Source organism: Balaenoptera acutorostrata, chromosome 5 (assembly GCF_949987535.1).
Source record: "Balaenoptera acutorostrata chromosome 5, mBalAcu1.1, whole genome shotgun sequence".
In the NCBI taxonomy this organism is placed as follows: Eukaryota; Metazoa; Chordata; class Mammalia; order Artiodactyla; family Balaenopteridae; genus Balaenoptera; species Balaenoptera acutorostrata.
In genome coordinates this window covers 51456884-51728186 of record NC_080068.1, presented here as the reverse complement: position 1 = coordinate 51728186, position 271303 = coordinate 51456884, and the positions used below count along the sequence as shown (strand labels likewise).

General features: G+C 41.1%; 2 protein-coding genes and 2 long non-coding RNA genes across 4 annotated transcripts in view; 1 reads left to right on the top strand and 3 right to left on the bottom strand.

The window, feature by feature from the left end:
• Positions 1–7744: 7744 nt before the first annotated feature.
• BTC (betacellulin) lies at positions 7745–49947 on the bottom strand. Its single transcript, XM_007179821.2, has 6 exons — positions 49586–49947; positions 25340–25438; positions 18341–18458; positions 12885–13031; positions 10996–11106; positions 7745–9564 (listed from the first exon to the last, which is right to left on the bottom strand). The coding sequence occupies exons 1-5, from the start codon at positions 49647–49649 to the stop codon at positions 10998–11000; spliced, it is 537 nt and encodes a 178-aa protein (XP_007179883.1). The 5' UTR covers positions 49650–49947; the 3' UTR covers positions 7745–9564; positions 10996–10997.
• Positions 49948–139757: 89810 nt separating this feature from the next.
• PARM1 (prostate androgen-regulated mucin-like protein 1) lies at positions 139758–244134 on the top strand. The gene is made up of 4 exons (XM_007179820.2): positions 139758–140036; positions 206511–207215; positions 227452–227530; positions 240206–244134. The coding sequence occupies exons 1-4, from the start codon at positions 139994–139996 to the stop codon at positions 240288–240290; spliced, it is 912 nt and encodes a 303-aa protein (XP_007179882.2). The 5' UTR covers positions 139758–139993; the 3' UTR covers positions 240291–244134.
• Positions 244135–244655: 521 nt separating this feature from the next.
• On the bottom strand, positions 244656–247796 carry LOC114237662 (uncharacterized). Its single transcript, XR_003623192.2, has 3 exons — positions 247538–247796; positions 247344–247442; positions 244656–244831 (listed from the first exon to the last, which is right to left on the bottom strand). It is a non-coding gene; the product is annotated as an uncharacterized LOC114237662 (long non-coding RNA).
• Positions 247797–267897: 20101 nt separating this feature from the next.
• The window catches only part of LOC103002204 (uncharacterized), a 47285-nt gene continuing 43879 nt past the window's right edge, over positions 267898–271303 (bottom strand). Inside the window, exons 2-3 of the long non-coding RNA XR_450792.1 lie at positions 269218–269293; positions 267898–268019 (exon numbers count right to left, since the gene is read on the bottom strand). This is a non-coding gene — a long non-coding RNA (uncharacterized LOC103002204). The remainder of the gene's footprint in view (positions 268020–269217; positions 269294–271303) is intronic.

Below are 271303 nucleotides of genomic sequence, written 5' to 3'. Positions count from 1 at the left end.
CCCTCAAGTTAGTGGAGCATAGCTTCTCACCCCTTACGTGTAGAATACACATAATGACTTCCTTCCAAAGACTATATTATGGAAAACGTGAAAAGAGGAGTAACTTAACATGAGGAAACCTGGAAAAACATTACCTCAGCCAGATGATCAAGGTCAACATCAGCAGTGATAAGTTATGTTGATGGTATGTACCATGGATACGATGTGATGAAAATGGTACTTTACTTCTGTGTTTTTCGTCTGACAACACATGATCCCAGTCTAATCATGAGAAAAATATAAGACATATCCCAGCTGAGGGACATTCTACAAAATACCTTATTCCTCAAGACTTCCCAGTTCAAAAACAAGGAGAGGCTGAAAAACTGTCACAACCAAGAGAAGCCTAAGGAAACTTGATGATACAATATAATGTGATATCCTGGATGGGAACTTAGGACAAAGAAACAAAAAGAACACTAAGCAAAAGCTAAGGAAATCTGAATCAAACATGGATTTTAGTTTATAGTAATATATTAATATTGGTTCATTAATTTTAACAGTCATACCATACTAATATAAGATGTTAATAATAGGAGAAACTGAGTGTGGAGTAAATGAGAATTCTCTGTTCCATCTTCACAATTTCTCCGTGAATCTTTATTTCATTCTAAAAAATAGTTTATTTTTAAAAGTGACTTAAATGAATCAGACTCTAAATGTGAAGAAATTTTAAGAATATTTTAATTTATTAATTTTTACCTAATTCTTAAACAACTCTTTCAATAAGAATAAAGTAAGAATTCTATATCAAAAGGGAAAATTAAAAAGCTTATGAGTAACTGTAATGCCTCTTCAACCTCAAAAGCAGAAAAGGATAATAAATTGCAAAAATCAAATAAAAGTATTTCCTTTATAGTAGATGCCATATTGCAAGTGCATTTAAAATTAGCAAGGCATAACATTTATTTCCTTGACATTTGTCTTCCAAAGAGTTCACAGTGCCTGAGTGTCTATTAAAAAATGATTCGTGTGAAATTTTTATCAAACCAAATTTACTGTGAAATTACTGCCCAGATAAGACTTTATTTTGATCTTATTGAGTTATTTCCTTATTATTGAGCCCTTAGTTAGAGCTTCCAAATATAGCAAATGCCTGAGAAAGTAAATTTTTAAATTACAATTACAATACACTAATGGAATTACATATTGTCTTCCTTTGCCCGGTTACGGCACACAACAGACATCTAGTAAAATACTGATTGAAAGAATGAAATTACTTCCTATTGCTTCATTCAGTACACTAAGTTTGTCTCTTGACTATCTCAAGGGTGTGATCATCAGTTGGTTTGTTAGCTTAGATTTCTTCTAAATGCATCATCTCACAGCATAATCCTCACTGGAATACCTGATTATTATAGATAGAGATCTCTGTACATTCTGGATTAGCATAGTTTTGTGTGTGTGTGTGTTCGTTAAATCCAGAAGTTGGAGAGAAAAGCTGCTACAGCATGTAAGTTTCCCTGCGTTGTCTTACAACTGCTACTCACTTAATGCTATATTATTAAAGATAGAAATGGAACTCCCTCCTCTCTACTGTCTATCCATGCAAATCCAACCAACATCAGTGAGCTTTTGCTGCATAGCAAACCAACTCAAAGGTTAATGATTTAATACAACAACCATTTCATTTAGCTCATGATTCTGTGGGTTCTCGGAGCTCAGTGAGGACTTTCTTCACATCAAATTTTATCCTACAGGAAGTTAATCCAGGCTTTTTCACATGGAGGATTCCCAAACAAGAAAGAGAAAATTTAATGAACAAGAATTTCTCAAGCCTCTGTTTTCTAGTGCCCCATTGGCCAAAGCAAGTCCCATAGGTAAATCTATATGTAAGGGTGGAGAACGGATCCCACCTCTTGATAGAAGGAACTGCTGAATAGTGTGGCTATTTTGTTTTCATCTACCACAGCCCATTCCCAATGCAAAATACACTGAACTCCCCATAACTGTTCCTAAAGTCTGATCCAATGCGGTATCAGTCTCAGGATCTAATACCTTGCAATTTGTATCCTGTTCAAATGTAGATGAAATTCTGGAGTGTGGCATCTTGGGTGCACATTTCCTTCATTCAGAGACCTTTAAACTTACAAGAAGATAACTGCTTTTGACACACCTAACATGCAATGAAAAAACAGGTACAAAATAACCATAACAGGACTCTCATTCAAAAATGGAAGAAACAGGACAACATGGCAGTCACTTTTCCATAGCAATTCTCAAATCCAGCTGAGTATACATCGTCAGATATCCCTCCTGTGGGGAAAAGGAATGATCCCTGGTTAGAAGGCAACTCTGCTCCCAGGGAGTGCTTACTTTGTCCATTGTTTATGTCTCTTGTTTCCAGTCCCTACACCCTTTCCTCCATCACTTGAGATGTCCTTCATTCTCCATATGAAATTACACATTTGCAACTAAGCAGATTTCTCAGACTGCTTCCTTCCTACTTATAAAAATGTGGGGACTGAGATAATTTTTTTATTTTGAACTATCTCTGTCCATTTTAGTCCAAATTTGCCTAGTATAGGGTTTCAGCAAAGACTACTAGAAGAAACAATGTTTACATTGAGACTTGAAGAATGATGAGAATTTTATCCAGCAAAGGAGAGGGTGAGCAGTAAAAGGAGAATATTATAAGCAAAAGAAATAATTTCTGCCTGTGAATGATAGGACCACAGGCAAGTTCCTTGAGCTCAGATTCTGAACCTAATTCCTTCTCTGCACCTAGGTAATAGTACGGATACCATAGAGTTCTGATAGGTATAAGAACAAATAGGAACAAATTAGATTTTATTTGTAAAGTGCTTAATACTGTATCTAGGAAATTAGTAAGTACTAGTAAGTACTTCATAAATATTTTCTAGTGATGGTAACAGTCTGGAGCCAGACTTCCTGCATTAGATCCTGGATTTGCCACTTAACTAGATGTGTGATCTTGGACAAGACATTCACCTTGTGTCCTTCAGCTTCCTCTGCAGGAAAACACTAAGTACTTGTGCATAAGGGTGTTGGGAGCATTCCATGAGTTCCTATGTGAAGCATTAGAACAATTCCTGACACATAATATATACTATATGAATGTTAGCTTATATTAGGAATAAAGAAACCCCGCAAGAGTCCAATTAGGCATTTAGAAATTATTCTATGACTTATAAGAAAACTGAGACTAGAAAAGTATAAGTACCTGCCCAAGTTCATTTAGCTAACAAATTCCATGGTTTGAAACTCAAACATACAATTTCTGGTTCCAGCCACACCCCATGATGCTTCCCTAAGCTCCAATAAAAATTGCCTTCATGGAACCTCAAGAAACGGCCCTTGGCTACTTGACATAGTAATATTACCATTGGTAATATTATCCCTTGGTCTTTTCAGTGAAGATGAATTTCCTGAGAAGTTTCTGAGCTGTGGAGAAATAGGTAAGAATTCTCGTCACTCTGAATGACTTGCGTCAGAATATTTTAACCATAGCACTAAGCAAATTATGCTTATTAACAGGAAAGGAGTCTCAGATTTGAATATGAACAATAAGATGTGCAGAGAAAAATGCACTGGTCCTTGAAGCACTCTTCATCTTTTAAAAACAAAATGAGAGCATTTCAACTTACAGAATAAATTGTCAAGATACCCTAGGTAATTAGTCTCCAGTGTCAAAATGCTGATGGGAAAATATTACCACAAAGCTGAGATGCACACCCAGGTCTATCTGACTCCAAGTCCCTTTTCCTGTCCACCACACCACTACCACCAACGCATGCTGCCACCAGAGGTCATTTGCAATTGCTCTTTTATGAGCTCCTGGGAAGGGGAAAAAGGAGGTAGAGGAAGGGCTGGTGAAAAAGCACTAAACTGCACAGAAACTAAAGGTTCAGGGATGGCTTAGGATTCACCTGGTATATCTCTGAAAGGGAACAATGGTTTACACTTTCATAGAATTTTGTTTTTGAAAAACAATGTCACTGAGGCCAAACAAATCCTTAATATTCAACCTTATCTCTCTAATCTCTTTTGGTTTGGTTTCCGTGGCAACCTATATTTATTGGGCAATTCTGTGTGTATTTGCTGAAGGCAGGTGATTGCTTTTGCTCAGCTTAGGGAGGGAAACAGTCTAGAGAGAGGTCATTTAGAAGAAAGAATCTTATTTTATTTTGTGGGAACTCTTAGTCTTTAAAAATAACAGTTAATTTCTTAAACTTTGTGGTAGGCATTATCTGAAAGATGAGTGAAATTAAAATTGATTATAAGAAGAAGCGGAGGAGGAGGAAGAAGGGGAGAGAGAGAGAAAGAGAGAGTAGATGAGAGGGAGGATGTGAGGGAAGGAGGAAGGGAATAAACACAAGCGTGGTGTGGGGATAGTCTCTGAGGACCCTAGCTAAATTCTAGCCATTTCCACTGCTTGCCTTCATACTCCGAGGGTGTCTTGTCTCCTCTCTCCATCTCTCTCATCCTTCTGCACCCTGCCTTCTACCCCTGTCACTGCAGTGAAGCAGAAGAGAGAGGCTGGCAGGCTTGCAAGGAAGCCATGTGCCAAAGCCACCACCGCCACCTGGACGTCAGCTCCACAGATCTAGAAACACTACTTTCCCACATCACGTGCCTCCAATTCTCTGTCTCTCTGTCCGGAGGCTTTCCCCAACATAGCAGAGGATTTCTCTACCTGTGAGCAGGACAACCCAAAAGTATAGGGCATTTAACCCTCAACCAATGAGGGGCAGATGTCTGTGAATAGAAAGCCCATCTTGACACAAGCCTTGGTGGGACACTTCTGAGGGGCATTCCACATGGTTCCTCAGTGGATCCAAGTGGGATTAATCCCGTTGTCCACAGCAGTAATTCTCTCACTAACATGCCCTTCAGGAGCTTCTCATGCTTCTCTGCCTCATTTTCCCCTCTTGCTCACTTGTATATCCTGGAATTATTTCCCAAATAAATAGCTGTTACCATGTGCTCATCTCAAAGTCTGCTTTCAGGTGAAGGGAAAATAAAACACTAGGGTATCCCTATCTTGACATTAGCTTTCTGTGAAATAGTATTAATAATTCAATTCAATTAATAGTAATAATTATAATAATTAAAGCCAAAGAAAGTTGATGTTTTTGAGGGTTGCCACTGCCCCCGACGCCTCATTCTGAGTTCCATCAGGGAAACGGAACCTCCCTGGGTTTCCGTGTAGAAGGGTTCTTACTAAAACCCAGCATATGACAAATCGTCATCCAGCTTGGATCACAGAGCTTCAAAATATTTTATTATTCTGCACACACCTCACAAGAATAATTACACTTTCTGTAGCAAGCAACACTGAGTTCTGTGTTTGTGAAGAATTCTGTTTCCTTGACTTCTTTTAAATAAGCTGAAGAAAGAGATAAAGGAAAACACCTACTGAAGTACCTCTGTTGTGCTTTTTTTCTGGTAACTTAAACCTGAGTAAGTATAAGAAAAAAAATGGAGGAAAATGTCTTTAAAAATATGTTGGGCTAACATTTCTTTTATAATACAAGTACTGACTGTAATTGTTGCTTAAACATTCCTAGGTATCCACATTTTGAAATTTCCAATAGCATAAACGTAATTTATCTCTTGGAATTAACTGCTGATACAGTTTTTGGAGTTGTATCGTTTATTTAGTTTCCTAATGTAGAACTTCAGAGTACTTCAGACACCAATAGCCGACAGGTCCTGAGGACGAGTGAGCTTACAGAAGTGTCAACTAGATGTTATTATAAGATACACATTCTCAGGGTCCAGTAACACTAGCAAACAGACAAGAATAGACTATTCGCACGTTATGTTCCGGCATCAACGCTCAGCTGCCAAAGTTGATCACATGGGATCAGGCTTTCTTTGCAGAAAAAAATGCCTTGAAGCATAGAAAATTCTTTGAAGAAGAACAGATGCCCAAATATAGCACCCATATTCATCAACCATAACAAAAAAATGTATAAACCAAGATTCCTACACCAAAGAAACAGAGTTATACTCTTTTTTGCTGACAGTCATTATTAAAATATGTAAATTATTTGGCGGTCAAAAGAAATCTGCTCTTCCTACCATATACTGAGTTCTGTGAATGCTCATCTTGAGTTTTATGCTGCAAGACAGTGGTATAGGTTGAAAGTCTAATGACTATGTCCTCTGGATAACATAAATTCTTGAATAAGCCTTGTTTTAAATTCAATGCTATGAAAGATTATATCCACTACAACATAAGCTGGTGACCAAGAGGTCACTATTTGTCCACTGATGAGGTCCCAGAACTAAGGTACTTGGCACTTAGTAGGTACTTAATAAATATTTTTGAATGAATGAATGACAGCAATGCCCCAATATATTTAAGCTCTCATAATAGAGTATTGCAAAATATACTAAAACGAAGGTCTCATTAAGGCCATAGTTTGGTCTTAAAACCATGAGTGCTGAAATATGTCCTGGACTTCCTTTACAGAATTTTGCACAGACCAGGGCCTTATCCAAATAGCAAGTTATTTGACCTAGAACAATTTACTCTACTCTCTATGTAACCTGCCTACTGCATGGGCAATAATACAGAGTGGAAAATGTAAAAGCCCAAATAATCCACTTCAGGAAAGAAAAGAAAAGCTCTCCTCCATCTCAGCCCATCGCTTAAGAATATAACAGTATTGGAATCAGGAACACCTCACCTCACAGCTCATATGCCCATATATTTTACCCTGTCATGCACAGGACATTCCGGAACAAGGTATGAAGCCTTGATTCCATCCCTTCTCACATTCCCTTGTAGCAACACCCACTAGCCCCTCCACTGCTAGAGCTTTCCAAGAAATTCTGTGGAATTTGACAAGGATCCAAGAAATACCTGGCTTTACCCAGGATTTGGGCAGAGACCTTTATTTCTCAGAGCCAGTCATCGGATGTAATTTCCTTCAGGAGCCTTCCCTGATTTCTTCTAAGCTGGCTAAGTCACCCTCCTCTCTGAGATCTTAACATAATGTTTCATAAAGGATGTCATTTCTGCTTTAAGGAACTGTTGTCCACAACCTCGTGATGCACCAGAGTTGGTCAGGATCTTGGTTCCAGGTTACAGAAATCCAAATAGAACTAGCTTAAGCCAAATGAGGAATTTATTATAAAGATACTAACAGGTCTCATGGAGGCTGCACACAGGAATGGAATGAATCTAAACTTTGAGAATGCACGGGATACGAACTCAGACTGTCGGGAAACTCACCTCTCACCTCTGTTCTTCTCTCACCAGCTTCTTTTGTTTTTCTGGTCCACACGGAGCAAAATATGACTGCCAAGAGTGTCAAAATGCACATCTGTATACCCCACGAACCCAAAGAAGAGTAACTTTATTTCAAGTTCCCAGTTTCCCTGGGAATGACTCCAATTGGCCCAATTTCATCAAGTGCCCGCCTTAGACCAACCAAACGCGGCTGGAGGTGGGAGCTGAGGTTAGAAAATATGGCCAGGCTGTTGGGCAGACAGTCTCATAGGTGTCTACCACACACTTCCAAATTCTTTAGTTTCGAAGGAAAACACGTGGTCAGAGTAGACTATTTCAAACGTATTAATGATAGTTGCTATAATATATAAGTTATTTTAAGGCAATAATGTTCAAATTTATTTCTATTAATAATTCATGGTAACAGTAGAAAATTCCTAAGTAAACATATCTGCTTTGTTTTAAAAATAAATTTATTTTATTACATGATAATACTGACAGTTTACATAAACAAGGTCATTTAACGTATGCAAAAAAATTATAAAATACATTTTGAAAAGATACGAAAATCTCTGAAGTACTTTCTTGGTAGTTCGATCTACCAAATTTCAAGAGACACCATTAATATTTTAGCATCAAAAGAAAATTCCCAAGCTTGAATTGTCTTGAGAGAATCCACTGGTCGACCAACCTCTGTTTGTTTGTTTCAAGCACTCTTAGTATCAAGGAAGACTGAGAAAGAGAAAGAGCATGAAGGAGCTCAGAGGAGGCTTTTGAAAATAAAGTGTATCCAACACGGATTGGTTGAAACTGATCCAATTTCAAGAATGGTCACTCTCAGGAGAAAAAATGGATTTAGAAAATTATCCGTTGTTTTAGTTAGCTCTCATTGATATTTGAGCTATTTCTGTGTTATACATAAGCACAGCCTCAGTCTCACTTGAAACATGACATGTGATAAAAGGTAATATACAACTTCACCTTTTCTCTGAATTCTCTGATTCACTTTGGGTATGGAGTCTACACGGCAAAGTAAAATTTACAAAGATTCTGGAAAAGCTGCTTTGCTGACAGGCACAACAGCCAAAGTGTAGCAATTTGAGGACATCTCATCAGTTTTTATAAATGATCCACCCAGCCGATGTAGGAAATTCCATATTCTATGGAATATTGGCTCAATGTGCATTCTGCTTTTTCAGGTTTAAAAAGAATCTTTATTAACTGTAATCTGGAGTTGAAGGAGCATTTGGCAAGATGATCCCAAGTAATAGATGACTATGGTCATAATTTGATTGCACCAAAATTCACCTGAGAGCAATCACAGGTACTGTTTTCTTAGAAGAACAAATGAGGATATGGTCACAGCCAGTGTCTGCTTGGGCTCTGCTGTACTGTCACTGACCATTTACCCCGGGATACATAGCCTCTTCCAGTGCTATTATCTATCCTTTAGCAAGCATAGACACTTAACCTGGGGCTTAAAGACTGTCAGGCATTTACTTTCCATCTCTGCTCATTACCTTAGCTATGGGGCAAATCTGTTTGCTTTAGAAATGTAAGAATGTATGCATATCACTGAGAATTTATAAAGCAGCCAAGAAGCATAATGAAAGTCAAGACTACGGAAAGCATGATGGTAACAATAACATATATCCAGGACTCTGCATTCTGAGTTTCTGCAGGAAAATGCACCAGTGTCTCAGAGTCATGGCAAAACACAGTTTAGTGTGAAGTCTTGGGTTATATTGTGAGTTAGGTTGCAACAACTCCAATGAAAAAAAATGATGGTTAACAGCACAAACTTTGAACTTGGGTAAATCTTGGTTCCAGTTTCAGCTCTACCTATTCCTAACTGTAAAACTGGGTTAGATTATTTAACTTCTTAGGGCTTGTTTCTATACATGAGAAATGAGGATCATAGATTCTTAAAAGAATTAAAGAAATAATGTATTTCAAACTCTTAGCACATAGTAAGTTTTGGATAAATGGTAGCTTTATTATTAATTCAATTCCTCAGATCTAAACTCCTTCCTACTCTTCTTTTTTTTTTGACTAGTAATCCCAGTGACAAAACTTAAGTGGAAGTTTATTAAAATTTCCCTTCTTAACTGGGTGCTTTTCCCAAATACTATATAATAATAAAATTACTTATTATTATTATAAAAACAATAGTAAACAACACAAATTAACATTACAAACAAAAAGTAAATACATTATTTAAAATTCATTTTGCTAGCTGTTTTCCTGAGACACAGTCTGTCCATTTTCAAATGAGTAAGGTATTTTGTAGCTTGCCACCAGCCTGGAGGTACCTTCATAGACTGCAGGAAAAAGGAAAAAAAGAGCAAGCCATTGAAAAGAAATGTACTACGTAATTACAAAAAATATCTAGAGCCAGCATTTTTGTTTTCAATTCATTCGTGTCATTCTGGTAATAAGTTAGGAGAATATTATAATTTCTTGATAAGCATTTACTATACCCTATTAATCTGCTGGGAGTTCCTGGGAAAGGAGATTCTTTGTACTGTGGGGCAAGCTATAGAAAGTCACCTTTCTCGCTTGCTGGATGGGAACAAGAAAGCATGTGGCCTTGATTGCTACTGGCCTCTTCTATGACCTAAGAGGAATTAGCCAAAGATGAAGCCAACTCTTCAACTGGTGAACAGAAAGACAGAAATAATTGTTCTGTGCGTGGGAACTCTGGTACCAGGAAGTGTGAATACTACGTTCCCTCTGGACTCCCGGTGCATGCGAGCCAATACATTTCCTTTATTTTAAACCAGTTTGGCTGTGCTTGATGCCTTACAGACAAAACTACCCTGTCTGACTGAGCTACTTATGCTCCGTCTGCCCCCCTGAGTCTTCCTCTGCTCTGCTCCGCGCTCCGGCGGGGGCTGACCTACAGATTGCATCACAAGGGCTCCCTTGCCCTCTGGATTATCACTGAGTTTGGCTAGTGGGAGGCACCTGCCAAAGATCTGAAGGCAAGAGGAGAGAAGGTTTGGGGGCATTTTTCTCCACTTCCTGCCTCCTTCATCGTTTAGGTGCCGGCTGTGGCTATTTCCATCCACAGCTACAGCTCCTGCCTGCCGGGGTCTTCCAGCACAGCCAGCTTCTCAATGCCAAGGTAACTCTTCCCCAGCATTACAGCCTCCTGCAATTGCCAGACTCTGGGAGCCTCAACGGTCCTATGGGTGCCCTCATCCCTGCCCTCCCAGCCCCTTCATCGAAATGTCTTTATTGGATCATCCGAGAGGATTTGTGATTCCTGCTGGAATCCCAAATGACAGAATATTTAAAAGAGCTTAGAACAGTGCTTGGCATGTGGTAAATGCTCAATAAATGCAGTTATTAAAATATTGCTTTTGCTATTTCCTTTCAGTGTGAGATGTCTAAATGAAAATTCTTCTTGTGATATATTGGAAAAATATATCAAATATCTTACAATATTTTATAAGAATATAAAATAACGACCACAGCCATGCAGAACTAGAAAGCAGACTGATCTTAGTACATTAGAAAAAGTATAGAAAAGTCCACACTCTATCTCTGCGGTAGAGTGGCATCCAAAAGAAAGATATGAGAAAGTCTTTTATCTGGCTTCAGATTCTATGAAAAAAAAAATGTCAGTTTATTTTTAGATGTTTTAAAACATAATCAAAGTCCAAACAATGATTTACTTGATGCAGTTAAGCCCTACTTCACCAGGTAAATGTCACCTGTTCCCCATCTACCAAGTTTATCACACTTACCATTAAGCAATACTAGTCTCTTGAATGTCATCATTTATAGGAGTTATATCTTTATCCAGAGTTTCCATTTCTTCTTCCTTCTTTATTCTTTCTCGATGTTTCCGAAGAGGACTTGGAAAACAAAGTGTTAGAAATTAGTGTGTCCTATGCAATCACAAAATTAATCAAGAGAGCCTATGATCTTATTTCTAGACTGTTAAAAATGTATAGGTTCCTTTTTTTAAAAAAAAAATTTAGGTTCTCTCTTTATCCATCCCTTTCTCTAGGCTCACATGATAGCTACAATAGCATCAGTGTGGATAGGGCGTAGTTATAGGTACATAGGAAGAATATGGTACCTAATTGTTGATAGATCTTGGTGAGCACAAGAAAATCTTTCAGGCCAAGTCATTTTACAAAATAGACTGATAAGCATTATTTAATGTGTAAATAAGAAATAGTACAAAATGGAAACAGACATAAGAAAACCAAGAGAGTGAGGGTAGCCTCTGGAAATGTTAATTAAGTTTCTAGATATACTAATTAAGAAGTGTGTTAGATATTCTGGGCTGCAGTCCAGTTTTCTTAAAGTAAAATTAATGTAATAAAATAGGGCATTTCCCAGCTCTGCCCCAAACTTGGCCTTGTGAAAACTCTTTTTTGCCATAAAGTAGGTAAAATCTTAAAAAATACCTTTCAATTTTATAGCTAGGAGGAATCCTACAGATTATTTGGTTTAATCCTCTGTCTTACAGAAAATAAAATTAAAGTTTAAAGAGGTTAAGAAACTTGTCCAAGGTCTCAAAGATGTTTAATGACAGAGCTGGGACAAAAATCACGCTAGACTGCCGATAGCTATGCTAATGCCTTTCTACCCAGAATGTTGTAAAGAAAGGAATCATGCCACACCCTCCTCTAATCAGTACCACAGCCCGAGGGTAAATGTAACAATTTAGGAGGCTTCTCAAGACAAGAAGGTAGCATTTTAGAAAATGCCTTTTTAGCATGCTCTGTGGGAGTCCTGGCCTGATAAAAAATTTGATGAGTTTCCAAAACTAACTTAAGAATTACACCAAGCCATTCTGTCTCAGAGAAAAAACAAGGTTTTTCTTAATTACCAAAGATCAGGTATATAATGAAAAGTAAAGGCAGGAGGAAGAGTGCAGTCATCTTTCATAAATAAAATTCATTATTTTAATGAAATAATTAAAGAAATTTAATTTCTTAAAGAAAAAATATGTTTGTTTCCATCTTTCAAAGTTGTTGTGTCATGGTACAGTTTTAGAAAATAAAAGTATTGTCTAGCCTATTAATAAACTCACATAAAATATGATGGACTTTAGTACTAAATAATGGACTTCTTAAATTGAGATATAACTGATACATAGCATTGTATTCATTTCAGGTATGACTTGATATTTGGTTATATTACAAAACGATCACCACAATAAATTTAGTTAACATCCATCACCACACATAGTTTCAAAAGTTTTCTTTCTTGTGATGAGAATTTTAAGATCTCCTCTCTAACCAACTCTCAAATATACAATACTATATTATTAACTATAGTCACCATTAGTACATTACATCCCCAGGGCCTATTTATCTTACAACTAGAAGTCTGTACATTTGGGTCACCTTCATTCATTTTGCCCACCTCCTTTTTTATTAATTAGGAGATTTATAAAAATTTTATTTTAAATTACAATAATTATTCTCAGAAAATGACAAAAATTATATGTCCTATGTTTATTATAAATGCTTCTAAATAAATGATGGCAAACTGTGAAAAGTGATTTAAATCAAAGCAAAAAGGAAAGAGAAAAGGTAGGAAGGAGGGAAGGCAGGAAAGAAGATAGGAAAGATAAAAGTTTTCAGATTCCCTTAAAATTAAATTTAAAAGTACTTACTGACAGCATGTGCAGACACCGACCACCAAAATGATAAAAATTACCATAACTGCTATCAAACAAATCACCAAAATCTGCCCTCTATCTCCTCTTAGGTAAAACAAGTCAACTCTCTCACATCTTGCCCCAGCGTAGCCTTCATCACAGCTATAAAAGTGAAACAAGAAGAGGGCAACAAGGTCAAAAGTGAAAGACTTTTAAGAATCTTTACTGTTTCTTTTTTGAAGAAACTAACACTGTATTCATTACTTGCAATTAATAAAGGGTGTAGTTCCTTAAAAAATGTTAAGTTGTACAACCACTGTGTTCATGAGAAATTTCATTCTTTGCTGAAAACCTGTCATCCCTTGAACATCATTAATAATATGCCTAATGTCAGTAAACAGGGATGATAAAAATTTACTAAGATCTGTCTTGAAAGGAAGGGGGTGATAAAATTCCCTACACAGCACTCCCAAGTGTTTAAATACCCCCAGGACAGGGAATTCCAAAAGCCCCAGGATTTCCCATTTCATCATAGGACAATACAAAGCGTTTCAGTGTACCCAAATTCTCCTATTATAAATTATTTTTAAAGTATATGGTTTTATATGATCAAACATGGAACACATAGAAAGCTCCATAAATGTTATTCTACAGGATTTCTCTCCCCCCAAGCCCTAGCCCCCTGGCCTCTCTTTTTAACTTCCATGCATCCTTTCTGGTTCTACTGCTTTCAGGAGTAACAGCTAGGTAACACTCTTCCCTTCACCACCTCCCCAACTGCATCGCCTCAAAATACAATAGGTCTCGTCCTCTCTAGTTCCTTTATCTGACCCTCTGAGGCCACATATTCAGAACTGTACACCATTCCCTCCACTCTCCTCTAAATGCCCCTTTTTCCTATGGCCCTAGTAAAGTTCCCTGACCAGAAATCAACAGACTCTCCAAATGGCACTATTCCCCCTCTCATTCTTCCAACTCCGTCAACACAGTCCTGAATTCACCTCAACTTAGCAGATGCCCCACGTCTGAGGGTGCAGATACAGAGCCATTTGACCAAGCCGAGATTTGTCCAAGCAACACTCAACCCCCTAAAGCTCGGTGATTTAGGGACCATCCATAGTATTCTCTGAATTGTGTAAGATGCGTAAAAGATGACTAAGAAGTTTGTCTGAGGCTATTTTAAAACCAAAATTATATGTTGTAACATCAACACCTTTGCACTAACAAATATTCTCCCTTTTTCTTCTCCTCAGACTCATTCAAAACACAAAGAGATACTGGTCATATACATAATTATTGAAATCTCAGAAAGATGAAGCTCTACTTCTTACAAAGATTCCTGTGCAACCTCATTTTTTGTTGTGTTTGTTTGTTTGTTTGTTTTACGAAAGGATCTATTGCCAGGCCACTGGAGAGTTTATGTTTGATAAGAGCTAAGGCAGTTAATTCCCACAAAGCTTTATTTCTCAAGTAAGGAGATCCCTTACTGGCAATATTGTAGCTGATACAATGCTTAAAAAAAAAGCCTCACTCAGTTACAACCATCAATTGAAAGGTGAGGCTCAGTGCAAGCAAAGGAGAAAAAACACCTAATGCCATCTATTGCAAAATGACCCCAGGATGTATGAGGGAAAATTGCTTCCTGCAAGATAGTTAAGCTCTTCATTGCAAGGTCAAAATAACAGGAAGAGAGCTTAGAAATATCTTGAAATATCAAAAATCTTTTGCATGTGGGACTGGAACTGGGTGGGGGGGGAATCACTTTTAATTGCATGTGTGGGAGGGTGGTCTTTAGTTTTGTTTTTTTTTTTTTTAAGGTTATAATTAAAATCTACAAATAGAGTATCTTCCAGTTAGCAGAAATGTTTCTCTAACAAATTTACTAAATACAGCATTTTTAAACAATAACTGTGCCCATAAAACACATAGCAATTACTTGCTGCTCTTTTAGAAAGTTTTTCTAATTATAAGCTCTGGGTTCAGTTGTTCACCCATGCTTTACATGAATTTCTCAGTAAGCAGTCCCTCTTGTAAGTTATAACCCAATGAAGCCATGTAGCTGGTCAGACCCTTACACAGCCAGTTACAGTGGCTCTCATATCGTTTCACTGCTCATCAAATTAATAACATATCAGCTGATGGTCATTTCAATGGGAGAGGAAGAGGCAAAGGGTGAAAGATGCTAGTAGATGTTTAATAAATGCTGAGCAGATGAATAAATTAGTTTTTATTTAATAAACATCTTATAAATTAAAATTAAAAATAACATTTAAAGATGCTATGACCCTTGAAGACTCTGAAAAATCCGGATTTGGGATCTTGCTGTTCTGAAATAATCACCAGACACTGTTCTAAGAGATGTATAAGTATTAACTCAATTGATCCTTATAACAACCTTTGAAGTAGGTGCTATTATTAACCCCATTTGACAGGTGGAGAAACTGAGGTAAAGAGAAAATAAGTGAGTAGGGTTAGATTCAAATGCAGGAAATCTGGCTCCCCAGTTCATGCACCCACCCACATGTAACACTGCCATGTAAATAAATCAAAGTTATGTACCTGGAAACAAACCGTCTCCATTCCAAGAAAATACTGAGAAGACTAAGAAGGGACTTGAGATATTTGAAACACACTTTGGTTTTTTATGTCAAGACAGGAGTCCACAAACTCCTATGATCCCAAGCAAAAGGAGATATTTCTGGTTTCCCAAGATAGCGTAATCACCAATGACAAGACAGCTTTGCTTGATCTGTGCTACATCAAGTCACCTAAAAGGTCAGGCCTAGGATGTATACCTCCCATTCACTTGAATGGTACAATTTATGGAACATTTACCCTGTGCTGGGTATCACAATAAGTATTTTTGCCTGATGTATTATTTTGCTTAATTTTCAACACTTGAAAGGAAGATGTTATCTTCTTTTATAGATGATAAAACACTCAGGGGCTTCCCTGGTGGCGCAGTGGTTAAGAATCCACCTGCCAATGCAGGGGACACAGGTTCGAGCCCTGGTCCGGGAAGATCCTACATGCCGTGGACCAACTAAGCCCGTGCGCCACAACTACAGAGCCTGCGCTCTAGAGCCTGCGTGCCACAACTACTGAGCCCGCATGCTACAATTACTGAAGCCCGTGCGCCTAGAGCCCGTGCTCGGCAACAAGAAAAGCCACCTCAATGAGAAGCCTGCGCACCGCAACAAAGAGTAGCCCCGGCTCGCAGCATCTGGAGAAAGCCCGTACGCAGGAACCAAGACCCAACGTGGCCAAAAATAAATGTAAATAAAATAAATAAATTTATTTTTTTAAAAAACACACTCAGGAAAGGTGACTGACCCATTGTTAATGCTGCTTATAACCGGCGGAAACAAAATCTTGACTTAGGCCTGTCTTACTCCAAACCCTGAGTCCTGATTCGTGTGCTCTTCCTCCTCCCCTTGATTTTTGTATCATTCCACCACTAAGAAGGTGTTCCTGGTTCAGATTAAGGTCTTGGTTTCGACATCTAGCACAGCACTAGATGAACCATGACAGAGGGACTTGTTCATTTATTCATCAGACATTTCTTGCGTACCTAGTAAATTCTAGGCACTGTGCTTGGCACTGGAGTATGAAAATGAATAAGCCATCATCCCTGGCCTCTAGGAGCCCACAGCCACAGAAGGGCTGTCCAGAGAACTCAGCAGTGATGCTGCAGGGAAAAAAGCTTTCGTAGAAGTGTGACTGAATCACAGAGGAAGGACATCGAACCCAAATCAACGCCGGGGTCCAGGAGGCGCTGATGTTTGAGTTGTATCTTAAAGTGTCAGTAAGAATAAACTTTCCAGACTATGAGAAGAGCTTGTCTAATAAGCCATGCAAAGGAATGGAGGATTATGGAAGAACATTGGGGAATGTGGTGAGAGACATGGCTAGAAAGTCAAGCCAGGACCAGAGGAGCTAGGGAGAAAATGGGTTTTAACCTCTGACTGAGGGGGACAGGCTGTGTATTGATCTCAGGCAGGTAGATTACACCCTGTGGTTTTCATTCTAGAAGGCAGCAATATTAAAGAACAGTACATCTACAGACATAGGGACCAGTTAAAGAAATGTACTGGGTTAAAGGGCATTAATCTTTTAAAAATTCATTATATTCTCCCAAGTCAGTGAGCTATTAAATGAATTTTTTTAAAAAAAATCAACTCCTGGACTTCCCTGGTAGTGCAGTGGTTAAGAATCTGCCTGCCAATGCGGGGGACACGGGTTCGAGCCCTGGTCTGGGAAGACCCCACATGCCGTGGAGCAACTAAGTCTTGCTCCACAGCTACTGGGCCTGTGCTCTAGGGCCTTTGCGCCACAACTACTGAGCCTGTGCGCCTAGAGCCCGTGCTCTGCAACAAGAGAAGCCATGGCAGTGAGAAGCCCGCGCACCACAACGAAGAGTAGCCCCCGCTCGCCACAACTAGACAAAGCCCGCATGCAGCAACAAAGACCCAACGCAGCCAAAGATAAATAAATACATTTCTAAAAAAACAAAAATCAGCTCTATCTTTCCCAACACACGCACAAGCACATTTTCCTTATTTCCTTACATTAGTTTTTTTTCTTATTCCCCTCGAAGTATTATCTGTGTATATTGATTTTTTAATCAAATTTAATTATAATCAAACTTTGAAGAAGTCCATGACTCTTCAATGTTCCACTATATCAGGGCTTGGAATCACTGTTCTGAGATACTTATGAAAAAAAAAAAAAGAATACTGGGGCAATTACACAGAAGAACATCAGCGTTCTATGACTTTAGGTCAAAAATATACTTAAGAAATCATCTTGCTCCTCTACGAGGTAGGGTCTCAGACAGCACTTTAGAGAGACATCTTTAGAAGAAAATAAATGTTTAAGATATGCAAAAAATTTGTTTGTGCCTGAGTAAAATTAAACTTGGACTCAATCTACCAAGAGTTGGAAAGAGAACTTTCCTCCCAGTTCCCTGCTGTACTAAACAGGCTTTGTGAATCTCTAAAAATAGGACTGATTTCCATGCACTTAATTGACACCTGTGAAAGTAGCTTGTAATTTGGCAGAAATTCCTTCATATTTACATTCACTACGAACCACCTAACACATGCCAGAAGACTGTGTTTGCATTCGAGTGCAATAAACCCCTGGGAGTTTATTTGAGCTGAAAAGCATCCTTAACACTGGACAGAAACAGTTTTGCTTGCGCAAGGCAGCAGAAGACACAGCCCTGCCTGGAAGGCGATCTGGACTCTTCACACGCTCATATTTCAGCAGGAAAGTGTGCGTCAGTTTCTCCATAAGTAGCTGTCCAACGGGGCCCCTAAACAAGTGATGCAGGGAGGGGAGGGGGTAGGACCAGGGGGAACTGCATCACGACAGATGGCTGGATTAGCTCAGACTTTCCAGTCCTGTCACCCCCCCGAAACCGGCACAAGTCTGTACCCCTTTGCTTGTCAGCTCAGCGCTTCACTTACACGCAGGAGGGCGTCTGCTCAGCCACCACGAAGCGACATCTCCCTTTAATGCAGTAATGCTTGTACTGCTTGGGGCACCGAGAGAAGTGGCCTCTTCGCTTTGGTTGTGTGGTCGTAGCTGAAGAATGAGAAATGATTCAATAAATCAACTCACTTTAAATACACATTTGTACGTACAATCCTATTCCTACCTGTGCTGCCAGTTTTTCTGTGGAATATACTCCAATCTCTCATTTCTCCTTCTCCCCACACTGGCATATGTCAGACTTTTGTGACCCGAAACTAGCCCTAGAGATTGGCTAATGGGGATTATGACAGGAACGTTTCATATTTTAACTAAGATTTCTGTCCAAACTACTTCTCAGAAACGTTGGTGCTGTTTAAAGGGTAAAGCGTAATTGTGGTAAGAGAGGAGGCTCTTCTTTCCGTGAAGATTGTCAGAGACATGGGGCTGATGGCATTGAAGAGAGAGAAGGGTTTTTTCCTTTCTTTTTCTTTTTTTAACTTAAACACAGCACTTAGTGCCAGATGCTGGTCTATATGCTTTATAGAGAGAGTCATCCCTCGGTATCTGAGGGGGATCGGTTCCAGGACCCCAGGTGACACCAAAATCCGCAGATGCTCAAGTCCCTTGTATTAAATGGCATTTACAGTCGGTCCTTGGTATCCCCCAGTTGGGATCCGTGGTTGGTTGAATCTGCGGATGCAGAACCCGCAGATTCAGAGGGAGGGCTGTATTTACTCATTTCATACTCAAAAGAGGCTTGTGAGGGAAGCACTGTTCTAAGGGCTATTTATGGATGAGCAAAGCACAACTCAAAGAAGCTAAATCACTTTCCCAGATCATGCAGCTAATATGTGGCAGAACTGGGGCTCAAACCCGGGCAGTCCTGTCCCAGAGTCCATGTTCCTGCCTGCTCCACTCTGGTGCTCTGTCAGGCAGGTAGCTGTCATCTGCTCTCAGCCTGCGGCACCCAGAAGTCCTGCTTCTCTGAATGGGAGATTATCCCTCTCATCAGACCCCTGGAGGGTTTCTCTTGCCCTGAAGGAGGAAAACACTGTAAGCTTCATATCCAGGATTTCACTCCTACACTGACATCCTTCCTTGCCTTACCTTTTAGAATCTTAATTGCCTAATTTTTCAAAGTGGGAGCCAGGGGGTGTAACATGGAGCGATTTCTCCATCGTTTACATGTAGAAAGTTTCAAGAAACAAGGATTGTCAAGAGAAACAGTAAAGAAATACTAACTAGCTGTTCCATGTGTTGATTCACAACAGACACCTGCCCACACCCAGAAGAAACTGCTAGCTAGCCAGCTCCAGCCCAGGGTCGGCCATTCCATAGTCATGGTATGACCGACAGCTTGCAGGACTCAGACACCTGTGGAACCAGAAAGCCTACAGTGGTCACTTCAGAGGGCATTTCACACCAGGCTTGGTATCGCACCTGGCACCCCAATGACATTACACAATCCCTTTATAAATAGCAGTGACTACTAAACTTCTTAATTAATATTATGAAATGAGTATATATATATATATACACATATACATATACATACATTAAAAAATTGCCCAGGGTCACCGGAGAGGAGAATTGCAAAGGACTCTGGATGATCTATACACAACAAATTTCTGCGATGCCAGGTCACAGAGTTTCAGAGGGTGACAGAATATTGTTGAGGCACTGGCTGACCTGGTTTTGGTTGGTGACTTGATTACCAGCCATGCCGACTGCCTGTATGTGCCAGACATTTGCTCCCATGCATGCCAATCGATGGGACTCTTATTGAAATTTGTCCCAGAAATAACTGCAAAATGTCTCAAAGGCAAAGATCTGTGTATTTTGGCAAATAAATTGATCGAATGAAGGTCAGCTTCCATCCATCAAGTACTTCCTCTTTCCATAGCTCTGTATGTAGTAGGCATTGGAAAACATCAAAGAAACAAGGGCTATCCTATCTAACTATCTACATTGGTACAGTAGAACAAATTTAAGTCAATAAAAAGCAACAAATGAGTAAAAACAACCATAGTAACCATGGAAACATGGAAACACTGGAAAAAATACTGGCTTAGGAGGAAGGAAATTAGTGTTTCATTTTCAGCTCTGCCTTTCCTGAGCCCTATGGGTCCAGGCAAGCTAATTAAGCTGTCTGAGCCTCAGTTTCATCATCTGGAAATTGAAGATGATAACATCTACCTTAAAGGGCTGTTGAGAGGCTCAAATAAAAAATACATGTGGAAATTCCTAGCAAAGTACCTGGGACAATAAAGTCCTCGGTAAATGATTTGATCCTAGAATCTTGAAAATCTTGACAATTCGAAGAGCAATCTTGTGCCAGTACAAAGAGGGCTTATCTAATTAAAGAAAACTTCTAGGAAATGTAGACTTTTTTAGGAGGAGGTGAGCAAGCAGCTGAGTTGTGGAGAAGGTCAAGAGCAAAAGCCCGGGGTCGGGAATATGCCAGCCTTATGCGGGAGGTGGGTGGTAGGTTTAATGGATATGGAAGAGACCTGAAGGAGAGCAGCCAAGGATGGCTGTGAGTGGAAGTCAGAGACCACAAATGTCAGTGGGCTGAAGTGTTTACCCTTGAAATACAAGGTGGGAGAGAGCTGAAGAAGGTTCTTATGGATTAAATTACATGAAATATGTAAAAACTAAACTGTGAAGTATTTTATCAATGTATTAGACAGGAAAGTGCGAATGGATTAAAGTAAGATGCCAAGGGGGAAAAGAGGAATCCAAGGCATATCCGAGCCATGCAGACATACATGATATAGGCCTGGGGCAGGGAAATGGAGGGCAAGGAGATGAATTTAAGAATAGATAATCAACAAGGACCTACTGTATAGTACAGGGAACTCTACTCAATACTCTGTAATAGCCTGTATGGGAAAAGGATCTGAAAAAGAATAGATATATGTATAACTGAATCACTTTGCTGTACAACTGAAACTAACACAACACTGTAAATCAACTATACTCCCATAAAGAAACAGTAAGACTTACTGACAGATCTCTTTGCTCCAGAAAGGTCTTTTCTACTTTGCAAAGCACACCTGACTTTAAATATAAGCCATATGGCTCTGTATCCTGAACTTTACTAATTCCTCTGGCTGTCACGCCCCTTTAAACATAGCCAGTCTTTTAATAAACACCATACAGAGCAAGATACCAGAGAGCGCCTTAACCAGCAGCTGCTGGATGCAGTGATTTGATCAGCCATGGTTCATCCAAGCAACACAAATCCATGCCAGGGAAATGTTTGCCAGGCCCTGTTTTGATTGCTCACAGAGTTCTCTCCTTTGCAAATAAGCATGCCCTTAAATATTCCCAGCATTATTTGGATTTAAAAACCCTTCCATGCCACCAAGCAGAAAATGTCCTGTGATTTCTCTCTGGAACTTTAAAACCTGGAAGAAAAATTAATCACACATACAGCGTCCCCCTCCAAAAAAAACCCAAATGGGATCCTCTCTCTTTCTCATGGTAATGAGAAGGCTTATCAGCATTCCCCCTTTTGAAATGCACCTAAAATTCCAGTTGCTTTCATCTAATTCATCAAGGTCACATTATCTGAAAATTGAATAGCTGTGAAATCTAACATTTTCTGATTATTATGAGACCTGATGACATAGGGCAGGGGATGGCAAAATCTACCCTTCCATTCCAGAGATGTTTACCAAGAAAAAGGAAAAGTTAATCTTATGACAAAAGAATGATTAGTCCCATGTATTGTGTTTCTCTTTTGAGAAGTAAATGGTATGGTCTTGAAAATGTCACAACCGTGAAGATTTCCCTGATACTGGGGGTGGTGGAACTTAACTGATCTTTTTCCCTCCCACCTTACTCTTTTCCAACCCACATTCCTCAAACCAAAACCTTCCTGTGGGAGTGAGTTTGTCCCACAAAATTGCTGGAGAAAATTACACGTACCAGAGGACCAGATCGCAACACAGTCTTATAAACAGATGGGCACCACAGGTAACATATCGTAAACTCTTCATGAGAAACTGTATTTCAAAGATTCTACAACCAATTAAATAAGAAACCACCAGGGCTACTGCAGGTCAGTGATGTCAAAATTTGATTTTAAGAGTTAGCGAAAGGGATCAGGAAAAAGAATAGCTTTCACTGATAGTATGGGCAGATAGATAGGAAGTGGTCACCTTCTTAGGATCATATGAATAATTAGATGACATGTGATGGATTCCCTTGGGCCAAACTAAAGTGGAGGAATACAGCAGACACCCAAATAACCTAGTTTAAATATGGAATTTTCCTCAATTTGATGGATGCTTTGATTGAACAGTGTGATTCCTTAGTCTTTCTGTACATAATTCTTAACCTCAAGCCAAAACAGGCTTTGTGATGCCTTTGTGATTAAAACTCTTCACAATTGATACATTAGGTTTACTTTTCAGAAAACCTTCCCTTATTTATTCCAATAATGCTCATGAAAAATCTATTTAATGATTTTGCAAATGATATTAATATCAGCAACTCTTCTGAAATCAACTCTAAGGGTAATATACAATTACTATGACAATGCTTTTTTGGTAAATCTCACTACAATGTTTATAACCTCTTGTATCTCTACCTTTAGTTAGATACATAGTTCAATCTCTGTGTAAGAGATTTAAAAAGGGATACTAAATTTTGAGATAGAAGTCCCACAAGTGTTACCAAGGAGAGAGAGGAAGGAAAACAAATACCTATAAATTCATCTTCTCACACAGATATCTGACCTAAAAAATAGGGGGAACAACCAGTGCACAGAAGAGTTCAAGTGGTCACAGCAGAGTCTGGAGAAACGTTGCCTCCTATTCTATGAAGTACAGCCTGAGGCTTTAATATTCTAAGCACCTTCCCAATAAGAGTTTCTTCATTTTACAACCTTCTTAAGCCAAGAGGGGAGGAAGAAAGTTTTATATTTTTTAAGTTAATTTTCCTTCTTATCTTGCCAACTATCTCTGTGGGACAGGGGAATGTAAATTCATGATGCTCTTGAAAAAGTGCAAAATTGGTAAATTTATTGTAATTGAGGATTCCCATTTGTCTTACATTCAATGCCGTTTCCTGTAAAAATGTGAACTGGTCTGTTTCTCCAGGAAAAGAAAAATAAATCTCACAGATGTACTTATTACCCTCCTGGGCTACTAGGATATGCTTACACGGGGGGGCCAATCAGGTCTGATCAGCATGTCTTTTAACCAGAAGGACTGTGCCAACCATTTCTGAGCTTACAGGAGTGAACCTTCACTTAGAGCTGCCCTTTTCATTCCAGCCCTTTAAAGGAAGAAAAAAGAATCCAGTGTTGAGATTTGAGTGTATTTCATGTATCTAAAATTATTTATGGCTAGGAGACAAAGAAGAATCGAAAGGGAAAAAATTGTATTTCCTTTTGTTTTTCAAGAGTGCATGTGGGAAAAAAAAAAAAAAAAGAATGCATGGGATACCTCCTTTGCTCATTCTCCCCTGCTGGTTTGACCTCAGCCCCCCTCACCTCTAAATTTTGCAATGCATTGAGGCTTAATGCTTTCTCATCTCTTCTCCTCTCTCCTCTTAAAGTTTCAGTTCTGTATGATAAATAATTTCTAGAGGTCTACTATACAACATCAGATGCCATAATTAATAATATTGTACTGTACACTTAAAATTTTGTGAAAAGGGCGGATCCTACGTTAAATGTTTTCACTACAATAAAAGAATTTAAAAATACATTTAGGAGGAGGATGAGGAAGATTTTTTAACACTGTCAATCATCAGGTTATGGAATAATCTCCCAAAGGAAATGTGAAAATGCTGTCATTTAAGACATTTGAAACCAGACTGAAGAAAAGCACACAAACACATAAAGTTGGCTTTGTCCTTCTCACTACATGGGTGACAGGACCCGCACAAGCATGACCTAAGACAGCGATGCCAGACCACCCACTAGCGGGAGGGAAAAAAAGATGAAGGTTGGGCTGGAACTGATGACTCACGTCAGGATGACTTGCTCAGCGTGTTCCTGGCTCAGTTACAACATTCTCAGGGTGCTAGGAAAGGAGCACTTACACCACATCACCATACTCCCAGCTCAGAGAAGTTTCCAGGGAATACAAGAGGCTCTTCTCCACTCTGCCCTACTTTTGCAATTGGCCTGTGTTGTTTTGTTTTGTTTTAAAATAAGAAACAGCTCCTGTAGAACACCAGACCATGCAATTTATAAAGGACAGACAGACCTTAGACCAGGAGTCAGCCAACTATGGCCCAGAAGCCAAATCTGGCCCACAGCCTGTTTCTCTAAATAAAGTTTTATTGGAAGACATCCAAGGCCATTCATTTGCATAGGTCTATGGCTGCTTTCATAGTTCAGTGGCAGAGCAGAATTGTTGCAACAAAGACCGCATGACCCACAAAACCTAAATTCTTATTATCTGACTCTTTACTAAGGCTGATCCCTGCCTCAGACTACTAACTTTGAGAATACTAATTCAGGAATCTCCAAGGTAAAATATGTTTTAAAATTGTTGCCTTCTTCCCTTCTTTTAAGTTATAAAATAGAAAAAAAAAATTTTAATTTGAATAGAATATGCCAGCTTTCTATGAATCTAGCCCAAGACATCACATGCTAGAGGCTGAAGCACACACACATCTACAATGCCCAAAAGAGTATAATGATGAAGAATGGGAGCACTAGAATGAGAAAGACCTGAGCGTGAATCCCAGATTTGTGATATATCAGCTGTGTGACCTTTGGCAAGTTACGTATTCTTTCTAGCTTCACCCTGAAATAAAGTAAAAAATATTATCCAGCTCATAGGGTTCTTGCAAGGAGTGAGTGAATTACTGTTATGTAAAGCCCAGAACCTGGTACATTAACATGTGCTCAAAAAACTACCGAGTTTTATGATTACTATATTATCAACAACTTAAAATTTCGGGGGGTCAAGTTTCTGAGGTTGAATATAAGGCTGATAAAAACAAATGCATCTCTTGTTATGCATTACCTGGGCAGTTTTCTCCACGATCTCCACAGAGAGGGCCATCATTTTCAGGACTCCTGGTTGAATTCCCATCTGCCACAACACAGTGGAGGATCGCTAGACCTTCAATTTTAAAACAGAACCAAAACAAACATGAAAACTTGTTCAATGAAAATGTGCTCAATGTGAAAGATTCTATCAAAGTCATGACGATTTATGAAAATAACAAGTCTGTGGCACCCATTTCCAAGTCATTCTCCCGCAGCAAGGGAGGGCTACACAGGCCAGTGTGGCTCATTTTTTAAGCTCAGGGCTCAAGACAGAATTTTCAAGCCAGCATCACTTACATCCTGTGTAGCAATGTATTTTCTCCATGCCACACGGACCCAGTGTTTTTCAGGTATAAACTGTTGAGTGTGCTTCTTTCTGGGGAGATGCGAACTAGATATTCAATTCATAGGAATTATTTAAAAATTTCAAATTCCTCCAGCTAAGTACCTCTGTCTCTGACAAGGACAGGCTTCACAGAAAGGCATGGGGAAGAGAGGAATGCTGTGTTGAGGTTAGGACAGCTTAGAATACAAAGTGTAGTCCTTGCGTGGGTCCTGATTCAAACAAAGCAACAGTAAAAATCACTTATGAGATAATTAAGGAAATCTGACATTGTCTGGACATTAGAGAATATTAAGAAATTGTTATAGTTTCAAGTGTGATAATGATATTGTGGTTTGGATATAAAAAACAGAGTCCATGTCTCTTAGAGATATGTATTTAAGTACTTATTAAGGAAATTAATGTATCTCTGATTTGCTTTAAAATAATCCAACCAGGGAAGAGGGCTGTGAGGTAGTGAGGGAAAGGCATAGACGAAACAAGATTGGCCACAGATTGGTAACTCTTGAAGCCAGGTGGTAGGTATATCAAGGGTCACTCTGCTGTTCTCTCTACTTTTATATATATATTTTTAAATATCTATAATAAGAAGTTGGAGAGGGGAGGTCAGTGGAGGAGAGGTAAGACAGCTTGGTAGTTAATTTTTCCTGAGTTCACAACCTGCTTTTGCCACTTTACAGCCATGCACATTGGGCAAATTTTATAACCTCTCAGTTTCCTCATCAGCAAAGTGGAGATGACTATTATCTCTTCTTCAGAGCATTGTGAGGATTCATCCAGTTAAGTGTGCAAAGCACTTAATACAGTGCTGGCACATAATCGATGTTCAATTAAATTCTCATTATTATGTAACTGGTAGGAACAGAGTAACTTGCCCACTGGTTGTATTGACATTTATACATCTAGCCAAGGTTCTAAACTATACATGTCCTCCAGTACAATTCAGTTCAACAAATATCCACGAGCACCCAGAAACACACAGGTGGATAGGACATGCTCTGCCTTCAAACTGCTCCAAAGCTACTAAGGCAGGTAATCAGCCAACCAAGTAACCAAAACACAAAGTGAGAGTATTGTACCAGAGAACAATAGTATCCAGAAAGGTCAAAGGCCAAAAGGCCTTCAAAAAGAGTCTTTCAAAACAGAAATTCTTTTCTGTCTCTATTGAATTAGAAAAAAAAATTTTTTTTTTAAAAAGAAGTGGTAACTAGCGTTGGAAACAGTGAAGAGAAATAGAAACTCATATCCATTGGGGATGGGTAAATTAGTATTACATTTCTGGAGGACAATTTAGCACTATGCGTGCTAAAAGCTAAAAGCTTAAAATTGTACATGCACTTAAATCCAGTAATTTCATTTCTAGTACTTTTTCCTAAGGAAATAATTTAACATACATAAAAAGATTTCACTACAAAATTTCTCCATGTGACATTGGTTATAAAAAATTAGAAATTACCTAAATATCTAACAATAGAGAATTGATTAAATATATGGAATACTTCCATGCAATAAAATGCTATTCAGCCATAAAAAATGATTTTCAAACATTTCAAAATATTCCTCAGTAAGAGAAGCAGGCTACGCGACGGTGAGAGGCCCGCGCACCGCGATGAAGGGTGGCCCTCACTCGCCGCGGCTGGAGGGGGCCCTCGCACAGAAACGAGGACCCAACACACCCAAAAATAAATAAATTAATAAATAAATTTATAAAAAAAAAAAAAAAGGGAAGCAGGCTACAGAATAGTAATGTAGTGGGATCTGAGTGTTTGCATCTGTTTGTGATAAGTATAAAAATATCCATACAGATAAATAGCCAAAAAAGTTGGGTAAGTAAGTAGGTAGAGAGTTGCCCACAATGGTTAGAAGAAGACTTTTTCCTTAATTTTCTTTATTTGTACTTTCTTATTTTTCTACCTGAATATTGTTTGTTGCAACAAGAAAAAAGGAGTAGCTCAAAATTTAAAAAAAGAAACAACAATTTGGCCACCAAATTTCCAGATTTTTCCTATCTTTTATCCCAACACCTGGCCCCCTCCTTTCACACTTAGAACAAACCAGAAACAATCATTTACGACTTCTCAAGCACAGGAATTGTATATTAATCAGTTCGGTAATTCTGGAATCTAACACAGAATATAATGGATATTCAACAAATGTTGAAAGATTGACCAATCTTAGGTCAATCTATAAACAAACAAACAAACAATCAATTTCTAGTGGAAAATTTTAACCATCTTCTTTTTTACTATAAAAACAGGTTTAAATCATTTTTAAATTCCCATACATGGGCTTTCTTCATGGGCAGATTCAAGAGGCATTAATCCTGCAGTTGATCTGTTCTGATGATGGAAATTGAAAAGTAAACTAAATCTCATAAAGATTCAACATCTGCAAACTGAAGATGACAATATCTCTGCCTCAGGGGTATTGTAAAAGCTAAGTTGAGTAACATAAGAAAAGGCACACACAGGGCTTGGCACATAGTATACAATTTTTAGTCTTCTACTCCTTCCCACTATCGCTTATGATTTAACACATCATTCTTTATTTCCACGTAACAGAGGAAGTCCTGATTCCATTGAAACCCTGCCCGGCCCTCCGAACATTCTGGCAGGCTGAGCCCAGGCTCTCTTCTGCTAAGGTTCACTCCACATGCTGGTATCAGCTGGCAAAGGAATTCCACTGGGTAGAGCCCCTGCAGAGGACCCCTTGCGGTAGAGACATTCTCAGGCCAACCAGACACCAAGCTCAAGGCTCTGGGACAGGGTACACAGTTCCTCCTACTCCCACCTAATAATCTTCATCAGCTGGTGGTCATGAACCAAATCGAGCTTGAGCCTGAAGAACCATTTATTTAGTCTGCATAGTTTTTAAAAATTGAATCATGACCGTTCATATCAAGCCTGGATTTTCCTGCTTCTATTTAAAAAGCAGAAGGTCTGGCAACACAGATCTGAAACACCTTCATGGCAACAGCTGGCTAGAGCCTAGTAGCATGTGACCCCTTGAAATGCCACAGACCCCATCAGGCTTGCTGCGTTCATTTATTTTAACTACGTAGATCCTGACAGGCATTTGAGTGAGTGATCTGTATGGAGCGACTCAGAAATCAGAGAAATGCTCACAAAACCATCCACCCAATATTGAAGGCTGCTTCAAAGACAAAGGCCACTCCTGTTCCATCCATAATTCAACAGATATTTATTAAACATTTTGTGTTTGGCACTGGTGCACAACACTGAAGGTTCAAGGATAACATATTATCACTAAACTCAAGGAGCTCATATTTTGGCAAGGAAGATAGACACACAAATCTATAAGGTATAGTGTGATGAGTACAAAAGAGATAATACAGGAATAACACAGAGTGGAGAAACAACTCTGCCTTAGCAGCAAAGACTCACTGAGAAGACGGGAATTATGGTGAGTTTTTAATGAGTAATAAATGATTTTTTAAAACATCAATTAATAACTTCTAGAAAATGAAAATTGTGTAAGCAAGATAACATAATTATAGTACATTATTTGTTTCAGCAGTGGGCAATATTTATATGGTAATAATAATGTAAATACTGATAATTTAACAAAATTTGTCATAAAATCAGGACCAGTAATTAGCCAACACAGACCATGTGGGGAAAGTGGCTGTGATTAATCATAATCTGTGCTGTGCTAGTTCTTAAGTGTTTTGAGTATCACCCCTATAGTAACTATACTAGAATTAGAAGAGAATCTCAATAGGTAAAAGTCTAAACTTGACAAGTCAAGAAATAGCATTATAAGCATACTGTTTAGCAATACGGAGATAAACACAGAAGAGGCACCTTAAGGAGTCAAAAGTGGTTGATTCTAGGCAGGTGAAGAGGCAGGAAGGCAGGTACAAAGATCTGCTATTCATCGTTGTAAACTTTTTAGTACTATTCGATTTTTAAAAATCTGTGTATATTTATTACTTTATTAAAAACAAAATTAATTTGTAAGAAAAGGATAAATAAAATTGTAATGAACCAGGGCATTCTAAATAAAAGGGACAACTTATAAAAAGACATGGCATGAATAACTTGTCTAGTTTGCTTGGAGGGTGATTGGGGCTTGTGATGGAAGAGGAGACTGGAGGACTGGTAGGTCACAAATGGCCTAAGAGCCACGTTAGTTACTTTGAGTTCTGTTATGTCGTTAAAATGGGGTCATTGAAAAGTTTTAAGTGAGAAGCAACATGATCATCTTCTTTTCTTTCAGTTCGAAAAGGTTGCTTTAATACAAATACAGGTGATTCAGACATACCTAAATGAGGTGACGGCACACAAATCTGTACGGAGAAGAAGAAATGAATGCGAGAGATATTCACAAAGTGAAATACAAAACACGACTTGGTGACTAATGGGCTAGAGTGGGAGATAAGGAAAAGGGAGTCTAGGATGACTCCGGAGTTTGTAACTAGAGTGAATGTCTGGATTGTGGTCCCAATCACAAATATAAGGTATACAAGAAGACGGACAGGTTGAGGATTACTGTAGACTGAATTTCTTGTTGAAACCTAACCCCTAATGGGATGTGATGGGCCTTTGGGAGGTGATTAGGTTGTGAGGGTGGAGACCTCGTGTATGGGATCAGGACCCTTGTAAAAGACACCTCACAGAGCTCCCATGTGAGGACACAGCAGAAAGATGTCTGTCAAAAAAAAAAAAAAAAAAGAAAGACGGCTGTCTATGAACCAGGAAGCAGGCTCTCACCAGACATTGAAAATCTACTAGAGCCCTTCATCTGGAACTTATCAGCCTCCAGAACTGTGAAAAATAAATGTTTGTTGTTTACAAGCCACCCAGTCTATGTTATTTTATTATAGCAGCCCAAACTGACTAAGACAGGCATGAAGAAAAATTCAGTTTTAGACACTCTGAATTTGAGATGACTGTGTCTCGTTTAGAGACAGTAAATGGATATTAGATCTGGAGCTGTGGAGTGAAGTCATAGCTACGGGTTCTACATTTAGGAGTTATAAGAAATAAACTGGTATTTAATGCCACACATATTGATCTGTTAGAAAGAGCCATGTGAAAAGAGAAAGCTGATTATAGATAGAATACTGAAAAAAATCAATATAATAGAGGGGTAGAAAGAGAAGAGTCCTCAAGGGATCAAGAAGAGCCACAGAACTAAGAAGAGAGGTTTTCTAGAAGCATTTGGTCAACTGTATAAAAACTGATGGAGAATTAAAGATAAGAACTGAAATATATGCATTAGATTTGACAACCAAAAAGCAGTAGCAATATCTTGCTAAAGAAATAGTAATGGCATGAAAGCTGTGCAAATAATTGTAGATTACTCTTCACAGATGTTGAACTGAGAAAGGGAGGGGGGTTAAGATTAGTTAATATGTATAGAAAAAAAGAGTTATTTTGCTTTTGCTTGATTATGAAAGATAATTATGAAATTACTATTCCTTATGTCTTCCTTATGAAAGACAGGAAGATGCCAAAGGTACAGGAGAGAGGCAAAGGATGAATTCACAGCAGAGCAGAGAGGTTGGAAAGTTTAGCCCAAAAGGCAGGGCCGCTTCTGCAATTGCGATGTAGTCCTTTGCAGTCAAAGTTAGTAATTCTGGCAAGTATAACTCTATTTTGAGTGAATGGAAAGTCTTTGGAAAATAAGAGCTTAAATGTATTTTATATTCAATACATCTGACCTCATTGTTCAAGGAAATCCAAGTTCTGGTTAAAATGAGTGGGAAACATCTAATGTGTTTCTCAATGTCCACATTACTGGCATTTGGACTGGATAATTCTTTGCTGTGGGATGCTGTGCATTGTACTATGACCAGCAGTATCCCTGGCTTTTACCCACAAAATGCCTGTAGCATCCCCCCTCCCTTCTTCCACCTACCACTGAGATGTCACAATCAAAACTGTCCCCAGACCTTGCCAAATGTTTCCCTGGAGGAGAAATTACATTGGTTGAGAACCATTGCAATTCTCTCCAAACTGTTTTAATAGTTTTTATCCAAAACATAGCTTTCATGTTTAATATATTCCTTTAATCTAAGTCAATTGCATAGCCTCAAAGGCTCAATTTTTGACTTCTTAAAAAATTTCTTAGGCAAAATACCATTATCTTTTATGGAAAGATCACCAAACTCAGTCATTAATTCACCATGTGACCTTGAGCTAATTAACACACTATCCTGACCTTTTTCCTCAAGAGAAATTAGGATCATAGGTTCCCTGCCTATTCCATAATCTAGTTCACAAAAATCAAGTAAAATAATATAGCAAAAGAATTTTTAAAGGAAGATACATTATTAAAATTATCTTTATCAGAGAACCTATGGTTCTCTGGAAAACATAATATGGAACTTAGATACGGAAAACATAAGATCTTCATTCAAAAGAGTCACAAATTATATTAAATTTCAGAATTAATAAGAACCTTAGAGGTATTCAAATCTCCTACCAACCCTCAGCTCCCCTAAAAACATCCCCTGGGAGAGTTCACCTTTAAAATTTCAGCACAGAGACTTCACTCCCTTCTAAGGCATCACATTTCAATGAGACCATTCATCCATTCTTTCACTCACAATCATTCATTCATTCAAAAAAAATTAAGCACCTATTTCTAAAGCTCTATAAATGCTTCTTTATGTTGAACTGGTTTTTGCCTTCCCATAATTTTACTCTGCTCATTGGAATCACCTAGAATAAGTCTAATCTCTCTTTCTCGTGACTGATCCTCGTATATTTGAAGCCAGAGATCAAGTCTTCCTGAAAGGATTTCTCTTCCTCAGGCTAAACATCCTGGTTCTTCCAACCATATTTTACCTGACATCATCAAGACCTCTCATAAGCCTTGACATCCTCCTTCAAAACAAGGTTAAAATACAGCGCCATTTTACATGGTTTGGCAAAGACAGAATAGAGTGGGGCTCTCAGCTCTCACATTGTGGGCACCATATTCCTGATAATGCAGCTCCATAGCATATCAGCCCTTTTTAACTATTCCATTAAATACAGGGGTTTTATTCTGGTTAGAATAAAAAGAAGCTCTTAAACCACTTACACTGCCGGAAAGCTGTGTATTGATGGCTTTTTTGTTCTTTTTGTTTTTGCTCTGTTTTGTTTCATTTTAATTTTAACCTGAGAAATGATTTTGTATTGTCCGTTTTAAATGTTATTGTGTTAAATTTTACCTGTCATCCAAATATTTCAAAATCTCTTTGTTTTCTTATTCTTTCATTCCGCCTATTACCCATGCCTCCCTGCTGCACATGACCTGCAGAATTCTCAGATGTATTCAAGCAATAAAAACAAAATAATGTTAAATTAGCTGCATTTGCTAAGTGACTGGATATTGAGTCCCTATTTCTGGGGTTGCTTTTTAAATACCAAATCCACTCATAAAATTAAAGACAAAAAGGAAAAGCAACCCAATTCTACTTTAGTGAGTCAAAGCTCCATTTAGTTTTATGCACTTTGAGATTCTCAAATTAACAATTACAGAATGTATTAAAAGTATTATCCCCATCAGCCATCTTGGAGAATGAAGTCATTGGGAACAATACAAGCATTCAAAGAGACACAGCTTGACAAGGAACATGACCCGCTGTCTCAAAGTTACTGCTAACGCTGAGGTAAGTCATACACCAGCTGGGTCAACTATTTAAAAAGATCAAATGTGACCAATCTAAACAGTCATATACGTTGTATTTGCCTCATCTCTGAGCTGAATTTTCCATTTTTAGAGCCAAGTACATTTTATATTTTTTAAATAAACATAACATTATCACAAAATGTCCATACATCTATATTCTGATAACTTAGGATATCTTCTTTGATGCCCTAACTTCTACTTGTGTTTACTAAATCCAGTGATTTCCTGTGACATCACATCAATCTTATTTTAGGAATCAAACCACACTCCATGTCCCATTAGACAATTCAACTGTAAATCAACAGAGAATGTGTCAATTTATGAATATAAGCAGAAATTAGAAGAATATTTCACAGTCAGATCTCTGATAATTCATTTATATGAGAGGGAAGCAGTATAGATTAATAGGAAAAAGATATTTGAAGTCAAATGGAGCTGTATTTGAATCCTGAATGTACCTTTTAATCACCAGCTTTGTGATAAGATTAAGTTACTCAGCATTGAACTTCAGGGTCCCCATCTGTAAACTGAGGCCCATAATATATAACTTACATGGTAACGATTTAACTATCTGTTTAAAGAAAGTGCAAAAAGTAAATTATGAATTATTAACCCCAGTAATGCCTGGCACAAGATAAGCACTCAACAAAATAGCAGCTCTAAGAGAACAGAAGTAAAAAAAGAATTCTTATTACTCTAGTAAAATATAGATTCTCAACCCTCATTAATGAATATTGACAAATTTCTACATTTATGATGTGATTTGACTTGTGCATAAAGTATGCTTATGAAACAAACTACACAAGATAAATACACATACATATTATACTTCTATAGTGCACTTATACATATGTGTTCAATGAGGAAAATCTGTATGTTGGTCTTTCCACATGCTGCTTTTTTCCAGTGTTTTCAAAAAGATATTTGACATTAATGCACCTCAACTGATTAATAGAAATATGTCATCTTCTGCATGTATGATTCTTTGTATTTTCAGCACAGTTCTGCCATTACTCAGCATGGTGTTTATGTCAGATGGGAGTTAATGATTCAGTTGGTTAGTTAAGCGATTCACTGATACAAATATAACAGATAAAGTCAGATCTTAGATGATACTATTTAACAGTCAAATAGATTATATTTGATTAGAAATCTAATTTTAATTTCTGAAAAATAAAGTTAACAAAATTTTAAAATTTAAATCAACGTTAGGAGTAAAAACTATAAGCATCTGGGGAATTTCCCAATGTATCTTTATTGTCAAAAAGAAAAACAGAATCTTGAGTATGCATGCTATACACAAAAAGTATTTTCTACGTCCAAAAAGAGGACATGTCTAAAATGGAGTTGAAAAAAATACATTAAGTGGTGGAAATGCTGTTTAACATTGAGCTTATGGGTGGCTGAGTAAAAAAGTGTGAAATAGATTAAGTTTGACATTGATGTCCTCCTTCATCTTTTTTTAACTCCTTTTCTGTCTTTTTTTGTTGTTGTCTTTTCCCCTCCTATAAACAAGTATCCTCTTACTGCTTTAACATTTCCCCTAATAGAACATAATTCCTTCATAGATTTCCCTTTCTAAATGTATTTGCTTTCAAAGCAGACCTGCAAGGAGAGAAATTGCTTAACTCAACAGAAATACTCTAGAATCAAGTGCCTCAACCTGGGTCTTCTGGAAAGCAGAGCCTGAGACACAGATTAAGGGGTTATCACTTTATTAGGGAGATACAAGCTCTGGGCCATGAGTATGAGAAAAAGGGAAGCAAGCAGAGAAGGAGGCAAAGCAATGCAATGTGTGTACCCATCATGCTGGGTGCAGCTCCAGAGTGAGCCACAAAGACACTGAAATGAGTGACACATTCACTCATCCATGGGCCATGTAAAAGGCTCAGAAAGGAACTGCGTCTTGAAGTAGCTCACAGAAGAAAGAATGAAGGAGGAATTTCTCTGCCCCAGTCACTTCCATCGCCCATTTTCTTTTGGACAAAATTTTCCCCACTGGGTGCTGCCTCCCCCAATCTCTGGTCCCTTGGTGAGTGAGAGGCCAGAACACATGCCCTGGGACATGGCCTCGAAGTCCCAAAAGAGGGTCAAGCTGGTATGAGTGGAGAGCTGATCAAGGGACAAGGGAGGTAGTTGAAAGGCCCTTAAGAAGTGCACGATTTTGTGTCCCAGTACAGTGAGGACTGGGGGCATCAGGACACCATGGGGGAGCCTTGATCCAGGACAAGGAGGGATTTTTCTAAGGTCTCTCAAATCACACCACCTGGAGGACTGCTTATTCTATAAAACTGAAAGACAGGCTTCCAGATTTTCAAAGCCAGGAGGGGAGGCCAAGACAAGGGTAGAGAAAAAATAAGAGGGTCTTCACAAATAGTTTATGTCCATTCAAAATCAGGAGAGTAGAATATGATCTCCTTCCTCCTCCTCCAAAAAAAATTCTATTCCAAATGGTAGAAACAATATCTTGGTGTTTAAGAAGGGCTTAGAATGATGGATAACATTTTTTTAACTCATAAAAGAACTCCACACTCTTATATTTTTAAAGCCCAGAGAGGGAAGTAACTTAACAACCTGTCATACATAAATTAACTCATATATCTGAAAGCTGTCAACACCACGATAATGCCTTTGCTAGTAAATCAACCTTTTTTATTTTTGCCATGACCGTTATTAAATCTGTGACAACAATGACTAAATTGAATGGGAACCCTATAGCAACCTAGAGCTAGTTTCTTAGAAATCATCAGTTGTCAAAACTTGACGTTTTGAATTCTATCGCTTTATGATAAGGCCGGACCAGACAGTCAGACATTGTAGTGCTTTAAATGAAAAGCTCTGGGATCACTGAATTTCCATAATAGTTCAAAGAGAGGAGGCAAAAGGAACCATGGAAAAAGAACAATTTGTTATCAAGAAGGATTATCTGAGTGCAAAGTGAGGAGGAATAGTGGAGTTGGCTTCTGGATCCAGCGATAACACAGCCTCTGACCCATGAGGAAACAGTCATCAAACTTTAATAATGGTAAAGAAAAGAACATAGGGTGTCAGAGTAGACACTCTCCCAACCTGAAAAAGCCCCAGAATTTAGGCCCTTAAAATGAGTTAGGATAACTCAAGCCAACTTAACATTAACCCATTATTATCTTTATTGATCAAACCATTTGCAGAGACCAGAAACATCAATCAATCAGTCAATCAATATCAGACAGTATAATTGCCAGGTATAAAGAAAATAAATTCTAATAGAATTCCAAAAAGAGGCAATGTTAAGCTGAAGAAATTATAGGGAAAACTCTCACAAAAGAAGCTGGAAACTAAACTGGACCGAAGGCAATGACGTAGAAATGAGCTGAGTGTGTTTGGGGGGACAATAAGTAAAGATGTCCAGCTGGAGTGAAGAATTATACAGAGAAGTATCAAGAAACAAGGGCCTTCTTGATGTGTGTAGTGTGACCGTGAAATAATTCAATTGATTTTCTTGTGTGACCTATGAAAATGACTCATTAAGAAATAGTCACACCATGTTTCCAGTTGAAACTTCAATGTCTCTTCACCACATCCTGAATAAAGCAGCTGACTAACCTAGAAATCAAGAAGTATTTAATAGTGGTGAATGCTGTTGGGTAGAAATCGTTAAGAAAGAACGGGGTGCATTTCTTTTGCTACCCTTCTGCGGAGGCAAATGGAAAGCGTATCGTTTCACCTGGCATCTAAATCACATTTTGTTCTTCTTACCCTCTATTACCGGATAATTATCATTTATCTAAAAACAAGTAGAGAATCTTCTCACAGAAGTTTCCTATCATAGGATGTTAGAAATTTGCAATGTTAGAAATTTGTCTCCTGAAATAATAACATTTGAAATTTTTGTCAATATAATTTATCAATTATAGTTATGCTAGGGTTTTTCCCCATCACAACAGGATCCCAGGTCATAATTATTATCTTAATAGATGGTAAAATATAAAGAGTGCAGCGTCTTTAAGGCAAAAACTGAGCCTGGGGCAAGGGATTGATACTATATCCCAAGATGTCCTCTCATCACAACATATGAGGGGTACATGATATCTACATGGCATTATTGGTGATGTTAACCTTGATATTTCTATTCAGGAAAAGACATGGTGGAATACGGTTTGGGCCGGCCAGGAGTGAAGTCACTCAAGTGATTTTCTTTTTCAAAGCTCTTTACCATTAGCTCCCCAGGTCTCCATCTGTCGTGCGTCTTCTCCTTGCAGAGAAGTCAGCTGACAGTACCAACCTCCAAAGTACTCCCAAAATGAAGTAACATTATAGTAGTATCTATAATTCATGGAGTCATAAGAACCTTTGGTGGTCATTTGGTCCAACTCCTACCTCACCTAGGAATCACCTCTACACAGCTTCCCATGAATGCAATCCAGACCACAGACATGCCCAGGCATGGGAAGATCACCACATCCCAAGGCAGCTGATTCCATTTTTTCAGAGCTCTACTTGGGAGAAAATTTCCTAAATTAATGTGAGAGCTGTCTTCCAGGAATGTTAGTTCATTAATCCAAGTTGCATACTCTGAACTACACAGAGGAAACCTTTGTTGGGTCAACTTTTCAACTATTTGAAATTGATTCTCATAACCAAAACTTTCTCTTTTCTACCCACCACCCTGACCTCTATCCTTCTATCCTTTCAGTTGTGTGTGTGTGTGTGTGTGTGTGTGTGTGTGTGTGTATGTGTGTGTGTGTCTTTGGCTTCCCCATCCATCTCCTGTCTCTTGTCTTTCCAGAGCATCAATGATTTCCTCAGAGCTCACTCACCATGACCTCCTCCTGAGTCTCAGCCTCCTCCATCTCCACAGTATTTGATATGGTTCATCTTCCCAAATCTTCCATCTAAAACTCACCCACCTCTTGGCTTCTTCACTTAACCTTCCCTTTTCACTCAACTCTGCCAGTTACTTTTCTGACTCCTACACCATATACGGGTGCCATCAACATGCTACATTCAGTCCTCTTTTTCTTCTGATCATTTTTATTGTGGTAAAATATATACAACATAAAACTTACTATCTTAACCATTTTTAAATATACCGTTCAATGATATTAAGTACATTTATATTGTTGTACAACCATAACCACCTGATCTCCAGAATTCTTTTTATCTCACAAAACTGAAACTCTATACCCACTAACTCCCCATTTCCTGCTCCCCCAATCCCTGGCAACCACCATTCTACTTTCTATCTATGATTTTGCCTTGGTCTTCTTTTTCATAATGCCATTTGATCTCACAAAATACCCCTAGACTTAGTGTTGGAACAAATATGTACTGAGGGTTTACTGTGTGCTAGGCACTGTGCTAGAGCCTGAAATTATAATCAGCTAAATGATTCATTTATATTTTCAGCCCCATTTTCTAACCAGATGATTGTCCAAACTGGCTAGCCATTAAAATTTCCTGTAGAACACTTTTTGTAATAATTTTTTTTAATTTTGTAATAATTTTAGATTTACAGAAAAGTTGCAAAGTACAGAGCATTCCTGTACACCCCTCACCCACTTTCATTTCCTCTAATATTATCATCTTTCACTACTGTGGTACATTTATCAAAATTAAGAACCAGCATTGGTAGATTACTATTGACTAAACTCAAGACTTCATTCTGACTTCATCAATTTTCCATTAATGTCCTTTTTATGTGTCAAAACTCTTACGAAGGGGGCTTCCCTGGTGGTGCAGTGGTTGAGAATCTGCCTGCCAATGCAGGGGACACGGGTTCGAGCCCTGGTCTGGGAAGATCCCACATGCCGCGGAGCAACTGGGTCCGTGAGCCACAACTACTGACCCTGCGCGTCTGGAGCCTGTGCTCTGCAACAAGAGAGGCCGCGGTAGTGAGAGGCCTACGCACCGCGATGAAGAGTGGCCCCCACTTGCCGCAACTAGAGGAAGCCCTCGCACAGAAACAAAGACCCAACACAGCCAAAAATAAATAAGTTAATTAATTAATTAATTAAAAAAAAAAAACTCTTAGGAATTTGGCATCTTTGATGACATTTACCCTGACCACTTGATTAAGGTAGTGTTCACCAGATTTTTGCCCTGTAAATTTATTTATATTTTTTCCTTTTCATACTCTATTCCCTGGAAGCAAGTCACCAAATCCAGATCCTATACTCAAAGAGGTCAAGGAATTAAGCTCTACCTCCTAGAGGGGGGAGTACCCACCTCTATTATTCGCAGTTATTCCATAAGGAAAATTTGTTTCTTCTCCTGAAAAGTCTTTAAAAATTTAGATTCATAGGGACATGTCAACCAGACTTTAGTAGGTCTGGGGAGAGGCCTAATAATCTGTACTTTTTGCTTTTCTTGGAAGAACAATCAGACGTGGGGTCCACTGCTCTAAGTTGAAGTCAACATCCATATTTCCAAATGCTCATAAGACTTCTGAATGTCTCAAAAGCAGTTCACATCCCTACCAGAAAAAGGAAGTTCTCTTTCACATATGGCACCATAAATGCTTGTTCCCTCCCAGGTTAACAGTGCTGGAAACAGCTTTAATTCTTTTTCTGTTACTTAGACAAGTCATTATGTCATATAAATTGTTGCATAGAAATATTTATTGAATTTATTCCTTTCTCTCCATTGCCTGGTCCAGGCTTTCTGGGCTAGGTAAAACCAATCTTAAAACCACTGCACTCCCTGTATAATTCCCCTATTGAAAATATCACAGTAGCTACCCATTATCCATTATTATTGCACTACCAAGAAGGAGTCCTTCTAACTTGAGTTAGGGACAAAATGATGCCCTTAATGGTAGAGAATGGAGCTGTCATAGAATAAAGTGAGGTCTTCTGTGAGAAGAATAAAGTTCATTCCCACTTAGTTTCCTCTCTCTAAGTGTTATGTGGTCATGAACCAGTTCCCTGAATCTGTCCTCTTGGATAAGTCTCTTTCTCCAGGTGACACTGCTACTCTAAGATGGGTGTGGGGCTACCCCCTGGTTATGAACCACCTCCAGCCTTAGAAAACCTAGCTGTACATCGTTAGGAACCTTGAAGCAAACCACTCAGGTCAGCCTCTGATCTGTACTTAGCTCTTCACCAAGCTATAGGGCCTCCAGTAAAAATGGAGTCTAGACATTTCCACAGAATTAAAACAGGTTTCTCAGGTAGGAGACCATATAATATTTTAAAATAAGGTCTTGACATATAATTAAAAGCATAAATGTATGTAAATTACAAAACCTCCTAGCTCTAATCCCTAGGAAATCCTGCAAAGATGTCACTGCATTGAGAATTCAGGATCCTGGGGGAGGGTGTAGGTTACGCTGCCGGTGGGGTAGGGGTGTTGGTGGCCAGCGATGAGTTGCTTTCTCCAGCAAACCCTTCAGGACCAAAGAGCCGAAGGCATGACAACCAGGACACTCATCGGCAAAAAAAAAAAAAAAAAAAAAAAAAATTTAAAAATTCAGGATCCTGCCTAATGTCCTCATTCTGAAAAACAAGTCCTTATTCAGTCAATATTTCCCTCAATACCACACAAAATCAACTCTTTGTTCTATGCTTTGAGTCTGCTCACTCTCTGCTGCACCAAAAAAAAGAAAACAAGTAATTAATTTATCCACCTTCTAATTTTTCTCCCAATTTTTTCCTGTACCACCATCGTGGAAAAACTAACTCAATTCCCTGTTTCCTTGGTGATATTTTTTTCACAATCACTTCAGCCCATAATAAATTCTCCTTCTCTGAGATGTTTAGCCTGTACTAGGTAATTTAAACTCTGTTAAGTATTGAACTACTTACTATACGATGTTTCATTTCTGATGAACATTTATACCCAATATAATACAAACTCTTTTTGGAAAGACAGCGACTTGGACAGCTCTCCTTAATGCTAAACACAGTATTAGACACACTTTATAATAGTATTAGACACTTTAAAATAGTACAAATACTTAGCTATGTCTTCCTCATTATTACATGTTTTAGAAATAAAGACTGTACTTCCCAACAACCGACCCAACACTATGCCACAGTAGTTCGGGATAAATTCTTGCTTTTGGATATGTTCCCGTTTTGTCGGCGGTGGTAGTCAATATCTCAATGTCATGAGCAAATCTCATTCTACCAGGTCAGCCTACTCCGGAATAGGAGGTACAGCCGTCATCTCAGTGAGCAACTGTCTAAAATAAGTCATTGTTAGCAAATTCGAAGACATTAAAGATGGAATATAAACAGATGCTGGAGAACAGTTCTAGTTTCTGATTGTGGCAGCTAGGAAAGCGTGCGCATGCGCACATGCTGAAATTACAAGGTTTACGTCAAGATCTTTGCGACGCGCTATGAGAAGCTACGGGTCTAGGAGAACTTCCTGGGCTGTGTGCATTCAGATTTATTCTTTGAACAAATATATTTTGAGCACCTACTATGCACAATAATCCTCTAGGCACTGGGAATATAGCTGTGAACAAATCAGACAAAAATCCCTGCCATCGTGGTACTTGCATTCTAATGGAACTGTTTAAAGAACTGTTGAAAGCATGGTTATGATTTCTATATATTTTTTTCCTTTGCTTGCTTCCAGTGGTGAATATTACAGCAATTTCCTTTGATCAAAGTACAAACACACTCCAGCTGGCTTAAATGAACACAATGATTCTATTTCTCCTTTTTAGACATACCTATGAAATACTTTAAAAGTTATCTACATATTCACAAAGTTAAGAATATTAATAAATATTGAGCATTTTCTAGCCAACTATTCTACTAAAATCTTTTCCTGCATTATCCCATTTTATCCTCAAAACACTCCTGTGTCCCTAGATGATAGGTACTATTATCATTATTATCATTCTATACATAAGAAAATGCAGCACAGGGAGATTAAGTAACTTTCTCAATGTTACAAGACAATTATTATGGAAAAACTGAATATTTATGCATGGCTGTCTGCTCCTTAAAATCTAAAAAAAATTATTTTGTCATTAGAAAACTTTTCTAAAACAACTTGTTTATTTTCCATTTGTCTGACATTTAGAAATGAATTTTGACATTGCATCATCATTCATTCTTCCAAAATGACAGTTTATTTCTTTTTAGTTAAGGCAATTATTTGTATAACCCCAATAAATGAGACAACCCCATTTTGATGAGATTAAAAGTATTAAAATTATCTTGTAAATATTTCATTTTTCTCTGCTAGTGAAGGCTCACTTTTTATCTGATTCACCTTAAGATGTTGGGTTTTGGTATCAATGCCAGGAAAGTGCTGGAAAGCTTTTCACTGCATAAAACTAGGATCAAAATTGGCAGTTGAAGAAGAATCTATAGACTTTTTTTTTTAGAAACAGATAAGCACTTTGCTTTTGCAGTGGCATTTCTTACATTTGTTCCTTCCTATCAAAGCCAGCCAAAATAGAACTCTTGAGAATTTTTATCTATTGCCTATTTCATAACTAATGGGAGCAGGAATTTGAGAAATAAAGGCAAGGGAAAATTTTTCCACCATTTGGTAGACCCTGATTACATTTCAGAAGTACCCAGAATTTAAAAATCCAAATTTTTTTAAATTAATGATTTCTTCTGTGCTTTCCAATTATCCATTATAACAGCTCATGTTAATCCAGAACTTAACTATGTTCCAGGCACAGTATAAGTGCTTTATGTAGTAACTCACTTAGTCCACATAATACTCTTGGTTCTATTGCTGTCAGCTTTTACAGATGAGGAAACTGAGGCCAAGAGGGTTTAAGAGATTTGTCCAAGATTAAGGAGTTGGTAAATCGCAGCAGCAGGGGAGTCATGCCTAGATGGTCTGGCTCAGAGTCTACACTCTTGACTACAACATCACGTTGACGCAGGATATGCTCTCTTTACTCCTCAGGAAGAGGCCTACAGGTCCAATCAGGGGGAATGTAAAGCAAGGTCACCTCTCTCCGTTTGCCCTAAGGAGTGTGCCCTAAGTGTCATAGTGTCGCAAGCAGTCCAGGAAAGTGCAGGAGTCACCCACAGGTTCAGGTTCATTTAAGGATAGGGTCAGAGTAGGATGGCCAAAGTGATTCTAGGCACAGACCGAAGGAAAACACCTGGTCTGATCAATGCCAACTGTTCACTACCAGCTGGGATGGCCTGGGATATGAGTAGGCAGGTTTCCTGGCTGGGATGAAGAGCCAAGAACCCAAGAACTTGAGGTATAGCCAGAGCCTGGGGTGCCACAGATGTATGGGTAGGCAGCAGAGAAAGCAAAGATGGTAGGAGACTGCTAGAATGAACTTAAATGCTTTTAAAATAAGTCAGGAGAACTGGGTTCCTCTTAAATACAGTGATATGTCCTTGTACTATACTTTAGTGCCCTATCGCCCACTGTCTCCTCCATTCAGCAACAAATATTTATCTACTATGATCCAGGCACTGTCACTTCATCCTCGTTGTTCAGGCTCATAAAGCCAGAACCTTAGACAAGTTACTTAATGCCTCTATGCCTCATATCCTTGTCTACAAATGGGAATAATCCATTATGTCTAGCTTGTGTGTTCAGTGGATAGTGTCATATGGGGGAAACAAGTTATTACACTCCTAGAATAATGCCCAGCATGCATACTACATAACTGCTCTGCTATTATTTTTGGTGTAAAGATCAATGAGGTAATGGTATGAAAATGCTCTTTCAATTGTGAAGGTCCCCAGAATGTAAAGAGTTATTATGGTGAGATTCCATACCCAAGGTTAAACAGATATCTGAATGCATAGTAACATCTTGTGTCAGTCACCCTATGAGACTGGACCAATCAAATGTCAGAAACTCAGCAGGGAGGTGGTCATGAACAAGTCGAGTCTGGGTCTCCTAAAACGGCCTCATTCAGCTCTGATGACAATTTCCTGTGCTTATTAGTGGGCTTTCTGCACTAGGGGCAGAGGTAAGCCTTACTCTCCTACTCTGGACAGGCCTGGACGGTGTGGTTCACAGTACTTAGATCTAACCATCAAGGAATCCAGACAATTGATAGCTGTGAAATATTTACACATAACATTAGTCAGAGAAGTCCTCAACACTAAGTCAGACTGCATTCAACCTCCCAGCAAACCTATCTCAACTTCTACAGGCGCCACCAAAGGTTTTTTATATATTTAATACTAAGCAGAAACCCGTGAACATAACAACTTGGTTACTCCCAGCTAATGAAACACATGTGCATTAGAAGAAATTCTAATCAAATAAGAGAGCAAATCACCTCACACCTCACAGAATTCAAAGGGCATTTTTTAATGAACCATTGGAGAACGCCCTGAGTCCGTTGCTTTTCCCTCCTCGCTTGAAACACTTATTTGAAAAGCCTATATTTTGACTGATGAGATCTGCCCTTGAACCAAATATATGAGAGATAGGTAGCATTACCGAACATGAGAAACAGAAGTAGACTTACTACTTGCCAAACAAAAGTCCATCTGTGAAAGGATGTCTATCAAGACGGGAAGCAAGTCACAAGTAAGAAGAGATGAAGAAACACTACCTTCTACATCATCTCTGAGTAGTGGGCATGTTTTGCCAACAAGAAATTGAACTGTTTTCTTTACTGAAACTGCTGTTCCTTTAATGCCTGGGCACTGTCACACACAGCCACTTGCATTCACTCATTCATTTAACTAATATGTTTTCAGCTCCCACTATGTGCCAGGAACTCTTTATACATCTCAACATCTCAAACATAAGGCTAATGGAATGAGTAAATCCTTGGTTTTGCAAAGAGAGAAATGCTATATTAGTAACTCATCCTGTTATACAACCAACTGAGGCACTTTGAAATAAGAAGACTGAACACAAACATTGTTATACATTTTGTCACTGTTTCGGAATCACTGCTTCTGGTCTACAGGTCAGGTAAATAATATACTACATATCCTCAAAAAAATGTAAAGAATGAATAAAAGTACTTCTTCGCTATTTGACTTGATATTGCTGATAATCAAAGTAGGTTACTACCCAACTGATGTAAATTAAGATTAAATACCCAATCTCTCTCCAACCATCTAAAAAATCTCCTCATTTCTTTAAAATCTAGCAATTATAGGTTCATTTGGGCTACCAAGTTTCCTTTTTTAAGACACAGATATGGCTGGGCAAACTGCAGTCATTAGCAGTCCAAAGCATAGCCATTTTAATCAGATGACTTTCCTCTTAAATTTTACTTTGGGGGACTCTTGACCAACTGGAATATGGATTCTTTGTGGATCCAGGGGTTTGTCTGCAGTTTTAGAAGTGTATCAGGATCGTGGCTTAAGCCTAAACTGCATGCAGCCCAGATGCTGGCTTATTTGGACCCTCCTGGGAAGACACTAATTCTAGCGGAGAAGTTGACAAGCATGGTTCATGGATTAGAAGGGTGACTCGGACTTCAGCTTGGTGCTGTTTCTCTGACTGTCCCCTCAGCCTCCTAGTGACATTCATGCCTCCTAGTGACATTCATGAGTTGATTACTATTAGAGGGTGAGAAAAAAACAAGATGAGGCTTTCCCGCTGGGCTCTCCATGGATTTCAGGAGCATGGGGTACTGGGGTGAACAGTCTCAACAGAGATGGGGCAGTGCCAGGGGCGTGGACAGACACATGGACTCTCTGTCCTGGGCACCTTTGACCTCAGCACAGATATTTGCAGGCCAAGCATCAGCAGGGCCACCTTCAGCGGGTGCAACAAAGCTTGTCTGCATTATTGGGATCTTTCTTCTAGAATTATTTGGGAATTTCCACACAACAACTGAGAATGGAGCAATAGCAAAATTTGATTTGTAACACTTGTTAATATGCAAGTGTGGCCTGTGAAACCTGGGATTTTTGAAGAGGAAAAAAACTCCCAATGCCCTTCTAAGCCCAAAAGCATATCTGAAGGGGCAAATTCTAAAATCTTCACTGTGTGGGGCTTCAGCTACTTCCTTTGTACAATGAGAATTTTCCCTGCTGCCACCTACTTGCTTTACAACTTGAAACCTAGATATTACATCATGAATACATTCATATTCTCAAGAAGAACATAAAAGACCAACTTACATATATTAATGGTTTAGATTTTAATAAGGAGGGGAACATATTTTTGACCTTCAAACTCACTCATTTTTTTAAAAAGAAACGTTTTTTTCCCTTTTTCACTTAGCTATGATTTTAGCTTTAGTTTGTTATAGCAGTTGGATGAGAGGGAGAAATTTAAAAACAGAATAAATAGGGAGTCCAATTTCTTCAAGATTAAAAAAAAACACTTTAAACAAAGTTATTGCCCCTTTACCATATTTACCTAAGAAGCAAGCATCCATGGTTCTCTTTGTTAAGGTAAAGTTTACAGGAAACAAAGATCCATTACAAGTAAATGGAAGTTAAATATTATTGTAAAAAATTTTCTCTTAAATTCCCAGTAGAAATGTTCGTTAAAGATCAGCAGAATGTCAAGTTGGTAAGCACCTTAGTCTCATCTAAAGCAACTCGTTTATTTTATAAATGAGAAAAACAATGCCCAGAAAATTGTAACTTACAGACATCTCAAGTCACGGAACGGCAGAAGCTGGAACCAGGTCTCACTCAGGTCAGGCTGGAACCAGGTCTGCTCAGTGCCAGCTCTCAAGGCACTTTCACTGTGACATACACACACACACACATACACACACGTGCGCGCGCACCTAGAACATCACACGGCCATTGCTCACATTCTTTTCAAGAAGTAAATAAGATAACATGTGACTTAAATTAGGAATGAGACTTAAAAGTTAAATAGGACCATTTAATGGAAACACTGATGTCAACAAATTACATCCTTTGGCATTTTGCAAGGAGTGGAGCCTCTTAGGGAGTCTAGAGACTGAATTCAATTCCCTAAACCAAACATTCAACAAGGCAGTTGCACACTTAGGCTACCCTGAGTTACAAGAGCACTGGATTAGAATTCTGTTTTGTTGTTTTCATTTCTGCCTTTTGACAAGTTTTGAGAAAAAAATAAAGTACTGTGTGATAGTAACTAGGGAAGAATGTCCATCAACCTGAAATAGTCATTTCTACCATAACACTTCTGCTGGAGCATCACCCTAATCTTGTCCTGTATTAGCTTGTGCCTGGATTACACCTGAGACAATGAGGTCCTCTGGCCCTCTCCCTTCCTCCCACACTGCACCCCACTGCCAGGTTTATCTCCTTAAATCATTGTTTGTATTATATCACTCTGTATTCAAGACCTATGATGGTGTGTGATTAACTGTTTATTGATTTATATCAAAATATTTTAATCTGGCTTTTTAGGCTCTTCATAATTTGTCTGCCTCTCATCAGTTCTGCTTTCTGGCAGGCTGACTGCCTGTCTCTCTAGGAAATCAATCTCATTCCCATCACCAACCCTTTACTAAATGCTTTTGCCTCCTTTCGTCCCCCTCTCTCCCCTACTACTGATATTTCAAATCCTACCAAGTTTCAGTCCTACCCACTCAGGTCCTCCATGCAATCTCCCCACTGCTCCATCCCTCCCTGTTGAGCTCTCCTTTCTCCGGTTTCATGACTTTTTCTCCTATTGTTTCATATCTGTTAGTCCCGCATTCCCAACTTCAACATAACATCTTTTAGGGCAAGAATCATGTCTTAGGACTCTCTTGAGCCCTCCTCCCACCCCCATTCCCATATACTCTAGCATCTTGCTGACTGTAGCAGATTTTCAGTAAACACTTTGACAGTAGGACAGACCGGATAAAATGGAGGAAGAGAATGCCAGCTTCATCCAAGTGATGCTGGCAAAAGCATAGTACTGTCTCTAGGCCTAACTCTCAGGCCCATTGCCCTTCTTCAGGCTCCACATCACTCCATCGCTAACTTGTTTCTGACCTCTTCCTCTGCAGGGTTTGTAAATCAGTCCTTTCTCTCTAACCATGATCTAAGTCTGATCCACTTCTGACCAAGGTCATGACACCTTGAAGGCACCTCTCTTATTCCAAGGACACAGCCAAATGGAGGTTTCCATTTAGATCCCACCTCTTTTCCTCCATAAGAGAAAGCCTGGCCCTTTCCAGGCTGGAAGGTAGTGTCCTCATCACATAGACACTTCAGCTGTAGAGACGCTCCTCCTCCCACATTGATGCCCCAAGTCCAGATGTCCCTACCCCTCATCCCAGCTAGGACTACAAAATACTGCCAGTTTCCCTTCCCTCTGCCTGCACCCCGCACAAATGACCATGATGCAGAGGGGATGTCTTGCCGTAGTAGGATTTTCCCACTTAAGTATCTACCTGCTACCTTCCCATACTAGAGGGTGAGGGGAACCTTGCTTCCAGCAGTGTAAACTTGCCCCAGCATCCGAAGTTCCAGCTCTCCCTCTGCCAGCACTGACTCCCAAGGAGGTGAGGAGAGCCTTCCGGGAGGGCATCCTAGCGCTTCTCCCACGGGCCACTCTGCCCTCACACCAGGTGACCGACTACACCCAGTAGTCCTTAACCTAACCCCCCAAGTTTCACCTTCGAAGTGAAGAAAAGTTTTCTCTCTGCAACTTCTCCTTCAAATAGGAAATAATATATTCCAAGTAAAGCATCTATGTGTTTCATCAATAGCGCCCTCAGGAAAATATGTCACCTCCCTTTCCTTTTGTTTCCCTATCCGGAACAGGAGATCCAGGTCTCAAATGTTGAATCTTTTTTCCCTCCTCCTGGCTCCTCCCAACTTCGCCGGCAAGAAAGGGGTGGAATAATTCACTTTCGGGCCTTCCTCAGCTCTTGTCTCTCCGGGGTCGTCCCCTTCCTCTCTCTAGCACGCGCCCAGGGTGCCCAGGCAAATTGCTTTCCACCCTGCTCCGCAACTCCCGGCGGCCTGCATCTCAAGCCAAGGAGTTCCCTTTCCTCTTTGTCCCAGGGGATGTCTTTGCGGTCTAGTCTCCCAGGCTCCCGCTTTGGTGGATTTTCAAAAATCGTCCACCTGCCACACCTCCTCGCTCGCGGGCACCGCGCCGCAACGCCCAAGAGCACCTGCGCCCCGGCCCTCCGCTCTGCGCCCGCCCACGGGATCCCTTCCGCCCTCGGACCGCCCCCTGCGCCCAGGGCCGCCGCAACAGGTGCAGCCCCAGGTGCCCAAGTGCCGGATCCTTAACCTCGTGCTACCCCAGTCGTCCAAGTTCTTCGACCCGCCCCTGCCAACCCCAGGGCCCCCTCGGCTCCAAATGCCAGCGCGGAAGGCTCGCCCTCCCTGCGACTCCACCCTACACTTTCCTCCAGGATCTCCAGAGCCCATTGCGGCCACTTACCCAGGGCGAGGGCCAGGAGCAGTGGCAGGGAGCTGGCGCCGCTGCCCGGGGCGGCCCGGGCCATCAACCCCGCTGCCGGGCCCAGCAGCCCCGAGACGAGTCTCCCGCCTCCTCCTGCGCCCCCTTCCCGGGCCACGGGCGCCCGACGGGGTGCCTGGAAACGAATCCCGGAGCTAGCAGGAAGCGAAACTACTCCCCAGGCTGGCACCCGGCTACCGGGCGGGCGAACACTTCCCCGGGCGGGCGGCCGACAGGCTACGCGAGTGTCGCCGGGAAGAGGGAGCCTCCTATTTATCCGCGCTCTTTCTGCACACACCCCATCGACGAGGCGCAGGACTTCGTCGTGGTGGCCTCCACGCCGTTCCCACCCAAGTTACCCCACACCCACACTCCGGGACACTTGCGGGCTGCCCTCGGGCCAGCTCACCCACTCCCCCTGCTGGGTCGCACCTGACGGTTCATTTCCCTCCCCCTGGGGAGTCGAGGAGGTGGGGAGGGAGCGGAGAGAGAGCACGTGGAGGGGTCCGAGGTGCGGGGCCTGCGGGCCGCCGTGGAGCAAGCCGGCTCTAAACTCCCTCCCCGAGCCCACTGAGCGAGAACCGCAGACCCGGACTGCTCTGGAATTCCAGCTCCCCTTATTTCAGCCAACTGCTGGTGTCCTGGAGGGACCAGAGCCAACACTCACTGTGGTTAACCTCAGGCATTTGACAATTTCCAAGCTTCTCTTTTCCATATATAATTTGTTGACTATCTGGGAGTGCGGGCTCACCAAGAGCTACTTTAAGAATGTCACTTATATTTTTTATTTCTCCATTTACTCGTCTACCCATTGTATTTTCATTTATTTATTTAATTCATCAACTCTGTTGGATCTATAAGAATAAGGAGAATGCTTTTTGCCTGGGGCTTGCCAAGCACTATCTCTACCTCAACACACCTCTTCTTTGAGGAGACGTGGAATCTGATGGTTCTGCACCAAGCATTTCCTGGAACACAAAGGCATCCTCACAGCGTTCAAAGACAGAAAGCAGCATCCAATTTTACCTTACATGATTAATATGTTTGTCTCCAAAATAACTAAAGGGTACAGCAGTTTTCGTACTGATCTATATTCCTCTTGCGTGATCAATATGTGTAATCATGCCTCCTCAGTACAGAAGTTGTATTTCTATAGCATCCGAAAGTCCAATAAACATTCATTTACATAAGAAATGCAGTTCAGATGTCTTCCCCTTCCTCCCCATTGTTTAAATTAAACAAATTATTATGTGCTTTTCTTCGACAAGTGACATTTCATTTCAAAACCAATTCACATTATTTTAGTGCGTCAGGCAACAAATATATCCAGAGGAATAAAAATCAGTTGGTAATTTCCAGAATCCCATTCTAGCACCCACATGACAGCTCATAAAGCATCTATGAGAAGACAGACATGAGATTTAGAGAATTCAAGGTTGTGAGATAGATGGTGACTGCACCCCAGATAAAAAGGGCAAGAGCACACGAAGCCAAGGGGATTTGACATCATCTCCCTCCTTTCCATCTCCATCCTTCCCTTTTCCTTTCTGATATTGTCTCCTTCCCTCAGGATCAGCGCCCTAGGTGAAGGCATCTTTCACTCTGAGACGGCACCCTAGCCAACAACTGTCCTGGTATCCTCAACAGAACATTACTATTTTATTTTCCTTCTCCATAAATATTAATAAAAAATAAAGCAAACCTAAGCAAAAAATACCAGATGTTTGTCGAATATTGTAAAGTGCCAAGATTTGGTATAAATGTTCACCATTCATGCCACTCAAAAGGTAAATTAACTGTTTCAGGCCACTGGAGTATGAAATAGGGTACTCGAATATATTAAATAAGCCGGATAAATTAATAACCTTCCCTAAGGGCTTTATTTACAGCCAGAAGTAAAATAAGTACTCCAGAGAATATGTCTTCCAAATTTCCTGACACTGAACGTTCAATCTCTTAAAGATCAAGCAACGTTCTCTTTCCTTTCTTTCTTCCTACCCTCCTTACTGGCTGCATTCCTTCCTTCTTTCTCTCCCTTCTTCTCTTCCTCCTCCTTCTTTTTTCTCACTCTCAATTCATTCACTAAGGGGGAAAGTCAATCTGGGTTCCAACCACTAACTTTGGAAGAGTAGGAGGCAAGAATTGACTTTCATGAGGCCTCATTCGTGTAACTGAGGTGTGTCTCAATGCTTTAGATTATAAACTGAGCTGTTACTAAGAGATGAATGGGTCAAATCTATAACAGAGTCACAAGGTAGAACTTATATTCCCAGAATCCCCAAGCCAAGGATTGCTTGAATGGTGTCTTTCCTGTGCCAGCTTTAGGCTGATATAACCAGCCCTCCTGAACCTGGTATGAGGCTTAAGTGGACGCCTTTGGAGGCCTTTAAGCATCAATGTTTTCTCTTCTCACACAGAGCAGCCTCCAGCAGGGACACTCCTCCCCCTCCACTGGACAGGACAAAATAAGCTTGTGGTTATTTGTGGGGCACAACACCTAAACAGACACACATGTGGTGGTAGAAAGGAAAATTCTGGAATGTATCCATTCAAGGTGAGCATGTAATCTCCAAATTATGACTTTAAGGTATTCAGTAGCATAGGAAGATTTCCTAGTAGTCAGTAACATTATTTAATTCAATAAGAGTAGATGAATAAAAAGAAATATGAATGGTGAATATAATGTTTTTATAGTAATGATAAACATTATGCATTGTAGATTATTAAAAATTAGTAGTATATATAGAGGGTTTCCAAATGTTCTTAAAACTATTGAATTAGTCTCTATGGAAAACCAGTGAAAAATCAATGCTCAGAAGCTGTATTCAGGTGATTTTGCTTTACACCCTAGTTTTTCTGGGGAAAGGGGATTATTAGTGTCTTTTTTTTTCTTACATGTTTTATCATACCTTCTTCTTCAGTCCTTCAGGTATCCATTTTTTATACATATGCCTCAATCTGTTTGACTTGCTATCTTTTTTCAATGGCAGCTTTATATTGATAGAAGTTTAGTAAATCTCAAATATAATCATCTATGTGATATCTATCAGTTTCAGCTCTCTGTTATGCCCTTTTCCTGTGACCATATTCATACATAGTTGATAAAGATACTTCTGATTTTTTAAAAAATCTGGGCTTTTGTGCAGGCCCTAGTTGTAGACTAAGTAGGCAAGCACTTAAGTGGCATAAATTTAATGTTGTAATACGGCCAGGCCCTAGACATCCCTCCCTAACACACCTGGCACAGTGGCTTCATCCCTTCCTACATGGTCATAGTTTCCCATCAGTGTCGACACTCCTCCATGTGGGACCACAGAGTAGTATGCTATGTACAATTGGTTCTGGAGTTTTTTTAGTCTGTTCAAATTGGACTTTGTCACTGAATGCCTGGATCACAAATTACTCATCTGTCTGAGCCTCGGTTTTCTCATCTATAAAATGTGATGGTAATGATTGGCACAGTTTTTAGGATTCACAATGATATATATCTCTAAGGCAAAAATCTGGCATATTAGAAATTATTCAGTGTATTATGGTTATTATATTATTTTACAATCTATTTATAGGTTACATAAGGGAAAAGAGTAGGGACTAGCTTCCTTCATTAACCCTCTCTTACTAATATGCCTAGTGGAGGGAAGGAAAGAGCACAGAACAAATCTCTGATGGGAGGGCTTCCCCGGTGGCGCATTGGTTAAGAATCCACCTACCAATGCAGGCGACACGGGTTCGAGCCCTGGTCCGGGAAGATCCCACATGCCGTGGAGCAACTAAGCCCGTGCGCCACAACTACTGAGCCTGCGCTCTAGAGCCCGTGAGCCACAACTACTGAACCTTCATGCCACAACTACTGAAGCCCACGCGCCTAGAGCCTGTGCTCCACAGCAAGAGAAGCCACCACAATGAGAAGCCTGCACACCACAACGAAGAGTAGCCCCTGCTCGCCGCAACTAGAGAAAGCCCACGCGCAGCAACGAAGACCTAACGCAGCCAAAAATCAATAAATAAAATAATAAATTTATTTTTTAAAAAATCTCTGATGGGAAAGTAACAGTGAGCCTAAAATACCATGAATTTGGGCACTGTCTGTGCCTCTGGCAATCCCTTAGACCCCTCTGACCTTCTTTCATCTGGTGGCTTCAAACTTATCCCAGGATTTGGTGCAACTGTAGCAATCATTGGAACAGAACATCAGAAAGAAGCAGAGTTGTTGGAAGAGGAGGTGGCAACACCTCTGAGGGAATCTCAGGTCCTGAGGGCAGACCTTAGGAAGCATAGTAGAAAGCATTAGGGGTGAAAAAAGGAAGGGGGATAGAGAAATAGAAGTAATGTTGTTACGGGAAAACTTGCAAACAACTTGCCAGAGAGAGAATATTCTCCTAACCCATACAATGGCAAAACTGTCACCCGCGCAATTTTTTTCCGCTCTTGTCCCTGTATTCTAGTTCCTCAAACGTACTGAATACCTACCTTGCACCATGCATTGTATTAGGAGGTGCTGGTATTACCCAAATGAACACATCTGAGATGAGAACATTTTGCCTGTAGCATCTTTCACCCCACTGTGGACACACTTATTGTGGACAAAGTGAGTGTTCCTGTCCCCTCCCCACTATCCCGTAAGTCCCCCTCACAGGTAGGGGAGGAATTTTTTCAGTTAAGTTTACGTGAGTTCCTCAATCCACTGCCAGAATAATAGTAACAATGAACACTTATTGATGCTTATTGTGTAGCAGGCACCGTTCTCAGTACTTACGTACACTAACTTTTTAAATGCTCACCAAATATAATGTGAATTATGTATCATTGTTATTCTCATTTCACAATGAGGACATTGAAACACGGAAGGAAGTTTAAAAAGTTGCCCAAAGTCACGTAGCTGATGTATGGCGGAGCTATGCTGTGTATGCTCAAGTTCTGAATCCTGGGCACACTCTTCAAATCCAATGACCTAGTAGTAAATCGTTGCCATTGACTTTGTGCAGCTCAAATAGTCATAGCGAGTGTAGTCAATCCTCTGGCCACCTGCTGGAAGTCTCATTTGGGAACAACAGTGCATCTAATGAGTTTTTCACTTGACTTCCTGAAAAATTGTTTCTCTTCAAAATATAGAGGAAGAGATGAGGGGATTGCTGCGTTGGATTGTAATTCTAACTCACAAGGTGAGATTGGCTGTAAAGTTAAAAACAAAATAAAACATAGGAGATAAATGACTATGCAACCCTAGAATTAGTTCTGGCCACGTAGGGGGAAGACTGGAATCAGCTATGCGGCATCAGCTGAAAGAAGGCATCACAGAGAAAAACAGACATGCTAAGAGGGCTTGAGAAGCTGAAAAGTGTGAATTTTCAACAGAGTTTAAAACTCTCAAAAAAAACGTGATTCCTATTATGTAATTATTAACAATTTCAGTTAAAAACTATCTAAAATCTGGAGAGGAAGTCACATATTCATGTGCAGACAAGAGTGACTATCACAGACCTGTGAAAAAAGCCTCTGAAGAGGTTGAGATGTCCGAAAATGACTTGGGACCACAGAGCTGTAATTATGTTCATAATGAAAATATCAAAATGGGGCATGGCCAATTGCTCTGTGCCAATGGTGCAACAAACATGAATCACACACACACATACACACGTTTTTTTCACTTTTATTGTGATTTAATTTTTTTCTTCCAAGCAGAACAGAAGAGAAAAAAAGAGCATCTGAGGAGGTATCAAAACCCAAGATGAGTGCAGAATTTCCTTGTTTTTTAAGGCTGACCAGTATTTCATTGTATATACACACCACATCCTCTTTATCCATTCATTTGTCTATGGATATTTAGGTTGTTCCCATATCTTGGCTATTGTGAATATACATACACAGTAGGAGCACTAATATCTCTTCAAGATCCTGATTTCAATTCTTTGGCATACATACCTAGAAGCGGAATTGCTGGATCACATGGTAGTTCCATTTTTAACTTTTTGCAGAAACTTTGTACTGTTTCCCATAGTAGCAGCACCATTTTACATTCCCATCTCCAGTGTGCAGGGGTTCTAATTTCTCCTCATCCTCACTAACAGCTGTTGTCTTTGTTTTATAATAACCATCCAGCAAGTGAATTCTGCAATATGTGACGTGGATGAATCTTGAGGACATTATAATAAATGAAATAAGCCAGTCCCAGAAAGAAAAATATTGCATGATTCCATTTATATAAGATATATAAAATAGTCAGATTCATAGACTCAAAGAGTGGAGCAGTGGTTTCCAGAGGCTGGGCAGACAGAGAAAAGAGAAATTACTAATCAACTGGCATAAAGTTTCAGTTAAGCAAGATGAATAAGCTTTAAAGATCTGCTGTCCATTGCACCCATAGTCAACAATAATATCATGGACACTAACAATTTTGTTAGGAGGGTAGATCTCACATGTTTTATTCTTACCACAATAAAACAAAATGTAAAAATAAAAAACCCAAGAAGAATGTAGACATCTTACGAGAGTTTGCAAATCCTTTGATGAATTCAAGTGTTTTGAGTCATAATGAGTTATATTCCAAGACACTGGGGAGGAGGTGGAGTTACTAGTAATCTATGTGAAATCAATCCCAAAAGACTGAAGATAAGGAAATATATTTTTAGTGTTCCCCAAAGGGAAGAACGTATAGCTCCTAAATGATAAGTTGCTAAACTTAACCAGACTGGTAAGGGTTCTTGCCTCTGTTTCACAAAATAACAGTTCTTTCTGGGTTGTTTAGCCTTAAGCAGAGAGCACAGAGGCAAGGAGCGGGGGAAGGAAGGTGGCTTGCATGATAGATTTCTTCAAATATTTGAAGAGTTGTCACATGGAAAATTAATTATATTCATACCGCTCAGTCCCAGTGGTTGCAACAAGGACCTAAGGGTTAGAGGCAGATGCATTTGGATTCAATATCTGTCTAAAATTTTAATGAGAGAATAGATTCCCTGGGGAAATAGTACATTCCCTGGCACTGGAAATGCACATGCTATGTACTGTAAAGGCAATTCCAATAATTTCATCTCATTCCTAACCTGGAAATGCTGAGATTCCAAGGCTAGATGACTTTAAACAGCCTTTTTCAACCGTAAAATGCTAATACAACACTGCAAGTTTTCTTCCTTCAATACTGTTTTAAAGTAACCAGAAGATCACTGAGAAACCATTTCTGCTCAAATCTGCCATGAAACTAGACATTTAAAAAATAATTTTGAAAACTAATTAACATACAAATGGCTAAGAATTCTCCATATTCTAAACTATCTTCAAATTGCAACTTAATTTAAAATTTAATTTACACCCAGTACTTTTAGTTTATGGTCCATAATATTTATGTGCTCACCTGCTCCCATAGAAATGAAAAATAAGTAATAAAATGTACTTATTACAAATCATGGTCTATTGGTCTCACAAATGATACAGTTTAACCATTTCTGCATTTTTAGCCTATCAACAAGATTATGTCAATTATCAAATCATTTAAATGTGAGTTGCATAAGGTTAAATTTTGACACAGCTCAAATCACAAACTTTAAGCTATCTAGATTATATTTTTTAATGTATTCCTGAGAGCACAAAATGGAGATTTAACTTAGGGGTATGGACATAAATTGCATTTAAACAGAGTAAATATTCCCATGAACAAAGAAATTCCCATGAACAAAGTTAAAAAGGATTCTTTTTAACTACAGTTGATGCCCCAAAAGATGAAGGCTGAGACTTGCAATGTAGTCTAGACTGAAAAGCTGTTATTGAGACTTCCAGCTGTGATGACAAATGACGTTTGTAAATCTTAATGACTTCTAACTGCTGTATCCCTTTCTTTGGGCAAACTGTCAAAATGGTAAATTCAACAGAAAAAATCCCTAGAGTGAGTAAATAACCTTAACCTTCTCCCTTTAAATGTTCGTAATTTGAGATTTTAGTTTTTCATGATGTTCTTTTCATTTGTACTTTCTTCATCCTTAAAAAACCTTGGAAGCATCCATTCTTATGGCTATCTCTTATTGTCTTTGTTTTACAAATAAGGCAAAAAGAAGTTTTATAACACAAGCCTCAGAATTAGAACTAGAATCAAGGACTTTTACAACTGAATCCAATACATAATCTGGCACACTATATCCTTCTGCTACCCTAGTGCGGACAACTTCATTAATAAAACCCATTTCAGGTCATTCCAGACTTGCAAGTTGTCATTGCCTGTCATCCCACAGGTAAGATCGAAATTATGCCCCTCCTTTAGAAATTTACTTAGCAGAAGATGGTGTGGTAAAGAAATTAAAACATTTATTATACAAACCTTCCCTCAACCCTCTCAATTTTTATATTTCCACCATCTCTCTCCGTTTAAGGATATATTTACACTGCAGTTATTTTCAGCTATCTCCTTTATTATCATCTGAAATACTTTTCCCCATGAATCAAAATGATAGCTCTGCAAACAATCAATGTCTCTCATTGCTTTACAAAGAAAATGTTTCCAAAAGCACTTCTACCCGGAGAAGAGATGCAAGGCGCCTGCACCATCTTAATGGCCACTTATGCAATGCCCTGCTCAGAAAGAAGGAAATAAAATAACTAAAGATGGAAAATACTATCTTTTCCCTGCCACTTCACCACCTGCTTTCCTGCTTCATTTCCAATGCTATTGCATTAACTCAGACTCTTATCATCTGGTACCTGGAATGATCTTCTGATTTCCCCAACTCCAATATTATTTCTCTGCTTCAGTTCCCTCATATGTAAAGTGGAGAATAATAATGAGTCTTCTTTCACTGGATGGTTGTGGAAAATAAATGAGTGGATACATAGAAAATGTTCAGACTAGTATCTGGCACATAGTAAGCACTGAATAAACGTTAAGTAAAATTTTACCCTTTACACTGCAAGACTGGTAATTCCACAATGAAAATCGGAATATATCCAGAATCTACCCTTTCTTATCTCTTCCACTGCTACCATCTTAGTGCAAACTACCATCAGTTCTTGCCTAGATTATTATAAGAGCCTCCTTACCGGCCTTTCTGCTTCTGCTCTGGACTCTCTGTGCTTAGCTCAGTAGCTGAAAAATCCTTTTGATTTTTTTTTTTTTTTTACATCTTTATTAGAGTATAATTGCTTTACAATGGTGTGTCAGTTTCTGCTTTATAACAAAGTGAATCAGTTATACATATACATATGTCCCCATATCTCTTCCCTCTTGCATCTCCCCCCCTCCCACCCTCCCTATCCCACCCCTCTAGGTGGTCACAAAACACCCAGCTGATCTCCCTGTGCTATGTGGCTGCTTCCCACTAGCTATCTATTTTACTTTTGGTAGTGTATATATGTCCATGCCACTCTCTCACTTTGTCCCAGCTTCCCCTTCCCCCTCCACGTATCCTCAAGTCCATTCTCTAGTAGGTCTGCATCTTTATTCCCATCTTGCCCATAGGTTCTTCTGACCATTTTCTTTCTTTTTTTTTTTTTAATTCCATATACATGTGTTAGTCTATGGTATTTGTTTTTCTCTTTCTGACTTACTTCACTCTGTGGGACAGTCTCTAGGTCCATCCACCTCACTACAAATAACTCAGTTTCGTTCCTTTTTATGGCTGAGTAATATTCCATTGTATATATGTGCCACATCTTCTTTATCCATTCATCTGTTGATGGACACTTAGGTTGCTTCCATGTCCTGGCTATTGTAAATAGAGCTGCAATGAACATTTTGGTACAAGATTCTTTTTGAATTATGGTTTTCTCAGGGTATATGCCCAGTAGTGGGATTGCTGGGTCATATGGTGGTTCTATTTTTAGTTTTTTAAGGAACCTCCATACTGTTCTCCATAGTGGCTGTATCAATTTACATTCCCACCAACAGTGCAAGAGGGTTCCCTTTTCTCCACACCCTCGCCAGCACTTACTGTTTGTAGATTTCTTGATGATGGCCATTCTGACCGGTGTGAGATGATATCTCATTGTAGTTTTGATTTGCATTTCTCTAATAATTAATGATGTTGAGCATTCTTTCATGTGTTTGTTGGTAATCTGTATATCTTCTTTGGAGAAATGTCTGTTCAGGTCTTCTGCCCATATTTGGATTGGGTTGTTTTTTTGATATTGAGCTGCATGAGTTGCTTGTATGTTTTGGAGATTAATCCTTTGTCAGTTGCTTCATTTGCAAATATTTTCTCCCATTCTGAGGGTTGTCTTTTCATCTGGTTTATGGTTTCCTTTGCTGTGCGAAAGTTTTAAGTTTCATTAGGTCTCATTTGTTTATCTTTTGTTTTTATTTCCATTTCTCTAGGAGGTGGGTTTAAAAGGATCTTGCTGTGATTTATGTCATAGAGTGTTCTGCCTATGTTTTCCTCTAAGAGTTTGATGGTGTCTGGCCTTACATTTAGGTCTTTAATCCATTATAAGTTTATTTTTGTGTATGGTCTTAGGGAGTGTTCTAATTTCATTCTTTTACATGTAGCTGTTCAGATTTCCCAACACCACTTATTGAAGAGGCTGTCTTTTCTCCACTGTATATGCTTGCCTCCTTTATCAAAGATAAGGTGACCATATGTGCATGGGTTTATCTCTGGGCTTTCTATCCTGTTCCATTGATCTATATTTCTGTTTCTGTGCCAGTACCATACTGTCTTGATTACTGTAGCTTTGTAGTATAGTCTGAAGTCAGGGAGCCTGATTCCTCCAGCTCCGTTTTTCTTTCTCAAGATTGCTTTGGCTATTCGGGGTCTTTTGTGTTTCCATACAAATTGTGAAATTTTTGGTTCTTGTTCTGTGAAAAATGCCATTGGTAGTTTGATAGGGATTGCATTGAACCTGTAGATTGCTTTGGGTAGTATAGTCATTTTCACAATGTTGATTCCTCCAATCCAAGAACATGGTATGTCTCTCCATCTATTTGTATCATCTTTAATTTCTTTCATCAGTGTCTTATAATTTTCTGCATACTGGTCTTTTGTCTCCTTAAGTAGGTTTATTCCTAGATATTTTATTCTTTTTGTTGAAATGGTAAATGGGAGTGTTTTCTTAATTTCATGTTCAAATTTTTCATCATTAGTGTATGGGAATGCAAGAGATTTCTGTGCATTAATTTTGTATCCTGCTACTTTACCAAATTCATTGATTAGCTTTGGTAGTTTCCTTGTAGCATCTTTAGGATTCTCTATGGATAGTATCATGTCATCTGCAAACAGTGACAGCTTTACTTCTTCTTTTCCGATTTGGATTCCTTTTTATTCTCTGATTGCCATGGCTAAAATTTCCAAAACTATGTTGAATAATAGTGGTGAGAGTGGGCACTCTTCTCTTGTTCCTGATCTTAGAGGAAATGGTTTCAGTTTTTCACCATTAAGAATGATGTTGGGGCTTCCCTGGTGGCGCAGTGGTTGAGAATCTGCCTGCCAATGCAGGGGACATGGGTTCGAGCCCTGGTCTGGGAGGATCCCACATGCCGCGGAGCAACTGGGCCCGTGAGCCACAACTACTGAGCCTGCGCGTCTGGAGCCTGTGCTCCACAGCAGGAGAGGCCGCGATAGTGAGAGGCCCGCGCACCGCAATGAAGAGTGGCCCCCGCTTGCCACAACTAGAGAAAGCCCTCGCACAGAAACGAAGACCCAACACAGCCATAAATAAATAAAAATAAATAAAATTAAAAAAAAAGAATGATGTTGGCTGTGGGTTTGTCATATAAGGCCTTTATTATGTTGAGGTAGGTTCCCTCTATGCCCACTTTCTTGAGAGTTTTTAATCATAAATGGGTGTTGAATTTTGTCAAAATCTTTTTCTGCATCTATTGAGATGATCATATGGATTTTCTCCTTCAATTTGTTAATATGGTGTATCACATTGATTGATCAGTGTATATTGAAAAATCCTTGCATTCCTGGGATAAACCCCACTTGACCATATTGTATGATCCTTTTAATGTGCTGTTGGATTTTGTTTGCTAGTATTTTGTTGAGGATGTTTGCATCTATGTTCATCAGTGATACTGGTCTGTAGTTTTCTTTCTTTGTGACATCTTTGTCTGGTTTTGGTATCAGGGTGATGGTGGCCTCGTAGAATGAGTTGGGGAGTGTTCCTCCCTCTGCTATATTTTGGAAGAGTTTGAGAAAGATAGGTGTTAGCTCTTCTCTAAATGTTTGATAGAATTCTCCTGTGAAGCCATCTGGTCCTTGGCTTTTGTTCGTTGGAAGATTTTGAATCACAGTTTCAATTTCAGTGCTTGTGATTGGTCTGTTCATATTTTCTATTTCTTCCTGGTTCAGTCTCAGCAGGTTGTGCACTTCTAAGAATTTGTCCATTTCTTCCAGGTTGTCCATTTTATTGACATATAGCTGCTTGTAGTAATCTCTCATGATCCTTTGTATTTCTGCAGTGTCAGTTGTTACTTCTCCTTTTTCATTTCTAATTCTATTGATTTGAGTCTTCTCTCTTTTTTTCTTGATAAGTCTGGCTAATGGTTTATCAATTTTGTTTATCTTCTCAAAGAACCGGCTTTTAGTTCTATTGATCTTTGCTATCGTTTCCTTCATTTCTTTTTCATTTATTTCTGATCTGATCTTTATAATTTCTTTCCTTCTGCTAACTTTGGGGTTTTTTTTTTGTTCTTCTTTCTCTAATTGCTTTAGGTGTAAGGTTAGGTTGTATATTTGAGATGTTTCTTGTTTCTTGAGGTAGGATTGTATTGCTATAAACTTCCCTCTTAGAACTGCTTTTGCTGCTTCCCGTTGGTTTTGGGTCATTGTGTTTTCGTTGTCACTTGTTTCTAGGTATTTTTTGATTTTCTCTTTGATCTCTTCAGTGATCCCTTGGTTGTTTAGTAGTGTATTGTTTAGCTTCCATGTGTTTGTATTTTTTACGGATTTTTTCCTGTAATTGATATCTAGTTTCATAGCGCTGTGGTTGGAAAAGATACTTGACACGATTTCAATTTTCTTAAATTTACCAAGGCTTGATTTGTGACCCAAGATATGATCTATCCTGGAGAATGTTCCATGAGCAGTTGAGAAGAATGTGTATTCTGTTGTTTTTGGATGGAATGTCCTATAAATATCAATTAAGTCCATCTTGTTTAATGTATCATTTAAAGCTTGTGTTTCCTTATTTATTTTCATTTTGGATGATCTGTCCATTGGTGAAAGTGGAGTATTAAAGTCCCCTACTATGATTGTGTTACTGTCGATTTCCCCTTTTATGGCTGTTAGTATTTGACTTATGTATTGAGGTGCTCCTATGTTGGGTGCATAAATATTTACGATTGTTATATCTTCTTCTTGGATTGATCCCTTGATCATTATATAGTGTCCTTCTTTGTATCTTGTAATAGTCTTTGTTTTAAAGTCTATTTTGTCTGATATGAGAATTGCTACTCCAGCTTTCTTTTGATTTCCACTTGCATGGAATAACTTTTTCCATCCCCTCACTTTCAGTTTATATGTGTCCCTAGGTCTGAAGTGGGTCTCTTGTAGACAGCATATATACAGGTCTTGTTTTTGTATCCATTCAGCCAGTCTCTGTCTTTGGTTGGAGCATTTAATCCATTTACATTTAAGGTAATTATCGATATGTATGTTCCTATTACCCTTTTCTTAATTGTTTTGGGTTTATTATTGTAGGTCTTTTCGTTCGCTTGTGTTTCCTGCCTAGAGAAGTTCCTTTAACATTTGTTGTAAAGCTGGTTTGGTGGTGCTGAATTCTCTTAGATTTGCTTGTCTGTAGAGCTTTTAATTTCTTCGTCAAATCTGAATGAGATCCTTGCTGGGTAGAGTAATCTTGGTTGTAGGCTTTCCTCTTTCATCACTTTTAATATGTCCTGCCACTCCCTTCTGGCTTGCAGAGTTTCTGCTGAAAGATCAGCTGTTAACCTTATGGGGATTCCCTTATGTTTTACTTGTTGTTTTTCCCTTGCTGCTTTTAATATTTGTTCTTTGTATTTAATTTTTGATAGTTTGATTAATATGTGTCTTGGCGTGTTTCTCCTTGGATTTATCCTGCATGGGACTCTCTGTGCTTCCTGGACTTGATTAACTATTTTCTTTCCCGTATTAGGGAAGTTTTCAACTATAATCTCTTCAAATATTTTCTCAGTCCCTTTCTTTTTCTCTTCTTCTTCTGGGACCCCTATAATTTGAATGTTGGTGCGTTTAATGTTTCCCAGAGGTCTCTTAGACTGTCCTCAATTCTTTTCATTCTTTTTTCTTTATTCTGCTCTGCAGTAGTTATTTCCACTATTTTATCTTCCAGGTCACTTATCTGTTCTTCTGCCTCAGTTATTCTGCTATTGATCCCTTCTAGAGAATTTTTAATTTCATTTATTGTGTTGTTCATCATTGTTTGTTTGCTCTTTAGTTCTTCTAGGTCCTTGTTAAAGGTTTCTTGTATTTTCTCCATTCTATTTCCAAGATTTTGGATCATCTTTACTATCATTATTCTGAATTCTTTTTCACGTAGACTGCCTATTTCCTCTTCATTTGTTAGGTCTGGTGGGCTTTTGCCTTGCTCCTTCTTCTGCTGTGTGTTTCTCTGTCTTCTCATTTTGCTTAACTTACTGTGTTTGGGGTCTCCTTTTCGCAGGCTGCAGGTTCGTAGTTTCCATTGTTTTTGGTGTCTGTCCCCAGAGGCTAAGGATGGTTCAGTGGGTTGTGTAGGCTTCCTGGTGGAGGGGACTAGTGCCTGTGTTCTGGTGGATGAGGCTGGATCTTGTCTTTCTGGTGGGCAGGTCCACATCTGGTGGTGTGTTTTGGGGTGTCTGTGGCTTTATTATGATTTTAGGCAGCCTCTGTGTTAATGGATGGGGGTGTGTTCCTGTCTTGCTAGTTGTTTGGTATAGGGTGTCCTGCACTGTAGCTTGCTGGTCGTTGAGTGGAGCTGGGTCTTGGCGTTGAGATGGAGATCTCTGGGAGATTTTTGCCATTTGATATTACGTGAAGCTGAGAGGTCTCTTGCAGACCAGTGTCCTGAACTTGGCTCTCCCACCTCAGTGGCACAGCCCTGACTCCTGGCTGGAGCACCAAGATCCTGTCCTCCACACGGCTCAGAATAAAAGGGAGGAAAAAAAGAAAGAAAGAAAGAAGAAGATAAAATAAAATAAAGTAAAATAAAATAAAATACAGTTATTAAAATAAAAAATAATTATTAGGAAAAAAAATTTTTAAGTAATAAAAAAAAAAAAAATGGACAGACAGAATCCTAGGACAAATGGTAAAAGCAACGCTATGCAGACAAAATCACACACAGAAGCATACACATACACACTCACAAAAAGAGAAAAAGGGAAAAATATATATATATATATTGTTGCTCCCAAAGTCCACCTCCTCAATTTGGGATGATTCGTTGTCTATTTAGGTATTCCACAGATGCAGGTACATCAAGTTGATTGTGGAGATTTAATCCACTGCTCCTGAGGCTGCTGGGAGAGATTTCCCTTTCTCTTCTTTGTTCGCACAGCTCCGGGGGTTCAGCTTTGGATTTGGCCCCGCCTCTGCGTGTAGGTCACCTGAGGGCGTCTGTTCCTGCTCAGACAGGACGGGGTTAAAGGAGCAGCTGCTTCGGGGGCTCTGGCTCACTCAGGACTGGGGGAGGGAGGGGTACGGATGCGGGGCGAGCCTGCGGTGGCAGAGGCCAGCGTGACGTTGCACCAGCCTGAGGTGCGCCATGTGTTCTCCCGGGGAAGTTGTCCCCGGATCACGGGAGCCTGGCCGTGGCGGGCTGCACAGGCTCCTGGGAGGGGCGGTGTGGATAGTGACTTGTGCTCGCACACAGGCTTCTTGGTGGCGGCAGCAGCAGCCTTAGCGTCTCATGCCCGTCTCTGGTGTCCGCGCTGATAGCCGCGGCTCGCGCCCACCTCTGGAGCTCCTTTAAGTGGCGCTCTGAATCCACTCTCCTCGCGCACCAGGAAACAGAGGCAAGAAAAAGTCTCTTGCCTCTTCGGCAGCTGCAGACTTTTTCCCGGACTCCCTCCCGGCTAGCTGTGGTGCACTAACCCCTTCAGGCTGTGTTCACGCCGCCAACCCCAGTCCTCTCCCTGCGATCCGACCGAAGCCCGAGCCTCAGCTCCCAGCCCCCGCCCACCCCGGCGGGTGAGCAGACAAGCCTCTTGGGCTGGTGAATGCTGCTCGGCACCGATCCTCTGTGCAGGAATCTCTCCGCTTTGCCCTCCGCACCCCTGTGGCTGTGCTCTCCTCCGTGGCTCCGAAGCTCCCCCCCTCCGCCACCCGCACTCTCCACCTGTGAAGGGGCTTCCTAGTGTGTGGAAACCTTTCCTCCTTCACAGCTCCCTCCCACTGGTGCAGGTCCCGTCCCTATTCTTTTGTCTCTGTTATTTCTTTTTTCTTTTGCCCTACCCAGGTACGTGGGGAGTTTCTTGCCTTTTGGGAGGTCTGAGGTCTTCTGCCAGCATTCAGTAGGTGTTCTGTAGGAGTTGTTCCACATGTAGATGTATTTCTGATGTATTTGTGGGGAGGAAGGTGGTCTCCACGTCTTACTCTTCCGCAATCTTGAAGATCCTCCCGATCCTTTTGATTTTTAAAATGATGTGTTGGATCTTTTACTCCTCTGCTTCTCTCTCTATCTCTTTCTCTTTCTCTCCCTAATGGTTGTTCATCTCAGTACAAATATAAACCAAAGTCCTTAAAGGGTCTGCAGGGCCCTGCACAGCCCATAGCCCCCTTTCCATTACTTCCCTGACTTCATCCGCTCCTCCTACTTGACTTAACTCCAGCCCTTAGGCTTCTTCAAGATTCTGCATACTGGCCAGGCCCGCTCCCACCTTAGGGCCTTTGGATCAGAGCTTCCTCCTGCCTGTGACATCTCCCTTCTCCCCGCATGCTGCATCATTCACCCTTGGCTCCTTCAAATCTCTGATCACCCTCTTTCAAACTGTACTCTTCCCCTCCCAGGGCCATTGATCCACCTTAACCTGCACTATGTTTTCACATGGCACATATACCTATTAACATACTATATAATTGATAATATATATTGTTTCCCACCAGTAGAAAAAAAACCCCACAGGTGCAGCGATTTTTATCTCTTAGTACATTGATGTGGCCCTAATGCCTGGAAGCGTGTCTGGCATGAAATACCTTATTCTCTAAAACACTGAATGAATAAATGTGTTGCCACCCTGCTGAATACCCTTCAATACTTCCCCATGGCCGGAGGTCAGACTCCTCGGCCAGCATATAAAAGCTCTGACCATCTGGCCTCTTCCAGTTCCTTCAACCCTGCTCTCTGACCAACGCCTCCCCACGCTGCAGTCCCAATGAACTATTTGAACTATATACAGTTTCCTGGCCATAAGCTGAACATCTTCTGCTGACCCGAATGCCTGTCCTCTCTTGTCTACCTGGAAAATACTTCTCACTTTTCAGGATGTCACCTTGACTGTGAAGCTCTTCTTGACCTTCCAGTTCCTGGTAGAATATATTCGCCTCTCTTTTGCGACCCTAGTGTAACCTGAAGAGAGTTCTAACTCGGAAAGAAAGTCACCACAATGGCCTCCTTTGTTTCCACACCTGTCCTCCTTGACAGCATCATAGGCCACATGAGGGCAGAGACCTTATTCAGACACCCAGCATCTTACACAGTGCAAACCGGGTCATAGGGGTCACAGACAATCAATATATATTGTAGTATATTCGTAGGAATGAGTGAAAGATGTCAAGTGCATTCTGCTAGTTCCGAGTCTGTCTAACAGCAGTGGCTAGGTTAGGAAGAGAAACTCCTCCAGGTCCAAGATTCTGCCTGTGTCATTCAAAAGATCTCAAGACACGCGCTAAGAGAGAGAGAGGTGAAGCAGAGACTACTGAATGTGGAGAAAGGGCAGAAGTCAGACCAGCGGCACACAGAGGTCTGGGGCTCCGTCTTCACACCTATTGGAGGCATGGCCGTCAAGGGAGAGTCCTATCCAGACCACCTGGATCTCCGGATCTTTGCTGAATTACATTAACACCAAGGGAGACTCTCTCGAGGTGTGGAGGGCAGGGGAAGGACAACCACATATGGGAGGATGACTCAAGGAGCTTCCAATAGTGGAAGCTGGATAAAATGTCGAGGCAGGAATAAGTAGAGAAGCCAGAGAGAAAAAGGGGAAGAAGAAGAAGGAGAAAAGGAAGGAGGGAAGGAAAGGAAAGGAAAGGAACTGCTACTTTTTTCTCTACCAAAATTGCCCTTGCAATGTCCTGCTTGTCATTAGCCCAAATTTCAACCCACATCCTTTCCATGGGGACAGTCCCTGAGTACTAGTCCCATAAAGCTCTTTTCTATCACCGCCCTTTAAACATAGCTTTCAAGTATCTTCCCCTTTTTCCGTTGATCATAAACCCTCTTCTTGATCCAGGCATTTTTCCTTGTTTTGTTATCTGTTCTTGGGGCCAGGGTCACATAACATGCTGACTAAGGTTAATTACCTCATTAATTCCTCCACTTTCCTGATGCGCAGTATTATTTTATCACCTTCTGTTCAAAAATGAGTTGAATTCATTACTAGGATTTTGTGCGTGAAGGTCAGTTAAACTTCAAATTGTAGGCCAAGAGACAAGCAATTTTAAAAAAAGCCCACAGTGCTACTGCTGAAAATTGTCTCCCAAATGTACCAACTGTGCCCTCAGGTTGTGTTGCTGGGAATATCAGGACACATTCTGGGCCTCAGCTCTGTTTCCCCCACTTCAACCTTTCCAGCAAGATACACATCTGTAGCATAAAGAGGCCAGAGAGTCTCCTGCCCTTTCTTCCCAAGGTGCCTCTTTCACACTCACATTCCTTCAATTAATTCACTCAATAACCAGGGGAAAAGCACCCCCTCTGTGTCAGGTACATTGCAAGCCTCTGGGCACATCAGATTAAATAAGACTAATCTCTGCTCTCAGAATGTGCAGTGCAATTAAAGAACAGAAAACCAAATCAAAGGTTGTTGCAAAGTATGATAAATAGAATAATAATAACAATAATAGTAATAATAATTGCTGAACTTTATTGAATTTGTACTATGTGCCAGCCGCACTTTACTTTTCATGTATTAACTCCTGTATTTAACTCATTCATGTATTTAGTCAAACAACCCTATGAAGGCAGATAATTTTATTATTCTCTATTTTGCAGGTGAGAAAAATGAAACACAGAGAGATTAAGTGATTTGTCCAACTGGTTGATAAAGGGCCAAGCCCTGATTTGACCCCAGATACGTACTCTGAAGCATTTAAATCAGACCACGTGACCCAAGACCCCATACCTACCTGTAATCTCTGTTCCTGACTTCTCATCACTGTTCCTGTGGAGACACTCCCATGTGCTAGCATCTGCATACTTGATGTGCTAACCAAGGATATACATATGCCAAGGAAATACAGGGAAAAGGTGATCAGAATAATATTGTAATTGTCTGGGTTCTCCAGAGAAACAGAACCAGTAGTATTTATTATAAGGAATTGGCTCACATGATTACGTAATTTTCAAATTCCAAATTAGGTTAAGATGTTGAACCAGCCTTCTACACCGGCAGCTGGCTCATTCAGTGACACGCTAAGAGAGCAAGCTTCTGTTTTACAGAGATTTTCTGAGTTTGCCCTGGTATTCTTCAATGTTACTTCACTTCCCATCAGTCAATACACAAGTTAAGAAAATGGATAAAAGAAAATCATGTTCTTAGCTATCTTCTAAGCCAGTAATTCTCAAACTTCATTGTGTATATGAACCTCCTGTGAAAAATAAAAAAATTTTTAACGCATATCCCCAGGCCCTAATCTCAGAGCTTCCACTTCAGTAAATCTCAGTTGAGGCCCAGGAATCAAGAATATGACAAACAACCAGGTGATTCTAATACGAGTGTTTGATTTTCAGATCGTATTAGGAGAAAAAAAATCTCAGTTCACTCTCACATTTTCTCCTTTCCTAGGCAGGAACTGCAAATTATGATCTGATTATGGTTTACAGCATAATCATCGCATTACGTTTCCTCCAGACCCAGGAATGGTGTCCCCTGGTAAACGAATTGGCTCTCACTGGAGTCACAACCACTAGGGGGACAATGTAATGAAGCTTCTCCAACCACCTGCTTTGTAGCTTGTCTCTTGATTCTGTTTTTCTCCTGAACTCTTTTTCTCACCTTACTTTATCTCCCTTCTCCCTATTCTTCTTATGAAGCAAACTGGAACTATAAACTATTAAGGAGAGAGTGTAGGGATTTCCTTTCATTATTAACTGCCTTTAATTCCTATTGATACATTTCTGAACCCTGAGCCATTGCCCAGAACTGCCTGTTAGGTTTTTGTTATCAAAGGACATTTGGACTCATGAGGCAATAGCTAACTTGGCCAATTGATTGAGAGGGTTTCACCTCATAGGGAAGCTTAGCCTGAAGTAGACAGAGGAGACGGCCAAATGGGGTCAGAGTTTCATAAAGCAGTGTAAAACCCTCTTAATGAATCTGACTAGGCTTTGGCTAAAAAACAAGTAAAATTCTGATTTTTCCATTAAAGATAATTGGTTCACATTTGCCCCGTAAGCTAAAGAAACTATGACTCTGAATATCTGCAGTTCTCAAAGTGGGCTTCCCATGACTACTGATGAAGAGATGGTTCTCTTTTTGATTATCCTCAGGACCCTATGCTCACCACCATTTGTCTCTTTTTGAAATTTTAAGACCAAGACCCATCAGTTATCAGTTTGTACACATGTTCATCTTATTTCCACTTATTCCTTCAAAATATCTCCTCCTCTTCCTTTCCCTTTCTTTATTCCTACCATTTTTTCCATGCTCATCCCCATCTCAACACAGACATGTGCACACACACGCACACACACACATACACACAGTGGCCCCAACAAAATCCTCTTGGGCCTCAACCCTTTGAGATGAAGCCTTGCAACTCTGCAGCAGGCAGCGGTGCTCAGAGGGCAAGTGTCACCTGACACAGGAGTGTGGGAAGCTGCCAGAGGTAGAAGAAATAGACCCAGTGCTAGACTTGTCAAAATGGCTTCCTGCTGTCAGATAACCAGAAGGTGCTAATAGGAATACAGGGAGATGGAAAGGGAAGAGCTGATACGTATTTGGAGAAACATAAGGGTTGAAACCAGGGGTTCTCTAGAGATGGGAATAGGTTCCAGCTCTGTTGCCCAAGATAACTGTGATGTCTAGGGCAAGAGTAGAAATGGAGGCCTGTATAGCACATGGCTAAATACTGTAAAATATACCCCAAGCTAAAAGCCAATAGGGTATCTTTATCCTCCCTTCTTAATAAATATGCATTCATAACAACAAAATAAAAATGTGTGTGAAGCTATGCTTTGTATCTGACTGAGGATGACTGAATCAAATTGTTATTGCACAAGTCTAGGTGTTCTGTTCATAGTGTTCCAGTCTGGTGGCCTTGTGATGGGAAGTTGAGTAATAAAATAAAGACATATATAATTTATAAGTTATTAATATCTATTCTTTAAGATTATTTTTCCTTGTTGGCCTTCATTGCAGCAAAACCACTAATAATGTTGTTACTATAAAAAGTATCCACATAATTTAATGGAAAACAATATGGAGCTTCCTCAAGAAATTAAAAAGCTCTACCACATGATCCAGCAATTTTACCTTTGGGTATATACCCAAAGGAAATGAAAACAGAATTTTGAAGAAATATATGCCCTCCCATGTTTATTGAAGCATTATTCACAACAGCCCAGATATGGAAACAGCCTAATTGTCCATCAACAGATGAATAGACCTTCTGAAATATATACAATGGAATATTATTCAGCCATGAGAAAGGAGGACATCCCGCCATTTGCGACAAAATGGATGGACGTTGAAAACATTATGCTAAATAAGTCAGAGAAAGTCCAGTACTGCATGATATTTTATATGTGGAATCTGAAAAAGAAAAACTCATAAAAACAGAGAGTAGAATGGTGGTTACCAGGGGATGGAGGTGGGAGAACTGGACACATGTTTAATGAACAGTATAGTGAATATAGACAATGATATTGTACTATAATCATCAAACTTGCTAAGAAACTAGAACTTTTATTACAACCAATAAAAAGAAAGGATAATTATGTAACATGATAGAGGTGCTAATTATCATTACAGTGGCAATCATATTAAAATATATAAATGTACCAAATTAACATATTGTATACCTTATATTTAAAGAATGGTATATGTCAAATATATTTTAATTTAAAAAAAGGTTATCCACACAGTTTGGGTTCTATTGACAGTGATGATCTAAAGGCTTAAACAGTAAAACATAATTGTAAAAAGGCCAGGGATTGGACTTCTACTGACTTGACTTTAGTCCCATGTTTACCCTGAAGCTATCACAGTGGCCCAAGGGATGGAATGTTCTGGTTGGTCAGTTCTGTTTCATTTCAACAATCATAGAACCAATGAGAATGTCTGCGCTCCCTTTACCCTTTGCCCTTCCCCCTTCAATCTCACACACACAAACTACATAGACTCAAGGAAGAATTACCATAGAAGATAATCATAGTTAAAAACATGCAGCATTGCTTTTGCTCTTTTTCTTCCAATTTACACTTAATGGAAGCATCAGAAGGGAAAATTTTTGGAAATGAGGTGTCTTTGAAGTATTCTTTTTAAAATTATATCTGTGGCAACATTCTGAAATGGGACATGTAATCATAGTAAATAGCCAAAGAAAATCTTGCTTTCTATTTATATATAGTTCAAAAAGTACAAAACTAAAAATGTATGACTTTAAGTTATATACATATGTGGTAAAATCTATAAAGAAAAGCAAGAAGATGGAAAAGAACACAAAAATCCAGCCAGTGTGTACTTTTAGGGAGAGCATGGGCAGGGATAGGATCAGAAAAGGCACAGAAGAAGTGCTGTTAATATTCCATTTCTCAAGCTGGGGTCAAGTATATGGGTGTTCATTTTATTATTATTCTTTATTTCTCATACATGTTATAAATATTATCTTATGTGTAGTTAACATTTAGTTTTAATTTTAAAAAAAGAAAATCTAACCTAAGTTTAATTTGAGACTTTTTTAAGTAGCAGTTACAGGGATTGTGGTTTGTCCAGAATAATTATATCATTTGTAGGAGGTATCTGAGAGGCCTTTCTTTACCTTTTGCCTTCTGTGTAGCTGCTAGAACCTGCCCTGATTCCGTGAATAAAGCTGGGATTAAGTTAGACTGTGATGCCATCACCTCCTGCCCAGCAGTCGTATCACCGTCTATGGCAGTATGACTGCTATGAAATACGAAAGGCCCCCACTAAACCAGGCACAGCTCCAGGGTCTGTGGAACTGTGCAGTTTCTTTGAACTTAGGAACAAGAAAGCTCAGAGTGCATTCTCTTCTGCAGGCTTCTTGCCAATGTCCCTAAGTGTAAAACAGTCCACAATCCCAGATGTTTCATCAGAGATGAGACTATGCGCTATGCACTGAATGTTTGTGTCCCCCCCAAATTTATATGTTGAAACCCTAACCTGCACTGTGAGAGTATTTGGAGATGGAACCTTTGGGGGTAATTAAGGTTAGATGAAATAGATCATGAGGGTAACCACTAGTGATGGGTGGTTAGCCATACACAACTATACTCCAATAAAAATTTTTTAATGAGATGGTATTTCTACTCTCACTCCCTCCTAACTCACTCCCAACCTCAAAAAAAATCAGGTAATTTTGACATATTGGTAAAATCAGTAGGCAGACATCTAAATATTATACGAAATAAGGTGCACGGAAATCCCACTTATAGATTAACTTCGGGAGAATGGTTATATTCACAATATAGATTGTCTAATCCATGAACATGGTTTTTCTCCACATTTTATTTCCTAAGGATTTTCTAGAGATGTTTTAAAATAGCTATGTTAAACTGTTATAGTGCCTACTGTTATATTAAAGAGAAATACACTAGTGTAAATGAAATGCTTTGTGGGAAAGATACAAACAAAAATTGGTCTGTGTAAATTGTAAGGGGGAATTGTGCCTGTCTGTGGCTTAGAGAGCATAGAGGTGGTGAAATATAGTCTTCTCTCACCCCCAGAGTGAGAAAATAAAATTTATTTTGGTCTTAAAAGAAACCAAAGACTGATGTCTCTCCTTCCTTGTCTGGCCCTGAACACAAATGACCATGATTTGAACCAGACATGTGTAATATACAAATACAGAAGTCCCTTTCGTCTCCACCACAGAGAGAAGTCTCTGAGTATGCCATAGTCTTAATCATACATGTAATCATATTCCATGCGTCATGTACATTTCAGGTATCATTTATCACTTTGTTCTGTTTAATTCTTGCATGTATTTTTCAAGTCACAGTTATATATTCATGTCAGTTTATGCATTTGTGTCTCCCTCCTCCACTAGCCTATTAGCTCATAAAAAAGGGGACTCAAATCGTTTCATTCATCATACTATACCCAGGACCTGCACCCTGCCCAGAGCATATATTCAATAAATGTGGGTTGAATGAATGAATGAGTTTTTTGATTGATTATCTATGTCTAAGAACCAATTTATTGTCGACCAGATAAAGAATTTTCTTCATTTGCAGACCTTATAAATTGACTTACCTTGTTTCTGCATATCCACATTACTAAATCAGACCCTTTGTTTTTTTAAGGTAGAGATTTTTAATGATGAAACTGTACCAGGAAACACTAGATACCACAGCTTCAGTCAAAATTAATTCATCTCCTCTCATACCATTTTTTCATAAACAAGATCTAACCAGAAAGTAAAACTTTATACACAGAATGGGTATTCAGTAATTCTTGTTAAACAAGTCAATTAAATTATTATTAAAGTTTAGACACAAAGTCAAAATTGTTGCAAGGGAATAACAGCAGAGCATAAAGAGAAAGCACTTTGGACTTCTGGTAACTAACTGTATACCGAGGAAACTGCTATGATTTTAGGAAATGTAGATAAGATAGGATGCATGGGTTGTGTTCCGCCTTGTGAGACATTAATACAAATATAAAATTTTCATCACATTTTCATAACACACACACACACACATATGTGCACACACCTACAAAAGCTCTCCCATTAAAGTTCACATGGTTGTTGCATGTGCATACCAGGGGACAAGATTTTTAGAGATCTTAATTGGTGCAACTTGTATTCAACAGCCTGGGAATGCCAGGTTACAAGGGCCTGGTGAGAGGAACTGCAGAGTTCCCCTGGGAAACCCTAAATTCCCACACCCTCTGAGTTATGGAGGTCACCATAGCAACATCTGTGTACATCACTGCTTCAGTGTGGATGGGCCACAGCTGTTAAGCCCTACTGGGGATCCATCACACCCTGTCTGGCTGCATATTAAGTCACTGTCTTATTCCAAGATTTCTGAGATTCTCTGAGCCCTTGAGCTCATCCCAAGAGAAATAATTAAACTCACACTGACTTGAGTAACATATGGGTTAGCAGTATGCCATTAGCTATTTTATGGTTCTAGGATGACAGTCATTTCAGAAGACAGCTGACTGCACCTGAGAGGTGCGGCCCTTCCGAGTGGTTCAGAGAAAAATGCACTCAGCAGTGATGTCCCAGACTAAGTTATCTCAGCCAAGGAGGTTGGGCAAAGACCCATGGTGCCAGGTCCTTAACCACAGTTTTTGTTAGGGGTGATAAGCCTTTTCTGATTGCTACGACTTCCATTAAGAAATGCAGACTATTCCGCAGGTGCTGGGGTAAATGCATCTGGGATTGTTGAATGTGTTGAACGGGTTGAAAAACCAGCCACCGCTTCCAGTACTATGTTTAGTGTGTACTGCACAATTATGCCACAACTAAGGAGCCTCTGTTCACATTATGTACACATATTAACATTTGAGAGCATGTAGGCCAATGTAGAGATCCAGTCAATCAAGACCCCTCTACACAAACCCACACCGGAAACCATGGTCATGCACACACTTGGGAGAGCTTGTGTTACCGAGTCCGAGCTTGTACTACTCACTGCACAACAGGCCAATAAATTGAGAGATGAGTTGTTGGGGCAAGAAATATTGACTTTACTCAGAAAGCCAGCAGACCGAGAAGATGGTGAACTAGTGTCCCAAAGAACCATCTTGCCCAGGTTTGTATGCTAGTTTCTTTTATAGAACAAAGAAGGGGAGGTGGGGAGGTAAAGTAAAAAGGGATATAAATTGTTGCAAATGTTTCCGGGTTCTAGCCAGACTCCGGAGGGGATGTGTTAATTTCTTCTTTCCTGCGGCATTTCACATGTGGGCCTGGTCAGGATGTTTCCTGTGAGCTAAACAAAGGTATTTTAGTTTGACACTCAGCCATGGGAGGCAGATTTCCCAGAGATGGACCATTATGCATACTTTAAGCTACAGGCAATATCCCTTTAGTATTAACTTGTAACAAAAGCAATAGAATACAAAGGTTAAAGTAAAAGAAGCAGATCCAATATGGAGTCAGATTTGTTCTTCCCTATTACACTTGCATGTACACATTCATCAGCACACATATATGTGCCCAGCTGTGACCTATCATGAGTTCATGTTGGGTATTCCCTGAAGTCACCTCTCTTGCCCCTCTTGCCCAGTACACTCAGACCCCTCATTCCCTACCCAACACCATCCCAACCTGACCTGTAGAGAAGAGGAAGCATGCAAACTGCTGGTGTCTACCAGTGTCCAAGACACATGAGCCATCCAGAGAGTGGGAAAGTGTGCATGAAGCCAGGACTGCAGGATGCTGGGGTTCTAGAGGGCACATATCAACAAGGTCCAAAAAATTAAAGAAATGAACAGAGACCAGATATTCTAGAGTGTAGCATCAGAAAGGAAATTCTAAAAAATGCTGCTCTAAGCATTTAATTACAAAGTATCCTTATGAAGAAAGAATGGGAAGGCTTGGTAAGAAAGCCATGTGACTCTGACAGCATGTCAGTGAGCCTGGATTTAAAGAGAGAAGAAGTGTGATGGGTGCTCAGGATGGGGGAGAATATGAAACAAGAGCAAGAGCTTGTACCAACAGTGTCAGGAATGCAGGCTGAGGCTGGTAGAGATCAGGAAAGGGAACAAGGAAAGGATGATCCACTGAGGAGTATAAAGGTAAGTTACTTGCCTAAGATCTCATAGACACAGGTAGTAAGTGGCAGAGCCAGGATTTGAACCCAGGTCCATGATACACTGCCTCAATACTGCTCTTCACATGCAGGCAGCTGGCAAGTTCTCCTGAAGGTGTGATCTCTGCTCTCGCTCAGACTCTCATCCAGATAATTGCAATTTCTTCCAACCCATCTCTGCTCATCTTACTCTATTGGAATTCACTCCCCAGGATTCTCCTAGATTAAAGCCATCTTCCTAAAATCTGACCATGTCATTCTTCCTCCAAAACACTTCCAGGGCTTTCCTTTCACTCCTGAAATGGCATGGCTGGCTTTCCTTGATTTGACCCCTACAGCCTCTAGAGCCCCATCTCATTACCCCTCTCCACAACAGAAGGGAAACACTAATACTGAACATGTAAAAGTTCTTCAAACTCTTTCATGTTTTCTGGCCTTTGTTCACATTGTTCCTGCTGCCAGGAATATCCTGTCCCCCACCTCCCATGACGATGTCCTTCAGACCTTAACAAAAGCTCCACCTCCCACCCCAGGACCCTTCTCCGACTTCCCAGACTCGGCAAGCCCTGCTCTGAGTGCCCGTGGTACCTTGTACTCTCGCCACACTTATACCCTATGGAACCTTCCTCCGCTAATTATGAGATTGTCCCCACCCCTATATTTTGAGCTTCTTATAGCAGGGGACATGCCTAACACATTTTTTTTCTCCCCAACATCTATACACTGCCTGCTCCAGATATATCTGCTGAACTCTAAATTACATCAAGTATAAATTCTTCAGATGGCCTGTGGGGCTTTCTGTTATTTGGCCGTCAAATCCATGCAAGCCTTCTTGCTCTTCCCAGAACACACAAAGCACATTCATACCACAGGGCTTCTGTTCTCTCTGTTCCCTCTGCCTGGAATACCCTTTCCCCAGAGAGCTGCTGTACTAACTCCCTCCACCCGTTCAAGTTTTTCCTAAGCTATCTCCTTCTCAGTGAGTCCTGCATTGACCTCTCTGTTTAAAACAGCAACTATCCACAGCACCCCCATGTCTTCCTCCATCACCTGCTTTATTATTCTCCATAGTATTATCACAATCTGACATTCTATGCATTCAATCTTTTATTCTATTTATTTTCCACCTTTGCTCAAAATATGTCAATGAAGACAGAGACTTTATTCTGTTCACTGATAAGAACAGTGCTTAGCACAAAGTAGGGGTACAATAAATACTTGTTGCCTGGATGAATGAATACATGAGTGAATGAACAATCCCACTCCCCAAGAATTCAAGTTAGGAAAATCTGTCACATAGCAGAGGGTGGCCCTGACCAAGGCCTGCCTGCAGATGGAGACCCCAGTGAGAGGTATGCAGAACTTGCCAGGAGGGAGGGGTGAGTCTGGCCTGGTGATCCAGCATCAACGTAAGACCCTAAGGCTTTGTGGGAGAAGCTGATTCCAGCACAGTGTGTGGCTGGATCTAGATACCTCTACAAATCAGGCTCTCTAGCTTTCCCGACAAGATACTGTAACATAAGGAACACTGGCCAACTACGTGAGTGTGGACAGAGCCCTATAGAACAAGTATGGGCAAGACCACAGGCTGAACATGCCCTGGGTCAGCAAGAGCTCGGCCACAGGATGGATGCCTGCACAAGGGACCATTCAGGACCTGTATTCAACAGAATAGGCACCATGGGGTTGGAACAAAAACAAGGCTTGGCCTTGGCCTTTTCCCTTTCTGCTTGGCCTATGAGAATAGCACTGGCCTTTTTTAAACTCAGTAAGCCCTCAGGATTCTGGAACAATTTTAAGGGGTGGTAGGCTATGAGGATGGAGAGTCAAAGGATCAAAAGTGAGTTTCCTGACACCTGGGTGCTCTGGTGATTAATTTGGAAAACAAAAAAGAGATTTGACTCATTATTTCTACGAAGCTGGTGGAACAGACAATACTGGCTAAAGTACTGAGGATTTAATGCAATAATGACGAATATTACCTGTCCTTTAGACTCTGATTATTCATTATCAAGCACCTGGAAGCATCCAGCACACTTAAGTGCTCAAAAAATGGGTACTAGTGCCATTACTGGAGAAGTAGTAAGGCACCCAAAAAATTGGTTATATTTGAAAGTCCATGCCGCTGAAAATTAGGTCAGTACAATTTTCTCAGTTACTCCTCAGTGGCAAATTTAAAAGTTGGACATCTTCCATCTAGGCACCGAAACTATGACACTAGCATTATATAGGGGAAAGGTTACATCAGCTTCAAGGAAATTAATATTCGTCACTTAATTGCTTTGCCTTGCAAAATAATATAGGCTTTTATCCCAGGGACTTTTTAACTACATTTCTCCCATTTTGATTTCAATTCCCTCCCCCATAAAAAGGAAGTAATGCCCACCTCACAAGCGTTTTATGAGGATCAAATGAGATCATGTTTGTCAGCAACATATAACTGTAAGGCTTTGTCATTATTGTCATTGTCACCCATTCCCTTCTGAGCACACACTCACTTTGTGCTTTGAAAAGATACACTTTCCACAGTCCATGAAAAATGTGCTTGGGAGCCTGTAAGGGGATAGCTTAAGCCAGACATATATGCTCCCCTTCTGACTCCTTGGACCCTCTGCCATGTGCAAAATGGAAATGATTTATGTGAATGTTCCATTCATAAGACTCTGGAAATATTTAATATGAAAGACGCTGTGTGATGGCATTAGGACATTTTACTTATTCTACTTATTCTTGGAATTCCTGGGAGGCATTACTAAATCTAAGTTGATTGTACAAGGCAAATGACCACACTGACAATGTAACCACCAATATTTCCACAGTATGCTACTCAGATGTATAGTAACAACATTTGCTATGTATGTAATTCAATAGGATGAATATGAAGTCTTTGATGGATAATCAAATAATCTTGGGCTCTCTGAGGCTGGAATTTTTGTGATAGATTCGTATGGGGTTTTTTGTTAGTGTGTTTGCTTTTTGTTTTTTATGAATTCTTCAAGGGTTTCCTTCCTGCTCTTGCCTTCCAGGTAGAGTTGCCAGATTTGACAAACAAAAATATAGGACACACATGGTTAAATTTGAACTTCAGATAAATAGTAAATAATTTTTAAGCTTTTTTGAAGTGTTGATCACTGATTTTTGTTTTAATCCATAGCAAATAATTCTCTAAAGTCGTTTTGGTGAAAGAGGAATGACATATTTTAAAGCAGCAAGAAAACTACATTTTCTACTTAGATTTTTTTCTTAATATAGCCTGCAGCTAGAAGAAACTGAATGTTTTTAAACATAGGAGTCAGGTAATCAGAATTTCACTTTAGGACAAGAGTTCTAGCACGTAGTATGTACAACAGACGTGGGTCAGCAAAACCATTCAAGATCTCGTTGTTCAGGGAAGGAGAGAGGACTGAAACTCAGAGACGGAAATACAAATAGAAAAGGAGGAAACTGCGTGGGAGACACTGGGGTGACACATCTACACAGCGAGGTATTAATTAAATGAGGAGGAAAAGAGAAAATTAAATGCCAAACATAATTCTAGAGTTCTAAGTATAGAAGAATAGGTCTCACTCAAGGAAAATAGGGAAATCAAGAGAAAAGGCTGATTTTGAGGACAAAGATTGTAAAATATCTTTAGGACTTGTAGAATTGTAAATTTTCTATTAATTAGAACATTAGAGCTAAGGCATATCTAGAGCTAAGGCATCTAAGTCTATATGGGAATATAGAATGCACTAAAGTAACCTTCCAATAAAATCAGAAAACAAGTGCATGCTCACATGCACACACACACACACACACACACAGCCTCAAACATAACAAAAAAATTATATAATCTTCCTGGCGTGACAAGTTCTGATTGTAATTTTACCCATTCAATTACTCTTTCTTCTAAGAAAAGAAAAGCAGTCATTAGTATTATGTAATTTGCTTAATCTAACCACTAATTATCAAGTACTGACAGGTCAGTACTGGTTCACCTACTGGTGATACAGAGATGGAGCTCGACGAGGCTCCTGACACCACGGAAAAGGGCAGGTACACAGGTAGATCGGTAGATAATACGGTAGATCGGTTCAGGGGGAGGTGAGCGTTAAGAATGAAAATAGAGCAGGATAAGTATTAGAGAGTGACTGGGTTTCTGGGTTTCTATCTCAGGGGAGATCAAAGAAGGTCCCTCTGATGAGGTAACATTTGAACAAAGACCTGGATAAAGTTAAGAAATGAAATCTGGTGGAAAAGTAGCCCAGACAGAAGTTGCAGCAGCAGCAAAGTCCCTGAGGCCAACAGGTAGAGAGTTTTATGTGTTACACGTCTCCTTCCCTGCCCAGCCATGCCACGGCCTTGCGCAGTTTCTCCCCTCACCGACCTCAGGCTCTGGTGCGTGTAGTGCTTTGGGCCCAATGGTATGGGAGTGGATGTCATAAAATCACATCCGTCCAAAAGTTTTGAGTGTCCTTGTGTGGTTTTGCTTGGTCTCCAGTGTCCCTGCCATCTGTCATCTGAAGCACATGCCGTGGTGGCCACCGCTTCCAGGATGAAAGACCAGTGGGGCACACCTGACCCTGACCCCAGCCTGAAGCAAAGCTGTCCCAACACTACACACAGCCATGAGCAAGAGAAAAGCTTTCATTTTAAGCCACTAAGATCTGGGGAGGTGAGGGATTACACAGCATAATTGCAGCAGAGATGTGACTGATGCCATGCAACAGAAAGGAACTTGAATGTTGGTGGAATAAGTAAAAGCAAGAACGGCTAGAGCAGAATAGGTGGCAGGGAGAATACCTGGACACACGGTGAGAAAAATGTTGAATTATAGAAGCCCCTTGGGGCCCTCCCTGTCCCCCCAGGACCTCTTGTTGGTACTAACATTCCCTGTTTTCAAAAAAAAAAATGTTTTTAACTTTGAGAAGGGGCCACTCAAAGGGATTCAAGTTTGAAATGTCTTCTAAGTGTGATAGACAGGATTTTAAGGTTTATGTTTTTAAAACATCCTTCTGGAAGCTGTGTGAAGAATAGAATTAAAGGTGACAAGGGTGGAGAGGGTGACCAGAAAGAGATGTTTCGAGTAGTCTAGGCAAGGGACAGTGGTGGTTAGACCCTGAGTGCAGCAGTGCAGAGGGGAGATGGGATTCTACTTGCCATGTCTTTGAAGGGTGAGCTGGCCGGACTTGCCCTGTTTTGGAGGTGGAGTTGCCGGTCCAGAGACATGGAGGGGGATTCCCTAGAGTTTGGGCCTGAGTAACTCCCTAGAATATACCCAGCACCTGCCCTGTGCTCTATGGGAGGCAAGAAGCATAAGACATACTTTCCATCTACTGAAACCTTACAAAACAACACATCGATTTTGAATTAAAATAGTCTTTGCTTAAGAACAAAAGAAAATTCGAATCATAATAAATATTGAAGATTTCAAGGAACACGTTGCATAAGAAATAGCACTGCTTATATATACAGTACCTACACGGATTGTATGCCTGTATTCATACCCCGCACACACACAGGAACTTAACCATGATTTATAATTAGCTGAAGGGGTACAGACACTCTGAGTCCTGTGTGAATTGCCAGTGACATTCTAATTTGAATTAGGACGTGTAGTAGCAGGAGCTAACAGGAAAGGACAGGTGGGAAAGAGTTTACAGGGAATTTGCTGATGTATTCAGGCGAGCAGGAAGTTAAGCACGGCTTTAAGGTTTTAAGTAAGGCTGCCGGGGAAAAGATGCACTCTAAGGAAAAGAGAGAGAGAGAAGCCAGTTGGTGGAGGGAGGTAAAGCTGGGCTTTATAAGTGTCATGTTCAAGGTGACAGCAGTGAGCTGGAAATGAGCAGCAGTGCCTGAGAGAAAAGACTGGAATAATAATAGTAATCACCCGCTAACACTTTCTGAGCACTTACTTGTTGCTTGGCACTGTCTAAGCACTTTACATGTAGTATCTTATTTGACCCACATAAAACCCTTAAAAGCCAGATTCCAGTGAGGAAACTGGCTGGGAGAGTCACTCAGCTTCCCAGGCAGCAGAGTCAGGCTGTGGAGCCAGCCAATCTGGTTCCACAGCAGAGCCTGTGCTGTGGAGGCCAGAGGGAGGGGACAGGTGTAGAGAGCTTTATGAATTAAATATATCCCCGGCATCTCCTTGAGTCACACTCAGACTGGTTTTCAGTAGCACTGCTGCAGGATATCTGCTTCAGGTTTGTCTTTCCTCCCCATTCAGGCTTTTAAACTCCTGGAGAAACCCCATGGTCTTGTTCCTTCCCTTCACTGATTAGTGCAGTGTTGGATATCTTCATTCTTTCATTCATGCAACAAATTTTCATTGGGCATCAGTGATGGACCAGGCACTGTGTTAGGAGAGGGGGCAGATCCAAAGGACCACCAGGATCTTTACCCTTGAAGAGACACCCCCTAGTAGAAAAGAGAGAGATGAGAGCTTGTCATTATAGTGCAATGTGATGACAACTGTAATCCAGGTGAAGTGCTGTAGCCTCCATTAGGTACTCAGAAAAGCAAGAGATGCTTTTGTTCTCTTTGACCAGATACTAGAAGAGTCATTAATTTCTGAGGACTGTCATCATGAATTACCACAGATGGGTGGCTTAAAACCACACGAAGGGGCTTCCCTGGTGGCACAGTGGTTGAGAATCTGCCTGCCAATGCAGGGGACACGGGTTCGAGCCCTGGTCTGGGAAGATCTCACATGCCGCAGAGCAACTAAGCCCGTGAGCCACAACTACTGAGCCTGCGCGTCTGGAGCCTGTGCCCTGCAACAAGAGAGGCCGTGATAGTGAGAGGCCCGCGCACCGCGATGAAGAGTGGCCCCCACTTGCCACAACTAGAGAAAGCCCTCGCACAGAAACGAAGACCCAACACAGTCAAAAATAAATAAATTTAAAAAAAAAACAAAAAAACCCCCAAAACCACACGAATTCATTCTCTTACATTCAGGAGGCCAGAAGTCTGAAATCAAGGTGTCAGCAGGGCCTCCAAAGGCTCTAAGCAGATCCTTCCTTGCTTCTTCCAGCTTCTGGTAGCTTCTGAATTCCCTTGGCTTGTGGTAGCATCAATCCAATCTCTGCCTCCATCTTCACATGGCCTTCTCTGTGTGTCCTCCAAGGAGAGGACGTTTTATAAGGACATCAGTCACTGGATTTAGGGTCCACTCAAAATCCTGGATGGTTTCTTCTCCAGGCTCTTAACTAATTACATTTGTAAAGACCCTATTTCCAAACAAGTTCACATCCCAGAAAAGACAGTCTCTTCGATAAGTGGTGCTGGGAAAACTGGAAAGCTACATGTAAAAGAATGAAATTAGAACACTCTCTAACACCATACACAAAAATAAACTCAAAATGAATTAGAGACCTGAATGGAAGACCAGACACTATAAAACTCTTAGAGGAAAACATAGGAAGAACACTATTTGACATAAATCACAGCAAGATATTTTTTGATCCACCTCTTAGAGTAATGGAAATAAAAACAAAAATAAACAAATGGGACCTAACGAAACTTCAAAGCTTTTGCAAAGCAAACTACAAACATGACGAAACGACAACCCTCAGAATGGGAGGAAATATTTGCAAACGAATCAATGGACAAAGGATTAATCTCCAAAATATAAAAACAGCTCATGCAGCTCAATATTAAAAAAAACAAACAACCCAATCCAAAAATGGGCAGAAGACCTAAATAGACATTTCTCCATAGAAGACATACAGATGGCCAAGAAGCACATGAAAAGCTGCTCAACATCACTAATTATTAGAGAAATGCAAATCAAAACTACAATGAGGTATCACCTCACACCAGTTAGAATGGGCATCATCAGAAAATCTACAAACAACAAATGCTGGAGAGGGTGTGGAGAAAAGGGAACCCTCTTGCACTGTCAGTGGGAATGTAAACTGATACAGCCATTATGGAGAACAGTATGGAGGTTCATTAAAAAACTAAAAATAGAACTACCATATGACCCAGCAATCCCACTACTGGGCATATTCCCAGAGAAAACCATAATTCAAAAAGACACATGCGGGCTTCCCTGGTGGCGCAGTGGTTGAGAATCTGCCTGCCAATGCAGGGGACACGGGTTCGAGCCCTGGTCTGGGAAGATCCCACATGCCACGGAGCAACTGGGCCCGTGAGCCACAACTACTGAGCCTGCGCATCTGGAGCCTGTGCTCCGCGACAAGAGAGGCCGCGATGGTGAGAGGCCCGCGCACCGCGATGAAGAGTGGTCCCCACTTGCCGCAACTAGAGAAAGCCCTCGCACAGAAATGAAGACTCAACACAGTCATAAATAAATAAATAAAAGAACATGAATTTCTTTAAAAAAAAAAAAAAAAAGACACATGCACCCCAATGTTCATTGCAGCACTATTTACAATAGCCAGGTCATGGAAGCAACCTAAATGCCCATCAACAGACGAATGGATAAAGAAGGTGTGGTACATATATACAATGGAATATTACTCAGCCATAAAAAGGAACAAAATTGGGTCATTTGGTGAGTCGTGGATGGATCTAGAGACTGTCATACAGAGTGAAGTAAGTCAGAAAGAGCAAAACAAATATCGTATATTAACGCATATATGTGGAACCTAGAAAAATGGTACAGATGAACCGGTTTGTAGGGCAGACATAGAGACATAGATGTAGAGAACAAACGTATGGACACCAAGGGGGGAAAGCGGCAGGGGTGGTGGTGGTGGTGTGATGAACTGGGAGATTGGGAATGACATGTGTACACTGATGTGTATAAAATGGATAACTAACAAGAACCTGCTGTATAAAAAAATAAATAAAATTTAAAAAAAAAGGTCACATCCCGAAGTTCCAAGGTTTATATTCAGAGAAAAATGAATAGTCTTTCCAGCTAATAAAACTCTAGCTACAGCCCCATTTGAGCTAACCTGGGCAAAAGGGGAAAATCAGGGCTCACACAAGCAGAAAAGGCAGGAGTATGAAGCAGGGGTCCCAAACTGCAAGCTTGTTTCTCCCTCTTTGTTACAGATTTTTTCTGGTACCTCTATGCCAGCTTCATTCTTTACACCTCTTTGTAAGGCTGGAGACCTATGGACCGCTGACAGCACCCACTCTCATATCCTTATATCTTCATGGTCAGAAAAGAAAGAGAGGCATGTTGCCCAGCTCCAGAACTGAAAATCCCAGGGCACAACCAGTTATGTTGGTTTTTCCCAGAAACAGAGATCTGTGCTGTATGAATTATGAAAAAAAGAAAAAATATGTTCTCCTCGGATGGCCAAAAAGGAACGTAAAAGGCTGAGGCCATCACCAATCTAAATCTAATTGTAAAAATGACTGCCATTCTTCTGATAAAATAGCAATTGAATGTTTTTTAAAGCACTAATTAAAAGCAAAAGGAACGATTAATTTCACTCATGGGAAAATATAAGAGTGCTATCCACCTTGAAGAGAAGGGTGGAGTAGAACCTTTCTTTGGTAACTAAAGATTATCACAAGGATCCCTATTTTAACTTTCTGTGAATAATACAGGAGTTGGCAAAGTTTTACTGTAACGGGCCAGATAGCAGATATTTTAGGCTTTCAACCAAGAGGCAAAATTGAGTAGATTATGTAGGTACTTGTATAATCCTCTAAAATATAATTGTTGGAGATCATAAAAAAAACTTTCTCAGCTCACATATCGTACAAAAACAGGTGGCAATCCGAATTTGTTCTTCAGCCTGCAGCTTGCTAACCCCTTGTGTAGGCTTTCAGGCAGAAAACCTTCAACGTCTACCATTTCAGTTTAATATTGGTTTTCTTTAAACTCATAATCAAATACCCATAGAGGGGGTTAGGATGATAGCACTCAGCTAGTTTGATTTTCCCATTTACCCATAAGGAAATGCCCAGAACTACAAAACAACCTGCTCACGCCTTCAACTCCAGTCTGTAGTAGAACCCGAATGAGAACCCAGCTCTTTAACCTCCTAATCTGGGACCTTTTCCTCTAAACCAAGGTGTCTCTTACAGATTCATTCTTCTCAAATAGCCAACAACAAAGGACTCAAATTTAAATACTCAAGCATCTCTTCCTAAGCTAGGCCTAATCACGTATTTGGTCCCAATTCGAAGATTCATGGGAATGACATGGCCAACTTGAGCAAAGAAGCGTGACAGCTATGGGGAGAGGGTTGTCCCATTTGAGAAGGGCACTTTGTCAAGTCCCCAAGGGATCAGGTGCTACAGCCCAGGCCACCAACCTCCCAACACCTCCATAAATGGCAACAGCAAAAACCATGAATGATGACGATTATTAACATTGTTGAGTATTTACTCTAAACCAAATATTTTTGTTAGATTTTAGAAGCATTCCTTCATTGTTTTAAGATTCCAAAAAGGGAGATAAAATCACCTTTGGAGGTGATTTTATCAGGAGACAGACACAGTCTGAACATGGTAATAATGCACATTACATGACCCAATTCGTTTGTCATTATTGAGGCTGGTTTTTAAAGCTCATGATTTATGGCTCTTCCGTGCCACTATAAATTAAAACAGGGTGGGTGTCCAATATAGCTCACAGGAATGACATTCCACCCATGAAGCACAAATTCTCCAAGGCGGAAAGCAGCCAGAGTTACATGTTACAACCTTATGTATGATAACTCCGCGTGTTCCTTGGCAGGCCACACACTTAGTTCTCAACACAGACACCTGCCCCCCCACCCCCTCCAGTGGGTAATTCACTCTCTTCTGCTGTGAATTTTCACAGCATTGCATCAGGAACCCACACCTGGTACCAGAGAGGCTAATAGTGAGACCACCATGGAAAAGGAAAGCACAGCTAAACAAATTTTGAAAATTGGAGTCTGTTTACTGCCAGAAAGCAGGAGAACAGAAAAAGTTATTTTTAAACAATGAATGCAGAAAAGGACAGTTTAAAGTATCTAAAGAAACAAACAAAAGTATTCTAGTGATAATAAAGTAAGCATACAAGGTCCTAAAACTGCCTCTCCAGCCTTACCCTTCAGTCAATCCAAACTATTTTCTATTCTCCTTAGGCCCCTTGCCTCCCCAGATTTTGTTTCTTTCTCCAAGCTCGTCTCAGCACCTAGAACTCCCTTGCCCTATCTAATCTCTTAATCAGTGGTTCTCAGGTTTTTCTATACAGATACCACTAAGGGCTTCAACCCCCTCCTCGTGGATGACGATGGCCCCCAATAACTGTGTGAAGCAATGGAGGCATGTCTCCAAATCACCTTTTGCCATTTGAAAACATTCCTCAGATGAAAGGAAGGGGCATGCAAGCTCCCAACTGAGAATCATTAGTCTATGTCATTGGTTCTCAGCTTTGGCTGCCCAGTAGTAAAACTGAGAAAGTTAAAAAATATCTGATGCTCAGGCCCAAACCCAGATCAATTGAATCGGAATCTCTGGATGTAGCACCAGAGTACTGCTAGGTTTTAAAAGCTCCACAGGTGATTCTATCAGTTTTGAGAACCACTGGCCTAAATTCTAAATTCTACCATAGCCCCCAAGACCTCAGCTTTCTTAAATCCTCAAGTGGAACATCAATAAATACTGCTCTACAATATCTTCCCTGAAGCCCTGGGGTCAGATGTGTTTCACAATTCGCAACTGTTTTTGGATACCCTGTGTGTGTGTGTGTGCATGTGTGCGTGTGCAGCAGTGTATTAAAATATGCAATGCCCTCAGGTGAGTCAGGGCAGCACCCCATAATCAAACACATTAACATTCTGCAGTGAAACAAATAAACATCCATAAAGAGACTATAAATACACAATCTTCACTGAGGTCAGATTTTGTTCCCAAACAAGTTAAGAAACATTTTTCCATTTGCAGAGCTTTGACATTTTGGAATCACAGGTAATAAATTGTAGACCTGGGTTAATCAAGTAGCTCCCTTTCCCAAAGTGCATACATTAATCACAAAGATGAGCAGGACTCCGATCCCTCCCTTGACAAGCTTGCCGTCTAACTGGGGGAATAGGGTAAGAGGCACAAAAACTACCAATTCTAGTCAGGCCAGCTTTTCTCAAAGCATGCTTAGCACAGTGGCTCTCAATCCTGCCTGCACACAGAAGTCACCCAGGAATTAGTGATTAATGTCATGGCCATACTTCAGAAAAAATTAAATCGAAATTGGGGGCATATACCTATTTTAAGTGTGAATAGTAAGTTTAAAAATAATCAAGAAGAAAAAAATACATTAGAAGAAAGTAGCTTGGTTTTCTGTTGCTGAATGTAAGTAAAAGTGATTTTGAAACGTGCTCTTTGGGGTTTGGACAGTTGGGAAAAGACCCAGGGTGCAGGAGGAGGCCGTGGAGAGATGCAGAGCAGTGATGAGTCTTGGAGTCTTGATTCAAAAGGAGTAATTTGTCTTTGCTAAGAAAAGGAAAAAAAAGACTTGATGTTCTCTTCTTTCAAGCAGAGCTTCTCAGGCTGGAGAAGACGACAGGCAGATGGAGAGTTTGGAAGACACTTCTCAGCTTATTCTCACCCTCTGTCTCCAGCCCCCATCCCAAGAAGTTGTGAAAACAACTTCTCCAAATCTTCTGCTCTCAGGTGATTCATTATACATTAGTCTGTGACATATCATCAATTTTCTGAGCTGTAATTTAAGTATTTTGTTATAAATTAGGTTTTTACATGTTTGTGCCTATCTTCCTAACCAGATTATAAGCTAGAAAACAGAGGTCATTTCTTATAATTTCTTACATTTTCTCACAATAGCTATTACTATGCCTTACATAATTTAGATTTTCAATCATTTGATTTTATTTTGCACCCAAACCTTGGACCCCCCCCCTGAGGCTGACAGAACTGGAAACAATATAAATCAAAGTGAGAAATATATGAATGATGTTTTTTCCTGGTCTAAAATTACGAATGTTCACCCTTGACCTAAAAAAGTCCTATAAATCACTAAGAAAAGAGAGAATAACAGGTAGATGGATGAGTTTTTTAATCCTTACTCTGAATCTACATGACCTGTGTTATTCAGTGGTTGCAAAAGTAACTGCCTTACTCAAGCAAGAGAGGGGAAACTTTAAGTTATTAACAGAAAGCCTTAAGTAGACTAACTGCTAACAAAAAGGGGAATGATCACTGTCAGCTCAGCAAACAAATCTGAGAAACAGAAGTCTAGCTTGATATCAATAAAATGACACTTCAAGAGAGATGGCATAAGCAGTCTGAGCCTCCAATTCTTTTTCCTAAATCACATGGAAGCACCTGGCACAGTGAGACACATGTTGGGTGTGATCTGTGATGTCTAGGTACATGCACAGAAAAAATCTAGGTCATGACACAGCCTTAGCAACAGTGGGTATCTCTGGAGGAAAGCCTAGGATGGGTGTCAAGGAATTGGTCAGGGCTCAATCACAGAAGCAGACCACTAGAAAAAAAAGAAAAAAAGAAAGAAAAAACATACATAAAACTATATATGAATATTCTTCATATATAATATTATGTATGTATATTCTCCATATATATATATAATTATGTGCATATATTCTCCATATATGTAATTATATACACCTGCACACATGGATTGGTCACGAATGTTTAACTTGGCTGTCAGAATGGAAGATGGACGTAGGATGGGGAAAAGCAAGAACAAGCTGGAATCCACAAGTACAAGCTGGACAGACTGAAACCCTTTACCGCTGACCTTTGTGCAAAGGTGTCCTACAGAGCTCGGAGCCTTTTGTCACTCATTTAAACACACACACCTATATGTGTTTGTATACCTAGCCCAAAAGTCTGAAGAGCCGTTGGAGGGTTGGAGGATGGGGGAGCGGTTACAGACCCGGTGCTACTCCCACCAAGGATGTGCGTCCGCAGATCAGCAACGCTGTGTATGAGCTGAAAACAACCGGGGCTTTCTTCTGCCCTCCGCGCCTCACACAGGAATCTCTGCTGGGGCTGCCCTCAACGCAGCATGAAGGAAAGCAAATTGTGGAAAATGCATTTCAGCCTAGTCAAGCTGACAGGTTAGAAAGCCATCAAAGGTCTTCAATGTACTTGGTTTAAAAAAAAAAAATTTTTTTTTTGGCAAAGGGCGGGGAGAGAGGGAAGGAGAAGGTACTTTATTTAAAATAATTATTTTTATTTTTAAAAGAAATCAAATCTAAGCCATTAAACTATGTCATATGAACGAGAAATCGTTTTTTTCTTCCTGATATATTGAGCTATAAATTATATACAGCACTATATAAGTTTAAGGTGTTCAGCATAATGATTTGACTTACATTCATCATGAAACGATTACCACAAGTTCAGGGAACATCTACCATCTTATACAGATACAAAATAAAGGGAAAAAATTGTTTTCTTTTGATGAAAACACTTAGGATTTACTCTCTTAACTACTCTCATGTATAACATAGAGCAGTGTTAGTTATATTTATCATGTTGTGGCTTACAGCCCTAGTACTTATTTATTCTATAACTGGAAGTTGGTACCTTTTGACCACAATTTAAGGCTGTCATGGCACTGATAATATTCAAGCCAACGATTTAGGTAAGCAATCAAAAAAGCAGAAAAGATATAAAGGTTGGATATTTGAAAATATCTGAAGGATCAAGTAATTTCCTCAGCTGAGGGACTGGTATAATAAGGACACATCCTTTATAGTTTTTCCACACTGTTACATACTCAGAGATGGGGTTCTGTGATCTTCCACAGATGCAGAAGTTCTAAAGTTTAACGTCTGATATAACATATCTTTTCCCTTATTTACCACAAAGACTTTTGTCTCCAGCAAACTGCTCATCACATTTTTACATGATTCCTTTCCAATTACTTCTGCCCTTTTAAGTCATGAACCGCCTGAAATAAATGCGAGTGAAAAATGGTACTCATCAAAAAGAATAGACCCTATGTCTCCACCAACCATTTTTTACAAAGAATCAGCCTTTTGTAGAACGTGAAATAAAATATTGGCACTTCTGGAAAGCCTCCCTAAGTTCTGACCTTGATAATATGTGTTGTTGTTACTGTTATTTTTCTGCAGCCCAAATAAGTATGAAGACTGCATCAAGGTGGGGCAGTCAGAAATAACAGGTCCAATTTCTCCAAAGAAAACATACAGATGGCCAAGAAGCACATGAAAAGCTGCTCAACATCACTAATTATTAGAGAAATGCAAATCAAAACTAAAATGAGGTATCACCTCACACCAGTTAGAATGGGCATCATCAGAAAATCTACAAACAACAAATGCTGGAGAGGGTGTGGAGAAAAGGGAACCCTTTTGCACTGTTGGTGGGAATGTAAATTGATAGAGTCACTATGGAGAACAGTACGGAGGTTCCTTAAAAAACTAAAAATAGAACTACCATATGACCCAGCAATCCCACTACTGGGCATATACCCAGAGAAAACCATAATTCAAAAAGACACATGCACCCCAATGTTCATTGCAACACTATTTACAATAGCCAGGTCATGGAAGCAACCTAAATGCCCATCGACAGACGAATGGATAAAGAAGGTGTGGTACATATATACAATGGAATATTACTCAGCCATAAAAAGGAATGAAATTGGGTCATTTGTAGAGACATGAATGGATCTAGAGACTGTCATACAGAGTGAAGTAAGTCAGAAAGAGAAAAACAAATATCGTATATTAACGCATATATGTGGAACCTAGAAAAATGGTACAGATGAACCAGTTTGCAGGGCAGAGATAGAGACACAGATGTAGAGAACAGACGTATGGACACCAAGGGGGGAAGCAAAGGGGGGTGGGGGTGGTGGTGGGATGAATTGGGAGATTGGGATTGGCATATATACACTAACATGTAAAAAATGGATAACTAATAAGAACCTGTTATATAAAAAAATTTAAAAATAAAATTAAGCCTTCTGAAAAAAAAAAAAAGAAATAACAGGTCCAATTATGAGAGGTAATTGCATGCTTAGCAGTCATAAGTATCTGATACATTTGTATGGCACTGGCATGTTGGCATGAAGAACTTTGAAAATCAGGTTTTCCAAGCCATGGATCAACATAAGTGTTGGCTTTTAGCCAAAGTCTCAAATGTTGGTCTAATCCTTTACGTTTAAGCCAGTCCACCCAATGGCCAATAGCCAATGAAATCAGGCTGCAAGCCCTTCGTTTACAGAGCCTGAACCTTGTAACAAGCAGCAAAGTGCTAAGCACTTCATATACACTGTTTAATTTTACCTTCACAGCAAACTAATGAGGTAGTTAGTATCTCTATCCTACTAATGAAGAGAAGGCTTGAATAACTTGTCCAAGACCTGCCTGATTCCAAAGCACAAGGATAACTACATATTATAGCATTCTACCCTCATCTAGCTCTGTTCATGACTACAACTCAGGACCTTTCTTGACTTAATAATTCAACAGCCCATATTTACAGAGCACCAACCTGTAGCAGATGTGGGTCTAAATGATTTATGGCATTGTAATCATTTAATCCTCACAGTCGCCCCATGAGAAGACTACCATTATCAGCATTATATACAAAAGGAAGTTCCTTTAGTGAGAAAAAGAGAAAGGATATGAACCCTATTGTGCAAATAGGAGGAAGAATTTGAATTCTGGGGTTGGTTCAAATTCCAATATTGCCACCTTCTGTATCTTTATTTCAGGTTAAAATAAGACACCTCAAGCCCACGTACTTACCCGATGAGCTTCAAGCTTCTTTATTTCTAACCATGCTCTCATGACATTGAATTGCTTCACGCTTTTGGTTTTCTCCAATTTGGGGGTCTGATCTTACCTTTGACCTTATCAAATTTTCCTGGTTTTCCTTGCTTGACCCATCACACACTTTAAGAACTTTGACAGGCATCCTCAAGTTGTAGACATTCCTGATGATTTGGGACAATATACTCCACTTTAGAACCCAAGGACCCCAAGCCTGGATCTGGTCCCTGCTGCCTCATAAGGGGGATTAGGACATAGGCCAGGCCAAGCCTCTCTCTCTTACTCTCCCCCAAGTGCCCTCATGCTGCCTCCTTGGCATCCTAGGCCCCCACTGGGAAATGTCACCAAGGCTTTTTCCCTCTTATCAGTACTTGCTAGTCAATTTCCTCTGACTCTCAGTCCAAATAGACTCATTTTGGTTTGAAAAGTCACGCTCCCTGAAAAGAGAAAGCTAGCCAGAATACTAATCTGGTTTGCTGAATTCTGAGGTGTTAAAGGGCTAATGTAGTTTCTTAAATGTATTTAACTATAAGGCACTTTAAAACTTTCAATGTATTGACAAAACACCAAAAGGAGTTTGTAAGATATAATGTACACTTAGATTAAAAAGATTGGCAAAAAACAGTCAAAGATTTCATTTTTTCCCTCAGGAAACGAGTAAAATCAGTTCAGGTGCATTTCTTTATACTTTGGAACAGCATAAGGAAACAACAATAAAATATAGTGAGTGATATTGATTCTCTTAACAAAAAAGACAGCAGCACATGTCAGGTTAAAACATCATTACTTTTACATTTTGTCATCTTTTTAAATGAAAATAGTACTTTGCGTTGGTTATTGCTTAATATTAAGAGTGCTGTTGCTACGTCAAAGTGTGTTTCAGACCTAGTCTTAAGTCTGTCCATTTACTTTGTTTCCTTACAACATCCTGTGAAAATCTTGTTTGGCACAGGTGTATGGTTGCTAAGATAAGAACATAAAACTAATGCTTCCCAGTATTCAGGTAGTCTTACATTTGGCCACTGAAAAAGTCTCTATTTCATCTTGAAAAGCACGCTGCTTGTTTTTTAAGAAAGCAGAGGCTACAATGGTTCACTTTCTTTGGAAGAGTTGACTTGTTTATTTAAATAAGTTTGAACGCTCTTTATTTAAAGCTTCTCTCTTCCAGACACAGACACATAGAAATACATTTGTAGAGTACGAGTGTTTAACAAAAAATAAACAAGATAATATCACAAAAGTGTCATTGTAAGTTTACCACGTCAGACAACACAGACAGCAGTAGTACGCTGACAGCCTACGGGTTACCCTGAAGATCATTTGTAATAAGTCGTTAGTGTGTAATCATTGGGCAGGCCAGCCTCTGGGGTTCCTACATGTAGCTTCTTAGGAATTTTGACTACTTTTTTCTTAAGCAGATTATCTCAAAACAATAAGTGCAACTGAGAAAATGTATTTTATTTATCTCTTACATATATATTGTAAAGACATTTTAGGAAAAACACATTTCCAGAAACTTTTCCCCATATAGTAGAGCAATTAATAACATCTCAAAGACTGTCAGAATTCTTAAGTGGTATGAACAGTCTGGGAAATAGGAGATTAAAATATTATCCCTCAGTTGTAATATATATACTTCTGGGACAGTGCCTTAACCCACATGCCTGAAAGTTTCCCGGCCGGAATACCAACAACCAAAGCACATCAGGGACCACTCAGCTTTTTGTGTTAATTCAACCAAAACAGTTTCCATGCCTGGGGCTTGTCTATCAGGAGCCTGAAGTGAAGCCATGATTGGCCAACTGGTAAAAGGGAAGGATTCTGAGGTTGAGTCAGATAGTCCAGAGTTCAAAAACCTGCCACCTCTCACAAGGTATGTTCCCTCTTTACTCCTGATCATCTGTAGGGCGTGCATAATAATAACATCCTTGAATATTTTTGATAAATAATTTGAGTGCCTACCACATACCATACTCTGTTCTCGGTAATAAAGATACAGCTGAGTAAGAGGTAGTCCAGGTCTCTCAGGGAGCTTACAACCTAGTGAAGAGAAGATAGACAACTAACAAGGAAATAAATAAAATTTAAAAGGTAATTGCAGTTCGTGCTCGGTACTATGAGGATAATAAAACCAGTTATAGACTGGAGCTGTGCTATCAGATACAGTAACCACATGTGGCTAGTTCAGTTGAAATTGATTAAAATTAAATAAAACTAAAAATTCAGTTTCTTGATCACAGCAACCACGTTTCAAGTCCTCCAAAGTCCCATGAAGCTAGTGGCTACCATATTGGACAGCTCAGATATAGAATTTCAGCATCATCACAGAAAAGTCTACGGAATAGCATGGTTACCTAGAGTGATAAGGAGAAGTTGGGGCAAGGGACTACTTGAGCTGCTATTAATATATATAAACAACCATGCTAGAGATGTGGAAGGACCTAGAGACTGGCATACAGAGTGAAGTAAGTCAGAAAGAGAAAATCAAATATCGTATAGCAGCACATATATGTGGAATCTAGAAAAATGGTACAGATGAACCAGTTTGCAAGGCAGAAATAGAGACACAGATGTAGAGAACAAACGTATGGACACAAAGGGGGGAAAGCGGGGGTGGGGGATGAATTGGGAGATTGGGATTGACATGTATACACTAATATGTATAAAATAGATAACTAATAAGAACCTGCTGTATAAAAAATAAATAAATAAAATTCAAAATATATATATATATATATAAACAACCATGCAATGAGAAAAACAAACTGTAACAGGGACTCTATAAAGTAGAACTAATATTATGTTAACATATTTTATGAGTTTGTATCTTTTTCTTCTCTCACTTTATTCCTCAATTTCTAAAGCCTAGGAATAGACTCATTGAAATATAGTTTGTTCTTGACTTCTAAATCATGGACTTCTAATATCTGAAATTCTAGGCTAACTATTTAGGCTCAGCACATTGAAGTAAAAGATCATTTTTTTTCAGCATAGTTTCCTTGATTAAAAAAAAGAAGAGAAGATTTTCCCTGAAGTTTTGATGAGTGATAAACTTCAGAAAGTAGCCAAGTGTATTAAGCAGAAAGAAGAGTGGGAACAATTTCTTAAAGGCTGAAATTTAATTTGAAGTTAGAACACTGCAGAAAGGTCTAAATTTGAAAAGCAAATTCTCTGTCCTTGATTTTCTGTAACTCCGGCTCTAAATACTTCATCCACCACATCCCAAAGATCTTTATGACAATAGAACATGACCTTGCATTATATACAAAAGGGTACGTTTAAAGCGAATATTTCTGCATTGAGTCCTATCTCCCAGTGAATGTTAATTTGAGAATGTTTTACTTAGACAAAAGCACCAATACATAAAAACAGCCAGTGAGTATTTATTGAATTCCTTCCTAAAACATGACTGACAGAAGAGGAAGAACTGTTTAATAACTTAAAAAAATGTAATATTCACTTAACCATAGTCCACTATGCACATTCATATTTAAAGTCAGATAAGGTAATATTCAGATGAATAAGTCAGTTTGTCTTTGCACATGTGTTTAAGAAGCACACACACACAGGTTAATATATGCCAGTCAGATTTCATTTCTATTTCTCTGAAAATGACTAAGTAGCAATGCTCGTTATGTTCCAGCCAGGAATTTAGCCGAATTTATGGGGTAAAAGATCCATAAGGGGATATATTTCCAACTAGAGCTGGAGGATTAGTTGAATTCCTGTTTGTCAGTCTAAGAGCAATGGCGTTAATACTTGTATGAGTGAAAATCATGAACAACTCCTGTAAGAGCCATCAAAGTTTTGTTGACCAATTGGTTAAATGAGAAAAGAGGTTAACCATCTCATTAGGAGAACTGAAAAGCGTTGATTGAGCCAGCAGGGAGCTCTGAAAACGATTTTCCTCTTCTTGGAGCTGCCACCTGGTGCCCTGAGAATAGACAAAAGTGGCACGATAACCATGTATGTGGAAATTGTGTCCAAATATATTAAGCAAACACCCGTGAAATGTAAAGCCCCATGAGAGGGACACCTAGGTGGTTTGGGCTCACCACACAGCTGCTCTCAGGACCCAAGGGCAGCTGCTCCTAGCTCCATCATGTGAGATCCCTTTAGCCTTCTCTTTCTGGGCAAATCAGCCAATGAAGCAAGCAAAGCAGTCTATTTATACCTGTTCAGTGTACAAAGAAAAACGTCTTAAAAATGCTTTAAGAAATGGACTGTGTCCAATTATAAAATAGAACCCTGGTTACGGCACATAGTGCACAGAGATTTAAATTGTATCTTCCCCAACCCTAAGCTTAGGGTTAGTGTTAGGGTTAGGGTTAGGGTTAGGGTACGGCTTAGGGTACAGGTTACGGGAGGGGTTCGGGTACGGCGTAGGGTATGGGTTATGGTTAGGGTTATCTTCTTCCACAGCCCCACCACCAACTCTTAGAAGCAAAATATAAGCCTTAGAACAAATTAATGAGTCTATAGGGTCATGCAAGAAATATCATGCTTTTTGTCTCGGCCACAAGACCCGTTAGCAAACTTGGAGTGGCAGCTGTGTGCTCAAGCTTCCTGGATTATTACTTATCCCAAGAACAGTGAAACAATTGTTCATGACCTTTTGCACCAGTATTCTATAGGCACATGTTTACTGGACAAAGTTTCAGGAGAGATATCTTAAAGGACTTGTTACTTTGAAAAAAGTTGGATACTCTACTATGCATGTAACCATACTTATATAATATTTATGATGTTGGGGGTTTTTTGCCTTCTGCTTCCAAAGTATTACATGCCTTTGAAAGGAGGAAATATACAGAAAACCAAAACCAGGATCATGGAGCTTTACTTGTTTTCTAATTGGTTTTGTTCACTTCGTAAGACATCATAAACATTTTCCCATGTCATTAAATGTTCCTCTAAAGTATGAGCGCACCATGGAATGCAACATTCTAATTTTAACAACCTTGTTTTTGAATATTTGAGTTAGTTCCAAATTTGCCATTATAAATTACACTTTGAGGAACATGCTTATACATAAATCTGTCTGCATGCCTTTATTTGAGATATATTCTTTAAAGTGGTTTTCAAAACACTGTAAGTTTTTTTAAAGACTTTGATAAGTGTGGTCAAATTCAGACAGCCCCTCTGATTTATGTACAAGAGCAAGTGAAAATAAATAATCCTATGGAGTATTTCTTGGCAATAGCTGACCACAAAATGGCTACGCCTTTGCTTTGATAGCATTCTTCACTGCAAGGGCAATTGGTTGATCTTTCTTGACCACCAGATGTCAGTCTAAAACAGAGCAAACTAAACTAGCCTAAGGAGGGGAAAGGGGAATTCACTCTTAGGCTTAAATACTTGGTACCATGCTAAAGAGACTGGGCTTTATCAAATAAACAAACAAAAACAATGAATATCATTCATTAGATCAAGCAAAAAGACATTGGCGGACCAGGTGTCTTTCAATGGACCTCAGGTTTAGGACCTCTAATCTGCTTTGCTTTGTATTTCCCTAAAACCCTCTTCACACGCTGGCCTCACAGCTGAATCTTTCCGGAAGTATTAGTTTCCTTGGAAGCAGTAAAATGTTTCATGTCAACGCATGAACTTATTCACTAGCTCACAATGAGACACATCTCCTGGGGTAAAATGAAATGCTTTAATGAGATGTTTTTGAGGTTTTTTATTTAGTAGCTAAACAGGGAGTATCACCAAGCACGGTAGAGTGGTCACTATGAGATGGCCCTCCATGTGGACCCTGGACATCCATTTCAGTGGACGCTTCCTGATTTCCTTTTCCTGTCTCTGAGAAAAGGACGTGCCACTCTAATGCATCTGGAGTTTCCAAAGATACGGTAGAGCTGTTCTCAAGCGCTATAACTGACACCGCGATGCCACCATCGGCACCAGCCAAATGCAGTAGGAAATTCTAGTTTGATGGGCGAGTGCAACTACATGAGCAAAAGATACATAAAAAGGGCTTCCCTGGTGGTGCAGTGGTTAAGAATCTGCCTGCCAATGCAGGCGACATGGGTTCGAGCCCTGGTCCAGGAAGATCCCACATGCCACGGAGCGACTAAGGCCGTGCGCCACAACTACTGAGCCTGCGCGTCTGGAGCCTGTGCTCCGCAACAAGAGAGGCCACGATAGTGAGAGGCCCACGCACTGCGATGAAGAGTAGCCCCCGCTCACTGCAACTAAAGAAAGCCCGCGCACAGCAACGAAGACCCAACGCAGCCAAAAATAAATAAATAAAATAAACTAAAAAAAAAAAAAGATACATAAAAAGGAAAACAAATGCAAGGGTACCTCACACTGTGCCAACACTATGAAAGTGAACCGAGGCTTTAGTCTAAATTATGTGAAGGAAATTAAAAGGATTTATTATTGAGATCGGTGCTTTTACATAAAAAATATGCACGAAGATGGGATTTCCCTGGTGGTCCAGTGGTTAGGACTGGGCACTTTCACTGCCGTGGCCCTAGTTCAATCCCTGGTGGGGAAGTAAGATCCTGCAAGCCACGCAGTGCGGCCAAAAAAAAAAAAGTACAAAGAATAGGTGGCCCACTATTTGAGGATAAGAACACTAACATCTGTTGAATAATAATAATAAACCTTTCATACAAGCAAAAGAGGTGTTTAAAAAAAAGCAAAGATAAAGGAAAAGTCCAGAATCTATATTCAAATAACTAAATTGTACAAAACGAGATGTGCATTAAGCCCAAGTATTTTAGATGACACTTGGGTAATGCAGCTAGCAGGAAAAAAATAAATGCACCTTCTCTTAGCCTACGTTCATAGAAATGCAGTGAATGTGCTGTTAAAGGAAATGTCTACCCCACTAACCAGAATACACATGGAGTGTTTTGCTCAGGTCAGAGGGTAGATAACAAACTGGACTCCATCTTCAGAGGAGAGAATAGAATCAGAGTCTCAAAACCATGTCCTTTCAACAAAGAATGAAAGTTTCCCTAAAGAGAAGTCTTAAGTGACAGTGTGATAGCTCTCTCAAATACTGAATGTCTGTCATTTTTAAAAGGCAATGGAATTTATCTTATCCTCTCAAGTTCACAGAACTAAAATCAATGAGTGAAAGTCACAGGGAGATTGATTTGGAGACACAGCCAGAACTTACAGCTCTACAGTCTGGGCACTGCAAACGCATGTTGATTGAGAGGATGACGTGTGGCCATGGTCTCACTCAGTGCACCTTTATCTTCACACAGTGATGCCAACAGGGCAGCAAGCCCTGCATCCACCATATGAACTGCCCAGAAGGGACATCCTGATAACAGTGCCTCAAGTGGGTGCCTCTAGCCGCTGTACTATCCCGAGCCTCATTGCTTCTAGCCTGGACTATAGTAACAGCATCCTTATAAAATGTGTCCATAAAGTCTTCACATTTCTCCCTTCAAAAGATGGAACCTGATTCCACTGCCTTCCAGTGTAGACGGGACTCAGTGACAGTCTCATTTCTGTTGAATAGAAAACAGAGGAGGTGACGATGTGTGACCAGGTCATTAAGTCATCATTACTCTTTAGTAATGATATCTTCTAGATGCCTGGCTCTAGAGGAGGTCAGTCGCCATGCCATGGAAACCCTCAAGCTGACGCTATGGATTGATCTAAGAGACATGGAACCGACGCCTCTGGTAAGCAGTTGGCAAGGACCTGAAACCTCCCGACAGAGACCACACGGGTCTTCTTAAAATAGATCCTCCAGCCCCAGTCAACATCTTGACTGCAACCTCATGAGAGACTCTGAACTAGACCCACCCCGCTAAGCTGCTCAGGAGTTTCTGACCCACAAAAACCATGAGATAATAAATGTTTGCTGTTTTAAGTTACAGCAAGTTTTGGTGGTAATTTGCTGTGAGCAATAAGTGTCTAACACAAGATCTATCTCCCTCTCACACCTCAAGCTCACCCTTTTTTCTAGGTCAAACCACAATCTCCACCAAGGTAGCAGTAAGCCCATCCCCCAACTGGTCTCATCATATATTTACCCCCTCTATCCAATCCATTAATGCCTAAGTGATCATTTTAAAGTAGAACTCTGATCCAACTAATTCCATATTTACACTGAAAGTGGCCCCCCATTCCTTGTAATATACAGTTTACAATGTCTCACAAGGGCCCTTAAGACCCCGCTCTTACCTTCTCCAGCTGCTCAGTTATCACTCTCCAACCACACGTGATGCCAGGCGTGTCCTACTTCCTGGCTATATTAGCTTACTAGGGCTGCTATAACAAAGTACCACAGACAGCATGATTTAAACAGCAGGAATTTATTTGCTCACAGTTCTGGAGGCTAGAAGTCCAAGATTAAGGTGTTGACAAGGTTGGATTGTCCTGAGGCCTCTCTCCTTGGCTGACAGATGGCCATCTTCTCCCTGTGTCCTCACACAGTCTTCTCGGTGCCTTCATGTCACTGGCGTCTCTCTGTTTGTCCAAATTTTCTCTTCTTATAAAGACTCCCGTGACTGGATTAGGACTTACCCTAAGGGCCTCATTTTAACTCAGTTCTTCTTTAAATACCTTATCTCCAAATACAGTCACATTCTGAGGTACTGGAGGTTAGGGCTTCAACATATGAATTTGGGGGGACACAATTCAACTCATAACAATGACTTTCACTCTGTCTCCTCTGTCGGAAATGGCTTTGCTATGGGGGGCAGTGAATACAGATACGAGTACTCATTGAGGGAAGAGGATGTGTAGGGCAAATTAGGAGAGGAAACACCGACAGTAGGAGACATGGAGATTAATAGACCTCAGGTAAATACTGCCTACCTCACAAATTTGCTAAAAAGAATTTATTCAAGGGTGGATAGTTTCTACCTTCAATTGCAGAAAAGGGTTTGATATCACAATCTCAAGGGCAAATGAAACAATAGAACATAAAACATTCAGGGAAGCAGCTTCTCCTACCAGGACGGGATTACAGCACAGAGGTCAGAATGTTAGGCCATAAGCCTGAGAAATGAAACACGAAATACCACACAAAATATATAAATACATACTTTCATGGTCAGTGTCAAATTCAAATTGGCTTTGATGAAGTAAGTCTGCTGAAATGACTTAAGAAGACAGAAAGGAGAATTTTGCACACTTCCAAAGAGAAAATCAAAATGTAAGTAGATGTTAACTATTAACAAACAGACAAACAAATAAATGTAATTTAGTGTTTCAGGGGGTATTTCTCACCTCTTTTAATCAATTGATATTCTGGAAAGAAAACTAATTCAAATATGCCTGCCTGCTCAGGCATAAACAAAAACAAGTCCTTATATTTATTAACCTTGAATCACAAACACTACTCAACTAATGAAAATAAATGCATGTCATTATTCTCACTAATAGCAAATGCATGTTGCTGCCCAAAAGTTACTCATCAGCGCTCTTATTTTCATCAATGTTTGCTAATATCTAAGCATTGATCACAGCAATTATACTACACCTGACACTGGAATAAATCTTAACAGCCTACAAGGTGCTTTCACATACATTATGTCTGTAAAAGCTCACAATAGATGGGAAAAACCCTGTGGCTTAAATGCACACATTAGCACAAGATAAGAGCTCAAAAATATTCATATAAAACTGGGAGTCAGAAAGTTTAAATAACTTGCCCAAAGTCACACAGATGATAATCAGTGGAACCAATACTTGAGCCTCACGTTTTAAATTTTAAACTCGGTGTGATTTTCTACTCCTCTAAACAGGAGTTCATTCATACATTCCTACAACTACATGCCAGGCTTTGTAGGTGCTGTGGACACACAGATTCACAAGGGTCAGTCCCTGCCCTCCATCTCATTAGAATCTAGAAGGGAAAGGCAGACATGTAGATAAGAAAATGTAACCAAGTGTCAAGAAGCTTTGACGTAAGGATACAGAAGGAGCACAAAAGAGAGTAGACATTTCTCCCTGAAGAATGGTGAAGGGGTGAGGAATGTCTTCATAAAAGGAGAGTTTCAGATGAGTAGATAACCATCAAATGATAACAGAGGATATATTACCAAACGCATATATGTGTGAAACAGATTGACTATTCTTTTCACTGAACACTGCAAGTAATTTGATACACCTAGAGCATAGGGTATGCAGAGATGGGAGGGACAGCAAGATATAAGGCCTGAGAAGGAGGCAAGGACTTGGTTATGTGGCGCCTTCACAGCAAAGCAAAAACTGCAGACTGTGTCCTGTTGACAGGCATTATTTCGAGCATGGGCATAATTTGTATTGATAGGTACTGTAACCATGATTTAGAGGTTGGAGGATGGATCACTGGGCTGTAAGACAGGAGGAAGGTACATCAGTTAGGCCTATTTCTCTAGAGAAGGCAAAAGATAATGATCTAAACAAAGGGAGCAGTGGAAAAAAAGGAAGGAAATTCAGCTGTAAGAGCTCCTTAAAATGTGGTGATCATTCAGTGGTGAGAATAAAAAGAATAATAGCTAGGATGATACAGGACCCATTTTCACCAAGGTAGAAAAGTAAGGAGGAAAAGCAGAAGATAAATTTAACTTTGAACAAGTTGAGTTTAAGACGCCTGTGGAATGCTAGTAATCAATTTCTGGTAGGCAGTTTAACATAATAATAAGAACTTAAGGGAGAGATGGGTAAAGATTTGAGTCACGCTGAAAATGTGGGAGTAGATGAAATTGCCCAGAGAGGATGTAGAGAACCAGCAGAGAAGGAGGCTAAGAACAAAACTCCAGGGAGATGCAACATGCAAAATACATGTAAAGATAGCTGCACTATTTACAATAGCCAAGGCATGGAAGCAACCTAAGTGTCCATCAACAGATGAATGGATACAGAAGATGTGGTATATATCTATATCTATATATATTGATATATATACAAATAGATATAGATATAGAATAGATATATATAATGGAATATTAGCCATAAAAAGAATGAAATAATGCCATTTGCGGCAACACAGATGGACCTAGAGATTATCATGCCAAGTGAAGTAAGTTAGACAGAGAAAGACAAACTGTTATATGTTATCACTTATATGTGGAATCTAAGATATGATACAAATGAACTTATTTACAAAGCAGAAACAGACTCACAGGCATAGAAAACAGACTTATGGTTACCAAAGGGGAAGGGGGTGAGGGAGATAAACTGGGAGTATGGTATTAACAGATACACACTACCATATACAAAATAGATGAACAACAGGATTTACTGTATAGCACAGGGAACTATATTCAATATCTTGTAATAAAGTATAATGGAAAAGAATGTTTTAAAAAAGAATATAGATATATGCATACATATGTATAACCAAATTATTTTGCTGTACACCTGAAAGTACTACAATATTGTAAATCAGCTATACTTCAATTTAGAAATATTGTCACAGGGTGTCAGGCATGACCCAAAGGATGACCTTGGAGAAGGGGGTTCTGAGCTGTGCTAGTTCTAAACTACTTGCAAACTGACCTTGGAAAGATCTTACAACATTTTATTAAAAAACTATAATTATTCAAAAAATAAAAATAAAACCATACTTCAATTAAAAAAAACTGAACAAAATACATGTAAGGAAGAGAAGTAAAGGGCAGAAAGAAAAAAAATCAGAGAGGAGGAGAGTCAAGAGAGACACATCTCAGAAGCCATGGGATTAGAAAATGTCTATGTCAAATGCCTGAAATAAGATGGGAACTTTAAAAAGTAGGTTGGACTCGGCACTTTGGAGGTCACTAGAAATTACCACAGCAATCTTAGTAGATGATCAAGGTGCTGACTATATTAAGTTTAAGAGTGATTAAAAGGAGAAGAGATGAAGACAAGTAAAGGCTATTCCTCCAAGAAGTTTATCATGAAAATAAGAAGACAGAGAAGAGTGGTAGCTGGAGAAGAATGTGTGTGTGCAGGAAATGATGGATTTATTTACTTTTCAGTGGAAGAGACTTGAACATGTTTATAGCTAAAAAAGAAGATAATAGCAAGGGAAAGGGTGAAAATTGGACAACAGAGAGAGTAATCCAAGCAGCAGAGTCCGGGGGAGGCTAGAGGAAATAAGATAAAGAGCCTGTATTAAGGAATCAACTTTGAACAAGCCAAAGGGGACTAGGGAACTCGAAGGAAAGTCGAGACTAGTAGAGTAAGCAAAAAGAAAATTGAGGCTATTCACAATAATAACCACAGTTTTCCTAGGGACAGAGAGTGGGTGGCAGGAGAGTAAATGAAGAAAACCATAGTAGTTTGGAATTTCAATGACGAACAAAGGAGGGAGTTGATCAGACATGTGCACAAGTATTTCTAAATAATCCTAGAGACTCCTTTGGTTGGAGGCCGTGAATTAGCAGTGGTTCCAGTTTAGAGGATGAGAGGTTTCCTCCAGGAGCTCCCGCCAGGCCTGGATGTTGTTAACAGAGAAGGCAGGTGATGGGATCATCCAAGGTTGGAGATTAGCAAAGCAGATGCCACAAACACATATATGCTGAGGATATTAGAGGGTTGGTAAGAAAATGGCTAGGGCTTCCCTGGTGGCGCAGTGGTTGAGAATCTGCCTGCTAATGCGGGAGACACGGGTTCGAGCCCTGGTCTGGGAAGATCCCACATGCCACGGAGCAGCTGGGCCCGTGAGCCACAATTGCTGAGCCTGCGCGTCTGGAGCCTGTGCCCCGCGACGGGAGGGGCCGCGATAGAGAAAGGCCCGCGCACCGCGATGAAGAGCGGTCCCCGCACCGCGATGAAGAGTGGCCCCCACTTGCCGCAACTGGAGAAAGCCCTCGCACGAACCGAAGACCCAACACAGCCAAAAATAAATAAATAAATAAATAAGAAAATCCTTTTAAAAAAAAAAAAAAAAGAAAAAAGAAAATGGCTAAAGCTGCTGTGGTGGACAATACAGGGAGGTTCACTCAACACCCATTCCCAGCCTTCTTCTCCCTTGTCTTCCTCTCCTAGTGAGACTGGAAAGCTAAATACTTTATTTCCCAGTTTTTATTTCAGCTGAAGTTGACCTCATGATCCAGTTCTGACCTCATGATCTGGTTCTGCCTCATGATAAAAACCAAAGGCAGCTCTTGCTTTCTTGATAAAAAGGACCAGATGTGGACAGTGTGGCCCTTTTTCACTCCCTTCCACTTCCTGCCCTGAACATGGAGCAGTCCTAGAGGTACAGCAGCTATCTGTTAAGTGTGAGGCAACACACACAAGAATCAAAGCCAACAAGCTGAGGGTGGTGGGGAGGAAAGAAGGAAAGTGTCTGGACCCATGATGACATTACAGGTTGTTATAGGTTGAATTGTGTCCCACAAAATTCACCTATTGAAGTCCTAATTCCCAGTACCTCACAAAGTGACTTTATTTAAATATAGGGATTTTACAGAGGTAAGTCAGAACGAGGTCAGTAGGGTGAGTCTTAATCCAAAATGCCTGGTGTTCTCATCAAAAGAGAAACAGCATATGAAGATGAAAGGCGAAACCAGGAGATGCTTCTACAAGTCAAAGAATGCCAAAGATTGCCAGCAAACCACCAGAAGGTAGGAGAGAGACGTGGAACAGATTCTTCCTCATGAACCTCAGGAAAAACCCACCCTGCTGTCACCTTGATCTTGGATTTCTGGCCTCATGAACTGTTAGTCAATAAATTTCTATTAAGTCACTCAGTTTGTGGTACTTTGTTATGGCAGCCCTAGAAAATGAATACAGAGTGCCTAAAATCCCTGTGGTAACCTTCTACCTCTAAATTCTCTATTGCGTGAGAAAAGTAAGCACCTACTTATTTAAACTAAACCACTGGTTGAATTTTCTATTTCCTATAGTGGAATGCTATCTTAACTAAGAAATGTAGAAGGGGAAGAAAATTGTCATAAAGGGAGGTGAAAACTGGGATGAAATGGTTGAGTCAAGGATTTCAATGAGGTCAAAGACAGACTGTGCGTTTGGAGGTTAGAGTAAAATGGACTTTAGAATTTCAGAAGTGGAACAGTTGCACGGAGCAAGATCATAGGTGTGCCCATGGGTATAGATTTCTGCAGTCTAGATGATAGTTATGGAAGGTAAGGACATCAGGGAACAGTGAATTCACGGTGGTGGATTATTGATGCCACGGATGCCGAAGTCATGCATCATGGGATTTGAGGAGATAACATGGAAAGACAGAGACCACAAAGAAAGACCAGCTGTTGAGTAGACGTGAACGACACCAAGGAAGGTGATAAAATCTGAAGATAGGAGCTTCAGGAGAGGGAAAGATTTTGCTCAAAGGATGAAAAGCAATGGTTTAGAAGGAGTTATGATAGTCTGATAACTGGTAGAATTCTAACACCATCTCCAGGCTCCATGGTAGATGAAATATGGGAAATAGAATCCATCCAGCACAAGAAAGCTACAAATGAAATATAAGTTTGAACTTGAATGATACATATACCTTAAAATGTTGTCACCTGAATTAGTCAAATAATTAATGCCAAATAAAATTTAAGAGCTTAAATTATCTGAGAAAGTGAGTTTCAAATTTGCAAGTGGTTTTATAGGTGTTTAGTTCAATCTCATACCAGTGCAAGGGTCCTCGTCCTTGAATTTCATCTCAAGTTGAAGGTATATCCGTGGCCTCAGAGTTTTCCTTGATTATGTGCCTGTATGTGAGGAAATAGAGAGAAAGAATATTTAATGACACATTGTTCCAAATATGTTGATTCAGCAGATTATTTTTAAATACACCCCATTTAAACTCTTTTTTTCCTTCAGATTCCAGTACAAAGGGGCCTTTTTCCAAAGAAAGAATGCTTGTAACTATAAATATACACTGACAAATTGCATACAGAAAGCCTCAGAAAATATGTTAGAATATCAGAGTGCTAGCATTCCACAATTTGCTAAAGACAGTAATAAATATGTTAACTGCACTCAATTTTTCAAAATCATTTCACTCAATTTTTTGAACTACTACCATCGTCCCTCAGGAGAAAAATAAAGAAAAAAATTACACCTCCAAAGTGAGGCATATTTCCTTTATGTGCTTTTTCCCTGATCTTCCAGAAATCTACCAGACCCAGAGCTGTAAAAAGAATAACATTCTCTTTGCAGGGGGGAAAGCTATAGACTTATAACTAAATCAGTCTGAGCAAAGTACATTACTATTTTTTCTCCCCTCTCCCTCTTCTATTAAAAACAAGGGGGAAAAAAATCTTAAAAGCAAAATGATCTGAAAAGTGCTTACTGATGGGAGGAGAGGCCTGTCTGGATTTAGCAATTTGTCAGGCTGACATTTACTGCCTGATGCATACCAGCTCACGAAATTTTGTGGAGAGCTAGACTGTGTGTGACAGACCCCCCTGGCTATTAGTTGGAGAGCTTGTAAACACAGGTATGTATTTGGATTGGGTTTGTGAAGAATGAAAAATAAGTACTGATTAAGTGATGCAAATTATATGGCGGAGAAGCATAGCATACCTGAGGCTGTAAATGTCTCCATGTTTAATAAATGAGAAATGCTCACGGTAAAGGACTCCCAGGAATAACTAAGTTTGCGAAGCCCCCCTGACTCCCCTCAAAGTATAGAGAGTTACTGTGAGAAAGCAAATAGCTCTGTACACAGACAGTAATCAGCCTCTACAAAAAGTACGTTTTATTTTTCTGGGGTCGAAAAAATTAAATTATCCTAGAGGTGATATTTTTCAGAAATACGTGGCTCTTAAATGAAATAAAGCTGCTGAGATATCCAAAGCCACACAACTTTCTTTACTTTTCCATACTTGCCCTTGGCTTACCAGTCCCAATTTTCATTGCAAATAGAACTGCTTGATGGTACTATTTCAACTTAATTCTTGGGGTTTACTACTCAGGCTCTTTGGGTTCATTTCTCTTCAATTCAGGGTTTACTCCCTCCCTTACTCCCAGCTGGCGTCTGGGTTTAGGGAAATTGATGTATCATCCCTGCACTAGCTGATGGGTAGGCGGGATTCACTGAGTCTGTGTGCTGTCCTCTATTCTATTTAAAAAAAAACAAAACAAACTGATTCTGACACTTGTTAAAATGGTAAGGAAGATTTTATTCGACTGTTGAAGTAGGGGTTTGCAATAGGGAAGAGAAATTGGAGTCTACTGCCAATACAGCCAGGACAAGTGGAGATTTATAGCCAAGGAGCAGAATGAAGGGGTCAGTGGATAGAAAATTACTCAGAGAAGATATCAAGGGGAGGGGAATTCTTGCTAAACTGATCTAACAAGATTCTTGCTAAGGGTGGGCCAAGGACTTACCCATAAATGTAGGGGATGAGGAACTTGATCAGATGTCATAGGTGGGAGATGACTTAGCAGGACTCTTTGCTAAGACTCGGCCGGGCAAGCCAAAGACAGGACAGGACCAAGGTCAAGGCCAACTTGGATGGCTTGGAGAAGCCTGACTGAATTGTGAGTTGTGTTGAAACAGGTTTGTTATTCTTGGCACAGTTTTCTGCTTGAAGGTCATATATGAAGAAGTTAGAGATAGGAAAGCAGATTAGTAAAACTACCTGCATAAAGATCATTGTGAAGCTATGAAACTGAATGAAATTTGTCCTCAAAGAGAGGATAAAAGAAAAACTTTGTGGAACACTTTTATTTAAGGAGTAAATGGCAAAAGACAAGTTAGAAAGAGAATAAAAAGCAGCAGTGAGGTAAAGATCACAGTAGCTATAGAAACCAGTGGAAAAGATAGTTCGGAGAGAGAAGACCACATTGTAACTGTCTTATAGTTCACTTCGTATCTTCTTAGGGACAGAGAAGATGAAATCAGGTCATTCGCTGAAATTGAGAGATAGCGTTGCTATGGACATCTAGGGGGGAAAAGTTTAAAAAAGGATAATAGAGGAATGAAAAAATTGCTAGACTGTAGGGAGGATAGAGCAGAAATTAGAGCATGAAGCTACAGGACATCAAATGAGAATGCTTCTTGTTGACTCCCCTAAAGATCACCAGGAAAAGGTCTTTATCAAGCAAAGCTAAGTTTATTATTAGACTTAATAAGAGAGAAGACCACCCTGATAGAGCATTAGTAGCATCTTGGAAGAGGGATGTCAAGTCAGAGCAGGATGCTTGTAGGATTATAACCTGACTGAATGATTTTTAGGCAGGTCTTGCCAACCACGAAGCTGGTTGGGCTCATGCAGAGTTATGACATCATAACTTTAGAGTAATGTGCACAGGGAGGCAAGGGTCGTGAAGGGAATCTTGATGATCAACTTGTCAGTCACGTTTCTCAGGAGAAATAGTTTCCTGGAGCAAGAAGTTAAGTTATTTTGTGCTTGCTCTCAGTATTATTTAACATAGGGACAGGAGAGTCTACCCAGTTATTATTTAGCACAGAGACAGGACATCGTTTTACTTTCAGCTCTCATTTCCTAATTTTCTCTGGAGATAGCAAGCAAGGAGACAGAGTAAAAGGGGAAATGTGGGATTATCCAGACCTGAGAACTGACAAGTTGTGTAAGCTCCTGGTGAGGGCGGTGACATAGTCAAGCCTGTTAAAGAGAACATAGTCGAAATAGCGGATCATAGAGTAAGAAGGCAGGTCAAGACAGAAGAGGGGCCAAAGACTAGAAGAGGGAAAGGAGCAGAGGTTGAAATACACAGTAGATGCAATGAGAGTGAGAATTTGAAAAGGTTAAATGATAAGAGGGTGAACTGAGAAAGAGTAACAACACAGTTTAAATATGAGGGGTGAAAAAATGATATCACACTTTTACTAGTTACAAGTAATAGGTTTCCCTAATTATACTATTATTTATATAGTAACCTGGAATAAATGGTTCTCTTGTCCTTTTCCCCAGGGTTCTGACTGGTACATACATTCTCATACTTTAAAACCAGTTCAAATCTCTGTGAAGCTTTTCTCCTCTCCCAAGTGTCTCCTCTGGACCATCACACTGCATTCTGCCTAGGTCTCCGCAGTGATTCCTCTCACAGTATGTTGTTTACACAAGTCAGGGAAGGGAAAACTATCTTGCTTTTTAAAACCAAAACTGCCTGCAGCCACTTCTGCCTCTAAGTCGGTGGCAGATTTTAGCTATAGAGAGTCTTCTATTGAATAAAATATGTACACAGTCCATTGGGGCTGTGACCTCCAGAGTATGATTTGGAACGGTCCAGTGAAATTAGGAGAGAATGAAACTGCTTTGCGTTTAAAATGAGCAGGAATTTGGGGAGGTTGGAGGCAAACAAGGGAAAAATGTAAGGAGACTAGAGAGAGAGCTAAGGAACAAGCTACCTCCATAAATAGGTGGCTGGTGGAGCGAAGTTGTCAGGTCCCGGCAGTGAATGTGGCCTAAGAGATTCTAAAAAAGGGAGTAGGGTAGCATTCACATTCAATTATCTTCTGTTTGGTCCTCTGTCACTCCATCACCCCAAACCTTTAATAAAGTGCATTGCATGCAAGAACGCCTTATGTTTTGCCGGAAATTAAGGGAAAATGGCTGAACTCCACATCTGGGTCTGTTCATGGCATAGAAAATAGAATAGCCATGGAAGGCAGGACACAAGGAAAATCAAGTCATTGGAGTCTTCAGGAAATTAGAGTGAGGTGACCGTGAGAATACAAGCCCATGGAATCGAAAACAACAACAAAACTTTGCCAGAGGTGATGGGCTTCCTCTGGGATGTGCAGTAAGTGTTTGAATTTTTTCCTAAATATCCAAGGAAAGGAGACCCCAGTTGTCATTTGGGATGCATGCATGATTATATATACGTTCTGCTTTTGACACAGAGTAAGCGGTCAATAAGGATTTGTTAAGTACATGGATAAAAATTCATGGATAAAAAACCAATTCTATTTTATTAGGGCAAGAAGATCAGATACTGTCTTGCTGGTGTGAGAAAGCATCAAAAAGTAGGAGAGCATATCTTAAATTACATCTTCAAAGACCGATAACAGGAAAGTGGCTCATATTTACATGTCATGTACTACCCTTAAAAAATATGAATAATAAAGTTGGGAGAGTAACATGCAGTTACTAAGAGAAGGTAAAACGTAAGGGGAAATGAAATCCTTACGAAAGACTATAGGAGTGAGCAAAGATTATCAGAAAGAAATAATGACCAGGTTGACAAGCTTAACCTCAAAAGTATAGTGTGTTATTTATTCTTATATCGGTAAGGCAGACAACAGCACCACCTATACAAGAGCAAACCAGAGGCACACACACAAAATTGTGCTGGTCTATAACATTCCGCCAGTCAGTGATAGTGTCCAAGCCCAGTTTCCTACTCTAACGCTGACAGTGAGAAAAACCAAGAGTGCAAAGGAAAGACCACTTTTAAAAACTGGAAGATCCTCCGCCAACCTTCCTGTAAGTGTTAAGCCCTGTTTGTATTTCATTTCACTACCTGTCTCTCTGGGGAAAGAACCACACCTGGCACACACCTGCTGTTGTTTTTAACATTAACCTTTTGGACAATTTCAGATAACACTGGAGGCATTCTAGGAAATTAAGAATCACTATAATAGCAGTAAATTGTGATTTAAAAGTAATGTAATAGTGACTTGCATTTCAGACACCTAATCATTTTTTCCATATCATCGTGATAGAGTCTAAAGCAATAAACTGTGCTTCAAAAAATTAGATTTACAGCCACATTTATAATATTAAAGCCTTTTTCAGACTAAAGCAGAAAAATGAAGATTAAGGCAAGAGGTTTTTTTTTTTTTTCTTTATTTATAGAATCAAGGCAAGGAGAATAAATTCAAGATGATAGAAATTGTTGTGGATGGAGTTGAGGCGTGAGGATTGTTTCAAGCCATCAAATCACTCCACATAAATATGTAACTCTAGCGCCAGCTTTCTTTACATAGTAGAGAGAAACAGACTAGATTTCAAAGTCAAAAGCTGCCAATTGTCTTGTTGTGCTGTTAGGAGTTGACCTAGCATACATAATACAGTATATAAAAGCTTGCCATACAGACTATTTTATGGAATAATCTGGTACTGAAATAATTATTAGAATATTTAATGGCAAAGTACAAAATCTTTATTCTTCTCTCCTGGAAAAATCCACAGTGCTCTCCCTTCTCATTTTTGAAAAAGGATTTCTAATACTTGATACCAGATGACTTTTGCCAAGTGCTTTTAGAATCTGGATAAGGTTGTTCTGAGACACAAAGCACTGAACACTTTTTTTTTTCCCTTTCTTTTCTTATTGTAAAAAATAAGGACTCCATTCAGCCCATCATGTCATTTTACAAAGCCAACCAAATCACTTATTTTATTCCCCTTCCTATTTTCCAGAAGATTTCTAGGCAATTTTTCATAAACCACTTTTCCTTCATTTTAAGAAAAGAACCTTTCTTCACTATCCCTCACGGTTACCTTTCATGTCTGAGACTGACTTTATAATTTTACTATCCTTATGCCCATCATTATAGATACCCTAAAACAAAGCTAAGTCATTGACCAGAAGACTGCTGAAATCAGGACAAACAAGGCTATTTATTCACAGTTTATAATGGCAAGGAAGTCAGCCACCGTCACTTGCATTTAGCAGAGACTCAAAGATGGACAAGGAAGTGAGAAAGCTTGATAGTGGGGGTCAGGGGGAAAGCTTCAAGTATGATCTGATTGGAGGTTGTTGGCATTGAGAAGCTGAAGAAGGGAAAACTAAAAGCAGGGCGTCACCGAGCCCCATAGAGAATTTCAGCCATCACGAACTTCAGTTATCAAGGGATAATATTATAAAGCCTTATCTGTATTTTACACCACAGGGGAAATTCTATGGACATTGCCATAATTGCTGCTCACATTTTTCAGTCATCACAACAAATAAAATACATATCCACCATGAAAATGAAATAAAATAAAACAAAAGCAGGGCATCAAATGTAATTGGTTTGGGGAGCATATCTGGCTTTTTCTGGTTGGTCTTGAGCTGGAAGCAAAGGCAAAAAATATGGAAGCTGACAGCGACTGACGACGTCCTGCCCACTGTGGTACACTTGCTGCAGAGGCTGTAGTTTGACTTCCTGCAGTGGTTGCTGCAGGGAGGTTGTGGGTCAGAGTTGTATTGTCATATATGATATGGTCTGGCCGCTGTTGTATATGCAGTCTCTCATCTCCCCTTTTGGTCCGTATCTTACCTGTCAGAAGGTAACCAGTTTATGGAAGGCTAAAGATCCAACTTCCATTTCTCAGAGATTGTTTAGCCACCTTCACAATCAACTGCAGAGCGAGATTGTCTTGACTTTTTTATTGTATAATCACGGTGATCATATATGAGAAAGTGGCTATTCGAGGCAGAATGCAATGGACCGACATAACGAGCATTGTGATAGCAACAAGAATAATTAACAGTTCCTGTAAAATGCTTGAACCAGGAATTCCAATCACTCAACCCAGGCCAAGAACCAATTTCATACACCATGAGAATCAACCTTAGAGAAACCAGTATCTTTTTCATTATGGTGATGTATAACCTGTTCAACCATGTTCTGTCACTGATACGAGTAGAGCAAGAATTAGCAATGGCAAAGACGCCACCATGACTAGTGAACAAGAAATCTAGAGCAATGCAACTGTTCATCACTATTCATGTGAATGTGTTGAGACTAATCTGTATTCCATCTAAAACAGAGGTGGTAGCATTAATACCTCTGCCAAAGCTAGTGATACGTTTCTTACAGTCTTTTCCAGTTGTATGATTCCCACAGGTGGGAATCATACTGCTCTGATGGTTTGCATAAACAATGAGTCAGTAATTCCCCCAGGTAGAATACCTGAATAATCAAGGGTGGCATCGTTTTAGAGTTTGTGTCTGAATCAGAGTTTCCAGCCTTGAGGATTTATAGAATTAAGGTCTCTTTTTACAGACAAGTCTCAGAGTACTACTCCTAAGGTTTATGAGGTGTTGGTCTGAGGCAAACAGGACCAGGCATTCTGGACACAAAGGAAGCAGTATCTGGTAGAGGTATATGGAAAGCCAGGGAAAAAGGAGTAGTTCATGGCAGAAGGTCAGAACCAAGACTTTACATTAGTTGCGTCACATATTTGTATCTGTTAGTCTCTTACAGGTAGCAAGTATTTGGTCCACCGCTCTTCATAGGTTATTAAGTTCAAATTTAGAATAACCTTGGTTATCCTCAGTAGATTGTTACTTTGCTGTGCCCCTCTCTTCTAGAAAAAAAGAAAAAATTATTACAGGTTGATTTGTTTAAGGTCATTTGTCCACCCTTTGCCTCTCCCTCTTATGACTAGTAACAGTATTAGATAACACAAAAAGGAAGCCCAAAGAGAACAGAAAAGGATGAAAAGGAATGGTTTGATTCTACCAAGGATGCCAAACAAGTGGAAACCAATAACAAAACCTGAGTATTAAACTGTGAATAAACAGCCAAGAAATGCAACACAAAGAGAGCATAGTTCAGACCAGGTGCTGACTTTCCATGTCAGCATGAATCTGACAAGCCATGAGCAGCAAACACGAGGGGCCTCTGTGGGTACCACACCGGGTTGAAGGCTGGGGTTCACAGCATTGAGCAGTGCACACTGCATCTTGGTGGGATCTCAAAGAAAACACGAGTAAACAAAGACCACCCAAGTGAGAACCAACATAGGCTATTTGAAGTTTGCTATAGCAAGGGAGTCAACACCATCACTTGTGTTTGGGAGAGACTGAAAGATGGGCAAGGGAATATGAAAGTTTTATAGTGGGAAAAAAAGGGATGGCTTCAGGTATGATATGTTTGGAAGTTGCTGGATGGGAAAACCGGAAGGAGGCTACCTAGAAGCGAGGCATCTTATATGATTGGTTTGGGGAGGGTGTTGGCTTTCTTCGGTTGGTCTTGTGTTGGAAACAAGAGAAAAAAATAGGGAAGTTGATGGTAATTGACCAAGTGTTGACCATTCTGGACTGGTTGCTACAGAGGTTGTGGGTCAGAGTTCTGTTGTCATATGTGTTCTGGCCATTGGTCATTGGTACATTCGTTCTCTTGGAGCCAAAGTATCCATTTTCCTTTCATAAAAAAATTTATTGTTACACAGTGCCTTTGTCTGTTCAAGCTGTTATAACAGAATACTATAGACTGGTGGTTTATAAACAGCAGAAATCTCTTTCTCAGAGTTCTGGAGGCTGGGAAGTTCAAATTAAAGTAACAGCAGACTTGATATCTGGTGAGGGCTTGTGTCCTGGTTCATAGATGGCCATCTTCTCGCTGTGTCCTCACAGGGGAGAAGAGGGGTCCCTTTTATAAGAGCACAAATCCCAAGCATGAGGACTCCACCCTCATGGCCTAATCACTTCCCAAAGGCTCCACCTCCAAATACCATAACATTAGGCATTAGGATTGAACATATGATATGGGGGGAACACAAACTTGCAGTCTATAACACACAGATATAACATTTAAGGAGAGAGGACATTTTGTTAAGAGCATTAGTTAAAGTGAGAATAAGACAGGATTTTTTAAAGAAAGATCTTCATCTTTGAGATGCTCTTTTCTAGTTATTCCAGTAAAAACCAGGCTGGTTGGCCTTTAAGACTATAAGTAATCATGTTCATCTAATATGATATTCATTAAATTAAGCTCTTGATTTTTAAACCTCTTGTTATGCTTACCAAAACTTGGGGTAACCAAAGCAAAAATAATTCAAAAATATATAATAAAACCTGATTAATTGATTTCTTCAATTTAGAATGTGTTATACTTCAGATAAGAAAAATACTGAAGTTATTTACTAACAAAGAAGTATTTTGCTAAATAAATTATTATGTATACCTAAAAGTCAAAAATATCTCCTTTTCTTTTCTTTTTTTATATTTTTCCAGTTTTATTGAAATACATAAGTTAAAGGTATACAAAACAATGATTTGATATATGTATATATTGCCAAATGATCACCACAATAAGTTCAGTTAACATCTCTCACCTCACATAGTTACATTTTTCTTTCTTGTGATGAGAACTTTTAGGATCTCCTCTCTTAGCAATTTTCAGATATGCCTACGGTATTATTAACCATAGTCATCATGCTGTACACTACATCCTCTGAACTTACTTATCGTATAACTGGAAGATTTTACCTTTTGACTACCTTTACCCATATTCCCAACCCTTACCCCACATCTGGCAATCACCAATCTGTTCTCTGTTTCTATTAGTTTGAGGTTTTTAGATACCATGTATAGGAGAGACCATACAGTATTTGTCTTTCTCTGTCTTACTTATTTCACCTATAATAATGTCCTTAAGGTCCATCCATGCTGTCATAACTGGCAGGATTTCCTTCTTTCTCATGGCTGAATAATATTCGATTATATATTAAATATATTAAATACTATCTAATATATCCATTGTTTATATATACCACATTTTTTGAACACTTAGGTTGTTTCCACATCATGGCTATTATAAATAATGCTGCAGTAAATACAGGGATGTAGATATTTCTTCAATATAGTACTTTTTTAAAAATTAATTAATTAATTAATTTTTGGCTGCGTTGGGTCTTCGTTGCTCCGTGTAGGTTTTTCTCTAGCTGTGGCTAGCGGGGGCTACTCTTCATTGCAGTGTGAGGGTTTCTCATTGCGGTGGCTTCTCTCATTGCGGAGCACGGGATCTAGGCTCGTGGCCTTCAGTAGTTGTGGCATGCAGGTTCAGTAGTTGTGGCTCGTGGGCTCTAGAGCGCAGGCTCAGTAGTTGTGGCGCACAGGCTTAGTTGCTCCGCGGCATGTGGGATCTTCCAGGACCAGGGCTCGAACCCATGTCCCCTGCATTGGCAGGTGGATTCTTAACCACTGCACCACCAGGGAAACCCCAATATAGTACTTTTGTTTTCTTTGGATATATAGCCAGAAGGAGAATTGCTGGAACGTGGTAGTTCTGTCTTCAATTTTTTGAGGAATCTCCACACTATTTTTCACAGTGACTTCCCCAATTTACATTCCCACCAACACTGCACAAGGGTTTTCTTTTCTCCACATCCTACCCAGCATTTATCTTTTGTCATTTTGATGATAGCCATCTTAACAGGTTTGAAATGATATCTCACTGTGATTTTGATTTGCATTTCCCCAATGATGAGTGATGTTGAACACATTTTCATGTACATGTTGGTCATTTATCTTCTTTGGAAAAATGTCTATTCAGGTCTTTTGACCATTTTTTAATTGGATTATCTGATTTTTTTGCTAATGAGTTGTATGAGTTCTTTTTATATTTTGGTTATTAACCTCTAATCAGATATGTGGTTTGCAAACATATTCTATTTCATAGGTTCCCTTTTCATATTGTTGTTTGCTTCTTTTGCTGTGCAGAAGCCTTTTAGTTTGATGTAGTCCCATTTGTTTATTTTTTATTTTGTTGCTTGTGCTTTAGGTGTTATAATCAAAACAATCATTGCCAAAACCAATGTCAAGGAGTTTTGCCCCCAAGTTTTCTTCTACACTACTCAATTTTATTAGAAGAGTGTAAGATAGGGGTTTAGTTCTATTTTTTTACATATGAATATCCAACTTTCCCATTACCATTTAATGCAGAGACTGTCTCCTTTAGTATTCTTGACTCCCTTGTCAAATATTAGTTGAGTGTATATGCATGGGTTTATTTATGGGCTCTCAATTCTGTTCCATTGGTCTATGTGTCTGTTTTTATGCCAATACCATACTGTTTTGATTACTATAGCTTTGTGATATAGTTTGAAATCAGGATATGTAATGCCTCCACTTTATTCTTCTTTCTCAAGATGTTGGCTTTGGGGGTCCTTTGTGGTTCCAAACAAATTTTAGGATGGTTTTTTCCTAGTTCTGTAAAAACTGCCATTGGAATCTTGACAGGGATTGCATTAAATCTATAGTTGGCTTTGAGGAGTTTAGACATTTTAATAACATTAATTTTGCCAATCCATGAACATGGGATATTGTTCCATTTACTTGTATCTTCCTCAGATTCTTTCATCAATATCATAGTTTTCAGTATAGAGCTCTTTCACCTCCTTGGTTAAATTTATTACTAAGTATTTTTGTCTATGATACTATTGTAAATGGGATTGTTTTCTTTATTTCTTTTTCAGATAATTTGTTGTCAGTGTATAGAAATGCTACTGATTTTTTTTTAATTTTTAAATTTAATTTTATTTATTTTTTTATACAGCAGGTTCTTATTAGTCATCAATTTTATACACACCAGTGTATACATGTCAATCCCAATTGCCCAATTCATCACACCACCATCCTCACCTCCCTGCGGCTTTCCCCCCTTGGTGTCCATACGTTTGTTCTCTACATCTGTGTCTCAACTTCTGCCCTGCAAACCAGTTCATCTGTACTATTTTTCTAGGTTCCACATACATGCATTAATATACGATATTTGTTTTTCTCTTTCTGACTTAATTCACTCTGTATGACAGTCTCTAGATCTATCCACGTCTCAACAAATGACCCAATTTCATTCCTTTTTATGGCTGAGTAATATTCCATTGTATAAATATGTACCACAACTTCTTTATACATTCGTCTGTCGATGTGCATTTAGGTTGCTTCCATGACCTGGCTATTGTAAATAGTGCTGCAATGAACATTGGGGTGCATGCATCTTTTTGAATTATGGTTTTCTCTGGGTATATGCCCAGTAGTGGGATTGCTGGATCATATGGTAATTCTATTTTTAGTTTTTTAAGGAACCTCCATACTATTCTCCATAGTGGCTGTATCAATTTACATTCCCACAAACAGTGCAAGAGGTTCCCCTTTTCTCCACACCCTCACCAGCATTTGTTGTTTGTAGATTTTCTGATGATGCCCATTCTAACTGGTGTGAGGTGATACCTCATTGTAGTTTTGATTTGCATTTCTCTAATAATTAGTTATGTTGAGCAGCTTTTCATGTGCTTCTTGCCCATCTGTATGTTTTCTTTGGAGAAATGTCTATTTAGGTCTTCTGCCCATTTTTGGATTGGGTTGTTTGTTTCTTTAATAATGAGCTGCATGAGCTGTTTATATATTTTGGAGCTTAATCCTTTGTCCATTGATTCATTTGCAAATATTTTCTCCCATTCTGAGGGTTGCCTTTCATCTTGTTTATGGTTTCCTTTGTTGTGCAAAAGCTTTGAAGTTTCATTAGGTCCCATTTGTTTATTTCTGTTTTTATTTCCATTACTGTAGGAGGTGGATCAAAAAAGATCTTGCTGTGATTTATGTCAAAGAGTGTTCTTCCTATATTTTCCTCTAAGAGTTTTATAGCGTTTGGTCTTACATTTAGGTCTTGAATCCATTTTGAATTTATTTTTGTGTATGGTGTTAGGGAGTGTTCTAATTTCATTCTTTTACATGTAGCTGTCCAGTTTTCCCAGGACCACTTATTGAAGAGACTGTCTTTTCTCCATTGTATATGCTTGCCTCCTTTGTCATAGATTAGTTGACCATAGGTGCGTGGGTTTATCTCTGGGCTTTCTATCTTGTTCCATTGATCTATGTTTCTGTTTTTGTTCCAATACCATACTGTCTTGATTACTGTAGCTTTATAGTATAGTCTGAAGTCAGGGAGTCTGATTCCTCCAGCTCCGTTTTTTTCCCTCAAGACTGCTTTGGCTATTTGGGGTCTTTTGTGTCTCCATACAAATTTTAAGATTTTTTGTTCTAGTTCTGTAAAAAATGCCATTGGTAATTTAATAGGGATTGCATTGAATCTGTACATTGCTTTGGGTAGTATAGTCATTTTCAAAATATTGATTCTTCCAATCCAAGAACATGGTATATGTCTCCATCTGTTGGTATCATCTTTAATTTCTTTCATCAGTGTCTTATAGTTTTCTGCATACAGGTCTTTTGTCTCCTTAGGTACGTTTATTCCTAGGTATTTTATTCTTTTTGTTGCAATGGTAAATGGGAGTGTTTCCTTAATTTCTCTTTCAGAGAAAAACTTAGCCTTGTAGTTTTCTTTCTTCATGACACCTTTGTCTGGTTTTGGTATCAGGGTGATGGTGTAGAATGAGTTTGGGAGTGTTCCTCCCTCCCTATATTTTGGAAGAGTTTGAGAAGGATAGGTGTTAGTTCTTCTCTAAATGTTTGATAGAGTTCGCCTGTGAAGCCATCTGGTCCTGGGCTTTTGTTTGTTGGAAGGTTTTTAATGACAGTTTCAATTTCAGTGCTTGTGATTGGTCTGTTTATATTTTCTATTTCTTCCTGGTTCAGTCTCAGAAGGTTGTGCTTTTCTAAGAATTTGTCCATTTCTTCCAGGTTGCCCATTTTATTGGCATATAATTGCTTTTAGTAATCTCTCATGATCTTTTGTATTTCTGCAGTGTAAGTTGTTACTTCTTTTTCATTTCTAATTCTGTTGATTTGAGTCTTCTCCTTTTTTTTCTTGATGAGTCTGGCTAATGGTTTATCAATTTTGTTTATCTTCTCAAAGAACCAGTTTTATTGATCTTTGCTATTGCTTCCTTCATTTCTTTTTCATTTATTTCTGATCTGATCTTTATGATTTCTTACCTTCTGCTAACTTTGGGGCTTTTTTGTTCTTCTTTCTTTAATTGCTTTAGGTGTAAGGTTAGGTTGCTTATTTGAGATGTTTCTTGTTTCTTGATGTAGGATTATATTGCTATAAACTTCCCTCTCAGAACTGCTTTTGCTGCATCCCATAGGTTTTGGGTCATCGTGTTTTCATTGTCATTTGTTTCTAGGTATTTTTTGATTTCCTCTTTGATTTCTTCAGTGATCTCTTGGTTGTTTAGTAGTGTATTGTTTAGCCTCCATGTGTTTGTATTTTTTACAGATTTTTTCCTGTAATTGATATCTAGTTTCATAGCGTTGTGGTTGGAAAAGATACTTGATACGATTTCAATTTTCATAAATTTACCAAGGCTTGATTTGTGACCCAAGATATGGTCTATCCTGGAGAATGTTCCATGAGCACTTGAGAAGAAAGTCTATTCTGTTGTTTTTGGATGGAATGTCCTCTAAATATCAATTAAGTCCATCTTGTTTAATTTATCATTTAAAGCTTGTGTTTCCTTATTTATTTTCGTTTTGGATATAAATGTCTTTTAGAAGGAAGAAAATGAGGAGAAGGAAAAGTGAAGGTGAAAATTAATAAAGTGGGGTCAACATGACCTGACCAATTTTGGTTCTGATTTGGAGGTGCATTTACGTGAAAAAATAATAGGATGAAATATTTAAAACAGATACTGCCATGGAATCAGAGATGCATCATTTCCCACACCAATAAAGGACAGCTACTAAAAGTCTGTTCATAATTAGCTGGCTTATTCCTAGTCTGATACAACAACAGGACAGCTTACAAAAGAAAGACGTAGCCAATCAGGTCATACTAACTATCCTCATTAGCTTCACACTTCAGATAGTACTGAAACCAATGTTCAACCTCAAAGAGCCATCATGTCAAACCACTCTGAAAATGTTAATACTTTGTTTGTCTACTAAAGAATACTATAAATAAAATAATATTTTAGCCAATATCTTCTTTTGGTTACCAAATGCCATATGTTTTTCTTAGTCAAGGGGCTTTCACACATGATGTTGTCTTTGCTTTTTTTTTTTTCCATTTCTTTAAGTTTGTATCTATACGAGATGATGGATGTTCACTACACTTACTGTGATGCTCATTTCATTACGTACGTAAGTCAAATCATTATGCTGTAAACCTTTAACTTATACAGTGCTATATGTCAATTATATCTCAATTAAACTGGAAGGAAAAATAAAAAATAAAATAAAATAAAATGTCCCAGTCTGGAAGGGACACAAATCACTTCTGGTTACACTCTGTTCGAAAGGACTGATTATTTGCCACCTCTGAAAGCAAGGAGGAGGTGCCCAGATACCTCCTCCAATTGACAATACCACACAAGAAAAAGAGAGTTCAAATTTTTAGTGGATAGCTAACATATAACCAACCACAAACATATAATTAGCTAATGCAGATAATTCAAGCTAAAAAAACCCTCCCTACCAAAGACATAGAAGCCCAAATTCTCTGGTCTGCACCAGACCAGAGAATTTACTAGTTAATTACACAACCAGCTTCATTTCCAATGTGAAATCATGGCCCTCATAAGACCTTCCTCATACTGATGTTTTGAATTATTAAGAGTAAAATCCACAAAGCTCTCTTTAGTTTCCTCAAAGCTATTGTAGCTTTATTGTGTTATTGTTATGGCTTTATTTAATATGTTGACATATAGTAAAAATGACTTACGTGTTTCAATGTTGCCTTTGCTGTCAAAGTTCTCTTCTAATGGTCAAGCCTACCCTTGTTTAATTATCAGTATATAACCTAAGGTAGGATGACTGTATGCCCAGAAATAGCTTTGAAATAATATTTTAAAGGATAAATAATTTAAAATATGATGTCACTGGGCTTTAAACTATAACTGGTCATATATATTTTTATTAGCATCAAGGAGAAGAAATAAAACAAGGATCTCTGACTGACTTAATGAACTCTTGCCACAGCTAAGGACAAGAATTACTAATTAATCTCTCTGGATGTTTTATAAGCACAGAAATATTACTTAAATAATAGCAACTGTATACCCAATGTCAAGTGGAATAAAAAAAAATTGCAAGTTATAGTCAAAACAAATTTATTGAAGATCATAGTCTTACTTGGATGTAATATTGGAAAATGGATGCCTATTTTACTGCAAATGCCAATAGAATCATACTTTTACAGTATAATAGTCTTGTGATGTCACACTGAGTTAAGAAGAATGTGTCATGCTTACCATCAAAAGTAGGTGATGCTGATTCTATGATGATGGCTACTATAACGACTAATTCTTCTTTCCTACGTAATCAACATGTTCTCATCCAACAGCTGCTGATGCAGTGTAGAAGCAGTTGTTCACTGCACAACTGATGCAGTGACCACTGGTGACCTATCACACTCTGAATGCCTCAGGGAGTAGACTTATCATGTTTTTCAGCCAAAGGCAATTGGGTTGACCCTATAATTTATGTGGCCTTATTTTCCTTCCAGACAAGTAACTTGTTCCTTATGTAAGGATTATGTGATACGAGAGTCAATTTTAGTAGAAAAGTTACACTGCTATAAGTTTGCTTTCTATCATGAGCTCTGTTTAGGATAGCAATAATATCAAAATTGGTTAAATAATGAGATTAGGTTTACAACACTACTGGCATTCCAGTGATTACCCAAAGGGTCTATTTTCAGTGGCTTGAAAGGACTCAGAGCCATCCAAATAATTTCTGTCCCCAAAGACTGTAGAGCCATCTTCATTAGCCTTCTCAGTTTTAGTTTGTTTACTTCTCAGACAGTAGCATCTGTTTTCCTGTGAGACTTCCCAGCCCAAAGGTTAGCATTTGACTCATTCACATAAGATTTTTAATCTTGTGTAGAGTCTTAACTAAAAATGGATAGAGATTATTCTTCTTGAACCTCCTGGGGGTTGGGTAGAGAAAGAGTTCTTTAGATCCTGTTACTCGGCGGGGGGGGGTCGCTGATTCTTGAAGCCTGATGTTGAAATTTTCCTTTTATTTTGAACTAGCTATATCCTTCAAATAAACTCATTTTTTGCTTAAGTTAGCTAGAATCAATGTCTGTGGCTTGAAACCCAAGAACCTGGAAATTAAAAAGACTGAACTGGGTGATCAAATAATCACCCAAAGACAAGAGATTTCCAGGATTCGACTGGGTGTCATTTTTACAGCTTTAAGAGTTGAAGGGTTCTGGGACTTCCCTGGTGGCGCAGTGGTTAAGAATCCACCTGCCAATGCAAAGGACACAGGTTCAATCCCTGGTCTGGGAAGATCCCACATGCCGCGGAGCAACTAATCCCGTGTGCCACAACTGCTGAGCCTGTGCTCTAGAGCCAGCACCACAACTACTGAGCCCACATGCTGCAACTACTGAAGCCAGTGCACCTAGAGCCCATGCTCCGCAACAAAGAGTAGCCCCCGCTCACCGCAACTAGAGAAAGCCCGCGCATAGCAATGAAGACCCAACACAGCCAAAAATAAATAAATAAATATATTAAAAAAAAAAAAAAAGAGTTGAAGGGTTCTACCAAACAGACACATATGAAAGAAGGTCTGTCAAGTTCAAAGGATTTACAAACTATGTTAACAGCCAAAGAAATGCCAAATTCAGTCAAGCCACACAGATAGGAATAATGATTTCCATAAGCAAGGCAGGGAAGTGACTACGTGGACTAGGAGAGAAAACTCTTTACATTATGAAGTCCTTCTAATAATTGGCGTTGCAAACAAGAATCCACTCCTCACCTCAGCTAATAACCTGAGCCATTACATATGTGAGAAGTTATCCCTAAAGTGTCTTAGGATTTGATAAATGTTTATGTAGTAGGTAAAGCTACCTTAAACCCAGGAAGATTAAGAATTGAGTTTTAAATATTTCAGAGAATTATATCTAAAATAAACCCATGATAATAATAATTGTGGTTTAGGAATCTCTACATATTTTGTATTTTGTGTACTTATACTATTTTAAAGAACATAACCTATTAGTATAATTCATTTCATAATTCATTTTAAAATGCATAAATATATAATTTAGATTGGTGATTTTAAGTAGAAAATGTCTTAGTTTATGTATTGTCAGAATTATTTAAAGGAACTTAAGAGTCACTGGTATTTGCATATTTAATTTATTAGATTTAAAAGAATATTCAAGAATTCAGAGTGGTTTTGTTCATTAAGCCTGACAACAGAAACACCTAAAAAGAAGTAAAAGTATTACATTTATAATTGCCATTTAAAATGTCTTAAGATGTTTAACTTGCTCTGTATAGGAGGCTAAGTATTATCCAAACTTTAAAAATGATATATAAATTTAATTAATAAATAGAATAAAATTTGTAAGCTGAATATAAAAGTTTCAGCATTTGTAATTTCAATAAATACAATAATATTTTCATACTGAAAACAATCCCCCCCAAAAGCACATTGACAGAATCCATAAGGGTGGATGGTAAAGGGAGAGGCATTAGTTTCTAAGCCAGTTTTGTTAGCCATGTTAACAGTAAGTGTTACATACAATGAAAATGTATTATTTACATCCTACATAATACAAATGTATTATTTGATCAAGTCTTTTTTCTCAGCCTTAGAGTTAAACTTCTCCTGTGCTTTCCAAATACGTGATTTTTCCTGTCATCTTATAATGCAGCTAGAGCTTAAATTTATTCTCCTGAGACAACTGGTCTATGATTTCCTCATGAATTACCTATGTGCATGAAGACAGGAGAAATTACATTCAATTAAAGGGTAGAATGAAAAGAGTAGCAAACTAGAAGTTGTTTGAACTGGGTCGAAGTTTCTCTCTGAACAAAATTAACTACAGTTTGGGACATATCATTTAACTTCTCTGTGGTATAGTTTCCTCATCTGTGAAATGAAGAGAGTAGACAATAATACCTCCAAGGTTTTTGCCCAATCTCAATATAATTATTAATTATATTAATTAATTATATCAAAATTATTATAACTATTTTATTATTCAAAAAGAATTTAGAATAAAGATATGAAATATCACAAATTATGATTAATCTTGGATGGAAGACCTAAATAGACATTTCACCAAAGAAGACATATGGATGGCCAAAAGGCACATGAAAAGATGATCAACATCACTAATTATTAGAGAAATGAAAATCAAAACTACAATGAGGTAACACCTCACATCAGTCAGAATGGCCATCATCAAAAAAATCTATAAACAATAAATGCTGGAGAGGGTGTGGAGAAAAGGGAACCCTCTTGCACTGTTGGTGGGAATGTAAATTGATACAGCCACTATGGAGAACAGTATGTAGGTTCATTAAAAACTAGAAATAGAACTACCATATGACCCAGCAATCCCACTACTGGGCATATACCCTGAGAAAACCATAATTCAAAAGGACACATGTACCCCAACGTTCATTGCAGCACTATTTACAATAGCCAGGACATGGAAACAACCTAAATGTCCAACAATAGATGAATGGATAAAGAAGATGTGGTACATATATACAATGGAATATTACTCAGCTATAAAAAGGAATGAAATTGGGTCATTTGTAGAGATGTGGATGGACCTGGAGTCTGCCATACAGAGTGAAGTAAGCCAGAAAGAGAAAAACAAATATCATATATTAGCACATATATGTGGAATCTAGAAAAATGGTACAGATGAACCTATGTGTAGGGCAGGAATAGAGACATAGACATAGGAAACGGACATGTGGACACAGCGGGGGAAGGGGAGGGTGGGAAGAATTGGGAGATTAGGTTTAACATAAATACACTACCATGCGTAAACTAGATAGCTAGTGGGAACTTGCTGTGTAGCACAGGGAGCTCAGTTCGGTGCTCTGTGACAACCTAGATGGGTGGGATGGGGGTGGGGTGGGAGGGAGGTCCAAGAGGGAGGGGGTATATGTATACACACAGCTGATTCACTTCATTGTACAGCAGAAACTAACACAACATTGTAAAGCAATTTTACTCCAATAAATAAATACGTAAATAAATAAGTAAAATAAAAAATAAATTATGATTAACCTTTTAAAAAAATTTTTAAAGGAAAAATCATGACTCATCAAATGAATACGTATCAAAGATTTTGACTCCTTAGTAAAATGAGGGAACCAGTAAGATGTTACAACTGAGTCAAAGAATTCAAAATATCATACCTTTTAAGCAAAGAAAAAATGATGAGATGAATTTATAAATGGATGCAAAATTGGCAAAACTGGTCAATATCCACAAAATGATACTCAATTTCACTCCACTGGACAAAATTTGCATTTCTATGGCCTAAAATTATTTATATTATTTGAGTTTTCTATAGGCTTTTACAGTTCTACAAAGCTGTAAAACAGTCAAGACGAACAAAATTGTACATCCTGGGGTTCCTCCAATTAAAGTTTATTCAGTAATCTCTTTTATCCATTGCAAAATATTCCTCAGTTCAAACATAAACTGAGTTGTCAAGACAACATTGTGGAGGATTAGAAATGGTAGAAGATAGCAGTGAGGGTTAGTTCTTTACATCTTTATTCATTGTCTTATACAATCTGTAACTTCATTAAATAGAATAATATTTTCATATTCAAAATAATCCACCCCCCAAAAATCAGAATCCATAAGGATGGATTCTATATTCAAGTAGAAAAATGTATATGAGAAAGTTCTCAAAATTCTTTATTTCTTCAGATTTCCACAGCCCAGTAAATGGGACACCAGGTTGGTCCAGCAGAAATCTGGAAGTTGCACTTGATTCCAGCCTCTTCCTTAACCCCACATCATGATATTAGTTAGTAGCCCTGTTACTTTTATCTCCAAAATGTATCTTACCTCTGTTTTTGTCTTTCCATCTTGACTGTCACTACTCTATTCCAACAACCATCAGCTTTTATCATAACTACTACCATCACCTTTCAAACACATGGCAGGAAAATATTTTAAACTATTAATCTTTTATTATTATTATTGCTGTATTTCTTTCTTCTCCTATCATTCAAACAAATAGTCAATCCAGTTTTCACTGTCAGCTTGGTAGGAAGGGAAGGACTGTGGCAGAGAAAAATCAGAAGTAGCTTTGTAATCTTCCAGGCCTTAGTTTCCAAAGGCCTAATCCCTAAAGCTGGGTGAAGATTAGGGTATACACAAAGCATCCAGGCCACAATTGTGAAAGGAAAATGATTTCCCTAAAACAAGAATGAAATTCCCAGGACTTTAGGGGATAGGTTGCATAGTGAGAACAAAGAGATCTGAGGGTCTAAATACAGAGGGGACTTTCTAGGCAAAGCCACTGGAGAAGTGGAAAGACTTCAGTAATGAAATGACTAACTTTGTGGGAATCTGGGCAGCCTTGCAAAAATTCCTACACCCCACCCTGGCAGAGAGCCCCTGGATATGAAAAGCCATGTTGAAGAGAATGACTGATTCTCAGTTGTAACCTGGGATTGAAAATAGATGGACGATTCAAGAACCAAATGTTTTCACCCCACTCCAAACTTTACTATTGCATAAGATTCTGGAACTATGGGAAAAAAAAATGCAGGAAGTTGGGGTTAAGTCAGAATGACTAGGGTTAAAATTTTTGACCAGCCTAATGAGATGGGAGGCTTAAAATAGAAACTGAGTTATAGAAAGTAAAGGGAAGAAAAAGAGGGAAAAAAGACTAAGAAAATACAAGGAACTTTTACATCTGTAAATATGTAGGTCTAGTTATTCTTAAAAACCACCTCCTGGGGCTTCCCTGGTGGCGGAGTGGTTGAGAATCTGCCTGCCAATGCAGGGGACACGGGTTCGTGCCCTGGTCTGGGAAGATCCCACATGCCGCGGAGCAACTGGGCCCGTGAGCCGCAATTACTGAGCCTGCGCGTCTGGAGCCTGTGCTCCGCAACAAGAGAAGCCGCGATAGTGAGAGGCCCGCGCACCGCGATGAAGAGTGGCCCCCACTCGCCACAACTAGAGAAAGCCCTCGCACAGAAACGAAGACCCAACACAACCAAAAAATAAATAAATAAATAAAAATAAGCCTACACCTTTAAAAAAATAAAAAATAAAAAAAATAAAGGAGGCCAGTCAACCTTTAAAAAAGAAAAAAACCACCTCCTGATGCAAAATAACTTTAAAATGCTGGGTAAACTACTATAAAATTTGTAAATATATAACTGGGTTCACAACAAAGCAAAGGAAATCCCCTGTCCCTCTTCCCCACAGAGACAGAGAATGAAGCTGTAATTAGAGTGGTCAGCAGTTCTGAAGGTGTAGATGCCCCAGGTTTAATGACCACATAGGGAACAAGAGATAAGGGCTTGACTTGCATAAATAGCAGTAATGGGATTAGGGTTTTTTTTGCATAAAGAAAGGGTCCTTGAAGGATGACTACAACCTAAATTAAAAGGTAAGATAGAAAAAATACATATGTCTGATGGTAAAAGGAGACACTAAAATGTGATTTGTCTATCAGGGCCTCAGCTCAGCTCCAGAAGAAAAAGGAAAAAAAAAAAGAAGAAGAAGAAGAAGAAGAATCTCCCTCATAAGTCAGAACTATAGCCCTAACCTCACATGAATATGGAGTTTGAATATACATGACTCAGTTCAGGAAAACCCAGGTTAATAAGTTGAAATTGATATAGGTTTGAACCAATCCAGGATATCTAGCAGAATCAAATGCAAATCTTCTCTAGAGCAGGGGTTGGCAAAGTATGGCCAGGAGGCCAAATTTGTTTTTGTACTGCCTGTGAGCTCAGAATGTTTGAAAAGAATCAAAAGAAGGGTATTTCATGACAAATAAAAATTACATGAAATTCAAATTTCAGTGTCTATAACTAAAGTTTTATTGAAACACAGCTACATGCTACTCTTATTTGTTTTTCATATTGCCTACAACTACTTTCACACTACAGCAGCAGTGCGGTGTTGACTAGCTGTGACAAAGGCTGCATGTGGTACTCTCATGGCCTCACACTGTTGCTCAGTGCACTACAAATCACAGTGACGCGGTCATAGCTTGATAGCATTTTGAGTGTCACACATATCACCATACCACCACATTTTTTTTATTGCGTACCCATCATGTCAAAAGAAACAAAGAAGAAAAATGAAAAGAAATGTAGACTCCAAGTATCACACTTTTAAGGCACAATGGAACATGGATATTTTATCTAAACTGCAAAGAATTATGCTATTGCTATGCTAAGAGAATACAATATAGGTCAATATTACCAAACTAAATAATTGTCACACTCTTGCCAATGCCAATATTCCCAAAACAGTCAGAAAAAATGGAAAATTTAAAACAAATATCTCATTAGATCAGAATTTTTTCCACAAAAATTAAAAATCAAAATGAAGCTACAATCAACTTAACTTTCTAAGTGGCTCATTTGTTAACTAAGCAAGAAAAATGGTGTACCATTGTGAGTTAATTAAATTGTATTTGTTTGCAGCGGCCAAAAAAAAAGTTTCCAGAGAAAATAAACTTGTTTGGACTATTAAGCTCTCTGTGAGAACAGTTGTTCAAAGAGTTGAGAACATTAGAAGCAACATCAATAGTCAACTTAAAAACAACAGCAAAAATTATTTCTAATGGTTTTCCTTGCTTCTTAATGAATCAATAGATGTTACCAATACTGTTCTGTTGTAGTTATTTGAGGATTCAATACCAAGTTTGAAATGACTGAAAAATTCACCCTATGAATATTCTGAGTAAAACTAGAGTCAAGAATATTTTTTTAATTAATTAATTTATTTTTGGCTGCATTGGGTCTTCATTGCTGCGTGCAGGCTTTCTCTAGGTGCAACAAGCAGGGCTACTCTTTGTTGCAGTGCGCAGGCTTCTCATTGTGGTGGCTTCTCTTGTTGCAGAGCATGGGCTCTAGGTTCGCAGGCTTTGGTAGTTGTGGCACGCGGGCTCAGTAGTTGTGGCTTGTGGGCGCTACAGCGCAGGCTCAGTAGTTGTGGCGTACGGGCTTAGTTGCTCTGCGGCATGTGGAATCTTCCCGGACAAGGGCTCGAACCCATGTCCCCTGCATTGGCAAGCGGATTCTTAACCACTGTGTCACCAGGGAAGTCCAAGAACATTTTCAAGGAACCTATAAAAACATCAATTCAGTACAACCTGAAATGGAATCTACTAAGATATGTTACAATTGATGGTGGTAAAAATATGTGTAGAGCAGAAAAAAGGCCTTATTTGACAAATTCACAAATATTGTGAAAAAGTAAGGTATTTAAAGCCCAGGTTGGGCTTCCCTGGTGGCGCAGTGGTTGAGAATCTGCCTGCCAATGCAGGGGACACGGGTTCGAGCCCTGGTCTGGGAAGATCCCACGTGCCGCGGAGCAACTAGGCCCGTGAGCAACAATTACTGAGCCTGCGCGTCTGGAACCTGTGCTCCGCAACAAGAGAGGCCGCGATAGTGAGAGGCCCGCACACCGCGATGAAGAATGGCCCCCACTTGCCGCAACTAGAGAAAGCCCTTGCACAGAAACGAAGACCCAACAGAGCCATAAAATAAAAATAAATAAATAAATAAATAAGCAAATATGGTTAGGAAAAATATATTAAAGTCCAGGTTATTCATTGTATTTTTCATTACAAATATTTGTGGAAATTATTCAAATTTACCATGTATTATTAAACCTTTAGTATCAATGGTGAACCTCACTTGCTTTCATGGGCTTAACCATTTTCATTTACATGAATTTTTTTCAGAAATAGAAGCTGAATATCCTGACTTGCTCTACCACACATCAGTTCAATAACGTAGCGGTGGTATGTTTTTATTATGATTATTTTTAGCCCAGAGCTGATAATTAAGTTTTTCTGAATGGGAAGAGCTATCCTCAGTCACTATTACTGAACACTGAGTGACTTTGGAACTTAGCTTTTGCTACCCTCTGCATTAGCCAATTGCTTTAGGTGGCAGGTGGCAGAAACCCAGTTTGAACTAGCTGGACCAAAAGGGGAAATTCATGAAAATGCTCACAGAGTCGGGGGGGAAAGGGCAAGGATGTGGTTGAACCTTAGAGACAAGTGTGACTAGGGAGTAGAATGCCACTGGGCATCTTTTCTCCCATTTCTACTTCTCTCCAAGAATCAAGTTTCTGTATCCTAATTCAGACCAGTTCCTTCCACATGCTGGAGTGGTCCACCAGAGTACCAGAAGCCCATAACTTCATCTCAGAGAGCAACTATTAGTGGTATTTTCTGGTCCCAAGTTTGAAAATCCTGGGGAAGTGCACTGAGTAGGACAAACACAGCCTGATGTCCACCCTATACCAATCACTGTGGAAAAAGAGGCAGGCTCCACAGGAAGATGCCACCACCATTGGAACCACTTGCTTGGAGAAGGGAAAAGAGAATTTCTCTGAAGAAAGGGCTGCTCTGGACAGATAAAACAGCTGATGTGCTCAGCAACCTTCTAAGATGTTTTTGCTAAACCGGAAGTTCTCAAAGTGTGGTCCACAGACTCCTAGGGGTCCCCAAGATCCTTTCAGGTCTGCAAAGTCAAGACTATTTTCATAATAATACTAAGATGCTATTTACCTTTTTTATTTTTTGGTCCTTTTTTAAAATTTTGCATTGATGATGCAAAAGCGATTGTGGGAAAATGTCTGGTGCCTCAGCATAAATGAAGCAGTGGTTCCAAATTATATTCGTAGTCATTGTATTCTTCAACACCATGCACGTCTAGTTTAAAGGGGAAAAAAGCATGTTTCACTTAAGAACTCCCTTAAAGAAGAGTAAAAACTATTAACTTTGTTAACTCTTGATTTTGAATATGTATATTTTTTCATATTTTATGTAAATAAATGGGAAGTATGCATAAAGCATGTTTGCTGCATGCCAAAGGGAGGTGATTGTCTCAAGGAAATGCACTTATGTGATTACTTGAGTCACAAACTTAACTAACCACTTTTTTTGTGGAACACAATTTTTATTTAAAAGAACAACTAAAAGACAAACTATGGTTATTCAGACTTGGATATTTGTCAGGCATTTTTTCTGTGATGTTAGATGTCACTTCAAGGAAAGCAACCAAGCTTTCAAGTGAAAATTAGAATTTTGCCAAACTTGTATCTTCTACCACTAACTTGATAGCTTCCCAATATTTAAAGACTCTTTTGATGATATAAGTGGAGATATTAACAAGTATAGTTTTTGATGTTGTATAATGAAATGTGTTAAAATTCGGAAGATCTGCGTAACTCAGTGAACCAATATTTTCTATATGATCAACGCATGATGTTACAAAATCACACATGGATAAAAGACACATCCAAAGTGCAAAATAGACCAATGGATTTTAATGTAACAGAATATGAAAATTTTATTGAGATGCTTTCAGATTCCACCTTGCTACTAACTTTTAAGAAACTACTGTTCATTGAGTTTTGTTGCAATATAAAAGAACAAAACCACAATTACCTGAAAGGGCCCTTAAACAAATAGTTTTCAGAGTTCTAATTTTAGAAGTGCAAAGGGGTCCTGAGACCAAAATGTTTGATAAATGCTGCTCTAAACTATGTAAAAGTAGACTTCTAGAGACAAGCAATATTGTCAATGCCTCTGAGTGGTAAGGAATCGCTGATACTACACTGACAATTAGGAAGATTTTACTATTAATACTCATTTTGTAATCATCATCATAACCATTCTTACCAAATATAACAAGTAAACATTTATTAAGGCTCTGCTCTGTCTAGGGTCTGTTCTAAATGTTTTCCATGCCTTAATTAATTAATTAATAATGTAAGGATTATAAATCCTGACAGTAATCCTCTGAAGTAAGGTGTCATTATTATCATGGTCTTCACTTCATACAGGGGAAAACTGAGATTTAGAGAAGTTAATGAGGGTTAGAGGCAACGCAATCAGCAAGTCTTAGGCTTCCAATTAACTCCACTGTCAGTTAAGAAAGTCCCACCAGCACTGCTCTGTACTTTTACAGAAGATATCCACGAGGCAAGGCAAGAGACTGGACCCAGTGCTCCATAGCCATACTGCCCGTTATGATAGCTGCTAGCCATGTTTTGTTACTGAGTATTCAAAATGTGCCTAGTCTGAATTGAGATGTTGTATAAGTGTAGAATAAACATTGGATTTTGAAGACTTTCAATGAGAAAAAGAATGTAAGATATCCTATTAATATTTTGCTATTCATTACATGCTGAAATGATAAATATTTTAGATACATCAAGTTAACTAAATCATAGCATTAAAATTAAATTCACTTGTTTCTTTCTCCTTTTTCAAAATATGACTTTTAGAAATTTTAAAATTACATATATGACTTGTATTTTACTTCTCTTGGACAATGCAAATCTACAGTATCAACTCAATCAAGTTTAAAAATAGGTTTCATTATGTGCATCACCTCCAAGAGGCCAGTTTCTTCCTTCCTGAAATATTTTAAGGGTTTCCTCCTTAATTAAAATACAAATTAGTGACATGTGGTTTAGTGTCCTCAAAGAGCTCCAAACAAGTTTATTTAAATCAGGGAAACAATCATGTTTCGTCATGCGCTTTTAAAACTGCCTTTGTTCAAACAAATATTTCTTGGCAAAGTTCCAAATTTCCTCTTTTCCTCATATTGCATCACTGCCTTTAATCTTTTTTACCATTAATATTTTTTAAAAAGAAATTGGAGTTAAGAGAGAAGCAAAGTTATGTAATTAAGTATATAGCAAAAGCCACGGAGATATTTTTGCAGTGCAACTTGGGAAGAGAAATGAAGCCAAGACAAAATATATCAGGGTCTTGAGACTGCTGCACTCCTGCCTTTGGGGATGAGGGGCTGGGGGAGGAACTGTCAGAGACAGTTTAGAGCTTTCCCCTGCAGCTCAGATGTAGCAGGAGTGGAACTGCCCAGGGGAGAGTCCAAGTTTCATAACCTTTCATATGAAGAAATAGCTACAGCAGGCATTAATGTTTTCTCCTTGTACTTTAGATCCCCAAATGAGTTTTAAATATACCTCAAAGTTTCTCCTCTAATAATAGCTAACATTTACTGGCACCTAGAACATGCCAAGCCTTTCACATATGTAATCCATTTAATCTTCCCAATGAAGCCAGGAAGAAACTGAGGCAGAGAGATACCAAGTAATAAGTCAGTTAGTAGATGGAAGAGGGGGGATTCGAACCCAGCCTATGGGGACCATGGAATAGACATCAGAACTCAGCCTCTAACCACTGCACAGACTGCCTTACTTACTCAGCTCTCTCAACCGAGTTATTCTGTCTCTCCTAGGCCATGATGAATCCAAGAGTCCAGAGCTAACACTTCCATATTACCTAAAATGTATTACCCGACTTTATCTATAAATTACGATAAATTCAGGATGTCGAAAGCTAAGTCAACCAAGGGCAATTTTTAAAAAAAATTGAACGTCTACAACCCTAGAAATTCATTTAATCAGTGATCAAAAAAAGAGTGGGAGTCAGTAAAAGGCAAGTTTATCTTAGATTTTATCCCAGTGGAGCATTATGAAAGAAACAAGAAATCTCTGAAGAAACTGGCTTTTGCTATAAGGTATGACTAAAAGGTTACATGCAAATTCCATCCCTGACCCCAATGAGGAGTGCAAGTCCCCCTGCCATAATATCTTAGCATCTTTTGGTTTCCTTCATACTCAAACTTTTGTTAAGTATCTCTCAGTCTCTTTATCTGCAAAATTGGGATAAACTTACAGAGTGTAAAGTTTACAGATTACACAAAATGCTTGAAACAATCCCTAACAGAACATAGAGCAGAAGCTCAATACATGTCAGTGGGTATTATTATTTATAGCATTTCACATAATAAAGTATTGCATATATTTTGAACTCTTTTTTATTCAATTTATTTTAACAAACAACTATAAAACAGTTCACCCGTTTCTCCCATCCTCCACCACTTTAACATAATAAATTATTGCATATATTTTTGGGAGCATTCAATGTTTGACTCCTCACTACTAGAATATAAGCTTCCTGATGGCAGGGACAATTAACCACTGTGGCATACATCATAACCATGAAGAATGTGCTTCCTTGCTTTCTTGCAGTTAAGCATGGCCACTGACTTCCTTTAACCAATAAAATATGAGCAGAAGCGCCACTTCTGGACTTCCCTGGTGGCACAGTGGTTAAGAATCCACCTGCCAATGCAGGGGACATGGGTTCAAGCCCTGGTCCGGGAAGAATCCCACATGCCGCGGAGCAACTAAGCCCGTGCGCCACAACTACTGAGCCTGCGCTCTACAGCCCGCGAGCCACAACTACTGAGCCCATGTGCCACAACTACTGAAGCCCGCGTGCCTAGAGCCCATGCTCCGCAACAAGAGAAGCCACTGCAACGAGAAGCCTGCGCACCGCAAAGAAGAGTAGCCCCTACTCGACACAACTAGAGAAAGCCCGCGTGTAGTAACAAAGGCCCAACGCAGCCAAAAATAAAATTAATTAATTAATTAATTAATTAATTTTAAAAAGAAAAGAATCGTCACTTCCAGGTGGAAGACATAAATGCTGCGCATAACTCTCCTCCTCTTTCTTTCCTGAGTATAGAAGCAGTTTCCGATATGGAGTATAACACCGAATCCTGATATAGAAGATATCTACTCTGGGGAATAGCCTGGATCCAAAGCAGATGATGATAAGCGAGAAGTAAACCTTTATTGCTTAAGCCTCTGAGACTTTGGGGTGGTTTATATATATTACAGCAGCATAACCTACCTACCTTGACTATTACAACCTGTCTCATTCCCACAGCCTAGTATGAGGTCTGGCACCTAGTAAGTGATCAAATATGTTTTCACTAAATTAATAAATCAGAAGTTTTAATTGTTAATAAAAATGAATGATTTTAGTTAAAGAAATTATTTTCAACTCTATTCTGTATACAACGAAAAGCTTTGGAGATTTTAACTGATTCATACGTGGGACTCACAATCCTTTGGGTACAAAACTAACATCTTAGATATCAAAGCCTGTCACACATGCTTTACACTACTAAGGGACTCCATTAACGTCTGTTGAATTTCAACTGAACAATTTTTTTCTGTGAAGTGTTCTTGAAAATCTTTATTTCTGTCATAGGGTCACTTACTTAAATGGCCCTATCTAAAGGCACCAGTGCCTTACAGAACGTGCTTGCAAAATTCCATCTGTGGACTCCATGGCAGTCACCACACAGATGCAGTAATTCTTCATCATCACATAGACTACCCTAGAAACCAGAAGGACCTGAAGGTCAAAAGCATTAAGAGAGTTTGTTTAATAAAATAAATTTGCAGTTTCTTTGTCCAGGGAGGAGGAAAGGGGGTTGGGCATTAGGTTGTAATATCTTTGACTTCTCATTTCAACAAGAATCAATAAATTTACCAAGACAAAAGAGAAAACATGAGCTCAGTTTAATCTGGTTGTGGAAGCATGACAAGCTCTACAAGTGGTGATGGTGGGGTCAGGAAGAGGAACTGACATCATCACAGATAAAGTCATGAGGCCCGAGGGAGTGAGAAAATACAACTTGAGGCTCTGTCTGGTATATGAGAAAGAAGTCACAGAAAAAGAAAGCTGTTCTATAGAATGGATAAACAACAAGGTCCTACTGTATAGCACAGGGAACTATATTCAATATCCTGTAATAAACCATAACGGAAAAGAATATGAAAATATATAGATAGATATACACACATATATACATATATATATATATAACTGAATCACTTTGCTGTACAGCAGAAATTAACACAACATTGTAAATCAACTATACTTCAGTAAAATAATTTAAAAAAAAAAAAAAAAAGAAAGAAAGCTGTTCTCCAGCACTGCTAGGTCCTGAGCAAATCAGTTCTTTAGGAAGTCTCCTTAATCCCAGCTCTAGTGACTAGGGGACCACCAGGCTCATAATAACATAGATATTGGAAGATGATATAGCATCTGGTCTGATAGAGGTGTAGAAAATAAGCAAGTCTAAGGTGATGGAGAGGATTAAGTGAAAGATCAGCTTCGATCTGTGTGAACACACAGAAACCTTGGGCTTTGAAGAGAGAGTATAGTACAGGGATGACCCCAGGTCCCTAGGCAGGTATCTTATCTGTACCATTAGCTAGTTGTGTGACCTTGGGCAAGTACTTAAACCTCTCCATGCTTTCATTTTGTCCCCTGAAAATGAAGCTATCATAGTGCCCACTTCACAAAGAATTGTTCTGAGAACTTGACTTGGTTAATACCTGTACAGCACAGTTGTCTAGCACACAGCAATTCTCAGGAAATGTCAGCCTTTGTTATTATGTCCTGGTACACAAACTCTTCAGTTACGGGATCCAGCCCTTACCAGCTATGTGACCTTGAGCACATTACCTAACTTCTCGGTGCCTTAGTTTTTTATCTTTAAAATGAAATAATAATTCTTATGCGGTAGGGTTGTTAGAAGCATCATGGTACAACACCCAGTAGGGTGCCTGGCTCATAATTATCGCATGATCACTGTTACCTGACATTAGTACTGTTTCTTCTCCTACGAAGCTGAGTAGGAAGGCAGACATCCTGGCTCAGGCACCAGGAAATGCAGTGGGGTTGAATGTGTGTGAGGGTTTAATGTACACGCAGGAACGTTTGGAGAAATGAAAGAAAAGGAAAAGGTTCTCATACTTGGAAAGAAGTGTACGCTCTCTTACAGTAGTGGGGTCTTGGCTCTTCGAGGTGACACCTAAGATGGTACACGGTCACGTGTTTAAAGGTTGTCACTCCTGTAAGAAAAGCTGAGATCAATTCCCGAGGGCAGAAATCTGCTCCCACTTCTCTGCCTCCCCTTAGTTCCCAGCACAGTGCCAGCCGCCCCAAACATTTGCTGAACCGGGTCAAAACTCGGGTCTCGCGCCCTGACTGTCCAGCAGAGGCCGCCCTGGGCCGGGACTCCCGGGACACGAGGGCTGGGAGAGGAAAGGCCAGGGGTGGCCTAGTCATCTCCGCGGGACCCGGGTGGGAGGGGTTTGGCGGCGGCGGAGGCGGCCCGGGCGGCTGGGATGGAGCAGAAGCGCGCCGGTCGCCGGAGTACAAGCAGCTGACGGAGACGCGCGGCGCTCGCCTAGCTTCCCCTACCGCCGCCCGAGCCGCCCGCTCGCCCGGCTCCCACCGCAGCCAGCGGACAGAGAAGGAGCTGCCCGCGCTCTGGGCGCTCGGTCAGTCCCGGCAAACTCTCCCGCTGCCCGCGCCGGGTTCGGCACCAAACCCCAGGGTACCATGGTCTACAAGACTCTCTTCGCTCTCTGCGTCTTCACGGCAGGTATTTTGGGGCGCCGATCTGGCGGAGGGCTGGCTCGGCGACCAGCGCTGGGGGCGGGGGCTGAACCGGGGAGACCGGAAAATAAGTCGCCGCGCGCGGGTGGCCGGAGAGGTGCGAGCCTCCAGCGTTTCGCAAAGCTGCGTGCGCACTTGGATTTAGAGCGACGTGCGTTTTTGGAGATCCTGGGCCGAGCCGGAGCGAGGGGATGACAGGGTTCTTCCGGCCGCAGCCCGCGCCCGTACAAACTCCGGGCTTTGTGAAACAGGTGGCTTCACGACGCGTTTGAAACCCGGGTTGGCGACACGGACTGAGACTAGAGGCTTCTCGGGTCTCCGAGCACACCTTGCCAGAGTTGGGCACCAGACAGACCGGTTGACGCGGTTGGACTCGGGGAGGGATAAGAAGGAGAAGAAGGGGGGATCGCATCTGGGAAAGCTTTAAGCCGTGGCCGCGCACCCGGCGGGACTGGTTTGCGTTCCCCGAGATTCGGTGGTCTTTGGTCTCCGGCGACCCTTCCTAGTTACGCGTGGGGGTGATGCGGCCTTAACAGCCTCACGGCAGCTGCTCCGACCCGGCTCGAGCTCGTGATCACCCCTGGGGATTTGCAATTCTACCCTGTGGCCCGGAAACTCCCCCAAAATATGTGCCCTGGCAGAAACTGTTAACTTGGCGAAAACTAGCATCCTCCCCATTCCACCCACTCCCCCTACACACACTCACCCTCGGGACGGCTTCCCCACGCGCGCATCGCTGGCCTCAGGACCACGGATGGCAGCGGCCTCCAAGCAGGGCCTGGGGAGAGAGGAGCCGGAGGACTGAGCTCGGCTTGGTGGGCGCAGAGGAGAGATTCAGAACAGCGCTTTAAGTCTGAGGGTGGGGTATCCAGTTTTTCCAGAAAATGTAGGCAGACAAGGGACAACTGACTACGGATGAGGCACTGGTGGAAAAAGCAGCCCGAGTGCGGGGACACCGGCGTGTTTAGATAAGAATGTTCCAAAGCCACATACATAACCATTTACTCATGCTTGTACTCCGTGTGTGTATTTCTTTTCCTCCTGAATTGCTTGGGTTCCTGTAATCGTGGACACAAGTCGTTACAATCCCTTGAAAAGAAGCTAGGGGTTTCCAGGCAGCTCACAAAGGATAATGCAGTTTTGAGGAAAAGTTTCCCAACTTGAGGCTAGAGCGAGTCTTTTTCCTCTACTTGCTGAACGCATGAGAAAGCTCCCTTTTCTCTCTGGTGTCTGCAAGGTTTGGAGGTGCGTCCGCAGAGCGTTCCCGGTCCCCTGCCGCTTTTGGTTGCTCCAGCCAGGCTGGGAGCGCCTGTATCCCCAAGTGTGACAGCTGACTCCCTAGCCCCGGGATTGCCAAGAGACGTTTACGAAATGACAGGAAAGGTGCCTTTCTTTCTCCTCTCTAGAAATCCTTTCTTGAGGCTTGAGGCTCAGAAAACCTTCAGTGAGCCAGTAGAGCTGGTAGGTAGGTTTGTTGGCTAATTTTATTTAGTGGCTTGTCTTTAATTTTTGTTTTTTTAACAGCTCTGGCAGTTGGCAACGCCGGGATTAACCCTACTAAGGCAGTGTATTGCGGGGTTTTTTTCTCCCTAAGGAGCTCAAGATATATATATATATATATATATTTTTTTTTTTTTTTTTTTTTTCTTGGCCAGTTTTAGCGTTTAGCATCGCTATTGCTGCGGCAAGAATCTTGACCTTGTTCACGGCCCAGACTGAGGAGGCTGGTAGCTGGGGACCCGCTGAGCGGCCTCACTCATCCCTGCACACATGTGTCGAGGTCAGAACCAAGAAGATCACAGCCTCCCAGTTCTGGGGTTCCCCTGACCCCGGAAGACATAGTTATGTTTCTGAGTACATCTCCCTAACAGAGTGATGAAGCGTCCTTTCCTCTGAGTTTGTGCCTCAGAAGGAATCTCTTTGGGGGTCAGTGTGTTGTTAGAGCTACTTGCAATAAGTTATCAGGAAAATAATATAAAAATAGGCATAAATACCGTACAAGGTTGTTTACATCCCAAAGTAAGGTGTTTTGAGAAACTAAAATATAACTTTTCTAGAAAAAGTTGTAAAGGAGAGAGGGACAACGGTTCTTGAAATGAAAGTGGCATGCGTGTTTCAGTGGACCATCCTGGGGCTCCCTTGGCAAAGCTCTAGTTAGTTTCATCAGGCAGTTGCTTTTTTCCCTCCCCCCTCTATCTTTAGAGGATTCAGGAAATTTTTTGTAAAACTCTTGAGGTGATACTTTCTTGAGCCAGGAATGGGGCTTAGCAGGGGACTTTTTTAGCTTAATAAATCTACTCAATACATATACATAGTGTTTTCTCCAGCCTGTATAATGGACACTTGTAAATACCTGTGCATTGTCAACAACACAGCAAAAGTAGATCTCTACACTTATTCACTTGTATTTTAAAAAGAAGGAAGAGAGAAATCTTGGGCTGTCTTCAGTTCTCTCAGAGTTGATTGCGGTAGAAAACTAGCATGGCTATTTTACAAACCGTTCCCAAACACCTCTAAGGCCAGTACTCTAGGCATACAGGAGTACTGCCCCTAAATTACAAGCCAGAACCTCCAAGGGCAGGCAGCAGAACCAAGAAGGGAGGGAGGATGGCAGGCCACAGGAAGCTTCCATCTTCATCCCTCTCTCTCTCCTCTCTAGATTCAATTCTTTCATTCCCACCACTGTCGATGCTGTTCTCCAGTGCTCTATGGCTCAATATATTAAAAAATTCCCTCACTGAGACATCTGAGGTATACTGGAACTTCCCAAAGTCCTTTTCCAAACATTCAAGGAGTTCAAGGGGAAACAAGCATAGGTAAGAGAGGCAAAAAATCCCTTGACCCGGTTTTTCCTGCCTTAGGTTCTGCCCTGTCTGCCCCACCCCAGGGAGAGTACTGCATTCTGCCCCATTACCCAAGCTGACTTATTGGCCCCATGGTGATCAAGACCAGCAGAGCTAGATTCCAGTCTGCCACCCAGCTAGAGAGCCTATTTGTGTCCCAGGCCTGTCAGCTAGCTCTTCTCCAAGTGACTAACATCTCGAATGTCCTTATCCTCAAAGGAAGACCCCACCCTACACATTTATGGCTCTGTTCTCAGTATAGGTCCTGATATATGGCAGGGCTTTATCATAAGCATATTAAAGCCATATCGTAAATCTTATCATAAACATGTTAAAAATAAACCAAAAAATGCACACACATTTATGGGAACGGCAAGGTTGCCTATGGTTGGTTGGGAGTGGAGGTGAAGGGTGGCTTGCATGCCTTTAGCCTGGTTACCTCCTATTCCCCTGAAGTCTGTGTCACAAAGTGACACCTCCTTCGCTGTGAAACCTGCCTGAGAAGGTGGAAGTTCTCCATAATTATGGGATAGATTTACTGAGACAGTGTTGCGAAGTGGTGAAGCACGGCTGCAGATTCTGCAGCTAGATTGCCTCAGTACACAGCGAAGTTTTACTACTTACTAATTGTATAATTTAGGGCACGTAATCTAACCACTCAAGTTTTCTTATCGACAAAATTGGGGAAATAAAACTTCATCAGACTGTTGAAAGTGGTAAATAACTGAATATACCTATAATGCCTGGGACATAGTAAGCGCTCAATAAGTATTAGCGATCGTTGTTGCTATTATTCTTATTAATAAAGTTGACTGTGTTCGGCACCAATTAGGTCATCCTCTCCAAAGTTTATGTGTTTGTGCTTGGACTATGTAAATTGAAGATTTAAACTAATATTCCAGCACAATGCCAGCTGTTCTGGCAAACATTCATGTGCAAATTAAGAAAAGATTCAACTGAGCCTACTAAATGCCTAATTTGAAAAGGTTAATAATGTGCCAGTTCAAATTTAGCACAACAGTCCAAAAAACACTCAGTAACAAACAGAAGTAAAGTCTCATGGAAGATGTTATTTCTTCCACAAAGTCTTTTGCAGACTGGTGTGTTTCAAAAGCCCAACTCAGCTAAACCTTAAGGTCAGGTTCCCAGAGCCACAAGTTTTGGATAATTCAGATCAAACAACTTAGGAAAAGGCATTTCATGGCGTATGAATGATCCAGAATGGCTCTCTCCAGAATCCAAAAACATCAATAATGGCCAGATCTCTAATTTAACTTGATCATTTGGGCCTGGTCTAGTGGTGCTTTCATTGTGCTTGTGCTTTTATAAGAAAAATATTGGCCAAATATTTACACTATTTGAGCAGATTTTCTTAAACTACAATTTTTGGGGGGACAGGGGTGGGGCTGGGGGGTACAGCATCCACTGGAAACAACGAAGAGGGACATTTAAAAAATATTTTCAAAGTGGATTGACTGTTTTAACACCCAAATGAAAGGAATCCTGCTGTAACATTTACGATGGTTTTCTCCCTTTTAGAAGTTATCTGTTACTGAAATTGGATACGTTAGTTTAGGAATCAAATATAGTCACCCCTAAGTATCCAGAACCTGGCCCCCATACCAAAATCCTCAGATGCTCAAGTTTCTTATATAAAATGGTATAGTATTTGCATATAACCTACACACATCCTCCTGTATACTCTAAATCATCTCTAGGTTGCTTATAATACCTAACGCAATGTAAATGCTGTGGAAATAGTTGCCAGCATGTGGCAAGTTCAAGTTTTGCTTTTTGGATTCTGGAATTTTTTTCCCAATATTTTCGGCCCGAGGTTGATTGAATCCACAGATGCAGATCCCACAGATACAGAGAGATGACTGTCTTTGCTTTGCTAGCAAGGTATTGAATAAAACAGTTGCCTAGAAAAAATTAATGTTTCATTTAGAAGACAGCAGTGGTTATGAAAAGAGGTAGGCAAATAGTGGGTACCTGCCTTATGCAATGATTGCTTTTTAGTTGGAAATGCAGGGCTAATAGGTTATCATCCAGTTAATGTGCAAGTAGAGTTACTATAAAATAAGACAGATTTGTGTATGTAGTTCATGGCATTACATTTCGTAGTCACAGCTTAAATTATTTAAATGACGGGGATTGATGTAACATCAGATTTTCTGATGTGTGGATCTTTAAACAGTCTTCATGATCCTTTATAGCAGCGTAGCCCATTTCTTTTACCTGTTTTAATATCGTTTATAAACCTTGAGACTTATGCTATTTTATAAGTAATAGAAACCATTACAACAAAATAGGCGATTATATAATTGTTTTCATCTGTGTTTTTCATTGGTGCAAGGTGGCATAATGTCAATTGAAAATAAGCTGTTTTAATTTTCCTTTGGCTAGTGTTGCCAGATTTAGCAATTAAAAATACAGGTTGCCCAGCCCAATTTGGATTTCAAATAAATAGTGAATTCTAAGTCTATCCCACATAGTACTTGGGACACACTTAAGCTAAATAATTCTTCGTTGTTTATCTTGAATTCAAAGGTAACTGATCATCCTGTATTTCTTCTAGCAACCCTACCTTTGGCCTTCCATGTGTGGTTCATCAGTGCAATGGGTTTGACATAGGACTGGCTTTATTTTGAACCCTGCCCCACCCGGCTTTAGCCACCCCACTCCATTTCATTCATTCATCACAATCTGTTCATGGGAAGATGACTCGGAGATTTCAAAGCAGCTCTGTCTCTCTGAAAGCAACTTATAACGTTAGGATTCAGAGGCAGCTCTCCAATGGAACATTTTGAATTGGATTGCATATCCATTTACTGTGCACTGTTATGTTTTTCTGAACAATCGGTGGGATTTCTGTAGCCTCCCTGAGGCTACATTACTCTACCCTTTTGTGACCTTTCCTTTAAAAAAAAAAAACAAAAAACAGTATACTATTTGAAATGGTAACAGTGTTCTTGCATAGGAGCTGGAACTAAGGGCCTTCCAGAATCCAGCTGGCAGCTGATTAAAAAAGAAAGTTAATAGAACAGCTTTGGATTTCAATGCTGTCTTCTGTGCCAGGATCTTAACACATCTCACAATTATTATATAAGGTTTGCATAATTCCTACAGGATAGGTCTATAGGTATCACTTGAAATCTGTGGCTATATGGAGCCTGAAGCAGCATATTAGACAGAATTTCAAGGCAGATTGGGGAAAAAAATCCTTTCAGCAATTAGACTGTGGTGGAAATTTGCACCTTTATACTTAAGGCCAAATCTGTGACTAGGTAATTGTTAAGTGGAAAAAAAAATTGTGGAAAGTTACCAGGTGTGATATTTAGAAAACACGTCTCTTCAATACAAAATAAGATGAATGACAGAATACAGCTTTATGATAATATCTTCCATTTACAGTCCAAATTCTGACACCTGATTTTCTTTTCCATCAAGGAGGAAATAAGGGCACAGAAACTTTAGGGCAGGTGTTGCACCTGAGAAGAACTGGAGGAGAGAAGGTTTTGTTTGATTGATTTTTCATTTTTTTGGCCATGGTTGTAAACTTAAAGCTATCATTCAAGCTTCTCACTGGATAGAACATATTATATTTCCCTGTATGGGGTTATTAAAATATATGTTACCTTTAAAATTATGATATTCTTGGCAGCTTGTGTAGTCCGGAAGCATAACCTCATTCCTGAGAGAGTTTTTTCACCCACTGTTTTATCCACGATGGGTTGTTTACTGGGGTTGTCTGCCCCTTATAAAATCTTTTCGTTTTCCATTGGAAAAGCTTTTGTGATCCACAGATAGACAGCAGGCAGATACCATTATACTGGCGTTGAACAGTTATTTCATTGTTAAACCCTCCACACTATATGATTCTTGCTTTATACTGTAATTTAGATTCTTTAGGAAGAGCAGTAACAATTATTGTAAGGATAAAAGGATGTCCTCTTTATTCACCATGCAAAAGCTATATGTGTTTAGGGAAATGTTTAAGACTCTGGTCATCCTATTGCGCTAAGGTAATGTGTCACATTAGGAGAGGACTCAGTACATCTCAGAATTACATGAGGGAGTCTCAAAGCCCATTTGTCCATGAGAAGGTCCTAAAGAAATCTGGTGGACTTGAACACCTCTTTGTTGGTTTAGGAAAAGAGGCAAGTTACTGGTGGATCACATACTCGGCTGGTCATGGAAATTCTTGCTGTTGATGGGTCAGCTGCATGAGAGGTAACATCAAGCTGAATAAGGCCATCACCCAACCAAAGGGAACTCAGCATGTTTGGTCTTAAAAATGACAGTGTTGTCAGAGATGGCATTCCAGAGGAGAGAGCCGTGGAATTGTCCGTTTTGAAGAACTGTTCAGACAGGTCTGAGCATGAGAAAGAATTATCAGTTTTTGAGGATAAATGATCATTCACCGTTTACCTTCTAGGAAATGTAGGAGGGGAAGGAAGTGTGATATCACATTTCATGTGGAAACTGGATAAGAAATGGACAGAGGGCAGGGGCCATGGCTGTTTCAGAATTTCTGCGTAGGACACGTGGAAGAGGCTAGGAGTGGTCTGTTGCATGAGATGGAGAGAATGTCTGGTGGCTGAACAAGGGGCAAGTGATTGTTGAAATTATTGGGGGCTGCTAAAGACCAAACCACCTCCTTGATGCTGCTACTGGGAATGGAAGATTCATCAAGTTTCATTTTTAGGCGAAGGAGATAAGAGATTCCTCCTCAAATTTATATGCACATCAAGCCTCTTTTAGTACACCTTTCTAGTTTTGTGAAAGGCTGCAAATTGAACCTTTCAGAGGAAACGATGTGACAGCCCTTAATGGCAGGTAATTCAGGTACCCTCAGCATTGTGAAAGGGGCAGAAGAATAAGAAAATGCCCTGAAATGTCAAGAGGAATTCAGCTGCGTGGTTTGGTTGCATGAAGGAGGGCTGAGTGACCTGGGGTTGCCCGCTTCCGGGCTGGCCTCCTAGACTGCTCTTCGCGAAGAGTCCTATTTTGAGCAGATTCCCCCGTTCAATGCTTATTTGAAGAGAAACACAACCCTGGTATTTACCCAATGAGGATGGGATTTGTGTTACTTTCTCTGAGAGGCTACATGGTATGGTGGAAGAGGCTTTGGAGGAAGACAGGCTGGTGTGATGTCAACTCTGGGGTCTCGGTCTCCTCCTTGGAGAGTTATGATAATACACATCAAGTGCCATGTGAGTAAACATTCAACAAAAGTTTATTAAACAATGCATAGATTTATTTTATTTTACTTCATTTGCACGTCCGGCTCACACTCCTAGAATATAAGATGCATGAGAATTTTAGCTGTTTTGTCCCAGCTGTGTCCCCAGCATGGAGAACAGAGCAAGACATGTAATGAGTGCCTAGCAAATATTTGTTAAATTAATTTTTTCATAAATTTATTTATTTCTTTACTTCTTTACTTATTTGGTTGTGTCGGGTCTTAGTTGCGGCCTGCGGGATCTTCATTGTGGCATGTGGGATCTCAGTTCCCCAACCAGGGATCAAACCCATGTCCACTTCATTGGAAGGCAGATCCTTAACCACTGGACCACCAGGGAAGTCCCTGTTAAATTAATTTTTAATGGAGAATCTTCATGTGTTGTCTAAGGCTCTGGAGATAAGCAATGAACAAAATAGAAGTCTACCCTCATGTTCTTTGAGGGTGATTAACTTTGACTTGGTCAGAAGAAAATCAGTAGCTGACCATCTCACAGTCATCTCAAACGCAACACATCCAAATATGAACTCTTGGACTTTTCTCCCAGAATAGTCCCTAGCAGAAGCCTTCCCCATCCCAATTAATGGCAACTCCAACTTTCCAGTTGCTTAGGCTGAAAATCGTGAGTCATCTTTGAGTCTCTTTTTCTCTCAACACCCCTCATCCAATGCTTCAAGAAAATCTGTTCACCCTACCTTTAAAATACATAAAATCAGACACTTTCTGCCACCTCCATTGCTGTCTGTGGTGTGAGCCCCCATCCTCTTTCTCCCGGAATCCTGCAGGGGCCTCCTCTCGGGCCGCTCAGCTTTTACCCTTTCCCTCCTAAGGTCTGGTCTCTAGAGAGCAGCTGTCGATCCAGTGGAAATGTATCAGATGATGACATTGCTCTGTTCGCAGCTCTGCAATGGCTTTCTGCTGTGCTCAGAGTGAAATCTCAGCCCAAGTCCTTAAATCAGCCATCCAGACCCACTTGAGCTGCTCCCCCTTCATCTTGGACCAGGGCTCCTATCTCTCCTCTGCTCCCCTGACACCAGCCACACTGGTTTCCTTATTGCACGCCATGGCTGGTTCCTCTCTCTGGAACATATTTTCTCTAAATATACATGTGGTTAATTCCCTCACCTTCCTAAAACCTTTGCTCAGATGTCACCTTCTCAGTGAGACTTACCTTACCAACATTTTTTTTTTTTTTTTTTTGTCAGTTACTCTTTTATTTCCCCCACCCTTTGAAATTGTCAAGCATACTTTGAGGAGGTGTTTGATTACTGACTTCAGGCTCTTTGGCTGTAGCATCCAGTCTGCACTTCTCCTTCTGGTCTCTTTCTTTCCTTGCTGCTCTATGATTATTTCTGCATCATTAGATTTCCTTTCCTGTGTTCCCAAAGGATGAACATATTTACAGTCAGTCCTGGAAACCTGATCTTTATCCTGAATTTCTGCTCAAAAGCCACCAGAGGTTAATCATGTGGACAATCTTATTTTATTAAGAAAATGTGTAATACATACTAAAAATAGCAAGCCTTGCTTTGGTCAGTTTCATCAATGCTTCTTAATCTGGACCTCATAGAACATGCATTTTTTGCTCTTTGATTTCTTTTATTCTTCTTGACCAACATTTTTAAATTGCAGTCTGTTCTGCCTGCCAACACCATATTCCCATTGCCCCTCATCTGCCTCTTGCTTCTACTTTTTCCTTTAATATCTGTCTTCCTTCATCCCTAGTCCCCCCGTCCTGGGATTTTTGTCTCTCTTGTTTGTTGTAGTATCCCCAGTGCTGTGTGGCACTAAGGTGGGTACTCAAAATATTTGTTGAATTGAAGGATTAAAATACATTTTTGAGGGCTGGCACAATGAAGACTTAATTTAAATTTCACCTTAGATCCCCCCAAAAGGAGACATTGGCAAACTTGCTTACTATCAAGTGCTTGTGTCTAGTGTTTCCAAATAGCTGTTTTTAAAAAAGAGTCAGTCTTTTCGTTTTCATTGAGGGTTACAAAAGCTAAACTTGAAAATCAGCTTTTCTAAAGCTATGCACATATAAAACACTTCTTTTAAAAATGTAAGCCTTTTATTTTTTACCATGGCTATCACTTGAAAATAGCTGAAACTTCTTAAACTCTCTGGCCAATTAAGAAAATGTCACCTTTGAGCTCAGCTAGAGAAGGTAAAGATACTTCTACTATTTGAACATTTTTGAGAATTTTCTGAATAGCTAAAAAGAGCCTGGTGATGAAAGTGATTTAAGTCGAAGGGAGGCATGACTGGCAATGTCCCAGTAACATCTGAGGAAGTTAAGTCAATTCAAATGCTGAGTGTTGAGGGTGTAAGTTAGTCACAAATAAGCTGAAGGACAGAATAGGAGATTTCCTGGCCTTACAGACTCTTTCTGCCTTCATTGGTGATTCTGAAATATGAACTGTGTTTTAGTCCAAGCGATAGATAGACGTGATGGGACGTCCTGACTAAAATCAGACCTGTATCCTGCGTGCACTTGTTCCCCACCCTGCAGGGCTGACACCCCTCGGCGTGGCTGGTGTTAAAGTCACCCAGGCTGGCATATCCCCCAGCTTCAGCACCCAACAAAGACTCCTGTTACTTTCTGGCTTAAATAAAAACATCTACTCATTTAGCAGCTGCCAAAAAGAACATGATCTTGAAGAAGAACAACATACTGGTCTTGAAGCCTAAGGGATAATAGTAAAATTTAAGATGATATCAACTTGAAGAGCAACCTATAAACCAACCAAAGAAGGGAAAAGATGATTCTTTATATGAAAAACATGCTCCTTGCTTGTTCAGTGAGGTCACTTGTCCATTCTTGAGGTGGGAAGACGCTCCACCATCTTGAAGAAAAGGATGGACCGTGAACAGAGGAGGGGCAAGGAGGGGAGGCCGGCCCTTGTGCTGCAGGACCGACCGGGAACTGTGTCTGGGGTCGTGAGTGCCACTGGAAGGAAAAGGAACAGATATTGACAAGAGGAGGCTTGTGACACCCAAAATCTCAAAGCCAAGTGTGGCTGCTAAAAGAGCAAAAATTACTGCATCACCGAGGATAGAGTTATCAGGCAGAGGGGAGATGGGGGTTTTGACATTCAGAAATTTACAGCCAAGTCTTTGTTTAAAAAAAGTTGAATGGGGCTTCCCTGGTGGCGCAGTGGTTGAGAATCTGCCTGCTAATGCAGGGGACACGGGTTCGAGCCCTGGTCTGGGAAGATCCCACATGCCGCGGAGCGACTGGGCCCGTGAGCCACAACTACTGAGCCTGCGCGTCTGGAGCCTGTGCTCCGCAACAAGAGAGGCCGCGATAGTGAGAGGCCCGCGCACCGCGATGAAGAGTGGCCCCCGCTTGCCGCAACTAGAGAAAGCCCTCGCACAGAGACGAAGACCCAACACAGCCATAAATAAAAATAAATAAATAAAAAATAAACCCAAAAGTTTAAAAAAAAAAAAAAAGTTGAATGTCCGTGACAGTTGTCTCTCGTTTTATAACAGTTTTTCAAAGTTGCACTCAAGCACTGATTTGTTTTTCATTTTTTATTATGGAAACTATAAACATACACAGAAATTGACAAGAATATATCCATCCCCTGTCCAGACCCGATTAAGTCTTATTTGTTTGTCTTGGTTAAGAACTTTTTTTTTTATTAGTTATCCATGTTATACATATTAGTGTATATATGTCAATCCCAAAAGATCTTTTTAAAAATATTAATAAATTGGGAGCAAAGTAAATGTGTAATTATAAGGTACTAGTCAGATCATAATGAACAGTTCCATGTTCATTCAACTGGGCAATATTCAGCAATTGCTTAAAAGAATGAGGTGGCTCATTTACGTACTGACAGGTAGAAATGGTGACAGTATATTGAACTACTATATTGCAACTTTATATTTCACAACATATCGAAAGAGCAAGCGAAGGAATAAAATGGACCTCATGATAAAATAGTTAAAACGTCATGTGTGTGCCTATGGAGAAAAGAGTTTAGAAGTTTGCACTGGTTATTTCCGTCCAATGAGTTTTGGGTCAGTCTCACTTTTTATGCTCATTTGTTCGGCCTGAAGTTTATTTTAATGTTTGTATTGCCTTCACAATTTAAAAAGTAAAGTTATAATCAGTATTTTAATCCCTCTTTATCAGCAGTCAATGTGGCTCTAGTAAGTGCTAGATGGCTACTACTGTCCTCAAAATCTTGATTCAAAAATCCTTCCAACAGAGTCCTCAAAAATAAGATCTTAGAAAAACAAATAACTTCAGAAAGGTTTACAGGATATCACTGACTTAATGGGCAAGAAGGTTCTGGGAAGGAATTGACAAAGTAATATTATATTTTCTAAAGCCAGAGTGCTGCATAAATCATTAATCAGGACAACCATCTTGGAAAGTATTTTAAGAGGCTCTGAGCTAACTGATCAGTGTTTAAGGTACTTTGTTAGTTTTTAATATCTTCAGTGTTGGTCACTTATGGAAGCAATTTTAAATTAAAACATCACTCTAAGTTTTTCTAAAATGAAATTTGTCAACTTTGATGTCAAATAAGAAAAACAGCCCTCAGAAGAATATACAGTTTATTTTCCTTTTGGCAACATTGAATCTGTTATATCATCTTTTCAATAAAATAATCAATAAAATGTGGTTTAGGTAAATGCTAGGAGATACATTATTAATACTCCATGGCATTATCAGAGAACAATACTAGAGAGAGGGGGCTGGAGCAGACAGGGCTGGAAGAGGCTTTGGTGTGATCTGGGCCAACCCCTTCATTTTGTAGAAAAATCTAGGCCTGTTGGGAAGAGGGGAAATTCACATGTTTAATTTTTAGCTGTCGTAGCTATCACGCTTTATACTATGTTCATTTCATCTGCAACTTCATCTAATCCTCCCAACCACCCCGAGAGATAGGCAGTCTATTCCCATTTTGTAGTTCAGGTTGTTAAGTCTCAGAAGTTGAGTAATGAGATGCAGATCTCACAGTCGGTGAGTGACAGAGCTAGGCTTTGAACCCAGGTCTGCTGTCTTCTGCCTTGAACTGCCAAATCAGTTGATAAGTCCACTTGTGTAAATTTAGTCTCTAGAATCTCTCCCAGCTCTGATCCTCTTCGCCATCCCCACAGCTACAGCCTTGGTTGAGAACCTTATCATTTCATCCTGAACTGTTACAGTAACTCCAAATGGTCACTTGTCATGCTTTCTCTTCTCACAGTCTCTAGCAGCTCTTGTGGGACTCATTCAAGCCAGGCCAAATGGCTTGCTTCCCTCCAAAGAAGGAGAAGCAGACTCGGATCTGCCTAAGAGTCATCCAGGTGTTCAGATGGTGGTTGCTAAATTTTATTTCCAGTACAAGGAATAAAGGCTCCAGGAGAAATGGCTAACTCCAGGTCGGGGTTAGGAAATGTATAAGATGAGCCTGGAGGATCTTGTTATACCAGACAGCAGGGATGTTATCAAAGACTACGAGCCTCCTGTCAAAAGGACTCAGAACCATTTAATGAGGCTCCCACTGGCCAAAGATAGAACAGCTGGAGCATCCATAAGGATAATTTCAATGGACTGAATCACATTGTTTAAGCTCATGAGTTCATAATGGTACCAGAAATAAATCAATGATTACACAAAACTTCACTGATCTCCATTAGAGGATGCTAATTAACCAACACACTATTTTGAAAAATAATAGATAAAAGAATTATTTCAATTGATTGATTGATCTTAAGCATTTATTTTATGAGGTGTACACTGGGTGACCAAATATTAGATGATGGGATAACTGACTGTCTCCATACAAGTATTCCAGCTAACGAAGACGGCATAGTGGAAATAGAAGATCACCATATTGCCATGCGCTGGCGTGTAGATGAGCATGGAGCCTGAGGGAGTGACCTAGAGGACAGATTACCTTGAGATAGTGGAAAGTGGCCTGGAAGCTGGGACATCACCTGGATGAGGAGTTGCACAGTGCGAGGCACGGTGAATGCACTGAACACCGAAAGGCCCCCAGGGTAGCACAGAAAGGAGAGGAGATCCAGTTAGCCTGCTTCACGCCATCACACATCAGCACGGGAGATCTGGAAAGGAATCAGAGTCAACTTCCAGACAAGCTTGCTACCTTTGGGGGACCACCCTTACCTGCACGTCTTTATGAAATAAAATTTCACTCGGGCTAAGTGAATCCAGTGAAGATTGTCTTTCAAGGATTCACAGTTAGAGGAATTTAAAAGGTAGTGTAGGGCTTCCCTGGTGGCGCAGTGGTTGAGAATCTGCCTGCCAATGCAGGGGACACGGGTTTGAGCCCTGGTCTGGGAAGATCCCACATGCCGCGGAGCAACTGGGCCCGTGAACCACAACTACTGAGCCTGCGCGTCTGGAGCCTGTGCCCCGCAACAAAGAGGCCGTGACAATGAAAGGCCTGTGCACCGCAATGAAGAGTGACCCCTGCTTGCCACAACTAGAGAAAGTCCTCGCACAGACACGAAGACCCAACACAGCCAAAATAAATTAATTAATTAATTTTTTTAAAAAAAGGTAGTGTACCTTCCTGGATAGAAGGGGAAATCTTCTCCTGGCTTCTCAGTTACCCAGCAGAGGTTGCCGGTTAGTAAGTGTCTGTCCCCAAACATTACTCGCCCCAGTTTGCTGCGAACTCCTTGCTTCCTTGAACTATGCCAACCTTCCAAGCTTGGGACAAATATAGGTTAGCTATTATCGTCTTAGGGTTGCCATAACAAATGACCACAAACTTGGATGGCTTAAAACAACAGAAATTGATTCTCTCACCGTTTTGGAAACTAGAAGTTTAAAAATCAAGGTTTCAGCAGGACCATGCTCCCTTCAAAGACTCAAGGGGAGGATCCTTCTTTGCTTCTACCAGTTTCTGGTAGCCCCGGGTGTTCGTTGGCTTGTGAAAGTATTAACTCTGATCTCTGCCTCTTCACGTGGCCTTTTTCCCTCTGAGTCTGTTTCGATTCCCTTCTCATAAGGATACTAGTCATTTAGTCTTGATTGGATTAGGGCCCACCCTTACTCGGTATGCCCTCATCTTAACTTGATTACATCTGCCAAGACCGGATTCCCAACTAAGGTCACATTCACAGGTACTAAGTACCCCCTAGTTAGGGGTTCAACATGTCTTTTTGCAGGGACACACTTCAACCCATACCTGCTATATTATTTTCACATCTAAGCCATGTTCATGAAAGACCCTCCTCCACTGATAAAAGGAGCAGTTAATAACCTAATCAATTATGAGTTACTTTTATTCAAGATAGCAGCTGCTGTCACCTCGTATTTTTTATTTACTTGTTTACTTATCTATTTATTTCTCTTGATGGTAGAAGGTTGATTGAGACTGTTTAAATCAGGTATTTCTCAACCAGAGTGCTCTGGGCATTTGGAGGGGATATAACACGTGGATAGCATCCCTTGGCCTTGAATGCTAAATCACAGTAGTACCTTACAGGAATTGTGACAAGCAAAATAAGAGAAAAATAGAGGAAAAAAAAGAAGGGAAGAAAGGAAGAGGGAGGAAATGCCTTCACATATTTCTAAACTTACCAGGCTCACTGAAAACCAAAGGTCTACATTAATGAGATTTTTAATGGCCCTCCTTAGAGACCCACACAGAATGGGTTGTCCTAAGCAATAGCAGTTCTCCTTACTCAGAACTTACTCAGCCAGTCTGCCAACTGTGAGAGGCCTCTAGATGCTTCAGGAACATTCTGATTTGGACATGGCTAGTAGCATGTGTACTATTTGGAGGGCACTGTGTCACTTTTTCTCTGCCATGCTTAATACTATATTGTGTGCAACCTTGGGGATGAGGTAGACTCAGGAAGAGAAAAGAAACAGCAAAAAGTGCCAGGAGATGAAAATAGTTTCTGGTCTTCGGCGGTGGAGCTCATTGCTTATAGATACCATACCTTTCCCCTCTGTGCAGAGACGGTATGATCCACTCCCTAAAAAGTCTCTTTTCCTCAGTTCTGAGTAATGTATTATTGCATGTGGGACACAGGAGGTCACAGGAATCTTTCGTGGAAAAACGTAGAAATTGTGACATTGTAGAACAGTGGATTTCTGTCTGCCAACATGAAAAGTGTGCGGCAGTGTGTGTCTGTGTGTGTATTTGTAGGTAGGATGTGTGTTTCCCTCCTTTCTTACCTGCTTCCTTCCTTACTAAAATATTTAGAAGAATTTTAAAAGGAGGAGACCAAGTAGCCTACTCTTTTTCAGGGAAAATTGATATTCAGTGGATTCATACTTTTTCTGTAATATGTAAAATTTAACACTTCCTCCCCATAAAATAGCATGTTATCCTACACATGGAACAGCCATAATCATGTGCATCCATGTCTTCTGATTAATAACTAGGATATTAATTAGGTAGAACATGGGCATTTATTTGGTTCTGTAGCTGCCTATTCAATGGTTTTTTGGAATCATAGCTTTCCTTATAAATCAGAGTGAAAATCAACACTGGAAAGTCTTTCCCTTGGAAAAAATATAATTTCACTTATAGGAGATTTAATTACTTAGATAGTTTTGCTTATATAGGCAAGAGAAATATTCTAAGAAAACTGAGAGGTCTACTGAAGCCTTTATTGATTTGGGTTATTCTTAAAAGAATAAAAAAAAAAAAACTTTTAAAGCTCTGACACTATAAACACAACTCCTTGATGAGAGCTGAGTTCACGCTGAGATAAAAAGTTACAAAGCAAGAGAACAGCCTCATTATATTTTTAAAATCCCAGGGAGAGCCATTGTTTCGCCAAAGCAATGTGGTAAGACAGCCTGGGACCCAATGTCAGTGCCCAAGAGAGTAGGAGTAAAGAGCTTTAGAAGCTTTGAATTTTTTTCTAAAACAATTAAGATTAAAGGAGTTAATCAGGAAATCTGAGGTTATATAATGGTGAGCAGGTCAGCCAGCTCATGTATCTGGTTTGGGGCACATGCTTGGAATGACCAAACTTTTCCATGGAAGATTGGACTTTAGGATAATTCTTCCAGAATGAAAGAAGTGACAAGAAACATGAAAGTTTGAAAAGTGATCCCCACCGTTACTGACATCTGAGAGCATCCTGGCCTCTCCAGAGACATTTGACTGAGGAAAGCAGATGAGCCAGCTGGGGCTCGAACCCCAAAGGGACCTGACAGGAAGAAGAAGGAAAGTGGGTCACGTCTGGTGAAACATCTTGTTTCCCTTGGCAAGTCAAGCTGGCTGATTTGGAGACCACCAACTGTATGGTAGCTGGCCTGGCCACCTCGAAACCTGCTCTCTGAGGGTAGTATGGCTGCTGCTTGAGAATCCATGACACATGAGGCAGAAACCAGGAGTAGACCTGGAATATACCTTGTGAAGCGCTAAGGCTCAATACCCACAATAAATTCTTCTCAAAATCACTGGGAAGAGATCATTCACTATTTAATCAAGAACTACCCAGGAATACTACTCAGCCATTAAAAAAAGAATGAAATAATGCCATTTTCAGCAACATGGATGCAACTGGAGATGATCATACTAAGTGAAGTAAGTCAGAAAGAGAAAGACAAATACCATGTGATATCACTTATATGTGGAATCTAAAATATGACACAAGTGAACCTATCTATGAAACAGAAACAGATTCACGGACATAGAGAACAGACCGGTGGTTGCCAAGGGGGAGGGGATTGGGGGGGGATGGAGTGGGAGGCTGGGTTTAGCAGATGTAAGCCATTATATATGGATGAACAACAAGGTCCTACTGTACAGCTCAGGGAACTATATTCAGTATCCTATGATAAATCGTAATGGAAAAGAATATATAAAAAAAGAAAATATATATTTAGATGTATAACTGAATCACTTTGCTGTACAGCAGTAATTAACACAACATTGTAAATCAACTATACTTCAATTAAAAAAAAAAAAGAACAAGAACTACCCAGGAAAAACGCAAAGCCTTCTGAGATGATGTATGAAGGGACAGGAATTCTAGGGAAAAGACTCAATTTCCCTTTGACTTAATCAGGGTTGGCTTTCTAGGAAGGCACATAAAACTTGAATTAGAGAGACGGGCTCGTTGGCGTGTGCCAGTTGTACTTTGTCAGGTCTTCGCTAGCCAAAGTGACATCATTTATCTTCCGTACAGCTGTGCCAAGCCGTACTGATGAAACTTTACCGCTGGATGTGGAAAGGCACCTATGTTCTTTGCTGAGCACTTAACTGCCGGGTGTTTAACCCAAATATGACCTTGTTTGACTCAAAATGTCCAACAAAAGAAATGCTGCAGTGTTGCAATTACAATGCGCTATGTGGCGATCGGACCATGCTGTAAACGCAAGGGTTCTACCTGCCTGTTTTCTTTTCACTTGTGATGCTGATGGCCTGTCCCAACATTGTGTTCAGAAGACACAGCCAACCCTGCTGCACCCGCAAAAGAGCCATTTCCACCGTTCGTGCTGACAGTGAATAAAAAATAGGCACCAAATCCCAATCTGCAATGGGAATGTTGGCCCTCATTACCCAGATTCCTAAATGTGCAAATTATATTGTTCACGCATTTTCTTGATTTTATTTTTATAAAAAAATGCACTTTTCTTAGCATCAGACTTAAGCAACACTTGATTTTTATTTTTGATGAGGAATCTGGCAGAACACAGGCAATTAGCCAGAAGCTGTGTAAATTCAGGAAACCTGATTAGCAGTTAGATCTGAATTCATCTAAGAATTTAGGTTTAAGCCCTAGTGGATAAAGTATCCTTCTAAAAGCATTAGCAGTTTGGCTTTCAATGGGACATTGGATTAATGCAGTCTGTGCTTCCTTGCTACACGGCATCATTTCAAGGTATAAATTCAATTTACGGTATGGAAAATGGATAAGATATGCATAAGCTGGTCTTGATTTAACAGGGATGATGAAGTAAATATTCTGGTAAATGAAATAGTCCGAATAGCTGAGCTTTCTCTGTACTCTTATGTGGGTTGCTGATTTTTTAAATTGGAAAAAAAACAGCATATTTAAAACCATATCTAACATTTATGGTAAGGTCACTGATAAGTTGCATGCCTCCATTTGTCATCTCTTAAATAAGAGGATTAAATGAGATGAGCTTTAGCATCTACTCTTTATGATCTAAAACAGATTCTTAACCTGAGACCTACCAAATTTAGATGATCCATAAATGAGCTCCAGGAAATTCACAAAACATCGTATCCAACATTGCATGAATGAACTTATGTGCCTTTTTTTTCTTGGGAGACGTTCCATAGATTGTATCCAGTACTTGAACTCTGGCTCTCCAATAAATTTAAGAGCATCTAATATTCATTGGGTGATTCATTTAACCCTTAAAGGATTTACTCTTTCTTTGACAGTTCATAAGGTACCTAGAGGTGGTGTGGTGCTTGAGGGCGCCCTTACACTGCAGTAGTGCTGGCTTATGTTTATTTGGGCTGTGGCTTTCAAAGTACAGATTATTATTACATGCATTCACCTCGCCTTGGGTCACCCACAAAGGTGGAGATTGTCTTTTCAAATGAAGGCTATAGAAGTGGGGAGGGGAAGAGCAAAGTGGCTCAGAGATGTGTCACTGAGGCGGTCAGTGAGAACCTGGGGAGTCAGCCATGGGTGTTTTGACTTCCTGGACTGGTTTTCTTTCCATTACAGTGTGTTATATAGAATGTCATAAAAGCTACATATTCCTGCACGCAGCTCAGTATTTTGGAAGCCACTTGTGTTACTTAAGGTCTCCAAACTCTAGGCCCCCCCGAAAATGATCCAAAGTTAATTGGACTAGTGGCAGGTATGAATTTCAATCTAAAAATGGAAAATACTGCCCTGAGTATACAATTCGTTAGACTCCTGCTCCTTAAATTCTAATAAAAACATTCACATAGCATCTTATGGTTTCCACAGAGCTTTCCGGCGCACACTGACACTCAGTACTCACAAGCTCTTGGCAGCCAGCCAGCACCCCCATTATATAGATGAGAAAAACCGAGACTCATAGACGTGAGGTGACACAACCCAAAGTCACAGAGAAAAGGGCAGAGTCAGAACTCCAGGCTGATCTCACGACGCCAACTTTGCACCTGTTCGTGGCAGCACAGCTGTCTCTACAGTGTTCTCAGGGCATTGGGGGTAGACGAGGGGTGCACAGACTGGGAAATATGTTGTCAGGTCAGACCATTTTCACAGACTTGTGCATTGGCGAGAAAGCTGTCTGCAAAATAAATTCTGCGGTAACATAAACAGTGCGTTCCCTGGAGGGTAGATTTGAAGAATTTTCTACAAGTTCAGAATCTTTCCCCATGCCAAGCAAAGGACGAATATATCTCTGACCAGCAAGAAAATACCAAGACTGAACTCCTCCCCAGTTCTAAATGCAACCTACACCTTTTTTACAAGAACTTTTTTTGTGGACTTCTTTTTTTTTTTTTCCAGAAGCATACATAGCCTATTTCAAAGTTGGGGAACTACGAGGAAGATTTAGGACAAAAAAGGCTATTATTTCTCCCTATGTCTTACTGGCTTTTTGCAAATTCCGTAGGAACTGAAACCCAATAATTATTCTATTACCTTTTGCCAACGTTAAACCTTTTTCCTAAGTAGTTATATGACATTAAGTGGCTGGAAGAGATATTTTTGTGATCAGGCTGTGCTGAAAGGGCATGATAATGCACTGGGAGATACATGATTTATTTGTTTTGATTTTAACTTCTGAAAGATTTACATCTGGGCATAGATATATAAGACAATAGAGAGTGTTTTGCCAGTACAAAGGTAAGAATGGCTCAGCTTCAGCTAGTTTGATTCTGTCACCACAGTGGTAGAGGAGCAGCTCAAAACAGTTCTCATTACAGATCTGCAAAGACCTTGGTTTGGGGCCCATGATCCTGCTTTTGAATTCCAGCTCTGCCATTTAGCAGACAAGCAGGGGGGAAGGGAAATTAACATGAAACCTAGTAAGATGCCCGCCATTGTGTTTAGGCACATTATAGGCATTTCCTTTTCCGACTCTACAACAGCCCTGGAAGGTTGGTGCTATTGGTTTCTACTTCTGAATGAGAAAACAGAGGCTTGAGGAGGTCCAGTAATTCCTCCAAAGCCACAGAGCTGATGGATTCCAAATTTGAACCCAGATCTCTCGGCCATTAAACCCGTGCTCTTTCAATGATTCAGCACCTCTTTTCTGGACTTCCATGTCTCCAGCTGTAAAATGTGATCATTAAAGATATCTTTTAGGGTTGTTGGATTTTAAGAGATTAATTTACCCAGAACAATCCTGATGTACAGAAGGTCTTCGATAAATAGTATTTCTCTTCCCACACTTTGTTCTGGTAATAATTCTGACTTTGTTTGGTCAATTAATTAGGGTTTTTTTTTTTTCTTTTCTTTTCCTTTTGTTTTTTTACTTTAGGCTTTGACCTACCTCAGCTCTTTTTAAAATGCAGAAGCAAAAAGATAACTCTAAATAGAGGTACCTGTATGATTTTAGAGGACAGGAAAGGCAGGAATAACTTTTTTTTTCTTCCATCTTCTGTCTGGGGTGAATAGCTACAGGGCAGGGAGTGGACTCGTGCCATCTGGTCCCAGAGAGAATGTGTGAGGTGACCAGGTGTCTTTTTAACTGTGCATCAAGACCCTTGTGAGTAATTTTAACATCGCTTTATAAAGCTGCTGCGGTCCTGTTGCTTTGGGGAAGGGTTGAAGCAAGACAGCGGCCAAGCTGCACCCTGTTGGCCTGCAGTATTTCTGAATGGCCTCTGTCGCTATCAGCAGGTAGCCCAGTGCACTGCCGAGGCCTGGTGTGTGGTAGAAAATGTGGGCAAAACTTCACCAGAATTGGTAGGAAGTGTCAGATTTCCTTGCTTGTAGATGACAGCCTGCTTGCAGAAAGACTCAGGAAGAATTACATGTCTGCAAAATGATTATGTATGTATGTATGTATGTATTTAACTTTGCTCCCTGCCTGAAGGCCCTCTGCTTGCAGATAATGAATGCATCTAAACCGCAAATTCCAGGGAAAGTGGAAAGCATCTAGATAAGCTGGAGTGGTTGGAAAAAGTGGTGACCTACTCTTAGAAGGAGATTTTGACATTTTCATTTAGCAAACATTGACTCAGCACCTTTTTTAAACTGTAAGTACTGGGCACACACTTCATCTTGAATGCACTAAGTCTAGTGGGAGACCAGACTTGCAAACAGATACTATAATGCAGCCTGGTGGGCTCCAAGTTTGAGGTATGAATGGAGTGTAATGGAAACCTAAAGCAGACAGGGTAACTATTTTGCCAGATGGAGAAGTAATATTTAGATATTTTAAGAAGATAAATAGGAAGTTCCCAAACAAAGGAAAGGAGGAAAAGGAGGGCATCCTAGACAAAGCACGTACAAAGACCCAATGTCCACAATAGGGGGATTGTGAGGAATCCATGAGGCTTGGCCATGACACAACAAGACCAGAGACCAAACTTGGGGCCAGGGTGAAACACTGGGGATCTGGATTACAGCAGTCAAAGGGCTCAAGGCCTAGCTCTGCCACTTCTCAGATGTGGCTCTGAACGACGCACATGGTCACTCTGAATCTTGTTTTCCTCATTTGTGAAATGCAGAAAATAATGGTACCTATTAGAGGGTTGTTGTGAGGATTAAATCAAAGTAGCCTCATTGCTACAGTTCCAGCAATAGTAGCGCTCAATAAATGTCAACTCTTAGTAGTGGTATTCGTCATAGCAATCATTAATTTTACAATAAAATCAATAACTGAAAACATGAATAGTGTTCCTATTAGACTTCTCAAGTGTCTTTTATAAAGAAAAACAGGGTTGTCCAATAAAACTTTCTGTGATAACGGAAATGTTCTCTTTCTGCACCAGCAGTTCACTAGCCGTTAGCTGTATCCGGCTATTGAGCATTTGAAATGTGACCAGTGCAATTGAGAAACTGCACTTTTATCTTATTTAATTTTATTAAATTTAAATGACTACACATGCCTAATGGCTACTGTATTAGACAGTGGAGGTGTAGAGTCGTGGAATCACAAAATGTTTAGAATACAAGGGACCTTAGAGATTGATGTAAACTTCCCTCATTCTCCCCTCCCCCCATGCACTACCATTTTACAATTGTGGAAATGGAGGCTCAGAGAGGGAAACTGACTTTCCTAGGGTCACACGGATATGATAGACTTAGCACTAGAACCCAGCGGGTCTTTTGGCTTCCTGGCCTGGGCTCTTATTATCCTGAAGTTTGGTTGGATTATCCTCTCTACTTTAGAAAGCATCTTGCCTAAGCGTCATGGTTTCTGTTGTCACTGTGAGCCACCTCTCTTTTCCCTACCATGTACGTTTCTGGTCCTTTTTTTCTAATATAAATGCTGCACCCAGTAAGTCCCCAATAATCCATAACTCACGGACAGATATTTTAGTCCCTGATTTTGACAAATGCTAATGGAAAGCATTATGTATTGGCAACAGCTCACTGAGTACAAAATGCCCAGAACACTGTTTTCATAGCTAGTACTCTTTTGTTGTCGTTATACTGGAGTATTTTTGTTGTTGTTTTTGTTACTTTGGCTGGTGGTGAAACCAAAGTGTCAACAAAAATACAGACCTTCTTTTACTATTTACAAAATATGAGCCCAAATTCTTTTTATTTTATTATTATTATTTTTATTTTTATGGCTGTGTTGGGTCTTTGTTTCTGTGCGAGGGTTTTCTCTAGTTGCGGCGAGCGGGGGCCACTCTTCATCACTTATTCTAGTTGTGGCGAGCAGGGGCCACTCTTCATCGCGGTGCGCGGGCCTCTCACTATCGCGGCCTCTCCTGTTGCGGAGCACAGGCTCCAGACGCGCAGGCTCAGTAGCTGTGGCTCACGGGCCTAGTTGCTCCACGGCATGTGGGATCTTCCCAGACCAGGGCTCGAACCCGTGTTCCCTGCATTGGCAGGCCGACTCTCAACCACTGCGCCACCAGGGAAGCCCTGAGCCCAAGTTCTTTATCCTTGGACTATGAGGTGATTGAACGACTCACTTAGCTGAGTCATTCGTTAAGGAGGGATCATCAGGTGCAGACACAAGTCTTTGCAACAGCCCGTGTAGTTAGTTATCCTTGAGCTTAGAGGCCGATCTGCTGGGAGACTGTTGTGGTACCCGGTCTACAAACATAGCTCTTTCCTTCCTCTGCAAAGAGGAACGTTAGCCCTTCCCTGTAGCAGACCCTGGTTAGGAATGGCACATGGTGTCGCGGAGCTGACCTGTGCGTTTGCTGCCTCGTTCTCCTCCTTCCTGAGCAGTGGGTGGGGCGTGGGAGGGGCAGGGGGCATAGCTGAGGGAGGCATGGGCAGGTCAGCCAGCACTTATTTATTATCAGTTGTCACCGTGCTCTTCTGTGAAGTAAGAAAGGTACTAAACTCTTGCCCTCCTGAGCACTTGCCTTCGTGCCCTGCATGGACGACGGTGTTCACCATCTTGAACACGGTCTTAACCTGGCCTGGTGTGATTGCTGAGGTCCTACGCATCTCTGTGCTCCAGACACACTGTCATCTGCAATTCCTAGAACATTCCTGCAGGCTCTCCTTTCAGCCTGAACTGTGCTTTTCAGTCAGCTTAGCTCATTCTTACTCCATCCCTTAGGTCTCCTGCAAAAGCTAGTCCTCAGATGAGCATTCCCTGACACCCCACTCTCAGAAAAGCAAATCAGCTCCTCCCCACACCCTGCAAATCTCTCTCTCTCTCTCACGTACACACACACACACAAAGTAGGTCTCATTGCATCCTTCCTTGATGTTTTCTTTATGATTCTTGTCATAGCTTGAAATGACACATCATGGTTATGATTTTTTGTTTAGTGTGTATCTTCTTAGACTATAGATTCCACGAGGGTAGGGACTGTGTCTGTCACTCCTAGGCTCTAGTCCAGTCCTAGATACGATGTAGGAGCTTAGAAAATATCTGTTGAATTAAAACAGAAATAAATGAAAGAACATTGTAAAGCAACCATACTCCAATAAAAATTAATTTAAAAAAATAAATAAATGAAAGAAAAATTGCATTACGGGTAGGCACTAGCTGATTTAGCCACTAAACACAAAGAATAATTGTCTATGTTAGTTTCTCCTTTTCTGGAAGGTTTAGGGGTAGTCGTGCCTCAAAACTAGTTGGGACACAGCCGAGAGTGAGTGACAATGAAAGCAAAGGAATGAGTGAATTTGCGATCGCCTTGTAAATGTGACTTTGAAGAAAGGCAATATTGCACGTTTAGGCAAAATAAGCTCCTACTCACTCACTCATCCCATCCCACAGGTACCAGGGCCAAGACAATTTGCTCAATTCTCCAGTTCATCTTGCATGAGGGGACATTGTGTTGAAGTCATTTCTTGTCTGATAGAGAGTAGGTAGAAAAGTTTTTTTTTAAACTTTCTTTTATGTAAAAGAAAAAAAGCTATTTGTGACTGAAAAAAATTTTTCTTATTTACTGTCACCAGGTGCCTTCTGTGCGGATGGGTCTTCAGTAGGGCCTTTGCTGAACAAGATGATGGGTGTAAAGATGCATGAGATGGGAGCTGGAGGGATCTGGGTGTGGATGGGTTGGAGCTGGGGGGGGGGGGTGGCTTCCAGGCAAGTAGAGGCCACATGAGCTGAACTTCTTGTGCAAAAGGGGAAACGTTGATATTAGTGGGGATTTTCATTAACTTGTGCTGTGTTATGTGCCATGCTACTTTCTCCTTACCTTCCCCCATCTTCCACCATGAGAAATCTTCAGTAAAATTCCTCACTGATACCTTGGATAGTGGATTTCCCTTTGGATAGCTGTGGAATGTGAAGAGTCTTGCTTTAAGGTTAACCAGCAAAAGGGGCCACATTTGCAATACTCTGAACAAGCAAAACAGTCACAAAAACCTGATCATGTGATGAGAAGGACACTTCTGTGATATTCTTTCCAAAAACTCATAGCCCCAGTCTAATGAGAAAAACATCAGACCAACACAAATTGGGAAATATTCTCCTGGACACCTGATCAATATTCCTCAGGACTGTCAAGGTGATGAAAACAGAGACTGAGAAACTGTCACAGACCAGATGAGACTAGGGAGACAGGAAAACTGAATGCAATGTGGTACCTGGATTGGATCCTGGAACAGAAAGAGGACATGAATGGAAAAATAGATGAAATCCAAATAAAGTCTAATTAATATTGGTTTTAATTAAATTTAAAAGTTCAATTGATAGTAATGTATCAATGACAATTTCTTAGTAGGATATTAACAGTGGGGAAACTGGGTGAAGGGTAAATGGCAATTCTCTGTAACATTTCTGCAACTTTTCTGTGAAGCTAAAATTACTCCAAAATGAACAGTTTATTTAAAGGTAAAGCCTCATAACTAAAATAGCCACTGTTTTCTGTAAATCTAAAATTATTCCAAAATAAGCAGTTTATTTAAAGATAAAGCCTCAAAACTAAAATAGTCAGTATTGGCTCTTTGTTAAACTAGTAGGGGAAGGAAGTAAAATAAATGACTAAAGTTTTAAGAAGAAGTTTACTTAAAGTAATCACAAAAAGGAAAACTCCCTGCTAAGCAGACAGTGACATTTGCTGTCACTGTCACCGTCACCAAAGGTCGAGGTTTCGGCCCCTAATGCAGTACAGTCATCACTGGTAAAGAAAAAAAAATATTCTGACACTTGTTAAAATGGTGAGGAAGACTTTATTTGAGACTATTGAAATAGGAGTCAAGGCTATCACAGTAGAGGAGAGAGATGGAGCTCACCTCTGAACACGACAATTTCAAGTGGGGATTCCCCAAGGAGCAGGGTGAGAGGGTCAGTGGATGGAAAATCACTAAGAGGAGATATCAAGGGGTGGGTGATTCTGGCTAAACCGACTTAGCAGGAATCTTGCTCAAAGCAGGCCAAGGACTTTTACATCAAAGGTGAGGGATGAGGAGCTTGGTCAGGTATCAGAGGTGATCAGAAATCAAAGGTGGGGGGATTCTCACTAAACTGACTTAGGAGCATTCTTGCTCAGACTGGGCTAGGCAGGCCAAAGACAGGATGGGGAGGGGCATGAGGGGGCCCCAAGGTTGAGGTCTAGACAAGAGGGCGCAGAGGAACTTGACTGAAGTGGAGAAAGGCTTTGTCATCATCAGTCATGCCAATACCATCTGATTCCCATTTGAGTGGCGCCTGTACTACCAGCGTTCACCCTGCTTGACTCCTATCCAGATGATTTGGTTGCAGCCATAGTCTTGGCATGGTGCAGCCCGGGAGCAGATTCTACCTGTGATCTCACATTCAGCATTTGGATCTTGGCCGCTGGCATTACCGGGTTAATGCTATATGAGCCAATTTCCTCCCAAATTGATCGGCTTGTGTGTCTGGAAACAGCAAACTTTGAGGATTTGACATCTAATTTTACGGATGGTTTGGTACCTAGAATCCACTAGGCAGTTCTTTCCCAGAGCAGAAGTCATTTTTCCAGTCAAAAGATCCTTATGCAGATGTAAGAACTTTACTTATAGTGCAAACGCAAATCCCATACATCTGCCAGTTGAGGTCAAGGGATGAACTACAGGAGGGCTTTCTTTCCCTCTGGGCTGGTCCAGCACATTCATTCACATTAACACATCCAGGTCTGCAGGGCTTTGCAAAAATCGATAAGCTCAGTCCCCCTTTGCATTACTCTTGCTGTAAAATGTCATGGTGGTTTGTCATTTGGGCAAGTTTTGAAGCACTGTGTTTCCATGTAAAGCCAAGTGACGAAATGAGGGCAGCCAGGCAATATCAAGCAGAACCAGTTTTGGTTTTTGGCCTGTATTCTGACCTAAAATTATCTTCACATAGCCCCACTTCTCCACCTGGCTTTGGCTGCGGGGCAGCTTAGAGCTCGGTCTGCAGAAAGATAGACTGTGTCTTGGGGAGAGCTTGTGGGGAGGGCTGATGGAGGCTGACACGGGCACATGGGCTGAGCTGGTGAAAACTTAAGTTTAAAGTTGTTTGTTTTTTTTTTTTTGGTTTCAGTTCCAAAATAAATTTCATAAGCTAACACATTCTGACTCTCCTAACTCTTAAATTCTGAAAGGAGATGAAAGAAGTTCATAAAATCCAAGCAAATCCATGTCTACCTGTAAGGTCCTCTTGTTCTGCTGTTATTGAACTTGTGGTTTTTTCCTGAGAGGATATTTTAATATATGGAGAAGGTGAAACAGTGGCTAGAATATTGGGCAAAATGTAACCATTATTAAGCAACACACTGACAGGTTGTCAGGTTTTACTCCAACTTTGGTGGTTACTTAAGTATCACACCAGCACAGTGGATAAAGCAGCAAAGTAGGATCCTCATGTCTTGGAAGAGGCTGGCAAGGAAATATAAGTGTTTCATTATTTCTGAAGTCTTTGCAGGTTTTTTTTTTCACCCTCCTTTCATTTTCCTTCTTGCAAAGCTCTTTAATTTTAATGCCATCTCTTAGCCAGCTTTCAAAATAAAATTAATATATGTCTATGACTTCATTGCTTTTCAGCAGTTTATAATATTTAAGGACAAGCCAACTATAATTTATTTATAGAATTTGATCCCATTTCTGTTTCTCTATTTTGTCTCCTAGAAAGCAGAGGAAAATAGCTCTAAATAGATCGGAAAAAATTAGACATTGAACTTTACTTTCCCCCAAATACTACATATAAAATTAGAGCATTTGTCTCAAGAAAAATTAAGGAAAAAAACATTGCATCGTTTGGAAATCAGATTACTAAAATATCAGGTCTGGATAATTTAGTTTGTACAGGTCAGGAAATAAGAAAGTCGATTTATTCTGGTTTTATGCCTCATCCTTTGTGTGGGTACTGTATTCTGTAATTAGACTTCTGTGTTTCCTGAATTCTATACCACCTCAACTACAAATGAGTTTTGAAATTCTTACATGGTGTACCCTGATTATTCGTCAGTGTATATGGAAGAAGAAAAGGAGGGGGAAATAATACTGGCACTTAAATTAACTGAAACTAATTAATTGTGGAACCAGTCTCCACCCCCTGCCACGGTCCTGCTGACTACAGAGAGAAAAGGTACTTTAGGGTCAGTTGTCTGCTGTGTTTTCTTTTGCCAATTTTGCATCCAATTTTTTTCCCAGAACAAAAGAAAGAACTTTTCCTTTTGATCACATACTTCTGTCTCCTCATTACTCAAAGGTAGCAAAGTACGTGGTGTAATTTCATTGGAGAGAATTAAACCAAGCTTAAGTTTGGGAAGGTTAAAATCGTATCCTAGAAATACAGGCAATTCTGTAGGATTTTTGGTTTCTGCTCATTCCAAGAGTCGTGGTGCTTTCCTATGTTTAAGAAAGGCTGTGAGGAATCGAGAATGTCTCCAACTGCATGATTAGTGTCTTTAGGTTTGACACTGTGTCATTCCAGTGTCACTGCCCCGCAGCAGAGCATTTAACCTGAAACTGGGGATGAGCTTGAATGTTGGTAATTTTGTAACATCACTGTAATGTACAGCTCAGGAGTGAAAACCACAGTTGTAAAAAATATTTCTCTGTAAAAGGAAAGAAAGAGAAAGAAAGGAAAAAAAGGAGGGAAGGGAGGGAGGGAGGAGAGAGAGAAAGATAGAAAAAGAAAGAGAGAGAGAGGAAGGAAGGAAGAGAAAGGGAAAGAAAGGAAAGAAAGAGAAAGGGAGAAAGAAAGAAAGGCTGTGAAAGGCAATAATAGACTAGGATGAGCTGTTCTGCAAAACTGTTCATGTTCAAAGCTAGAAATAACCTCCCAGACAGAGACCCGGACTCGACTGTGTACGCATATACAGGAAACTGTGTTTTGCCTGCCCATCTCTCCTTGCAGGTGGATGTTGTCAAGGTCGCCATGGCGTGTGTACATAGGGCTTCTCCTGACGACAAGGACGAGGGTGAGGAGGAGCTGCTGACATTCCCCTGCTGCTCTGTCTCACTTTCAGGAGGGCCCAGAGAAACCAAGCTCACGGGCCCTGGTGGTCGTGTGGGAGGGTCCAGGGCGCCTTCCTGGCTGTGTTAGGTCACTTAAAGAGCGTTTGCAGGCATTCAGAGGGAAAGCACAAACCGTAACTCTTGCTTAACATGCACACAAGAAGGGACTCAGAGGCAGGGCGTACAGCCCGGCGCCCAGGAGGCTGTATCGTCCAGGTTGCTGGCAAGCAGACACCAGATCTGCGTGCGATGACTACCACATCTTCTCCAGCACCAGCACCCATGTGTCGCCTTCCAGACCCACACAGTGGTCCTCCAGAGCCAGAAGAGGACAGAGAGGGCAGGCGGCCTCCCGTTTCATCACAAGAGCTAAAGTGCCCATCTTGCTGGTGCAAACAGCGTCTCAAGAGCAGTGATACATTTTCTCAAGCAGCTTGTTTGAAGGCACTGTTCTGAGAGTGTTGCCTTTCTTCACGAGGCATGGAAAGCAAAGAAGATAAAGGCCAAAAGCCTAGGCAGTGGGGCAGTGGAATCAAGCACCTCCTGAGAAGGCCATACCTTTGTTCCTTTCCTGGCTCGTTCTGTTTGGGGCGCTTCCCAACACCTTGCTACCAGGCCGGCAGCAAGAGTGGCCCGGGAGCCTCGGGGTTTGGTTTCCCACTGTTTTTGAGACCACAGTGCACTGCACCCTCATCTTGAGAAAATCTGTGGGCCGAGCTGGCAGGGCGCCTTACAGGGGCCAAGTGAGTCCGGATGCAACCTTTTTTATTTTCCAAGTCATTGGAGTACTCAGGATCCAGTATCAATAAGAATCAAAATCGTGGGAGGGAGGAAGATGCAAGAAGGAAGATATATGGGAACATATGTATATGTATAACTGATTCACTTTGTTATAAAGCAGAAACTAACACACCATTGTAAAGCAATTATACTCCAATAAAGATGTAACCAAAAAAAGAAAGAATCAAAATCAAGGCAGTTCACACCAGCCCAGGGACTAGTTTCACCTGTTATCCAGATGTTGGAACACTCTGAGTTAAAGGAAGCTTGTCCCCATACGAGGAATCAGAGGCCGTGCCTCCCTAAGCTGAACTTCGAAGTGACAGTGTGTGAACAGGAGGTCCACGGTATCCGGGGTTTCTGGGGAGCCAGCCAGGTGAGACATTCCACGTCATTCTCTTCCAAGCCTAATTCGTGCCTTGATGCCAGCCTGGCCAGAGATGACACTGCAGAGGGAGCTGTCCTCTTGTGTGGCCTTGTCCCTCTTCTCAAGTCTGAGGCGGTTCTGGGTCACCTGGGGCTGGAGAGTTCACACGTCAGCCCCTGGAGCATTTAGTGACCAGCAGGGTAAGCTTTCGTCATTTACTCGTGGGCACAGGAGTTGTGGAGGAATCTTAGCACGCTAGCTTTGGGGCGAAGGGAAGGGCTAGGCCTCTGGAAAATAAAATGGTTCTCACCCCTCTCCTGTATTCCAGTAAGACCTAATAAAGCATCAACTCTAACTGCCAGAAGTAGCTCTTTTATTGCCAGGCCTGCAGATTATCTACTTCATAGATTTTCCTGAGCACATTGTAAATCCGGAGGCGATGTCCTCCCCACTGGCAAATGCCTACTCCGGTTGCTCTCAACCTATCTGCATGTGTACAAGGGAGCAGTTTATTAATTTTTATATTATCATATGCCAAACCTAATCAGGAGACAAATGTTCTGCCGAGGAATTCAGTTTAGTTTTCCAGAGCCAGAGATCCATACCTTGGAGCAAAGGCCACAAAGAGTCACAGGAGCCATATTGAAGGAGTTCTGGGTCTAGTTCAAGTCCTGCCTCTCTCCTTATTAGCTCAGTGACTTTGCATAAGTCACTTAAGCTCTGAGCTTTGGGTTTTTTGTCCGTGAATGCAACTACAGAGTGTAGTGGAGGAAAAATAAAAAAACCCTAAGAACTGAGCTCTGAGCATCTGGGGGCAAGTGGCTTAGTACATCTCAACCATTCTAAGACACCCACTTGTTTTTCTTTACATTTACCACCTCTGAAACTGGGATGCATCTCACAGTCGACGGCCTATCTTAGTTTATCGGCAGCATTTCACCTCTCTTAATGGTGCATGAAATAATGCACCACTGGCGGCTGAGAATGACTACCTTTGAGGTCATGTTTCTGAGCTGGGCTTGCTCGTCTGACAATGTAGCAGCTGGGCAAGGTGAGCTCTGAGGCTCTGAGTGCTGCTTTCCTGAATTGTCCATTCCGGGGCCTTTCTCCACCAGTGAGGTTAATGAGGACCTGGCTTAACTTTTTAATGACCTTATCCCACCTTCTCCCAGCCGGGTCTAGTCTACTCTTTGCAGGAGAAAGTCCTGAAGGTTTCTGAGACGTCCAAGGTGTAGGGACACATTCTTCCTGCAGCGCCAATTAGCAGGATGGTACCAGTCCCCACCAGGACCACAAGACAGCCACGAGCATAAGGATTTGATATCAGGGATGCTTCTTCATTCACATACAGCTCCTCGACGTGACTGGCAGCGGGGGTCTGGCTGGGGCTGTGCACAGGTGAGCCGGGGCACTGATAACATGCGTGTCCCTGGCTCTGAGCGGGACATGGGGTGAAAACCCTGAAGATCCCGAATCACGCCTGGAGGAGCGGCGCTGTCCGCACCAGCTCCCTGAGCATCTCCAGAGATGGAGGGAGGATGAGCTAGAGGCAGGACTGCATGGCCCCTGGAACCTCCCCATCATATGCAAGACCTCATTCCACCATTAGGGATCCCTGCTCTTTTGCCCTAAACATTAGATTTGTTTTGTTTTGTTTTTTACAATGCAAAAAATGATTATTTTCAAAGCCTGTGACAACACTTCCTTTCAACCACATTTGCTTACTTGGTTTTGAAACCACTCTGTGTGTTTCTTTCAGAATGCTCCATTTAGTCTGTTTAGTATCGAGTTGTGTGTGTGTCTGTTTCATAACAACAAGATAACTTCAGAGAGAAACACAAATCTAAGTTAAAACCTTTCTGAAATCTCTGCCTTTGTAAACATGAATCAGCTGAATCTGAACGTTCTCAACATGTTCGTAGCGCAGCTTTCTCGTTGCATCGTGTGAGTTCTGACATTCTGCTGTAAATAGGTTCTAGAATCAAGAGTTCCATTTAGGGGACTTGTCTTTTACTTTCACATCCTTGTGAAAACTCTTCTGGTAAATACACAAAGTGGTACTCCATGATTTCTTATTCTGATGGGCAGAGACCCTAAGAAAGTAACAGATCGATCTGAGCCTATTAACAGCTGACTCTCTGTGTTCTCTGGAATATTTTATTTCCAGTGGGAAGTCCCTAATGATGTCATCTTGATGTTTCCAGGCAGCGAGATGAAATGAAATTTACAGTTTTGGCATAGGAGGGTTGAGGGCGTCTGGAATCAGGTCCAGTACAGAGGGGAAGGCATGGGTTTTGTTTTAGGCAGGTGGCAGTTGAAAACATCGGCTCTGCCCCTTTTCTGCTATATGAATTTTATTTATCTGAGCCTCATTTTCCTCATTTGTAAATGAGGAGACAATAATACCCCACAGTGTTATTCTGAAGATTAAACAAAATAATGTATGAATGTATCTTCTACAATCCCCATTACGCAGTAGTATTTAAACTTACCTCTTCCTCCCACTTCCCCATTGCTTTTAGAAGCCTTGTTTATGGTTTTGCTGGTTTGAATTTTGATTTTTGTTTTTGTTGTTCAGTCAGCAAAGTGTAAAACCTGGGTGTTTTCAGGGTGGTACACGTTGTATGCAGTGTAAACTTGAAAGAGAAAAATTAGCAAAACCTGCCATTTAGATGATGCTGGAAAAATATGTGGAAGAGAGTAACTTTTTTTCCAATAACTCTGAACAGATTTTAAAGAGTTTGAAAGAATAAATGACCTCAGCATATAAAATACTTCTATTTCCCCCTAAAGATCTCAGCATCTTGAAAACCACCAAGGCACTTCCCCAGTGTTAAATCATCATCCCAGGGTAGGGCTGGGGACATGATCTCTTCTGGACCACTGGAGAGTCAGGTCTCCTCATCTCCATCTGAGTCCTGGAAGGGAGTACAAGTTGAAGACCAAATCCTGCCCTGAAGGTCTGGGTAACCTCAGATTCTCCCCCTGGACCCTCTTACAGTGGCACAAGCCTCTAGCTGGCCATGAAGTTAAATATACATTTTTCAGGTGTAAAAAACCTATACTGTCCATACTTTGTAGATTCTAGCTGTCTCTTCCTTCCTGACACAAGTTCCTGAGGTGTTGGCCAAGGGCACTCAGGCCACCTCCCTCAGATTTCAGGACACTGGGACCCACAGCTCCCTCCCGACATAGCAAACATATGACGCTGGGAGGATGGGCTACTGGAAATTGTTGAATCACACCAAGAGGACTTGTCCAGATTTTTAGACTTCCATATTTATTTAAGAGGAAGTTGTTATTTTTTCTAAGTTTTCTTGTCTGAATTTTCTAATTTTCTACTATATATATATATATATATATATATATATATATATATATATATATATATCAACTGTAATAATGCAAAGCTGTAAAAAAAAGAAAAAGAAAACTGTACGCAAGTCATTGTGGGAGGGTTCATTACACAGAGTTTGGTGTACAATTTGCTTGCCTCTCCTAATCAGATTAATCTAATTAATACAATGAATGGAGTCAAAAGTGACTCGATACCAGTATTTACAAATGTCCTTGGTCTTTTGTGTGTGTGTGTGCATTTTTAAATGGCATTTATTTTAGCAACAACAACATTCTTACAAAAGGATAATTTTAATAAAGATACCTTTATTATTATTATTATTTACTATTATTATTTTATTATTATCTTTATTATCTTTAAAGATAATAAAGATATCTCTAATAAAGATAGCTCTCACATATACAGATTTATGATTCATCTTTGGTGCTCTAGGAGCCTGTAGAAGAGATAACATCATACAGAGAAATGTAGTTAAGTTGAAGCTTGAAAGAGATCACTGGAAAAGCATCTGACTCCCGCTTTAACTTTTCCTAAGTTGACCATAAATAAGCTCTCTGCAGTAGCTGCCCCTAGGATGGGGGACCACAGAAGACCGTCACACGTGATGAACTGGTTTCCAGAGGAGTTCTTTCAATCTGGCTCTGCCCATTCAAGGTCAGGAGACATGGAGACATGTAAGTCTTTTATTGGCCATACCTGCCTGCCAGAATATTTGCGTTCCTCATTCTGGTTTATTAGCACAGAATGCGGAAGTGGTCGCAACCACAGTATAGAAAGGTGAATGTGGAGACAAACATTATTGTGACCGCTTACAATTTGAGGGGACGACTTTCAGGGGCAACATTGGACACTGAAGCCGCCCTGCCACCCCACTCTACTGTGTCAATCAGACTATGCCCAGCCCTGCCCCGCTCTGAAAGCCGAAGCTACCATTGCATGTTCCTCAAGAGACAGTTTGCACATTTCTCCTCCCTCCCCGCCACCCCCGGCTTTAAATGTCAGTGCAGTCTCTGAACACTAAGACAGGTAGATCATGGCATCCAATTTTTGAAAGATTGCAGCCTCTATTAGATGCGTTAAATTCTGATGTGTCATTGTTTTAAAAACCATCTTTAGCCTAGCTTTAGCGATAAATGAGCTCTTCTTAGATATAACCAGACAGCATAGTTAATGAGCGTTTTGGATTTCCCGGTCATGTTAGGTTGTGATTTTGGTTTTGTTTCTGGAAAACAAAAGAAAATAAAACAAAAAACATGGGACATAAAGCTCCAACCAGCAGTAGTTTAGTGATCTCCGTGTCCTTGATCCACTTTATGAACTTTGGGATAGTTGAAAGACAGTAGTGTGTCTGTGAATAAGGGAAGGGATATTCCTTACTAGGTTTTGACATTTCCCAGACATTTTACAGGCACCTACATACCAGAGAAGTTTATAAAGCACTGGTATTGCATTACCTTTGACTCCATTCATTGTATTAATTAGATTAATATGATTAGAGAAAGCAAGCAAATTGTACACCAACCTCTATGTAATGGACCCTCCCACAATGGCTTGGATATAGTTTTCTTTTTTTTTTTTATGAGCTTTGCATTATTACAGTTGTGATATATATGTACTGTAGAAAATTAGAAAATTCCAGCAAGCAAACTTAAAAAAAAAATAACAACTTCCTCTTCCAGCCATCCAAAGATCACCGCTGGTCACCCTTAGTGCATGAGTGTATTTTTCAAATAAAGTTGCTGATGCCTCGGAATAAGGCTTGAAACACGGCCGCTGTTGGTGAATGTGGACCTACTCCAGAGGCAATGGCCCTCCATTTCCGGGACAACTTTCAGAAACACTTCCTTCAGGAACATTTTCTGAGAAGTTCAGTCAAGCTTGAAGAGAAAAAAAATTCTAAAGCAATTTCCCCAATGATATGCCTGAATTAAGTTGCCATTATTCGAAGACACACAGAGTTTTCACTCTAACTCTTTTCATGCAGGCAACCATTTTCACCCCTGGGTCCATCAGCTCACTATTCAGCAGATTCTGGTCTCTGACCCTGTAAAACATGCTTGTTAGCCTAATGAATCTTCCCCTACTTTTCCATTAACACTTCAACAGAAAAAAAATCCGATTTTCACCACCCTCTCACCCTCAACATCACACACACACACACAAAATTGTTCCAGGCATCAGATACTGTCACGTATGTGCAAGGATAGCTCAGAATCTTACACTCAGTCAGAGGGAAAACTAGAGGAATTGAGTACATTCAGGACCAGGAAAGGCTCATTAAGAACGCTGACCTGCACCACCCCTCACACGCTATGAGATTTGTAGTAGGGTGTGGCTTTCCTTCCCGAATATGGTCTGGGGATGAGGTTTTACAGAAAACTAATATCTCTATCTTTTTATGGAGGGAGTTTTTGAAATCTTAACTCATGACTATTTTTTGAGGGAAATCTTCCTGAAATGTATACTTTCCTGACTCAGAAAGCAAAGCAGATTGTGCATTATCCTGGCATCTCTGGGTTACTCAAGGTCATTGTTACAGAACTTCCGTGATGCAGTGATGCCATGGGATGCTGGCGTGGTCCAGCCATGAGACACCAGTAGGAATTTATCACCCTGTCCTGAAGCCTGGATGCGCTGGGCGCCATGCCTGGCCCTGATCTGTGTCACCCTGTGAATGTCTCCAGCCCCCTGTGCAGCCTCTGCAGCCCATAGCCCCTTACCTTCAGCTTCCTGCCCTCCTCCCCTCCTGTTCCTTCTTCCTTCCACTACTTTTCCTGTCTTCATTTTTTCTTAGATTTGGTGTCTAGAGAGTTTGCCTTTTTAACCAGAACCAGTGCCTGGAAATTTGTGGAAACGGTGAACTGTTAGTTCCCTTTGGTTACCCTTTCCCCTTAACCATTTGCCTTTCAGCCCAGCAAGCTTCAAGACCTATCTCGTTGTCTTTTTTCTTGATGTCACTGATGTCTTTCTGGCTGGTTTTTGTTCATCTTTCTCCTCAGAGGCTGTCTGGACCATTAAGAGTTAACCAGTTAGTGTGACTTATTTTTATCACCTTGCCAGTTGGAGAGAGCATTCTGCAGTCACCTGGGATTGGTAAAAGGACCCATGAGCCTCTCCGAGTGCCATGCCTCTTACACTGTGGTTGAAAGAGTGCTTGCAAAATGTAAAACCTGCTTATATTATACGCCAAAGCCGTACTTTGTGAAACAATAACTTAATGACTTGTAGCAGGGCTTAACAACCTTTGGCAGGCCTTGGAACATATAGAAAATGATAACATTTGCACAGCACATTAGGGTAAACAGAGGAGAGTGCCCAGGGCCAGTTGCCCAGTTAACCAGCTCTGCAGGTTAAGGGGTTCAGTGTCTACATACACACCTGTAACCTGTTCTTGGTACCACATTGGGAAGCCTGATATAAAGAATTGTCCTGTTACCAAAGGAGCAGAACTCACTTGTAAGAATGGAAAGAACTAGTAATTGTGCATTATATGTGTAACAAATTTCTCTACTATCTGGGAACATTATTTTGAGTACTAACAGGATTGCCTCAGGTTTAGAGATTAACAAACAGAAAGTATGAGTGTAAGAATAGCTAACATGTCTTGACTTTTCACTAATCTAGAACATGCTGTGTTAAGTGCTTTGTGTGGATATCAGGGAAGAAGACCAGCCTCGTGAGAGTGGAATTATATCCTGCCCTCAGCCTATTTTTGTTTAACCTGTGAATTACAAACGGTTTTTTACATTTTTAAAAGGTTGTTAAAGACAGAAGTACACAAAGGAAAATACACAATAGAGATGATCTGTGGCCCCAAAGCCTAAAATATTTACTATCTGGTCCTTACAGAAAGTTTGCCAACTTCTGTCAGAGAGGATGGCAAGAGGTAACAAGCCTACAAAAAAAATCCAAAGGACATGAGTCAGCAAGCAAGAAGACTGGCTCGCCAAAACTCCAAGTGGCTGAGAGTCGACAATGAGACTCAGTGAATAAGCGCAAGGCAGTTTTTATTTACACAGCAAATAGCAGGAGCATCGCATGACTGGGCCCATTCCTCTGCCACTGAATCCCACGTGGCACAGTGGGCCCAGATGGCGCCAATGCAGGCAATTGTGCTGCAGCTGAGGAATCCAGGACCTAGGCCTCACCTTTTATAGCAAGTAGTGAACAAGCCAAGGAGCCAGTAGTCAGATGGTAGTCACTCTGTGTCACTTTGACCTACTTAATTGGCCAGGTGACTAGCTACAGAAATGACTCAGTGTCAGATGGCCATGATGGCTTGTAGCTTGGCACACTCAGCAAAGGAATGCACAGGTGTTTGGGCCCTTGGCAGGCTGCTTTCCCAACAATGGATTGTCCCTTTCATCCTCACCGCAATCCTGTGAAGGAGACGCAACGCTTATCCCATTTTACAGATGAAGAAACTGAGGCTCAGAGGACAGAAAGTAACAAATTAACTTGCCCAAGGTCAAAAGTAACTTGCCCAGGTTCAAAAGTGACTTGCCCCAGGTTGCATAGCTCATAGGTGGTAAGCAATGACTGAACCCTGATCTGATTTAACCCTGATCTGATTTAACCCAATGATTTAACCCCGATCTGTCTGAATGCAGAGCCCAAATGACATAAAATTGCCTCATCTTATTCGGCAGAAAGCCAAGAACCACGAGGACTAGACTGAAATTACATACCTGATAAAATCATTGTTTTGCCTTCTTCCCTTAATAACAATAATGCTGAAAGTTGGCATTTTTACAATGCATGGGACCTGCAATGCACAACCCATTTGAAGATTTACATGTGTTTAGATGCCAGCAAAAGTCTGCCAGAAACTTTCCTGGTAGAAAATGGATTTGGCTAGGTTTTACCTTTCCCAGTTGTTTGGAAAGGTTTCCTTTGCACTATGAAAGACAAAACACAGATTTAATTACCCCTTCTCTCCCTAATGTTCAAACTGCTTAATTACACTAAAAGCATTAATTGCAGGTATTACGAACAGCGACTCAGAATAAAATATTCCCTCATAATTTCACCAGGCCCGTCAATTAAACAAAGTGCCAGATATCTTCCTAACCCTTTGCGCTATCCTCCCTACATTTCCACAAGCAAGTGACTGATTTGTATGTACAACATACAAGCAGGTGCAAAGACGTGCTGTGCATGTGTGCCTGAGTGTGGAAAAGGCACACTAACAGCAGAGGAGGTTGCTGGAAATGGGAATGTGAGCATATGCACGTGAAGTTCAATGACAGTGACAACGCTGGGTCTGACAATGTGTGTAAACGAAGGGGGCAGAGCTCTAGTACGTGACTTTGGGATTGTAGGTAACTGAAACCTCTGAAATTGTTCAAGCAAAGGGGGAGAACTTAATGAAAGAAATTGGTCTTCCTTATACCCAAAGGCAGACAATTCAGACAGGTCTCAGGCCAGACCAGTAAACCTCTCGATAAGGAAGCCAGCTGGCTCTGCTCTCCGGAGTCTCGAGGTCATTCATCCTGCTCTGCTGCTCCAAGGCAGGAGAATGTCACGCTAACCAGCTGTGCTCTGAAGTCAGACTCCTCGATTCACATCCCAGCTCTGCCACTTCCATTCATCTCTCTTTGCCTCAGTTTCCTCAACTGCAAACACTTGAGTTTACTTAAGTTCTGTAAGAATTAAATAAGATAGTACCTGACACACACTAAATGCTCAGTGTCATTTGTGTTTCTCTTTCATGTTTGCTACATTATTTTTCATCTGCAAATTGGCTTCCCCTTCTTCTTTATGCACATGGGAAGATGCCCTCCCAATTTAAACAGTAGCTCTGGCAGACTACCTAATGTGTCAGTGTCAAATACAATTTCCTGGAGGATGGAATCTGATTGGTCTAACTTGAGTCAAGTTGCAACCCCATTGGGTCAGCTGTGATTGGAAAACAGGACCACGGTGTTTGGGTGAGACTGCAGGGACCACTCCTTTGTTAGGTGGGGGCATTCATTCTTAAGAGAAGAGACATAGCATTTTCATAACACTTTCACATCCACTATAAATACTGATAGTTATCAATGAAAGACAGTGAATGTTCTAGTAGTCTATCTAAAAACAGTAATTAGATTAAGGAAAGGTGTGTAAATCAAACCTTATCTTAAATAGTACATAAGAATATCATGCACTAAAATTATTTGTAAAGACTTTTGTTTTAATTTGAAATAATAGCTACAAGAATATTCATTTTGTATATTAAAAATTAAAATATTTGAGGTGTTATCTAACCAGGTTACGTCAAGGTCAGGAGATGAAATGGTAAAGTTTTAAAGTTTGCCATTCAATTAGCTTGATCACCTTTTGAAGACACTGAACTTGACAGATTTTGTGTTGTTTGTGGTTTTCTCTTATGACTGATCAATAAGGATAGACTTCCGTTTTGAAAGGAATAAAGTCAAATACAAAGAAGCAAGTCAGCACCTACTTCCTCCTGGGATATTAAATCATCTTTGTCCTCCTTTCAATTACTTGAGACATAAACAGAATGTCAGCATCCCGACTCTTGTATGAGCTGTGTTTATTTTATTAGTTCAGAAGATAATTCATTTCTTTTGAGTTCAGCATTTACTGTGTGTCATACAAGACCCAGCGTTAGGGTGCATGCATGCAGCCAAGAGGAGTAGGATGTGGTCTGTTCCCTTGGGGATGTCACTGTGGGAGAGATGGCCGTGTGTACAGTGGACACACTCACACCACCTTGAGAGAGATGCTCGTGTGTACAGTGGGCATGTTCACACTGCTGTGGAAGAGACAACCGTTATTCAGTTAGCTCTGCAGCATGGAACCTTGCACGTCCCGGGTGCTCAGTCATTTCTTTTTGAACGAATGAGCTAGTCAGTGCATCAAGGCAGGATGATAAAAGTGCTATTGAACAAGTACAAAATGTTATGAAAGTATAAAAGAGAAAGGATGGTTCACTAATCAAATAAATACTTCTTGTGTGCCCACTGTGTGTCAGGCGCTATTCTGAGCATAAGCACATTGCTGTTACTTCTGGATAGAAACTTTGAGAAAATGACATGAAGGAGTTGGCATGTGTGCTGAACCTTGAAGTTCACATTCATGGGTTTCAACAGGCATCAATGGGCCTGAGAGAATTCCAAGAGAAGCTACAAGTCCAATTAAACTGGAGTTGACAGCATTGGGTTGGGGGGAGGCACAATGGCCAAGATTACAAAGGTAATATAAGCCAGAATCACTGAGGAAAGGGCCTTCAGTGCTGGAGGATTAATTTGGGCTTAGTTTTGTAGACAGTGAAGAGCTGCTGAAACTTGAAAAGGAAATTCACATAAGCAAGCTGTCCTTGAAGGGGATTTACCTGGAAATGCTGTTTTGGATGGATTGGTGATGCTAGAGGTGGGAGCATCAGGGATGAGTGAAAATGGGGATGTATAGAAAACAAATGAATAAGAGACACAGACATACAGAAGACATCATAAATGTAAGACTGTTGGAACTAGAAAACAGGTCAAGTAAAAATATTAAGAGACCAAGATGTCAAAGATGACCCCTGAGCTTAGCAGATTGGAGGCACATTAATGACGATGGAAACCACAGTGGAAGGATCGGATTAGCAGGGAAAGGTGGATATACCAGACTTGAGGGGAGAGCAGAGTATCCACATGGAAATGTGTAGCACATCCACTGGTAGGGTTTTTAATACAAGCATGTTAAAGTCTGGAAGTCACTGCAATAGGTCCTTAAGGGAGTGACTTTCACCTATAAGATAGTCATTTCATTGATATCTTCATTTACAAAACCAGTTTTTCCTGCTGGAAGGAGGAAGAATTTTGCAACTGCAGTATAAATAGGGATTAGTGAGCGCCTCCGGAATACTGTTGGCCTCAGCACAACACAGATCTAGCCAGAGATGAAACTTAGCTATGCAGGAACCGTACCAGAAACAGCAAATGGACCTCAGGCTCTGTCTGTGATGCAAGAGACAGGAACTTAGGACCATCCAGGGAAAGTCTTGGAAAGTCACAGGTCACTACCAGCTGAGTTAGGCAGACACTGAAAATCACAGCAGAGAGTGTGAGCTTAGGATCAGAAGGTAGGGAGTTGGCCTAAATAACGGGGGTCAACCAAGCACAGTAATTAGAATAATCAGACTAATTTTGCCAGATGGCAGTTTTTCACCTCTGTTCACCTTTAAAATATTTGGCACATAAATTCCAGTTTAAAACCCTCTGGTGTTGTAAAGTTGCCACTAAGTATTTGACAAAGATAATAGCTGAAGCCATCAGATTGGGTGACGTTGTGAAGGAGAGCTCCTGTATTTACAGAGTGGAAAGAGGACTAAATATGGAGAAGACAGAAATAAGAGAAGGACCACAAGGATGCACTATTATAAAAGCAAAGGGAAGATACTTCACAGCCAATCCTTCCAAGAGACTATGTAAAGAGAAATATATATTTTCAACACGTGCACAGCACTGTTCATGGTGCAAAAGAAGTCAGGTGATATGGGTTCTGCCCTCCAGGAGCACTTTTTTCATGAGCACAAGGGATATATGAAAATTGGGGCTAGGAGGGTAAACTGTGTTATAGGTTACTAAGGAGTATGAAACAGATTTCTACTTCTGAACATGATGAAGGAACAGAGACCAGATTTTTTGGGCTGGCCAAAAAGTTCATTTGTATTTTCCTTATGCTGGCTCTAGTAGCACTTAGTTGTCTTTAACTTCATCCAAACAATCTTGTTAGATTGTATTGTGACAACTGTCATATCAACATGGATTTTTTAAAGAAAACTTATCAAAATTGGTGAATTTTTGTGTAGCCATTTTAATATTGAAGATGGAAGAAAAAAAGCAACATTTTCAGCATATTATGCTTTATTATTTCAACAAAGGTAAAACGCAACTGAAATGCAAAAAATGATTTGTGCAATGTATGGAGAAGGTGCTGTGACTGATTGAACATGTCAAAAGTGGTTTGCAAAGTTTCATGCTGGAGATTTCTCGCTGGATGATGCTCCACGGTCGGGTAGACAAGTTGAAGTTGATAGCGATCAACTCAAGACATTAATTGAGAACAATCAACGTTATACCACGTGGGAGATAGCCGACGTACTCAAAATATCCAAATCAAGCATTGAAAATCATTTGCACCAGCTTGGTTATGTGAATTGCTTTGATGTTTGGGTTCCACATAAATTAAGCAGGGAAAAAAAAACTTTCTTGACCGTATTTCGCATGAAATTCTCTATTTAAGCGTAACAAAAACATTCCTTTTTTAAAACAAATTGTGACGGGTGATGAAAAGTGGATACTGTACAATAATGTGAAATGGAAGAGATCGTGGGGCAAGCAAAATGAACCACCACCAACCACACCAAAGGCCGGTCTTCATCCAAAGAAGGTGATGCTGTGTATATGGTGGGATTGTAAGGGAGTCATCTATTATGAGCTCCTTCCAGAAAACCAAACGATTAATTCCAACAAGTACTGTTCCCAAGTAGACCAACTGAAAGGAGCAGTCGATGAAAAGCGTCTGGAATTAGTCAAAAAAACGCATAATCCTCCATCAGAATAACTCAAGACCGCATGTTTCCTTGATGACCAAGCAAAAACTGTTATAGTTTGGCTGGGAAGTTCTGATTCATCCACTGTATTCACCAGACATTGCACTTTAGGATTTCCATTTATTTTAGTCTTTACAAAAATCTCTTAATGGAAAAAATTTCAATTCCCTGGAAGACTGTAAAAGGCACCTGGAGCAGTTCTCTGCTCAAAAAGATAAGTTTTGGGAAGGTGGAATTATGAAGTTGCCTGAAAAATGGCAGAAGGTAGTGGAACAAAAGGGTGAATACATTGTTCAATAAAGTTCTTGGTGAAAATGAAAAATGTGTCTTTTATGTTTACTTAAAAAAACGAAGGAACTTTTTGGCCAGCCCAATAAAAAGACACAATGTCTGTCATCTAAACAAAACTTATCAGGCATATAAAGAAGCAATAAAATACTACTCATAATGAGGAGAAAAATTGATCAATAGATCCAGACCTAGAAATGATACAGGTGATAGAATTAATGGAAAATAGCATTACAATAATTATAATAAATATACTCGATATGTTCAAGAAGATAGAGGAAAAATGAGCATTTTAAGGAGAGACGTGGAAGATTTTTTAAAAGAGCCAAATCAAACCTAAAGAAAAAGATTGCAATGTCTAGTATGAAAAATACACTGAATGGGACTAACAGAACCTAGACACAGCATAAGAAAAATTAGTAAATTTGAAGACAAAGCAATAGAAATTTTCCAAAATGACAGAGTGAGAAAAAAGACTTTAAAAATAAATGAACAAAGCAGTAATGAGTTGTGGGACAAGTTCAGGTGGCCTAATATACGTGTCCTTGAAGGAAATGAGGAGTACAGAAAAAATACTTGAAAACCTAATGGCTGAAATTTTGCCAAATTTGATTAAAACTATACACTTAGAAATTCAAGAGGTTTAACAAACCCCACACAAAAGAAAAATGAAGAAAACTGTATCAAGCCACATCTTAATGAAATGTTTAAGATTAATGAAAAGGAGAATGAATTTAAAGCAGCCAGAAAAAGAGACACAATTAATAAAAAGACAAAGGTAAAAATTACAGCAGACTTATCATTGGAAACAACACAAATGAGAAGAAAGTGAAGCAACAGCTTTAAAGTACTGAAAGAAAAAAACGGTCAATCTAGAATTCTGTACCCAACAAAAATAACTTTCAAAAACAAAGCCAAAGTAAAGATTTCTTCAGACACAAAAGCTTAGAGAATGTGCTGTCAAGAGACAAGCAATGTAAGAAATGTTAAAGGAACTCCTTCAGGCAGAAGGAAAATAATGCCAGATGGAAACTGGATCTAAACAAAGGAATGAAGAGCTCCAGGAATTGTCCTTTTCAAACAAAAATGCTAGCAGTATGTTGTGCCCTGTATAATATATACCACCCCCCCCCCAAAATGTAGTAGTAGCAAGCTTCTATAGTAGTTCCCAATGATCCCCACTTTCTGGTGTAATCTCCCTTCCCTGTGTATGAGATGGACCTAGAGACTGGCTTCTAATGAATGCAATGCAACAAGAGTGTTAGGACATCACTTCCAAGGAGACTGTAAAAGACTGTGACTTCCCTCTTGCTCACACTCTTCCTCTGTTTCTTCTTGCTCCCTCAGATGGTGTAGTCTACCATGCTGTGTGCTACACTATAGAGAGGCCCATGTGGTAAAGAACTGAGGCTGGCCTCTGGCCAACAGCCGTGAAGACATTGAGGTCTTCAGTCCAAAAGCTCACCAGAATCATGCCAACCAGCAAATGCATGAATGTAGAAGCAGAGCCTTCCCCACTTGAGCCCTGTTTTGACTGAAGCTCTGGACACTTTGTTTGTAGCTTTGTGAGGTGACACAGAACACCTGACTAAGCTGCACCCTAATTTCTGACCCCCACAAACTGTGAAATAATACATGTTGTTTTAAGCTACTCGGTTTGGGGGGTGGTTTGTTATGCAACGATGTGTAGCTGATACATCAGGAGAGAGGAAGTGGAATATATATGGGGATAAATATAAAATACTTTTCCCCTTATTTTTTTTTACATGTCTTTACAAGATAATTGAGTGTTTAAGGCAAGAATATCAACAATGGATTTTGATTCTATAACAGATAAAAAAATGAACTGTATGGCAATTTTAAATTTTTAGTGGACTGGGGACAAGGCAGGGTATGAAGAAGAGTGAGCTTACAGAAGGGTATGCGGAAACTTTGGGGGGTGATGGATATGTTCATTATCTTAATTTGCAGTGATGGTTTCAGAGGAGTATAAGTATGTCAAATCTCAGTTTTGTACACTCTAAATATAAACTGTTTATTGTACATTAATTATACATTATTTATATACTCAAAAAAGATATAAATAAAAGTATAAAGAACAGACAATAGAAGTTTAGAGAAGAGAAACATCAATGTGAGTTGTAATTATTACAAGAGACTTCACAGAGGACAGAGGACCTAGCAATAATCAGGCTTTGGTAAAATGGTACAAGAAAGATGGGGAGGAGCTGAGGCAGAGGGTAGAGTACCAGCAGGGCCAGGAAGCAGGAATTGGTAATGTGTGTGGAGGAGAAGAAGTTAATGCCCAACATTAAGCAGAGTATGACTTTTGAAGAAAACAGTCTACCTCTATCTTTCCAGGGTAATTTCTTCCAGAAAACCTCCATAAGGCAAATTCCTATAAAGTCTAAAACATAATTACTGTTAATTTCAAGAGATGTTAATACTTCCTGAGCCCTGAAGTTAAGCCACTTATCTTAAAACAACACCAAATCCCCTTAAGATGAACACTCTCACTGCAGTAGATGACACTAGTTGTCATGGCATGGCCTTCCAAGGCAATTTCCCTTCATTAATTACCCTGTGATAAGGCTGAATGCCTTTATCCAGTTCCTTTATAACTATTCTATACCATACCTTTAAACCTTTACTGTCCTTTTTTAGCCCACAAAAGACAAAATAAGTCAATAAAAGCAATGTAAATGGTGCATAAGATTGTCACTGCTATAGACTTGCAAACCAAAAATACTGGAAATACTTCACCGCTGGAAAGATGACCTCATAGGGGCTCTTGTTTCCTGGCTCTTAGCTACTTGGGAGGTGCACATCATCCAAAGCAGTTCTCATCAACGTAAATAAATGAATCATCATAAGCCAGAGCAGATATTACATGAAATCCCTTGCAAATTTAGATTCTTGTAAGCCAAAATGGCATACCCTGGAGTATCACTATAATGGGAAATAAGCTTAGAAAAGAATAAATAAGACCAGGATAAGTAAGAGTTTTAAGCATTAGATTAAGCATTTTGGACTTATCTGGGAGGCTTATATAATCTGGAAAAGGGAATGACATGGTGAAAGATGTCTTGAAGATTAATGTAGAAGTCATGTACAGAGTAGAATTAGCTAAGGGAAGAATAAGGTGGGAAGTCTATTTTAGATGCCATTTTGGAGTAGACTGGGTAAAGTTTGATGAAATTGTGAATAAAGGAAATGACAATACCAAACACATTAATAATAATGATAATTAATATTTGTTGAGTGCTTCATATGTTCCTGGCACCGTTCTAAATGCTTACATGTATTAACTTTGCATTTAATGTTTATTTACTATGGAATATACACTATTATTATCCTTATTTTACATTTGAGGCCCCAAGAAGTTAAATAACTTACCCATGGTCACAAAGCTAATGGGGAACAGAGTCAGGGTTTGAACAGAGCCATCGGGCCCCAGATTTCTGTGTATGCTCTGTAGATCTCAAGCACTGACTCTGTGCAGGCCACATGATGGTACTGAGAGTGAGATTAAAGGAACCCAGTCCAAGACACATCCCAAGTCCCTCCCTCCTCTTCGTCCCCATGGCCACTACCCGAGTCCAGGACAGTGGCTCCTCTTCTCTGAAACAGCCTCTGGCTGCTTTCCCTGGCTCTACACTTGCCAGCCTCCAATCAGTGCTGTACCCTCACCCGAGTGATCTCCCAAAAGCCCAGAGCTGATCCCATCACCCTTCTGTTCAAAATCACTGGGATAAAGTCCAGAACTACTACATGCCTTCTGAGACCCAACATAATCTGGTCCCGGATCATTTTGCATTCTAGGTTCCAGACATAAGACTTCATACTCTCTCATTCTGGGATCTTGTAGATGGTGCTCTTTCCCTTTAAAATGTTTCCCATCCTTTCCACCTTCCTCCCTGTTCTTCATGGACTAACTTCTACTCATCCCTCACATCCAATCTGAGTGGTCACTTTGCTCAGAAGTGCTCTAACACCCTGAACCACATGTGCCTTAAGCCCGCTCTGACATGCTTGGACATTGCCCTGTACCATCACTCATTGGCTCACTCCACTGAATATTAAGTTCCGTGAGGTCAATGACCTTGTTCATTCTTTTCTCCCCAACACTTAGCATGGTATCAAATACATAGTGGACTCCAGATAATTTTTTTAATTGAAGGATAAACAAGGAATGAGTTTGATAGGATGTTAAAAATCAAACCTTTTTTTTTTGGAAAAGACAATTTATTTTTTATTGAGGTAACATAGATTTATATCATTATATAAGTTTCATGTGTACAACATCATATTGCTATTTCTGTATACCACACACATGGTCACCACCAAAAACTTAGTTTCCATCTCTCTCCACACAGTTGATCACCTTTACCCATTTCACCCAGCCCTCCACCCCCATCCCTTTGCCTCTGGTAACCACTACTCTGTACCCACTGTATCTATGTCAAACTTTCTTTTAATACATTAAACATAACTAGTGACATTGGAAGCATCAAGGGACCATTTAAGAGAATTATTTTGGAGTTGCTCAGTTTAGATTGGGACCTGTTGAATCTGGTGATAAAATGTTATCCAAGAAGAAACGACCTGTGTGCAGCTGGAATGATGGAATCGGGGCTCATTTTGTGAGGCTGGATGACTCAGACTTGCTAATTTTACCACTTTTTTAAAGAGAATTTTGCTTTCCTCACTTTGCTCAGTAGCATTTAACTAGACTGATTGTGGCTTTATTCTGGTGAAACCAGAAATCAAAATTAATACCTGGTATATTCCTTTCTAGGTTGTGTATACAGTCATACATAGAAAGGAGAATTACTTTTCTCTATACTGTTCAGAAAGTTTGCTGGTATCTTTTTTATTCTGCTGTTGCTTGCTTAGGTTGTTAGTGAAAGGGTAGATTTCAGAGACAGAAGCCAAAGCTGAAATGCTCTGGATTTAATTACACAGCAAATAGAAATGATATTCCTGATCCTATGAAGAATAAGTTTGGCTTTTCTATATATTATTTGAGAAGGACTTAATAAAAAGTAGATTTTCTGGATGAAGACTTGTGAATGCATTTACAGCCCCATAATCTTACCAAGGCGAAGTGCTTCTGCTTCAACCTTCAGAGACCTGACTAACAGTTGATAAGTGCTTTTAGGGTGAGATGTGACTCTGTTTGCTAAAAGCAGCCTCTGAGCTAGAGAGAGGTGTCCCCATAGTCTGGCTGGCAGATAGCCCCTGCCGAAGGACATGAGGGCATCTGTCCTATGGACTAAGGAACGGCCCACCCATTTTCTTTTGGTCAGGTATGTGAGGAGTTTGTATGTTTGGCTAGGCAGAAAAACTTCTTCCTTTCTGATGGATCATTTAGAAGGGTGTGGTAGTGGTGCGGGGGTCTGTGTGTGTGTGTCTGTGTGTGTTAACGTGTAGCTTAATGTTTCACCACAATGCAAACAAAGTGCTTCCCTTAGTAGCCTACAGGAATAAGATCCCTACAGGAATAAGATCCTCCTTACAAAAGGACCCGAAGGATTACTGGAAAGACATAGCCAGGCCCAAACACCAGGTTTGCTTTGTGTGGCTTTGGATGAATGGATAAAGGAAATGTTGCCATTTACAACAACCTGGATGAACCTCAAGGACATTATGCTGAGTGAAATAAGCCAGACATAAAAAGAAAAAAATTACATGATCTCACTTATATGTGGAATCTAAAAAAGTAGAAGTAGAGAGTAGAATGGTGGTTACCGGGGTGGGGAGGTGGGGGAAATGGGGAGATATTGATCAACGGGTACAGAGTTCTATAGGATCCATTCTATAGGACGAATAAGTCTAGACAGCTCATGTACAGCATGATGACTGTAGTTAATAATACTGTATTGAATCTCGGAAATTTGCTAAGAGAGATTTGCTAAAATCTAAGAGAGGATTGCTTCTTGGCCTTTTGGCTAAGATCAAGTGTAAAATCTAAGAGAGGAGATTTCAGGTGTTCTCATCACACACAAAATATGGTAACTATGTGAGGAGATGACCTGTTAATTAGCTTAACTGTAGTAATCATGTCATTGTGTATATGTCTATCAAATCATCATGTTGTACACCTTAAATATATGCAATTTTTATTTTAAAAATGAAAAGAACTTGGATAAGGGGAAGAGTGATGACAGAAATAAACCCAGAGGAGCTGGTTGGATGGGCAAAGAAAAACCGGTTGATAGACTTACTGACTTTGAGGGCAAAACCCAAAAGGCATTTGGAGTCAGAGGACTGGAACACAGGAGGGAACACCAGGCTGGTTATTTAGACCTGGGAATTACTTTTGAAATAAAGCCATGAGGTAGAGCTGCCTCTGCTTCAAATTCAGCATGTGTACATTTAGAGGGTCCCTGTCTAATCCCAACATGGCCAGAGGGAACCTAGGAATAGATGCAAGATATGGTTCATGAGGTATAGGATGGGCAGCTTTACTTTTTGAATAATTCTTTTCTAAGCAGCCACACTTATAAATTTATTCTAAATAAGTAGACCCGAAGCAAAATCATTCTTCGGGCTGAGCTACCAGCAGAGCCAGTTTTTATCCAGCTTCTGCAGTTCACCCAACTCAGCTCGCGTCGCCAGAGTCTGTCCTTCCAGATTAATGTGTTTAATAGCATCTGTCAGCAGTGGCTGTAGAGTAGTATGTTAATGGGTCCCGAAGATTTTCATCAGAAGATGCTGTACGCCAATAACAACGCCAGTGGCAGCTCCGCAGTTGGCATTGCTGACACTTTTCCTAGCAAAGGAGGCTGCCCTGCAGGCATTTAAGAGATACTGAGGGTCCAGCAGCTGGAGGTTGGTTAACAAGTGGAACCCTGAAGATGCTGTTTATGTGGCTGTATGTAGAGTAGTGATTTATGCTATTTTAAGCTGAGATGCAAATTCTGTGAGTAAGGAGAGCGAGCTGCTGCCTTCTGGAGTCGTGAATGTCTCAGGGAACAAGAGCATAAGAGGGTCCGGATTTTTAGGCAACAGAATGCTTTACACAGGTGACAAATTAGGTGGTAATTAATCACGTTAAATGAGGATTCACCATGGAATTCCTTCAAACAGCCAGATCCCCTCGTCACTTAACATACTTGATTAAAATTCATTACCCACAACATCTCTTACATAAAGCATGGTTCCTCATATTGATTTCAATGGGTTCTGTTCATTATGGGGAACACTTCTGCAGAGAAAATTCACTCCTACAAAGTTAATAGGTTACCCTTATCACACATAAACCGGAAACAAGATTTGTCTGCCCTTAGCTTGCGCTCTTCGTATCTTCGTGTGAGCTCTTAGCTTGCACGTGTACCTGGAACTTCCTAATGACTGATTCCTGTTCTCCTGGCCCCTTCTCTTTATTTGGGAACAAATGGGCACCTGGTTCCCAATCTCCAGGGATGGTCCATCTATCTTTGACCGCATATCAGGACTTGGACCAAATTCCGGGAGACAGTAAAACACAAGGTCCCTGCTGGAGTCTCTGGTGATGAGTCGGGTCTTGCTGTGCAAGATTCCATCCACAGCTGTCATCTTCCACCCAGCCCTAGTTCTGAAAATGACCCCTGTCAGCGGAGAGGCCAAGCACAGCATTGAGGGTCCCTTATGGGGAAGTGGGTTAACAATCAGGGAAACTGGGTCTTAAAGAGAAGCAGCTCGTCCAAAGAACGATGGCCTCGACACCCACAAAACCAGGTAGACTTCAGGGCTGCAGATTCTACCTCTGCACTTCCAGCCTAGAACTTGACTCAAGTGAGTAACAACTTCATTCTCATTTACATGTCTTAGGGAACAATGATCTTCAGATTCCAGGAATTTTGCCCTGACACATGAGTTTGTAAACTTACAATTTTAGTGTAGTTTTTGTTGTTTAGGAGATAGCTTAAAAAGCAGAAAGGGGATTAAAGGGAAGAAGTGATAGTTAATGCATATCTTACTTTAGAGTCTTACTTAATAGCCTACTAATCCCTTTCACCTAATTGTTTATTCCCTTCTGTCTTTAGTCCATTGGGGCTGCTGTAACAAAATTCCACAAACTGGGTGGCTTATAAACAACAGAAATTTACTTTTCACAGTTCTAGAGGCTGGAAGTCCAAAAACCAAGGCACCAGCATGGTTGCGTTCCAGAGAAGGCCCTCTTCCTGTTTCCTAGCCAACAACCTCTCTCTGTGTCCTCACATGGTAGAAGAGGCTAGGAGTTCTGTGGGGTCTCTTTCATAAGGCCACTAATCCCATTCGTGGGGGCTCCACACTTATGAGCTAAGCACCTCCCAAAGGCCCTCACCTCCTAATACCAACACACTGGGCATTAGGATTTCAACATATGAAGTTAGGCGGGGGACATAAACATTCGGACCACAGCACCGGCCTTTCAGCATACTTGACAAAACAGACAATCTGCGTGGAGAAGAGGTGGTAGAGGAGGAACATGACAGTGCCAATATCAGAAGTCTTTATCTGGAAAGGTCAGGTGCAAAAGGCCCTAAGCATCAACATACACGAGGGGAAAACAGAGTCAAATTGCAGCTGTCCACAGAAAGCCTATATGAAATATAAAACAAATTTCTCTCTCTTCCAGTCTGCCTTCCTCCATAATCACTTAGATACCTGGGGGCCTTGGTCAGAGCAGGCACTCAATACGTATTTGTTGAACTGGATCTAGACAAACAAAAGTCTAATCAAATATTTTAAAAGTAAACTGCTAAGTGATGCTTAAAGTTTAAAAACGAGAATAGGATGCCATTCTAGTGAGTGTGTCTCATGGCTGACACCTCATGGCTCTGACCAAGGCAGGCCAGCTTGTCTGGCAGTACCAAGGCCCTGGTCCCTGATTGTGGTTGAGGGCGCTTTGCTCTCCTCCCTCAGCCTGCTGCAGCCACCTAGCCCCACGCATGTTCTTAACAAGACTTGTGGTGAAAACTGCCCCACGACGTTTCTGAACATTTTTTTAATAAGGTGGAGAAATACAAATCCTATTTAGCTGTGTGTGTGTGTGTGTGTGTGTGTGTGTGTGTGTGTGTGTGTGTGTTTTTCCTTTCTGATGCATTCTGTGGGTGTGGGAGGAGGCTCAGCTTTCGTAGGCATCAGCCTAGAGAATGTACCGCCAGGAACACTGACAGGTCCAGCTGCCTACGGCTTTGTCGAAGGACGTGGGGAGCGCTGCATCCCAGAGGCTCACAGCTGACACCAGGAGGAGGAATAGTCCCTCTTTAATGATGCCTGAAAAGTGCCTTTTGCAAATCATTAGCAAATTAAAGAAGGTGAAGGCATTTGGGCCCAGGTTCCAATTAGACAGAGATCCACATGAGAGCCTAATATTTATTGAGCTCTTACTTTGTGCCAGGCATTGTGATAAGCATTCTACATGGTCTGTCATCTATACTGCAAGTAATGGAAAACCTGAACAATACCTTAATCCCCAAAGGCATTTGTTGTTGCTTTAATAGGAAGTCTGAAGTCAGGCATTCTAATCCTGGCTTGGCAAGATCAACAGTATCATCAAGGAGAAAGGTTCTTTCTCTCTTTCACTTCCATCATCCCTAGTGGGTTGACTTTCATCCTTAGCTTCACGAGATGGCTGCCACTGTGCCAGACATCACATCTACATTAAAGGTAGGAAGGAGGAGGGACAAGTAGGCACTAAGAGAGTTTCTCTTCCTTATATATTCTTTTTATATGGAAGCAAAATTTTTCCAGAAACCCCTTAGCCGATATCCCATCAACCTCATTTTGCAGAACTGGGGCACATAGACACCTCTAAGTGCAAAGGAGGCTAGAAAAGGAGCATTTAGCTTTTATAGCTTCTGTAGGTAGACTGGCAAGAGGGGATTGGGAATGGCTATTGGGCTAGTCAAGCAACAGTGTCTGCCTTATATGGATTATTTATTTAATCCTCTCAATAACTCTATGAATGGAAGTACTGTTGTCATCCTAAGTTGGCCAACTAAGAGATAGTAATTAAGAGACTTGCCCAAGGTCATGCAGCAGATAAGTGGTCTGGCTAATAGCTTTAACTATAATAGGCAGCTATCTAGCAAGATGGTTAAGAAGACAGGTTATTGAGATAGACTACCTTCTAGAGTTTGAATCCAAGTTGTACTACTTTCTAGTTATATATCCTGGGAAGTTATTTAACCTCGTTCTGCCTCAGTTTGCTCACTTGTCAAATGGGGATAATAATAATAATTATCCTAGGTTTATTGTAAAGATTAAGTGACCTAATACTTGAAAAGTATTACAGGATTTGGCTTTTAATAAGCATTGGAAAAGTGTTAACTAAGAAGCTATGAAGCAAGCAGCTTCATTTATAATAACCCCAAAGTGGAAATAGCCTACCTGTGCCCCATTGGTAACATGGGTTAATAAATTGTGGTATATTCATGCAGTTGAATGCTATCCAGCAATGAGAAATGATGAGTTATTAAAATACCCAACAACATAAGAGAGTCTCACAGTGAGTGAGTCTCATAATCCAGACATGAAAGAGCACACACCATATGACTCCATTGATTTGAAGTTCAAAAACAGGCAAAGCTAATCTGTAGTGATGAAAGTCAGAATGAGTTTCCTTCAGAGGATTATGTCTGTGAGAAGGTACGAGGGAACTTTCCGGGGTGCTGGAAAAGTTCTATATCTTTTTTTTTTATTTTTTTGTACAGCAGGTTCTTAGTCATCCATTTTACACACATCAGTGTATACATGTCAATCCCAAAAGTTCTATATCTTTTTTTTTTTTTTTTTTAATTTATTTTTGGCTGTGTTGGGTCTTCGTTTCTGTGCGAGGGCTTTCTCTAGTTGTGGCGAGCGGGGGCCACTCTTCATCGCGGTGCGCGGGCCTCTCACTGTCGCGGCCTCTCTTGTTGCGGAGCACAGGCTCCAGACGCGCAGGCTCAGTAGTTGTGGCTCACGGGCCCAGTTGCTCCGCGGCACGTGGGATCTTCCCAGACCAGGGCTCGAACCCGTGTCCCCTGCATTGGCAGGCAGATTCTCAACCACTGCGCCACCAGGGAAGCCCAAAAGGTCTATATCTTGATCTGAGTCGTGGTTATGCAGGTACATACACATGTAAAAATTCATTGATTCATTGATTTGTGCACTTAAGATGTATGCATTTTATTGTATATAAGTTATACTTCTATCTTAAAAGGACATAAAAATTTTAAAGAGAAACTAGGAAGCGTAACCATAACCATTCATGCTGACTGACATCTTTGCAGAAAACCCTCAGAAGAAAATGTTGGCAGGAAGAGAAAGGAGGCCCACCAATATCATGGGTCATTCGTCTTCTCGCAGAAAGCCCCCGCGGCCCTCTCCCGCAGCGCAGGAAATTTCCTCTGAGTCATATTCCCAGTCTTGGAGATGTGTTTGCCCTGGAGCCATCCCTGCCCTCTTGCCTGACTCCTAGGTGATCAGTGGTGGACTTCGGTGGTGAGGCAAACAGGAATACAACATCTCTCTGCATTTCACAGGCGTTATCCTGATAGTAGTCAAATTGCCTACAGATTCACCAGTCAGAATGCCAGGCTGCATCAGCCTGGAACGCCCCCAGGAGCTGTCCTGCCAAAGGCAGATTTCCATGGAGCTGACCACCTAAAGAGCTCCGGCTCTTCGTGGAACAAGAAGGCATGGATGGTGCACCCACTGAGCTGGAGACAAAGTGGGGCAAGAAGTGGACAAGGGCATTTAGGGCTGACAAGGCAGTGGCTTGAGAAGGCACCAGGGCTGCCTCAGCCCTTTGGGCAATTCTAAGCTTCAAAAAGATCCTCTGAAGGAAACGGTTCAGAGTCAAAGCAGACCGATACTATGGACTTTCTTAAAGTTCTGGTACTTTCCAGGGCTGCAGGGTATAAGAGATGACTTGATTGTGATTTGGGCCTGTGGGAGGTGGAGTGGAAGGAAGGGGTGTGACCTTTGACCAGGCAAGTGACGGCTGCATTTTATGACACCCGAACACAAAGCCTTTTTTTTCCTTTTCAACCGCATGAGAAATGTTTTTGAAATTTCAGTAACCAATTGAACAAACAGGAGAGGAATGAGCTGGATCTGGCCTGCGGCCCTCAAGCACACCGTGAGTGTGGCGAGGAGAGAATCACAGCCTCAGCTCTGGGTCACCAGAGGAGGGGCTGCCTTTGTTTAAAGTCTGTCACCACGAGAATCACCCAAGGTGCTCTCTGCACTCCTTCCGTCCCCTCTGCTTAGGAATGCCTGAGAATCCTGCCAGAAAACTGAGGCCTGGGGGAGGGGAGTCTGCCCACCAAGTCTGCCTGGGAAACGGGTCCGGATCAGTCTCCATCCTGGGTTTGGGTGGTCCCAGGCCCGGCTTTGGCCTGTGCTGCCCCAGCACTTCCCTGGTCCCCTTAGTCTCCAGTCACCAGAGGGATCCCCCTCTTCTTAAGGCTGCAGGGCCCTGGATGGAGCACAGGCTGTGAATCTGTAACAGTTACACATCCTCCGTGTGGGCCTTTGTGTGCACTCTTGCCCTGGACCACACACACGTTGGGACTGGGCCCACTGCAAAACCTAACACTGGTTCAGAAGATCCCCTGCAACCTGAAGGAGGCGTTAGGTCGTCTTCTTCTCCCACCTCACTACCCGTGGCCCACGTCCATATCCACCTTAACCTCAAAGCGGCAGAAGAGAAGGTACTCACCCTGCCTACGTCCTCTTTCTCTCCGCTGCCCCACCCAGAGAAGCCCCAATATGGTTCCTCCAGAATTTCGGGTATCTGCTGGCATCCTTGCTCAGCAAAGCCTCCTCCTGAGGCCGACCACCACAGTCAGCCTCCAACTTAAAGATAATGAGTTTGGAATAGATAGCTAGTGGGAAGCAGCCGCATAGCACAGGGAGATCAGCTCGGTGCTTTGTGACCACCTAGAGGGGTGGGATGGGGAGGGTGGGAGGGAGGGAGATGCAAGAGGGAAGAGATATGGGAACATATGTATATGTATAACTGATTCACTTTGTTATAAAGCAGAAACTAACACACCATTGTAAAGCAATTATACTTCAATAAAGATGTTTAAAAAAAAAAAAGGAAAGAAACCACCAAAAAAAAAAAAAAGATAATGAGTTTGGGAGGGCATCTGACTGACAAAGACAGATGCTGCTTCTGGCGAAAAGAAAAAAAAAATGGTGTATTTCCTTTCCCCAGGAAGCACAACATTCTTCACAAACGTTATTTTCTCATTAGCACTTAACAGCCTCCACAGGGAGCCTGATGATATCATGAGTCCTGATTTCACCCATAGAGAAATTGAGCCATACACCAGTTCTGCCCGTTCTGATTCGATGGCTGGAAAACAGAAGGTCTTTTCCTCCTTTTGGATTAGAATTAGATCTCATTTCCATCAACAAAACACTCAGGAGGATATGGCTCTTCTGCTTTGAACAAGTGTCTTCTTCAACACAGTTTGATGGCTTTGGGGCATGCACATTCTGTCTAGACCTGTGAGGGCTTTCAAATGCCATATGGTTGGACCAGACTCTGATCAGTAATGGGTTTGCAGATGTTAGATGAACCTTCTCATGTGCCCTTAGCAGCCCAACCAAACGCAACATGGGGAATTTTGGTAAGTGTGAGGGTCCCAAACAGTGGCTTCACTCAACCTAAACAACATTAAGACCTAGCTTTGATGTTCAAGTATACATATCATTTTAAGATTATTTGGTACACTCTCCCTCTCTTAAATACTTGCTGAAGTTTAGCCCATTCAGTGCAGGGATGGTAAGGCCCGCCTGTGTTTAGGCCGATTGATTGATGGCCAGCATTTCAAGAGCTGGTGACTCTGGTCTATATCATGCACAGAGAGAAGAAATCCCTGCAGTTTCCAAAGTGGAAACAAGCGAGCAAAAATAGCAAAAGTATGTTTAGAGACCGATCCAAAATATCCTATTAGCTGGTAGTTTTTATGGAATGTACAGACATATCAAAGGGAAGATGCATTTCTGCCATCACGACCCAGCATATAAGCCAGAGAATATTTCTGTTTTTCAAAGGGTAGAAAATCCATGTTTTTACTGAATGAATATTTATGGAGCACTTTCTCTATGCCAGGCACTAAGACACAAACAATAAGCTGCAGTCCCTGTTATTAGGGCTCCCAGCCTGATAGGAGACAAGCATGGGGAGAAATGGCTCAGGATAATGTGTGCTACGATTAGTGCTGTGGACACAGAGAAGAAGGGCTCTTTCAAGTTGGTGAATCTTCGCAGAGGAGGTAAGGCTCCAGAGTTCTCAGAACTGGGCTGGGGAGAGGGGAGCCAGGGTGGGAAAAGCAGCAGATGCAAAGGCAGGGAGGGAGACAGCAGATAGTTCAGGAATGCACGCCGATTCAGATTGCTAGAATGCAAGGCTCATGAAGGGTGGGGTTGGGAAATCATAAAAGGTGTTATGTGCTGAACCAAGGAGTTCAGAATTTATCCTGAGGCCATTATGGAGCTTGCAGCAGGATAAAAGGGAATAAAAGCGTTCACATGGTCGGGTAATTTTTTTAAAGCCCGCTCTATTGGCCCACACTAGAGGATGTATTATGGGAGACGGAGGAAAACGGGTACTTGATTGACGTACAAACATGGGGCCCAGACTTCAAAATCACCCTTGCATTTCCCAGTACAATACAGTGGGATGGTTGTAAGGTTAGCCTGGAGCCAGACAGTTTCAGGTTCAAGCTTCAGCTGTGCCATGTACTAGCTGTGTGACCTTAGGGAAGTTACTTAACTTTTCTGATCCTCTGTTTTGTCATCTGTGAAACCAAGATAACAATGGATATTACTATTGGATGAGATGATGCATAGAAAGTGGTCAGCACAGTGCCCTTCATAGAGTCCTCAGCTCATTCTCTCATTCATATATAGGTATGTATTTGAATTCCTACTATGGATCAGACAATGAGGATGTGTGGTGCGCAAATCCACTACAGTCCCCGCTCCGTGTGAATCTTAGAGTCTAAAGGGGGAGGCATGCATTAAACAAAGCTTCCCATAAGCGATTACATAGCTACATGCCAATTTCAATGCTATGAAGTTAAGATACGAGGTGCTCTGAGCACATGAAGGGTTGAGGCTGGAGGAGGGGGGTGGATTTAGCAAAAGAACCAGCAAAGGCCCTTACGCTAACATTGGATGGATGAATAGGAGTAACTCAGGCAGGCGTAAGAGGGAGAGCTGTTTAGGCAGAAGGACTTGAGTACAATAAAAAGCTGGTTTGTTCTGGGATCTGGTGGGGAGCAAGGCTGAAGAGGCAACACTGGGCTTGGATCACAAAGAGCCTTCTAGGCCTCAGTGGGGATGTGAAGTTTTATCTTCTGTGCAGGCTTCCTTTCCTCCCCTCCACCCTCAAAGGGGAGTGACACGGTCCAGTTGGCCTTGACGGTTAGCAGTTCCTTAGCGTGCAGACCTTCAGCAGCTGTCGGGCCTCTGCGAGGCAGGCCTGGCATGATCCCCCGAGACCGCAGGCCAAGACACCACTCGGGCTGACTTGGCTGCCTAGGAGAGCGCTTGACTGTTTTGATCGAATTTCACCGAATTTGCCAAAGCTTTGTCACATGTTTTCTCAGACACTTGACAAGCCAAGGGCAGGAGAGGACATGCTGTGGGGGGTTGGGGGGAGAGAACAGGTGAGCAACACAGGTAATCAGGCCATCTGGGACTCTGGCACTGGCCCAGTTTGCTGCTCACAAAACCCAGGAAGAAGTGACAGTTCAGGGCACTCGTCCACCAGCTGCCAACGTTGCAGACCTACCTTCCTGACACCCAGTTGGGCAGGAGGCAAGAGCACATGCACAGAACGCAGACTCTCCACCCTGGAATATCCTGTAACTCCCCTCAGCACTGGGACAACTTGCCTACCTGTCCCAGCCATCAGCCCCCAAATCTCTCTTCCTAGCAAGGCAAGAAACCCGGGCTCAAGCCAGACCTGGTTTTTTTCACATATCAAAGGATAACACACATGGAAACAAATAGTTTTCTATCCACCTAAGAATCTGCTTTTCTTCTGAGCAACAATCTGTCAGCTGTTCTTGCAACATAAAAGCTCTCATTTGACCAAACTTCAGGAAAGACATCCATTTGTAAATTTACAAGGAGGAATTTCAGGTTAAGTTGGCCCTTATACCCCTAGATCTGTCATTTGGGCCAAGTCTGAGAGATTTCCTTCTTTGAGTCACTCCATTTCAGGCACGTGAGCCTGTCACTGCCTGGGCAGGGATACCATGTCTAGTAAAGTCACCTCTAATTTAGAGGTTAATGGGTTCAATTTCTTTATTCTATTTACTCTGCCATTTTCTCAAGGAAATATTAGAACTAATTCTTTTCTTCAGAAAGTAGCTCTACTTTGGGTGGGAAGGTGTATGGGGCACTACATTATTTTGGGGGGGGGATTGGTTTTGTTTATTTTTACTTTTAATGACTTTTTTGAAGTATAGTTGATTTACAATATTGTGTTAGTTTCAGGTGTACAGCTAAGTGATTCAGGTATACATATACCTATTCTTTTTCACATGCATTTCCCTTATAGGTTATTACAAAATGTTGAGTATAGTTCCCTGTGCTATACAGTAGGTCCTTGTTGGTACATTATTTTTTTTTTCTTTTAATTATTATTTATTTATTTATTTATTTTTTTGGCTGTGTTGGGTCTTCGTTTCTGTGTGAGGGCTTCCTCTAGTTGTGGCAAGCGGGGGCCACTCTTCATCGCGGTGCGCGGGCCTCTCACTATCGCGGCCTCTCTTGTCGCGGAGCACAGTCTCCAGACGCGCAGGCTCAGTAGTTGTGGCTCACGGGCCTAGTTGGCCGGCGGCATGTGGGATCTTCCCAGACCAGGGCTCGAACCCGTGTCCCCTGCATTAGCAGGCAGATTCTCAACCACTGCGCCACCAGGGAAGCCCTGTTGGTACATTATTTTAACTTTTTTAGCTGTGCAGTCTCACATGGGCTCCTCCTTGCTTATTCTATAATGGTGGTTGCTAAAGTACATTCTACCGGCCTTTTTGAGTCTGGGCACAGTGTGCTGGTGGGGAATTCTAATTCTGACCCTGTCTCTACATGATTCTTTCCAGGCAACACTGCCGAACTTCTTCTCTTAGATGTGTAAGGTCAATTACATCACTTCCCCTCCCTGTGTCTGTTCCCTCATTTATCAAATGAGGGGCTGTAATCATGCATCACTTAGACCCTCTCTAGCTCTAAAAAATTTTTTGAAATCCTGTAATACATCCTTAGCTGTTTGACTTAATCAATTTGGTAGTCCTGTGGAAACACGGGTCCTACCTATGATAAAGCAGAAATGATATTTCCTCAGACTCTCTCAGTGATTCTCAATGTTGAAGCCAATGGGATGGCATTTGGAGATGGAGCTTTTGGGAAGTAATTAGGGTTAGATGAGGGCGGGGCCCACATCATGAGATTAGTGTTCTTATTAGAAGAGACACCAGAGGGCTTTCTTCACCACCCCCTCCCCCAAGCACATACCAAGGAAAGGCCATGTGAGGTCACAGCTAGAAGGTTGACACTTAAAAGCCAGGAACAGAGAGCTCTCACAAGAACCTGAATTGGCCCACACCTTCATCGGACTTCTCAGCCTCCAAACTGTGAGAAGCAAATTTCTATTGTTAAAGCCACCTAGTCTATGGTATTTTGTTCTGGCAGCCTGAGCCAACTAGGACAGCAAGCATTCTCTAGGATAGTCATGGTGCCTGAGCCTTGGATATCTTCATGATGAAAATTATGGCACCTGAGCCTTGGATATCTTCATGAAGACCAACCCTCGTGTACTCAGAGCAATGTGGAATGTATCATCAAACAGGCAAAGCAGAGGCTTTTAATGTCTTGTTCAAGTGAAGATGACCAGCGTTGTCCCACAATTTCTATGCATTGCTGTGTGTTAGGAGTCGGAATTATCTGAACTAGACTGCAAAGTACTTTAAATAAGTACTTAATAGGTAGCCACGGGAACGACCAACTCAGTCCTCTTTGGAAGCAGGAAGGGTAGGAGTTATAAAAGTATACGAGTCAGAATTAAACAAGAAAATGGGTGTCTCCAGCCACAAAACTAATTCTTGCAGCATGTCATTTTCAGCACTGTAATGATTTCCATAGTACAGCTTTTAGCTCCACAGTAAGTGACAATGCAGGTGTCACCCTGAATATCATACACTTTAATGGCATCTTGTGTATTCTCATCCTTTCAGAACCAACTCAAATGTCATCTCTTCTGTGACTTTTCTCAATGTCATTTGAAAATGACTTTGTATATTTTTGCATTCCACAGTCCCCATACAATATTTATTCATTTTTCCTTGGGGCTCCCATTGCAACTTGCTTGTAATTCCATAAGGTGCTTATCACATCATATTACAGAAAGTTGTGTGTCCTTTCTGTCCTGTGAGATAGTGAACTCTTTGAGGGCAAGGCCATGGACATAGAAGTTACTCAATAAAAGCTTGAATGAATGAATGAAGTCTTGCTCCTTTGCATATGACTCATTCTTCATTCATCCCAGAATTCCAAAGACTCTGACTCAGCTGCCAGACTAAGGCTCTCTCTACCTCCATCTGCCTACCTATTATATGATACTATAAACAGTAGTTAAACATTGTCTTTTTTTTTTTGGCCTCAGAATCTTTAATGAGTCATGGGAGCTACCAGGATGCAAAGCCAGTATGCTCTAAGGTCACATATGAAAATTTGATGTTCTCATAATATTTGTCCCAACTGTTGTTTTGTCCATATTTCAAAGACCTCTTGACCTGTATTCATCCTGAAATTGTTGACACTTCACAGCTGCCAAAAGTGAACCACAGAAACATGGACTATTATGTGGCCTAATTTGGGAGGTCTGCCCCCAGTTTACTAGGAGAGTAACTTTCCTGTAGTTTATGGTCTTGACCAACACCTTTAAATAAAATTAAACCAATCAGCTTGGCAGGGGTCAAGTGAAAGCCCATCAGAAATGAACACGGAACATCGCTAAAATGATAAGCCACTGGAAAATACAGTCAGTACACAGAGAACTTTTCAGGATCCCATGGATGGATGGAAACTGTCGCTTTATACACAGATATCATGAATTAGCTAACAAAAGTCCCTCTGTCGTGATACTTACTGATTAAAATGTAACTTCCTCTCGGAAAAAAAAAAATAAACCAATCATTTTGATAACAATCCACGTGTTAAATTCAGTTAAATATTGAGAAAACTGTTTTCAGGTTAAATTCTATAGCACAATTTTCTATCAGCTACTGAGTCTGTCATGCAGCTGAATGAAGAAGTGAGCAGATCTTATCCCAAATGCTTACATCCCTCTGCATTCCTCTTTTCTCCCTTCCTCTGTGCTAAAATCTGGCCCATTTTTTTTTTCCCTTATGAATCTTGATCATGTTTGGCTGTTACCTATATGCTACCCCAAAGGAAATCTCAGAGTTTGGAGAGTTAAATAGTTGAAGACCTAACAAGACATCAGGCATCAGTGTATGTTGTGGTGAAAGGACAGAGGTTGACATTTTAAGCAAGTTTCCTGCCTTCAAATAACACCAGGTAGGCAGCCAGCCCCCAGGCAGCTATGATAGATGTGGCCATACTAAGTGATGTATAGAAGGGAGTAGAGAAATACTGGGGTATTGTTTTAAATAAAGTTCTTAAGTTAATTCATTTTTCCACCCTCCCTCTTTACCTCCCTCCTTATCTCCCTTACTCTCTCCTTTCCTCTCTCCTTCCTTCCTCCCTCCCTCCCTCCCTCTCTTCCTTCCTTCCTTCCACCCTTCCTTCCTCCTTTCCTCAAGTACTCATTGAGCAATTATGATGACCTAGGCACTCTTCTAGGCTTGGAGGAAACAGCAATGAATAAGACCAGGTCCCTGTACCCTCATGGAGCTTACATTCTGGTAGAAGAGAGGTAAAATAGGCAAAGAAATAATACGTAGTTTCAAGAAGAAACTACTTTATTTTATTTATTTTATGAAAAATAAAAATGAGCAAAGGGTGTGACAGTTCCTCAAAAAATTAAACATAAAATTACCATATGAACCACCAATTCCACTTCTGAGTATATAGACCCCAAACAATTGAAAGCATGGTCTCAGACAGGTATTTGTGCACTCATATTCAGAGCAGCATAATTCACAATAGCCAAAAGGTGGAAGAAACCCAAGTGGCCATCAGTGGATGAATGGATAAACAAAATGTGGTGTATACATACAAGGGAATATTATTTAGCCTTAGAAAGGAAGGAAATTCTGGCATGTGCTCTAACATGGATGAACCTTGACAATATTTTGCTAATAAGTGAAATAAGTCAGAAACAAAAGGACAAACGTTGTATGATTCTATTTATATGAGGTACCTAAAGCAGTCAAATTTGCAGAGATAGAAAGTAGAATAGTGGTTTCCAGGAGCTGGGGAAAGGGAAGAATAGAGAGTTATTGTTTAATGAGTACAGGATTTCAGTTTGGGAAGATGAAAAAGTTCTGGAGATGGATGGTGGTGATGGTTGAACAATAGTGAAAATGTACTTAGGGCCAATGAACTGTACACTTAAAAATGGTTAAAATGTTATGTATATTTTCACAATAAAAAATCAAAAAAAATCTTTTAAAAAATAAGCAAGGGGAAGGAGTAGGAATGACTTTGGTTAGGACTGTCTGGGGAAGGCTCCTCTGAGGAGGAGCTGACATTTGAGTAGAGATCAACTAGAATGATGAGGAGAACATGGGATGATGACACAGGGGAGTAGTTTTGGATTTTGTTCTAAGCACAACCTTGGGAAGGTTTTGGTCAGTTAATCTGATTTGCCACTTTAAAATATTATACTGGCTTCCATGTGAAAAGTAGACTGAAAGGAAGAAATCTGGAAGCTAGAAGACCAATTAAGAGACTGTGGCAGTTGTCTAGACAAGTGACTGGTGGCTCAGGTGATGTTGAGATAATAAGGGAGGTGATGAGCAGAGATTGGATTGGGATATCTTTTTAAGGTAGAGTCATCATGATTTGCTGATGGATTGGATGGAGGAGGGGCAGTGAGGGAAAGAGATGCATTAAAGATGGTATCTGGGTTTTTAACTGAGTAACTGATAGGTCTTGCCATCCACTGAGATGGAAATGACTAGAGGAAAAGCTAGCTGGGGAATGGTAAGGGGTGTGGAGAGGCAATCAAGAGATGTGTTACATAAAAAGTGAAATCATAAACTCAGGGTCCAGCAGAGTGCTAGTACATAGAAGCCATTTATTAAATACTTGAATGAATAAATGGATGAATAAATGAATGAATGAATGAATGAAACTGAATGGGTAAATGGAGGCAGGGAGGAATGAAGAAAGGAAACTAACTCTAAATTTTACAAAATATGAAAGAGAATATTTGGCGAAATGACATGATGGTAAAGACACCAGGCTAGAATTTGGGAGAACTAGGTGCGAGTCTAAGACAATTATTTCCAAACTTCAGATTCCTTCTTCCTCTCAGCTTTTAGTCTGGGACCTCCCCCTTTACTCCTCCACAGGAAATGTGCTCACAGCTTTATTCACCCCAGTGGACAAGCCCATAACCCTTGCATCCCTGTGCGAGGTTGCGGAGCTCACCACCCTAACAGGGAGCAACCAATCAGTGAGCGCCTACGGCAGGGAACAGCCAATCAATGAGCTCCTCTGACAGGGACGAGCCAATCAGTGAGTGGTTGGCTTTGCACTCACCAACCATGCCTTCCCCACAGGCATCGCACAGGCTGGGCATCCCCGCAAGCGTTGTGCAGCAGCTCCCTCGACTGTCCAGAGCAATTCTCATAAAATCAGTTCCGCAGAGTGTCTCGGTTTTTAAGGGCATGGCTTTCAGCAAGCAGAAGACAAGGTTAGTTCTTGCTGCGTATTGGCTGGACTTGTGTTGACTGATCCACTAATTGCTCCTGCTGAGCCTTCAGGCTGGTTCCTCCTGATAGTCACCAAGGGAGGAGAGAGCAACAGTGGGAAGAAAATATTTTTAAAGTCACCTTCACAATTACAGAGGCACAGTGTAAAATGAGAAAGACGTGAAAATACTGTAGAATGGCCTCGCCGCGCAGGTTTTCACACACTAACCACCTTTGTACTGGCTCTTCTACAGGACTGAGGCTACAGAGCGCGTCTACATCAGACCTCTCGCCTGTTTCTCTTCCGGCAAAGAGCAGCCCACCAACGGCCTTCTGGACCAGCTCTCCGCAAAGCCCTCCCGCCTCCCCTACCGGTGGAACGCCCAGCACCTCGGTCCTCCCAGATACAGCATCGGCCCGGACATCTCCATCCGCCAAGAACGACTCCGCAGAGCCCAGAGAAGAGGAACCCACCAGCCCAGCCTCCAACGGGAAGGGCACAGACACAGACGCCTCACCAACAAGCGGTGGGGTCCACTTAACACCCACGCTCGAGGAACACACTTCAGACACTCCCGAGGCCAGGGTGCCAGCTACAGGGTCGCAGCCCCCCGTTGAGTCTCCCGCACTCACCTCCCCTCAAGCGCCAGCCTCATCACCTTCACCCCCATCAACCTCACCACCAGAGGAAGTCCCCTCTGCCTCTGTGAGCACCAGCCGTAACTCCGCTGAGGCCAGCACCAAGCCCACAGGAGCTCTAACCACATCAGAGCCCCCAGCGGAGGACCACAGCTCTGGCCACAGAGCCACTTCACATGCCCCAGCCGAGCCAGTGCCCACCGAGACCACGGCCCAAGCAACTGTGCCCCCCAGAGTGACCTGTATGCTGATAGACACGGAGACCACCACCGCCTCCCCCGGGGTGATCATGCAGGAAGTGGAGCATGAGCTAAGTTCAGGTGAGTCTCTGGCTAGAGCATGTGGCCTTGATGACACTGTGGTGCTAAGAATGCCGTTCAGTTAACCAAACACAATGGATTAAGTTTGAATTTTGGAGCGCAACACCCAGCTGAATTATAATTCCTAAGAATTTCCACAAGTGCAAACTTTACTTTTAGTCTCTTAATAATTTCCCCATGATAGTTCATTAATTGTGGCCCATCTTTATAATTTGTCTTCACATATGTCTTCATGTATGTAAACCAATGAGACTGGTTAAGCAAAGGCTTTGGGTTGAGCTTCCTGGGTTTCAGTTCTGGCTCCTGACCTTGGGCAGATTACTTCATCAGGGTGCCCTTATTTTTCCTCATCTGTAAAATAGGGATAAAGAAAGCTGTATACGTGGTTCTTGTGGAGATTAAATGAAATGACATATAAAGTGCTTAGAATAGTTCCTGGCAGAGAGTAAGTACTCAGGAAATGTCAGTTGTTATTATGATTTTGCTCGATGTATTAATGCAGTGTTTACCTCATGGAAACAGTCAAAGAAAGTAGGGAGGGCTGGAGAGAATGTGCTTATTCTTTAGAGTCACTGATATATTTCATGGGAAAGACAGTAAATTTTATGGAATGTCATGTTTGTTTTTATTCTCCCAGAAACCCTGTAAAGTTAGTATTATTTTTATCTTGATTTTGCAGTCTTGGAAATTATGATAGAGATTTAGGGTCTTTTCTGAGGTCACATGCATCTGACATTGAGGTGAAGTCTGGAAACTTTAGGGCATTGGGCAGGAAAAGGCCTTAGTAGGAACATTTGGCCTCTTGATAAAGAAACAGTGAGGTGAGAGCAGCCAGCAGGTGAAGGGGAAAATGGAGCTTTAGCCCCTCTCCTGAGTCGTCTCGCCAGGGGCCATGGACTCAGAGGGCAGTATTTGGGACTGAGCCACACAGGACCAGCTGGGGGTCAAAGAAATGGCTGTGACTGAGGAGAAATTAACATCTTTTAACAAATAATTGATAAACAACCATTATGAATGGAAACTCTGGTAAACAGTGGAGGTGGGGAGAAACAGAGCTCAGATTAAAAGACATAACTCCTCATGGAGGAGCTCACAGTTTACTAAGGGATAAGGTCCCAAAGAATTGCAAATTCTTATTTCAAAGGCCCAGTGTATATCAGTGAGAGTCCCAACAAGAGAGAGTGTATAAGAAAACCACAGGGGATCATAATTGCAGAGCTGTCATGAGTCAGGCCTAGGAGGAGAGAATAGTAACCAGAACCCAGAAGGAGGGTCTTGTAGAATAGACCACCTTGGGAGGAGTAGGGACTCTTGGGGGAGGGACACAACTAACTCAAGGTTAACCTCTGGGAGTGAAGGGAATCTATACTCTGCCCTCCCTCTCCCCCCCTACTCTGATATGCAGCCAGAAGCCAAGGACAGGGAAGCCCGTTGTGGTGCATACAGTTCAGCCTCCTGGAGGGCAAGTCAGAGAGCAAAGTGGAGAAAGGTGGAGAGTGGATCTGGAGAGGCAAAAGGAGGGAATCCGGCCCTCGCAGTCCAAACATAGCTTCCTCTGCGTAGCCCCGTCCCCATTAGCGCCCTGTTTGTACCTGTGTTTAGATGTGTACTTTCTGTCTTTACTTCCTGCCACATCCCCACTTTCTGTCTGATACTTTCCATGCTGCCAGCATGCAGGGAATATCTCAAGAATGGACTCGGTACCTGGAGCAGAGTGGGTGTTGACTCAGTGTCCTCAGGTCTGTCCCTAACAAAGGTGCCATCCAAGAACAGGCTTGAGGCAGTGGCCCCATCTCTTCCCTTTCCTAGTTCAGACCTCACCACCACCTGCACTACTTCTTCAGTTTTCTAACTGGTTTCCCTTCCTCCACACTCTGCCCCCTCCAGGATACCTTAGACATGGTGGATCATTATACTGAGCAGAAATTCTGAGTTTGGCCTGCAAGAGACTCCCTAAGGTGGCATAACCTACTACTTTTTCCAAGTCCCTCAGTTTCATGGGCTGGATTATCCAAGACAGCCCTGTTCCACTGTTCTGGCTTGTGTTTTAGGCCATGTGTCTTGATTTCCTCAACTCAAAGCCAGCAGGGCTAAGAGACACAAAATTAGGGACAGAGCTGGGTCATGAACCAGAACTTTATAGTTCTAGGGAATATGGCCCCCAGTAAGAACTCCAGGGTAAATGAATGAAGGAAAGATTGAATGACTTGAGAGGAAGGTGTGACAGGTCAGAGGGAGGTCACTGAGCATGGCCAGTGTACATTTCACAGACCCAAGGGGATTCATCCCTTCTGATCTATTAAATTGAAGAATATTTACTGTGCATCCACCAGGACCCGGTGCTTGATGCAAAGAAGTACTAATAAGCGTAAGACCTGTCCTCTGAGATTTTACAGTTTAAGTAAAAAGAAAGGACACAAGTAACTCTTAACACCACTCAGTTTCTGATCTGAGAATGAACCAAGGTGGGTGGGAGGATCTTTGAGCAGATGTGATACATTTCAAGGGTGAAGAAATTGCGTCCCAGAAGTTTAGAGTGACTCACCCAAGGTTACACCGCCCAGTGGTAAAGCTGGGCCCAGAGCCCAAATCCTTTAAACCACCACTGGGTCTTCTTTAAGCACCAGGATTGCCGCACTGCTCCTCCATCAGCCCAGCAGACTAGGCAGCACCCTGTGACACTGTGCCCACAGGTGACTATCTGCAGATGCTTTTGTTTGGAGACTCTTGTGCTGCCTTAATAGTGGCAGTAATCATACTACACTTTTGTTGAGCATATTGTCTTATTCTGTATGAGTTCACATAGCATATTTCTATAATCCAAGGGCTTATCCATTCAACAAATATCCAGACATAGTCACCAATAAATAATTCAAAAACAAGGTAAATGTTATGGGAGTTAGATTTGACTGGCCGGATTAGGGAAGGTTTCATGATAGAGGGAGCACGTGAGCTGAGTTGTAGGAGATGAAGGGAATTGCGGCCCGAGGAGAAGACAGGGCAGGGGAGATTCAGGCACCTGTGTGCTGCACATACCTGGGTTCAGAATCCAGCCAGCAGTTACAAGCACGGAAGTTGCTCTGGTCGGGGTATCTGGTACCCTCCACATTGCCAGCTCTGAGGGTTAATGCTCAGTCCTGGCATACCCGACCTAGCAGCAGCATTTGACACAGATGGTCACTGCCCTCATTTTGAAGCACTGTTTCCACTTCACCTCCAGGACACCTCTGTCTTGGTTCGTCACACTGCTCCTTCTCAGTGTCTGTCGCCTTGCTTCACCCCCTCCCCTTCCTACACTGGAGCACCCCGGGGCCAACATTTCTTCCTCTCCCCCAGCTTTCCACACGCACGCTCTCCTCTTCTCCCCACACCCACTCCTGAGATGACCTCATCACGTCTCGTGACTTAAAATGCCATCCACATGCTGATAGCCCGGAGATGTAAAATTCTATCCCTGTTTCATTTCATTGAACTAAAGACATGTCGACACCCAGCTGTCAGCTAACTCATGGTCTCCACTTGGGTGGCTCTTAGGCATTTCAGATGTCATACGGATCAGATGAATTACTGATTTCCTCACCCCTCCGTCCAGTCCTCCCTCAGAAACTGTGGGATAATCCTAGACTTCTTTCATCTCTCATATACGCTGCATCTGGTCCCTCAGGACCCAATTTCCTCTCACCCCTCGGTCCTCTCTCACATGTGGGACTTTTAATACCCCTGTAACTGATCTCACTACTCACCACACCCTTGCCGGAGAGACTCTTTTCAAAACCCAGGACAGATCCTGTCCCTCCTCAGCTCTAACACTCCATTTGCTTGCCCTTCTGAATCAGAGTAAAAGCTGAAGTCTGTGTCATGCCTGCGGTGCTCAGCACACTCGGAACCCCCCCTGCCTCAGTGCTCTCACCTGCTTCCGCTTTCACCAGCAAACACACTGCAATCTTACCGCTTCTTGAACAGACCGCAGACCCTCTTGCCCCAGGGCCTTTGCACTTACCATTCCCTCTGCCTGAAACATTTTCCTGCTGGGTCTTCAGTGGCTCGCTCCTTTTCATCAGGAAGGACTTTGTTCAGCTGTCATCTCCTCAGGAGCCTTTCCTCATATCCCTGTCTGAAACAGTAATCGCATCACCATGGATCCCTTTATCCTGCTTTACTTTCCTTTTAATCACTTACCACTTTCTTTTTTTTTAATTTTTTTTTAACATCTTTATTGGAGTACTTACCACTTTCTGACATTATCTCATTTATTTGGTGAGTAGGTGTCTGCCTTCTGCCACTAGACTGTCAGCTCCATGAAAGCAAGGACGTTGCTCACAAACGGGAAGATGTAGGTTACATCCCCAACCCCTGAGACAGAGCCTGACATATGGTAGACTTGAAATAACACTTGTTGGATAAATGTATGAAAGAGGCAATCAGCCAGTACCAGGGAAGCTATTTAATCTCTCTGAGCCTTGGTCTTCTCACCAATAAAATGGGATAAGGGTAGTCTCCAAATGATGGGGTTATTAAAAAGTTTAGTTGAGATAAGAAACTAAATACCCCTGTAACTGATCTCACTACTCACCACACCCTCACCGGAGAGACCCGGCGAGGGTCTATTTACAGCATAGCGGCTGTTGAGCAATGACTCTGTTGATGTCTATGCTTTTTATTTTACTATTATTTACCACTATCATCAGCATCATCATTATTGTTATTATTTTGCTATTGTGATTGCTATTATCACTGTTACTGTGTTTATCATAATGAAGACTGTCCATCATCTTCTACGAACTCTTATTGAGCTTTCACTGTGAGTCAGGCATCTGGCTAGACAGCGGGGCTTTGGCCATGAATGAGACAGTCGCCACCCTTGTGGAGTTTACAATGTCGCGTGTACACAGCATGGCAAGTAGCCTGTGGATCCCAGGATGTGTGGAGGAGGACATTGCAGAAGAAGCCGGAAGGAAGATTTCAGGACAAGTGTTAGAGGACCCTGGGTAGCAGGATGAGACAACTTACTTTACTTGACAAGCCATTGATAGTCACCAAAGGCTTTTGATCAGAGGCAGAAAATGTTCAGAATTATACCTAAGAATATTCAACTGGCAGGAATACATGTACGTAAACTGCAGGGAGTTCAGGACTGGTAACACGTAGACCGGTTTATACCTGGTTTCCGGTTGGCCATTGTCACTGACAGACCATGTCATTTAGCTACTCTGACTTTAAGCGCTCCTCACTATAATCTGAACACAAGAGAGACAATCTTCCAGGGGTTTTGTTGTTGTTGTTGTTGGCTTATCATACCACAAAAATTGTTTATTAGAATTATCCAAGGCAGAAGGAATGAGATTCACATTCACATGAGGCTTACTGAGAATATACGTGTTCTAAGAACTGGGCTCGTGACTCTCACAGGTAGCCCTCCATCTAATCTTCAGAACATTCCAGCGAGGTGAGCTGGATGGGATCTCTGCTGTAGGTGACAAAACAGGCACAGAGAGGTTTACTGACTTAAGTCTTCACTTGAGTGACCAGGCCAGGATTCAAATTCAGTTCTCCTGAGTGACCCTAAGTCAGGTCTTCCTTCCACCGTACCCATCCTAGCGGAATTCGTAGAAATGAAAAGTTGGGAAGGACCTACGGCCTCCAGACCGGCTGTGGACATGAGCCGCATGGGATGTTGTCAAACGCCCAGGGCTGCCAGCTGGGCCTGAGGGGTAGGGCTTCCCTATGGGAGGAGAAGCAGGTGGTAGCCGCAGCCATCCGAAAGCAGCTGTGCAGAAGAAACGAGTTTTCATTTTCGTTTTTCAGTTTTTGTTTTGCTTTTAAAGGAAAAGAGAGAGAGATGTGATGTGTTAAGTATGGCTCGTCTGGGTTATTAAATCAGAGCTCTTCAAGGGTGGAAGCTATGACTACAGTATGTTTGTGACATCCTGAACTGAACTGAACAGTGCCGTGTGAATGCTTAAGGGGTGAACTGATACCGCACCCCAAATTATACTCGAATCGTCCCCAATTCCTACATATGCAAACGTTAAAATTATAGTCACTCGGCTTGTTGCAGACTGGGTATTCTCTTTTGTCTGTAAAATCCAAGTGGCCCCTGGTCTTATGCTGTCCTATGCTTTCCATTACAAAGAGAAGGACTCATAATTGTGAAAACGGGTGAAGGCCTTTGAACTTTAATTTGCTAGTCTGACTCCAGATTTATTCAGTATGAACTGTGCTAATAAATACCCTGAAAGAAAGGACACCAGGCAGGCACAGATATCTAATCCTCTCTGCATCCATACCTGCAAGGGACTTTCAGCTGTCAAAACACCTTCTTATTCCAGACCAACTCTTAGGATAAATATAGGTTTGAAAAATGAATTAACTCCTAGAAAAGGGGGAAGAATCATTTTTAAAGTATTCATAGAAAGATTTTAGGAGTAAAAAAAAAAAAATATGTATTGTAAGTAATACAATAGTAAGTTAATGACCATGATATTTCGATGATCTATTCAAAATATATTCAAGGGGGAAATGAGGATTTAACAAAAAAACGTAAAAGAACATTAAACATTTATTGATCAGATTCTTCCAGATTGCCCAAAATATATCAGAAAACAATAATCCTAAAAAATCTTGTATCTATCTTAGACTCAGTTTTACAAATATTAAGTCATGACATGCCCAGGCCTGGCCTCTAACAGTGAATGGCGCCAACATCGTTTAGCCCAACCCTCCTTCCCTCTCTGTGTTCTTTCCATCACCGAGAACTGTTGGTTTGAACTCTTAGTAGGTCCCAAATTCACCCACTTCTCTTCGCTCTCCTTCTCATGTCAAAGCTCCCATAATCCCACCACATCTCTCTTTTCCCATCATGCTGGCTCCTGTCTTTGGTCCACATGAACTGCAAGGCTGACAAGGGTATGTATTATAAATCCTCACTCACATTTTTTCTTTTGTGCCCAATTTCTTTAAACTTAAGCTAAACCTCTAAGCTTGCTCACACCAAGTAAACTCCCATAAGGAGCTCCAACTGTCAGATAATATTTCAGGTAAAAAAAAGATATTCTACATTCTTGTCTCTACTACTTTTATTTCTCCTTGGGTTTACTTTTACTGCCTAAATCTTAATCTGGTTTTAAAATATTTCCAAAATATCCTTTGAAAAATATATGGCAAGGTAATAAAATCAGCTAGTTCCCACGGGTATTGTCATCTAGTAGCAATGCAACGCCATCACATACTTTGTCTCTCCTTTCATTACATTTAGAGAGTTTGTCTCCATGGAACACTTTCCTTTTTTTCTGCTTCAAATATTTTCACTAGTCACATATGACTAAAGTGATTTTGGAAATACTTCACTGAGAAAGTGGAATTTAGCTTGTAAGCACAGCTGCTGATATCATAAATGAATCTATGGCTTGTTGGCTCACTGGGAAAACTGGTTGGAATATTCCCGATTCCATATCCAGACTGAACTTACTGTAATCTTCTGACTCAGAAGAGCATGTCTTTTTCGTTCAAAATAATAACAGGAAAGTGAGACCAGATCAGCACTAACCCACTGTGCTCCTCAGTAAAGGTTCTAGAACTCCCCCCCGAAGGTGGGTTGAGTCAGGAGTATTGCACGAGGAGAACACATAATGGATACTAAGTTGATATTGTCCTCGGTATGCCTTGTTCTCCGGTCCTGGGAAAGAAAAATATCTGCCAGTAAGAGACAGAGTTTTATTTAACAGTATCTTGCTTTTATCATCAGACCCACAGGCCTTCAGGAATAGAACACGGGCTCAAAATTTAAGGTGAGCTTAGGTTAAAGTCATAAAATCTCAGTAAGTCCATGGAAGTGGGCCATCAAAAACACTTTGCCATGTTTCTGTTTGGTGAAATCATGGGGTCATTTCAAAGCCAGGCTCTAGGAGGATAAGAATGTTACTTGTAGTACGAACTTTGGCATCAGACTGCCTGGTTCACAGCTCACCAATGCCATTTACTAGATGGATGACCTGGCAAGTTTATTCATCACTGAGTGTCACATTTTCCTCATCTGTAAAATGAGGGTAATAATAGTACTATAATTGCCTTATAAGATTCCTTTTAGAATTAAATGAGACAAGTATATAAAGAGTCCCTTACATAGTTAGCACTAAATAAATGTTGGCTGCTCTTATTATTACAGTTGGGTCCCTAATTCTCAGTGTGGTTACCAACAAGAGTTTGAATCTTCTAGACTTTGGTTTTTTTTAACTTGAAAAAATAGAATGTTTGTGACAACACTTCAAGACTCCCAAAAGGATTATTACTGTAAATATTAGGTAATCAAGATCCATTTTAGCACCTGCCTATAACACAATACAGAAAAGGATAATCTAAAAAGTGTGAAAGAGAAAAGTAACTGTGTTCACGTTGGAAATAGTAGCACTTTCATGAAACTTGGAAAATCCAAAGATAAGCGTTAAAGAGTGCATACAACTAGAGATTTCTAGCTGGGAGAAGATAAATCATGGAGGAGGGAGGATACAAAAGCTGAGCTTGTAGGATTTTGTCCAGGCTCCACTTGCACCTGACAGTGGAGGATTAAGAGCTGGAGGTTGCCTTCTTCCCCTAACTGGCATCAAAGTTTGGAAATTATTTTCTTTCCAAAGTTTTTAACTCTAAAACCTTGGGATCCTGAGTCTGGGAGAAATTAAAGCTTGGTAAAATACAGTCTCCAAAAGCAGGTTCCTACCTTGCCTAGGTGATTAATTACATGGAGGCAAAGCTAAATTAACTAATGGTTCCGCAGAGATCCCCGAGTCCTTGGGCTGCAGTAATTATAGTGTCACTGCCCTTTGTCAAGATGTTGAGACAGGTGACCTGAAACTGACTCTCTGCTCCCCAGCCGAGAGTCATTTTTCCATGACAAAAAAATGATAAACCTGCACACTGCAAGTTTATCATTGCAAACAGGGTTAGGACTCTGTCTTGGGCCCTGAGAAGTTCCTCCCTTCCTTCTTGCCGTGTCCTTGGAACCAAGAAAATGCCAGCATGGAAGGCCTTACTTGCCAAGGCTGATGAACCTCAAAGGGGTCTGAGCCTTCACCTGCAGACTAGATGAGTCTCAAAAAGGGCATATACCAATTTTTCTGGTTTATTTTCCCCTTCGGTATTGTTTTATCTGTGGTCATGTCTCATTTTCATCACTGGAATACTGAAGAGATAGAGGGAATACTAAAGAGAAAAACCAAAAAACCTTCTTTTTCTGTCTTCATGGAGGTAAATGGTACCTGCGATGCATGATTCTCCCCTCTCTGTGGGGAATTTGCAAAGGGATGACTTCAGAGTTGAGATCCCCAACTTGGCCCCTTAAGTTGAAAGTCAGAGGCTACAAAAGGCTGACTTCTCAGCCGATACGTACCTCCGCCTTCCCACTGCCACACAGCTAGTGTCCCCAACTGGAAACCCCCCAGGTTTTCAGGGTTTCCAGTATCTTTTTGATACTCTCAAGGCTATTTGCATTAAAGATACTCTGATAACAGAGAGATGTCAGGATTTCTTTCCCTCTTTCTGATTTGACTCCTGAATAGAAATATCTTTGTCCTTCAGTCACAGGATTTGATGACCTAACATGATACTGCTCACCCACTCACACTGAAGATCAGAATTTTCACAAGAGGAGAAGGAGACTTCTCCTCATCCAGGACAAACAGTAGAGGGGATTCTCTGATCTTTTTTTTTAAATTATTCCCCAGAAACCTCTCCAACACTGTCCCTCCATCCCTCAAGAGGTCTAGGATAGGTCTGACTCAGAGCTGAGATCCCCACTCATGTCAGTGTGTGGTTCTCTCAGCCCAGAACAGGTTATAATTCAGCCCAGGCTGAATTACATTTATTATATAAGGCAATTTTGAAAGCGTTATGATAGGCTTCTAAAGCCAGGCACTGTGAATCTGCCCTGCAGGAAAGAATGAGAAGCAGAAACTGACACGAAGCATGTTTAGGGACAATCATCAGGGCTTAGTTAGCGTCATGGTCTTAGAAATACAGTCTCTGTTCATGTCTGCACTGCTGCCCCGGGGGTCGGGTAAGTCAGGAGAGCTGTCCCTTCTGTGCCACATTTCCCCTGTTTTGGCCTCCACCAAGAAGCAGTATTCAGGAAGCTGCCACATTCCCTAAAGTAGTGACAGGTGTTGACACTGGCCCTGATGACCCCGACTCTCTGCCCTCCATTCTTCCTGGCCTCCTCCAGGGGATCTGAGGGCTGTGGTCTACCCCCAATCCAGCATCTCACCCCGAGTTTCTTTGTGAAAATTTGGTTCGTGGGAGCAGTGTTCCCAAAAGTATGATTTAAGCCCCTACACAGGTAGTATGCAAGAGGATGAACCTTTTTTATTCTAATAAAAACTATGCTTTTGTTTCAATATGAATTTGAAAAAAAAAACTAAAATAGCACATCAAACTCATGATTTCATAGCTATCATTGCTTAGGGTGTGGCTATATGTAGTCAGTATCTAAAGAAAAATAATGTAATTTAAAGACAGATATTAAGAAAATAATAGCATCAGTTGATGTGGACATGGCAAAAATCATGAGAGTGGTATAGAGATGTTTGAATTTTGAAAACATTGTCGTGACGTAGAGGATGGGGTTTTGTCTTTGTTTATTGCCTCAGCTATCAGTGCCTTCAGGCTTTTACTTGGGATAAGACCAAGAGGTAGAAAATTTAAAAGAAGGCAAACCAAGAATTCAAAGGTATCTAGTCCCAGCTCTGCCACTGATGAAGTCTGATCTCAACCAAATCTCTTAATTTCTATGTTATCATCTGTAAAGTGAAGGGGTTAGAGGCAATGAACCTTCTTAATTTCCTTTCAACAGTAAAATTACATTATTCCATTGGTCATGATCAGGCTGGAAGCAAAACTTGAGCTAGAGATCCGCAATCATTTCGAATACTAGGGTTGGCTCAGATCTTTTCTGGATTCAAGTTTCTTCCTGGCTTCAGAGTTTTTATGGATAAGAGACGCCCAGAGACTGAGACCTTTGTAATGCACTTCATGATGGACAAAGCATTTTAAATACACTGTTTAATTTGTAAAAGCACTCTGAGAGGAACCAAGTGATTCATCAAAGTTGGGCACATAGTAAACAATAAACATCAGTTGTGTGACTGATTGAACGAATTCTCACTTTACAGGTAGAGATAGGGACACAAATGAGGCCATAGAGGCGGGAAGGAGTAAAGCGACTTGCCCAAGACTATTCAGCTAGTGCGTGTATAAAGCCAGTCTTCACGCCAGGTCTTCTGGTCGCAGAAAGTAGAGGAGCATAAGTTTGGGGAAGCCAGCCTCAAAGGTTGAATCCCATTTCTGCATACTAACCAGTTGAATAGATTTTTGTTAACTGCTTTTGCTAAACTCCTACGTGGAGATACCTACCCCGCTCTGCCTAGCTCAGTGCCTGGCACAGGGAACTGCAGTAAAGGATGGCTGCTGAGACTTTTATGACCACGATTGTTTTTCTTAATGCTTTTATTACTGTTCCTGGCACAATACTAGAGATGTCCCCTGAGAACTGTTGTTAAGCCAAGACTGAATTCAGTCTTTAAGGAGAGTCTGTTAATAGCATACAGATGTAGGAGTCACCCCTGTTTTGGGAAGAATCCTTACTCCCTGTGGGCTCCTTTTGGCCTGGAGAGCACTGAATGAGAGGAATGCTCCCTGACGTGATGTTGATGGGAAGCTGATGTGTGGCCATTGGCTTGTCAGGATGCTGTAGGGAAAGGGGATGAGGAGCACTGTTTGCTATTCTTAGAAACCCAGCCTAGTTTACATCACAGGTGTCAAAGGAGAGCTGGGGTTGGGCGACCTAAACAGGTAGTTATAAAAAATTCCAGGGCTTCCCTGGTGGCGCAGTGGTTGAGAGTCTGTCTGCCGATGCAGGGGACACGGGTTCGAGCCCTGGTCTGGGAAGATCCCACATGCCGCGGAGCAACTAGGCCCGTGAGCCACAATTACTGAGCCTGCGCGTCTGGAGCCTGTGCTCCGCAACAAGAGAGGCCGCGATAATGAGAGGCCCGCGCACCGCGATGAAGATTGGCCCCCACTTGCCACAACTAGAGAAAGCGCTCGCACAGAAACGAAGACCCAGCACAGCCATAAATTACTTAATTAATTAATTAATTAATTAAAACTTAAAAAAAAAAAAAATTCCAGGTGGGAAAGAGGCTTCATTTGTGTTGGGAAAGATTGTAACTGTAAGTGAAGTAAGGAAATTTTAAAACCATGGTAACCAGGAACTGTGCCGACTTGTGTGCCCCGTTTGGCATTGATTACAAACCTGTGCTCCCTGCATCCTTAAAGTACAGCTGATGTGCCTGCAGGAGAGAGAAATGAAGAAAAAAAGAAACACACACTTGCTTGGGTGAGTGCAAATCTTTTATTATCTCAACAGAGATTTGTGTTTCTAGTATACATTTTTACCTATATGCTACCCAAGTAGGTAGAATGCTTTTAGATAAAAGTAAAGCCAGTCCCCAAACCAGGGCTTCCGATTACAGGAAGTGGAAAAGTATAGATATTAGGGATCCTGCCCGAAGTTTGAATCCCAAGTCTGCCCACTGACCAATTCTGCAAACTAACTAGCTTTTAAGAAATAGTATAGGGCTTCCCTGGTGGCGCAGTGGTTGAGAATCTGCCTGCCAATGCAGGGGACACGGGTTCGAGCCCTGGTCTGGGAGGATCCCACATGCCGCGGAGCGACTGGGCCCGGGAGCCACAATTACTGAGCCTGCGCGTCTGGAGCCTGTGCTCCGCAACAAGAGAGGCCGCGATGGTGAGAGGCCCGCGCACCGCGATGAAGAGTGGCCGCCGCTCGCCGCAACTAGAGAAAGCCCTCGCACAGAAACGAAGACTCAACACAGCCATAAATAAATAAATAAATAAATAAATAACGTGAATTTCTTTAAAAAAAAAAAAAAAAAAAGAAAGAAATAGTATAAACATGAAGTAAAAGATTCCAATTGTGGTCATATTTGACTAATTTTAATAAAGTTTACCTCTGCCTCTGTGTAAAGAAATGATTAAGCAGTACTTTAATGATTTAAAGATTTGAGGGGATGGGGCAGCAGAGAGAAGGACTAACACGGAGACAAACTTAGATTGTGCTAATTAAAAACAGTTCTGTGTCATATTTGCATGCAAGCTGTATGCCTTATAAAGGAGTTTTAATTTTGCATCATAACCACTTATAAAGTTCAATTTAACAAATAGCTACACCTTCAGAAGAATCAGTTATTTTATTTTTTTTCTTTTTAATGTCCTTTATTTTTAAATTTCTTTTAACACCTTTATTGGCGTATAATTGCTTTACAATGGTGTGTTAGTTTTTCCAGTATAACAAAATGCATCAACTATACGTATACATATATCCCCATATCCCCTCCCTCTTGCGTCTCCCTCCCACCCTCCCTATCCCACCCCTCTAGGTGGTCACAAAGCACCGAGCTGATCTCCCTGTGCTATGCGGCTGCTTCCCACTAGCTATCTATTTTACATTTGGTACTGTATATATGTCCATGCCACTCTCTAACTTCGTCCCAGCTTACCCTTCCCCCTAACCTGTGTCCTCAAGTCCATTCTCTACATCTGTGTCTTTATTATTCCTGCCCTGTCCCTAGGTTCTTCATAACCATTTTTTTTTTTTTTAGATTCCATATACATCTGTTAGGATATGGTACTTGTTTTTCTCTTTCTGACTTACTTCACTCTGTATGACAGTCTCTAGGTCCATCCAGGTCTCTACAAATGGCCCAATTTCATTCTTTTTTATGGCTGAGTAATAGTCCATTGTATATATGTACCTCCATCTAGCTGGTTCTTGCCTAAAAATTTCGTTGCTCTCTGTCCAAGTTCAGCCCATCCTTTAGAGAACAGCTTCATTCCCACCTCTTCCCTACTCTGGCTTTTATAGACACACATCCTCCCGCAAGTTAGAGGCAGAAACACAGAGTTTGGTACCACCCACCTCCCACCTTAAGTACCCACCTGTCTGTCCATTCAATGCTACACTCCCCTGTGCGGTCCCCAGGCCTGACTCTTGTCTCCACCACTGGGTAGTGAAACCTCAGAGCCCTGCCTGTTGCTTCTCTCCACCTGCACCATCCTAGCTCAGGAGGAGCCCGGGGAGCTCAGTCAGGAGAGGCTTGTGAGATTGATTTGAGGTCAGAGGGAGATAAGCTTAGTTTCCTCTGGTGTGGGATAGAGTGGGAGGAAAAACAGGAGTAAAATCAAAGCAGCACTCAAGGCCAGAAGTCAAAGCGACCTTCAATAATGGTAAAATTAGGATCCACTTAGGTGACAGTATTCAAAAACGGAGACTTGCATTTTCACTTTTTCTCCCCCATATCACAGCCTACATGCACACGCATGCGTGCACACGCCAACAGACACACGCCGCAAAGCAAATCGCAGTCCCCATGTACCCTGTGGCATTGCATATGCTGCGAGGTAAGCTTTAGGCGACACTCCCAGCAGTGTTTTGGACCACAACACACGCTAGAAACCAATGACATGGCCCTTCTTAGGTGGCTGTACTGACTGTTGTCTGCGCCTAACTAGTCCTCCTCCCAGTTAACCAGAATCATTGAGCTTTGACCCACCTTCACCAGCACCCATATGAGGACCCAAAACCCCACACGGCCCGTAGTTGGGCCCTGATTCCTGGACAGTCAGCTGAAGGCAGACGGGATGTGCCCGAGTGGCGGGTTTTATCTGCAAGCGGGCGCGGATCTAACACTGGGGTCCAGGCGGCCGGAGAGCCCAGCAGGTAGTAGCATGGACTCTGGAGCCAGCCCTTGTGCCCCGGTCCCTCTAAGTACCAACCATGGGCTCTGGGCCCTTAGTTTCTCTGTGCCTCAGTTTCCTCATCTGTAAAATGGAGATAACAAGAGGACCTACCTAACAGAGCTCTCGTGAGGATTACTTGAATTGAAATAGGTGACGTTGATAGAACAGTCCCTGGCACAGAGCAAGTAAAGCGTCGGTTGCTATCATTTTTATTCTTGTTGTTGTTTATTACATTGTGGTTGGGAGGAAGGAGTTGTGATGTGAGACTATTGCTGTAAAGAGGGAAGAGCCTTTCCTTAGTGTAATAAAGAGGGATTTGGGGCACATACAGATGTCAACCCTCTAGCCCCTTTCCTCACCAGTCACCCACTTCCGTCCTCTGGCACATGCGCAGACACATGCTTTTAAAGAGGAAGAATTCCTCTGAGACAGAATGTTCCTTTCCTCTTGGTGACCTTGACTGAAGGAGCCACCACGCTCTCTGAAGTGGCCACCTGCTCCTATTGTCCGTTTCTTACCTATTCTCTAGATGGGAAAGAAGAAAGAAAAGAGCAAGAAAAACAGTCCAGAGGTTCGTTAAAGACTTCTCAAAATAGATGAGACGCACACACGCATACCCAGGAACTTGGTCAAAGCATTTACACGTGCATTCTAAACAAGCCTGACTGATGAATTCCCAAGGAGACGTAGTTCAGAAGTCATCCACAGATAGCAGCAAGACACTCACCTTCTTTTGTCATCCTGAGAACGCCCCACCATCACCTCCCCTGTCTCCGGCTCTCTCAGAGCGATAACAACATTTTTAAAGAGCCTAGGAAAGCTCTTTCTTTCGGAGGTCGTTCGGTTTCATCCTATCACATCCTAATATTCTCTATTTTGGATATGATTGGCAAGTATCCTGCCAAAGAGGTCAGATGAAATGTTTCTTTCATGTTTAAAATGGGAGGAAAATCCCTCAATGAGGAGAGTCCCCAGGGGAACATTTGAGGTTTGGGAACATTGCTAAGCCCAGGAAGACAGGAGGGCACTTTTAGGACAAGTGACGGGGAGGTAGTCTGGACAGGAGCAGAGTCCCTTCTGAGTGTGGAGGACGTCCTGTGTCTGCGAAGGACTAGCCTGAGCGTAGTAAAGAGAGGCAGGTGTTGGGGGCGGGGGAGAGAGCCTGTAAAGGATGTCATAGTTTATTCCAGGACTGCAGGGGCACAGAACAAAGCAGGGCAAGTGATGCCCTCCAGGGAAACCCTCTCCCTCGGGTAGTCTGACCAGGTCCAACCAGAAGCGTGGGCTTCTGGGATTTTGTTCTGGTTACTTCAAGGATATTTTCTGACTTTATTCAGACAGAGAGTCCTAAAATAACTCTCCTCCAGCTCAGTCGTCCATGGGGACTCGCAAGCACACGCTGGGGCGGTTGGACCAGAGCTGTAGAGTCATAGGAGTAGATGCTGAGGTAAGACCGGGAGCAGGGGTTCCACAATGGACAGGTGGAGAGACTGCTGCTTGGGGACCTTCTTAGCACAGTGACTGGTCTCAAAAACTGCCAGTTACCTTTTTTATTTTTTTTGCGAATATTACATTTAATCATTCAACATTAAAAAAAATAATTTAAATACCCACTATGGGCTAGAGACTGTGCCCAGTGTGGAAAGTTCAGGGAGAAGGAGGGTAAGATGCAAGATGAATATGATTAGAATCTGTCTGGGGAGGCTCATAAATACAACACAGAGTGCTTAAGAGAAGCAGACACAAAGAGCTGAGAACACACAACAACACAACAACTTGCTTGGGGGTGTCAGGAAAGCTTCCCAGAAGGGTTGATATTTAGTTGTCATAAAGAAAGTGTAGGAGCTGGCCAAGCTGAGAAAAGGGCCAGGGATGTCACCAGTATATTAATGATTAAACATGCAAAACCTAGGAAATAGTCCTGGGTTCAAATGACAGCTTAATCATTTACCAGCTTATAAAACCTGAATCAAGTTCTTAAATCTCTCTGAGCCTTAACTTGCTCATCCATCAAATGGGAATCATTCTCTTCATCTCATAAAGAGAATTCAGTGAGATGGGAGCTGTAAAGTTCTTGGCCCAGCACCAGACTGAAGTAACCACCCACAAGTGTAGAACAGATCATTCTTTAGCCTGTTCTGTTTTTTTGTTCTGAGTTGTTATGAAAGTGGGGAAATGGCCCCCTGAGAAACCCCATCAGAGAGACCCAGACTTCAAGGAGGCTTTGGCTCATGGCTCTTCAACAGCCCTCTGGTCAGGCAGAACGTGTTGGCACAGTGGAATATTCTGGCATCTCGGCTTAGAAAATACATAAATTTCCTCCGGTTCTCTCTTAATTTCTTCTGGTTCCAGGGCTTTACAGCGTGAATCACACCCAGTCTGAAACTCACACGTGCCAACAGGGAAGATGAGGAAGACAGAAATGCCAGCCAGCTCCCCATCCCCCATCCCCAGGGCACTGCCCACCCAGCGTACACACCTTACTCATAGGGCAGAGCTTCCCGGCCCTAGCCACACCTTCCTCATCTTTCCTCTCCCCGCCCTGCCTCCAAAGAAGAAGGAGTACCAGGAGAAAGGGAATTCCAGTTTACTTTAAACAGAACTCAGGGGGAAATGGCATTTGTCTTCACAAGGAGGAAATCAGGCCTTTTCGGTTCCTGCATAAAGTCGTGCTACCCTGGCTACTGTCAGCTCAGCAACTTCCTCAGACGGCTCAAACCGCGATGCCCTGAGGCGTGGAACTTCCCAGCACGTCCGAGGGCGGCAGCTGCCCTGGAGGTGAAAGCGAGCTTAGGACACAAGCCCTCCCAGGCTGGGGGCCTGATGAAGGCCTTCTAGTTCCAGATGACCCTTGCCCCCACGGTGGTACCCTCTGAGAAGAGCTGGTGGGTGGCAGAATAGTTAATGAGGTGGCCCGAATATTTAAGTACCATCTATTTTACCTCACACGTTTTGGCCTCCTTTTGGGCAATATGAACCCTCAGAAACGCCCCTTCGCTCAGCTGCCCTCAAGGGCCCATGGGGGGAATCACCCGCTAATTCCAGCTCTTGTTGCACGGCTGTCCCTTGCGAACAAGAAGGGTGGCCTTGAAGAGCCCTGTTTGAAGACTGGTCTACACTGAGGGCCAGACAGCCACCAGTCCCATGGAGAGGAAGCCGGTCATTCTACTACTTGCTGTTTCAAAAAAAAAAAAAAACAGCACTTGAGTTGGGGAACTGCCTGTTTTATCTTCAGTAGAGGTGGTATTTAAATATATCCAGTAAATCGCAGAGTTGGAGGAGATCCAACTGCCTAGAGTTAGGGAAGAAACTTTGAAGGACAAACCTGTGATTTCCTAAATTAAATGTATCCTGGGGCAAGAAAGAAGGGTCTTAGAGAGAAATCAACTACATTCTTTCTCTCCTCCCATTTTTTTGAAAGGAGGAAATTAAAGGGCAGTTTTCAAAGCTCCTAACTGCAATCAGTGTATCTTTTTGAATCTTGAAATACACCCATCACCTTACCTTGCAGTAATAATCCTCCTTTCACAAGTTCTTAAAAGAGCTGTTAAGAGGCTTCAGTGAACTTTGAATTGTTCTAATTTCAGCGCAGTTTGGAGGCTGAGAAGCTAAGTGCAGAGTAGAGGTTATCCATAAGGGGACTGACCCCAAACTTTCTCTACTTGATCCAGTCTGCATATTTGAGTGTTCGGTGCTATAATTCTACCTTGACAATAGTAAAAAGGGAAAGAGAACTGTACTGATAATTATACCAATCTGGCCCTAAAGGATTCTGGGAGCAAAGAGATGCGCGTGTGAGTGTCCAGAAGTGTGGAAGCTCTAAAATGGTACATTATGGTCGGTCTTTGTAGACACGTCAAGCTCTGGTCTTAGTCTCAATGTTAGCAATACCTCCTTGGCGTTTTAGAAATTATAACCAGCGGGGGCATGAATGTCTCCTGTAGCCTTCTTTCACCCAAACCTTTGCGAGAGTTACTAAAGAGTTAATGAGTAGACTCATTCGCTTCTTAGCTCTGCTCTAATTCCTTTGGGGGAAGGGCTAATGAGAAGAACAAAATACAAAAGCCATTCATAAGAGAGGGGGGAAAAAATAGAAGGAGAAGTGGCAAAATCATCCACAAATAGTAAATCTCCAGAAATGTGGGACAGATCTATCACCTTTGCGATGTAGTTCATGAAAGATGGGCACTGGTCCAGGAAGGTATATCTGGATAGGACTTTAGCTTGGTGCACAGGGCACCTCATTTAATTTTCTTAAAATTATGTGGGCCGGTAGAATAGCTCTTCTTTCTCTGTCACAGCAGGTGAGTTGTGTATGGGTCCACAGGGTTAAGTGATTAGCCCATAGTCAGACAGCTAATGATAGAACCACACTTGAATCCACATATTCAGACTCCAGATCTGATGCTCTTTCCAATGCGTTTAAGAGTCCCATTCATTTGTTGAAGTAGAAAATAACTTCTCGGTGGCCTGAACGAGTAAATGGGGTCCCTAGTACCAACTTTAATGCCAAAAAGTCACTTTAACTATGAGGAGACAAAAGCCCAATTGATTCTTGGTATTTCTGAGGTGAAATAAAACTGAAATATATACATTATTAGCCACCAACTCACACAAAAACAGCATTGTGCCCCAAAGTAGTAATCTCTGGAAGCAGTATGGTTATTCTTACAAGGCTATGTGCTCAAAGGGTTTTTTGTTTTTTGCTTTTTTAACTGCCCATTAATAGTTGTCTTTGGAAACAGATTTTAAACTACACCATAAAACATTCATGTTACTTTATAATTGTACCTGGTTATTTCTACAAACAAAACATAGCGTTACCTACCAGACTTGACCTTATTTTATACACCAAACTTGATTTTACCCTCTACAAAATCAGAGTCACCTTTCAGGGCTGAAAACTGGACACATGACCCAAAGAGGTGTTTTTTTAAAATGCTTTGATTTGATGGCATCATTAAAATCAGTGCATCTCCTACCAAGATGACCCTTTTGAAGTGGACACTACTGACATAGCGCTGTGGTTCTGCTTTATTAAAAAAATCAACAGCATTATTTTGTCATGACCCTTGACTAAGCATCCTAGGTCTTCCAATATTTTGCAAATGCTAGAAAGACAAGCTAAAGCATATGAAAGAAGAAAATAGTACTTCAGGAGATTTTAAATCCACTACCCCTGCAGACGGCAGCAGCAGCAGCAACAGATTGGCGGCATTCTTAAAAAAATGATCACATATTACTGTGAACTGTTTTCTGAACTCAAGGCCAGCCAAAAGGTCTTAATAAATATTGGCCATTTACCGAACTTAGCCTAGCCTGAGAAGCATTTTGATAACAGAATTAAGCTCCTGGGTTTTGCGTTGCAGAATGATCTGGAATGAACACCCTTCCTTCATCTTCTTTCTGTGCCTTTTCTCCTTCCCAGGGAGCATTGCCGCCATTACGGTGACAGTCATTGCTGTGGTGTTGCTGGTGTTTGGAGTTGCAGCCTATCTAAAGATCAGGTAAGACAGCACCTTCCTCTTCTTTATAAAGAATGGAATTCCTTTTTATCAGGCTCTGGGCTGTGAGCTGTTTTGCTGAGTTCTTGTTTCTTGATAAGTATCTCAGCTCTCAGAAATCTTGGCAGGGAAGTGAAAATGGCCAGCGTACTGCACCCTGGACAGGAATAGATGGGGCAGTATCTGAAAGTTGGCAAAGCAGAAGAAATCATCTGGACTATACAGCGTGATGATGTAATGGAAGGAGAATGAACCTGGAGTGAAGGGACTGGGGCCTTGGCCCTCCGCCCTTAACTCACATCATCACCCTGAGAAAGCCACATGCCTCCTGAGCCTCAGCTTGTCTCACCTGTGAAATGGGCGAGATAGGCAGGCTCAATGGTTTCAAAACACTGATGTTCTGAACACTGATGTGGGAGTGTGTACCCAGCCTGGAAGGAGGTTCTCACCGCTTCTAAAGCAAAATGTTGAAAATACAAGGAAAGTGTAGTGTTTTCTACAAAATTGGGTTTTTTCCCCCCCGAGACTATATCCTTATAGTTTGGGTTTTAAAATATCCTTTCTCTTATGAAAAGAATGTGATCACAGATGGTAGTTGAGTTTTTACTTTCTTTAGCCAAAGAGAAAGTTGCAGTACTCTGTGAGCCCTCCACTTTTGTCGTCTACCGTCTGTACAATCAAAACTCTCAAAAGCCACGTTACTCACGCTGAGTGTCCTTCTAGCTGTAAAATGCCAAAAGGCAAGTGGCTGTCTGGTTCCCCAGTCTGCCCAGTGCCTATAACAGGGACAGAGGGACGCATGCCACCGTGATGAGCACACCTGGTCCCTGACCCCCCAACGCGTTCTCCTCCCAACAGCCAGGCCCATCTTTGCGGAAGCCCCTTCGCCCTGTCACTCCCTCCCTCAAACGCCCCCAGTGGCTTTCCCCCTGCCCTTAGAATTAAACTGACCCTTCAGCTTGGCGTGAGCTCCTTCATGGACCCACCCTGCCACATCTTCTTGCTCATCACACATTTCTCTCCCTGTTAACCACTGAGCTGCAGTCACACTGGCTTTCCATCCAGTTCTTAGAACACACCAGGTACTTTGTCTCTCCAGGCCCTTGGTTCTTGTTGGTCCCTCTCCCTGAAATGTTTTTCTTTGAGTTCTTCCTCATACGTGGCTTTCAAGTCACATTCTCCAGGAGACTTCCCTTCCAGTTTGGTGCCTTTGTTATTTATTCTCGTAGTGCCTCAATTAGTTTCATCCTGGCTGTTTCCACTGTATGTGATTTTATTTGTTTTTTTAATATGTTTGCTTGTCTATTGTCTCTTTTCCCCACAAAAATGTAAGCTGCCTGAGGACCCAGCGTTATCTGTGAGCTCAGGGCTGGCATAAAGAAGATGCTCGATAAATTGAATAAATGCACAACTGAACGTAAGAACACACAACCACACAGGCACAGTTGTGCACACATGCACACTCTTGACTTTTTCTCATCACAGCCGTGCTTCTCCCTCAAGAGGCGTGTCCTGGTTCCCCACGTGGAGCTCACATATTTAGTTTCTCATCTCTATACACACAACCCCTCCGCTGCCCTCTCTCATCTCCTCCAGTCACCCCAGCCCAGACCCGTGCCCACTGGGGAACCCTCCCCTCCCCCTTCCCTTTCATTTCCCTCCATCTTTTGTTCTGCAAATGAACAAAATCAATCTAATGACTGGTGTCAAGTATGAGAGTGCCTTGTAATATCACCCCTATCTAAGGTACAAAGAACAGGAAAGCCAGGTTTCAAAGAGAAATCGGAATTAAAGTGCCAGCATTACCTGTGTCTAAAAGCCTTTATGAAAGGATCCAGAGGTCTTCAAATTAAAAAAGCAATCTTTCTCTTCATTAAGTCTATATTTCCTTGAGCATCAAACAGTATTATGAATTATAGCTTACTGAATGCTACCCTTTACCATCTGGCTTAATTACTAGTTTATCACGGTAGATACACTGTATTTTAATTATTAGTTAAATTGGCTTTTATGAACTAGTCTGGGTACCTCATTTCCCACTTTGTAACAGAGCTTCTCTTTGTGTTTGGGAGATTCTGGGTGGGGCTTAAAGAAAGGAACTTACAGAGAAAATTGAGAGACATTGTGGAATCACCAGTGGTGAGTTCCGAAGGGCTATGTCACCAAAAATGCCTCCATAGAGTATGGAACAAAATAGAAACACTTCCCTCTCGCCACAGACTTGCCAGAAATGATGTTACAATAACCTCAGGACTCGTCTTCTTGACTCCAGGCAAGAATTCAGTTTCACCACCTGAAGCCCACCACTGATGACAGACAGGCAGACTAGAGCAGTGACTGAGAATTCAGACTCCAGGAGCAGGGAGATCTCAGTTCCAATCCTAGCCCTACCACTTTCTAGCAGGTTCTACCATCACCTGGGCATGTAACAGAGCTTCACTATCCCTCACTTCGCTCCTCTGTAAGATGAGGACCGTAATTGTAACTACTTGGTAGCATCGTTGGAAGGATTAACGGATGCTGCTTCCCAGGTACGTAGCACTGCCATCATCATCATCATCGTCAAAGTGGTCAGCTGGGAGGAACGCCAGTAGGACAGCTGCTCAATAGATAGTTACTGAGCGTTAGCCAGGTGCCAGGAACTCTTCTAAGCAATGGGGTCACATCAGTCATGAGACACAGTTCTGCCATCTCAGAACTTACTGGGTTTGGAAAATTTTGTTAGCATGCCATTAAAATTGGTTCTAATGAGTGCTGATTAAAATTGTATAACATTTTACTTAAAAAATTTAAAGTGTAGGGACTTCCCTGGTGGCACAGTGGTTAAGAATCCGCCTGCCAGTGCAGGGCACACGGGTTCGAGCCCTGGTCCGGGAAGATCCCACATGCTGCGGAGCAACTAAGCCCGTGCGCCACAACTACTGAGCCTGCGCTCTAGAGCCTGTGAGCCACAACTACTGAGCCCGAGTGCCACAACTACTGAAGCCCGCGCACCTAGAGCCCGCGCTCTGCAACAAGAGAAGCCACCCAATGAGAAGCCCGCGAACCGCAACGAAGAGTAGCCCCCGCTCGCCGCAACTAGAGAAAAGCCCGCGTGCAGCAACAAAGACCCAAGGCAGCCAAAAATAAAAATAAATTAATTAAAAAAAAAAAATTTAAAGTGTATTTTTTCTCCAAGCATTCTCGACACTAGATAAATTCAGTGAATGATTAAATTGAACTAGTCGTTGTTTCTCTCTCCTGTAATGTAGTTCCTCCCTCTTAATGTAGAAAGGCCCCCATGGTATAAATATAAGATTGTTAATCTTTGGCACTACAAACTTAAGGATGGATAAAGTGATCAAACCCCTGTTCAGAAACCCCCTAAGTAAAACCTCTTTCTGCTGCTCTGTTAATTATTTTGGAAAAATGATAACATAAGGAGGTTAATAGCGCTCATGAATCTTAAGGCTGTGCTAAAACCCCTTCAGGTGTTATTTTGCCAAATTCTTGGAAAGCCCCACTAATCATTCATCAAAAATACACTTGGCTCAATTGACAAATGTGTGTGCATGGGTGTGTGTGTGTGTGTGTGTGTGTGTGTATGTACCTAAGGTTGAGTTTTGCCTTGGCTGGAAATTTCCTCCATTCCTATTGTCCCACATTTCTGAGAACAATAACATGACAGAGGTATGTTATCTGTGGTTTTTTTAGCTCACTTGGCTGGAGCAGCAAGTGACTGAAATCACAGCCCATGAGGGAACCATTAGCTTCTGGCCTGCAACCACAGACTATCACCCCAGGCCCAGCCGATGTCCCGGCAAAGGCAAAAGAAGATCCGCTTGAAAGGGCAGCCTCACCACCAGAAAAAGGGCACTCCTTGCGAGCTCTGCTAAACAGTGGCTCAGGAGTTTCACCACTTTCCCAAATTCTAGCTCCTTCTGAAGGCGTCAGTAAACCGATCAGCCATCCGTTTTCACACTCCTACTCTTCAGGGATCCGTGACCCCTAGTTTTGTCACAGTATCTCCTGCCTGGAGGACCTCATCTCTCTGTAACCTAAGCCACTTTTGGATGCAGTTTATAAAAATGAACTGCCCAGAACCTTCCAAGGCTCTTTTCTACTATCCACCCCCGTATTGTAGCCAGCAACAATGTGGGGTGGAGGGAGGAACGTGGGCTTTGCAATCAGGTTCGATACCGACCCTTCTACTTACTGTTTAGGTGGCGTTGGGCAAATTATAATCTCCCTGATCCTTCATTTCTTCACCTGCAAATATAGAGCTGATAACACCTATCTTTCAAGGTTGTCTTGAGGATGAAGTGGAGTAATGAATGTAGATGACCTGGAAAGACCGTATAACATGGTGGTTAAGAATATGGACTCTAGGGCTTCCCTGGTGGCGCAGTGGTTGAGAATCTGCCTGCTAATGCAGGGGACACGGGTTCGAACCCTGGTCTGGGAGGATCCCACGTGCTGCAGAGCAACTGGGCCCGTGAGCCACAACTACTGAGCCTGCGCGTCTGGAGCCTGTGCTCCGCAACAAGAGAGGCCGCGATAGTGAGAGGCCCGCGCACCGCGATGAAGAGTGGCCCCCGCTCGCCGCAACTGGAGAAAGCCCTTGCATAGAGGCGAAGACCCAACACAGCCAAATAGATAAATAAATAAATAAATAAGTCGGGAGCGCTTTAAAAAAAAAAAAAAAAAAACCTAACCCATGAAGGATTTTAAGTCCTTATTAAAAAAAAAAAAAAAAAAAAGAACATGGACTCTAGGGCAAGTTCATTAATCACTCTGCGCTCAGTTGCCTTGTTTGTAAAATAGGACTAGAATACTAATACCTAACTCAGGCTTGTTATGAGGATTAAACTATGATACAGATAAACACGCAGTTCCGGGGTTGAAGTGAGGGCCGTGGAAGGGCCAACTGCTGTCCTCGTTGTAATTGTCACCATGCGCTTCCTACTTAGGTGCTCAGTAAATTGTAGCCACCAGCAGCCCCGTTCCGTAGGCATCAGGGATTCAAAGGAGAGAGAAGAGGTGGAGGAGGAGGAAGATGGTGCGGAAGCTCAGTTTTCTAATTACGTGTTGACGAGCAGACTTCCATGTTCCATCTTGGCAATTTCAATTGTGCTTTTTCTGAACGCCTGTGAAGTGGCATCCACATTATACATTCATTAATAGGAGCTATCTGTGAGAAATCTTTATTCCAGGGCAACTTTAAAAGAAAGCAAAAGCCCTGCCTGCCTCTAGCAGAAGGTTGTCTTTAATTAGTGATGATTGAAGAATGAGGTAAGTCAGTTCTGTTTTGTTTAAATTGGCTCAAAAGTGTTCAGCCACGAGATAATCTCCTGGGCAGGAGACCGTATCTGCTATCGCCAGCAAAGTGGATACTGCTATAATTAGGTGTGCTGGTAACCCAGACAGACAACACGGCTGTTCCCTTCACAAAAATAAATGTGATCTTGATGTGTAGACACAACAGGGCCTGGCTCTTAAGACATCTTTGTAGAAGTCACCTGTTTTGCTTTTAAGTCTTTCTAGTGATGACATTTTCTGCAACTGGATTCTTCCTGGTTGTTGTTAGGTTGAAAAACTAGGCCCATAAAGAACCAGCCATGAAGTCTAAGATCTTCTAGAGTTTGTTAGCTACAGGTTGACCTTTTCGGGTCAGCTTCTGGCTTTCTGTAGGTCTAGTTGACTTGATTCTCTACCTCAGTGGTTCTCAAGACTTCAGTGTGCATAAGAACCAATGGGCGAGGGCTTCCCTGGTGGTGTAGTGGCTAAGAATCCACCTGCCAATGCAGGGGACACGGATTCGAGCCCTGGTCCGGGAAGATCCTACATGCCGCAGAGCAACTAAGCCTGTGCGCCACAACTACTGAGCCTGCGCTCTAGAGCCCACGAGCCACAACTACTGAGCCTGTGCTCTAGAGCCCGTGCTCCGCAACAAGAGAAGCCACCGCACAATGAGAAGCCCACGCACCACACCAAAGAGTAGCCCCCGCTCACCACAACTAGAGAAAGCCACGCACAGCAACAAAGAACCAAAGCAGCCAAAAATAAATAAATAAAATAAATTTATAAAAAAAAAAAAAAAGGAACCAGTGGACGAGCTTGTTAAAAACACAGTTTCCTGGGTCTCAGCCCCGTAGGTTCTGGCTCAGTGTGTCAGGGTGGGGCCCATGCACTGGCAGCGCTCACCAGCTCACGGGTGATGCCAGTGCTGTTGGTCCAAGGACCAGACTTTGAGTAACCCTACTCTACCCTTTCCTCCCAACACTCCAAACACACTTGGCTCTAAAGTTTTCCAGGTATGATGCTCTGCTGTTTCGTGCCTTTGTTTTTCTTGAACATGCTGATCCCTGGCCAGAGGTGTTTGGTTCACTTCTTTTTTTTTTTTTAATTTTATTTATTTATTTATTTTTATGGCTGTGTTGGGTCTTCGTTTCTGTGCGAGGGCTTTCTCTAGTTGTGGCAAGCGGGGGCCACTCTTCATCGCGGTGCGCGGGCCTCTCACTACCGCGGCCCCTCCCGTTGCGGGGCACAGGCTCCAGACGCGCAGGCTCAGCAGCTGTGGCTCACGGGCCCAGTTGCTCCGCGGCATGTGGGATCTTCCCAGACCAGGGCTCGAACCCGTGTCCCCTGCATTGGCAGGCAGATTCTCAACCACTGCGCCACCAGGGAAGCCCCACCTCTTTTTTATCTGGCTAATTCCAAGTTGTCTAGCTCAAAAGAGATCTTCTCTGGGAAGCTCCCACCCTCACCCTCTCCACAGTGAGTTTCATGCTGCCCATGCCTCCTTCGTACCGTTCCCTTCCCTGTACTGGAATCATTGCGTCCACCGCCAGTCTCCTCCGCTAGAAGGACAGAGAGCCCCTGGCAATACCTGACATAAAAGAGTTGCTTTATAGATACTTGCTGGCTGAGTGAATGATTCTGGGTAAGAAAGTTTGGGGTGCGGCAGCAGTGTTGGTTTATTCCAGATCAGGAGAAGCTAGGTTTAGAGAAGGGGAAAGGATGGGAATCTGTTAAACCATAGACTTCCCCTAGTTATCTCGTGACTCTGAACTTGTTGACAAATAGGCAGATGTTCCAATGTGCAGGCCTTTTCTGTGATGAGTGTCTGCCAGTATGATACTGGCAGATGATTTTAAAATATAAAATAAATTTTACCTGCCCCTTCAAAGTAAAGGTGATTATTTAAAGATACTGAATTATGATACTCTAACTGTTGCCGCTAACTTGCAGTGATTAACTGTGGGCAAATAAGTTCACCACTAATGGTCACAGATTTCTTAGCTTCAAATTGGTAGTTCACAATGTTAATTTCTTACTTTTGACTAATGGACCATGGTTATGTCAGATGTTAACGTCAAGGAAAGTTGGGTGAAGGGCTCATGGGAATTCTTTGTACTATCTTTGCAATTTTTCTATAAATCTAAAACCATCCCAATATAGGAAGTTTTTTTTTAATTATAGTTCAGTAGCTACCACACAGATGTGTTGTTTGCTTCTGCCCCAGAGCCTTTGCACATGCTGTTCTCTCTGTAGGGTCCGCCTCAGGCATCCCCATGGCTCATCCACATCTCCTTTATGTGTCTGCTCAAATGACATCTTCGTGAGACTTTCCTGATCACCATATTCAAAATTACAATCCCCACTTCCCATATGGAACCCCTCATTCCCCTTCCTTGCTTTATTTTCCTCTATGGTACTTATTACCATCTGCCATATTATTTTTCATGTCTTATTTATTGTGTCTTCCCCCGTTAGAATGTAAGCCCCCTTAGGACAGGGATTTCTGTCTCTTACTTCACTGAAGTATTCCCCAAATCCCAAAATAAGGACTGATCGGTGATAACTTTTCAATGAATAAATGAAAGAAGGCAGGCAGGGAAATGACAATCAAAAAAAGAAAGCCACCAACGAAAACAAAGAAGACAGTGACAGCTGCACCAAACTAGCTTTGCTAATAGATGATTAAGAGTCTAAGGCCTAATGGCTAATGACCAAGGAGCTGCAAGTTCAGTTGTGTTTTCCCAGCACTAAGCCATACCTTATTCATCTTTATAACTCTCCTTCTTAGCACATCATAAGCACCAGTGATTGAATGGCAAGACTCACTTTACTAGAGATGAGAGGACTTTGGAAAGAGTAGTAATAAACAAAGTTGGAGACCTGCTGGATAACTGGGGTTGACCCTTATAAAGGAGAAGGTGTTTTCTGAAATATGTTTGTCTCAACATAGAAAAAAGTTAAACACCTCATTCATTTTCAAAGAGCATTGAGTTCCATTAAGTAGCAATGCTATAGCTATCTTAAAATAGGTACCTTTTCACAGTTGTGGAGAAGGCCTCAAACCACAAATGTCACCACCACATTTACCAGTTGTCACTAACAAAGCATCACCAATTGTGACTGCGGGGAGTGGGGAGTGTTGCTTTGTTAGAGCAAAACCACTGGAGAAGGAAGCAATGAAGCAAGGGCTTCACAGAAATCATTCCCTATTTTGTCCCCTCAGGTTCTGCTTTTAGCTAACTAAATCATCCGACGCAGTAGAACAATAGTGACAAGAAGCACAGTGTCATTGATTTACAAGGACTGAGCCTATACTGAGTGCTTCAAAGCCGTGTCATCACACGGGAGAAATGTAGTTGTAGTTCTCTTTCCTCTTCCTATCTTTAAGGTTGGCCCTTTCTGTTCTTTAATAAGGTATTTTCACTTGGCCATGGTTATATTGCACAATGAATTGCCACAGGCCATACTAATCCCCGCTGGTATTGACAAAGCAAACTCTGTGTATTTACTCCGTGTACTGTTTATCTGCCACTGGATGTAAGCAGTTATCATCAAGTATTTATAAAAGTACCATTGCATTAAGAGCAACATATCAGACAGTCAGAAATTTAGAAGCAAAGTAAGAACGTAGTCTGCCCCCAGAAGGTTTACTGTCTAAGGAAGCCAACGCACAGCAAATGGAAAACTTAGCTATGCTGGCTGGCTGGGTGCCGGTCTTTATGAAGAAATGGAGTAAATGAAACTGCCTTGACATGACGAGGATGTCATTCATACAGAGTGCTCTTCAGACTGAAATTAGATGCAGCAGCCTTGCAGACCAGAGCCAACAGGCCTTAGTTTTAGTACCACCTCTCCCAGTACGTCACAGTGACAGTCTTCCAGATCCCTTGGGCCGAGCCCCACCTTCTTAATCTTGAGAGTGGGAGGGTTTTTTTGTTTTATTTATTTATTTATATATTTTTGGCTGCGTTGGATCTTCCTTGCTGTGTGCGGGCTTTTCTCTAGTTGCGGTGAGCGGGGGCTACTCTTTGTTGCGGAGCACGGGCTCTAGGTGCATAGGCTTCAGTAGTTGTGGCACGTGGGCTCAGTAGTTGTGGCTTGCGGGCTCTAGAGCTCAGGCTCAGTAGTTGTGGCACACGGGCTTAGTTGCTCCGCGGCATGTGGGATCTTCCCGGGCCAGGGCTCGAACCTGTGTCCCTTGCATTGGCAGGAAGATTCTTAACCACTGTGCCACCAGGGAAGCCCCAAGAGTGGGAGTTTTTTCACCACTTTAGACCTGACAAATGCCAATCTGAAAAATTCCCCCATTTCCATCTAAAACATGCCATGATTTAAGAGGTTCTGACCAACAGAGATAGTTTAAAGTGATCATTAAGGATTCTCTTCTTATCTCACACACACACACTCACACACAAGATGTGTTTGTCTTCCTCTTTCCACAGTATTACAGGATTTATCCAAACCTGGCTTGAATCCCAGCACACCCAATTCTTCTTGTTTAGGCTCATTATTACATTAAAACATGCCCTATGGGTTCAGTACACTCACAAACATGGTTTATCTCTATTTCTTGCTCTGCTTCCCTCATTTATCAGTATTTTGCTCAGCTCACAGTTCATTCAAATGAGAAGACAAAGAAAAATGAAAGCTCCATCTTCTTCCTTTATTTTACTGGTATGTGTGTAGTAGACATCTCTTATAATACAGAAGATTCAGGTATAGCTCTGATCAAATAGTCTTGCCTACAATAACCACAAGCAGTAAGACCTGATGCCCAGAAGATTTTTAATCCTCTAACCCCACTCTAGCATGATAATAATTTTTTTTAGGTTATAATATAAGAAGCTGGTTTTATAACTATGCCTGGGGCATAGTTTCAGGAGTTCCTGTAGAAAGTGAGGGAGGCACACTTTTCACTCAGTATCCTTTTTTATTTGCAGATCTGCCATGCACTTGTGTAAGTTTCATTATAATAAAAATTAAAAAGCAATACTGGGCAACATTTATTGTGCATTTACTATGTGCCAGGTCTTTTGTATGCATTACCTCATTTAATCCACCCACCAATCCTAACGCAATTTTTTTTAAGTTTCTCCATTTTATAGATGAAGAAACAGGGAGTTAAAAATATATTCAAGGACATACATCTGTAGGCTCAACTGACATTTTATGAGAATCAAATTATATGATAGATATAAAAATGCTGTGAGAAAGCATACAAAGGTGAGACAGAGTATCCTATCAATAAAAGAAGGTGCTTATTGGGTCCCTTTTGGCCAGACTTGTCACAGTAAGTCATGCTGAAACTTAGGCCCAGCTACAGTCTTGTAATCCCTAGGTTTCTACTTGTTCAGTCTATAACTTCCATTTCTCAACCCTCCTATTAAAGAATTTGACTGGAATTGGAGGTTTTAGGTGTGGGGGAAGTGTTGGCGATGGATGGATGAGACCTCATTTACCAGCACTGCCCTCCCCTATTCCTGCTGATCAGTAGATCAGTGGTGTGTTATTTGTGACCTCTTTCCTTGTCACACCCACAGAAATGAGTGTGGGTCTTCAGGGAAAACAAACTATATTGTGGAAGTTTCCAGGTGTATAGACTGGGTCAACTGAGCCAGCCTTCAGGACAGAAATCAGAATTTTGGAAGCTAAGAGTCTGAAGCCAGCACATCAAGCATCTCTTTTCAACTACCTGACAGATGTAAATAAGCTTAGAAGAGTGACAGCGCTTATTTTAGCAACAGATAGAAGTATATAGCAAATGCTTTCTGTGCCTCTCGGGGTGTATTTTCATTTTAATTTTCATATCTAGCTGAGAAAAAAGTTAGGGGGAGCGGGTATGTTTGTCTGTGCTATAGATAGCCTACCTGATTTCCAGTGGCGAGGTGTCAACATTCACAAGCTAGCCTGAACCTCAGAGGCACCAGATGCTCATTTTGTGGTGTTCTCCAAATCCTGTCATTGGTTTCATTCTTAAAATGCCATAATCCTAAAAAAAAAAAAAAAAAAAAAATGCCATAATCCTTTCCAGGAAGCTCCCACCTTTGTGAACAGATTGGATATTCTGGATGTATTTTTTCCTATCACTGTTTCTGCCACAAACATTTTTCGAGGACTTACTCCTCCAGGTACTGGAGATAGAGGCAAGAACAAACAAAACAGGCAAATAATCCATATGTATAGTCTAATTCGAGGAGAGAGGCAGTCACAAAATAAATACGTAAATTGTATCGCATTTTAGAAGGCGATGAGTACTATGAGAAAAACTAAGCAGGGAGTGCTTGGGGCGGGGAGTTGCAAGTTTAAATAGAGCTCCTAAGGAAGGCCTCCCTGAGAAGGTGACATTTGGGCAGATGTAGGGAAACGCGGGAATGAGCTATGTGGAGATCTGGAGGACAATTGCTCCAAGCTGAGGGAACAGTAAGTGCAAAGACCCTGAGGCAAGAGCGTGTCAGGCATGAGAGGAAAGAGCAAAGAGGCCAGTGCGGTTGGAACCGAGCAAAAGGCACTGGCATAGTAGCTGATTTGCTCAGAAAAGTTAACAGGAGCCAGACCCTGCAGGGCTTATGCAAACCATCGTAGTGACTTTGGCTTTGACTCTGTGTGGGATGACGGGCCACTTAAAAGCTTCAAACGGAAGAGTGATAAGCATCTGATTTCAGTTTCTTTTCGAAATAATATTAATTGTGGAACAGGTTGCCAGAATGACCCAGCAAAGCCAGATCAACCCACATTGCCCTTGAGCTAAGGTGCTAAACAGGCTCCAGGGAGCTGAGCTCAGAGAGCTGGGTTCAGATCCTGGAGGTGAGGGTTCGACTCATAGCTCAGCTGGGTGACTTTGGGCATGTCAGTTAACATCTCTGAGCCCCATTTTCCTCGTCGGAGAAATAAGGATGAACAATGCCTGGCCCATGGTTTTATTCTGAGGATCAAGTGAACACAGAACATGGAAGAACTTTGTAGATTATAAAACATTATATAAAGGTCAGGAGGGGTGGTCAGAGCAACAGCGGTTCTGGTTGTGTCGTTATCGTCTCAGGGAAAATGAAGTCCAGGACCTAAGCCAAAATGCCAGGAATGCAACCTTCCCTTTCCCATTACTTCTTATTAAATAGCCATGGAAAAGGGGCCTCTTCCTCCTCCAGCACCGGAGGTCAAGGAGAGAGACAAGGTCCCAGCTGATCTCAACAGAAGGCGCCAGTTGGGCTCCCAGTGGACCAGTCGTAACTTACAAGGTGTTTGCGGACTGGGGCCTCCCGGCTTGGTGCGTCTGCTACCGAGGGGCTGTCCTAGTGAAGAATTGTGTCTTCTCTCCCCGGTTCAGGCCCCAGGGCACGGGGCTGTCCGCAGATGGGCAACTTCTCCAAATAACCACACCCTTCTTCTCCTTCCCACCAGGCATTCCTCCTACGGAAGGCTCTTGGATGACCACGACTATGGGTCCTGGGGAAACTACAACAATCCTCTGTACGACGACTCCTAACAAAGGAAGGTGGCCTGGGATGAGGAATAACTGTCTTTATTTATCAGTGCTTATCCAGTAGAATTAATAACAAGTACCTGATGCGCATTGAGCGACCATCCTAAGCCCTGTTTTGTTGGTTTGGTTGTTTTGTTTTCCTCCCTCTCCTCTGGCTGCTACAACTTCCCCTTTCTGGTACCAAAAAAAAAAAAAAAAGAAAGAAAGAAGATTATTTAAAAGTGAGTGGAGTCTGACATGGGCCAACCCTAAGCCATCCAGGCCGGACGCCACGGTGGAGGTGTCTGTACCCAGCGCAGGTCCCACCGCGAGAAGAAACAGGAAGAGGGATCAAGTTGTGTCGTCAAGGGTTACTTTTAGGGGAACTTTCAGTGTGTGGTATTTCTTAAACTTTTCTTTAGGAGATTACATTAAGTCTCAATGAGGGGAAAGGCAATGAGTGCCGGGAGGAGTTCGCCCTGCAGGTAAGGAAGCAGGGGTTTCTCAGATTCCTTTCTAATCTCAATTTATCTGGTTGTGTCGGACAGGACACCTGCTCGGCTCTGCTAGCTGGATGCCAGTTTCTTAGCTGCCTAATTAAGGAAAGAGGAACCTAGAAGGTGCCCTGGGGGAGGCCAGCTGGCCGAGGGGCAGCGTAGCAAGGCTGCTGTCAGATCTCAGCCTGCCTGCTGCCTTGCCTCCCCTCCAGGACACCTGTCTCTGCTGAGGATGCCCGTTCTAGTCAACCGCAGCTGGGACCCCAGCCCACAAGCTTTCAGCGGTTCCGCAGGAGAAGGCTGTGAGATGAGTTTAGCTGTAGAAAAGAAAGGGAGAGGCGTGCGAAGTGAGTGTGCAATGGGGGCGTGGAGGAGGGTGGGAGGGAAGGGGCGTGTAACATACACCGCGTACCTCATTAGGGAAGGTAAGATCAGCCCTCAGTAACCGTCAGAGACATCCACTGCCTGGAGGGGCCTGTAGACTCCTTGCTTTCTACCCGCAAAGCAACTGGTTCACTGCCTTACTGTCTGTTGGATAAAGGCCGTAAACCTCTTTTTCTTGTTGTTGTTCTTGTTGCTGTTAATTTTTGAAAGGCACTAGTTTGTCTGCAGTTGCTCAGCGAGGCTTTTCCATACAGACACGGTGATGAATCCGTTTATTTTCCCCAAACATTTACCTTACTAATTCTGCTGTTTGATCAATGGACACCCCTGGGTACATAGTTTTAAAATCCTGCATCACGAATTCTGAGAACGAGCTGATCACCTTTGTGGGTATGCATTTCCAGCCACGCTTCTCAGCAGCTGGTCATTTTGCTTCCCCTCCCCCATCCAGGGAACGTTTGAAAATGCCTGGTGATATTTTCTGAGTGTCACATTCTGGGGGTGCTACCACTGGGTAGAGGCCATGGAGGCACTAAACATCCCACGATGTACAGAATAGCCTACACCAACTAAGAGTTCTCTGGCCCCAAAGGTCAATAGTGCCGAGTGTGAGAAACCCTAATTTATTGTGATGCTCGTTGCGACAAAACAAGACGCCCCAGGTTAGTGATAGTTTTTACTTTTACCTAAATGAAATGATTCGTTCAATTTTTATCTTAAAAGTATTTAGTTTGTTGGCGGATGGTTTGTTTTTGCTATGCATGGTTGCCTTTTTATTTCTGTGTGTTTTCTAGATAGCTTTATTTCATGGCTCTAGCCCTGCCCTCCTGAAACACCTGTGTATTAGCAGCCGGCATTTTATGCCCTGATTTCATAGAGTAGAAAATATACATTGGGTTCTGTTTCAGAATGTGTCATAGTGTCCTATGCTATCATAAAGAACTTGAAACTGCATCATATTTTATTTCTAAACTTGGACCTGCTGCCATGACTCTGTTTAGTTTCCAGAAACTTGACCCTCAACTCCTCCTGTCACTCACTGTGGCCCAGCAAAAGTACTGACATGAAAACGGCCGCTGCCGTGCTGGGCTAAACTTCTCTGGCGGCAGAGACATTAGGACCGGTGACACTTTCCATGACCTGCCAATCCCCCGCTCTGAAAGAAATTATTCCTAAACTCCTGAGGTACCAAAGGAGAATGAGCAACCCCCAGAGGTATTTTACAACAGGAGTGGGGAATAAGAAGTAGGCTTCTAGGAATTCTCATATCTCTGATTATTAAAAAATTTAAAAAAAAAAGTGGACACTCTCAGAAAAATGGCCAGGAATGACCAAGGGTACCCCTTCTGACCATGCTTGGCCTGAATAATTATCCCTCTTCCCCACCCTCACCCCCTTTAATAGGCTTTCGGTTCAGCAAAGGACAATTCAATAACGACAGGACATTCCACATATTTTTTTTCCTCCCTCGGCCACAAATGTGTTGACAAAATGTCCATGAAGCACCTTTGGAGAGGTGGTCTTCTGGATGTTGCTTCAGTCATAAATACTGGGTGAGAGGGACCAGCCTCTTCCCAGGGAATCCTGACTCAGCTAGCATCTTTCCCTACCAAGGCTGCTGTTGGGCAAGAACACTTGATGAGTTGGTTGCTCTTATTAACTTCCAGATCCTTAGGGTAAAGAGAGGGATCTGGACCTACAGCAGATGCATTCAGCAAGGTGACAGCTTCCCATAAACACTCAAATACTCCTTGTTATGTTAGTGTAAAATACCGATGGGTTGAACCTTATTTTGCCAAGCGCATTTTTCTGTTTTTGAGTTGGCCAAAAATGTTAACAACTGCATTCAACAAATATTGCTTAACACACTCACACTCACACACACACACGCACCCCTGAAATATATGCCAATAACTGACGTCCTTTACCTCAGGGAGCAAGTCTGTTCAGGCCTACTTAAGGGAAATGGCTCTGGTGGATCTAAAACAACCATATACTATCCAGGGACCGGACTAGTCATAATGCATTAGAGAGAATGCAGGAGAGAGGCCAGCAGCCTCTTCTAGATCACAGATTGCAAATGATGACAGAGTGGGGTTCAAGTGTGTTTTCTTTTACCATGGCCCCAATGAAGTCTCCTGCTCTCCCTGGACGTCTGTGTCTTCATTTCTTGGGCGTGATGCTGTCCTATGGACCTCACCCCATGCTACCTCACAAATGTGTTGTGAGGATTAATGAAATCATGTCTACAGTGTTTTCAATTTCTGGAGAAAAATATTATAGACATTTTAAGTATTACATAAATGTATAAATGATCTCAGTTTCTTGTTTGACTGATGTGTTGTTTTTACTTAAAGCTATGAAATGACAGCTGTATAGTAACTACATACAGACAGCTGTTACAACTCCAAGCTAACCCCCAATGCCTCTGCCTGACTCCTGGGACCATGAAGGATGGTTTCCATCCCTGAATGAAAGGATGGCCCAGGACGTAGGTCTCACAGGCTATTGAGTTAGGGTAACACATATGGATACCTGAGCGCTGACAGCAGTAGACCTGGCCTTTACCATCCCAAAGTCTTCTGAGTTCTTTGTGGAGTTGATTTTGGTTTACTGTCATCTGTTTGCCCTTTATCTTGCTTGCAAGGGTGCATGGTTCAATCCCTCGCATCTGGGAAATGAATTTTGCAGCTGGGCCAGATGCTAATTTGCACGTTGATTCACCTTCTTTGCCTTTTATCTCTTTTTGGCAAATGAATGTACCATTTCAACTTTGATTTTAAAGTGCTGGTTGATATTGGTAGTAGTGCTAACCAAGAGACCAATGCCAGATTGCTTTTTTGGGGTGAGTTAGCCGACATCATTTCAAGATGGAAAAACTTGCAACTTCTTTGATATTTGATCTCATTGTATCTACATTTGTTGTAAGACGTATTGCATACTAATGATAATTATATCAATTAAAGTTCTTAAAAGCTTGCATCTGACAGTGTTGATTCACATTTTGATATGTTTTGTTATTCAAGCCATTCGGTTCCTATGCTCAGTACTGCTCAGATTAAGTAGTCCTGGCTTGTTCTTAGAGAAAATTTATCCCACGTCAATAAATAATACTTTCTGCAGAGTGGGAAGTTCTCTCTGATCTTGAAACAGAATTGAAGGATGTCAGAAATGAAGAAACTTTCCAAGCAATGATTTTACTCTTAACCATATACCATGCCTTATAAAATAGTTATAAAAATAAACACTTTGATTCAATAAACAGGTAGTGATCCATGATAAGTCATATTAAGGCAGTAGCAGTACATTTGATACTTGCTTTGTTCTCCTTCAAAAAAATTCGGCATACCCATCCATCTGACAGTTAAATAGCAAGCAATTTCAATCATCCAGAATATAATTTCCACCCCCAGAAGCCAACCAAAGACTATTCTGATTCTGAAGAAGGCAGCAATAACAAAGCCCATGTATCTTGCAACATAGGAGAGCAGTGGATCCACCTGCAAACTAGAGCAAGTTGATTTGATGATGGATTTAAAATAAGAGGTCAGATTTAATATGTTTAGGTACCTGGCTTCCAGTGGCACAGCATGGAGGATTGCTGGGGAGGACTCAAGATGAACAAAGAGAACCAGACGTGAAACAGACCCTTCCCCGTTGATCATTCAGTCATTTCTCGAAGACCTGCCATGGGCACGAAAGCAAGTAACAACTCCATTATTCCAAGCTTGCCTGAACAGGATTGGTTGGAAAGCACATTAAGTGTGTATAGAAAGAAAAAGCCTAATAATAATGTATAGTGTTTACATATTATGAATTATTGGTTCCAGATCAATTTTTTCCCTGTATCATAGCTTTTCCAAGTCAGGTCATAATCTGTTTCAATCACTGAATAACCTATCTTCAATCTTTTACTCTCCTAATATTCAACAGTATGCACCAACAGCTAGTAGCTATATTTTGATTTTTGTCAGAAAGGACTGAGTCATGACTGACACTGAAAAACTCTGATCAAATTGGGAAAACACCTGTAAGAGGTATGACCTCTTCTCTTAAAGGGTGTAGTCTTTGGCAAGTGTAGAATGGACTACATTTTCTTCACTAAAATAGCATTAATCCGTTCCAGTCAACAAATGTATTGTGTTTCTATTTAAGCAGGACACTGAATATTTACTCTACAAAAAAAAAGAAGCAATGTATATTCACTAGGAATTTTAGGTGCCTGTGTGCAATTGTCTAATGTAACCCTTGCATCAGCTTTAGGGGTCATTGCACTCTCACCATCTTACAGATGGGGAAACTGAGGTTCCAGGATATTAAGTTCATTCACGCATGGACTGAATCCCTCTGTGTGCTCCATAGCGAATGCGACGCCCCTGCTATCCAAGCATTTACGGTTTAGTAAGTGGCAGAGGTGGGATTCAATCCAGGTCTGTCTGTCAGCAGAGCCATTTCCACCCACGGGACTGGTATCTGATGTAAATACAACCCAGGTCTTAAGACTCTCAGATCCCTTGCGAAGTCCCCCTCAGCTATTTTGGGCCATCTCGAGGGTGCCCGGTATGCAGCCCAGAGCAAGCCCAGTCAGCTCCTGTGCACATACCCCCTGCCAGGCACTGTCACCTTTCTGCTGACTCCTGCTGCCCTGCTGGGCTGTGTTCTCCGTCAAGGGGGAGACTGCCTCCCCTCCCACGACTTATGCAAGAGCACAGGCCCCCGCTGTCACCCAGCATTTTAGTGAAAACCTCTCTCTTATTGTCCCCTTGCAGCCTCCCTGTTCTCCCCAGGAGTCGGATGTGAGTCTACAGCAGCCTGGACTAGGGACGCTGCCTTCGGTGTCACTGCCCCCTCTTGTCCGAAGGCTCCATCGTTGCACTAACTTGTCTTTCCTTGGTGTCGTCATAATAATGCTTATTCTCACATAGACTAACCGTGACAAAGATACTGTTCTAAGCATTTTACATGGATTAACATCCCTGTGAGGGAGATATTGTTAATATCCCCATCGGTACAGATGAGAAGACTAAGGGCCAAAAGGTTTAGAAGCTTGCCCCAGCTGGTAAGTGGTGGGGCAGAATTCAGATGTCACCAGTGGACCTCCAGAGTCCATGCTCTTGACCACTTCCACAGAGCCCTCACTCTGTGCCAGAGGTTCCTGGTACATACACTGGGCCAGCCATCCCAGTGAACCCAGTGGGACAACCCGAGGCCAAGGCTGGGTACCCACTGCAGAAGCCAGATCCCTACCTATAGGAAGGTTTCTAGAGTAGCCAGGGGGCCACTCTTAGGGCACCCGGCCGACCAGACTCTAAGCTGCCTCTGTGTAGATTCTGGCACTGCCAGCCAAGGTCACCCACCTGACAACCACTGTAATCAACAGCAGGGGACTCCAGGGACAAGACCCTTCCCAGGCCCCAGACCACACAGCAGCTACGGCGAGATGGTCCAGACCGCCCTCTTATTCTCCCACTGACCATGTCTCCCTGGGTACTTGGACAGAAGCCACCGAAACAAACACTGCTGGGCAGAGTGTTGAAAAGTTCCAGTCAGTCAGAAGCCAGATGTTGTCAGGTGGTGTGAGACACAAATCCCCACAGCTCAGGCCCTGTGCCAGGGCATTCAGCCCTGTAACTAGGGTTCATCAGGGGGGAAAAAAAAACAAAACAAAAAACACTTTTCCTTGAATTTCTGGGATGTATATTAAAATCTTAACATGAAGTTAAGGATTTCAGATAGAAATGAGAGTCTTACACAGGCTTTGCGAGAGCAAGAAGAGGAGAGGTGAGGGAAGCCGTGCCAGGTAACTGCTGACATTCTTGGGTCTCCGGGAGGCTGCAATGTCTCAGAGTGCAGCAGTGAGGCAGGTGGTTCTCAGGAGCTCACGGGAGAGCCGCAGCTGCCCACACACCCGATGGCGACAGTTTCTGGAGAATGGCCTTGCCTTTTCCATATTGTACCTTAGAACCTCCTATGGACGAGTTCTAGCCAGAACCTTTCAGGAAAGGGAATTGCAAGAAGCGTGGTTCCTGCCCCCTCCTCTGTATTGCAGAGTACAGGGTGGTAACGATGCTGAGCTGAACACAGACAGTACAGTCCATTCGTCTTTCCCCAGATTAGAACGTCCCCCAGAAGACATAACATCATGTTATCCCTAATGTGATACAACTGTCCCTTACACAACTGAGGATGCCCTCACCTGCTCCTGAAAAAGAAAGACACCGCCTCCCATCTGTCGCTTTATCTCCGAGAATATTCACTCCTGGTTCAGATGCAATATTCCTTTGCTTTCCTGTGACTTAAATGCCAAATCATAGGGTTAGCTGCTTTATATTGGCTAGAGGGGGCATGAGAAAGGAGAGAAAAGGAACTGATTAATATATATATATATACCTATATCCCTATCAAAGCAAGGAGGAGAATATGCATAGTTAGGAAAAACGTCCTTTCTGCAGCTAGTCACGTGACACGTTGCTGCCCGTAGCTTTCTCCTCCCGCTCGCAGGCTCCTTTGATCCTCAGCCACCATCTCCTCTGGTCGTGGTTCTTTACGTGGCAACGCAAATGTTCTGTCAAAATGTGAGTACAACTTGGGGACTGGAGGAAAGAAAGGGAGCTACTGAACTGGACACTGTTTTTATAATGCTATTGCTTTGTCTTGCTTATAATCATTAACTCATTACTTTTATATGCATTGCTGTTACTTCTGCTTTCTTTAAAGATACAGTAAATGAAGTTTTATGAACCCACAAAGTGCATACATTTTTATTTTGACCTAAATTTTAAATGAACACGGAAGAGAGAGAGAGAACGGCTCACATTGCATATAATGTACCAAATCCTCTCCCCTCCCTACTTTCATTGCCCTTCCCTCTCTCCTCCCACTAGCCCTCCAGCCCACTCATCCACTCCCAACAAATAGAAAAAAAAAGGCGGGGGGAGAAGATAGACAAAGGGTTCAAAACCCCTCTCAGCATTTTGCTTGCTGCAGGCAGAGCCATGGCCATCCCTGCCCCCAACCACCCACCCATGGCTCCCAGCTCCCTGCCTCTGCTTGGGGTCTTGTGAGGAGAAGGATACAGGCTTCCGAAAGCTGGAGCATGATAAAAAGACCTGCTGGGATGAGCAGGGTTTCCTTTCATTTATTCACTTTCACCGTGGAAGTTCCAACAGCCACACTACCCTCCGCATCCCTCCGATCAACCTCCAACCGATGAGGAAACTCCAGGCTGCAGATGGGTTTGCTGAGCCACAAAAACAAGCTCTGGAGCTGATAAGTGATCAATGAAATACGGGATAAGTAACCCCCAACGGTGACTAAATCTCAGGTCCTGAGGCCCAGAGGCTATTTGAGCGGTTGTGCTGTCTCCTCCTGAACATCCATTTCTGAAAAGCAGTCAAGCTCACCGAGCAGCCCTCCTCATGGGGGCACAGTTTTGAGACTTTTGTTGCCTTTCAAGGGTTCCCAGCATCGCCTGGCTGTTGGCCTCTTCTCCTCCAGAATGGAGAAACTGAGGCTCAGAAAGGTTAAGTGACCCTCCCATGGTCACAGAGCTAGTAAGAGGCAGTCTCTATTTCAATCCCGTCCTTCTTACTCCAAAGCCCATCTTCTATTTAGTATGATAACGCTTCTCAAACTTTAATGTGCATGCAAATCACAGGGGATCTTGTTAAAATGCAGATTTTGAGTCATAGTTTGGGGGTGGGGCATACATTCTGCATTTGTAATAAGCTCCCAGGGGGCGCTGATGCTAAGGTTTCCAGGCTGCCCCCTGACTGTAAGCCGCAAGGCAATATAAAATGAAGCCTTTTACTCGTAATCCCAGGTAAACCCCATGGGCCTGACCAGAAGCAGTTCTCAACAGAGGTGATACACCACCTCTTAACGGCAGGGAAGCAATGTGTGGAAGCAGAGATTAGTGTTGATTTTCAGTCGTTGGTATGACAGTGGAGTTACTGGCATTTCGTATCTGAGAGTGAAGGATGCTACAAATCCGACAACGTGTGAAATAATCCAGGTTGATTTTCTAAGGACAGTCCTGCGCGGCACGGAATTGTCCCGCCTGGAATTCTTACGGCTTCCTCATCAGGGAACTCTGAACAGTAGCGTGGGGCCGTGTGCACTGCTACGGGCACCACCTCTTTGGCTGCCTTACTTCCATTACTTGTTCTCAGTCATTAGAAACCTCAGCTCTGCCCTCCAGCTGTTCTGCTGCAAACTGTCATCGCTGACAGCTGCTCTCCAGGATATCACTGCACACGCGTGAGTGCACGTTGATGTCTTTCTTCCTGGTACTCCAACGCGTTAACAGAAAAGATGATCTAAGATGGGCCTAATCTGGGAGAAGTATGTTCACATATTTCTGGGTACCCCCAAAGAGCACAGAGATGTTGCTATCACACAAGCTTGGACATGTTAGGAAAGCAAGTAGGCCAGCTGATAAATTCGCATCATTTTGCATTCCATGAGAATTTCAAAAGGTATTGATTGAGAAGATGGGAGAGGAGCTGACACCTAAGCTTCTGCTATGTGTCAGGAACTGGACAGATGCTTTACAAATATTATTTCATTGCATCTGTAGCATTGAGTCATCATTACAAACTCAAACTCTGAGCTGGAGTGTCTGGGTTTGAATCTCAATTCAACTAATTACCAGTTGGATTACCTTGAAAAAAATATTTACCCTCTCAGTGCCTCAGTTTCTTCATCTGTGAAATGGGGATCAGAAGGGTATCTGCCTCTTTAGGCTGCTATAAAAGTTAAATGAATTAATAGCTGCAGAATGCAGACAAAAGCTATGCTTGCTAAATAAAATAACCATGCAAGATAAATTATTTTTCCGTATTTTACGGATGAGGAAACTGAGGCTTATCCAAGTTCACATACCTACCATCTGACAGAATCTATCTGATCAATCATAGTAAAAACTAATATTCACTGAGAACTGATTATGTACCAGACACTATTTTAAGTAATTTAGTAGCATCAACTCAATTAATCCTTACAACCACCCTGAAAGATAAGTAGTATTATCCCCATTTTGCCATATGAATAAACAGACTTGCTACAGGGTACGTATTTGTTTAGTGGTGAATCCAGGAATTGAGCCGGGGGGTTGGCTCTGGAGCCTGAGAGCTACAGTTCCAAATGTCATGCGTTATCCATTTCCTCACCTACTCCCGTTGGTCTTCTACTGTGTACCCAGCACGGAGCTAGGCATATTTTGGATAAAAAGAAGTAAAAGTCACAAAGGTCACTTTCAAATTAATAATGTAATGCCATATCTTTAATCTTATAGGATAGATTATTGGTAAAAGCAGCCTCCAAAAGTAAACCTGCAGTTAGGTCTCAGTTCTGCCAATTACTAACTTTGATGACCCTGGACACACTGCTTAATCTCCCTGAGCCTCAGATTCCTCACCTAAAACAACGTAGATGATAATACTTACTTGGCAATGGTGCTTATAAAGACTAAGTAAGAACCTTTATGCATATTGTCTGCAAACTGAGCACTGCTCAATGGCTGTTAACCCTCATTTCTTCTTTTCCTTTCTCTGTGCCTCAGAAGGTATGACAAACTGGAATTAGAAATGCAAATATTATTGACACATGATTTACAATAAAGTTTCTGGATGACAGCTAGAAGAGTCCCAGAGTTGACTCTTGAACTGGACTTTCACTCCATAAAATCCATTCCATATAATTAAAATATAAAATAATCATGGGAAAAAACCCTCGCTTTGGATACACACTTTGACAAACATATTTAATATGTAAAAACAAACACAGAATATAAATCTATATTTTAAAATATCTTGAGGGTGAGGGTGGGCATAGGCTGTTTGGTTCCTGAAAATTGGACTGAAGATGTTGTCTTTTGCTGGTAATTTTCTTAGTAATCAGCATCAGCAGTTTTCACTGCTCTAGGGACCCTGGAAATGTTCAATATTTGGTTCTCTTGGGGAAAAATTTTCCACTGATGAGTGAATGAGTGTGAATGGTCAATTCTAAGGGAGGAGTTTCAAACGTGACTTCTCTTACCGTGATCATCCTGCTCCTTTTTCAAAAGCATGAAGCACCTATCTTAACAGCACCCTTCATCTTTGAAGACATCAGCTCACTTCTCCAGAGAAGCCTTCCCTGTCTTTATATCAGCCTGTTCAGCTTCCCCTGAAATCTGAAATTTGCCAGCCAGATATCTTTCTGAATGACTAACCCATCCTTTACTCCACTTACCACCTTTTCCTGATGGTTTCCCAAGGTCTGTTCATAAGATTTTTTTAAAGTGACAACCAATGCCTTATTGATAAGCTAAGAATTTATAGCTTAGTTCAGAGCATGCATGCTCTTCAGCCAGTCATGAATTCATATAATCAAAAGTTTTCTTCTCCTTTCAAATCAACACACCACATTGTGTTGTCACTGATTATTTGCATTGACTTAAGTCTATTCGAAAAGCACATCAGCTTCAGCTATTAGGTATTCATAAATACAAAGTTTGTTCATTATGGTTCAAGTGCTATGTATGATAAGCCTGTAAAGATTTGAACTTCTCAAGTTAAGCCATCCTAAGTTATGGGGTATCTGTTTCCAAATATTACATTAATCACATATGATGTCTTTGCTCAAAATGGGGATTCAGGTCTGTTAACTAATCCTACTAACAGCGCTTCTCTTGGAGCTAGAAAAAAGATTCCAGGTCTCAAGTGAATTATTTTTGGCAGTCGGTAATCCCATGTCCCAGAGACGAAGTTCTTTGCATAATCAAGTTTTTAAATGTCAGTACGGTTTGGAGGGTGATTAAAGTATTTCTGACTTTTGAAAAGGCTTCTAAATATCCTAAGATTATTTGATCTTTCCTAATGAAGTTAGATAAAAGCTGAAGTTTTTGTCAGTCTGAAGGGGATCCCAATACAGAGCCATAGATGCTGAGTGACATGTCTGCACATTTAGCCCTAAAATATGTAGCCCTGAATCCAGAGAAAACGCCTAGCCTTGGAAGAGTTGAAGTCACAAGCTTGAAAAGCTTAAACAAAGAGAAGCCATGAGGTATGTTTACAGCCCTTTAATAAATAACTTATTTATATTGAGCATATTCCCAACCCAATTTCATGAATTGGCCCTTCTAGGAATTTGCGAAGTTTGAGGACAAAGTAGTGTCTTATTTGATGGTAAACAAGACCAGCATACCTCAAAATCTTCTGCTGTATGCCATGTGAAAGAAGTAGGAAAGTGACAAAGAAATGACCATTGACCCAGATGACATATAAAGACCAGGTCCAATAGTAGTCATGCCTACAAACATTTTACAAATGAACATGTAAGAATATTTTCAACCTTGCTAGTAATTTTTAAAATTCTAAATAAAACTAGTGCACCATATTGTGTCATAAATATAGATAACCACAATAAAAAAATCCTCAACTTTAAAAACCAAGGTATCCAATACCAGAAATTCTGCTATGAAACTATCTTTTTATGTATTTCTAGTGGGATATAATTTGGCACAATCCTTCTGTCACAGGTCAGAAATCCAAGAATCATACTCCCAGATAGAGATTTGTGTGCGGGAGGCTTATTGGGGAGTGATTGGGGATGGGGAGAAGGTGAATTGGAATTGCAATACCATTGCAACAAAGGTCTCAGTCAATCCCACAGGAAGCTCTGGGGCTGAGGTGATCCTCCAAAGTTGTCTCAAATTGGGGTATTAATTACAGGCTCTCCTCTGCATAACTTTGCACAAGGCAGCTCTCTCCATCCTATAGAAAGTCCCAGAAAGGGAACTCTCTGAGAGCTACCTGCCACCAACACTCTTACCAGCTGGGGGAATGAATGAAACAAGCTGGAGGGGGATCTGGGTGGCACACCGTGGCATCCTGTGTAGACAACTCCTTGCTCCCCTTGGACCCACTTGCTTCATACAATAAATTCTGGAAGAAAATCTTCCAGTATTCTGTTTGGCTTCTTTTCCTAGGAGAATCTTACAAGAGGAAGGTTAGTAAGAAAAACTGCCATCTCTGCCATTGAACAGGCAGTGACAGACACTTTATTCTGCCTGCCCTCCACCACCTATTCTAGAATCTCTCTGCCCTCAACTAGCACCTCTGCTGGTCTAGGTGGCTAGGTTACAGAGATGGCACAGACACTTATCTCTGGATAAGAGTGGCCATGGGGCTTCCCTGGTGGCACAGTGGTTGAGAATCTGCCTGTTAATGCAGGGGACATGGGTTCTAGCCCTGGTCTGGGAAGATCCCACATGCCACGGAGCAACTAGGCCCGTGAGCCACAATTACTGAGCCTGCGCATCTGGAGCCTGTGCTCCGCAACAAGAGAGGCCGCGATAGTGAGAGGCCCGTGCACCGCGATGAAGAGTGGCCCTCACTTGCCACAACTAGAGAAAACCCTTGCACAGAAACGAAGACCCAACACAGCCAAAAATAAATAAATAAACAAATGTGGGGTTTAAAAAAAAAAAAAAAAAAAGAGTGGCCATGACCAACAGGCACATGAAAATATGCTCAATATCACTAATTATTAGAGAAATGCAAATCAAAACTACAATGAGGTACCACCTCACACCAGTCAGAATGGCCACCGTTAAAAAATCTACAAATAACAAATGCTGGAGAGGGTGTGGAGAAAAGGGAGTCTTCCTACACTGTTGGTGGGAATGTAAATTGGTGCAGCTACAGTACTATGAAAAACAGTATGGAGGTTCCTCAAAAAACTAAAAACAGAGTTGCCATATGATCCAAAAAATACCACTCTTCAGCATATATCTGTACAAAACTACAATTCAAAGAGATACACACACCCCTATGTTCATAGCAGCACTATTCACAATAGCCAAGACATGGAAACAACATAAATGTCCATCAAAAGATGAATGGATAAAGAAGATGTGGTACATATATACAATGGAGTACTACTCAGCCATAAAAAGAATGAAATAATGCCATTTGCAGCAACATGGATGGACCTAGAGACTCTCAATACTAATTGAAGTCAGAAAGAGAAAGACTAATACCATATGACATCACTTATATGTGGAATCTAAAATACGACACAAATGAACTTATCTACAAAACAGAAACAGACTCACAGACATAGAGAACAGATTTGTGGTTGCCAAGGAGGGATGGGGAGAAGGGATGGATTGAGAGTTTGGGATTAGCAGATTCAAACTATTATATATAGGGTGAATAAACAACAAAGTCCTACTGTATAGCACAGGGAACTACATTCAATATCCTGTGATAAACCATAATGGAAAAGACTATGAAAAAGAATGTATATATATGTATAACTGAATCACTTTGCTATACAGCAGAAATTAACACAACATTGTAATTCAACTATACTTCAATAAAATACAGTTTTTATAAAGAGAGTGGCCATGGGCCACTGGTCACCATGACCTTCCCAGGCTGTGTTTGCTGCTACATTTACCATCAAAACTGGGCAAACAGTTACCAAGAGCATCCCAAGTGGATCACCTGAGTGTCAGATATATTCTTCCTGCCACTAGCTGCCCTACCTCTGCCTGATGGTCAGGGTCAATTACTCCTGCCAGTATGGTGACTACTCTCTTTGCCTGCTGGACTCCTGGAGAAAGATCTTTAGAGTAACTGAGCAGGAGCTTAATCCTGTTAATGACCTTAATAGGATTTTGCTGTGTTCCTTGATGGACCCCCCCCCTTTACCCCTTTAAGAACCAAGACAATGAAATGTTAGAATCCAAAGTTGCGGAGAAGGGAAGCACAAACCCCCCAAAGGGGCCACTGGGGCTGATGTTAGCAAAGTCACTACTACTTTCACCTTTTGCTTCCAGGATCCATACCTTCCACATCTTGCAAACACAGCACCATATAATATGTAATGACTTGAGGCATCTGCTCCATCTTAGAGGATAGCGTCCCATATGCAGAGTGTTCTCTCCAAGACGGCACCTCAGCTGGACCTCCAACAGACTGTGCCCATGTGCTGTCGGTCCAGCAGCCTGTGGAGGGGTGGGGTATGTGATAGGACTGTAGACACCATGGTCACGTACCCACCATTCACCTCCTTTGCTGCATAGTGTTGGTCTCTTGAGCCAATGCAATTTTATGTGGGACCCCACGTTTATGGATCAAGCACTTCGAAAGCCTCAGTCAGTGGCGCTGGCTGAGGCCCTGCCAGCAGAAAAGGCAAACCCATGTTTGGAATAGGTGCCAAACCCAGTGTGAAAGGGCCCCTGAGCCTGGACCTACTGCAGATCCCTTGTCTGCTCTGAGACCCACACAGAGCTGGCCATCTTCCATGTCACCCCGTAAATGGATTGAATCAACATTCCCAGTGTGCTGCACCCAGATATCAGAGACATCTATCAGGCATTGTCTTCTTTCCTGGTGGTGGGAAGTGCAAGAGGCAATGATCTGCCCACAACTAGAGAGAATGTTCCAGAGTGCTTCAGACCATTAGACTAAAAATTATATTGATGCTGTGGGCCCCTGAATCTCCTTAGGGTTTATTTCCAACCCTCCGGAACAAATTGTATTCATTTGTGTTCATTTTCTATTGTTGTAAATAATTACCATAAATTTAACAGCTTAAAACAACACCAAGTTCTATAGGTCGGAAGACGAGGCAGACCCAGTTGGATTCTCTGCTTGGAGGCCAAAGTCATGGTGTCAGCTACATGGCATCCCAGATCACCACTGTTAACACATTGAACAATTCCACTGCCACCACACACAACAGGCTCTCTGTGTTCTGCCTACTATCAGTAGGTTTTACTTGCTGCCCAATCTTTTGCATAATACACTGAACTTAATGCACTAAGTAGCCACTATTTGTATTTACAACTTTCACTCTACTTTTTAAAATTAGAACCTGTGGCCTACTTCACGGCCAACTATTCCAGGTGAATAAAACAGTAAGTGTTTTCATGTTTCAATGGCATCTCTTTTACTAGCTATAAACATGACTAGTCCTCCTTCAGAACTAATCTCAATGTATATTTTCCTACCTACATCATGACTTACAAAGTTATTACTAACTAAAGGAACAAAATCCTCCCTACATCATGGGTTTTCAGGAGTAAAGAGAACAAAAACTTGTCAAGCAATTTTCCCTCACTTGTCCCTTAATGTGACAAATGTCAGGAGCTTTTTAAAACTCTGAAATCAGTGGTTTTATAGAGCTGCAAAGCAAGATATTTATAATTATCGTGCACCTGTGATAGTAATTGCCCCTTCACATTACATTTTATTGATATTGTGCAATACACAACAGAACCATGTCATAAAGGAATTTTACTAATAACCCTCAAACATAATGCTTATTAACTTTGTGACTAGTTTTACAAATTCCTGTGATTTATACAATAAATGCTCATTTTTGTCATGAGTAGTACTACTTCAAATATTCTTCTTCCTTTTTGGTCTCTTCTTTGCCTTTAGCAACAAAATTTGTTGATATTATACTAGAAAGCATCATTGTGTGCTTATCCTTGGAAAATGTATTAGTTTGCTTTGGAGGTCATTTGTGGAAGAAACTGCTATACGATGCCAATTTTCCCCTTCCTCCTTAGTATCAGAACCTCACATTTTAGATGGACGCTATGCTGCTCAGATGGAGGACTACCTGCCCACTTCCCTTGCAGCTAGGATGGTCAGGTGACTAAGTTCCAGTCAGTGAAATATAAATAGGTGTGTTTGTGTAGGACTTTTGGGAAGTCTCCTTGAAAGAGAACAGGTGTGCCTATCCTTACTTCTTTTTTCTGGCTAGAGTAGGATTGTGATGTCTGGAACTACAGCAGCTATCTTTGACCATGAAGTAACAATAAGAACAGAAGCTAGGCACTCAGATGGTAGAATAAAGAGAAAAGAGCCTGGGGCTCTGATGACACCATGTGCTTGCTATACCAACCCTAGACTGCTTGCCCTCTGACTTCTTTGAGAAAAAGAAATTAATATCTCTCCATTCAAGCTACTGTTATTTTGGGGTTAATTTCTTAAATCCAGTTGAAATTATTCCTAGTGGATATATTATAATACTTTGTTTTAAAAAGATGCAAAGGCTACTATGTCTTCATGTCTCTATTTGATGTTTTTCAATATATAATACACTAAGTACTAGAGGAAATTGTCAGTCCAGTAGCACTCCAATTTCAGATAATTATTGTTATGCTTTCTAACAATACCTTTTCTTGTGTGTGAAAATTCATTGTTCCCATAGATTTTCTTGTCCCGATTAATAGAAGTTCACAGTGTACATTCATGATATTCACTTTCTCTGTTGAGAAGTTCTGTTCATATGTTCTGAGTTACAGCATTGATGTGGCTATTGTTATCATTATATTTATACTTTGATAAGTCCTTTTAAGCCTTTGCACTATTTTGGTCAAATCAAGATATCACGCAACAGCCAAAATCAAAAATAACAAACATGAACGATAACACCAAATAAAATGTAATTGTAAAGAGAGATTGGGGCAAAACATTCAACTTGCCAGGTTTTCTATGCATAATAGTTTGTAATGGTCTCCCATCCAGTTTAGGTGTGAGGTGGATAGAGAGCTTGTGAGTGTGACAAGCGTAAAGTAAGAAGTTCTTGGTGTGAGAGCACAAAGGTATGCACATGTGTGTAATATAAGCTCACCTCTGTAAACTACCTAAGATGATGACAAAGAATGACATTAATTAGAACGTTGATCAGAAGTTGATGACTAAGATAATATCTACATACTTTTCAATCTGTAATATTAAGTTAAAACCATTTAAGTGTTCACAGGAATTGAATGTTAGAGTACAGTTCAAAGAAAACAGTTGTTCATACAGACTGAAGTAAGTCAGAAAGAGAAAAACAAATACCGTATGCTAACACATATATATGGAATCTAAGAAAAAAAAAAAGTCATGAAGAACCTAGGGGTAAGACGGGAATAAAGACACAGACCTACTAGAGAATGGACTTGAGGATATGGGGAGGGGGAGGGGTGAGATGTGACAGGGTGAGAGAGTGTCATGGACATATATACACTACCAAATGTAAAATAGATAGCTAGTGGGAAGCAGCCGCATAGCACAGGGAGATCAGCTCGGTGCTTTGTGACCACCTAGAGGGGTGGGATAGGGAGGGTAGGAGGGAGGGAGACGCAAGAGGGAAGAGATATGGGAACATATGTATATGTATAAAAGAAAACAGTCGTGAACAGATAGAGGAGGATGGAATCTCCATTCTGGCCAAGGCTATGGCACCTGGGACCACAGGTTAGGCTCCTACAACCACAGACCCTCCTCCCGTCAAACTGTCAAAACCACCCTCAAATCAAGTGGCATTATGGACACTTTTCACTTAAGAATACGTGTGGAGCATCTGCTGTATCCACTTGTCATAAACCCCTCATAGCTCTATCACATTATCTCCGTGGGTCTCCATGCTTCCAGCCTAGATTAAGAAAAGGTCACTGCCTTTATATCCCCTACTTGGGCAAAGAGAGGTGTGGGAAGGAGGGGATGCCTAAATGTTTAAAGAACTCTTGCTTCTGCCATTTATTTTTGGTCCTTATGTGGTCTGGGGCAAGATCTGTCTGTGTGTGAAGTAGTGCTTGCAAACTTATTGAAATTCACACCCAGCACAAACACAGCAATGAAGATGAACCAAATGTTAGCAGGGACAGCTGACTCACATGACCTTTTGACACAAGCAATGCTTTTAGAATATTTTGGTTTGCTAGGAATATAACAGGATCTCACTGAAGCCTGTAATTAATCTTACATTGCAAATATGTGAAATAGATATGGACAAAATGTTTATTGCTTTTTCCTGTAAAGGTGTCACACTTTCTGAAGACTTCTTGATAAACTGCTGGGCCAACCAGTGGTCTGGGGAGGCCATTCAGACCTCCCGGCCCTACGAAGCAGAAATGTCACAGTGAGAAAGTTTATAGCAGAAGAACCAAGAAGCCCTGAAAATACTACTTTGGTGTGAAAGATTGATAAGAAGCGACTCTGACAGCCAGTACATAGCACTCAAACAAACTAGTTCTAAAGCGCAGGTACCTTCTGAATTCATCAGGAAAACTGAAAACCGCAGCAGCCTGTGTGCAGGTCCTTGGCAACATGAGCGTAGTAGCTGGGCTGTAAACAACAGCTGCCTAAGAGATGGGATTGTATTTTAAAAGGAAAAAATCATGTTGTGCTTTATATGGATTTATATGTCTGGCCTCTGCTCTAATTGTAACTCCAAGAAGGTTTACTATGAGCGTTGAGAGAAAAATGTCTCTGCCAAGCATAGTTTTATGACTGCCCCTGGAAGAAGGGCGTACTATGGGGGCTTTAGTTATTCCAGCCTGGGAAGTATAGGGTTAGGATTCCCTCCATCCAGCCCCTTCCTAGTCATTACCGGCTGGTAAGTGTAAGTCAACAGTTTTGGGCACAGGCAGAGGCACCAGGGGAGTGAATTGAAGACCACAAACAGAGCTGTTGTGTCTGGCTACTCACAGGTAGTGCCCTGCACAGCTGCAAGGGTGCCATCCCAGGGTCAACAGCGTCAATGGCAAGCCCTGGGGTTGTGCAATGCGGTGGCTCTGGCCCCAAAGGACCCTCTGCCTTAAGAACCTTCTCTTCCAATCTCCCCAGTGCCCAATTCCCACTACCCCAGAGCCTTATCAAAAACAGATGGAAAACACTTCACAAAATATAAAAAACTATGCAAATCTAAGGGACCTGGGAGAGTATGGTACTCTTTCCAGTAGCCCCGTGTTAACATATCAATATGTTACCTAGAGAAACCTATTTGTTAATATATTAATCCATTCAAATAAGTTGATTAAATGATGTAATATACTTAAAAACACTTAGAATACTTTAAGGAACTCTACGAATGAAAGGTATTTGAATGATGATAGTGAGTGCCTGGTAAAGAGGTACTCTAATAAACAGAGCTTCAAAAGAATAAGATGAAGACAGGCAAAGTAAGGGGTTTTTGGGGGGTTTTTTTTGTTTTGTTTTTTCTTTTCATACACACATACTGTATTTTATTTTTACAAGAGATAAATAAACTGACGCCAAGCATTGTAAATGTATGACCACAACAAAAGCAACAATGATTGCAATTACCAAACACGAAACACACTCATACTATGTCATAATATTGACATTCAGTCCAGTAATCCTCCACTGTAACAGCTCCTTTACTTTGCAGTGAAAATTGATTTGTATATTTTTTGCCTCTGAGTCCTTGTGGGATTTTTTTTTTCTTATTCAAACAGAAAGTCACAAAAATTATACTCATCCTCATCAGTTCACTCAGTCCCATGTAATTAATTTTTTTTCATCTTGATCTTTTGTTAGCACTTTTATGAATTCATCAGTTTTCCATTAGAGTTCTGAAAATGCTTCTTCATTCAGTTCAGCAGTACAGTCAGTTACCAGAAACCTGTACTTGTCAGAGTCTTTTCCATGAGTTCCTTGAAGATGAAACCCTTTTATAGGAACATTTTTGCATAAGCATCAGAGTACACCCAGAACTGTCTGTAAATGACAAAAGACTTAAAAATGACCACGGTTAAAGATTTGATGAAAGTTCATAACAATGCAATTGACAAGGTAAAGTAAGGTTTAATGGTGGAAAGGGTCCTGGTGAGTCAAAGGAATGTCATCAAAGCAGGGGGAGTGACCAGAGATAGCCGAAGGTCACTGAGACCCCATTGCAAAGGGGGTTGTGGGCCCCAGAAGATAAATGGTGATGCTAAAAATAAACTTCATTTCCTGAATCATTTACTCATTCTATTTGGCTTTCTGTCTCTCTTTTACCATATCCATGCTTGTCAGACTTTAAGTTGTTAAAATAAGAATGAAACTTCTCAGTTCACTCAACCAGGGCTGTTAAAAGGTTAATTAAATGTTCAGCTCTCCTTAAGTTTCCTCTGCTGGGTATAAACAACCTGCCTACTTTCTTTAATGTGCTTAATGCTTAATGAAATCTTAGAGGAATGACAACTGGTTTGCTACCCCTGATTTCTGCCCTCTCCTCCCTAAGAACGGGCCATGTGTTCCTCCAGAGTACCTCACTCATAAAGTTTCCTTATCATTTTTGTTCCCCCTCCCTCCAAACACACCAGATTTTAAATCCCTTGAGACAGTGCCAGCATCTTATTCCTCTTTCCAGTGTCCATTGCTTAACAAGGAAGATGATTAATGCTTTCAACTACATTGAACTAAGCAGCCTCACAGGTGTGCTATTAGCCTCGAGAAAGGGAAGAAAATTGTATTAAGAAAATTTTAAGGACCTAACCTTAAGTACTTAAGAGCCTTAACAATTATTTCTCTTCAACAAATTAGAGGTGGTATTTATTATTTTAGTCTTTACATACCAGTGTTCTGGGCCCACTGGAGATATAAAAGAACAGGTTTGAAAGAGTCCAGGTTTCTCATGCCACAGTCCCAAGAGGCTCAGAGAAGAGATGGCAAGATAGACAATGAAACTTAAAATCTAGTGGTGGAGACAAATAACAAACCAATGAATAAAATATACAGACCCTAGATATGGTCATTACTAGTGTATATTTGAAATTTAAACCCAAATTATACTCAATAAAAATCTCCCTTTCCCATCTGTAAGGAAACTAATATAGGTTACATTAAAAATCCTTCTCCTCTCCCACCTGTAAGGAAACTAATACAGGTTACATTTAAAAATCCTTCTCCTTTCCCACCTGTAAGGAAACTAATACAGGTTACATTAAAAATCTTTCTCCTATGTGACATTGCATTTAAAGTGCAAAGTAGAAGGTCTGACCCAATTAGAATATTACTTTATGTATCTCCATAAACTTAAGATCATGGTTAAGGAGTATTTTGATCATTTCTTGAAAAAAAAAAAAGTAATTTACATCAAAGCCAACAGGAGTTAGCTGTAAAATGGAAAACACTGGTATGGTGGTTTTTCCAGGTCAACTTGGTAAAGCTGAAACTATATTTCCCAGAATTCTGGGTATTATACAGAGTTAGAGTTGGTCAAAATTGGGATTTGCATGAGATTTGGAAGATGGAACTAGAGCATCAGCCATTATCTCTGAGGTCATCGAGTTTAGACACGAGTGACAGACAGAGGCAGGTGACAGTGGGATCCACAGTATTGCCACTTTCCTCCGCTCAAGGTCAAGCTCTTCCACCTGACTGCTCGCCTCTGTTTAACAGAGATCCCAGGTTCCTCAAAAGATGCGTGGCTGTGGATCCAGAGAGAATAGTTCCCTACAGCCCTCCCATCAGCTCCCCTTTCAGTCTCCCTTTGGCAGCTGGATATGCCTGGTTCTTAGAATGACTGACTGGTGTCTCCCGTGACCCTCCAACTCACCCTGCACACCTTCACTTCCCCAGCCTCCCACAGTTCATAGCGTCCGCTTCTTGTAATTATTCCTTACCCATAGCTCAGAGAAGTCAGCTTCCTGGTTGAACCCTGATGTTACAACTGGTTAGAAAGGATTGTTTCAGTTCTATTCACCTTTGCTGAGCATCTATCTGGACCAGCTGTCTTCACGTATACTAATCTCATTCTATCCTCATGACATCTATGTGAGATGGGCATCATAACTCCCTCTCACAGATAGAAGAACAATAGCTGAAAGGGATTAACTGGCTCATCTAAGAGAACTCAGCTTGGAAAGAAAGAAGAGTGGAGCAAAACATTTCTCCTTGACTGCCAGCCCTGCCCCACACACCTCACACGCACGAACACAGCCAGCAAAGATGCTACACTTTCACCTTTTCAAGGCCAGTTGGAGAAAGAAGTGAATGACATCATGTCTAAGGAAATTAAAGTAATCTAATCATTAATGAGAAAGGGGGGGCTAAGGCTAAATTAGAAGCGGGTGGCGGGAGAGAATTAAGCGTGCTGGCAATACTCCACCAATTCTCCAAACAACATTCTGACTGAGGCGTCACTGCTATTCTCCTTTTACAGATTAGGAAACAAAGAAACTACAAAGCCTCAAAGCAACTAGATCAAGCTAAAGCCAGTCTTCAACCACTAGTTCTTCCATGGTAGAATATTTAGTCAGAATTCTGAAGAAGCCACGTGACTTTCCCACACAAATAAAAAGAGAAAGGGAGAGGGGAAGATGATGAGAGAGACCCAAAGGGAGAAAAAAGAGAGAGAAGAAGAAAGAAAGGGAGAGAGACAAGGAGATGAGGGAAGGAGGAAGGGAGGGAAGGAAAGGAAGGAAGGAAGGGAGAATGATAGAAGAAAATGAGAAGTAAAAAGGCAGAATTGGGAGGGAAGGGGGAAGTTTGGCAAATGACCTCCATTTATTCCAACCACATTTCTTGGTCACCTGCTCTGGGTCTAGAATTGCACAGACTCTGGGGATATGATATGAATGTCACCCCCCCTCCCCCATGGAACTTATATTCCAGTAAGCAAACCAGACATGAACCTGCAAATTTAACAACTGCTATATTGTCTGCAATTTACTTTGTATTACTTATACTGTGTGATATATAGATGGACATTTTAATTTATATTCTGGGGGTGGTTGGTTAATATCTGAACAACTCTAATCAGAAATACACATTCCAGGGGTGGTATTTGAAAGACTCTAATCAAAATCCACCCTCCGAGGACAGCTACCATAAAACTACAGTTACCTTAATATTTGATCAACAGCAGAAAATGTTACTTGGTACACCGGATATTAGAGATAATTTTTCTTTGGTGAAATAAATGATCTTCCAGTTTTAGGAAATGGCTAAGAATATTGTACAGACTCTACCACCATTACATTAAAAAATCTAGGAATCTAGCAAATCTAGTAGCCTTATATCTTTTGAAATGATGCCCTAGGCCTTGGTATCTCTTCTGGTTCCATATCCTACCTTTTAGGCAGTATTTGATACTGAGTAGAAATTTAGCCGAGTCCTGCTGCTAGAATATTTTCACATTTGCCTCAAATGAACCTTTTAATTAAGAGCTTGTCTAGGTGCATGAAAAGACAGAGTGCTAAGATTTCATTGAGCTTACAGAACAGGCTGTGTGATGTGTTTTGTGCCTGCCCGATGATATTTGTTGTGCAGAATCCATTTGAGGACTTGCCTTCAGTGTACTATCCCTGCTGGTTGTGAGTTCTGGAGAAGATATGATAATTATAAATGACCAAGTTAGCCCAACAGCTATTAATTAATTACAACAGCAATTAATTTCAAATGTTATAAATGCCTTAAGGGAGAAATACAGGGTAGCATGGAAGCATATGACATCTATTCCTGATCTAATCTAATAAATCAGAATTAGGGGTTACATGAGGGTGGAGGGAAATTAATCCATTATAGGTAAAAGACCAAAGATCAAAGAAGGTTGGAATATTTAAGGCTGAAAGAAGGCCACCTGTAATGAGTGAGCTGTGTCAAAAAGAAGTGACATTGGATAAGGCAAGAAGGAGCCAAATGCAGGGGCCTTCAGGTAAAGATTTAACGAGATGGAACTAAAACAGGCAAAATGAATGAATGAATGAGACATTCCAAAGCAGAGACCAGAAGAAAGAATACTAGATCCAAACACACAAATCTTTTCTGTTTGACAACAATCAAAGACCAAACCAAAAAGGAGGTGCTAGGTGAAGAAGCGTGATCTTGGACAGCTTGGTAAGCCTTTAGCCTTAGCAAGGAAGAATAGCTGTTCTGATTAAAGCCCCTGCCCTAGTGTTACCCCAGAACTGGGTTTGCCTCTTGGTAGGTGTCAGGCCAATAGACACAATGAAGCCGAAGGTCAGAAGAAGGAAGGATTTATTATTTGCAGCAAGTAAGAAGAACACCAGGGATCTTCAGAAGCAGTGTCTCCCCAAACAGCAAAACTGGGGACGTTTTAAGCTAAGGGAACATGCATATTCATGAAGGGGCTTGAGCAGAGGAGAATTCAGCATAAAATTAGGACAAAGGTCAACAGAGTCCAAGCTTTAGTTGACTGAAGTCAGGAGGGTCAATATCATCATTCCATTATTATATGTATGTGCTCCTCCTTGAGGAGGAATTAGGACTCTGCTTTATCACTGTGCTGCTGTTTGACTTCCTTTTCTCTGTTCCTGCATTCCTTTGTTCCCCAAGGTCATTAATGACTGAGACCTGTTCAAGGGAAGACGTTGTAGCCAGGCTTAGATCCCAAAATGGCCTAGGCCAAAACGGCTTCTCTTATGTCAAGAAAGCCATGTCTGGTTTTCTTTTTCTGGAGACCCCCTAACCTATCTGACTACACTAGATGAGTTCTGGCATTTCATATTTGTTGTTGGACGTTAAGTTTATCTTGTAGGTACTGATGTGCTGAAAGAGATCTCAGAGGTAGAGATTAGTGGGATTATTTCTGGCACTGGGTTTGACAATGGTGTTTTTGTATCAGTGCCCAATTAGCCCACAACTCTACAGTAAACAACAAACCTCATTCATTTGCATAATTGTTTCCTTTGCTGTTTCCTTTATAAAAAATAATGAGCCATTATGCACATAATTAAAGCAAACTTAACAAATGAGGGCCAGGCTGACAAGAATCACATGAGAAGGTCAAGAGAAATTAGCATCAAAGCCTGTCTGCTAAGCATAAAACCTATCTAATCTGCACCGTCTCCTGGGAGCTGTAGGACTCCTTGGGAGCCTCTGCTTTTAGATTTTCACTGAGGTCAGGCTTCCTGGAGAAAACATGATTTAATTTCATCCAGCCCTTCTTCTTCTGCTTCTCTCCTTCTCCTCCTGTCCTTTTCAATGACAAGTGTCTGTCTTGCTTGTTAGTAGGGCCCTTTGCAACAAATCCTTTGTCTCCTTTCCCCCTTTCCCTGAATCAGACATTTTCCCAGTGAAACTTACTAAAAAAAAAAAAAAAAAAAAAACTAATAGAAATACGCAAAGTTCTTTAATCCTAAAGAACTAAAAAGTCCAGTGATAAGCTTTATGGAGACCAGTATTTCCATCTTTAAAATAGCAGTAGTATTGGATCACAGAGTGACCAGAGCAAGGCAGAGACTGATAAGTCCCTTTCTTGCAGCTACATGTGGGTCTCCTGGCCATGTGACCCCTAAGAAGTTTCTTTCTTCTGGTTCCAATGGATTGTTCCATCTTACACAGATCTTAGTCAGTTTCCAACCCCTCAGGCTGAATATCCCAGTTCCTAGAAGGTACTATCCGTCATTCCTTGATATGCCAGATTCCCAGATGATTGGAAGGTCATTGATGAGTGATGCAGTGAACATTCCAGGTCTCCCTGGTCTGGATTCTCTTTCCCTTGGGGCTTTATTTTTCGCTGTGTGGTCTAAGGGGCAGCTACATCACCTGGGAGCTTTTTAGAAAGGCAAAATCTCAGGCCCCATGTAAGATCTTCTCTAGACCTACTAAGTCAGAATGGATATTTTAACAAGACCTCCAGGTCATTGTTTCCACACTAAAGTTTGAGAAGCAATGATCTAGGGCAATCAGTGGAACTCATTCAGTTTAGTTTCTTCTAGGGTTTTTGACCACCTCCTATTCACTCTGTTGGTGAAAGAGGAATTCTGGTCCTAAGGCTATGGGGATGGTCAACACCCAACACTGGACAGGTGAATCACAACAGTTTGTTAGTCACATATACTCAGAGCTCAGATGCAGGAAGACATCACATGCCTCACAGACCACATGGGGGTTGTACTCAGTGACAGAGTGAATAACCAGGGGCTCTGGAAGATAAGCTTTTAGTATCAAGAGAGTGATGCACCCTCTCTTTCCCATTGAAAGATGCAATTGGCTTGTCTGAACAATTCTGTGGGCTGGCCAGGAACTGAAACCTGCTACCTGGGGATAAATGGGAACTGTACTTGGTCTATTTTCTATGAAAGAGGGTTGTTTGGCTTGGGAAACTTACTGAGGAGTAGAGTTGGAAGGGAACTTGTGGTTAGGATATTTGAGGGCCCCCCTTGCATTCTTCTTTCACCAGATGTCAAAGTAGCACATAATATTTGGACCGTAATTTTGTACTACATGGGGATGTCATCTTATAAAAGCACCTACCAATTCCACCATATCAGACTATATGCATATAAACCACCAAGCATAGTGCCTGGACTATGGGAAATGTTCAATAAGTATGATTCACTCCACGTCTCCTCTCTGCTTTTAGCTTGAGCCCTATAATAACTGTAGCCTCTAATGATTCAGACTCTACCAACATTACTTGAATACCTACCATACAGCAGGCACTATTAATTGCACTCACATACATGATCTTCTAATATGCACCCCAACACTATGAGTCAGTTGTTCTAATCCTTGTTTTATAGACCAGGAAAATTAAAGAGAACTTTACCCCATCAAAAATGGACTGTGTTTATCATGTCTCATCATGGCATTTATCAACGCAATCTGTGATCTATTATAATAATACAATGAGAAACTAGCAATGCAATAGAAACTTCATAAATATACAGATGCCAGTCACAATTTGTGAGAAACCTGCCGTAGAAAAAAATTGAATTTATTTGGCTAACTCAGTGATATGAACAGCAGGGAAGATGGGCAGGTATAAAATGTTTTAGACTTGCTTTGCTAGTCTGATGCAGATGAAGTCCGACAGTAACTAGAAGGTTACTTGAGAAACAGATAATTGAAAGAGACAGTCTAGGAGCTACCATAACTACCAATTTTTCTAGGTTATCTAAGTTCTATCTGATTAATTTAAATCATCAGGAGCAGAGCACCTGGACTGTATCTTTTTAGTCCCCAAAAGAGATGCCCTCACTCACGGTTAGAGATATTGTAGGATAGTTGTTAGGAGTGCAGGCTCTGAGTCCAGACTTCCTAGGCTCAAATCTCAGCTCCTCTGCTTTCAGGCTGTGGGGTCTGGTGCCAGTCACTTAACTTTTCTGTATCTCATTTTCCATCTGCAAAACATAGATAATAACAGCTTCTATTCATAGAGTTGTTCTGAAGATGAAATGAGTTAATATACCTACAGCACTTAGAACAGTGCCTGGTACAAGCACTATCGAAGTGGAGGGTATTATTATTACGAATCAGTGTTCTGTCCTTGACTCACATAGAGGGTCAATAAAATAAAGTGATCATGTGAGACTTACCCAAATAAATGGGACAAAATAGACAGCCCAGGAACAGTCCTCAGTATACAAAAGAATTTAGTTTACGGTAAAGAAGATGATTTCAATCAGTAAGAAAGATAGGGTTATTCAATAAATGGTGTTGGGGGAACTGGATAACTTGGTGTCCCAGCACCTTGCCCTCCATCTGTACTCCATCATATGCTGCTACTGGTGATACTTTGAGTAATCATGATGGCACCACATACTACGGATTACCAATGTCCCATTCCCCCCCGCAAGGAAAAAGTTTATTCATATATTCATCAAATATGTCAGACTCTCAATTCCAGAAACCCATTTTAAAAGCTCATTACAGAGGCTTCCCTGGTGGCGCAGTGGTTGAGAATCTGCCTGCCAATGCAGGGGACACGGGTTCGAGCCCTGGTCTGGGAAGATCCCACATGCCGCGGAGCGACTAGGCCCGTGAGCCACAACTACTAAGCCTGTGCTCTAGAGCCTGTGCTCCGCAACGAGAGAGGCCACGATAGTGAAGAGGCCCGCGCACCGCGACGAAGAGTGGCCCCCGCTTGTCGCAGCTAGAGAAAGCCTTCGCACAGAAACGAAGACCCAACACGGCCAAAAATAAAATAAATAAATAAATAAATAAATAAAAGATTACTATATATATATTTAAAAAAGCTCATTACAGGGACCCCTCCTGGTACCAATCATGTAATCCATTTAGGGTGCCGGCAGGATACAGATGGCACATTCAAACACGGTAATGGAGAAGAGTTTAGTTAAGACACTATTGACAAAAGTGTGGTAGTAACGCACAAGAATGGTGAAGAACCACAGGGCTAGCAACAAGAGGTTGACTATCATACCTAGGTCTAAAGAAATGGAGCAGTTAGCAGAGTGCAGTAAGACCTGTAGTTATTGGACAGTCACCTGACAGGAACTGTGGCCTTGATAGGGGAACTCAGCCACTACCAACCTAAAGCCTGGCAGGGAGGGAGATATGGGGAAAAAAAAACTTTACCTCTATCTCCTCTGGCATCCTCTGCACTTCAGAAAGGAAAGGAGCCTGGCTGCTCCAGCTGATAGATCTCAACCTCCTAGAACAGAAAGTAAAGTGAATAGAAGAGAAACATGAACCTCAAGAGTAAACAGGGAATAAGAGAATATGCCAGCATATCCAGTAATGAAGCAAATATTTCATTCTAAATAACTGGGGGGAAGGAGCATTGATTATCTTCCTAGTTTGCTGAAGTTTCCTAATAACCAGAGGACATCAGCCTTAAATAGGCCTAAATCTTTGTCTTATACTGATAGGAAGAGTTCTATTTATAGTAAATGCTTTAATGGTGCCAAAATTTAAAAAGAAGGCCACATAACCTACGTCCCCTAAATTTGCTCATATTATTATTAATCTTCAAGTTAGCTTAGAGTCTATAATCCCCATCCAGATGACTTCAATCTTTGATTGGATTTTGACATATGTAAATAATAACAAATTATCAGAAAGAGAAATTTTTTTAAAAATCCCATCTACAATTGCATCAAAAAGAGTAAAATACTTAGGAATAAATTAACCAAGGAGGTGAAAGTTCTGTACACTGAAAACTATGAGATGCTGATGAAAGAAATTGAAAAAGATACAAATAAATGGAAAGATAGCCTGTGCTCATGGGTTGAAAGAACAAATATTGTTAAAATGTCCATACTACCAAAGCAATCTACAGATTCAATGCACTCTCTATCAAAATTTTAATTGTGTTTTTCATAGAAATAGAACAAACAATTCGAAAATTCATATGGAACCACAAAAGACCCCCAACAGTCGAAACAACCTTGAGAAAGAAGAAGAAAGCTGGAGACATCACACGTCCTGATTTCAAACTATATTACAAAACTATAGTAATCAAAACAGTATGGTATTGGACTAAAAACAGACACATAGATCAGTGGAACATAATAGAGAGCCCATAAATAAACCCATGGATATATAGTCAATTAATTTATGACAAAAGAGCCTAGAATATACAATGAGAAAAAGATACTCTTTTCAATAAATGATATTGGGGAAACTGGATAGCAACATGCAAAAGAATGAAACTGGACTACAATCTTACACCATACACAAAAATCAACTCAAAATGGACTAAGGGCTTAAATTTAAGATCTGAAACTATAAAACTCCTAGAAGAAAACGTAGGGGGCCAGCTCCTTGACATTGGTCTTTTCAATGACTTTTTTGGACACCCAAAGCAAAAGCAACAAAAGCAAAAATAAACAAGAGGGACTACATCAAACTAAAAAGTTTCTGCACAGGAAAAGAAAAAAAAAAAATCAACAAAATAAAAAGGCAGTGTATGGGGGCTTCCCTGGTGGCACAGTGGTTGAGAGTCTGCCTGTCAATGCAGGGGACGCGGGTTCGAGCCCTGGTCTGGGAAGATCCCACATGCCACGGAGCAACTGGGCCCGTGAGCCACAATTGCTGAGCCTGCGCGTCTGGAGCCTGTGCTCCGCAACAAGAGAGGCCACGATGGTGAGAGGTCCGCGCACCGCGATGAAGAGTGGTCCCCACTTGCCACAACTAGAGGAAGCCCTCGCACAGAAATGAAGACTCAACACAGTCATAAATAAATAAATAAATAAATAAAAGAAAGTGAATTTCTTTAAAAAAAAAAAAAAACAGAGGAAGTATTACTCTTTAAAAAAAAAAAAGGCAGTGTATGAAATGGGAAAAAATATTTGCAAATCACATATCTGGTAAGGGGCTAAAATCCAAAATATATAAAGAACTCTTACAACTCAATAGCAAAACTCAAACAATCTGATTAAAAAATGGGCAATGGGGGCTCTCCAGGTGGCACAGTGGTTAAGAATCCACCTGCCAATGCAGGGGACTCAGGTTCAAGCCCTGGTCTGCGAAGAACCCACATGCCATGGAACAACTAAGCCCATGCACCACAACTACTGAGCCTGCGCTCTAGAGCCCACGGGCCACAACTACTGAGCCTGCATGCCACAACTACTGAAGCCCATGCGTCTAGAGCCTGTGCTCTGCAACAAGAGAAGCCACCTCAATGAGAAGCCCGTGCACCACAAAAAAGAGTAGCCCC

What these genes read in the sequence shown, in the direction of transcription:
- BTC (XM_007179821.2), bottom strand. Translation starts at nt 49,649, where the DNA reads ATGGCCCGGGCCGCCCCGGGCAGCGGCGCCAGCTCCCTGCCACTGCTC. An exon ending in GCTCCTGGCCCTCGCCCTGG is followed by an intron (nt 25,439 to 49,585) that starts GTAAGTGGCCGC and finishes TTAAAATTGAAG; the next exon opens with GTCTAGCGATCCTCCACTGT. An exon ending in TCGTGGAGAAAACTGCCCAG is followed by an intron (nt 18,459 to 25,339) that starts GTAATGCATAAC and finishes CTCATTCTTCAG; the next exon opens with CTACGACCACACAACCAAAG.
- PARM1 (XM_007179820.2), top strand. Translation starts at nt 139,994, where the DNA reads ATGGTCTACAAGACTCTCTTCGCTCTCTGCGTCTTCACGGCAG. An exon ending in TCTCTGCGTCTTCACGGCAG is followed by an intron (nt 140,037 to 206,510) that starts GTATTTTGGGGC and finishes GCTCTTCTACAG; the next exon opens with GACTGAGGCTACAGAGCGCG. An exon ending in GGAGCATGAGCTAAGTTCAG is followed by an intron (nt 207,216 to 227,451) that starts GTGAGTCTCTGG and finishes TCTCCTTCCCAG; the next exon opens with GGAGCATTGCCGCCATTACG.